The sequence below is a fragment of the Amphiura filiformis genome, chromosome 3 (assembly GCF_039555335.1).
Source record: "Amphiura filiformis chromosome 3, Afil_fr2py, whole genome shotgun sequence".
NCBI lineage: Eukaryota > Metazoa > Echinodermata > Ophiuroidea > Amphilepidida > Amphiuridae > Amphiura > Amphiura filiformis.
The window spans coordinates 22,091,726-22,353,625 of NC_092630.1; the positions used below are offsets into that span (position 1 = coordinate 22,091,726).

At 37.8% G+C, this 261,900-nt stretch overlaps 8 protein-coding genes and 1 non-coding gene across 11 annotated transcripts; 8 read left to right on the forward strand and 1 right to left on the reverse strand.

Annotated features, from left to right (window-relative positions):
• The first annotated feature begins 7,088 nt into the window (after positions 1-7,088).
• LOC140147114 (hyalin-like) lies at positions 7,089-38,423 on the forward strand. Its single transcript, XM_072168891.1, has 11 exons — positions 7,089-7,337; positions 15,299-15,631; positions 18,040-18,130; positions 19,688-19,983; positions 27,956-28,288; positions 31,220-31,462; positions 32,984-33,235; positions 34,717-34,968; positions 36,449-36,700; positions 37,302-37,553; positions 38,164-38,423. Exons 1-11 carry the CDS (start codon positions 7,256-7,258, stop codon positions 38,421-38,423), a joined length of 2,646 nt encoding a protein of 881 aa, XP_072024992.1. The 5' UTR covers positions 7,089-7,255.
• Positions 38,424-38,842: 419 nt separating this feature from the next.
• Positions 38,843-45,629, forward strand: LOC140147115 (hyalin-like). The gene is made up of 9 exons (XM_072168892.1): positions 38,843-39,135; positions 39,725-39,976; positions 40,565-40,816; positions 41,394-41,645; positions 42,111-42,362; positions 42,949-43,200; positions 43,788-44,057; positions 44,652-44,903; positions 45,370-45,629. Exons 1-9 carry the CDS (start codon positions 38,847-38,849, stop codon positions 45,627-45,629), a joined length of 2,331 nt encoding a protein of 776 aa, XP_072024993.1. The 5' UTR covers positions 38,843-38,846.
• A 1,274-nt stretch (positions 45,630-46,903) lies between these two features.
• LOC140148216 (uncharacterized) lies at positions 46,904-115,726 on the forward strand. Its single transcript, XM_072170082.1, has 25 exons — positions 46,904-47,129; positions 48,092-48,322; positions 48,465-48,716; positions 48,845-49,087; positions 49,575-49,853; positions 50,034-50,282; positions 50,416-50,685; positions 50,939-51,190; positions 51,404-51,649; positions 52,296-52,538; positions 52,711-52,977; positions 53,123-53,260; positions 53,695-53,946; positions 54,142-54,230; positions 55,016-55,247; positions 56,340-56,453; positions 56,903-57,024; positions 58,444-58,590; positions 59,152-59,533; positions 60,621-60,823; positions 60,977-61,144; positions 62,164-62,288; positions 113,322-113,605; positions 114,028-114,100; positions 114,742-115,726. Exons 1-25 carry the CDS (start codon positions 47,009-47,011, stop codon positions 115,589-115,591), a joined length of 5,832 nt encoding a protein of 1,943 aa, XP_072026183.1. The 5' UTR covers positions 46,904-47,008; the 3' UTR covers positions 115,592-115,726.
• On the forward strand, positions 88,673-113,136 carry LOC140147812 (uncharacterized). Its single transcript, XM_072169560.1, has 34 exons — positions 88,673-88,700; positions 89,316-89,433; positions 90,203-90,516; positions 90,868-91,206; positions 91,798-92,040; positions 92,607-92,858; positions 93,230-93,481; positions 93,909-94,160; positions 94,592-94,843; positions 95,275-95,526; positions 95,957-96,208; positions 96,957-97,208; positions 97,512-97,766; positions 97,998-98,228; positions 98,375-98,626; positions 99,263-99,505; positions 100,217-100,495; positions 100,651-100,899; positions 101,245-101,514; positions 101,729-101,980; positions 102,713-102,961; positions 103,052-103,288; positions 103,460-103,726; positions 104,678-104,815; positions 105,377-105,628; positions 106,961-107,049; positions 107,390-107,621; positions 108,232-108,345; positions 108,726-108,847; positions 109,404-109,550; positions 109,899-110,286; positions 111,440-111,642; positions 112,436-112,603; positions 112,978-113,136. The coding sequence occupies exons 1-34, from the start codon at positions 88,673-88,675 to the stop codon at positions 113,134-113,136; spliced, it is 7,602 nt and encodes a 2,533-aa protein (XP_072025661.1).
• Positions 99,798-99,870, forward strand: Trnav-cac (transfer RNA valine (anticodon CAC)). Its single transcript has one exon. It is a non-coding gene; the product is annotated as a tRNA-Val (tRNA).
• A 9,027-nt stretch (positions 115,727-124,753) lies between the features above and the next one.
• Positions 124,754-150,964, reverse strand: LOC140148217 (uncharacterized). Of its 3 annotated transcripts, none has more exons than XM_072170085.1 (12): positions 150,753-150,964; positions 143,522-143,840; positions 142,848-143,032; positions 141,465-141,542; positions 139,299-139,430; positions 137,735-138,217; positions 136,927-137,048; positions 136,076-136,270; positions 135,062-135,161; positions 133,904-134,080; positions 132,737-133,075; positions 124,754-128,018 (listed from the first exon to the last, which is right to left on the reverse strand). In XM_072170085.1, exons 2-12 carry the CDS (start codon positions 143,778-143,780, stop codon positions 127,920-127,922), a joined length of 2,169 nt encoding a protein of 722 aa, XP_072026186.1. In that variant the 5' UTR covers positions 143,781-143,840; positions 150,753-150,964; the 3' UTR covers positions 124,754-127,919. The 3 variants fall into 3 exon arrangements, with proteins under 3 accessions (XP_072026186.1, XP_072026184.1, XP_072026185.1); XM_072170083.1 differs by having other exon boundaries at positions 139,299-139,505; XM_072170084.1 differs by having other exon boundaries at positions 139,299-139,505; positions 150,749-150,964.
• Positions 150,965-156,278: 5,314 nt separating this feature from the next.
• Positions 156,279-161,816, forward strand: LOC140148218 (PI-PLC X domain-containing protein 3-like). The gene is given in 4 exon segments (XM_072170086.1): positions 156,279-156,374; positions 159,629-159,830; positions 160,012-160,211; positions 160,214-161,816. Coding segments are annotated over 3 exon segments (987 nt in total). The 5' UTR covers positions 156,279-156,374; positions 159,629-159,682; the 3' UTR covers positions 160,853-161,816.
• An 8,640-nt stretch (positions 161,817-170,456) lies between these two features.
• LOC140147116 (PI-PLC X domain-containing protein 3-like) lies at positions 170,457-171,610 on the forward strand. The gene is made up of 2 exons (XM_072168893.1): positions 170,457-170,592; positions 170,753-171,610. Exons 1-2 carry the CDS (start codon positions 170,457-170,459, stop codon positions 171,589-171,591), a joined length of 975 nt encoding a protein of 324 aa, XP_072024994.1. The 3' UTR covers positions 171,592-171,610.
• A 2,261-nt stretch (positions 171,611-173,871) lies between these two features.
• On the forward strand, positions 173,872-217,658 carry LOC140147117 (uncharacterized). The gene is made up of 11 exons (XM_072168894.1): positions 173,872-173,925; positions 174,237-174,422; positions 175,769-175,855; positions 177,179-177,214; positions 181,296-181,436; positions 182,135-182,269; positions 183,400-183,495; positions 184,756-184,832; positions 215,520-215,702; positions 216,117-216,303; positions 217,327-217,658. Exons 1-11 carry the CDS (start codon positions 173,872-173,874, stop codon positions 217,513-217,515), a joined length of 1,371 nt encoding a protein of 456 aa, XP_072024995.1. The 3' UTR covers positions 217,516-217,658.
• Positions 217,659-261,900: the final 44,242 nt, after the last annotated feature.

Consider the following 261,900-nt stretch of genomic DNA (forward strand, 5'->3'; position numbering starts at 1 on the left):
CAAGATTAAACATGTTCTTTAGCTATACAAACATACATTGTACCTTTTATTTCGTTGAACAAGCTTTATTTTGTTCCAAAATCCATGTTTTTATTGCAATTTTTGATGTAAAGGAGCTGAATGTAAAACCGGTGATGCAAACTCCCAACACTTTTGTGTACCACACGATGTACGCTCGTTTTGACGGTGATTTACGTAGGTATGCTAGGTGAATTCAAATTTGCCATCAAACTGCATCATTTTACATATCAAATTAAAGCCCTTGAATAAAGAAAGCCAAAACTGAAAACATTTTTGTCATAGCACTTTCCGTAACAAAGTTACATCTTGTCAAAGATTGACTTTCATCAAAAAGATTCTGCTAGCAAAATTCCCCAAAACGGCATTTAGGGGTGTTTCTAGATCTTAGTCTCATGGCGATAGCAGCTTTTTTTAATGGAACTGCTATCAAAATCCCTCTAAAATTCCATGTGCGACTGGCTCATCACCATAAAAAATCATATATTTGGGTCAGGTGAAGTATAGAAAACATATTTATGTAGGTTTCCTTCACCGACCTATCCTCGAAAAAAATTCAAATTTCTATGTAAATATGCATTGTGTTTGGGCCCCGGTTTCGGCGAATTTCGCTGACTAGCAAATGTGTTAACTAAGCCCCCCCGGCTTAGACTAAGGTTTGCCTGGGTGGATACCTATACTAAAATGCAGCAAACCTTTTACGAGCGCGACTACCGTGATGTTGCAAATTCGGCGCTAACAACGCGTACGGCGCACAGTTCATTCATAAATTTCCACTCAGCAACAACATATCGCCTTAAGCAGCCAATCAGAGACAAGTGCGTGCAACGCAGTATATACGAGATGTATCCTTACAATACGCGCTCGTCAAAGGTTTTCTGCATTTTAGTATACCTAATTTACGCTCGTGACTCGTGTATCAAGCATTTTCAAGCACGTCTGACAGTATTTTACTGCATGACACAATTAATTATTCAAGATGGCAAATTTCTCGAAAAACATGATGTATTTTTCTTTAAAAAAATCCCTCATTTCACAAATTCTCTGGCTTTGCCAGTTTTTGTACCGGTATATTAAAGCTTACGTCAAGATCATTGTAGTTGTACCGTCCATGTTAAATTTTATAAGCTTACCTTTCTCGCGATCTCGTGTTCTGAATCGTCTTTAAATTAATAGCTTTAATTTGCGATCCTCATCCGACTCTTTACATTGTCTACGCTATGTCATGAAACTCGGCAACACTAATATCATAATGTAGAATATTGTACATTCATGTATTAAAATCGTTTATAAAATATAGCACATTATTCACACAATGCACATGATGATCGCATAATTGGTCGCCATATTGTTTACCGTTGCCGTCATGAGCTTAGTTTATACTTAATCGCTAGTCGATAAGTGATTGATATTTGACCAAGGAGCTAGCGCGCTTTTCCCAACGCAACAAAAAGCGCTCTACTTCATTGGCGTAATAATCAATCGCTATCTCGCTCAGCGATGTAGTATAAGTTTAGCTATAGTCTCGTTCCACGATCAAAGCGCTACAATTTCGAATCAAACGGTCGGTTGATTGAAATATTTCAACATGATAGGACTGAATGAAAAAAATGACAACAATACAATCATAATAGGCCTACCATATAAAGGGTTCACAAAAAATAACTCCCCTTAAAATTACAAAACATATCTTTGCATAACTTGTCATATACCCGGTACTTCGTTGATTTGAAAAATGTAAAAACCTGTGAATAAATGAATCATTTCACCCTCCCAAAGTTCTTTTTTTTTTAAAACTTTTTGCTTTGGCAAAAAATAATCACATTTGTCAAAATTTAGGAGTTACAAAACATTTCTTTGCAAAATTTGACATTCATAAAGGCATATTTTTGCTACCCTAGCAAAGTTATCGTTGAAACTAATTTTTACATAAATGAGGATGCTGAAAAGTGCAACTTTTTCTGAAAGCATCATTTTTGGAAAGTGTGAATATTTTTGGCCAATGCAAAAAAGATTTTTAGAAGAAAGAACTTTGCTTTGGGAGGGTAGAAAAACGATTCCTTTATTCACATGTTTTTAAATTTTTCAAATCAATGAAATGTATATCAGTTTATGATATGTTTTTAAGGGGGAGTTATTTTTTGTGAACCCTTTATATGGTAGGCCTATTATGATTGTATCAGTGTTGTCATTTTTTCATTCAGTCCTATATAATAGGCCTGTAATTACATGTATATCATGTTCAAATATATCAATCACTATCGACCATTTTACGGGGAGTTATATTTTGTGAACCCTTTATATAGTCCCAGGTTGCTCAGACTGATATTCTCGAATATATTAGGCAAGACAAGCAAGTAAAAAACGGAGATACCAAACAACCAAGAAGACAGCCGTGGAAAAAAGCAGTTCTTTATATATGCTGTCTACAGAAGTTTGTTGAATGCTATCTACTAAAGACAGCACAAATAAACTGCTATCTACTGAGGACATCGCGTTGTTGAATGCTAAAGACAACACAGTTTAATAAAATGCTATCGACTGAAGATATCACGTAGTTGAATGCTAACTACTATAAACACAGCACAGTTTAGTAAATTGCTATAAATTTACTGACGACATCGCGTGAAGTCAATGCTAATGCTATCTACTCAAGACAACACAGTTTAATAAACCGCCATCTATACTGAAGACATCGCATTGTTGAAAGCTATCTACTAAATACAATACAGTTCAGTAAAATGTTAAATGATGTCTATTAAAGACAGCACAGTTTAATAAACTGCTATCTACTGAAGACATCGTGTTGTTGGATGCTATCTAGTATCTACTAATTTAAGACAGCACAGTTGAATAAACTGCCATCTACTGAAGACATCGCATTGTTCAATGCTATCTACTAAAGACAGCACAGTTTAATAAACTGCGATCTGCTAAAGACATCGCTATGAATGCGATCTACTAAATACAGTACAGTGTAATAAACTAATATCTACTGAAGACATCGCGTTGTTGAATGCTACAGGGTGAGTCAAAAAAAGTGCAATAGATCAAAGAATCGATATTTATGTAAGAACTAATTGAACTTTCACATTATTGAAAGATTCTAAAAATGGCACACTCAATGGCCACCTTCTGTGAAAAAATGAAGTGAATCACTTCTACCGATTAATTTTTATGAGTCCTTTTGCTGCGATACCCAATTTCATTATTTGTCCACGAGGTACCATGTATTTTGAATGGGAGCACACAATGCACGATAAATGCACCAGCTCTGAAACTGACTTTAACTTAAATAAGGTTGATTTTTTCTGTTCAAACAAACTTTCTAACATTACTTTAAATCCTTCATACCTCACTCGACTCCAACTCCAGTTTTGTTAATCCCAATATGTCCAACTTACTGGATGTTTTGGAATTCACTCCACTCCAATTTGCGCGCATTTCATTTCGACATTTGAAAAACCCGCCTACAAATTTATATGGTTTTGATAGAGAATAAACATCTTTAAAATAAAGGGAAATGAAAATAGCAACAAATAATGTTTTTTCTCCTTAAGACCAAGGGCAATAACACTTTGGGTGCTCCATATTATTTCAATGCCAATGAGGTTAAGATACTGGCAGTATCTACCTTATACACAGAGTGGGCTGACATTCAAATTTTAGGTGTCTCTTGGACAAACATTAAAATTGGGTATCGCTATAAAATGTGTCATAAAAACAAAACGGTAAATGCCAATTCTTTGAGTTTTTCACACATGATCACTAATGGATATATTATTTATAAAATGTTTTAAAACCTAAAAGGTCCAATTCGGTTCTTAAATAAAATTGATTCTTTTCTCTATTGCACTTTTATTGACTCACCCTGTATTTACTAAAGACAACACAGTTTAGTAAACAGACGTCGCGTTGTTGAATGCTATCTATACCAAAGACAGCACATTTTAATAAACTGCTATCTACTGAAGACATCGCGGTGTTGAATGCTATCTACTAAATACATCACAGTTCACTGCTATCTACTGAAGACATCGCGGTGTTGAATGCTATCTACTAAATACATCACAGTTCACTGCTATCTACTGAAGACATCGCGGTGTTGAATGCTATCTACTAAATACATCACAGTTCACTGCTGTCTACTGAAGACATCGCGGTGTTGAATGCTATCTACTAAATACATCACAGTTCACTGCTATCTACTGAAGACATCGCGGTGTTGAATGCTATCTACTAAATACATCACAGTTCACTGCTATCTACTGAAGACATCGCGGTGTTGAATGCTATCTACTAAATACATCACAGTTCACTGCTATCTACTGAAGACATCGCGGTGTTGAATGCTATCTACTAAATACAATTAATACATCACAGTTCACTGCTATCTACTGAAGACAATGCGGTGTTGAATGCTATCTACTAAATACATCACAGTTCACTGCTATCTACTGAAGACATCGCGGTGTTGAATGCTATCTACTAAATACATCACAGTTCACTGCTATCTAGGCTACTGAAGACATCGCGGTGTTGAATGCTATCTACTAAATACATCACAGTTCACTGCTATCTACTGAAGACATCGCGGTGTTGAATGCTATCTACTAAATACATCACAGTTCACTGCTATCTACTGAAGACATCGCGGTGTTGAATGCTATCTACTAAATACATCACAGTTCACTGCTATCTAGGCTACTGAAGACATCGCGGTGTTGAATGCTATCTACTAAATACATCACAGTTCACTGCTATCTACTGAAGACATCGCGGTGTTGAATGCTATCTACTAAATACATCACAGTTCACTGCTATCTACTGAAGACATCGCGGTGTTGAATGCTATCTACTAAATACAATTAATACATCACAGTTCACTGCTATCTACTGAAGACAATGCGGTGTTGAATGCTATCTACTAAATACATCACAGTTCACTGCTATCTACTGAAGACATCGCGGTGTTGAATGCTATCTACTAAATACATCACAGTTCACTGCTATCTAGGCTACTGAAGACATCGCGGTGTTGAATGCTATCTACTAAATACATCACAGTTCACTGCTATCTACTGAAGACATCGCGGTGTTGAATGCTATCTACTAAATACATCACAGTTCACTGCTATCTACTGAAGACATCGCGGTGTTGAATGCTATCTACTAAATACATCACAGTTCACTGCTATCTACTGAAGCCATCACGTTGTTGAATGCTATCTACTAAACACAGCACAGTTTACTGCTATCTACTGAAGACATCGCGTTGTTGAATGATATCCACTAAATACAGTACAGTTTACTGCTATCTACTGAAGACAGCGTTGTTGAATCAAACTCCAATACTGAAGACATTGTTATGGAACAAACTGTTATCTAATTAATCAAGACATCGTTGTTAAACTGCTGAAGACAAAAAAAAAACACACCTCAAAACACAATTACCTATATACGGTGTTGTACTAGGCCATATTTGAATTAACATTTTGTCTTGCTACATTAGTGGAACCATGAATGTTTTACATGTTTTATATGGCATCCTTACACTTCAAATAATAAAACGTGGATTTTTTGCCCATATGATAGGTGAGTTATCATTTTTACCATCAGCCTCTCCGTGTGATAGTTTTTACCATCATAGTGCTGTGCTGTAGTGCGCCTGCGTCAAGCCGTGCGCTGACTGTTAGACTCGCCGATTTAGTTATGGGGTGGACACCCGGGGGGGTACTCAAGTTTGGTTTTGGTAGGGACGTGCCGCTGAGATTTTGGAAGTAGACCAATAAATATACCAATTTTTCAAGAAATTTGAACCCATTGATATACCAAAGGTCACAATTTTCGGCCGAATTTACCCAAAATTGTCTTAGTTTTAACAAATTTTGGGAAAATTTTACAAATTTTGGCTAGATTAAGGAAAAATTGGGCTGTTTTCCGAAAAAATTGAGAAAATTTTGAAAAAGGACCCATTCATATACCAAAATAGGCTTTGAAAAAGGGGTCATTGATATACCAGAAGGCTGAAAATGCTACCCATGTTTGCGGCACGTCCCCGTATGGTCATTTGTACTGAGTTACCCCCCCCCCGGTGGACACCAAAATGTTAAGTACGGTCACGGCAAAACCGTTGTGTTATGTTGATGAAAAAATGTATTCCCTATCTTAAATAGTATTTTCGAGAAACAGAATTTATGTATGAGTGATATAAAACAAATATTAACTGTCGTAAATTCGTGTAATGGTCGAAATATAATCACTCGGTGAAAGATGTATTGTTCCATTCCACTCGCCGTTCCGGCTCGTGGGGAATGGAACAATCCATCTTTCACCTCGTGATTATATTTCGACCATCACACTCATAGACAGTTAATATTTGTATAATATATCATTTGGTCAAATTTTGACTTTTCTATTTCACGAGGCGTAGCCTTTTTCAAAAGGCAACAGTGCCACACACAGGGCAATCATCACTATAGACTGCCTTTATTTCATCATATATTTTCTGGGCATTGTAGGCCTAGGCCTAAACCTTCAAATGCAGGAACCTAGCTGCGTGCATCAACTTTCTCCATCTTGCAGGTTATGCGCTTACCGCCCATCTAGCGCCACCTGTAAAGAAAGTAGACATACTTATGAGACCATTTTTGGACCATAATTTACATAAGGACCAGTGATTACACTGACAAAATCAGCGATATAGCTCCTTCACTTCTGGGTGATTTCTAAAACTTTTTGATACCACCTCTTGGTATCCATTGCTATACATTTTGACTTTTCGGAGTTATTGCTGGATACGCCACTATTTGGATAACAGAAACCAATTTCGGATATAGGCCTAGTATGTTTTTATACCCCGGTATATATTCGAATAATTGAAAATTATGCTGTTGAGATACAAGCGTTAAAATTTATAAGCTAAAATAAGTTTAACTTTAATGAAAATGCGCATGCGTTATAGGAATGCAGTTCATTTCACATTATTTTTTGCTACAAGTTCCGTTTTTGGCAATTTTATTTCCCCGGGCAATTTCATGCATGGGTGATATAGTTTTGAGTGACAACTCAAAACTCACATTAGAACAGTTGAACTTGAGCAGAGATACCCGCAATTTACAGATTACCAAATTATTTGAAGAATGATTATCTTAAAAACATGGAAAATGTGGCGTAAGATATGCATTTGTAACAATGACGACAATAATGAATCGCGCTACCCAAGTCTGAAATCACAATGGTGAAAATATTGGATTTTATACCAGTGTTCCTGCTCCTGGTGTTAGCCGTACAATTTCAATGTGGAAATACGCAGGAAGGTAAGTTGACACAAAGAATTACCATTATGTTTACAAAGTATAACATGTTCAAAATGTCTGTCCTTTTTGACATGTCATGAATTAATTCGACCAATTTAATAACTGTTCATTTCTTTTCTTTCTTTCTTTCTTTCTTTCTTTCTTTCTTTCTTTCTTTTTTCTTTCTTTCTTTTTTTCTTTCTTTCTTTCTTTTCTTTCTTTCTTTCTTTCTTTCTTTCTTTCTTTCTTTCTTTCTTTCTTTCTTTCTTTCTTTCTTTCTTTCTTTCTTTCTTTCTTTCTTTCTTTTAATCACTTACTTAATGACACTACTAGAACGTTTTGCGTAAGCGACTTCTCAGTAAACTTACTAATAATACCAATAATTGAATACACTGAGCATGCTGAAGGTTAGAAAAGCGGTGCTCAGTATTAATTCTACCACAGGTTTAAATCAGCTGAGTTTAAAGGAACTCTGACATAGCAATCTGAGTACTATGCAATTTAAATATTGACTTACCAACAATTCTAACCAGCAATGCAAACCAGTGGCGTATGGTTACAAAAAACAATTTTACACTATTTCAGCCAAAGTTTTTACCGGACTGAAAAGAAAATGCACAGGGTAATTGGGCTATATCCATTTAAATTGGAGCTAAAGTTTTCCAAGTATTGTCTCAAGTTCATTGAGATTGTCAGATATACGAGTATATAAATGAGAATGTCGTCTACAAAGCGTAAGTGACTCATAATGTGCTCTTTTATGTTGATTCATTTTTGCTCCATTGTAGTGTTTTGAAAATTCCTTCTACGGTGGCTATGAATAGTTTGGGTGAAATTGTGTTTCCCTGGCGCACTCCCTTCTTTATCATGATTCTATCACTGACTTTGTGCATTTTTACCGTGTTGTACAATCTGAGTAGATCTTCCGGTATGCGCTGTTGATTCCTTGGCCTTTTAGTGCTTTCAGAACTGAGTTGATTTCGTCACAATCAAATGTCTTCTCGTAATCTACTCGTAAAAGCTACTCATAGTGGAATGTTGTACTCCTGGCTTTTCTCATTTAGTTGATTAATGGTGTGGATGTGGTCCATAGTTGAAAAGCCTTTTCTGAAGCCTGTTTGTTCCCTTGGCCTGTCTAGGATGTTTTCTAGTTTGTTAGTATCTTTGTGTACAGCTTGTACAAGTTTGAGAGGAGACCGATGGGTTTATAATTCTTTAAGTCACGTTCATCCCCCCTTCTTGTGCAGTATAATCATAATGCATCTTTTCACTTTTTGCACTCTCCCTTTTTGTATGCAAGGTGCATATACACAACCTTGCTATATAGCTAGCCTGCTCGTTGATCATGAAGTCCCCTCCTTCCTTAATTTTGTATCGATGAGCACATTGTAGGTCCAGGAGACTTTTTTTATCTGGTTTACAGCATGCTGTACCTCCCAATTAGTGACAATGGTTTGTCGTGTGATTCTCATGGTTCATCTGTTTGGCCTAAGTGTTCATAGAACTCTTCTTCTTTTCAGAATTTGATCTTGGTATGTGTCGGCTATTATCGTGGCGGCTTGCAGTGATCTTCTGTCGCCCTGTGTTAGTCTTGTAGGTTTTCTTCAGACTTTTGTTTTCCTTACTTTTTATCTTCACATGCCTTTTGCTGATTGTCTTGCAGGTTTCTGTGTATTCAACACGTTCATGACGTTGTGTGTTTGTTCCCTCTGCTTTCATGGATCTTCATTCCTCCATGTGTTTTCTGGTAGAATCTGATATTTTGGTCTCTCGAGTATTTGGTTTCTAATTTCCTGCATTTTCATGGGTAGTTATTTTTGTTTCTACTATCTGCATGATTCTATATAGACTTCTCCGTAGTCCACTTGCCAATTGTGCACTACTCTGGCTATTACATTTAAGCTTAAAACTCTGATTTAATTAATGAGTGCACAATTGATAGATTTTCACAACTGATCTTTTCAGTCACCGTACGCCCTCTGTTTGTTAGCTTCCCAAGTGGACTACTGACTTTGCCTTGAGAGTTAGGCCAATTTCTGGCCTAACTAAAATTGGGCATGATGTAATGCATCTTTAAAAATGAATCTGGCTTGTGATTGGTCGCCCAGATCTCGTTATTGTTTAAATCCTCCCGACGCGTACTGGTACCATTATAACTATACATGGTACACAACTATCTAGGGAATGCGGCGCTTTTGTGCTGGTGGATGAACGTATGCATCTAGCGCGTATTGTACCACCATGCTTAGTCTTGTGGTTAGATTTTATTGATAAACAAGTATGATTGACAGTGTGTGAGTCCTGGGTAAAGTTCTGCTTAAAAGTGAAAGTCCATAGTCGGTTTTTCGGATAATAAACTGGCAGATTCTAAAATTAGAATTGTTCAGTATTGAAGTGTCATTATAATTATGCCATTATGATATGTTGCATTCAATAATATAAGCCTACGTAGGGCCTATACTTTACTTTTACTGTCACAAATATAATTATATAGCCTAAACTTTTTCATAACCATTTTATACTAGTATTTTGATGTACTAAATATTTAAATATCAGTATAATTTGCGTTCATCATGATTAATAACATTTTTATTTATCAAAAAGATTCTATATAGAGTCTTTTTACCACAAACATTTTCAATTTGTATTGAGACATAAGCGATTAAGAATATTTCGTCACACCATGCATAGACTGATTTAAAATCGTTTCACAATATAAGGCCCATCCAGTTCATACTTTTATTCGACGTCGAATAATTATTCGGTGCAACAATTACTCGTTATTCAATTTATTTCCATTCTATTTTCAGTGGTTTCTTCTTTAACTTCTAACATTGTCTAACCAATGTGTTTTGATTGTCTAACCAATGTGTTTTGATGAAGGCTACAGCATTATGTGTGTCTGTTTGGTGCTTGTTGGTACCAGCCCAAGTCCATCGTGCTTTTAATAGGCCTACATGTATTGAACTTGGGTTTGCTCCCTCATTCTTCATTTGTTGGTTTTTTGCCCTTGTAGGTGATATTTAGTAAGTTTCTATTCATTTTGTGCTGGGCGCGGCCTGCTGCCAGTTCTCTTTCCATTTTCCATCTGTCCATGATTCTGCTCCATACTGGGAGAATGCATTAATTGTAGACCTTTTTTTGAAGATTACCTTTCATGATGGCACTGTACATCCTCCAAAGGCTTGCCACACGGCTTTAATAATTTTAATTCTCCTTCGAATTTCAAAGTCTTGGTTTTTGTCTCGGAGAGAGAAGCGTTAATTGTCCAAGCTTGATTTCAACGCATTTTACTTGCATTAACTTTGGGATTGTTGCTGTCGTTTTCTTCACAATTCATCTGTCATGTTTATAGTCCGGTTACCCTGCTTGTCTCGTCCAACTCTTGCAGCATTTTCTCAAGTTCATTAAAGTTGTCAGATGTATATAAATATGACAATGTCGTCTGCAAAGCGTAAGTGACTCACATGTGCTCTTCATGTATGTTGATTCATTTTTGCTCCATCGGTGTGTTTTGAAAATTCCTTCTACGGTGGCTATGAATACCGGTAGTTTGGGTGAAATTGTGTCTCTCTGGCGCACTCCCTTCTTGATCATGATTCTGTCACCAGACTATGCCATAGTCGATTTTTGATAAATAAACATATGTTATTAATCATGATGAACGCATTCAGTTGAACTTTTAGTTACGCCAGAAATTGGCCTAACTCTCCATAGAGTCCCGTGTTAAGCAAGTTAACCGCAATCCGAAGTAAGTAGTCCACTTGGGAAGTTAGTAAACAGAGGGAGTACGGTGACTGAAAAGATCAGATCTATCAATTCAATTGCACACAATTAATACAAATCAGAGTTTTATGCTTAAATGTAAATAGCCAAAGTATACAAAATGTGTTGTACAATCTGAGTAGATCTTCCGGTATGCGTTGTTAATTCCTTGGTCTTGCTTTCAGAACTGATCTGATTTCGTCTGAATCAAATGTCTTCTCGTAATCTACTCGTATAAAAGCTACTCATAGTGGAATGTTGTATTCATGGCTTTTCTCCTTTAGTTGGTTAATGGTGTGGATATGGTCCATAGTTGAAGCCTGCTTGTTCCCTTGGCTGGTTGCTGTATAGGATGTTTTCTAGTGTGTTATTATCTTTGTGTACAGCTTGTACAAGTTTGAGAGGAGACCGATGGGTTTATAATTCTTTAAGTCACGTTCATCCCCCTTCTTGTGCAGAATAATCATATTGACTTCTTTCCACTTTCTGCACTCTCCCTTTTTGCATGCAAGGTGTATTATAATATACACACCCTTGCTATAGCTCGCTCGTTGGTCATGAAGTCCCCTCCTTCCTTAATTGTATTGGGCGAGCACATTGCAGGTCCAGGAGACTTCACTCTCCATCTGGTTTACTGGTTGCTGTATGAGTGATGCTGTACCTCCTAGTGACAATGACAATGGTTTATCTTGTGGTTCTCGTGGTCTATCTGCTTGGTATATCATGATATAGGCTAAGTGTTCATAGAATTCTTATTCTGTTCGGAATTTGATCTTGGTCTGTGTCGGTTATTATCGTGGAGGCTAGCAGTGATTTTCTGTTTCGTCCTGTGTTAGGTTATAGGTTTTCTTTCTTCAGACTTTTGTTTTCCTCAATTGTGGATTTAATTATCCTGGTGTTGTCACTCCATATATCTTCACATACAGCCATTTTCTGATTGTCTTGCAGGTTTCTGTGTATTCAACACGCCGTGTGTTTGTTCCCTCTGCTTCATGGATCTTCTTTCCCCCATGAGGTTTCTGGTAGAATCTGATATTTTGGTGCCTTGAGTATTTGGTTTCTTTCCTGCATTTTCCATGGGTAGTTCTCGTGTAGTTTATACTATCTGATAATTCTATGATTCTAGAGTCATACTACAAACATTTTTAATTATGTATTGAGACATAAACGATTAAGAATATTTCGTCACACCATGCATAGACTGATTTACAATCGTTTCACAATCTAAGGCCCAGTTCATACTTTATATTCGACGTCGAATAATTATTTGGTGCACCAAGTTCGTTATTCAATTTATTTCCATAACGAATGTTTTTTGACAAAATCGAAAATATATTTCCAACCGATATTTGACGTCAAATATAATTTATATTCCGATACCGATTATCCGTAGGAGATACAAATTAATTGAAACAAAACCGAATATTTAACCATTCTCCTGGCATTTGTTTTGTAATAAAAATATGCTAAAGTAAATGGGGCACTTTTAAAGAAGAACGAAAAAAACCAAATTGTTGGTGTGAACTTACACAACTGTATTATCATTGTAACCTGACGATCTAATTTTCTTTTTTTCCCTTCAAAATTAAGTACAAGTATGATTATTATTCTATCTATTTCCTTTATTTTTGTTACAAATATACCAAATATACACCTATATCCTTTGGACTCCCATGGAGAAACTGCAACAAAATAATTACAATATTTGAAAATACAGTTATAATGAATATATTTTTTTTCCGCACGACATGTCCTGAACTGACAATCATGACAATGGTCTATTGTGTTCAGTTAACAAACTATAAACGAGGATGGTGTTCATTGACTTTTGACTTTTAAAACTACATGGCATGACGATATGTGTGAGCATAATTATATTTGAAAAAGGTTACCCCATGTTTATATCCGATTCAAATTGCAACACAATTATGACCGATGTGTTTGAAATTAAAATTATCTTCTCCTGATCGTCTACCAGATCATTATTTTAGGTGATTATGTTGAAATTCGGAAATTGGTCAGAAACACTATTATTCTATTGAATATTATATTTGAAAATTAATTTTTTGGAGTTCTTAGAGTTATCAGGGCAATGGACCCGGATATGCCACGTCGTCAAAAGTGTAAACAAAATAAAGGGGCTATGCAATAATTATGAGCCGGGGGGGGGGGGGCAAATTTCCAAATGACGGCCCAAATATTGCTTACCCCCTCACGGCCTGCCAAAAATTGCTTGCTCCCCTATCGACCTGCCAAAAATCTTTGTCCCCCACACAGTGTCATCGCCCCGATATCTTCATGGCAGAAATTGCCATGGTAGGTTGAATCCACCGCCACGCATGGCCATTTTGTTTCGACCTGTTTAATAGTTCTGAGACGCATAATGGGCCGAAGGGCATCTGACCAAGGCTACTGACAATTGTCCGGTGACTGACCTCGCTGTCTACGATTGGCCTATACACTGCGCTATATAATTCGGCACATATATAAAATCAGAATTATTGTCAGTTTCTGAGTTCAAGACGCAAGCTTCTTTCTCAAGACGCAAGCTAACGACTATCATATCTGTTTAACACATATATTCAAGTGCAAGGAACCACATCTGGTTTCTTTAGACGAAATCATTTACGGGAGATATTCGTCATTTTCTATTCCGGTATCCAAAGATTTTCGTCTGAATATCAAAATCGTGCATAGCACATTCACGTGTATCGATCCCGGGTATCTCTGGTGTACCAATAGCCAGACGATGTCGGTGTGCCCCAGCCATTTGTATACATAAGTTTTGGTTCCACATGATCGCATGATGCAAGCGTAGCGAGCAGGAAGTTTTGCATAACTTTTTTGTACTGTTCTTTAAAGGTACCCGTAAATGTGAGCCAAAACTCGCTTGCCCCCTCTTTTGACCTGTACATATATCATAATTCCGAAATCGGGTCCGAAATACATGTTGGATTCATCATTTCGGGAATCCCATGATTGTCGGAAAGTCGGAATTATGAAATGAAATCAATTTATTATCTATAATTTGTTATACGGAATAAAATAGATGTATAGTCCAAAGATTTCGTTGAACTTTACACAGGGGTCAAGTTAAACAAGTCAAGTCAAGTTAAAACAAAATTAAAATAACACCTTGTTCCTCTATTTTAAGATCAAGAAAAAGTAAATTTTGACCTATCTACGACTTACAATTATGGAGTTGTGGGCAAAGAGGTTAAATTATGACGTCATATAGGTCTCAATTTGGCACAAATCTGCTCTATAAGCGCTACATTTTGTACAAAATACGGCAAATTTTTTTACATGATTTGTAGTGTATGTGAACTGAAATCTCCGGAGTAGTTAAATACAGTAAGCAAAAGAATTAAGGTATCAGTTATGTTCACCCCCTGTACGGTATATCCTAAAGAAAGACAGACATGCAGGGCCGGATTTACCTTTTGGGGCCCTGGGCCAAGGCAAAATTGGGAGGCCCAAAACGCACCGTGAGCTCATGTAAAGTGGCCAAGTGTTTAGATCTTATTAGGACATTTGCGCGCGAAAAAATTACAATTGTAGATTATTTTAGCTCAAATTGAAGCTGGATTTTATTATAATGAGCCAGTGCAAAATTATTTTGCAATTCTTGTACCCTATTTTGACCCAAAACATGGCGTTTTTCGGCTAAAATGGAAGATGCACACTGCACAGGGCAATTTGGGGGCCCGGGGCCCGGGCCCATCTGGCCCTATGGTAAATCCGATAATAATAGGAACCAGCAGCCAATAGCTGCATCTTTTAGCTCGAATTTAAGACCGCATTCGTTGAAATCGTTTAAGAAATAAAGACACGACCATAAAAAACCAAAGGAAGTTGCAAATTCAAAAGCTGCAGTTAACTCCATTGCGTTCTCGAACAAGAGAACTAGCGCCGTGTTTCTATTGATTAGTACGTTAGAACTAGCGTCCTGTTTTCATGATTAGAACACAAAAGTGCAACTTTTCGTTTCTTCAGGCTTTCTTCCTTAGGCTTTATCACCGTTTCTTTAATTCTCAATTTCAACAAATAAGGTCTTAAATCAAAGCTAAAGAGTACAGGTATTGGTTGCTTGTTTTAATTTGGACATATTTATCTTTGTTTAGGATATTATGGATATATATACAGGGGTGAACATAACTGGTACATTAATTCTTTGGTTTACTGTATTTGAAGCATTTGTCTTTCTGTCCTAACAGGTACTACTGCTGTTTTGCTTTACAATGGAGAACCTTCAACGGCTTTCAACACAGTAATTGACACAGCTATTATCGTCGGCTGTCGTATAGAAAAATCTCTTTCTGAAGCTACCACAATCACATGGAATATTGAAGGCACGGATACACAAGATACAATATGGTCAGTGGCATCAAATCTTACGGTCATCGGCAACATAGACGGTTTAACATGGGATATTAGTGAAGAAGTAGAAATTATCACAAGTCGACATAACTGTCCTGGTATTACCATTCAATGTGTTGGTAATAATACATTCGGTGAATACTCAATAAGCAACGTTTTAGATGTATATGGTAAGTTTGAAAAAAAAAAATGAGACATTCTAATCACACAGCAATTAATGGATAGAAAAATGTATTCTTGTATCACACTATAAGTTATTTCATATTTTTGTAATTATTTTTCTGAATATAACTCCAGAAAGGGCATGTCATAGATAGTTAAAGGAAGTCTCCAGCAATCACAACATTATGCTTTAGCCCTCTATGTTAGAAAAATAATTCTGAAGCACGAATCACATGAGTTTATTTTAAACAAAATCATTCCGACCATAAAAACGAATACAAATAGCTGGCTCTCAACATGCGACTTTAAAAATTCACGCGCCGAAATTGTCTTGGGCAATGACGTCATGGTTATTTGTGCTCAATTGTCGTCAGCCGTCATTGTTTTACTGGCACGTCATTGCCCCAGGCAATTTAGGCGCCTAGGAATTTGGATATCGCGTGATGATTGAGAGACGCATACTGCAGTTATACTGTACTGCAAACATGATTCGACCTTTGCAGTACTTAAACCTGGTTAACATGAAATTACGCAAGCAAAATCAATCGTTAAAGTCTAGCCCCCCAGCCCGCGCCCATCCTCCACATTGAATGGTGGACTGTACTTATGTCCAAATATGGCACTTGCCAATCCATAATCACCCACTTATAATTCCCTGGCTCGCTCCACTGACCAAAGTTATGGACAGATATGGGAGTTTTTTGCTGTTATTTGTCACTTACATATCAGGGAGGTACGAACATTTGCAGATGCCCTTCCTTACTAAAACACTAAAGTGCGAATATGTCTAAACATCTAAATTAGCTAAAAATTTAGGACATGTTACAAAACTATATTTTCTAGAATTTCAGAGAGTACAAACAATATTGGCCGGTTATTTTGCACACAGTGACGTTAACTAGGCAATCTTCTCTGCTATAACATACACTGTTTGTAGAGGTCACGCGTCAATGATGAGAGCACTGTTTTCTGTATTGCGTATAGGAAAATGAACAGTAACTGCGGGATGTTTTTATTCGTTTTATGGTCTATGTTTGCTTTAAATACTAATAAACATAATATTTAATGATAATTAAATCGCAATCAGCGCGATCAGTAAGGCGTTAGACTTCGATGCATTAGTGTTTGACGATGCGGGTTCGCGCCCAGATGCAGTCTCTGTTTGTTCGCGTGAATAATTGAGCTACCTTGAAATCCCCTGGGCAAGGAACTAACTTCGTGTTTGTCTCGGTTAAGAGGAGCCGATCCTGGTTGCGATGGTTTAGGGACGCACCATTTGACTTCCAAGTGGGCATGATCTTCCCACACTATTCCGCCCAACGCCAATGGAAATCAAATGGTGCCTCCCTTATTGTGGTATGACCGTATGAGAGCTCCAGTAAAATTATTCTTCAAATCGGTGGTATTGAGAAGCAAAATCCACCAAAAACAACACATAAAAAAGGTTCTATGGAAAAATTACGTTTTCTATTAGTAACCGGACTATCAGGACTTCTCCACCTTTCATCATTGTATTTCAGTTTTTCTCTCGTCATTTATTATATGAGTTTAGCCTGATATGATATGATATGATATGATATGATATGATATGAAATGTAAGATATCTTATGATAATGTAATGTAATGCTTTGCAATACTATGCTTTGCTATGGCATGATATGATATGTACACACTGGAATTAGGTACATTCATGTACAGGCACTCTATAAATGAGCTGCCCTCTTCATTTGATAATTATTTTACCAAGCGTTCTGACATATATAACTACAAGACACGATATGTAAATGACCTAAATCTAACCAAAAATAAGAAAGTCTTTTCTGATCATGCTATACGTACAAGAGGTCCCATTCTTTGGAATTCTTTAGATAAAATCTGAAAGCTTCAAAATCTGTTAAACATTTCCGTAATCAATTCAAAACAAAACTGATCTCTAAATATAATTAATCTTTTTCGTGAGCACCCCCCCTCCCCTTCCCTTGTCTTTTGGTTATGTTATGTAATGTTGATTTATTTTGTTAATTTCATTTGATTTCAGGGAAAGGCTAACTTTCAGACCTTTTGGTCTTCCAGCCTTTTCCTCCATATGTACCGTGTTTTTATATATATTTTTGTAATGTCTTTGATTTTTATGGAAATAAAATATGAATGAATATGAATGAATGAATGAATATGATATGATATGATATTATGATATGGTATAATATGATATGATATGATATGATATGATATGATATGAAATGTAAGACATCTTATGATAATGTAATGTAATGCTTTGCTATACTATGCGATGCGATGATATGATATGATATGATATGATATGTTATGATATGATATTGATATGATATGATTATGATATGATATGGTGTGATATGATATGATAATAATGAATGTCCTATTTTCTCTTTTAATCTAGCTGCACCAGTTGGCAGTGTCCTTTATACTGGGGCACCGGAAAACCGGAAAAAGCGGTCATCTCAAATCCGTACTTCTAGACAAGTTTCTGTGTAAGTTTGAAGCAAGCTCAAGTTTGTATTAAAGCTACCGAAAGGGAGGACGCTGGACAGTCAGTCAGAAAGTCTGTCTCTATAACTATGATATTTAAACCACGGATTTGATCTGCTTTTGTCTGTGCAAGTAAACAGTGAAACTAGAAATAGGGGGTGACACTAAATTCACAGTTTTTGTATCAGCAACGCAAACCTATGACGAATTTTGTTGGCTTGCTCTCAACAAAGTGAGGCAAGGTATCGATCGTTTATGAATAATTCACATCAGCCCATGTGATTGAGGTCACCACATAAAGGTGTCGTAAGTTTAGTGAATCGAACCTGTTGAAAGAGAGTAAAAACGCCCTCAATCGCGGCCAGATCGTGCGAAAGTGGGTCAACTACTATGATCCCATCAGGCAGCAGTGATTTGTTTTTCCAAGAAAGTCTTCTAATTTGATAAGGGTATTTTATTTGTGCTAAATTAATGTCAAAATTAGGACTTACTGTCAACAATACGAAGGAAATGCATGACAGGTATAAGATATGAAATACATTTTTAAAATTTGAAATCACAAAACAGTGTAATATACATCACGTGACCTTGCATTATGGCGCCGTATTTGTCTGTTTGTTCGCATTCATGTCCTCCTCACTGTCCTGTTAAAAATATCAATCTTCACTAATCAGATTATATAATGGTATTTGGCTCCCGGCATGAGTTGTTGATTTAAAGTAGGGAAAGAAAATCACACAATAGTGACTACGGAGTTTAGAGTAAAGCACAAATGAACCAAAAACGTTTGACTGTAATATGAGGTTACAGTGGCGTGTCTGGACCAACCTGCAGTATTTCAAGATTGGCGACTGGTTTACATGTAGGTAATTGTCAAGTGCATACTGATTGTTTATCTTGGTTAGGGGATGTCATTGTCTTCGGCAGGGGGGGGGGGGCCATGAATATGTTGGTGACCGGAGTCAATTTTTTTATGACCCCCCTTCACAGGGTCAAGGCAAATTATGCATATTGCTGGAACAAAGGCGAGGAGCGCACTAAAACTTTAGAGCGATGAAAGATGAAAATTTGTGATCGTGTGTGAAAAGAAGGCTATATTTGGTTTACAATTCTATGACCCCAGTATATTCATGACCCCCTCCCCCTTCCGAAGAAAATGACAGCCCCCTTAGTTAACATTTCTTTTAAGTGCTGATAAATCGCGTTTACTGCACATCTATCTGTTAAAATTCAATTTAAAAAAATAGAATTCTATCATCCAGACGGGATTATGCAGCAGAATTTGACATTACTAGATTCAGTTAGATTTCATCCGAGATGGTGACTATGGAAAGCCAATCACTAACAGCTATTTAACCCAATAGAATTCGAGTCAAGCTCTGTAGATATCACTAGCGCCCTCTAGCAAGGTCACGACGTCATTTTAATAACAATACACTAATTACCATTACATAAGAATATGGACACATGTAATTAGTTATTGTCACATCCTGATTCCTTTATTCATGGTATATGTTCCTATTTTCACAGTCAGCATTATTTTATCTCCCCATTTCCAGGGAAGGAGTTATCGATGGTGAGGATTCATATTTCACATGTGAGGCATGGGAAGCAAACCCTGTTGTAGATATCAACTGGTTTATTGACGATGTACAGTCGAACGAAAATGTTACAGGTACCACGAACTCGATATGGAGCAATGGATATCCACCAAATCATTACACATACGATACCTACAGTTACTTCAGACTGACAACCTACTTTCCTGAACATCAGGGTGTCATCTTAAGTTGTACTGCTTCAAATGTAGCGGATCCTATGGGAATCTCTAAAGAAATATCTTTGGATGTTACAGGTAAATGTAATTTGAAATGATGAATAGTCATGATAGTATAGTATAGCCCACCAGATAGTTGGTGAAGCATATGCGTACATTTCGTATTACAAATTTAACCAATGCCAAACTCAATGATGACGACGTAAATTCATTATTATGCCTATGACCAGATGACGTATAGTCCGTTTAGTTTACAGAAGACAACTGGATATTGCTCCACTATAGACTTGTCTGGCCTTTCTCGTATTATCAGCTTCCCGGGGGCACTCAACTTTGGCAGTGACGGCATTTGCCTGGCATTAAGCCCCTCTTAGTCGGCTGTACCCGATGAACCCTTTTTTTAAAAAAAGTCATACCCAATGCCCCCCTTTTTTAAAGTTGTGGCTACCCAAAGACCCCCTTTTTTGGTTGCGGCTACCCAATGACCCCTTTTTTTCTAGATTTTCTAGAATAGCATCATCAAAATGCCACAAAATAATGCCGAAACTTTCAAATTTTGCTTCATTTTTTCAAAATTATGCCGAAAGTATGTTTTTTAATATAACTGGACAGGACACAGCGTCATCATCCGTATATCTTCGTGTTAGAAATTGCCATGATTGAATCCAATAGTTCTTCAAAAGTCACGCATCGGGCGATTTTGTTCGAGATAGGCTGATCGACTCAGGCTAAGCACACCACCTGTTACGATAAAAAGATAAATTTCTTCCCCATTATAAATGCGGCGTTGCCATTTATCAGCTGAAATGACTTATTTTTACAATCTGCGCGTGCTCATTATCAGATTACGTTCTTTAACGATTTTTTGTCAGTTTTTGTTTTCAGTACGCAGGGTAGGTTTTCAATACGCACAATGCAGCTTATCATATTCTTTCAACAAATATTCAACTACACAAGTTTTTGTTACAAATACCAATAATAACGGGATATCAATGCAAGGATTTTAGAATATAATGTAACGGATGAAAACAGCACACAGCATTCAGCATTCTGCGTAAACATTTGTTTGTGTTCTTTATTTTATACATGCGGCATAAAACCCCTGGCCAGATACTTTATATGGTAAACTTTTTCACTTCTTGAGTCCTCTGAGGTGAGATGGTGACTGCCCAGGGTTGAACGAACACAAAGCAGAAGTACATTGACATGCAAATTAGACTAAGGAACAAAGTTTTCCAAGCAAGGATGCCAAATGAGGGGGCTATTTAAGGCCTAATAAATGTTACAAAACCACATGTCACACACTCCCTCGCTTATTAATGTTGTCGTCCTTGGTGGGGGAATAGTGGGCTCTGGGGAAGTTGAACTAGACGTCTCAAGTGTCAGAGTGGAATCACTGGAATCGGATTGTGGAGGGGAATCATCACAGGAATTGGTAGTTGAAGGGGGTTCAGGGCCAGCATTGGTTTTCGTAGAGGGGTCCTCAGTGGAATTGGTTGTCGAAGTGGGTTCATCAGTGGAATTGGTTGTCGAAGTGGGTTCATCAGTGGAATTGGTGTTCGTAGGGTCTATGGCATTGGTTGTCGAAGTGGAGTTATTAGCATTGGCATTGGTTTTCGAATTGGGATCATCAGTGCAATTGGTTGTCGAAGAGTCTGTGGCATTGGTTGTCGAATTGAGGTCATCAGTGGAATTGGTTGTCGTAGAGTCTGTGGCATTGGTTGTCAAGTTAGGGTCATCAGCGGAATTGGTTGTCGAAGCAGCAGAGGTGGTTTTGGTGGAGGGTGAACTGGTTGTCTCCGTGGCAGTATGAGTAACGATGGAGGATGAGCTAGTTGTTGCTGTAGTGTTGGGGTTCGTGTGCTCCCCTGCTTTGTCCGGAGCACACACCTGCACTTCCCAAGTTTCGTCATCAGAGTCCTCCTCAGAGTCGGTTGGTCTTGGCATGGACATCTTGATTTCTGCAGGCGGATCCTTTTGGGGATGAGGGTTAGCATTTACAGGCAGTCCTCGTCCATCCAAAATATCCCGACGATGCAATGTCTTCTGTGGACCATCACCATCCAGTGGTTCCAATACATAAACATTGCCATGTGAGTTTGGCTTGGCAACAACCTTGTGAGGATTACCATCCCAAGCATCTTGAATCTTATTCCTGCCAAGGACTCTGTTCTTGAGAAAAACTCTGGTGCCAATGGGCAGATCTATATGTCCTCAGCCTTCTGATTCATACGCTCCCTTCGTCCCAGTGCCTCTTTTTCTGTTATATCTCTGGCTGTGTCGAAGGCGATCTTCAGGCGTCTATGGTGCTCTGATGTCCAGTCTTCTGTGATGTCATAGGATTCTTCAACACCTAGGAGATGATCAATCGGAAGAACAGGATCTCTTCCGAAGAACAGATATTATGGGGCATACCCAGTTGATGAGTGTGGTGTACAGTTATAGGTATACACCAACTCTGGTAGGTGTTCTGGCCATCTCCTCTTCTGCTCTGGGGGTAAGGTACGCAGACGATCATGCATCGTTCTGTTGAATCGCTCACACTGGGCATTACATTCGCTGTGTATCCGCTTGGGTACACCATAACGTACAAACCAATGGTTGACAAGAGCTTTGGCTACAGTAGTCGCCTTTTGGTCTTTTGTTGGGATGGCCTGTGTAAATTTGGTAAATACATCAGTCATCACCAACACATTCTCTACATTATTGGTTCCTGGCTCTAGGACGGTGAAGTCGAGCTAGAGGCCTTTTGGCTGTAAAAGGGCCCATGGTTGGGTGCAACTTCTTTCCAGCCTTTGCCAGCAGGCATCTCTGACAAGTGTTGCAATAGGTGGCGATATCTTGCACCATGTTTGGCCAGTAGCAACGCTGGAAAGTGAGAGCTGTGGTCCTCTCTGTGCTTTGGTGACCAACCTCATCATGCAGGGCTTTTAAAACTCTATCTTTCAAGACCTCGGGAAGTAGAAGCTGTTACAACGTGATGTTACGATATAGCACCTCATCTTCACATGAAAGCTTAGGCCACTGACGAAGAAGCTTTCTTACTTCCTTCGTTTCTTTTCTCATCTGCCTCGTAGTTGGTCTCCCCTGTTTCCAATGATACATCATCCTTCCAATTATGGGGTCTGACTAATGCAGGCTTGCACGGTCTGATATTTGGAGAGATGGAATGGTGGTTATGGCTTCGGTTTTAGTTTCACAGTCAGTACTTGAATTAGCGGGACAGTTCTGAATTTCTTCCAGCCTGAAGACTTCTTCTATCCTGGAGCGAAGTGTCTTTGGTACCACAGTAGTAATTCCACCAACCTTCACTTCCTGTTCTCCTGTGATGGTGGAGTGCTCTTCCAGCCGATGGACTTCTACTCCATGATCTATCTTCCTACTCAGAGCATCCGCATTACCATTATTCTTGCCAGGCTTGTATTTTATTGTAAAATTGAACTGAGCAAGTTCTGCCTGCCAGTTCATCTCTGTTGCTCCGAGTTTTGCAGTAGTTCGAAGATAACTAAGTGGGTTGTTATCGGTGAACACCACAAACTCTGACCCGATGAGATAGTCTCGAAATTTCTGTGTCACTGCCCAACGAAGTGCGCATAATTCTAGTTTCATGTTGCTATAATAATATTCTCCATGTTCTTCTCATTTGGTCGCAACCCTCTGCTACCATAGGCTATGACGATTTGTCTGCCATCTTCTTGCTTCTGAGAGAGAACTGCACCAAGCCCGTAGAAGCTAGTATCAGTTTCAAGAACAAATGGTCGCTTGAAGTCTGGGTACCCAAGAACTGGAGCAATGGTCACTATTCGTTTGAGTTCATGTACTGCCTTAGTGCAATCATAATTCTAGGCTTCTGATACTGGATGTTTTGGCTCAAGGTTGGAGTGCTTATTCTTCTTTTTCTTTGAAGGTCCACCAAGCAAGGAGTGTAATGGTGCAGCTATTTTTGCATATCCTGGGACAAATCTTCGGTAATATCCACACAGACCTAAAAATCCACGAAGTTCTGTCTCAGTAGTTGGAATCTATCCTTTCAACTGCATGAATCTTCTCAGGATCTAGTAAGATGCCACCTCCTAACAATAGATGTCCCAAGAACCGCAACTGTTTCTGAAAGAGGTTGCATTTCTCTGTCAACACCATATCTAACCTTTCCAAAGTTTCCTTGAAAGTTGAACCAAAAACGAGTATGTCATCCAGATAGATGAGGACTTTCTGGAAGTTCTGATCTCCAAATGCAAGGTCCATCACTCTCATGAAGGTCGCAGGAGCATTGCATAGGCCAAATGCCATTCTGATGAACTCGTACAATCCTCCAGTCCCTGCCCTGAATGCGATCTTCTCCCTGTCTTCAGATGCAACAGGTATCTGGTGGAAACCATGCGCTAAGTCCAGGCTGCAGAAGTATTGCGCACTATTAAGTGCATCCAATGCTTCTTCAATTCGGGGTAAAGGATAAGCGTCCTGGACACTTTTCTTGTTGATAGCTCTGTAATCAACACAGAGTCGTAGCTTTCCATCACGTTTGCGCACCAGCACAACTACAGAAGCATAAGGACTTGATGAAGGCTGGATGATGCCCTGTTGAATTGACTTCTGAAGGTAATCTCGCACTTCATCCCATTGATGTGGTGGAATTATTCGGTGGGGAACTCTCACAGGGTAGTCATCAGTAAGGGTGATCTTGTGCTGGATCTTACTGCCGTAACCAATATCAAAGTCATCCTGACTGAAGCGATCATAATGCTTTTCCATTAGATCTTCCAGGTCCTTCAGGTTCTCTGGACTCGAAGTCACTACTTCTGCTACTGTCATTCTTCCAATGAGGTTTGCTATTAGGCTCTTTGAAGATGACGTATTTGATGGAGGCTGGAAGTCCACTACTACTTCGTTTTGGCTGACTTGATGAAGGAAGACCTGTGGTTCTGCTTCTGCTGAATGCAGACTTCCTATAGCTGTTCTGGGTTGCACAAAGATGTCACCATTTAATACTGAAATAATTACCCAGCTGTGCAGACACTATCCCATCTGGTGTTACATTGGTAAAGACTGGGGTTAACATGAGTCCATTCTGAAGGGTGTGGGTTGGGTGCTCCTGTATGATGGCATCAAAAGCTTTCTGTGGTTTTATTGTTGTACCTCGGACAACAACCATGCTTCTAGCCGGTATTCGGACCGGTTTGTCTCCAGCTATTCTTACTTGAGCTTTCATCTGCTTAACCGATGCACCTTCTTCATCGTATAGTGCCAGGATATGAGCCCATTTGCGGCTCTCTGCAGACGAGTTGGTGAGCTTCGTGATGAAGTTATTCCCCATCTCCTCTCGCAGGACTCTCCTCATGTCTCTGAAGACATTAGAGCCAATCACTCCTGGTACTACTCTCTTTCTATCTGCCATCGGTGAACCTATTGGATCCTTGACGACCAAGAACCCTAGACTATTGAAAGTCTTACCAAAAACTCTCATGGATACCTCTACATATGCTGTATAGGGGACTGCCAATCCTTGTGCTCCGGAGATGCGGATATCCGGATATAGGACGACACATCCCAAGTATCCACATTAGCAAGACATTGTTTGTAGAATGACTCTGTAATAGTGGACACTTGGACTCCAGAGTCAAGTAAACATTGATGGATACAGAGTTGACCATCCACACCTCCAACCATCACTGATGCCTCTGGGCACTTCCCTATAGCACGATGAAGGATGAGTGAGCCTTCACTGGAGGACTCACCCACTGTCTGCCTCTAGACAGCGGGTTCTATTTGTTTAAAGATTTTTATTTTTGATGGTACTGATTTTTGTGGGCAGTTCCTAGCCAGATGTCCAGGTTGGTCACAGGAGTAGCAGCGTCGATCTCTCATGTCTCTAGGTTTTGAAGACTGAAGCAGCATGTTGATTTGTTTCTGTTGTTGCTCCATTTGGGCAGCCTGTTTCTGCAGTAGCTCCAGTATCAAAGTATTGGTATCCGGAGCGACAACCTCATTGACGCTTGCCTCCTTCCGCGTACTGCTTTTCCCGAGCCACTCTATTGCCCTGTCCCTGAGTTTGAAATAGCTGAGACTTGGAGATTCAATATTCAGTCTCCGGAGCTCCCTCTTTAATCCTTCATCTACCACAGCTTCGGCCAGTCTACTCTTCAGAGAACTCTCTCTGCAGACTTGGTATGTTGGATCAAGGGTGCAGATCCTGTCATACAGAGTGACGAGTCCCAGAGAGCAGGCGAGAAGATCTTCCCCGGACGCCTGTTTATAACTAAAGAAGCGTTGTTGGAGTTGTGGAAGAGTGTCGCCATCTCCAAACACCTTCTCCAAAACCTTCAGGATCTTGTCGGGGTTATCACCAATTTCACTCCCCGGTCCAAGGATCTCTTTCCTCGCGTTGCCGCTTAGATAATCCTGATAAGGCAGCTGACTCCTTTGGTGTTCGGGACCGCAGAGCCAACTGACCTCTGACATCTACAATCCAATCCTGGATAGTGATATCACCAGCCTTTGCTGGTTTATCCTTGAAAATATCCAGGCGCCGGCCACGGGACACGTACACTGGTGGTGCGGATGTCTTCTTCGCCTCCTCCATCACCTTCTTCAACTCCTTCCTCGCCTCATCTGTCTCTTCTTTCGCTTCTACCCTTTTCTTCTCTTCCTCACTGAGTCTGAGTTTCAACTCTTCAAATTGCTTTTGTAAATCTGCGACTTCGGACATGATTTCTTTATTAATAATAATTATTGATCTTGGTCAAAAATAGTATACTTTACTCTCACCTAGGATCCTCAAGAAGTATTCTTTCTAGCCAGGGGTTAATGTGCATTCACTGCATGTATCCTGCCGACTACGCCAAAATGTAACGGATGAAAACAGCACACAGCATTCTACGTTAACATCTGTTTGTGTTCTTTATTTTATACATGCGGCATAAAACCCCTGGTCAGATACGTTATATGGTAAACTTTTTCACTTCTTGAGGTGAGATGGTGACTGCCCAGGGTTGAACGAACACAAAGCAGAAGTACATTGACATGCAAATTAGACTGAGGAACAAAGTTTTCCAAGCAAGGATGCCAAATGAGGGGGCTATTTAAGGCCTAATAAATGTTACAAAATCACATGTCACAAAAATATACCCAGCAGATCACCACATGTAGTCTGTTTTCATTATTCGCCGGCGAAGTGATGCCATAATCGTATTAACTACCAAAGCAGTATAGGTGAAAACAAATTTAGTAGGGTTTTAGGTGATATTTCCCATTCTTCAGCAATTGGCATTCGTCAGAGCTGAAATGCACTTGCAATGTACCATTTTTGTTTAAATGTGAGGAGCTTAAAATATGGCTCATAAAAGTGGTACGTACTCACAACGTTTGAATGCCCCCCCCCCTTCTCCCGTGCGGTATGAAAACAACTGGATGGATTCCTGGTTGTCCAATGAACTTACGTTGTTTCTTTGTGTACAGTAAGTTTATAACACATTTGGCCCCAGGGGCCATTCAAACTTTGTGAGTACGTACTACATTTAAGAGCCATTTTTTTCAAAAGCTCCTCCCATAATCAGAGCTGGTACATTACAAGTGCATTTCAGTTCTGACCAACACTTATTAGTATTTAGGTTCAGTAAATCACCCCAACGTCAATACATTTGATAATATCAGAACAATGTTGCCCAAATTAAGAAATTGTACCCCCACAAAACCCAAAATCAGTCTCCTTTAATCCAAGCCAATTTAGGCTAATTTACTATATTATGAGCATCATAATGTAAACTCGCGGAAAGCACATTTACTATCAAAATTATTTGACATAATCTGCCGACACACCCCAATAAATATTAACCCGTGCGATTTATGCAGAGCCCCTTTCAGATTAGTCTGTGAATAACAGATTGGCACTTAAAAAGTTTCACAAACTGTATTTATTCAATGTCTTGTATAAAGTTACAATAACATATGTATTTTTTTTAAAAATTTAAACATAATTATTCTTGAATATCAGGAATCGAAGGAGACGGAACCTTTTTTTCACATTGTTTTATCTGATCTGTTTTGTTTACAGTTCTGCCATCAAATGTCCAAGTATTTGTAAATGACGTAGAGGTTACCGATGGATCTACTGTAGTTTTAGAAGAAGCACAACCAGCAGAATTCAGATGTTTTGTTGAAGGAGCTAAACCAGCAGCCACTTGTTATTTGGTAGTAAATGGTGTGCCTTCTCCATTGCAAGGGGCAGTGACCACTAATCCAACTTCCGAGTTGCTTTCTGACACAACAGCTGTATACGAGACAACCCCATCGCTTTCAAACGATGGTCATGTATGGGATTTTATAGGATATAACGGACAAGGAGGCCTGGATACTGGTATTACAATAATACTGAATGTTAGATCAGGTAAATGAAATCACTGTTAAAAGGGGTGGGACAATTTTTAAGCGATCTACAAAACGTTTTTTGATACGTTCACTGATTTCTAAAAAAGTAGAAATCGCAGTTTAACAAATGACGGTTAAAATGAAAGCCATTATTGGGGGGCTAATTATTGTATCAATTTGAAAGGCATGACACCAATATAAACATTTGTTTTGGTGACCCAAGTTCATAGTCATAAACGCTCACGCACTTTTTTACAGATGGCCTAGAATTGCATATTTCGGTTTCAGCGATTGCCCGAAAAAAGGTTGTATGTTTTTGAAAAGCGTTTCCGCTTGGAATGTAGATAGTTATTGTTGATATTACTGTTCGCGATTTTTATTTATGCACTCTTTAGCCGACAATTTTCAATGCATTTTACACGTTAGAAATGTCGCTTGCATAAATACCGATATTTTTAACAGTATCGGGTTTTTAACCAAAATACCTTCCATATAGCATTCTGAATACGAAGAATGTCTTTCTGATATCAAATAATTTTCATTTTATGAAATTCACGATATAATACAAATTTTATGACAAATTATTAAAATTTGATATTTTTCACATTTTGGAGATATAACAGTCCTCGAAGTAAATTTTATAAATTTAATGATATAGTCTTAAAGTGTATGTAGCTGGGAGGAAAAGCCGACGATCAATTGAAAATTTTGACCTTTCATTTTGAAGTTATGATTTTTTTTCCCAAAAGACCTAATTTTTTTGGCGTTTTGGGGAAAAAATCCATATCTTCAATACGAAAGGTCAAAATTTTCAATTGATCGTCGGCTTTTCATCCCACCTACATACACTTTAGGTAGAAATCATCAGATTTATAAAGTTTACTTCGAGTACTGTTAAATATCAAAAATATCAATTTTTAATGATTTGCCATAAAATGTGTATTACATTGCGAATTTCAAAAATCAAAATTATTTGATATCAGAAGGCCATTCTTCGTATTCAGAATGCAATTCGATATGTCTGATGTGTTCTAATGTCCCACAATAAATACTGTCTAAACGTTCATACCCCTTCCCTTAAAACATTGGCGATTTTGTTCAACTATTCCCCATTCCAGAAAAATACAGAACTAATTTTTTTTTGGATTAAAAGATTAAAAAATATTACCCTGTTTTACCAAATGAAACATAGCCAAATCCGAATCCTTTAGTTAGTTTTAAGTGGTAATAAAAGTCAAATTTTAATACTTTTAATTTGGGAAAATGGTCCAAAAACATGTAATTTGGCACGTTTTCATTCAATTGTAGTCACAAGATTGTAAGACTAGGTTCGTAATTTTAATATTATATGTTATTTTTGCTAATTGGTTATGAAAAAGATTGAAAATGTGTTTTCCAAAATTAGAATGCATAACTTGAAATTAGTCTTTGTTCAAGTCTTTAGGCTTGATTGTCACAGAATACGATAAAGATCGAAAAACGCCCTAAAAAATGCATGTTACTTTCATTGCCAATTAGGACTAACTAAAGGATTAGGATTTAGCTATGTTTCATTTGGTAAAACAGTATAATATTTTTTAATCCATAAAATAGTTTTGTACTCTATTTTGCATTTTTCTGGAATGGGAAGTACAGGTCTATTCCTTCTTAAACCGCAGCGTACATTTTTTGCGGTGGGCGGGGTGCTAGAGAGCCCATTGGGTCAAGTGGACGAATTTATGTCAATTTTCTCATATCATTTTTTCCTCCCTCTCTTCTCTTTCACTCTTTCCTTCCGCCTTTTCTCCTTTTCTTTCTCTTATTTTGCCCCTTTCCTCTTTCGTCTTTTCCCGTTTCCCATTTTCCTCATCTTTGGGTCTTTTTTCCCTTTTCCTCTTCCTTTGTTTCTGCATCTTTCCCTAATTGCTCCTCATTTGTTTCACTACGGGCTGGCAACCACTACACCCGGGAAACCACTGGCGATGCCACTTTTTGTGGCCTTGCTAAAAAGGAGGAATGCTATAATAACCATGAATATAAGACGTTTATAGCCCAAATCAATTTATGCAAGTACTATTGGTATTTACATGTATATTCCTAAAATTGACAAGAAACAGAAACACATTTGTATAATTGCTATGCTATGCTTTCTTTCTTTCTTTCTTTCTTTCTTTCTTTCTTTCTTTCTTTCTTTCTTTCTTTCTTTCTTTCTTTCTTTCTTTCTTTCTTTCTTTCTTTCTTTCTTTCTTTCTTTCTTTATTTATTTATTTATTTATTTATTTATTTATTTATTTATTCATTTATTTATTTATTTATTCATTTATTTATTTATCTCAACATTATAAAATGACATATGTCATAGATAAATATCAGGAAGCACGAAGCTCATCTAAGAAGTTCCCGCACTAATAGGAAATTATAAAAACAATTCATAACAAAACACATGATACACAATAACAATACAATCCATCTAGAATAGATATGAGTAAATTGAAACAAGGTTGTGCAAATACCAATAATCATATAAATGAAGGGCTCAATATAAAAACCACCTATCCCACGTTTGGGTTAATTTGAGAAAACTGGACCCCGGGAACTGGACTTTTGTGTGCGAATTTTCAATACAATACATAACAATTTCACATCTTAAAACGTTGATTTTACAACTTTACCAAGTTACATTCATGATGTTTCATGTTTGTAATAATGACCTTTGGTGACCTTTACATTTTTCAGCAGCGCCGCTATTTTTACCAAAATGTGGGATAGACCGTTTTTATATTGAGCCCCTCAAATGTTAAAATACATTTCAAATGTTAAAGAACATTTAAATATTTTGATAGTGTTTTATTTGAATTTTGAGAGAATGTAGGTAGATTCAGCTTTTCTAGAAATCATGATGTGACCAACTGCTATGATATCGGGCTAAATGCAGAAATCAAGGGTCTTTTATCATTTTATTCAATTACAGAGGTGGAGGCTCCTGTGATATTTAACACACCAGACGACATAACACAAAACACTGATCCCAACAAAGCATATGCAACTGTAACATGGATGTCACCTTCAGCAACTGATAACTCTGGTAGCGTTACACTTACATCAAGTTATAATCCTGGAGATACGTTTCCAATTGGCGTAACTAAAGTGACGTATACAGCAATAGATTCTTCTAACAACATGGCGGAGTCTTCATTCAATATAACAGTGACAGGTATGTAATGTTAACAATATAATTTTAGCCAGAATCGTTGTTCTCCTTCTTATACACTAGAAACATAATTTCTTGTTTAAGAATCTGGAGTGTGGCTGATCAAAAAAGAAAATGGTTGGACTCTATTGCTACTAAACTTTGATGATAAATTATTCCAAAGAATAGGGCCATTTATTTCTTATAAAGGTTGTCAGAAATGCTTTGTTTTTAGAGAGATTGACAAAGATGATTATCATGTGTATATTTCTTGTTTGGTTGTCATGGATATCAAATCGTTTGTGTATGAATCGTTGAATATAACACGAGAACTGCTCTATTAACTATTTGTGCAGATGAAAACAACCAATTTTCTTCGGAAGGGGGTCATGAATATGTTGGTGACCTATTCATTTTCAGTTTCTAGAACTAATCATGCATATTGAAACGGATTGTGTGGGAAATATCATAAAAGCAATGCATTAATGAAAGGATCAAACTATGTTGGGATCGTCGTACCGGACTTGTTCTTGAATCTGGGATCTTGAATATCTTACAGAGTGCTTATCATACTGCAGTTACTGTCCGTTTTCCTATACACAATACACAGTGCTCTCACCATTGACGCGCGACCTTTACAAATAGCGTATGTTAGAAGCATAGACATTTGCCTAGTTAACATCACTGTGTGAAAAATAACCGGCCAATATTTAAAGTATTCTCCAAACTTCTAGCAAATATATTTCTCTAACATGACCTAAAATTACAGCTAGGTTAGATGTTCAGAAATAGTCGCACTTTTGTAAAATATGAGTGAGGGCAAGGCATGAGCTAGCCAACTCCCCGTGTTAATTGAATGAAGATTTGACCGAAAATATTGGTAACGGACCGCTCACTTCTGAAGGATGCTACAACAAACGGTACAGGCTACATTTAAAGTATTCTCTGAAATTCTAGAAAATATAGTTTTGTAACATGTCCTAAATTTTTAGCTAATTTAGGTGTTTGGAAGTATTCGTACTTTTGTGTTTTAGGAAGGATATGTAAACGACAGATAACACCAAAAAATATGAAGAAATTATTTCAAAACCGTGTTAAGTCAACAATCATTATGTTGTTCATTTTCAAGAATGCTGGTTATCAATAAGCCTATTGTCTCATTTCGTGAACAAAGGTCCACATACCATTGTTACCTTGCGTTTCCTTTATAATCGGTTACCCAACTGAAACTATAATACCAGCTCATTGCGATACCGCACAGATAAAAACAGACACATGTGTACAACCAGAGAAGTTCTGATTTAATCAGTTGAGCTGTTTACAATGAGTGTTATCTTGGTTTAATAGCTTTTAATGGGGTTTAAGTCCTGCAAAGGTCGTGGTGAATTCTACTGTAGACATGAGTGCATCATGTTGCGTGCAATTGTACCAGAAAGAATTCATTTGTTTAAAAGGAAAACACACATGTATAGTGGGCATGCATGCAGGACAGTCGAATAAAATACGGAATGGGCCTTAAGCCTATTTTTCTGCTTCAATTTACAGATCAAGAACCACCAGATATTTCATGTCCAGATGATATTGAAGAAAGGGCGAGAGATGGAGAGAATGTAGCAAGCATTTCCTGGTCCATTCCATCTGTTTCGGATAATTCTGGTGGTGAATCAATAATACTTCAACTTACTGAAGGGCAGGATCCAGGAAGTGATTTTGTAATTGGGAATCATTCAGTGACGTATTTAGCTACGGATGAGGCTGGAAATGAAAACTCATGTACCTTTATCGTATTGGTTGTTGGTAAGTAAGCTTCACTAAAAATACACTAGGGCACGGTGGCTCAGTGGTTACGACCTTGGACTCATAATCTGAGAGCTTGCTTGATGTGCATGGGTTCGAGTCCCCGTCCCACCACCGTGTTGCGCCCTTGGGCAAGGCGCTTTGCCTCGCTTGCCTCACCCCACCCAGGTGAAATGGAAAGCTGTTAGGGATTGTCACAGTCGTTGTACTGATGAACCCTGCGCCAATTGTAGGCTGCAAACGTGGTTCCGACATATTCTAATGACGGCGGAATAAATGTAAAGCGCTTTGAGGCTGTTTACGGCATAAAGCGCTATATAAATATCTACATTTATTTATTTATTTATTTATTTGTAGGCTGCAAACGTGGTTCCGACATATTCTAATGACGGCGGAATAAATGTAAAGCGCTTTGAGGCTGTTTACGGCATAAAGCGCTATATAAATATCTACATTTATTTATTTATTTATTTATTTATTTATTTATTTATTTATTTATTTATTCATTCTGCAGTTACTGTCCGTTTTCCTATACACAATACACAGTGCTCTCACCATTGACGCGCGACCTTTACAAATAGCGTATGTTAGAAGCATAGACATTTGCCTAGTTAACATCACTGTGTGAAAAATAACCGGCCAATATTTAAAGTATTCTCCAAACTTCTAGCAAATATATTTCTCTAACATGACCTAAAATTACAGCTAGGTTAGATGTTCAGAAATAGTCGCACTTTTGTAAAATATGAGTGAGGGCAAGGCATGAGCTAGCCAACTCCCCGTGTTAATTGAATGAAGATTTGACCGAAAATATTGGTAACGGACCGCTCACTTCTGAAGGATGCTACAACAAACGGTACAGGCTACATTTAAAGTATTCTCTGAAATTCTAGAAAATATCGTTTTGTAACATGTCCTAAATTTTTAGCTAATTTAGGTGTTTGGAAGTATTCGTACTTTTGTGTTTTAGGAAGGATATGTAAACGACAGATAACACCAAAAAATATGAAGAAATTATTTCAAAACCGTGTTAAGTCAACAATCATTATGTTGTTCATTTTCAAGAATGCTGGTTATCAATAAGCCTATTGTCTCATTTCGTGAACAAAGGTCCACATACCATTGTTACCTTGCGTTTCCTTTATAATCGGTTACCCAACTGAAACTATAATACCAGCTCATTGCGATACCGCACAGATAAAAACAGACACATGTGTACAACCAGAGAAGTTCTGATTTAATCAGTTGAGCTGTTTACAATGAGTGTTATCTTGGTTTAATAGCTTTTAATGGGGTTTAAGTCCTGCAAAGGTCGTGGTGAATTCTACTGTAGACATGAGTGCATCATGTTGCGTGCAATTGTACCAGAAAGAATTCATTTGTTTAAAAGGAAAACACACATGTATAGTGGGCATGCATGCAGGACAGTCGAATAAAATACGGAATGGGCCTTAAGCCTATTTTTCTGCTTCAATTTACAGATCAAGAACCACCAGATATTTCATGTCCAGATGATATTGAAGAAAGGGCGAGAGATGGAGAGAATGTAGCAAGCATTTCCTGGTCCATTCCATCTGTTTCGGATAATTCTGGTGGTGAATCAATAATACTTCAACTTACTGAAGGGCAGGATCCAGGAAGTGATTTTGTAATTGGGAATCATTCAGTGACGTATTTAGCTACGGATGAGGCTGGAAATGAAAACTCATGTACCTTTATCGTATTGGTTGTTGGTAAGTAAGCTTCACTAAAAATACACTAGGGCACGGTGGCTCAGTGGTTACGACCTTGGACTCATAATCTGAGAGCTTGCTTGATGTGCATGGGTTCGAGTCCCCGTCCCACCCCCGTGTTGCGCCCTTGGGCAAGGCGCTTCGCTCGCTTGCCTCACCCCACCCAGGTGAAATGGAAAGCTGTTAGGGATTGTCACAGTCGTTGTACTGATGAACCCTGCGCCAATTGTAGGCTGCAAACGTGGTTCCGACATATTCTAATGACGGCGGAATAAATGTAAAGCGCTTTGAGGCTGTTTACGGCATAAAGCGCTATATAAATATCTACATTTATTTATTTATTTATTTATTTGTAGGCTGCAAACGTGGTTCCGACATATTCTAATGACGGCGGAATAAATGTAAAGCGCTTTGAGGCTGTTTACGGCATAAAGCGCTATATAAATATCTACATTTATTTATTTATTTATTTATTTATTTATTTATTTATTTATTTATTTATTCATTCTGCAGTTACTGTCCGTTTTCCTATACACAATACACAGTGCTCTCACCATTGACGCGCGACCTTTACAAATAGCGTATGTTAGAAGCATAGACATTTGCCTAGTTAACATCACTGTGTGAAAAATAACCGGCCAATATTTAAAGTATTCTCCAAACTTCTAGCAAATATATTTCTCTAACATGACCTAAAATTACAGCTAGGTTAGATGTTCAGAAATAGTCGCACTTTTGTAAAATATGAGTGAGGGCAAGGCATGAGCTAGCCAACTCCCCGTGTTAATTGAATGAAGATTTGACCGAAAATATTGGTAACGGACCGCTCACTTCTGAAGGATGCTACAACAAACGGTACAGGCTACATTTAAAGTATTCTCTGAAATTCTAGAAAATATCGTTTTGTAACATGTCCTAAATTTTTAGCTAATTTAGGTGTTTGGAAGTATTCGTACTTTTGTGTTTTAGGAAGGATATGTAAACGACAGATAACACCAAAAAATATGAAGAAATTATTTCAAAACCGTGTTAAGTCAACAATCATTATGTTGTTCATTTTCAAGAATGCTGGTTATCAATAAGCCTATTGTCTCATTTCGTGAACAAAGGTCCACATACCATTGTTACCTTGCGTTTCCTTTATAATCGGTTACCCAACTGAAACTATAATACCAGCTCATTGCGATACCGCACAGATAAAAACAGACACATGTGTACAACCAGAGAAGTTCTGATTTAATCAGTTGAGCTGTTTACAATGAGTGTTATCTTGGTTTAATAGCTTTTAATGGGGTTTAAGTCCTGCAAAGGTCGTGGTGAATTCTACTGTAGACATGAGTGCATCATGTTGCGTGCAATTGTACCAGAAAGAATTCATTTGTTTAAAAGGAAAACACACATGTATAGTGGGCATGCATGCAGGACAGTCGAATAAAATACGGAATGGGCCTTAAGCCTATTTTTCTGCTTCAATTTACAGATCAAGAACCACCAGATATTTCATGTCCAGATGATATTGAAGAAAGGGCGAGAGATGGAGAGAATGTAGCAAGCATTTCCTGGTCCATTCCATCTGTTTCGGATAATTCTGGTGGTGAATCAATAATACTTCAACTTACTGAAGGGCAGGATCCAGGAAGTGATTTTGTAATTGGGAATCATTCAGTGACGTATTTAGCTACGGATGAGGCTGGAAATGAAAACTCATGTACCTTTATCGTATTGGTTGTTGGTAAGTAAGCTTCACTAAAAATACACTAGGGCACGGTGGCTCAGTGGTTACGACCTTGGACTCATAATCTGAGAGCTTGCTTGATGTGCATGGGTTCGAGTCCCCGTCCCACCACCGTGTTGCGCCCTTGGGCAAGGCGCTTTGCCTCGCTTGCCTCACCCCACCCAGGTGAAATGGAAAGCTGTTAGGGATTGTCACAGTCGTTGTACTGATGAACCCTGCGCCAATTGTAGGCTGCAAACGTGGTTCCGACATATTCTAATGACGGCGGAATAAATGTAAAGCGCTTTGAGGCTGTTTACGGCATAAAGCGCTATATAAATATCTACATTTATTTATTTATTTATTTATTTATTTATTTATTTATTTATTTATTTACACTATCTGTTGATTTCGTTTTACAAGTGAGACACTGCAGTGTGAATAAAATGGGTGTTAAAGACTTAGAGTCAACTTCAAATAGTAATTAAGTACCTCACAACTAGCCCATATGAATGCCATATGCTTTCAAAATAAGTTACTGTTACGAGCATTCATGATGCATGAGCCTGAACGTAATGAATTGTTTAGCCTTAACCACATTTTTCTGCTTCAATAACAGATCTAGAACAACCAGCCATTTCATGTCCAGATAATATTGATGAAAGGGCGAGAGATGGAGAGAATGTAGCAAGCATTTCCTGGTCCATGCCATCTGTTTCGGATAATTCTGGTGGTGAATCAATAATACTTCAACTTACTGAAGGGCAGCAACCAGGAAGTGATTTTGTAATTGGGAATCATTCAGTGACGTATTTAGCTACGGATGAGGCTGGAAATGAAAACTCATGTACCTTTATCGTATTGGTTGTTGGTAAGTAAGCTTCACTAAAAATACACTAGGGCACGGTGGCTCAGTGGTTACGGCCTTGGACTCATAATCTGAGAGCTTGCTTGATGTGCATGGGTTCGAGTCCCCGTCCCACCACCGTGTTGCGCCCTTGGGCAAGGCGCTTTGCCTCGCTTGCCTCACCCCACCCAGGTGAAATGGAAAGCTGTTAGGGATTGTCACAGTCGTTTTACTGATGAACCCTGCGCCAATTGTAGGCTGCAAACGTGGTTCCGACATATTCTAATGACGGCGGAATAAATGTAAAGCTCTTTGAGGCTGTTTACGGCATAAAGCGCTATATAAATATCTACATTTATTTATTTATTTATTTATTTATTTATTTATTTATTTATTTATTTATTTATTTACACTATCTGTTGATTTCGGTTTACAAGTGAGACACTGCAGTGTGAATAAAATGGGTGTTAAAGACTTAGAGTCAACTTCAAATAGTAATTAAGTACCTCACAACTAGCCCATAATGAATGCCCTATGCTTTCAAAATAAGTTACTGCTACGAGCATTCATGATGCATGAGCCTGAACGTAATGAATTGTTTAGCCTTAACCACATTTTTCTGCTTCAATAACAGATCTAGAACAACCAGCCATTTCATGTCCAGATAATATTGATGAAAGGGCGAGAGATGGAGAGAATGTAGCAAGCATTTCCTGGTCCATGCCATCTGTTTCGGATAATTCTGGTGGTGAATCAATAATACTTCAACTTACTGAAGGGCAGCAACCAGGAAGTGATTTTGTAATTGGGAATCATTCAGTGACGTATTTAGCTACGGATGAGGCTGGGAATCAAAACTCATGTACCTTTATCGTATTGGTTGTTGGTAAGTAAGGTTCTCTAAAAATTCACTATCGGTTGATTTCGTTTTACAAGAGAGACACTGCAGTGTGAATAAAATGTGTATTGAGAAGTTCATGGAGTCAACTTGAAATGGTAATAATTAAGTACCTCACAACTGGCCCATATCGATGCTCTCAAAATAAGTTACTACAATAATGATGTATATTCATACGTAGCGGTAAACGTAAATAGAAAGCAAAATTATACTTCTACGCTACTCAAAATTGGTACACTCACCGGAGCGCTTTCACCGGGTCAACCGGCGTCTTCAGCGGATGTTATTGCTCTGAAGATTGTTGTTGCATAACTAGCACTAGTACTATGTCACTAGCAACAACAATCTTCAGAGCAATAACATCCGCTGAAGACGCGCCGGTTGACCCGGTGAAAGCATGATGCATGAGCCTGAACGTAATGAACCGTTTAGAATTAAGTCTGCTTCAATTAACAGATCTAGAACAACCAGCCATTTCATGTCCAGATAATATTGACGAAAGGGCGAGAGATGGAGAGAATGTAGCAAGCATTTCCTGGTCCATGCCATCTGTTTCGGATAATTCTGGTGGTGAATCAATAATACTTCAACTTACTGAAGGGCAGCAACCAGGAAGTGATTTTGTAATTGGGAATCATTCAGTGACGTATTTAGCTACGGATGAGGCTGGAAATGAAAACTCATGTACCTTTATCGTATTGGTTGTTGGTAAGTAAGCTTCACTAAAAATACACTAGGGCACGGTGGCTCAGTGGTTACGGCCTTGGACTCATAATCTGAGAGCTTGCTTGATGTGCATGGGTTCGAGTCCCCGTCCCACCACCGTGTTGCGCCCTTGGGCAAGGCGCTTTGCCTCGCTTGCCTCACCCCACCCAGGTGAAATGGAAAGCTGTTAGGGATTGTCACAGTCGTTGTACCGATGAACCCTGCGCCAATTGTAGGCTGCAAACGTGGTTCCGACATATTCTAATGACGGCGGAATAAATGTAAAGCGCTTTGAGGCTGTTTACGGCATAAAGCGCTATGTAAATATCTACATTTATTTATTTATTTATTTATTTATTTATTTATTTACACTATCTGTTGATTTCGGTTTACAAGTGAGACACTGCAGTGTGAATAAAATGGGTGTTAAAGACTTAGAGTCAACTTCAAATAGTAATTAAGTACCTCACAACTAGCCCATATGAATGCCATATGCTTTCAAAATAAGTTACTGTTACGAGCATTCATGATGCATGAGCCTGAACGTAATGAATTGTTTAGCCTTAACCACATTTTTCTGCTTCAATAACAGATCTAGAACAACCAGCCATTTCATGTCCAGATAATATTGACGAAAGGGCGAGAGATGGAGAGAATGTGGCAAGCATTTCCTGGTCCATGCCATCTGTTTCGGATAATTCTGGTGGTGAATCAATAATACTTCAACTTACTGAAGGGCAGCAACCAGGAAGTGATTTTGTAATTGGGAATCATTCAGTGACGTATTTAGCTACGGATGAGGCTGGAAATGAAAACTCATGTACCTTTATCGTATTGGTTGTTGGTAAGTAAGCTTCACTAAAAATACACTAGGGCACGGTGGCTCAGTGGTTACGGCCTTGGACTCATAATCTGAGAGCTTGCTTGATGTGCATGGGTTCGAGTACCCGTCCCACCACCGTGTTGCGCCCTTGGGCAAGGCGCTTTGCCTCGCTTGCCTCACCCCACCCAGGTGAAATGGAAAGCTGTTAGGGATTGTCACAGTCGTTGTACTGATGAACCCTGCGCCAATTGTAGGCTGCAAACGTGGTTCCGACATATTCTAATGACGGCGGAATAAATGTAAAGCGCTTTGAGGCTGTTTACGGCATAAAGCGCTATATAAATATCTACATTTATTTATTTATTTATTTATTTATTTATTTATTTATTTATTTACACTATCTGTTGATTTCGTTTTACAAGTGAGACACTGCAGTGTGAATAAAATGGGTGTTAAAGACTTAGAGTCAACTTCAAATAGTAATTAAGTACCTCACAACTAGCCCATATGAATGCCATATGCTTTCAAAATAAGTTACTGTTACGAGCATTCGAGCCTGAACGTAATGAATTGTTTAGCCTTAACCACATTTTTCTGCTTCAATAACAGATCTAGAACAACCAGCCATTTCATGTCCAGATAATATTGACGAAAGGGCGAGAGATGGAGAGAATGTAGCAAGCATTTCCTGGTCCATGCCATCTGTTTCGGATAATTCTGGTGGTGAATCAATAATACTTCAACTTACTGAAGGGCAGCAACCAGGAAGTGATTTTGTAATTGGGAATCATTCAGTGACGTATTTAGCTACGGATGAGGCTGGAAATGAAAACTCATGTACCTTTATCGTATTGGTTGTTGGTAAGTAAGCTTCACTAAAAATACACTAGGGCACGGTGGCTCAGTGGTTACGACCTTGGACTCATAATCTGAGAGCTTGCTTGATGTGCATGGGTTCGAGTCCCCGTCCCACCACCGTGTTGCGCCCTTGGGCAAGGCGCTTTGCCTCGCTTGCCTCACCCCACCCAGGTGAAATGGAAAGCTGTTAGGGATTGTCACAGTCGTTGTACTGATGAACCCTGCGCCAATTGTAGGCTGCAAACGTGGTTCCGACATATTCTAATGACGGCGGAATAAATGTAAAGCGCTTTGAGGCTGTTTACGGCATAAAGCGCCATATAAATATCTACATTTATTTATTTATTTATTTATTTACACTATCTGTTGATTTCGTTTTACAAGTGAGACACTGCAGTGTGAATAAAATGGGTGTTAAAGACTTAGAGTCAACTTCAAATAGTAATTAAGTACCTCACAACTAGCCCATATGAATGCCATATGCTTTCAAAATAAGTTACTGTTACGAGCATTCATGATGCATGAGCCTGAACGTAATGAATGGTTTAGCCTTAACCACATTTTTCTGCTTCAATAACAGATCTAGAACAACCAGCCATTTCATGTCCAGATAATATTGATGAAAGGGCGAGAGATGGAGAGAATGTAGCAAGGATTTCCTGGTCCATGCCATCTGTTTCGGATAATTCTGGTGGTGAATCAATAATACTTCAACTTACTGAAGGGCAGCAACCAGGAAGTGATTTTGTAATTGGGAATCATTCAGTGACGTATTTAGCTACGGATGAGGCTGGGAATCAAATCTCATGTACCTTTATCGTATTGGTTGTTGGTAAGTAAGGTTCTCTAAAAATTCACTATCGGTTGATTTCGTTTTACAAGAGAGACACTGCAGTGTGAATAAAATGTGTATTGAGAAGGACATGGAGTCAACTTGAAATGGTAATAATTAAGTACCTCACAACTGGCCCATATCGATGCTCTCAAAATAAGTTACTACAATAATGATGTATATTCATACGTAGCGGTAAACGTAAATAGAAAGCAAAATTATACTTCTACGCTACTCAAAATTGGTACACTCACCGGGCGCTTTCACCGGGTCAACCGGCGTCTTCAGCGGATGTTATTGCTCTGAAGATTGTTGTTGCATCACTAGCACTAGTACTATGTCACTAGCAACAACAATCTTCAGAGCAATAACATCCGCTGAAGACGCCGGTTGACCCGGTGAAAGCATGATGCATGAGCCTGAACGTAATGAACCGTTTAGAATTAAGTCTGCTTCAATTAACAGATCTAGAACAACCAGCCATTTCATGTCCAGATAATATTGACGAAAGGGCGAGAGATGGAGAGAATGTAGCAAGCATTTCCTGGTCCATGCCATCTGTTTCGGATAATTCTGGTGGTGAATCAATAATACTTCAACTTACTGAAGGGCAGCAACCAGGAAGTGATTTTGTAATTGGGAATCATTCAGTGACGTATTTAGCTACGGATGAGGCTGGAAATGAAAACTCATGTACCTTTATCGTATTGGTTGTTGGTAAGTAAGCTTCACTAAAAATACACTAGGGCACGGTGGCTCAGTGGTTACGGCCTTGGACTCATAATCTGAGAGCTTGCTTGATGTGCATGGGTTCGAGTCCCCGTCCCACCACCGTGTTGCGCCCTTGGGCAAGGCGCTTTGCCTCGCTTGCCTCACCCCACCCAGGTGAAATGGAAAGCTGTTAGGGATTGTCACAGTCGTTGTACTGATGAACCCTGCGCCAATTGTAGGCTGCAAACGTGGTTCCGACATATTCTTAAAACGCTTTGAGGCTGTTTACGGCATAAAGCGCCATATAAATATCTACATTTATTTATTTATTTATTTATTTATTTATTTATTTATTTATTTATTTATTTACACTATCTGTTGATTTCGTTTTACAAGTGAGACACTGCAGTGTGAATAAAATGGGTGTTAAAGACTTAGAGTCAACTTCAAATAGTAATTAAGTACCTCACAACTAGCCCATATGAATGCCATATGCTTTCAAAATAAGTTACTGTTACGAGCATTCATGATGCATGAGCCTGAATGTAATGAATTGTTTAGCCTTAACCACATTTTTCTGCTTCAATAACAGATCTAGAACAACCAGCCATTTCATGTCCAGATAATATTGACGAAAGGGCGAGAGATGGAGAGAATGTAGCAAGCATTTCCTGGTCCATGCCATCTGTTTCGGATAATTCTGGTGGTGAATCAATAATACTTCAACTTACTGAAGGGCAGCAACCAGGAAGTGATTTTGTAATTGGGAATCATTCAGTGACGTATTTAGCTACGGATGAGGCTGGAAATGAAAACTCATGTACCTTTATCGTATTGGTTGTTGGTAAGTAAGCTTCACTAAAAATGCACTAGGGCACGGTGGCTCAAGTGGTTACGGCCTTTGACTCATAATCTGAGAGCTTGCTTGATGTGCATGGGTTCGAGTCCCCGTCCCACCACCGTGTTGCGCCCTTGGGCAAGGCGCTTTGCCTCGCTTGCCTCACCCACCCAGGTGAAATGGAAAGCTGTTAGGGATTGTCACAGTCGTTGTACTGATGAACCCTGCGCCAATTGTAGGCTGCAAACGTGGTTCCGACATATTCTAATGACGGCGGAATAAATGTAAAGCGCTTTGAGGCTGTTTACGGCATAAAGCGCCATATAAATATCTACATTTATTTATTTATTTATTTATTTATTTATTTATTTATTTATTTATTTATTTACACTATCTGTTGATTTCGTTTTACAAGTGAGACACTGCAGTGTGAATAAAATGGGTGTTAAAGACTTAGAGTCAACTTCAAATAGTAATTAAGTACCTCACAACTAGCCCATATGAATGCCATATGCTTTCAAAATAAGTTACTGTTACGAGCATTCATGATGCATGAGCCTGAATGTAATGAATTGTTTAGCCTTAACCACATTTTTCTGCTTCAATAACAGATCTAGAACAACCAGCCATTTCATGTCCAGATAATATTGACGAAAGGGCGAGAGATGGAGAGAATGTAGCAAGCATTTCCTGGTCCATGCCATCTGTTTCGGATAATTCTGGTGGTGAATCAATAATACTTCAACTTACTGAAGGGCAGCAACCAGGAAGTGATTTTGTAATTGGGAATCATTCAGTGACGTATTTAGCTACGGATGAGGCTGGAAATGAAAACTCATGTACCTTTATCGTATTGGTTGTTGGTAAGTAAGCTTCACTAAAAATGCACTAGGGCACGGTGGCTCAAGTGGTTACGGCCTTTGACTCATAATCTGAGAGCTTGCTTGATGTGCATGGGTTCGAGTCCCCGTCCCACCACCGTGTTGCGCCCTTGGGCAAGGCGCTTTGCCTCGCTTGCCTCACCCCACCCAGGTGAAATGGAAAGCTGTTAGGGATTGTCACAGTCGTTGTACTGATGAACCCTGCGCCAATTGTAGGCTGCAAACGTGGTTCCGACATATTCTAATGACGGCGGAATAAATGTAAAGCGCTTTGAGGCTGTTTACGGCATAAAGCGCTATATAAATATCTACATTTATTTATTTATTTATTTATTTATTTATTTATTTATTTACACTATCTGTTGATTTCGTTTTACAAGTGAGACAATGCAGTGTGAATAAAATGGGTGTTTAAGACTTAGAGTCAACTTCAAATAGTAATTAAGTACCTCACAACTAGCCCATATGAATGCCATATGCTTTCAAAATAAGTTACTGTTACGAGCATTCATGATGCATGAGCCTGAACGTAATGAATTGTTTAGCCTTAACCACATTTTTCTGCTTCAATAACAGATCTAGAACAACCAGCCATTTCATGTCCTGATAATATTGACGAAAGGGCGAGAGATGGAGAGAATGTAGCAAGCATTTCCTGGTCCATGCCATCTGTTTCGGATAATTCTGGTGGTGAATCAATAATACTTCAACTTACTGAAGGGCAGCAACCAGGAAGTGATTTTGTAATTGGGAATCATTCAGTGACGTATTTAGCTACGGATGAGGCTGGGAATCAAAACTCATGTACCTTTATCGTATTGGTTGTTGGTAAGTAAGGTTCTCTAAAAATTCACTATCGGTTGATTTCGTTTTACAAGAGAGACACTGCAGTGTGAATAAAATGTGTATTGAGAAGGACATGGAGTCAACTTGAAATGGTAATAATTAAGTACCTCACAACTGGCCCATATCGATGCTCTCAAAATAAGTTACTACAATAATGATGTATATTCATACGTAGCGGTAAACGTAAATAGAAAGCAAAATTATACTTCTACGCTACTCAAAATTGGTACACTCACCGGAGCGCTTTCACCGGGTCAACCGGCGTCTTCAGCGGATGTTATTGCTCTGAAGATTGTTGTTGCATCACTAGCACTAGTACTATGTCACTAGCAACAACAATCTTCAGAGCAATAACATCCGCTGAAGACGCCGGTTGACCCGGTGAAAGCATGATGCATGAGCCTGAACGTAATGAACCGTTTAGAATTAAGTCTGCTTCAATTAACAGATCTAGAACAACCAGCCATTTCATGTCCAGATAATATTGAAGAAATGGCGAGATATGGACAGAATGTAGCAAGCATTTCCTGGTCCATGCCATCTGTTTCGGATAATTCTGGTGGTGAATCAATAATACTTCAACTTACTGAAGGGCAGGAACCAGGAAGTGATTTTGTAATTGGGAATCATTCAGTGACGTATTTAGCTACGGATGAGGCTGGGAATGAAAACTCATGTACCTTTATCGTATTGGTTGTTGGTAAGTAAGGTTCTCTAAAAATACACTATCGGTTGATTTCGTTTTACAAGTGAGACACTGCAGTGTGAATAAATGTTGTTGGTAAGTAAGGTTCACTAAAAATAAAGAGGCTTTGTACAGTCTGGCTAATTCCATCATGATTTCGAACGTCCTGCGTTTCAAAAGATGTTGCCAGTATGACATCAGGGATAATTACAATTGCCGGATCCTATGTACATTCACAATAAGGTGAAAGAGGGCGGCCGTGAGAATAAGCTGGGTTTTACTTTAGGCCAAGTTGGTGATTTTTTGTCTAATTTTTTTATTTGGACTTTGTTTCAATACCAACCGGGCTACTCTACTGACCAGCATCATTAAGACATCCCCTTTTTTTTATCAAGAAAAGAATCCCTGTTGCGTACAGTTACACAGTGGCGACTGATGAGTACCCCTGGAGTACACCTTAATAGTCAACGCCCTCTACCACCGGAAATAACGTGAAAACGGCTATTTAACGGCATCTTGTCAGAATGACGTATCCTATTTTATCCAATTGTTGCCTCTCGGTTTACCTACTTTGATAATTTTTCCAATTCCTGGACCCTCTCTCTTTTATAGTAAACTGATATAATAAATGTGACCATCCATCTCAAACCGCTCGTAAAGTCGGCAAATTCTATTTCGAGTTACAGTCCAAAATGTGCATAAAGCTTGTATTCATAATGTTCCTAATAATTGTCCTACAAGTTTCTCATTTCAGTCCAGTCAAATACCAATCTTTAATCCTATTGTTGAAGAGGATAATAAGCTTATACTTATAGTAAATAGCTTTAGTCTTTGCTTGCTTTGGCTAAATCCTGTTCAAGTGGTGGGTTAACCAACAATTAACAATGAGAGGACCTTCCTGAACCTCGTTGACTTGGGGATGATTTGAAGTGACCGCCAATTATGACCATTTGATATTTAATACCAGCAATGTAGAAAAAAATTGTACCTTTTTTACTGAAGGAGCAAAGTGTAACAAGCCATAACTCCGCTTCTGGATATTGTTTGAAGTCAAATGATATATCATTGTAAAGCTTATGATATATATTTTCTAAACACGGAAGAAAACAAAATTGACCTGGGGCCGACTTTACGAGTGTTTCGATGTGGATGGTCACAAATATACGATTCAATCCATTTTGAATATAAAATTTAAACGGTTTTATTCGCATATATTTGAATTACTTTTAAGTATTTAGAATTTTAATCCCGGCAAGTCAAACTATAACTAATTATCTGTGCCTCGTTATCATGTCCACTGGTACCGCTTGCTTACCAATTACCTCAAGGAACAACCGAAATTACAGTGACTTGGGATGATCCCTTAGTCAGTGACAATTCAGGAGAGCAAGTACAAGCTGAAATGCAGCCTGTGCAAATAGAAAAAGGCGGACAACTTCCTGCTGGAACGTACAATATACCGTACATCGCTAGTGATAGTGCTGGCAACACTGCAACATGTGAACTCGTTATTATTGTCACTGGTAGGTAAACGAGAGAAACATACGTGTGCACATTAAAGTAACAAAATAAATCAAAAGTAATCAGAGCACTTGAGCTTAACAATAATACCAGTTGGCTTAAGGGATCTGGAATGAGCGTTTTGAGCGTTTCGACAGTATTTATTGTGGGACATTAGAGCACATCAGACATATCGAATTGCATTCTGAATACGAAGAATGTCTTTCTGATATCAAATAATTTTAATTTTTGAAATTCACGATAAAATACACATTTTATGGCAAATTATTAAAATTTGAATTTTTTCACATTTTTGATATATAACAGTCCTCGAAGTAAGTTTTATAAATCTAATGATATATTCTTAAAGTGTATGTAGCTGGGAGGAAAAGCCGACGATCAATTGAAAATTTTGACCTTTCATATTGAATATATGGATTTTTTTCCCATAAAGACCTAATTTTTTATGGTGTTTTGGGAAAAAAATCCATATCTTCAATACGAAATGTCAAAATTTTAAATTGATCGTCGGCTTTTCATCCCACCTACATACACTTTACGTATAAATCATCAGATTTATAAAGTTTACTTCGAGGACTGTTAAATATCAAAAATATCAATTTTAATGATTTGCCATAAAATGTGTATTACATTGCGAATTTCAAAAATCAAAATTATTTGATATCAGAAGGACATTCTTCGTATTCAGAATGCAATTTGATATGTCTGATGTGCTCTAATGTCCCACAATAAATACTGTCCAAACGTTCATACCCCACCCCTTAAGGCATGTTTTATAATGTAAAGTTTAGTAATAATTAAGAGATTTTTTGGTTAAACGTTACCAGAAGTAAAGCACTCTATGCCATTCATCAACACACCTAAATTTTAAAATGAATTATCACAATAATTATAGAGCATATTATGGAGAATGCCAGCCTATAATAATCGAAACACCTATTTATACATGGATGATTTCATTTAGATTATCCAACTTTGATATGTCCACTTGACATTACGGCGGAGACTGCTCCTGGAGAACCAACCGCATCCGTTTTTTGGGAAGCTCCAGTAATAACAGATGGAGGCGACAATGGACGCATTCCTGATCCAGACATTCCACCTGGGGATTTTGCCATTGGAACCACCCAAGTAGTTTACGACTTTGAAGCTGATGGATTCAGTTTTTACTGCACATTCTCTGTCATAGTGGAAGGTTTGTTGGATACATTATATGCTGTCGGAATTGTATTTCTTCCATAAGGCTTCAAATTAAATCATCTACTGATTGCGTCATTCATCACGCTATCGTAATGAATCGTTAGGCATTTAAAATATATGTCTACTTTAATTAACAGATCGAGAACCACCAGGCATTTCATGCCCAGATGATATAGAAGAACGAACCAGAGATGGAGAAAATGTAGCAATGGTTTTCTGGTCCATTCCATTTGTTTCGGATAATTCTGGTGGTGAATCAATAATACCTCAACTTACTGAAGGGCCGGAGCCAGGAAGTGATTTTGTACTTGGGGAACACGTAGTGACGTATTTAGCTACGGATGAGACTGGGAATCAAAACTCATGTACCTTTATCGTATTGGTTGTTGGTAAGTAAAGATCACTAAAAATTCACCGTTTTTTTTGTTTTACAAGAGAGAAAGGCAATGAAAGGTGTATTTAATTGAAGACCTGGTAATGGTTATAAACTACCTCGCGAATTTCTTCTCGCTCCTAGATGAAGAACAACCCCAACTTCAGTGCCCACATGACATCACAGTAGAGACTTTGGAAACCGAATCTATGGCTGCAGCCAATTGGGAACGCATAGAAGCTGATGATAACTCTGGCGGTGGTGTCATAGTTACTGCTGAGCCACCATCAGGCACCAGGTTTCAAATAGGAATTAACAGTGTCAGTGTTATCGCTGTAGATAGCTCCAATAATGAGGCGTCATGTGCTTTCATAGTAACAGTAATAGGTGAGTGTTTCTCAAATGACTTTGTACATGATTACGCGGACAATCTGCTTTACAGCATTGAATTTACACGCTCATAATTCGTCAATTTCAAACAAAAAAATCAAGAAATACTGCAATTTCCAGTGTAGTGTCCAATTTTAAAAAGGCGTGCTTTAAAAAAATAGAATGCAACAAGTTCTAACAGTAAAGGTTACATTTCCTGGTATTGCGGATATTAAAGCCGAAATCACAAAATATGGTCAATTCTTTTTTGTTCGTTTTCTTTACTCTTTTTTTCACGCATTCTATATAAAGCGCTACTTCCGCGGATCTAAGTACTCAAGAGATCAAATTAAAATCATATTTGTACACCAATATTAAATTAGAGCCAAGACAGCGCTAATGATATCGATAATACGTTTTTTTGTAGCAGTCAGTCAACATGGTCAGTAACTTGTTTGCAGTGCATAATTATTATACCACTGACATTGAACTCATTTTCATTTAGATTCTTGGCCACCGACGATACATTGCCCTGGTGATCTCAGCCAAGAAACTGATATAGGATTAGACTCATCGCTAATAGAATGGACCATCACTGCTGACGATAATTCACAAGATATCCTCATTATATCTGGTCAGCTGGGCTCGGAAAACACTTTTCCTGAGAGGGAAAGCCCACTAGACTATCAGTATAGCTTTCCTATTGGTGAAACCCGTGTGACTTTCGAGGCTTCTGATACTTCTATGAATACGATGTCTTGTTCTTTTGACGTCGTTGTTCAAGGTATCTAATAATAAGTCAAATAATAAGTAAAGGTTACGATTAATGATACTTTTTACATGGAATGCTGAATCAGTTTTCATTCATAAATCTGCTTGGATTTGCAAATTATCAAACTACTTGCTCGCCAAAATTATCATTTTATATGCTATTCATAATCAATTCGCCAATTTTGTTCTGCAGATAACGAATTACCTAAAATAACCTGCCCAGAGGATATCTTGCAAGCCACAGATCCCGGTGTTAACACGGCCAGAGTAAGCTGGGTAACTCCAGAGGCATTTGACAACAGTTACGTTGTGATGGTAGTAACCGTACAATATTCGCCTGGTGAAGAATTTTATCTGACGGACTCACCTATAATAGTTATGTATCGAGCTGTCGATGGTTCTGGAAACACTGAAACGTGTTCATTTATGATAGTACTTGAAGGTAACTCCTTACTGAACTATATCGATTAGTAGGAGATCTGTAAATAAGCTGTTTTCGATTGCGGTAATTATATGATATTTTAAGTTAACATACAAATAATTCCATAATTAATGGCTGATCTTACACTTTGTAGATAGAGAAATACCGCGATTCATAAACTGTCCAGATGACATAACAGAAACAGCAGCAGAATTGGCAAGTGATGCAGTGGTATCCTGGAATCCACCTCGAACCAAAGATAACTCCAACCCATATACATCTGATGATCCTCCTGATGGTACAACGGTCATCGCCACCATGCAACCTGGTGATTCGTTTCAATTGGGAGTAACGGAAGTTAATTACACAGCGACTGATGAAGCAGGGAATGTTGCCGTTTGTTCATTTGATGTAACTGTTCAAGGTAGCGACTAATAGTTGTCGTTATGCTATGCTTTAAATATTACCATGTCAGTGTCGTTAATGTCATCTTGTAAAGTTGAATGCAAGTCTTTCTGATTTCAATTTATTTACGTGATTTACAAGCTACGTAAATATTAAAGTAATCACTTTGTGATTCGTATGCTTAATGTAATTAACATATATGACGTAACTTCGTTCCATTTCACAATAAACATAAAATATGTACAATTATTTACCCGTCTTCGGCATCACAGGTCCAGACTTACCGAATATAATATGTCCAGAAGATGTGATAAGTCCAACTGACAGTGGCACAAATAACGCGGTGATATTACTACTTAACCAGGTTTCTGTCTCTCATCCTGTGGAAAATATACAAAATATTATCATTGAATCTGATGCACCGAGTGGAAATGAGTATTACATTGGTGTATCCGAGGTTACTTTTACCGCAACTGACTCATCTGGTAACACGGACTCATGTACAGTATCAGTAACGGTACAAGGTGAGAAAGGCTTTTATACCAAACGTCAGGATTTAGTGTAGATATTTTTTAAGACCGTAGTCAGTAAGTACAAAATCAATAAGTACAAAACAGAGTCATTTAGGGTATGCATCAGCAAAAACAACTATTGGAATCATGTCGTTTGGAAGTGGTATATCCTTTCGGTAGATATATTGATCGTCACTGATTTATAGTGTCTTATTGAACTTACAGATGAAGAGCCTCCTGGGTTTACCCAATGTCCTGAGAGTGTGGAGCAGAATTTACCAAGTAGATCAACTGTAGTTGAAATCATGTGGGATGAACCTTCAGCCTTCGACAATTCGGGTATTCCACCCACAGTATCCTCAACGCGAATGTCTGGCGATTCATTTCCCGTTGGAGAATTCACGGTTGAGTACACAGCAACAGATGAGAGTGGAAATATGGGCTCTTGCTCGTTTCGCATCATCGTAGAAGGTAGGTTTCTATACTCCGAATTCAGAAAGTTGATGGCTCACTATGTTAGCTACCACTAACTGCCTTTACACATGTTCAATGCAAAATGGCTAATTGTTTTGTGTTTGTAAGTCATTTTTTATCATAGTTATTCAAAACTCTCACAGTTAAACGTCAACAACGCCAGATGATTTAGATGCCAAATGATCATTACACAACATAGGTTGACCTGAGACTTTTCTTGTATTAACGCACTGAACAATGCTGAACAGTAAATAGTTAAATAGCAGTGTCCCCTCGAAACTTAAAGTCATGATAATTAGAGGGAATATTTACTAAAAACCGATGCCATGAGGATGAATTTTGATAATATTTTAATATGAATGTCATATAATGAGGGAAAATATTCCATTTTGAAGTATCAAAATCAAAAATCTACTTTTTTTGCTATATAACTTGGTCAATTTCCGCTGAATTTAAAACAGAATTTTCAGATGGCACGCAAACAAATAGTTCCTCTTTGTATTTCATGCATCTCTCAGTCCTATTAGTGGTATGTAACTCGATGTATCCATCAGTAAAATAAGAAAGATGTCAAGGAATTACAAACAGACGATATAGTTTTGAATAAAATAGAAGTTGAATAAGTTCGATGTTTTCTTTACAGAATTTATCCCAACTACAACAGTAAAGGCCCCTACAACAACAATGCTGTCATCAACAATTGCTCCAACAACTACCATAAAACACACTACAACAATGAGTACAACAAAACTGCCAGTGGATCCGTGTGCTGAAAATGGTCTATGTCCCATCGATTCCATCTGTCAAGTAGCAGATGATACTGAAGTGATTTGCGTTTGTCAGAGCAGTGGTTTTTCTTGGAATATAGCAACCAACGAATGTACAGGTTAGACCTTAGACAAAAGTTATAATAATTCTTTAATTCCTCATAGAATCAGCTATCATGATTTCTGCGTTTGGTAACCAACAGTGGTTTGCAATTCCCATTTCCATAGCTTACAAGGTGATAATAGATTCGATTTGTTTTTGTACTTTGATTTCTTTGCTTGGTATTGCAGATGTTAACGAATGTTTGGAACCCAGTGTGTGCCCTGACAAATCTCAGTGTGACAATACAGACGGTTCTTACGAGTGCATATGTGACGTTGGGTTTGTCTTACAAGGATCTACTTCAGGAGACCAATCGTGTGTTGATATTAATGAATGTGAAGATGAAAGTCAGAATGATTGTGATATCAATGCCGTGTGTATGAACAACGCTGGGAGCTTTACATGCATTTGTAAAGAGGAAGATAACTTCAGAGGGAATGGCAAAACTTGTGTAGGTAAGTCTTGTTGGGGATTATTATTGTCATATATATTAAAATTAAGCTCTTCTTCAGAAGGGTTACAATAAAATGAATACTATTATAATGCTGTAACTAAGGCCATGTGAAGTAAGTTGATCCTGTTTGTTTTATTTCTTAATAGCTGTGAATCCCTGCAACAGATCACCATGTAACAACGATGGTACATGTGTACAAGAAGACAGTGACGATGGTTTCGCCTGCGAATGTCCGACAGATAAATGGATGGGGCGAACGTGTGATATCGAGATTAAACCAGTCGGTAAGACAATAACTCCCCAACACCGTCTTTACAATCCTTGTAATTACGAACGGGTTTTGATCTGATAGCAGGATTTACTAATGGTTTGGCTTTGATATCAAGCCATAAATTAAGGGTTTGATTTTGAGGTCGCGTCTACTGTGTATGAAAGGACCAAAAAAGGCAATCAAATCGATATACGATACAGAGTTTGCGAAACATAAATTTTAGTATAGAGAGTGGGGTTGTTACTGTTTATGGTTTTAGTAATGATAACGATTTATATAAAACAAAGATATTAAATGCTTTGAAATGGTCCTGCAAGTAACCAATTTTATTATGTTAACATGACATTATCAACATCCACTGAATAAATAACTTTTCAAAGTATTTGTTTTGTTTAGATGTACGTTAACGTAGTTTAAGCTTCGTCTTCTAACATGTTCTCGATTTAGGTGAGCCCAGAGTTTTACAAGATCCCCGATCACAAACTTCAGAAGCATTTGAAACGGTTCGAATGACTGCAAGATTTCAGAATATTGAACAAATCAGATGGTTACACAACAGTGCACCGCTCTCTGAGTTCAACGACCAATCGACATTACAGATATTCCGTGTAGCGGCTGGTGATGAAGGCTATTATCATGCTGTAGGGATTGGAACAAATGGACAAGTTGAAACGGAAAAAGCTCTGCTTCAGATTAATGGTAAAAAGAAACTGAAGCTGAAAATCAAAGTCAAATCTAAATATCTTTTATAATCGTCTAATTTTTTCTCTCCCACAGATGATCTTTAAAATTGTTTGTAAGAACATAATTATGGAGTTGATAATTATGCTTAATTATAAACTTCATGCGATCGATTTTGCAGTTAATATTATATATATATTTTTAATTTTTTAGGTTTAGGCATATTTCCTGCTGGCATGACATTTGATATATTTTACGATAAGGAAGCTCTGCTACAAATTGAACAAGAAATAGTGACATTTGTAAGTTGTTATTGTAAATAGTACTAAAAGAATATGTTTGTGAAGATTGTTATTCATCCTGGTATAATTAAATGTAAAATTAAACTCTTAAAACTATTCAACTGGACTCACGTTTTTTGAGAGGCTACAGTATCATTCCTTAATCCTTATCGTTCTTCAGGCCGTCTAATGACCTGGTGGCAATTGGTCAGTGGGCATGGCATTAACTTAATTACTAAAAGAAGACTTGCAGAAGTGCATTTTTGTCATTTTATACCCTAAAGATTTGTTATTTAAAATCAATTTCAATATTCGTTACCACTTAGGTTTACAGAATGAAAACACTGCTTGACTTTAGCACTTATGCAGCTCGGATCAGTAATGATACCAAATTTCCCCCTCCTAAAAAGCATTTTAAAATTATGAATTTGGTTTAAAAAGGTCTGCATTATATTTTCTGACAATACACCTGTAAATAACTCTATTTCTCCAAAATGTGACTTAGGGATGAAATCAAAACTCGACCGGCAGATTTCAGGTTTCGTCCGGTTGGAGCCGGTTTCTATTGTTCTATATGGAACGCGGTTCCCGGCGGTCAAACGGCGGTCGAATTTTGATATCATCTCTTACGCACTTTTGCAGCTCAGGTCTTCATTTATTATTTTTGAGCATTGACTGCATGTACAAGTATTTACTTTGTAATCATACATACGATATCATTTTACCCTGTTTAAATTTTCAATTAAAGGTGACTAATTATTTCCAAGAACATTATTTAGAATACAATTGAAATATTTCATATATAGATAGCAAATGGCATCGAGGACTCGCCTAAGTACTCAGGAGACCAAGCTCCAGTCCCCATTCTGAATGATACTTCTCCTGGTAGTGTGAAAGCTAGCATGAAGATATACCAATATAATATAACCCAAACCAAGTATCCTGATACTCGTAATGTCTTAGTTCAGGTTCTACTGGATATTGCATACAATTCTAATGGCTACCTGGACCCAGATTCTATCAGCGTGGATAGCACAGGTATTTTGAAAGCAATGCTTACATAGTTTTGATCACGTATAAATGTATTGTAGGATAGGCTTTTACCACCCCCACCACTGCTTTGCCACCACCACCATCACCGTCTCCCCACCACCACCAGTAGTAGCATCGACATCAATATCGTCACCACCACTATCACAATAACAAGCACCCACATCCCACCCATACACTCATATCCACGCACCCCACCACACATACCACACGCACCCCACCTCAGCAACACACCCCATCACACCCCAATCACACAAGATACACACCCCCACTCACCCCTATCAACACACCCCACACGCACAAACAAACCCCACCCGACACACGCCCTACACATAAAACCAAGCCAACTACATAACTACATAAAAAGACATAGAAAGGTTATATTGCACTTAGATGAAAACAATTTTTACCCAGACAAGTCATTGTCTCAAGACTGACTTGCACGAACAGAACACTTTTCTACAACCATCACTTCTATACCATGGGATGGTCAGTTTGTTGAAATTCCGCAAATGTCTTTGATGGACAATTGCCTCGCGGGATGGTGGAACCCAACTTTTGAATTGCTCAGAGTTTATGAGTGGCTTAAAGAAATTCAAACATAATATTTATCTCTTCTGACACATAATACCACACATTTCAAGAGCTTCGTTATAAGCTGTGTACTGCCTCCTTATGATGATCTTGCCCACTCTTCTGGATTCTTTCCAAATCGGCACTTGGAACAAACGTGAGACCAAGGTGCCATAAGCCAGAGAAGATAGTGACAAAATCATCAAAGCGTAAGTTTAAGTGCTTCGATAACCTGAGCACGCTCTGCATGATAAACTTTACACTGCGACCAGTAAAATACACGTCGCCTACCTCAATACCGAACTTGAGGTGAACAAAAGCATGCCACCACTATTAATAATGACAAGTGAGAATTCGATTTCCATTGTGGGTTGCTTAATAAATAATTAAAGTTTTACTATGAGTGTATTGTAGCTATAGATTACTTTGTCGTAAAGAAAATACCTTCAATCAATAAAAACCAGTTGTTTGTATTACAAGTATTTAAATAATTTTGTGCACCTACAGTTACGTGTTTTGAGAGTACATGGAAGTCCTCATATGGGCTAGTTACTTTTCCTACTTCACTCGTAGGGGAAACGGTCTTTTCACTGGAAAATTGCCCTTGGTATACACGAAATGGTAAGACTCGTCCTTATACATTTGTTCATTTTATTACCTTTAAAAAGACGTGGTCCAATCTTTTCATTTTCCGTTTAAAAAATCATACCAAAATCTCAGTTTTTGATGCAGAAAAATGCTGAATGAGGCTTTAAATACCCATTTAAGAATATAAAATCGAATTGATAATTTAAGCCATAATAAACGAGTTCAGTCATTTTTTTATTTGTTAGTCTTTAGTCTTTACCAAAAAGTATGAAGTAATATTACTGTAGAGGACGTTGCCAGTCCTTTCGTCGCTTCGTCGGCTTGTAAAGAATACTAAGATTGTATGTGCACTCTTCTCTGTTCATGGTGTTGTTAATTTCTCTCGTCCTAACACATAAAATCTTAGTAACCTTAGGAAAAAGATCGAACATTATGTCTGTTATCTTAAACTTACAGTGTCAACCCACATTCTTCTTTTGCAGATGGTGAACCAATAGCTTACGCTAATTGCCGCTCGGACTTGGTCTCGCCAGCAGAATTGGTACCAATCAATAACTGTGGTGGAAATCTTACCGTCGACGAACAACTCGCTAAATTAGATGCAGTACGTCAAATTATATAATTTAATTAAATGCCCTGTTTTATTTTTCGGAGAGAAAGAATAATTATTTCTCGTGAAAGATAAATATAATTATTTTGTTAAAACAAGCGAAATTAAAGAGAGTATGTAATTGGAATACCCAATTATCATTGATGGTTTAAAGTAGCGTTTTCAGACACAGCACTCGTGAGTATTTTTTATGTCAAACATATCAAGGCATTGTAATGCTATTAAGACAGCTGTTATCATTAAGATAAAGCTTACGGGTTGCCGCCTAGATAGCTGTTAACATCCTTTTTGAAGCTGGTTCATTTCACAATTCCTGGAGTGCATTCCATGTGCGGGTTTGTAAATGGTTCATGAGATCTAAGGGCGAAGACGAGGGTCAGTTTGGAGCTGTTCAGGAAGTAGCTGGCTGAATATTTCCGGAGGATTCCCATAGAACATTCGATGGAACATGTTATAGGTTAATCAATCAATCTTTATTTTTCATCAATCTCATATAAGCAGAATTATTGTACATGAACAAGTATTGATAAAATTGACAAGGAGAGAGGCAAGAGAACGATGCACCACCTTATAACTACAATACCGTAAACCCCGTCTACAAGCATATATAGTGTTTTAATGAAAGCTAAATTAATTCGAAACAAGCGTAAATATACCAATACAATAGATTGGTCTTAGAATAATACTTGTTTGTATATACTAGGATCCGTAATTTATTTGCTCAAACTCCATAATGGCGCCTGAATTAATGTAGCTTTCATCAGAAGCACTCTATATGCTTGTAGACGGGGTTTTACGGTAGTACATTAAATGATCAAAACAACGAAGAATCCATCTTAAGTTACAGTAAATTAATTTTAATCAAACAAATAATTAAGCAGTTTTTGTTTGATAAATCGGTAAAAACATAAAATTACGAGAGTCAGTAATTACATTTTAAATACCTTAACATTCTATTTAGATATTACTATTATTAAAGTATTCATTTATTCATTATCTTGACTTTGCTTTGACGTTCTCTGGTGATTGGTGAATAAAGTAGGTAATGGGAATACTTCTGCACTCTTGTTGTCGTTTATCTCGTGAATAATTCAAAATTAGACTTCAACATTCATTTTTTACTTTGAATACCGGGAGGACTTTCGAGGAACTTCCTTGTCATCATATCAGTCGATGTTGTTAGCTCTAATGTTTTGGAAACGGGTAGAGACCAACCTGAACAAATTCCTGTCCCTGGTCTTTCATACCTCCCACTACCCTGTTCCAACCGTTGGATTGTACAAAACATAGATGTATGTGAGTACTGCCTATGATCATCATTAAATTATGTGTCAACACAACCCAACCCCCTAAACTTTCCATAATTCTATGACCGCCTTCAATGCGACCTTGTTTGAATCCTTTTCATTTCAGTTAATGGTGACACCAGATAACCTTCAAGAAGTGACCAGAGAGGTAGAACAACTTACCAGTGAGTCCAACCAGGTACAGGCTGATGGAGTCGCAAGCGTGGCAAATATTTTAGTGGAAGTTGCCAACCTCAACTCTCCCGATCCAGAGGTATAGTGAAACCTAGGCTTTTCTTGATCTTACTTTGCAGTTGACGCAGCAAAGAATTGACATCTAATATAAAAATAATCAAATAAAGGATTTAAATAATGATCGTTTTCTAGTTGCTGATAATAATATTATTAGGAGTGTTTACTTTTACATTTTGACAGAGTTAGAGCTACAATTTACAGTTTTATTTCATAGAGTTAGAGTTGCCAGTAGCAATTTAAAGTTGCAGTAGTACAGTTATTTTAAACAATGTTGTGGGTCAACTCAAGATAATAACTATATCAACTACAGCAATCTCAGATAAAGATACTTTAAACTGGGCTTTCAACTGTCCATATATAGGTCTATATATAGCCCTATTGTTTGATGCAACTCTAAAAATGCAACTCTAACTACAACTTCTAACTCTAATTCGAACTCTAAAATGCAACTTTAACTCAATTCTAACTCTAAATCGAACTCTAATTTGTAACTCTAACTCCAACTCGAACTCATAAAATGCATTTACTCTAATATTAGGAGTAATTTGTTTACAAGAGTGTTGTTTATTTACTTCTACAGGTTGCCAGTGCTTTTATTGAAACACTGGATAATTTATTCAATGTTGATGACGAATATTTAGAAATGGCACAAGAACAGGAAGGATCTATCAATAAAGCTGTGCAAGCGTTGGAAACTCAACTACAAAATGTTCAACTATCTATCGACGGGTCATATCGTGGAAACAGCGAGAATATTGTTGTAGAAGTGCGAGAGGTAATGCCGGAAGATATCCAAAGAGGCATCGGATTCGGTTCATTTTCCACCGAGGGTTCAGAAGACAATGATGATGAAGTCATCATGATTTTGGAAAATTCTGATACTGTAGAAAGTGCCAAATCAACGGCAACTGCTCTCATTGTTTTATCCCAGAATATATTTGACCAAGCAATGATGGATTTAGGTAGGTGACAAAATCCTATTATAATAAATCATGAAAAGGGGCTAGATGTGAAAGAATCGTATGATTATCATGACTTTACGATCCGATAATAAATACTCAATTTGTATGTCTATTTGTGTGCATGGTGATTTTGTGAGGGATTTCTTGGGAGATGGCTCTGAAGAAGTTATATTCTTTGTAGCATTTTAACCGATCATAATCATAGAATTGTAAAGTAATTGATGATTATTTGTTTATTGAAATAAATTGTCATTTAATTATGTGTTCTTCTTATATTAACATTGCTGCAACTTGCTGAAATATATTAAAAAGATACGTTTGTAAAGGTTGGCATTCATCCAGATATAATTAAATATAAACTTGAACTCTTAATTGAAACCATTCAAATTGCCGGACTAGAGTTTTTGAGAGGCTACGGTATCGCTCTTTATCCTGGGTGCATCTTGATCTGGCGGCAAATGGCCATTGACCAGTAACAAGATGGTGTTGCCAGAAGTCGTTGACTTTCAGTCAAACTTCTTAGGAATGTATTTGATCACAGAATTGTAGCCTAGGCCTTTGACAAATTGTGGCGAAGCCAGCCTCCCCTCTTGAGTGAATTCTGTTCTTTCTTGGCATACGAATATCGTATATCGCTTCCTTGACTCCCCTTTCTTCGTACCACTCGCGCTCCCTCTCTAAAATCACAACGTCTTTTAAGAAGTTTGATGACTCCAAATCAACTACCTTTGGCAACACCATCAACAGCCAGCCTGAAGAAAAAAGTGAAGATACATCTAGAATACGGAAAGAGGCCGTAGCCTGTCAAAAACGTGAGTCTAGTTGAATGGTTTAAAAGTTTAATTTGATATTAGATTAAATATTATGATAAATTAATATTATGATTTTGATAGAATGTGCATTGGGACAATAATAGATTTCATGCATTTTAGTAAAACTCCTGCTGTCATCTTTAAAAGGCGATTGTTACAAGTTTTGGTATGCCCATGATAGAATGTTATTTTAGCGTAATTTGCAACTCCGTACAACATAAATATCCACTAGACAAAAAGAGTAAGCATTATCTATTTTCGTATGATATCAATAGGTGAATCAGACGCCATGATAAGAGTAACATTTGTTATTTACGAGGAGGATACATTGTTTAAGTCTCGAACCAACAAGGTTTTCAATGATGAACAAGATGAGGTAGACCGTGCAGTCAACACACGTATTGTTTCTTGTACAGTCGGCAATCAGGCTATTACAAATCTACAAGAACCGGTTGAGATTGCTTTTAAAATATTACGGGTAAGTGAGCAGTCGATTTTGAATTTATATTGTCTTAAATAATTTTGAAATAAATCACCTTCTCACGTATTATTACCGAGACTTATTACGCAATATTATAATGTAACATCACGAACAATAAATAATAAATAGCGTTGTGTTAATTCCCAACAGAATTCTAGTGATGCGTTGAATAGATCCTGTGTTTTCTGGGACTTTACAGCTGATGGTGGCCTAGGAGATTGGTCTTCAGAAGGCTGCTATTTATCTAATACTACCGGCGAGACAGGCGAAAATGTAGAATGCAAGTGCAATCATCTGACTAACTTCGCAGTGTTGATGGTAAGGTTTATTGAAGGGAATTGTATATTCTAAAGCTCATATGTGTCAAATATATTAATTTTGATTTTAAACAAAGGTACAACTCCGCGCAGCTACTTCATTGGTACTATAGAGTACCTGTTTAGGTACTTTAAAGTACACACATCGGAATCACATGAACAGTACTCTAGAGTAGCAGTCACAAAGTAGGTGGGCAGCAGTGTACCTCTTGGGTAGGCAGCAAGAGGAATCTAACAAGTACTGTAGTGGTTCTTTACATTAGGGCACTACTCTGAATTCTACAAAAGAGGATAGGGCATCGCGCCAAATTAAACATTCTAACGCATAGACGATCTACACTGCAAGATTTCTATTGGAGCCGCCTACACAAGTACACCGTCTCCAAGGTACCTGACTGGTACACACACAGTAACAATGCTGCTACTACATAGGACTCGCCAGCAGTAGTACTGCACTGGTACTGCACTGGTACTCTCCTGGTACTGCACAGTGCTAGTCAAGTACCTTAGCGAAGGTGAACCTGTGCAGGCGGCCCTAAAAAGTATCTCTCAGTGCAGCTTTACCACGGCAAGTGGTTAAAAGTATATTTACATACATAATCCCAAGAACCGTGCAAACAACACACTTGAACTTGAAGAATAAAGGTTGTTGAGAGGAAACCATATTATGGGCCTAAGGACAAGCATATTATGTGATGTAGTTCGGAGGTCATATTTCAAACAATCGACTATTATCGAATAATATTCAGTCGACGATAGCTTATTTTATCGGAGCAAATTAAAATGTAATGTTAGCAACGTTGTGTATTTGACCGAACTAAAATGTAATGTTAGCAACGTTGTGTATTTGACCGAACTAAAATGTAATGTTAGCAACGTTGTGTATTTGACCAAACGTTATATCATCGTCATAGGCAGCACGCGTTTCGACGGGGCAATGTTAAAGTTGTGGTCACCGGTCAATGCCTTTTCATAATCCAATTCTCGCTATAAATGCACGTATTTCTTATGTTTTCACAGGATATCCATGGGCAATCAACTTTAACAAAAACACAAGATTTAATTCTGGAGATACTCAGCTACATAGGTTGTGGGCTTTCAATAATTGGACTGGCTGCAACTATTTATTCATATGCAGCACAACCGTAAGATCATGCTCTTTATTGTTACCTGAAGATCAACGTTTGTATGAACAGTGATAAATCTGATATACTATTCCCGGGAATAATTTATTATACCGGTATATACCAGATCCGTTAAAATCTCTGGGATTGCTTATTTGCAAATGATGTTGTTAGGTTCCATCCAGGCTTGCTAGACAAGGCCCAAATGACGTGCTCGGGTGTGTGGAACATCCTAATTGTGAAATACAGAATATAATTGACAGGTTTCTTTGTTGATTCAAAATTTGCTTGATTTAAACTAAAGGCAAGTTAATACCTAGATTATAAAAGGTTCTGCACAATTATTATTTCAACTAATCAGAGAACAACAAACGTATCAAATACTGACTAGTGTGGAATCGTTTCAAATAGTGCACTTTGTCTGGGGTCTTTGAGAAATGAGGATATGGTTCCAGATCTCCAGATGTAAAATGTTCACTATCTCTCACATAAGTAGCTTTAACCGACGTAAAAGTTTGAATGTAATATTCTAATAACCTGTTTTTTGAACATATAGCGAATACATGTACAAAATGTGTACCTTTACTTTCATCTACAGGAAGTTACGCTCCAAGCAGCCCAACAAAATACTTTTGAATCTCTGTGCTGCCCTGCTAGGTCTTTATTCCACGTTTATTGTAATGATAGCTATTGATACCAAACGAAATCAAGCAGAAGTTGGTCTCATCCCGTGCAGTATTCTGGCAGGACTTATTCAATACTTCACATTGGCATCTTTATTCTGGATGGGAGTAGAAGGGGTTAACATGTACTTGTTATTTGTGAAAGTTGTTAATAGTTACATTTCTGAGTTCATGTTAAAAGCATGCCTAGCTGCTTGGGGTAAGTGTGAACAAGTAAACTTACAAATGAGTGAATGTTCTTAGTCATCCAGTAGTTTCAAACAGAGTTTTGGAATTAAATCTAATACTGGAACTTACTTTTTGCAACTATTGCGACGTTGCGTCTGGAACCACCAGACTTCATCAGGCAACTGACCCGTTGGACCGATGGACATTGGTCAACATAGGAGACCAAGTACCAACGAAGCGCAAAACTCCGCTGTTTACCTCCATTTAAAGGACACTGGACACTCAATTAAGGAAGTCGTTATTCTTGATAAGGAGGAACAATGGCATAGGAGAGGCATAAAATAAGCCATTTGGGAACGCATTGAGCAACCGTCACTGAACAAGAAAGGGGGACTCCGCTTCAATTTATCTCATGCATGGGACCGGGCCATCGGGTCGATACCTAGCCGTCTATCACGTGACCAGTCCAACGGGTCAGTTGCCTGATGAAGTCTTGTGGTTCCAGACGCAACGTCGCAATAGTTGGAAAAAGTAAGTTCCAGTATTAGATTTAATTCCAAAATTAAAGTAAACTTACATGTCGCTTGGTGACGAAATCTGTTCAGAGGGCTTGGGTAAGGGCACAACATTGACTTGAACACTGATCCTGGATACCCATCTTTTAGAAGTTCATAACTAAAATTTAAAAAAAAACCATTTACATTTCTTCCATCAACATGATCAATAAAAATGAAGAGCCAAAAGAGGGTTTGTTTCATGTATAAGGCCCAAAGACAGGTTGCCTATGATTCCGATATTATCTCCTGTCAGCATAGAGCCATTACTTTTGCTTCCCGCTTCTTTAGAAAGGAATTCAAAAATGATGATATGTCATTCAGATCTTGTGTTCTTGACTTGCAGGTGTTCCGTTGGTAGTCGTAGCTGTGACAAGTGCAGCAACACGGGAAGAGTATCTCATTGAAGGCTTGGATTTGTAAGTATCTTTACTGAAACATTTTATATTTTCCCTTTTATATTTTCATTAGGTTTGTGTCTTGAAGCTCCCTCCAGTGGCGAAGTCTTGTCCCCTCTTACCCCCTGCTCGGGATGCTGGGCGTTCTGATATTTAAGATTTTGAAGCCTTTTTTGTACTTTTTAGCCAATATTTGACACTTTATGTCAAATTTTGCCCCCTTGGAATTTGCCTGTCCCCCCTTGCACCCACCCTCTGAAAAAGTCCTGGCTACGCCACTGGCTCTCTCACAGTAAATTATTAGGCATAATGAGTAAGTACATTAATTTAATAAACACACAATTATTGATACTATCAAAATATGTTACGGATAATAACACAATTTATTTACATTTTTTTCTTCTATAATGATTTGATAGTTGCTTCTTGAGACGTTATCCGTTGATTGGCGGACTAATGGTACCGATTGCATTCATCGTCATATTCAACGCTGTGGTATACGTAATGGTTTTACGTCGCATAACCGCTTCAGTAGCCGGAAAAGTGCGAACACGAAGTAAAAAAGAACAGTTCAAGAAGAGACTAATAAACGCAACCTGCATTTTTGTCTTGATGGGTCTTAGCTGGTCCGTTGGTTATTTAAGTGTCATTCAGGAATCAAGCTTTATAATACAGATGTTATTTTGTGTTCTGAACTCAATGCAAGGATACATTATTTTTATGTTATACGTCATGCGACGAGGCGAAGTACGAAAGGTGTGGTCGTCTGTTTTCCGACGAACAGACACACGAAAACAGTCTGGATTTTCATCAAGCTCTCCACAGAATTCGCCAAGAGCCAAACCTCGTAATAAAAGCAACAGCGAACAGCCAAAAACTGACTCAAGACAATTCTCTAATAATGAGCCGAGTGAAGGTCGACGACGAAAATCATCATTTGTACCAAATGATTTAGGAACAGTTCCGAACAAACGAAAACACGGGTTTCTTAGCAGTCAAGGTGCACGATCACGTTTCTCCTTTGCACCTGCAAATGTTCCCGTATCAACGGTTGAAGCCAATCGGATGAATGGCAGGGGCAACAACACAACACCTAATTTAGATGATACCCTTGGTATTGAAAGTGACAATGAAGATTTTGATATCAATAGGATTAATGAAGGAATTGATATTCCAGTTGGGCCCAATACAGAACCTAATGTTATCGATCCTGATATTAGGAACAGTGGTAATCCTGGTCCCACATATTCATTTGAACATGGTTATTTTTAATCTAGCATCTGCATGATTTAATTTTGATTTATTAACCTTTGTGTTGTGTTTAGATACGCAATTTTGATAATTTGTGCATTTTCCCGTCAGATGTTTCACGTACAATGTGTACTCAAATTTATGCTTGGTGTTTACTGACTTGATATACAATGAAAACAAGTGCCAAAAGTATGATGGTGTATGGGTGTGAATGGGGTGTAAGGAAGATGAGTGGGGGGGCGGGTGTGTGGGGGGGGGTGTGTAGGGGGTGGGTGGGTAGGGATATGCTGAGTGGGGTAGGTAGGTGTGGGTAGGGCTGTATGCATGTTTGAAGGGTGTGTGTGTGTATGGGGAGGGAGGGTTGACTGTTGAAAACCAAAAATATCTACACATATTATAGACTTACTTCTTATTTTTACTCAGTACTGCAAAATGTATTTTAGTTGATACACACTGGCCATAAGTATAGCCATCCCGAGATAGAGTTCCGAGAATTTCAGTAAAATCGAATTAAACACTCATCAGATTTTGTCGATTACACGTTTAATACGGAAAGAGATTCACTTTGGTTTTAAAAAATAAATATAGGGTACCCAAAATTATATATGGGGGCTTTGAAAAGCCGTTGACTCACGTTGAGTCTGGGGATGAATTCGGTCCGGTATGTATTGGCGGTAAATGTTTTACTGTAACAATTCGATAGCTAGCATACCCAGCAAACACAAAAATGTTTTTAAAACTTTTTAATCATGGTATATTTTGGGGATTGGTTTACATAAAAACGTTTTAATAACATTAAATATCAGGTTATATAAAAATCATGGAAACGTTTTAAAACTTTTTCTATGAAAACCCACTACACTATTTTTTTTAATGTTTTAAAAATGTTATCGTGGAATAGTTTTTGCAAACGCTTTTTGGAAAATATTTTGTTAACACTTAAATAACATTATGTTAGAATATTTGCAGCAGATTATCAACAAATGTTTTTGAATGTTATAAAAACGTTTTATACCCTTTATATGTCCTTTATATAACCCAAGATATATAAATGTTTTCTGGCAACCTTTTCTAACCTTTTGCGAATGATGTCGAAAACGTTCTGTGTTTGCTGGGTATGCGCTTACTATCGAGCGCTTTTGAAAACATGAAATTGTACCAAAGTCCGGCGTTTTACCAACTGAGCTAATGGGGTTGAGACACACATTTGCAGATTTACTTGTTTTGTGTATCAATGATTTACTCAAAACACTTTACACTTTTGTGGACGGAGCTTTTCATGTTTGCATGTTTTAAAAGAACTCGACAGTAATCACATAGTCTAACTATCAAGTTTTTACGGTATACAGTTTGGGTGACGAAGCCACAAACTGGTGACAGAACAAAGATGAACAAAGATGTGGACAGAAGAAAACCACAGTTTTCCAAAACAATTTCTTTTCCCCCTGCATAATAAACTAAACTCTAACATTTCTTTCCTCAAAATAATGTTAATTGACCTTTTCGATATATCCCATAAAGCCTTTGCGAGTACACCTGAGATATCGTCATTTGACGTCACGCCGAGCTGCGACGATGTGCACATCGTTTATCGAACATCGTTACTGCGCATTGTAAGTCGGCGTGACGTCAAATGACGACATCTCCGGTGTATATTTTAATATCAAATTATAACTTGGATTGTTCCTGATAAACTGCCTGGTACTTATGAATGAGCGGTCATCACACACAACACACCAGCAAACTGCAAAATAGGCCCTGTAACCATTTTTATATTCTATGTCATATTTGAAAATGTTTTATCAAATGAACTCTGGTTTCCTGTAAATTATTGCTATCTCATAATTATGTAAGCACTGACTGATGATTGAAAACATATCCTAAAAAAATTAAATATGACAACATTCGTTGGAACCCGCTTTTTATGGGACACTCTCTATACGGAGGTGGTGGTGGGGGGGGGGGGTCTTCAAAAAGTTTTGTAGGGAGATGTGCCACACAGACTTTCGGATGCCGACTTTCTCAATACCTTTTTGTTGTTTTTGCTACCCATTAGTGCACCAATTTTCAACAAAAAGCACCACAAAAATCACCCAAATTTGCCCTGATTGTGCGCTTTTAAGAACACTTTGGCCAAAATGCGCCGAATTGGACGCATTGGTCTTCACTGAAAACCCACCCATCGATATACCAAAATCGCTAAAAAGGTACTCCAAAACCGCGGCACATCCTTGGGGTGTGTCGGGCGGTTGTGTAAAATAATTGTTTGATAAAAAATGTGCTTTCCGTGAGTTTACATTATGGACAGTGGTGAACATATTACAGACTTGACATTTAAAAATGTCAAGTCTGTAATATGTTAAATGTCAAGTCTATTATGTTCAGTATTTTGTATGTATACTTACGTATTTAATTTAAAATGGCAATCGTTAAGCAATAAACTATTTTTATACAAATAAATGCTTCCGCAGTGAATTCAATCCATTTTATTACACTTGCGTAGATTGAGGTTATTATGACGTAAAGAATCCAAAGTTCGAAGAAATTTTAAGTTCGCGTAACCTTGGGAGATCGCTGTAATATCAAATATATGTCAGAAACAGAAGTACATATTTGGCATTATGAGATTTGAGCTTTTTTAATTTTTAATTTGAAATAAAACGATAATGAAAAATGTTGTGATAATCAAATTTTAGAAATATAATAATGCGTTGTATTGTTATAATGGTGTTAAGTGGCTATTTTTGCATTTTTCTCAAAAATTATAGTGCATTGGGGACAAGTAAGACATGTATATAATAGGGGCAAGGAATACAACTACTGCACTGGAAATTTTATTTCAGCACAGACAACAGTTGTGGAGTAAGAGTCCAAAATGAGGGAAAACCAATATTTGATCAATAAATCAATAACTACTTGCTTTGAGTTGTTGAATTTTCAGTACAGTAGTTGTAGTTCTTGCCCCTGTAATATGTATACCTTACTTGTCACCAATGTGCTATAATTTTTTAGAAAAATGCAAAAATAGGCACAAAATTGGGCAGGGGTGTAGTACGCAAAACATATGGATCTAAAAAGAATTAAATATTAATCGATATCGACCGCGTTTGACTTTAAACTTCAGTACTTCTGACATTAAAACAAATGCTCCTAAATGAGAAATGAGAAGAGATATTACAATAATTTATGTTACCCGTAAAACCACACCATCCCCAATCACTCACACACACCCCCCTCACACTCATTTAACCAAAGACCGTCAAACTTCCCCCACACACATCCGACCCACCCTATAATATAATACCAAAAACGTGCACACGTACTCCACGGACTAGCCATTATTTTTTCTATATTTTATATGGTTTTTGTACCCAAGGACAAGCAATTAAAGAGAATCATTCAACTGTGACAATTTGCTCTGATTAAGCAAGAGTATCAACAACTTAAAGTTTTCAAAAATTTTAATAACAAATTCACAAAGGTCACCGTCACAAACGATTGGTGTGGTGGGAATCTAACTACTTAAAATTACTTCCCGGATTTATATTGAACTACATTTAATTTGTACCTCAATTTTTAACGAATTTGGTCCTACACTTCACGAACAAACACAATGACGATATCTCGTAGGATTTATGCCATGGTTTGGCCGAGTTGGAAATATTCCGATTTGTTTCAACTTTGCTGTTAAACTGGTGAGTGGCTTGAATAAGAACTTGACCTGTGCTAGATTGTTATGATCATAGGTTGTTAAATATCAATATTACGCCAAGGGCCATGCATCTAAATTGGTGGTGGTGCAATAATTATGTGTACCCCGTGGTGGTGAATTATACGGGGGCAAATAATTTTGGCATGGCAACCCCTTTGCCATGCCAAAATTATTTTTGCGGTTTTGGCAAACCATTTTGATAATTCACCTCCCCGGGGTACACAGAAATATTGCATAACCCGTTAGTAGTTACCCCTACTTCAAGAGTTCTTCGATTGTTGTGTTTTGCTTGCAATCAAAATGATAGTTTGATCAAATTAATTTTTTCACAAAAACTGAAGTCAATTGTGCACTTCTGATAGAAAGTCGTATATCCAGCAAACAATTGGTTAAAGGAGACAAGTAGAAAAAGTGATTCCGCCTGTGAATCGAGCACAGGACCTCAGGTTTACGAGACCTGTGCCTTAACCACTCGACCACGGGAGCTTCATGATTAGGCTGGTTGAAATTCGAACCCATAAGTGGTCACTTGAACTTATCTCCTCCCCGCAAATAACCCAATTTAAAGTAGCTAGGGCCGTAAATGCGAGAAATAAATTGCTATTATCCTCCTTGTGAGGAAATATTACATGGAAAACCAGTGGCATGATCGACGGGAATTATATATATTAACATAATTTTTCACCAGGTTCGCCGTCGTAAATAATAAAGGAGACAAGAAGAAAAAGTGATCTCGCCTGGGAATCGAGCACAGGACCTCAGGTTTACGAGATATGTGCCTTAACCACTCGGCCACGGGAGCTTCATGATTAGGCTGGTTGAAATTCGAACCCATAAGCGGTCACTTAAACTTATCTCCTCTCCGCAAATAGCCCATAGTAGCTAGGGCCGTGAATGCGATTGTTTTTCCATGTAATATTGCCTCACAGGGAGGATGGTAATTTATTTCTCAAATTTACGCCCATCTTTAGGGATAAACAATGCCCCACCGTCAAGCAACTCATTGACAATCACACAATTTAGTATTAAGTGTCCTTACAAAATCATTCAAAAATCTATATTTGACATATTTTCCATGAAAATTTACCTTTGTTTACCTGTTTGTTCTTAGAGATAAATTAATCTAACACAATGTTTAGCTTGTACCACATAAGCCTAAATGGACCATAATAATATTGCTATCCCGCATGCTATAGATTTCATAGGTGTCAAAAATGTGCTACTCTTCAAGTATCTTAGACAGCTATAATGGCTTGCCACAAGCCACATGGTTGGACCACAGGTTGTATGTTTCATATTGGAGATACTAAATGACCATTATCAAGTGTCTTACCATCTAAATTCCGACGACGCTCCATGACTCCATGTGTCATGTTCAAGATTTGAGGCCAGGCAATGTTAACAAAACAATTTCTAACCTCTAGGACTGTACATTAACGATAAACATATCCTGGCTAGATCAGACACGTTAAATTCAAATAATGAAAACAAAACGCTCAAGTTAATTGTTATCACTGCCTTAATTCAGTATTACAAAACCAATTGCTTACTCACTATTGTAGGAAATTGTATATATTTAGGCTACTGAAAATGAAGTTATGTCCCAAAGTCCCCACGCGCGTTCGGTTATCGTAGCGCGTCCATTTAGGCTGAATTGGCAACATTCACATTTTATTTTCATTTTTTTAGCTTTTGCTGTAAAATCATGAACTTTTTTGTTAAATATTTTGAAGAACATTAGTTTAGGTAGTGATATTTGTACTTCAATTATATAAATGTACCACAATTTTATGCAAGGACACTTAATACTAAATTGTGTGCCTTATTTTACTGTTTGACTCTGGTTGCAATTTGTTCGATACCAATAATGAGTACGCCCGACTCATTATTACTGTCTGTCCAATAAGCTTAGAGACCAAGTTTCAAAGAAAGTCATGAAAGAAAAGTGTTAACATGAGCTGAAACCCAACAGGATTTTTGTATTTTTGTGTGGTAAGAAAAACTATTCGGGACATTTCAAGACCCATCCAACCATGCATTGCAATGAATCAGGAGTATAGATTTCCTTCAATGCAATATTTATCAAAATTCCCAATTTAAAAATGTAATATTCCCCACCGAAGTATTTATTTGTTTGAGAGATTATTTCAAAATAACTATGGTAAGCAATGCGATAATAATGTATTAATATTAATGGTAATCAAACAGGATACCATTTGGCATTTGCAATGAACTTGCGCGTTTTTCATTATTGTTTCTACATTTCATTGTTACGGTTATTACATTTCTGATAGTTCTGTATGAATAGCATAATGAAAGCCAATCCACACGTTGAAAAGTAAATTCAACGCATAGGTAATAATTTTTTCCGCTTTGTCCGTGTGGTATAGTAATTCTTTTGTTGTCTATTCAATTTTAAAATTGCCTGTTGTTTGCTTCAGTTCTCTTGAATTTATTTCGTAGGTCAGTTTTCACTGAGTCACTGTTGGAGAAGTTATCCACTTGTTTTCAGAACAGGTCATTGCTTAGCGGTGTCACTGATAGTGATTGCTTGGTCAGTTTCAAGATATTTTGTCTGTACGTATAATTATGCAGACTTAACAAATGATTTATCAATCAGGCTTAGTATATTTACGAGTTGATGTTGAAAAAATTTCAATCTGAAGTGAAAAATGGTGAAATCAAGATGGCAATACTGACAAAACTATGATATATAGCCCCGATGATGTGTGTTAGATAGTTGGGACAAATCCTTCATTCGCGAACAATATTACTTTGAATCTTACACAAGAAGACTAACTTTCACGCCTAAGTTAAACACCAGGATTTGAAAAATAATACAGTATCAAGCATTATGGGTTTATTCTGACATTTACTGAAAAATGTACATTATTACTTTTAATTTGGCCCAGAAAATTTTAACCTTAGAAGGTGTAACTAAATTTTTTTGCTCATTTCCACACCGAATTCGATCGCTTCCAGTGCCTAATTAAATGACTGAGCGGGCCTTGTATAACAATAGCCAGTGAGTGACGTGCATTTTGAGTGTTATGAAGTTGCGCATGGTCGCAGGTGAACTGTTCTGACGTCACTTGGTGACTAATTTTAGTAGTCCATACAGGACCAACGGAATATTTAGCACCATAATCAACGCCGTCAGGCGTTGGTCCTTACACATTGGGTCGCTACCCCCAGCAGTGCACCCTCATTATAATAAACAGTGACCAAAACCAAACCAGTCGATGAGTTACGTCATGAATCCAAATATGGAAAATAGCCCCGCCCATCATTCGGGCCATCATTCAACCGCATCTATTACATAACTGGGACTCTCAAGTCATCTCTAGTACTTGGTATCTCAATCGATTGATTTTGATAATGCAATAAAAGCAATACAAACTTTTGAGGTCGCTTACTAGTGCATAGTAGATATCTACTATTTCCATGACCAGTGTAAATCGGGCTAGTATGAATTAAATGAAAGTTTTTTGTTGCTATATCAGTGCAGAGATAATGTAGGCATAATCAGTGTTAACAAAAAGTCATTTATATGATTCTAGGTTTGTTTTCTTTTTATTTAAAATTGTCACATTTGTCGATAGGCCTAACCGTGATACAATTAAAAAAGCTAAAAGAACATTAATTCTACACACCGTTTATTTGGAACTGAACTTTGATTTATTAAAGTCTAAGTCATAATGTACGATCTTATATAAATATGAATTTGGTTATTTTTTTTTCAAACCTGATTTTTTTGGCATATTTGTAATGTATTCACATGTCACAACTTCCACCTGAATGGAATCAGCCAAATTTGTTGTGTTTGTATGTAAACAGAGCAAAGTTTGACATAAAGTCATAATTCAAGAATTATGACTTTATGTCCTCGTATAGAACTGCGTGTTAAACGGCCAAAATAACAAGCAGTGTTTACCTCGTTATTTCCGCTCAAAATGGACAGAAACCATTCCCGATAATTAGGGCCTATTACTGGTATTATTTCAGCATTTTGAATATATAATGACAAATTTAAAATTTGAAGGAAATCGTACATTAAGCCTTTAACACCTAACTGGAAATAATAGAGTGAGTAAAATAAAACAAAAGGCGATACAACTCGCAAGTACTGTTGATATTTCAAATGCATGTGAAGAAAAAAAGGAACGGAAAAATTACAGTATATTTCTTTAATCCCGAAGGCATGAAAGGGCCTGTGATTACTATTTGAATTTAGGGTTTTGATTTAAACTATTTTAATATCAACTCTTTAAAAAACAACATGGCCCTCTCGTTTTAACCGAGGGCATGGGATTCACCACTTTTAATTGATCAATCGAAAAATGAATTGATGATTTAATAAAATAATATAAATTTAATGTAAATAAATAAATATTTTCTTTCTATAAATAAATGGATAAATAAATCAACAAATAATTCGAATAAAATAAATAACAACCATAAACCTGATAAATGGCAATATATAAATCAATAAATGAATAGAAAATAAATAAATGAATAATAAAACCAATACTGATGAATAGAAATAAATATATATATTAACGAATAATTAATGAATACACATTAGGTTAATTCCTTTTCTTGAAAATAATAAGTTCAGCAAGTTCTTTCTTTCTTTCCTTCCTTCCTTTTTTTTTCTTTCTTTCTTTCTTTCCTTCCTTCCTTCCTTCCTTCCTTCCTTCCTTCCTTCTTTCTTTCTTTCTTTCTTTCTTTCTTTCTTTCTTTCTTTCCTTCTTTCCTTCTTTCTTTCTTTCTTTCTTTTATGAGTGAAACCCAAAGTTTTTATGAAGCGTGTGTCCTCCAATTCTATATTTTTCAAAAACATGTTAAACGAATAGGCCAACTATCACAGTTATTAGAGGTTGTGCATATGACGTATCATATACCGTAAATATGGCGGACTACTCAAATCCATTCAGCAAAAGCATGAGTGCAATCTACCGAGACAGTTCGTCTCACATACATAACAAATGCACTACGATCAAATAGGTTGATTACAACATTTGATTAAATGGACTGCACTGGCCCATGATTACGGTGAAGGATCCTTTGTTTGTAGCCAATCACTAATTTCAAGCACAATCTCTATACAAAAATAGTAACGAATCGTGGTTAACCAGGACAATATTAAATGTAGTGATGACAAACAAAAGGAATTGATTGTGTGCAACCTACAGGTCAGTGAACTGAGGGTAAGAAGAAAACCGAGTATTATAATATCATTAACACATATCAACTGAAGAGGATCAATAATCAATTTCGTTACGCAATACTTGTGTCAATCCCAAGCTAGAAGCTAGTGTTCTGGTAGCAGGTAGGCAAGCCACACCTACTGACAGCTATTGATGATATTCAGTCAATCGGATTGGCTGAATATCACTAGTAGCTGTCAGTAGGCGTGGTTAATCAGTTTGACATTTCCCCGACTTTCCGGGAAGGATATGTCTAATGTAGAAGGACCCACGCCTGACGGCGTGGACTATCGTACTAAATGGAGCGTGGTCCTCCTTGAAGGACTAAATTTTAGCGAAGAGACCAAATTAAGATTTTAAGGTAAAGGTTAACTTTTTAGATATGCTTCAAATGGTGTTAACGTTCACACTCGTTCTATTTCTTTACCGAACTGTCACTATTTTGTGGCAAGTCCTAAGGAGACTCTTTTAGAACTGTACCGGTGAGACAATTTCTATCCGTGGTAATTAATTTTTTTGAGTTATTATATTGTCTCCCATGCTTTTATTGTTTCTCATTTCGTGTTAACATTTGTTATACTTGGTATGTTTTATTATGTTGTATTTCTAACCTGTTTTTGTAAAACGAATTAAGGGCTCGGTTACCCACCTTTGCACAGTATTTTGTGGGACATGAGAGTACATCAGACGCACCACATTGCATTACATGTATGAATACGAGGAATGTCCTTCTGATATCAAATATATTCATATATAAGACTTTTACATGTACAGTCGCTCTAAAAAACCGGTATATGAGTATTTCTCAACATAAAGGTCAAAATGATGCAATCGGGAATTTTTTTTCATATTTGCCTACGAAATATTTATTTTGCCCCCGACCAAAAAAGCTGCCTACGCCGCGCCTCTGACATTGCTCTCCTGATAAGATATTCGGGAAAATACACTTTTGTCTGAATTTTTGTCGCCAATTTGATAATATGCCATTGTATTAAGGTGTATAATGACATAATGTAGATAATGTAGATATTTTTAAGGAAGCTTAAAACTTACTTTTTAAAAGCAATTTTAAAAATATTTTGACCAACGCAAAAACTTTCATGCTTGTTAATAGCAGGGTATTGTTACTCCAAACATTGCTCACAGTCAAAATCTTGCGGAATTTCGGTAATGGCAAAATTCCAGTATTCTGACAGTGTTGCTGAACTGCAAAATTAACATTGATGGAACTCCAGTGGTCTATTTCACTAAACTTTTAACCCTTCGTTACTCTGGTTACCGTTCGTAAAGTTACGAATGCCCAATACTAGACGTATCCTTACGAGTTCCTGTAGTAAATCCCTATTACTTACAAAGGATACCATTCGTAAGTATGTTTACACGGGTGACAACGGAAATGTACTGAATTTAGAGAATTCGTGGCGTTCACCACCTGATATAAACGATGGGCTTTTATTAACTACACGTCTCGATAGCCCAAGTTATGGCATCTCGCAAATGATGAAAACTAAAGAAATGTCATTATTAGAGTATAAAGTGTTCTTCACATTGCCAATATAAAAAGCCAACATGACGAAATCATTGCAAAATGCTGTTGTTAATGCTTCAAGAACTGTTTCCCGTTTCCCCTATGAAAGGGCTGGAAAAAAGTCCTGTGTAGATATTCGCTTTTGTGTCCCGATAATATGCTTCATGGTCATGGACCAGCTCATTCAGCTTCAGGAGCATATTCAAGTGTAACATTGATATTGTTCGATCATGTTTCGGAGTTCACTATTCGCACCAAAGTCCATAGCGGTGCGTTTAATAAGGGAACTAATCTTGCATTTAGCACCGTGGTGGTGCGGATAATGACATTTTTATTATAATTCGCACTTAATAAAGTTACCTTTTTGTGATTTGATTAGATTATATTGCCAAAACAACCACACCGTACCGATAATGGAAGCTGTCCGCTGTTTCATCCTGACTCTCCTAATCGAAGCAACTTATGGTTATTCCAACGCACCCTTCATGGCCGGTGATGAAAGCGTCTGCAATGATTTAATACCGTTTGATAACGTGCACTTTAATGAACCACAAGGAGGACGTCCTCCATTTAATATAACCCTAGTACCCGACGTCACCACTTTCAACCCGGGACAAATATTTAAAGGTATGTAGACATTGTAGATCTTGTTTTAGTGGTCTTTTTTATGTTTAATGTTAACAATATTATACTCCAGGAATTTAAAAAAAATCAAGAATCGGAAACCAAAATTAAAGAGACCTGCTACCACGAATCCCGGATAAAGTAGGGATAATGATACACATCATATTATGATTACTGAATCTTTTTTTCAAATTTCAAATTCTTATTTTACCTAAAAACAGTGACGTTGGAAGGAGACGTTGGTTTTAAAGGTTTTCTATTGACAACCGCTGATCCGGTACTTAGTATAACTACCCAACATGGATTGGATACATATGGACTACCCTTCACAGATCCTGATCAAAGTACACAAGTAATGAACTGCACGCAGGTAATATAATTAATTATCAATTATTATTTATTTCCATTATTTGACATAGCAAATTATTGAGTTATCATATAAAATGCATTATAGACAAATAATGTAAAATGTAAAAATAAGCAACCTCAGATATGTTGAGGATACCACTCTGATTGCTAGAAAGCTCTAGAACAGGCTTCCTCAAATAGATTTGTTGAAGCGCCACATGAAATAAAAAAAACACTGCAAAGCGCCACTCAATGGCTGCGAAGTCGCCGGGTGAGTCAGAGAGGGGTTGCCCCCCTCTGAAGCTATCGATTTTTTTTTAATTTGAGGTGCAAATGACGCCATTTGGTGCAACATTTGTACTATTTTAGCCTGTCTTTACAAGGATAACATGGGAATCGCATTGTTTATTAATTTGTTTTAAAATCTAAACGGCGCCGCGCGCCACTCGGGAAGCCACGGCGCGCCACATGTGGACTCCATGTGGAGCCCTGCTCTAGAACATCAGCTGAACTTCAATACCTTGGCAGAGTCAGATAGGCCTACCTGTATCAGAAAAAAAGAAACAACAACACTATTTTGGCCATGTTTCACGGAGAAAAGGAAGAACTTGGAAGATAATTGTTCAAGGACATATTGAAGGCAGCAGTAGACGATGGAATTAAAAATCTGACACGCGTGTCTCGGAACGCTGCCTAATTTTGTGAATGGAACTTCAAGGTCTGTCACCAAGTTATTTGGTGAAAGAAATCATACCGCAATAGCTAAACACACGTGACAAGTTAGAGAAATAGGCAGATCACTAGATATTTCTTTACTATTATGTTTAATTCTGCATCTCATTTATGGACAAGGTGTCACAACATAAAATATGATTTCCAGTACACAATGCGATGTTTCCTCATCAAGAGCAAGGCGAAGATTACCAAGAGATCGCGTAGTGATACATAATAAATCGAAAAAATAGCGCCATAACACTGCAGATCCGCTCTAGATAGATAGAGATGGAACTCGGTCATCTAAAGGGCTACATTATTTTCATTTATCAGTCATACCATAATATTTTACTTCCACTTTGAATCCAATCTGTTATGAGAATTGATGGTTCTTTGTAGATCAAAACTTGAAATAAACACAATTTTGTCAACAGGATGGAAATGATGCATGGGGTCATAGTGATAACAGTGTGAAGTGGAGTGTTTGTGTCACTTGGGAAGCTCCAAGCCAATATGCTAGTCAAACAACCGACATCCAGCTAAGGTAAGGTGTTACTATTTTTTTCTTCCATGCACCACCACCACGTACCACCACCAACACGTAGTACCTTTACCATCAACACCAACACCGCTAATACTACTTCTTCCTCTTCGATATCAAAATAGTTTTTAATTTATATAAAACACAAAATATTTTAATCGCTATTCTCTACTTTACAGAGCATCGGTTTTTACAGATGCAATTACGTATTGGCTTGTAGACTCATTGCCGATGACTGGTATGTATTATGGAATACAAGGTGAAGAGTCAGTGGTGGATGTAGAAAATGTAAATAATGGACGCGAAATTGAAAGCCAACTTGAAGCCATTTGGTGGACCATTTTTGCACTATTATTGTATAAATTTTTTGCTTTAAGCACATAGTGTAAAGCAGAAGCGAAAAGGGGATTTGTTTATATAATATAAACAGGAGGTTTGGAAAATTTTGCAAAACTTTTTAAGGGTCTATAAAAGAATTGATTATTTATGTTCACCCTTTCTGGAGGTTGTACCCATGACAGCGGGGAATAGTAGTACTATTTCCTGCTGCCATGGCATAGACACGGAAAAAGTGGTTCGTTGTGTAAATATTTGGTAAAATATGAGGTGTATCTCATGATCTCCAAACCGTATTATTTCCCTCGCCTTCTCTTCGGGAAAATAGTGCTGTTTTGAGATCACTCGGAGCAATAGTTTTGACCATTCACCTCTTTTGGGCAGTCAATATTTGTATACTATTTCACTTTTTAAAATTTCTTCTTTTGATTAAAAAAGTAAATCCTGCAACTAGTCCCTCTGATGTGTCCTTGTGGTATAATGGAGTCCAACTTCAACCAAACCAAGAAGTAAATATTACAGAAGGCACCATCGCTAGTTTTGAATGCATTGCCCTAATGTCTGCTCCTGCAACACGATTATTTTGGGAACGCTTCGGTGACTTGTACCGAGAGGATCTGCCAACAGATGACGAGGTTACGATAGTTCCTAATGGAGCATTTGTGGATACACGCAGCACTGTGTCAGACACATTTGCAATCACTGAGACCGCATTAATTTGTATTGGTGAAACATGGCAATTCAACGAACCTGTGGGAATTCAGACTCAAGCAACAGCTAATTTGAATATCCATAGTAAGTAAACTTTTTTGTGATGAATTATTTGTAAACATTATAAACAGCTCCATTCTGCTGTTGTTATCGTAATGAACATCATATGCGATTTGAGATATGCGAGGGTCATTCAATAAGTACTACCTCTGCTCTTATAACTTTTGTTCTGTAAATGGTAGTTTCTTCAAACTTAGCATGATTATACATTGGAATGTTACCTATACGAATGGAGTCAACTGTATATTGATCCCTTTTTCAAATTTTTGTAGGTGATGTCAGAACCAAAATAATATTTAATACACCGGAAAAGGGCTACTGTTTGCAAAAGTTGAGATATGAGGGTGAAGGAAGAACTTTTTGAATGACCCTCGTATTTTATTGCACAAATGCACAAATGCGAGCACAAAAGAGCCTATTTTGTTTTCTTTTACACACTTTGTATGGACCGTTTTATATTTTCTCAGGACCCCCAGCAGAGGTATTTTTTGATTACTTTAACGAATATGAGGAGCATGTTATGGTGAATGGAACGACGCTTTATATACATTGTGGTGCGTTTAATGCCAAGCCTGCTGCAAATATTGCCATCCGGCTCGGAGGAATGGTTTTGGTAAGGCATTAATGATCATGTGTGTGGGTGCGGATGGGGGGGGGGGTTGAGGGGGAGCTTAGATGGGGAATAATGGGGGAGGGTGTGTGGCAGCGTTTGTGTGTTGTGGGGTGGGGTGTGTGTCTTTGACGGATGGGGTTGTGTATACAAATAGTAGTGTATCTAATCCTTCCTTTTCATCGGGTACGTCAGCCTTTAGGGTTCAATTCGTCCACGACGTTGAGTTGATGAGCTTGAAGTGGACGGTAGCTAGATGCTTGTAACTTCCCCAGTTGTCAACGATTGCTAGTAGATTGATAAAAATGTAGTCTTAATTCGTTGTTTGATTGCAGCCATCAGATACAAATATAATTTCAAACCAAGAGGATTTTGACACAGAGAGTACTTCGACAATCTCACCACTGCTTTACAGCGCATACCAAAATTTGCAATTGGAATGTATGATAACCCATTGGTCACTCGAAGAACCAATCATTTTGAACATCACTATAGATATAATTGGTAAGCTGATTTCATTTTGATATCCAAATGACATTATTATCAATGCCCGAAGTGTAATAGAGTTTATTTGTAATCATACTTTATCTAAAGGGAAAATAATCAAGGTATACTTTAAGCTTAGAATAATGAAAAAGAACGGTAGATTTTCAATATTCAGATTAAGTAACTATCATATTATTTTGTACCTCACCAGTTCCTCCCAAAGCATCTTTACTTTATGATGGAGTCAAGTTAACACCAGATATCCCATTCGACACAGTGATCAATACGTCAATTGTTGTCGGCTGCTCTGTAGAAAGATCATATCCGTCAAATGCTACACTCACTTGGAATATTGAAGGCACTAACAGTGGTTATACTACGGTGTCAGCAGTCAATGGGCCTCTGGTTGTGCCTAACCAAGACGGTGTGACATGGGATGTTAGTGAAGAAGTTGAAATTACTACAAGTCGATTCAACAGTCCCAGAATAAATATTGAATGTGTTGGTAGCAATGATTATGGTGAATATTCAATAAGCAGAGTGTTAGAGGTGTACGGTGAGTTCAAAATATCATAATGTAGACATTTGCAGTAAGCAAAAGACCTCCAACAGTAACGAAAATAAGGTTATTATGTTTATCAAAACAAGAAGTGCTACGTTCAAACTTACATCTACTAAAGATAACCTTCTTAAAATCCACTAATAACAATCTTCCCGATTTGTAATTAGCCGGTGCACTGAACGTCGATCTATATGATTCGAATTTACAAGTGGAATTTCCTGATGAACCCTTTCCTGAACCCGAACCCGAAGAACCCTTTTTACCAACAAGGAAGAAACGATCACCAAGACTACGTATATCCAGGGAAGTCATCAGGTGTGTATTTTCATCGTATCGTGATATATTGGTGTAGATTATTCATCTAGTAGCTTACATAATCTAGTACTGGAATTAAAATGTGTACAACCCACTTTGCTACCTTGTGTCCGACATCATGGCATGTGACTTCATTAAACATCTCAGTTGTTAAGGATTACTTGTCAGAGGATACTATAGTCCGTCAACTCAGAAGTACAAAGTAAACGGACCTCGGAAACTTGAGGTATGAGAATAAGTATTTCAGTGCAATGCGTGTGTAAATGCTTCTTTGGCGCGCCAACTGCTGCGCAATTTGTAATTGCCGAGCGCACTACGCTCTTTATGCGTCGCGTTTTTTTAATACGCTGTGCGTGTGACGCAAAGCATCGACCCCCGATGCCACAGATTTACTTTGTTTACTTCTGAGTTGGCGGAATATATACGTAGCGAACGACAAAACACTCACACTTAACCATTGCGGAAACTGTTGGACCTGTCATCATCTGCCTAATACAACATACTTCTCTCGTGAAAACTAATACTATTCTGCAATGGGCTTTCCGCAGGGCTTCTCCATCAATGTTGTCAACATTTTCATAGAGGAATAAGAAAAACATGTGTTGAGTAATACACATGAAAAACATCCTAAGTATGGCTTCGTTTTGCTAACACCACATTATAGACAAAAATGATCGTAATCTTTTGTCAAATTCATCAATGAAAATAACCCAAAAATAACCCTCACTCAGAATAAATGTGTGACCAATAAGTTTGACCCACTGGCACCTGTCATTTCAAAATATTATTCAACTTTAAACAAGAAAATATTAGTCATTCGCAACTTTACACTAAAGGGGAAAAATAGGCATGTACCCGACTAATATTACATCTTCATATTCCCAACTTGTTCTTTTTTCTATTAAATGCAGTGAAGATATTGTACAGGTTATAAATGGTACGCCATCATTTTTTACATGTGATGCCTGGGAAGCAAACCCCGCTGCAGATATCGACTGGTTTATTGACGATGTACAAAGAAACGAAAATGTTATAGATAACACTACCGTAGTTTGGAATTTCGGGTATCCACCGGATCATTACACGTTTGATACCTACAGTAATTATAAGCTGATACCGTCTTTTCCTGAACATCAGGACGCAATCATAAGCTGTACTGCCTCAAATATAGCAGACCCCGAGGGAATCTCTGATGAAGTTTTATTGGATGTTATGGGTAGGTTTTCTGCATAGATACACGGTGGTATTTGTATTGAAACTAAACTCCTCAAAACGTTTGGAAACTATCAAAAACGGCTGTATATCAGAAATTTTTGAAATCTATCTCCATATTGCTTCATATCAGTGAAAACATTGTTCTTTCCTTTCAACAATGACACTTCATTTGTGACGATAAACTGTGAAGGCTAAATAATTTTCTTTGCAAGACAGAGATCTCAAAGAAAATGTGCCAAACTGACCATTGTCTGTGCTCATCTCATTGCTTTGAATGAATGAATGAATGAATGAATGAATGAATGAATTGTTGAATGAGTGGTATAAGTGAATGAATGAAACGTTGTTTGCAGTACAGCCTGTCTCAAAAAAATTGTGCAAATGAAAGGCGCCCTCTGTGGCAACTGTCAAGGGCGTAGTCTTAGCTCTCAAATGCCGTTTAGTGTGTTCAATGTGCTTGTTTTAATCTCGAGATATGCCCAGCAAACACAAAACGTTTTCGACATCATTCGCAAAAGGTTATAAAAGGTTGTCAGAAAACGTTTAAATGTCGGGTTATATAAAGGGTATATTAAGAGTATAAAACGTTTTCATAACCTTGAAGAACATTTTTTGATAATCTACTGCTCAGCAAACAAAAATGTTTTACAGAACACGTTTAAATGTCGGGTTATATAAAGGGTATAAAAACGTTTTAATAACGTTACAAAAACATTCTTGAAAACTTGATACAAAACATTCTAAACAGAATGTTATTTTGGGGTTGAAAAAATATTTTGCGAAAAATGTTTGCCCAAAATATTTTCAATAACGTTTTAAAAACGTTTTCATGACCTTTATATAACCCGACATTTAAATGTTATTAAAAGGTTTTGAAAAAACATTTTAAGAACATTTCTGTGTTTGCTGGGTTCAAATATTTTAACCTAATGTTATTTAAGTATTGACACAATATTTGGCAAAAATGTTTGCAAAAATAGTTTACAATAACATTTTTGAAAACATTTAAAAATATTGTTGTAGTGTGTTTCCATATAAAACGTTTTAAAACGTTATCATGACCTTTATATAACCCGACATTTTAATGTTATTAAAACGTTTTTACCTAAACCAAAAGCCAAACTATAACTTACTTAAAACGTTTTTAAAACGTTTTTGTGTTTGCTGGGTGTTTACTTAACAACGAAAGGGTAAAATCACAATTGTGCCACTTTTACTAGGGAAGAGGGCTGTACATGTAAATTAATGATAGTATCAAGTTTATCAAGAGTTCCTTCGGTAAAATCAAAAAAATGCATCAATTACACAACAATGCAAAATTGTTTTTACTGTTTTTACTGTTTTATCATGATACAGGTATAATGATTCTCGTTTTCCATTTACGACAAATTAAAAGATAAATATATATTTCACATTCTGCTGTAACATTAAATACGTGTGCATGTACTGTTCTTTTTGTCATTCGAGACATCTTAAAAGACAAACAAATATTGCTCACTTATAGGTTAATGAACTTAGACAAGTTCATGAAATTTGACAAATTAATGAAATTAGACAAAATAATGCACACGCGATGATGACGATGCGTCTAATGCACGAGCACCGAAGGGGGAGTGCATTAGACGCATCAACATCAACTATCATTGATTTACATGTACAGCCCTATTCCCTAGTAAAAGTGGCACAATTGTGATTTTACCCTTCTCGAGATTAAAAAAAGCAAATTGAACAAAACAAGCGGCATTTGAGAGCTAAGACTGTGCCCTTGACGTTGATGTAAGCATCATGTCACAACGGTATGTTCTAATTGCCAAAGAGGGCGCTTTTCACTTGCACAACGTTTTTTGAGACAGGCTGTATATCATTTTGAATGAAAAGTGCTATGATGGGATTAACAGTTCTACAGGTGGATTGAAATGGATCAACGCAAGCCAATCTCTCTCGGTGGTCACTTCTTCATAGTGGTCATTTGCAAGAAAGTTCTAATCAACCATGGTTCGATTATCAGATCTGGATAAGGCTCGAGCTATTAGTCAGCTTGAGGCTGGCATACCTCAGAAACAAGTTGCTGCAACCTTTGGAGTTTCCCGCAGTATGATCTCCAAGCTAAAAGCTAAGTTTCGTCAGACCGGAGATGTTAAAGACAGACCCAGAAGTGGCCGCCCTAAAAAACAACGGCTGCAGAAGACTTGAGGCTGCCAGCACTTCGAAACAGTGTGATATTCCTTACTCAATCAATTACTCAGACAATGGCAGAGTTGACACATTTTGTTTGAGACCTCTCTGTCTTTCATCAAAGACAGTTACTCAACCGTGGAATAAGTTATGGTCACAAATTTTTGACAGGAAAGAACAATGTTTGTATTGATATGAAACAATATGGAAATAAATATCAATCATGTCAATACTTCTGATATATAGTCGTTTTGGAAAGTTTCCAAACCTTTTTTGAAGAGTTTACTTAAATAAAAACACTATTTTAATTTTTAACCAAAAAAAAAAACAAATAAAAAAACACCATTTTTAAACCATTTTCTACAATTGAATCCTTTATCAATTTTAGTTTCACAATGCTTAACAGTCATATTTTACTTTTATTTCATGAAGTTTCATTTTCTAGCCAAAATCTGCTTAGTTAAAGCCATAATGTACGATATTTTAAAATTAGTTCGGTCAATTTGTTTTCAAATCTGATTTTTTGGCATATTATGTAATGTTTACACATGACCCAACCTAATTAGATTCAGGCAAATTCATTGTGTTTTTAGGACAGCAGAACAAGTTTGAATAGTTTGAATTAATTCATCCCCCATATACCAGCACAGTTAAGCGGCTAAGATGAGTGATTTTCTTTCATTTTACCTCATTAGTTTGGCTTTAAAATTACCAGAAAACTTTCCTGACAGTAATGTTCTTACTAATAATATTTCATAATATTTGGCAAAGAATGACAAAATTAAAATTTGACAGAAATCGTATACAAACAAAATTCCAAATCAATTCAGGGACTTTCAGATGAATACCGTAATTAGATGTATTGACGTATTTTTTATTTCAGTTTTGCCACAAAATCTCAAAGTGCTTGTAAATGATGTAGAGGTTAGCAATGGTTCCACAGTGGTAATTAAGGACGCACAACCAGCAGTATTTACATGTGTGGTTGAAGGGGCAAAACCAGCCGCCGATTGTTTTTTGGAAGAATTTGGAATACTAACTTTGCTGCCAGGAAATGTTACATCTAATCCTACTTCAGAATTGCTTTTTGACACAACTGCTCGCCATGAGATAACTCCTACATTACTGACAGACGATGAATGGCCCCGTGTATGGCACTTTATTGCCTTGAATGGTTACGGCAATTTCACTAGCTTTGGAAGTTTCAGCCTAATATTAGATGTTGCCGGTAATGTTAGATTTTATCAGGGTGTTGTTTTATGTGATTGTTTGTTTGACTCTCAACAGTCACAATCACCTTGAATTGATGTACATCCCTAATTGGCATATTTTTTAAAAATATATTTCCAATGGATTAAAATGGGACCCAAACAGTGTATAATAACAATTTCACATAAAGGATCTCAATTTCAAATATTTCAAATTTCAATTCGCAATCATAATTCAAAATAATATTGCAGTTGTAAAATACAAGAATATGATAGTTCGTATTCATAATGCTTAAAAACGCCAGATGATCAACAAAGAAAGTTTAGTGAACTAAAACATTTGCTTTGTTTTGTACATAGTCTATGGCACATTTTATATTTTTTGTACATAGTCTATGACACATTTTATGTTTTTTGTACATAGTCTATGACACATTTTATATTTTTTCAGGACCCCCAGTTGACGTTTCTTTTGATTACTTTAATGAATATGAGGAACCCGTTCTAGTGGATGGAACTATGCTTTATATAGATTGTAGTTCGTTTAATGCCAAGCCTGCTGCAAATATTACCATCCAGCTCGGAGGAATGGTTTTGGTAAGATATTATTGATCATCTGTATTATATATATCCCAGATGAAGTCTTAAAACTAATGTCCTATGTGAGCAATTATGGGTTTTGGATACAACCTTATGGAGATTTGTTTCATTGTGGAGACACAAAACAATGCTACATAAGGAACATTTAACACAGGGCATTAGAAATTGCCGTAAAGTGATTGCAGCAATGAAGTCTCCAGGGGGCTGCCCTATGGATATGTTGCTCTTGTTAAGGTGTGTGGTCCCTTTGGGTATATGCTCTGTGGAGCCAATTAGGGGTTCAGGTATAACCTTATAGTAATACTTTTTATCTATAAGGAAAACACTTTTACAATTTTCAAAATGGCGTGATTTCCATAAAGTAGCGAGTTCGCGTGTGTGTGTTGAGGTGGGCGTATATTATGCGTGGGTGGGGTGTGTGTGGGCGGATGTTGGGGATATAGGGGCTCGGATATGGGTGAGGGTGTATGTGGGGAAGTGTCTGTACTGTATGTGTACCGATGGTAGGCTATCCAATGATCCAAACTTTTTTCAAGCTTTTTCAACGGGTACTTCAGTGTTTCGGCTTCCTTTCGTACACGGCGTTAACATAGATCGGATTATATGATTTGACCTAAAATAGGCATCATGTGGAATGTAGGTAGATGGTTGATACTCCCTGAGTTGCTAATGTTACAGAATACATTTTTACATATGTTTTACTGCAGCCATCGGTTACAAACATTGTTCCAAATCAAAAGGATTTTGACACGTACAGTTATTCGACTATCTCACCGCTGCTTTACAGCACACACCAAGGTTTGCCATTGGAATGTATAATCACACACGTTGCACTCGAAGGACCAATTGTTTTAAACATCACTTTGGATATAATTGGTAAGCTGATTTAATTTCAATTTTCAAATAACACATCAATACTTTATAAACAATCATATAAACAATCAAGGTCAAATTTAAGATAAAGCTAAAGGTAAGAATGGCAGATAAATCGATATTCAGATTAAGTAACTTATATTTTGTATCTCATCAGGTCCTCCCACTGCAGGTTTGTTTTATGATGGAGTCAAGTTAAGGCCAAATATCCCATTCGACGCAGTGATAAACACTCCAATTATTGTCAGCTGCTCTATAGAACGATCATATCCTGATCATGCCACACTCACTTGGAATGTTAAAGGCACGACAAAGGGCCATACCACGTTATCAATACTCAACGAGCCTTCTGCTATACCCAACCAAGACGGTGTGACATTTGATGTCAGTCAAGAAGTAGAAATTACTACAATAAGCCGATATAGCAGTCCCAGGATCAGGGTCGAATGTGTTGGTAATAATAGTTTTGGTGAATATACAGTAGGCAGAAATTTAAAGGTGTACGGTGAGTTCTAAAAAAAACCCACAAAAAATGAAAAGTTCCCGGGGGCTCACTTAAATATGAAAGGAATATACGTGTAGGGCTAACACTTTTACAGCAAGGGGCATTCGGTGAAAGCAAAATACAAAAAAATATGTGATCTTTTGGTGAGAGGTGGACCGTTTGGATCACAATTTACAAATGGAATCTTTTGGAGAGACACAAAACAGTCCCACATCCGCAGAAGCCTTGAACATTGAATTTTTGTTCTTTAATATTTCAAAATAAGTAATAAAATCAGTGATTAATGAAAGCTGCTGTTCAAATTCAAATAAGGACATTTGGACAAATAAGTCGTCTTTGGGTGACAGAGCATGTGTTCCAGAAAAATTATGGGGTCTTTGGTGACGGCGATGCTGAAAACGTGTCTTAACAGCTCAACATACGCGTCAACTCCAAAGTGGGAGTGGCCCGGGGAATTGTTACATTGCAGTGGGGACGTTTGCAATCAGTATATATCAATGTATCATGCAGTCATCAAAAGACGTAATAATGTTTTTCTTAAATGGACGTTTTTTACTGACTAGAGATTAACGGAATGCTGAAGTGGTCATTTTGTAGTTTGGACACCTTTTTGTGATTTCTTTATAAATAAATACTGTAAAGTTTCAGCTTTAGTTTGCTTTTTGTTTGAATCAAATCGGACATTGGATTCCGGAGTAATTTTCGATTGGAGCAGAAAAGTCGAAAAGAAAATTAGATAAATTACGTTCTCCCTATACTTTCACATGTGGGATATTTCTTTTGTATTGTATTGTTTTCAAGCGGCCATATTTAAGATATTTCTCAGTAAAATTACTTTTCATAGTAAAAAGGCTATTTTTCTGATTGAAAATATATTTTAAATTAATTTAACACTTATAGAAAATGTGAATTCAGGTTTTTAATACGTAATTCGCATATTTAACGCATAATTTGCATATTTAGTGTTTCTAGACTTTAAATGCATTTTCTGCTATTTTGCGTATTTGTGTATGTTATTATGGCGCGCGAGTCCGTTTTCAGTAACGGTAAATCCGATCACCATAAGATTGGGCAGGTATGTCCCTGACATAATGACTTGAATTACTGAGAGCGAAATTCGAAGAAAAAAATTGTAACCATGGTAATGATCAATTATCGTATTTTCCCAAAAATACCGAATTTACGGAATTTACGGAATTCACCGTATCTCGCGTATTTAAAGTTTTAACTAAAATTCATTTTATCTAACACTATTATCAACTTATTTACCAAAAACGGTTACAATCGAACGTGCACAGAACCCCTTCAAAAACAAGATAACAACCGTATGAAAAATTACGGGTTTTTTTTTTGTAAACATTTTAACGTTTTATTAAGATACATGAACCTACCAAATATGAATACTATAAGTGCAGTACTTGCAGTACTTCAGAAAATCACTTCTACCACTTCAGCATTCCCTTAGCGATAGAAAATAACCGATATATCGACGCGATTTTTTTACCTTTACTTACCTGGGGACAAGTCAGCTCAGCGAAGAAGGCATAACATTATACACATATATCATAGAGTTTATTATCACGTTGTTGCAGCTTTTTAGCTCCGTTTGTAACCTTCTATACAATTTACCATTTAACTTACCCCATTTTGCAATTTAATAGCTGGGGCATTGAACGTCACTCTTTATAATTCGAATGAACTAGTGGAATTCCCTCTACCAGGAGTGCCACAAAGGAGGAAACGATCCCCACAACTACGTATATCCAGGGAAGTCATCAGGTGCGTAACATTTTGGTGATAATTTATTCGAATTATATACAATTTATATTTAAAATATTTTGTAGGCCTTTTGGTCTTATTTGGTCTTAAGCTCGTTTGGATGTTTGCTTTCGTTAGTCTATTATAACCAATTAATCCGATCATTTAAACAATCAAACAACATTGTTTATGCTAGCCTAAATATTACTTGCTTTAGTCCTAGAACTACGCAGGGGAACCCTCCCCCCTAAGATTTTTTATCCGTCATAAAAAAAAACCGCACGCGTTTACGCCCAAACGACCTAAGCTAATCGTAGATCAATCCTTTGGGCTCATTTTGGTGATAAAATTTTTACCCAGCACCTTACCCGACAGAGAGGGGGTAGGGACACCATTGGTTTCTACAGTAAAATCAATGATTTTCATTTCCCTATTATTATTATTCCAAGAGCTACTGACTTTTTACTTGTTACCCCCCCCCCCCTCGCAGTTCGTGTTACAAAATATGTCTCAGTAGTTCTAGGGTTAATGCTTTATACATAAGCATTGCGTTTGAGCCCGAACTATTCAAGTTATTCTGTTGGCCACAAAATGCTACTGATTTCTTTTTTTTCTTCTAAAAAGTGAAATTGCAAATTGTATAATTGTTATTGTGACAGTCTGTAGTATACCATCACGCTTTTTGTTAATGCAATTGTATAATTGTTCTCTTACAGTCTATAGTAGTATAACACCAACGTTTTTTGTTTTGTTTTGTTTTGTTTTGTTTTGTTTTTGTTTTGCTTTGCAGTGAGGTGATCATACAAATCTTTGATGGCGAGCCGTCCTTGTTTACATGTGAGGCCTGGGAATCAAACCCCGCTGCAGATATCAACTGGTTTATTGATGATGTATCAAAGAACGAAAATGTTATATCTAACAATACTAACACTACCGTAGTTTGGAATGTTGGGTATCCACGGAATCATTACACATACGTTACCTACAGTGATTTTGTGCTGACACCGTCTATTCTTGAACACCAGGACGCAATCTTAAGTTGCACTGCTTCAAATTTAGCAGACCCCATGGGAATATCTGATGAAATTATATTGGATATTATAGGTAAGTTTATAAGCACAGAGGCAACAAGAGGCGATCGATCGATGTGGCACTCATACATGCTTTGTCTTTGCCAGGCCCTGGTTTCTGTGATGATCTGAGCTTTCATAGAAAACCAATATCAATAATAATATTAATTCCAGTAATTATGCCAACATAATATTATAGAATCCCATCAATTTTAAGCATTTATCCCCATTGATTAACCTTTATAAACTTGCACTAAATTTCGCCAATCAAACATCTTGCTCAGTCAAGTAAACTTCCAGATAATTTCAAGGTGTTTCAATGAGATTAATACCCTAATTATTTGCATCACTCTTACCTGGTTGTATCAACGTGTTTTTATTTCAGTTTTAGCACAAAATCTCAAAGTGTTTATAAATGATGTCGAGGTTACTAATGGTTCCATGGTGGTAATTCCAGACGCACAACCAGCAGTATTTACATGTGTGGTTGAAGGGGCAAAACCAGCTGCCGATTGTTTTTTGGAAGAATTTGGAGCACCAACTTTGCTGTCAGGAACAGTGAGACCTAATCCTACTTCAGAATTACTTTTCGATACAACTGCTCTCCATGAGATAACGCCCGTATTACTGGAAGACGATGGTCGTGTGTGGGACTTTTTTGCGTTTAATGGTTACGGCGATTTTACTCATTTTGAACGTTTCACCATAACATTAGAGGTTGAGGGTAATGTTGAATTTAATTTTGATTTTGTTTTATTTGTTTTATTTGTCTGCTTCCCCCCTCATTTGGTTTGCAATATAATTAACATTAAAGGGGCATTTCGTGATCCACAGCTTCACCCCTCCCCCACTTTTCTCAAAAAAGTTGAGATTTTTATACCACTGAAAACCTCTGGCTACAAAATGTTTATGTACAAAGAAAAATCTTTCAGATTAATTCTTTTAGGAAAAATATCGTCAAATTTGAATTACGTCGTGATGAACAGAACGAAATTACAGCAAATAATGCATAACTTTCAAACGCAAAATTGGAATCAACTGAAATTTTGGAAATAACCCTTTGTCGTAGATATCTAATGAAAAATGTCATAAAAAGAAGATGCTAGAATCACACTCCTTTAAGATTATATTGGTTTAAATCACCTTGAATTGTACATTCCTAATTAGCATCTATTTCATTTCTAACTGGAATCTTTTCTACTAAAATAATTACAATTTTACATAACGCATCTTAATTTTATGTACACAGTGACAAATCTTACGGTGACAACATTCCTTCATGTGATGTTTGCGCAATTTTTTTTTTCTAATATAGATGTTGATGCTCCTATCATTTCTGACACTCCAAACAATATATTTCAAAATACCGACCCTGATTCAGCAACAGCCGTCGTTGTGTGGATGTCACCTTCAGCAAGTGATAACTCTGGTAGCGTTTCACTTACATCAAGTCATAGTCCTGGAGATACGTTCCCAATTGGCTTGACTGAAGTGACGTATACAGCAATAGATTCTTCCAACAACATGGCGGAGACTTCATTCAATATAACAGTGACAGGTATGTGACGAACTGATATAATTGTCCCCTCATATTAATTAATTTTTTTCTTCTCATGCTCATTAGTCGACATTAAATACCTTGAATACATACAGCAATTAGGTTGCTAAATGTAGATTATAGTAACTTTCTAATCTATGATGATGAATCGCTATCAAGTAAGTTTTTCAAATACAGTATCTTCAAGCAAACCTACAATTTATGAAAAAGTATATAAATAAAAAATTCCTTTCTGCAAAGTTATTATTTACAGATAAGTGATCTTATTTTGGTATGTTTCTTTTCATATTCAATTTGAGAACTAATCATGCATTTTGAAACGGATTGTTAAGGGAAATATCTTAACAGCAATTTATTAATAAAAGGATCAAACTATGTTGCGATCGTCGTACTGGACTTTGTGAGATAGTTGAAAATGAATGATCTTGAATATCTTACAGAGTGCTTATTGTATGCAATTATACCAGAAAGATTTCATTTGTTTAAATAGAAAATACACTTAAAATAGTGGACATGTAAGAATAAAATACGAAATAGGCCTTACTGTTTTTTGCTTCAATTTACAGATCAAGAAGCACCAGTCATTTCATGTCCAGAAGATATAGAAGAAGTGGCGAGAGATGGAGAGAATGTAGCAAACATTTCCTGGTCCATTCCACCTGTTTCGGATAATTCTGGTGGTGAATCAATAATACCTCAACTTACTGCAGGGCAGCAACCAGGAAGTGATTTTGTACTTGGGGAACATTCAGTGACGTATTTAGCTACGGATGAGGCTGGGAATCAAAACTCATGTACCTTTACTGTATTGGTTGTTGGTAAGTATTAAGGTTCACTAGAAATATATTCGTTTTACAAGAGATACATTGCAGTATCAATAAATGGTTTTTGAATAAAATAATTTATACCACTAGAAATCTCTGGCTGCAAAATGGTTATGTACAAACGATTCTTGCAGATTAATTCGTTTAGGAAAAATATCATCATCGTCAAATTTGAATAACGTTGTGGTGAACAGAACGAAATTACACCACAGTGGCCTATGGAGCAGTGTAATACACATATGCATAACTCGCAAACGCAAAATCGGAATCAACTGGAATTTTGGGAACAGGCTTTTTTCATAGATATCTACTGCAAAAATAACTTTGTGAGATGGGCCTTACTGTTTTTCTGCTTCAATTTAAAGATCAAGAACCACCAGAAATGTCATGTCCAGACGATATTGAAGAACGCGCGAGAGATGGAGAGAATGTAGCAAGCATTTCCTGGTCCATTCCATCTGTTTCGGATAATTCTGGTGGTGAATCAATAATACTTCAACTTACTGAAGGGCAGGATCCAGGAAGTGATTTTGTAATTGGGAATCATTCAGTGACGTATCTAGCTACGGATGAGGCTGGGAATCAAAACTCATGTACCTTTACTGTATTGGTTGTTGGTAAGTAAGGTTCACTAAAATATTTTATACCACTAGAAATATCTGGCTGCAAAATGTTTATGTACAAAACGATTCTTGCAGATTAATTCGTTTAGGAAAAATATCGTCATCGTCAAATTTGAATAACGTTGTGGTGAACAGAACGAAATTACACCACAGTGGCCTATGGAGCAGTGTAATACACATATGCATAACTCGCAAACGCAAAATTGGAATCAACTGGAATTTTGGGAACAGGCATTTTTCATAGATATCTACTGCAAAAATAACTTTGTGAGATAGTTGAAAATGAATGATCTTGAATATCTTACAGATTTCGTATTGCATGCAATTGTATCCGAAAGATTTCATGTTTAAAAGAAAACACACATAAGATAGTGGGTATGTATACGAAATGGGCCTTACTGTTTTCTGCTTCAATTTAAAGATCAAGAACCACCAGAAATGTCATGTCCAGACGATATTGAAGAACGCGCGAGAGATGGAGAGAATGTAGCAAGCATTTCCTGGTCCATTCCATCTGTTTCGGATAATTCTGGTGGTGAATCAATAATACTTCAACTTACTGAAGGGCAGGATCCAGGAAGTGATTTTGTAATTGGGAATCATTCAGTGACGTATCTAGCTACGGATGAGGCTGGGAATCAAAACTCATGTACCTTTACTGTATTGGTTGTTGGTAAGTAAGGTTCACTAAAATTTTTTTTATACCACTAGAAATCTCTGGCTGCAAAATGTTTATGTACAAAACGATTCTTGTAGATTAATTCGTTTAGGAAAAATATCGTCATCGTCAAATTTGAATAACGTTGTGGTGAACAGAACGAAATTACACCACAGTGGCCTATGGAGCAGTGTAATACACATATGCATAACTCGCAAACGCAAAATTGGAATCAACTGGAATTTTGGGAACAGGCATTTTTCATAGATATCTACTGCAAAAATAACTTTGTGAGATAGTTGAAAATGAATGATCTTGAATATCTTACAGATTTCGTATTGCATGCAATTGTATCCGAAAGATTTCATGTTTAAAAAGAAAACACACATAAGATAGTGGGTATGTATACGAAATGGGCCTTACTGTTTTTCTGCTTCAATTTAAAGATCAAGAACCACCAGAAATGTCATGTCCAGACGATATTGAAGAACGCGCGAGAGATGGAGAGAATGTAGCAAGCATTTCCTGGTCCATTCCATCTGTTTCGGATAATTCTGGTGGTGAATCAATAATACTTCAACTTACTGAAGGGCAGGATCCAGGAAGTGATTTTGTAATTGGGAATCATTCAGTGACGTATCTAGCTACGGATGAGGCTGGGAATCAAAACTCATGTACCTTTACTGTATTGGTTGTTGGTAAGTAAGGTTCACTAAAAAAATTTTTATACCACTAGAAATCTCTGGCTGCAAAATGTTTATGTACAAAACGATTCTTGTAGATTAATTCGTTTAGGAAAAATATCGTCATCGTCAAATTTGAATAGCGTTGTGGTGAACAGAACGAAATTACACCACAGTGGCCTATGGAGCAGTGTAATACACATATGCATAACTCGCAAACGCAAAATCGGAATCAACTGGAATTTTGGGAACAGGCTTTTTTCATAGATATCTACTGCAAAAATAACTTGGTGAGATAGTTGAAAATGAATGATCTTGAATATCTTACAGATTTCGTATTGCATGCAATTGTATCCGAAAGATTTCATGTTTAAAAAGAAAACACACATAACATAGTGGGCATGTATACGAAATGGGCCTTACTGTTTTTCTACTTCAATTTACAGATCAAGAACCACCAGAAATGTCATGTCCAGACGATATTGAAGAACGCGCGAGAGATGGAGAGAATGTAGCAAGCATTTCCTGGTCCATTCCATCTGTTTCGGATAATTCTGGTGGTGAATCAATAATACTTCAACTTACTGAAGGGCAGGATCCAGGAAGTGATTTTGTAATTGGGAATCATTCAGTGACGTATCTAGCTACGGATGAGGCTGGGAATCAAAACTCATGTACCTTTACTGTATTGGTTGTTGGTAAGTAAGGTTCACTAAAAAAATTTTTATACCACTAGCAATCTCTGGCTGCAAAATGTTTATGTACAAAACGATTCTTGCAGATTAATTCGTTTAGGAAAAATATCGTCATCGTCAAATTTGAATAACGTTGTGGTGAACAGAACGAAATTACACCACAGTGGCCTATGGAGCAGTGTAATACACATATGCATAACTCGCAAACGCAAAATCGGAATCAACTGGAATTTTGGGAACAGGCTTTTTTCATAGATATCTACTGCAAAAATAACTTGGTGAGATAGTTGAAAATGAATGATCTTGAATATCTTACAGATTTTGTATTGCATGCAATTGTATCCGAAAGATTTCATGTTTAAAGAGAAAACACACGTAAGATAGTGGGCATGTATACGAAATGGGCCTTCTGTTTTTCTGCTTCAATTTACAGATCAAGAACCACCAGAAATGTCATGTCCAGACGATATTGAAGAACGCGCGAGAGATGGAGAGAATGTAGCAAACATTTCCTGGTCCATTCCATCTGTTTCGGATAATTCTGGTGGTGAATCAATAATACTTCAACTTACTGAAGGGCAGGATCCAGGAAGTGATTTTGTAATTGGGAATCATTCAGTGACGTATTTAGCTACGGATGAGGCTGGGAATCGAAACTCATGTACCTTTACTGTATTGGTTGTTGGTAAGTAAGGTTCACTAAAAATACATCTGTTGATCATGTTGATTTCGGTTTACAAGAGATACATTGCATTATAAATAAATGTGATGCGATCAAGCAAAATAAATCTGAAATAGGCCCAGGTCAATTTTGGGATTCTCACATTTTCATTTTAAGCGTATTCAAAGCTCCAGATTAATGAAAACCTCATGTCAATACGACCTTTGGTTACAAAGTTATTACAATTTGAACACCGGTACATTAAAAAAAAGAAACGGAGAAAACCAAGTTTAAAGTTAGAGTACTTTAATTGAGTAATTTTAGCACACATGTAAATACATAACGATACCTTTGGTTAAGATATGGCTACGAAATTTGGCATAAAAACGCTAGCGCTAAACTCAGGTTTCTTTTGGAATAATTTCACGATTTTTGACAATTATCGAAGTTGGATGGGAGTCAAAAAGTCACTTTTAACACTTTCCTTCGAAATTTTATTAAAAAACATTTTTATGTGAAAGAGGTTTTCCCTTCCAATTTTGCACAAAAAAATAATCAATTTTGATTTTCACACCCCTACACACATTATTTGGCCCATATCTCAAAAACTAGGATTACCAAGTTCCGACTAATTTGGCTTGATCGCATCACATATGTTTTTTGAATAAACATTTGTATACCATGTGGAAGCCGGTGGCTACAAAATGTTTATGTACAAAAAATTCTTTAGATGGAATGGGCCTTAACCCTGTTTTTCTGCTTCAATTTACAGATCAAGAACCACCAGAAATGTCATGTCCAGATGACATTGAAGAACGCGCGAGAGATGGAGAGAATGTAGCAAGCATTTCCTGGTCCATTCCACTTGTTTCGGATAATTCTGGTGGTGAATCAATAATACCTCAAATTACTGCAGGGCAGGAACCAGGAAGTGATTTTGAACTTGGGGAACATTCAGTGACATATTTAGCTACGGATGAGGCTGGGAATCAAAACTCATGTACCTTTATCGTATTGGTTGTTGGTAAGTAAAGAATTAAAGAGGCTAGTCAGAATCACGTATCTCAACTCGAATGTCGAAGACCTGCCAAATTTAGTGGCCTATTTTATCCAATTATAGCTTCTCGGTTAACCTATTTTAAAAATGTTCAATTCCTGGACCCGCTGTCTTTTATAGTAAACTTATAGTAAATATACGATTCAAACCATTTTGAATATATAATTTAAACCGTTTTGTTAGCATGTATTTGAATTACTTTGAAGAATTTAGAATTTTAATCCCGGCAAGTCAAACTATAACTTATTATCTGGGCTCGTTATCATTTAGATCGGGAAGCACCTGCTTTTGACTGTCCACTGGTACCGCTTGCTTACCAGTTACCTCAAGGAACAACCGAAATTATTGTGACTTGGGATGATCCCTTAGTCAGTGACAATTCAGGAGAGCAAGTACAAGCTGAAATGCAGCCTGTGCAAATAGAAAAAGGCGGACAACTTCCTGCTGGAACGTACAATATACCGTACATCGCTAGTGATAGTGCTGGCAACACTGCAACATGTGAACTCGTTATTATTGTCACTGGTAGGTAAACGAGAGAAAAACATATACATATATGTGCTCATTAAGTAACAAAATAAAACTAAACTAATCAGAGCACTTGAGCTTAACAATAATATCAGACGGCTTAAGGCATCTTTTATAATATAAAGTTTAGTAAAATGAGATTTATCACAATAGTTATAGAGCATATTATGGAGAATGCCAGCTTATAATAATCAAAATACCTGTTTATACATGGATGATTTCATTTAGATTATCCAACTTTAATATGCCCACTTGACATTACGGTGGAGACTGCTCCTGGAGAACCAACCGCATCCGTTTTTTGGGAAGCTCCAGTAATAACAGATGGAGGCGACAATAGACGCATTCCCGATCCAGACATTCCACCTGGAGATTTTGGCATTGGAACTACTCAAGTAGTTTACGACTTTGAAGCCGATGGATTCAGTTTTTACTGCACATTCTCTGTCATAGTGGAAGGTTTGTTGGATACTTTATATGCTATATGTTGTCGGAATTGTATTTCTTCCACAATGCTTCAAATTAAATCGTCTGCTGATTGTTTCATTCATCACGTTAACGTAATGGATCGTTAAACATTTAACACATTTTGTTCTACTTAACAGATCGAGAACCACCAGGTATTTCTTGTCCAGCTGATATAGAAGAACGAACCAGAGATGGAGAGAATGTGGCAATCATTTCCTGGTCCATTCCATCTGTTTCGGATAATTCTGGTGGTGAATCAATAATACCTCAACTTACTGAAGGGCAGGAACCAGGAAGTGATTTTGAACTTGGGGAACACGCCGTAACGTATTTAGCTACGGATGAGGCTGGGAATCAAAACTCATGTACCTTTATCGTATTGGTTGTTGGTAAGTAAAGATCACTAAAAATTCACCGTTTTTTTTCCTTCTTTTTACAAGAGAGCAAGGGTATGCATGAAATGTGTATTCTTAGTCAGTGGGAGTGGTCTATTAGTAGACACATAATCTGATTGGACAATCGCATGATTTTGGGTGTCGTCTATCAGGCTGTAGACGACCCCATGCCCGTCATCATAAGTGTTGATAACGCGTAACACGCTCATAGAGGTGCGCGTATGCATCGCGTTGTAAGCGTAGACGCAGTACGGAATACTCGTACGCGCTAGCAGTACGCGCAACAAAAGATGTGAAGTTGTAAACAAGTTTCGTTCATTTGAGAAAAAGGGGAGTTTTTATGACGGTAACTTAATGTTAAAATAATATTTAACTGACTAAGGATGAGAATAATCGATAGGAATTTTTATTTTGCCTATCCTCTACCTATGATAGACGACAGGCAGGTCCAACATTTTTATCGTAGTGGATACCGGCTCCACTACTCAAAATATTGGACCTGCCTGTCGTCTATCACACGGTAGAGGATAGGCAAAAAAAAAATTCCTATCGTTTATTCTCTAATTGAATTGAAGACCTGGTAATGGTTAATGGTAATTAACTACCTCACGAATTTCATCTCGCTCCTAGATGAGGAACAACCCCAACTTCAGTGCCCAGATGACATCACTGTAGAGACTTTGGAAACCGAATCTATGGCTGCAGCCAATTGGGAACGCATAGAAGCTGATGATAACTCTGGCGGTGGTGTCATAGTTACTGCTGAGCCACCATCAGGTACCAGATTTGAAATAGGAATTAACAGTGTCAGTGTTATCGCTGTAGATAGCTCCAATAATGAGGCGTCTTGTGTTTTCAGCGTAACAGTAATAGGTGAGTGTTTCTCAATGACTTTGTACATGTGCATTGAATTTCCTCGTTCACAATTCGTCAATAAATCACTTTGCAATGTAGTGCAATTTAAAAAAGTCATGCTTAAAAATATAGAATTCAATAAGTTCTGAAAGTAAAGGCTACATTTCTGGTACGTGATATTAAATATATTTTATCCTTTATTGTTGGTTTCCTTTACTCTTTTTTTTACGCATTCTATATAAATCGCTACTTCCGCGGATCTAAGTACTTAAGAGATCAAATTAGAAACCTATTTCTACACCAATATACCGGCGTGGTGGCCTAGTGGTTAGAGCGCCCGCCTCACGATCGGGAGGTCGCGGGTTCGAATCCCGGCCGGGCCATACCAAAGGCTTTAAAAGTGGTACCTACTGCCTTCTTGCCAGGCGTTCGGCATTGAAAGAATGGAGTAGGGAAAGTTAAACACATGGTTATCAGTGGACTAACCCCCTGCTGTAGCTTTTCTGCTTGCAGACATGTGGCCTAGGGTTATAAAACGGAGATAGGCGCCGCCCAATGGGCCAAAAGGCTTGGGAAGGATTTAACTTTTTAACTTTTTTAACACCAATATAAAATATAGCAATGACGGTGCTAATGCATATTGATACGTTGCTTGTAACACTTAGTAACTTGTTTTTAGTGTATAACTATTATACCACGGAAAATAACATTGAACTCATTTTCATATAGATCCTTGGCCACCGACGATACATTGCCCTGGTGATCTCACCCAAGAGACAGATATGGGATTAGACTCATCGCTAATAGAATGGACCATCACTGCTGACGATAATTCACAAGATATCCTCATTATATCTGGTCAACTTGGCTCGGAAAACACTTTTCCTGAGAGGGAAAGCCCAATAAACTATGAATATAGCTTTCCTATTGGTGAAACCCGTGTGACTTTTGAGGCTTCTGATACTTCTTTGAATACGGTGTCTTGCTCTTTTGACGTCATTGTTCAAGGTATCTAATAAAAAGTCAAAAAGGTTACGATTATTTATTCAACATCGTCAATTGTATGATACTTTTACATGGAATGCTGAATCAGTTTTCATTCATCTGCTTGGATTATCATCTAATATGCTATTCATAATCAATTCTCCAATTTTGTTCTGTAGATAACGAATTACCTGAAATAACCTGCCCAGAGGATATTTTGCAAGCCACAGATCCGGGTGTTAACACGGCCAGAGTAAGCTGGGTAACACCAGAGGCATTTGACAACAGTTACGTTGTGACGGTAGTAACCCTACAATATTCGCCTGGTGAAGAATTTTATCTGACAGACTCACCTATATTAGTTATGTATCAAGCTGTCGATGGTTCTGGAAACACTGAAACGTGTTCATTTATGATAGTACTTGAAGGTAACTTGCAATTCCTTACTAAACTATATCGATCAGTTGGAGATACTGTAAATAAGCGGTTTTTGATTGCGATAATTATATGACATTTAAAAAACCCTGAGCAATACCTGTCGATCTAACTACAATGCTACTGATTGGTCAATTACATGATATCTTCACTTTAATCACCAATCAGAATGGAGCTTTGCAAATAATTCACGCAATTTCTAACAATGTTGCTGATTGGTCCAATTGATAATGGAAACTTCTTTTTTGCCAATCGGTAGGTAGTTCTTATGGGGTTAAGTTTACATATAAATAATTCCATAATTAATGACTTGGATTACATTTGTATTTCATCTGTAGATAGAGAAATACCGCGATTCATAAACTGTCCAGATGACATAACAGAAACAGCAGCAGAATTGGCAAGTGATGCAGTGGTATCCTGGAATCCACCTCGAACCAAAGATAACTCCAACCCATATACATCTGACGATCCTCCGGATGGTACAACGGTCATTGCTACCATGCAACCTGGTGATTCGTTTCAATTGGGAGTAACGCAAGTTAATTACACAGCGACTGATGAAGCAGGAAATGTTGCCGTTTGTTCATTTTATGTAACTGTTAAAGGTAGAGTTCTTATCATTTGTTGAGAGTTGCTAACATGCAATTTTATCAATTAATTAGATTGTGAGAAACAAAATCGGAAATACCAATCTCTTGTAGGCAAGAAGCAATTACAAAATGCCCATCTATTTTGGATACATTTTGAAATGAATTCATATCAACAAAAAGTTCAATCTTGTCCGAGTAATAAGCGTAAATATTGTTTTGCACATCACAGGTCCAGACTTACCAAGTATCTCGTGTCCAGAAGATGTGATAAGTCCAACTGACAGTGGCACAAATAAAGCGGTGGTATTACTACTTAATCAGGTTTCTGTCACTCATCCTGTGGAAAATATACAAAATATTGTCATTGAATCTGATGCCCCGAGTGGGGATGAGTATTTCATTGGTATAACTGAGGTTACTTTTACCGCAACAGACTCATCTGGTAACACGGACTCATGTACAGTAACAGTTACAGTGTTAGGTAATTTCTTTATTTTGTTGGTTAAAATTAATACCCTGATAAAAACGTAATTATTTCCATATGGTAACAAATAAATTATCACGAATTGTCACATTGTTTTAAGGAAAGGTACAACAGAAGGCTCGTATCAATCATGACACTCCTTAAAGGGCCATTCAGTGATTTGCCCATCCGAAGAATCGTAAAAACCATCAAAATTCCGATATTGGCACCTTTGTTAGTGTCATAGATGTGCTAACATAGCCTGCTGGTCGAAAGCCGTGTATTAAAGATAGAGGGAGATATTTTACATGAATATTTACTTTCTAAGTAAAAAAATTAACTACATTGTTCCACGTGTTTTTTGTTTTGTTTGTTACCTATTCTTCACTCTGAGGCAATTAAGAAACAATTTTAATTTTGCATACCTTCGCTGGGATCACTGAATTGACCTTTAATATAAGAAAACTTCGAAATATGAATAGTAAATGAATAATGTGACAGATTTAGCATTAAGAACGCTTTGGTTATCTATTATTAAGGGGCAGTATACAGTTCCTTGTTTTGCGGAAAAGGTGACGGAGCGACAAAGTCCTATCATAACACAGCTAATTATTTGAGCGGAAAATCAAAGCGAGGAACGGACAACGTAAGCAAAATGTACATACACCGGCTGTAATACTTAAAATGCTAAGTTCATTACAAATATTATTAGTGTTCTATTAAATCAGCAGTGTATTGTTTATTGTACAGACGAGGAACCGCCTGAATTTATCCAGTGTCCCGAAACTATAGAGCAGAATTTACCAGACAGTGGAACATCTCGAGTTGAAATCACGTGGACCGAACCTTCAGTTACTGATAATTCAGGCATTGCACCCACAATATCGGCAACTCGAAATTCTGGCGATTCGTTTCCCGTTGGCGAATTCACTGTTGAGTATGTAGCTACAGATGGAACCGGAAATATGGGATATTGCGATTTTAGTATCATTGTGAAAGGTTAGATTTTTGTTTTCGCTTTCAAAAGTTCATTATTATCATTTTGGTATTCACATTATATCAGAACAATTGAATCTACTTTTATTACAGAATTTGTTCCCACAACTACAATAAAGTCAACGACTACCGTTTTAACAACTACCATGAAAGCCACTACAACAATGATTACAACAAAGCAGCCGACAACAATGGTAGCAGACCCCGTAGACCCATGTGCTGATAATGGTCCATGTCCAAACGATGCCATCTGTCAAGTGACCGAAGAGGTTACGTGTGTATGTCAGAATAGTGGTCACGTCTGGAATGAAGCGAACATGGAGTGTGCAGGTAATTGATTGCTGAGATACCAGTTAAATTCTGCTACGTATATTAAAGCAATATAATAATAATAATAATAATAATAATAATAATAATAATAATAATAATAATAACACTAATAATAATAATATATTAATATAATAATAATAATAATTCTTGTTGGTCACTTTGGTGGTGCAGATATTGACGAATGTATGGATCCACGCGCGTGTCCTGCCAAATCTCAGTGTGACAATACAGACGGTTCCTACGAGTGCATATGTGACGTTGGGTTTGTCTTACAAGGATCTGCTTCAGGACGCCGTTCGTGTGCTGATATTAATGAATGTGAAGATGAAAGTCACAATGATTGTGATATCAATGCAGTGTGTATAAACAACGCTGGGAGCTTTACATGCATTTGTAAGGGAGAATCCAACTTCAGAGGGGACGGTAAATCTTGCGAAGGTGAGAAACTTCGGGCTTATTCAGTACCTTGTTTTGCATTATTCAAAGTTTATTTCCCTGTTGGGGAGCAGCGTGGCACACTGGTTAAGGTATTTGCCTTTGGTGCAAGAGGTCCCTAGCTCAATTCCCCGCAGGACCAAAACAAATCTTATCCGCTCTCCCCGTAGCTCATCTGGTAAAGGCGGGGCAGATGACCCATGATAAAAGACCTCGTTACAGTCGGTTCCGATCAGGGTAACAAGCCCGATTGTTGGCTACACTTGACTGTCCTGTAAAAATTGCCCCGACCAGCTATCTACGGCGACCCCCTTCGTTCACCAGGTCACTTGTGCCTGGCCGAATATTCGTCAGTATTATCTCCTTGATTTCAGCTGTTAATGCCTATTATGCTCGACATAAAAAAATCAAAGACCTGTACGACAGAATCTATACCCTGTGAATGAACATAATTACTGTTGTCTTGAGAAGAGTACGTTGCAGCTTTGTTTGTTTGATGAGTCACTATCAGTGGAGGAATACTTTATTAGTAGATCCTCGGGCCTTTCTTTTCACTTTTCATTTGTTTTAGGATATAAAGCACTCCTGGTATATTCATCTAAGGTCTGTGAACTTCAGGCCAGCCTTTAGTAAAGGGACTTATTCTAAGATTAGTTTGCATGGTTGAGTCCTATAATGAAATACTGGTATAGGTAGACCATGCAGACTAGCATTACATCTTCATCTACCTGTTTCACCGTGCTCTTTCATCACATTTTGATTTTTCCTGAACCGTACAACCCTCTTTGAATCGGTCAGTCTGAACATTCCTATAGTGTTTTGGTCTTTCCGCTGATCTCGAGAGTGGTTGTTCAGATGGTATTTGGCATACATTTATCAGCTTGCTTTCAAATTTACAAAAACGTTATTGTCATTTTAAAACCTACTACCGTATATTACTGGTTTTCATTACAGCCGTAAATCCATGCGACGAAGCACCATGTAAGAACCATGGCACATGTAGTGAGGAAGATAATGATGACGGATTTGTCTGCGAATGTCTGAGAGACCAGTGGATGGGAAGGAGGTGTGATATTGAGATTCAACCAGTCGGTAAGAATCTACTTGCAATTATTTACCTTAGTATGTTAAGTTCTGCACAACTACTGAGATGGTAACCAAGATGTTTCTCCAAACATCGATTTAAACGGTAAAACAAACGGTAAACGGATACGGGCATCATGAAAAGTGTTGCTGTTGTTAATGTTTTAACCAGAGAAGATCTTCTCTGGTTTTAACCACACGACAACGACCAATTTCAGTACTTATATGAATGTCTCAAATTTCAAATATATACATGCTTTCAGGTGCGTAACCGAAATTTTTGCAGGGGTGAGGAAAATAAATAAATTAGCTTACATGCATAAAGTGGACTTAAAATGTACTTTTGCGGGCTAATTTAACCGGTTTAACATATCAGTGGTGCCTTTTTAAATTTTCGTTTATAATTTAGAGTTAGAACTTCTAGATTTAGACTTTTTTTTACATTTTTACATTCCACCCTACCCCTCTTCCGATGACTACACCCCTGTACATTAAATAATATGCTATACAGATTATAATACGGATCCTGATAGTATGTGGATCACGGTTTATATGTTTTCTATTCTGAAGGCGACCCCGAAGTTGTATCACATCCTCAGTCACAAACAACAGATGCGTTTGAGCGGGTTGAATTGACTGCGAGTTTTAACAATATTGAACAAATCAGATGGCTTCACAACAGTGCACCGCTCTCCGAGTTCAACGACCAATCGACATTACAAATATTCCGTGTAGCGGCTGGTGATGAAGGCTATTATCACGCTGTAGGGATTGGACCAAATGGACAAGTTGAAACGGAAAAAGCTCTGCTTCAGATTAATGGTAATTTTATTATTTTGTTATTGTATTTACTGATAGCTTAGCCTCACAATGGTTTATATCATTTCTCATTCCTGAGACACTGCCTTATTATACTAACAGCACAGATCCTAGAACGAAATTTTTTCGGTTGTCGGGGATCTGTGCTAGCAGAAAGGTGTGAACAAATTTATCCTTTTCCCGATTGACAATAAAACGAAAGATAGCACTCTGCATTTTTTGAAATAATACCAGGAAGGTGTTTTCTCTATTCGGTCTTTCGTTGGAGAAAATATCCCTTTTAGATTTTATCAATCCATGATAGAAAAGTTTATCCACTTCCAATGACAATAATACGAAAGAGAGTGTTCTGCAAATTTTTGAAATAACATCATAAAGGTGTTTTGTTTTGTTTTCGTTAGAGTTAAAGTTTGCTATTTTAGATTTTGATCAGACCATGATAGTACATTCAAAATGTATCGATATGAAAGTACAGTAAGCAAAAGAATTATGGTACCAGTTGTGTTCACCCCTGTATATCCGAAGTAAAGATGGGTAAAAATTACATGTCGATGCCTGTACTATTTAGCTCTGATTCAAGACCTTATTTGTTGAAATTGGTTAAGAATTAAAGAAACGGTGATCTAAAAACCTATTGAAGATACGAAATAAAAAGTTGCACTTTTGTGTTCTAATCAATGAAAGCACGCCGATAGTTTTTCGTGCTAATCAATGAAAGCACAGCGCTAGTTTTTTGTTCGCGAACGCTTTGTGTACAAATCAATAGGGCATGCAATGTGGCAAACTGCAACTTTTAAATTTGTATCTTCCTTGGGTTTTTGGATCGTCGTGTCTTTATTTCTCGAACAATTGTAATGAGGTCTTAAGGGGGTACTACACCCCTGGCCAATTTTGTGTCTAGTTTTGCATTTTTGAGAAAAATGCAAAAATAGGCACAAAATCGGGCAGGGGTGTAGTACCCTCTTAAATTCGAGCTAAAAGATACAGCTATGAGCTGTTGGTTCCAATTTTGACATATCTGTCTTTGTTTAGGATATACAGGGGTGAAAGTAACTGATACCTTAATTATTTGGCTTACTGTATAATTCTTTACTGTATTTAAATAAATTGATATTAAATCTAGTCATACTAGTAGGCATGTCTGTCTTACAGAATATGTATGTGAATGGCAGAATACAACTAGAAAATACTTCCTTTGGACATATTTCATAACATTACCAAGCAGAATTTCAAGGTTTAGTGAAATTGTTGCTATTCATCGTTTATGCATGTTTTGCTTAGGCTGATCGTCAATGCAATGATGAACAAGTATCACCTATCGTTCTTTTCTTTCAGATCTTGGTATATTTTTTGCTAGTATGACATTTAATACCCCTTACGAGGAAGAAACTATATCACAAACTGAAGAAGAATTGATTGATTTTGTAAGTTGCCTTTTAGTTAAAGTCAGTCCACCAGAAGAAAATTTTAACAAATAATATCTCATATCATTAATGAGCTTTATCATGACTTACACTTGTTGAACACTTACATAAACATGATAAATACGAAATCATATATCATCATCATGTAGCATTGTTTTAATGCCGTTTTTTTTATTAACCTACACATTTTTGTAAACGGTTTTACTGATCTAGACAATTAACCGCTATTAGCTGATTAATTCATGTTACGTTAAAGGTAGTAATGCCTTTCACTATCAAATCAATTACAAATTTATTTTCAATATATTAACATTATTTAGTTCGATATTTCACCATGTAGCTACGGAATGGTTTTGATGCCTCGCCTAGATACTCAGGAGACCAACGTCCAGAACCCCTTCTGGATGAAACTTCCCCTGGTAGTGTGAAAGCTCGCATGAGGATCTACCAATATAATATAACCAAAACCAAGTATCCTGATACTCGTAATGTCTTAGTTCAGGCTCTACTGGATATTGCATACAATTCTAATGGCTACCTGGACCCGGATTCCATCCGCGTGGATAGCACAGGTATTCTATTTTTATCATCATATTATATAATTTATGAGAGAAATTTAAGAGGATATGAAAACAAGGCGTTATCCAGAAAGGTAATTTGCCGAAGCGGGAGTATTTCAAATGGAATGGTGCTGGCAATTCTTGGGGAGGCCGAGGGGGTTTCCCTGGGAGACGGAAAACGTTGCAAATGGTCAAAGTTGCCCCTTTTCTGGGTAATCCAGATGCAAACCTCGTCCCCAAACTCATGATCAATCACTCAATCATGCTGGTATCCCCCACACTCTCCCACTCCATCTCATCGCTTCTTCTTTTCTACTTTTTTTCTTCTTCCTTCTATCTCCCTCCCCACTCTCTCCCTCTTCTCTCTTTTTTTGGTTGTTGTTGAATATTTCCAGGGGGTACCCTCGTTTTTCTCGCAACCACATCTGGTTATGAATGATACATTTTGGTCGGTACACTTTACTACCACTTTAATCACTAACACTGATAATGGATAACGATGAAGATGAAGATGATGATGATGATGCGGAGGAGGAGGAGGAGAAGGAAGAGGAGGAGGAGGAGGATGAAGATTATAGACTTTGGGTATGCCAACAATTCATTGTTTTGTTCATACTTTCAGTAACCTGTTTCGAGAGTGAATGGAAGTCATCATACGGGCCAGTTATTTTCCCAACCTCACTGGTGGGGGAAATTGTATTCTCTTTAGAGGACTGTCCTTGGTATACACGCAATGGTATGTTTTTAAATAATAATCATCGATTTAAGGAAGTTAATATTTTTTCATTCATTAATTTAACGAAGAACCAAACTAGTTTTGTATATAAGTTAATGATATTGTATTATTTTGATAGCTTTTAAGCGACAAAAATTAATGTTTTGGTTCTCGTCCAGAGACTTTTCAATTTCATGAATTGATGAGGGAGGGATTTTTTTACTTCAATGTCAAATTCGCATTGTTAGTGATAAAACCCCTAGCGTACCACAAAAAGACTTGAAAGAGATCCTTGTTCAGTAATAAACTTATTTATAAAGTTTTCCTAATGCATTATAAATAAAATCTGAAAAATAGATTTTTTTCAGCCTTATGAATATATTTTCTCTTTTTAATTTCAGATGGTGAGCCTATTGCATATGCTGAGTGTAGCTCTGACTTCGTTTCGCCTGCTGTTCTAGTACCAAGCAATAACTGTGGTGGAAATCTCACAATCGATGAACAACTTGCTAAACTAGAAGCGGTATGACAACATCCACAAATGGAATCATCACTCATTGCACATTTTCCCAGTGTTGGGAGATGTTGTAAAACACAATTTAAATTTATGTTTTCTAATTTATCAATTGACCTAAGGAGCTACTCAATTGGAATTGTTGACTGACACTGTTTAATACAGGTGGGGTACACGGTTGAGCAGTAGCGAATCCAGTATTTCAGTGTGAGGGGACAAATCTAAATTTTTATCCCCATTTGTCAATTTTTGTTCCAGTTTTTAATCATTTTAAGGACACTTTACTCTTTGCTGTCCCCATTTTCTCCCTGTAAATGTATGTGGTTGGGGTGGGGCAGCTCCCCCTGGCTACACCCCTGTGGCTGAATTATTTTGTATGCGTGAATTCTGTGCCCCTATGGATTACAAATACGATGACAATACCATAAATTGACAAGCACGGTTATAGGGGCGTGGGATTGGGGAATTTGTTCCACGCACCTTTACCCGTAATTCGAATACGATCTGCCTCCTACATGGAGTCTGCAATGTAACTATGGGTTACAAACTTTGTTCAAACCTACAGCTTACGGTGACACCAAGTAACCTTCAAGAAGTGACCAGAGAGGTAGAACAACTGACCAGTGAGTCCAACCAGGTACAGGCTGATGGAGTCGCAAGCGTGGCAAATATTTTAGAACAGGTGGTCACCCTTAACTCTCCTGATCCAGAGGTATGACTTTACATGCAATTATTGAATTGTAAAATATTTGAATGCAATACGTCTGTATCAAAATGATTGGTACCCTTTAGTTTCCAGTGATTATGGACATGACAGCCACATCAAAATGTAACATAGGAACCGCAAAATTTGTTGTTGAATGTCACAAACAGTCATATAACAATAAATCGTGGTCATTTCAAGAGTTGCATTTTAGCGGAAGAAGCAGGCTTTTCAGTAATCGTCAAACCTGATGAGTACCAATCATTTTGATACAGCTTGTAAGATCTGCAATATCGTTACGAATTTGTTACCAATTTTACAACTTCAAGATACATGTTACTTTTGTTACTGTAACAGATAACCACCACTGTGATTGAAACACTGGATAATTTATTCAATGTTGATGACGAATATTTAGAAATGGCACAAGAACAGGAAGGATCTGTCAATAAAGCTGTGCAAGCGATGGAAACTCAACTACAAAATGTTCAACTATCTATCGATGGGTCATATCGTGGAAACACCGAAAACATTGTCGTAGAAGTGCGAGAGGTAATGTCGGAAGATTTCCAAAGAGGCGTCGGATTTGGTTCATTTTATACTACAGATTCAGAATCTATTGTTAATGAGGATGAGGTCATCATGGTTTTGGAAAATTCAAGTGCTGTGGCTAGTGCCAGAGCAAACGCTACTGCACTTATTATCTTACCAGTGCAACTAATTGAAGATGCCAACATACGTTTAGGTAAGGTTAACATGGTACAGCTAAACGTAAGAATAAGGAGTAGTGCAATAAAAATGCGGGTGAAAGTAAAATGGGGCATGCAAAAGACTTAACAAGTCGAAATGAGAATTCATTTGTAGGCAAGTCGAAGGAAGGCCCAAGAATTATTGCATCTTTTAATATTACGCGATAAAATAAAAACTGATGATATGAAAACGTTCTAATCTGTAAAGGTACACGCTCACAATAGCTATCTATAGTCTGTATGCCTTCCTCGAGTAAGTAAAGTGAAATCACATTTTGAGATTTTCTCCAAAAATTTCTCATCATTACATTTAGGGATACCATAAAGAACAATATGTAAATTACTGACTTGAGAAAGGTATACAGACTATAGCCCATTAATTAGATCATCAAACTTTAATTATTTGGCATTTTCAAAGGGTGGTGGAGCTCAAAGGATTTTTCGACATCAAGAACTGGCTACTCTAAGGATTTTTGGCACAGTGAGATGATTGGCTGAAACAAAGACTTATACTAAGGAGAGTGATGTGCCCTTTTTTGGGCTGGGTTTTCACTAAGTAAAGACCCGCATGTACCCAATTGGGCGCATGGGTGCAAAATAACACAGTTTGATATAAAATTGGATCGATTGAGCCCATATTTATTGGTCGAGCTATGAGTTTTAAAATATTGGACGAGATGTAGTCGAGTCAATATTTTAAAACTCATAGCGAGACCAATAAATATTGGGCGTAAAGCATCAATTTTATCATTATTATGTTTTGGATCCAATATTTTCACACACTTGGACTCATCAAAACATAATAATGGGCAAATTTGGGTGCTTTTTGTCAAACATTTTTATACTGATGGCTTGCAAAAACAGCAAAAAGTAGATAATAGAAAGAGTCAGCATCCGAAAGTCTGTGTGACACATCCCCGTACAAAATTTTTCGAAGTGGTGCTATTGCGTCGTCATCATGTCAAAGTAGCTTAAAATTATATGAAGTTGTACGGACATATGGACATATCCATTCGTGAACTAGCAGTGGAATATCTAAATTGCGAATACGTAAAGAATTACATAAGAAAAGGGAATGTTGATATGCAGTATCCCACCCATTGTATCTACTCACTGTGAACATGTCCCGGGAATATGTTTGTACAATAGGTGAAACAGACGGCATGATAAGAGTAACGTTTGTTATTTACGAAGAGGATACTTTGTTTAAGTCTCGAACCAACAAGGTTTTCAATGATGAACAAGATGAGGTAGACCGTGCAGTCAACACTCGTATAGTTTCTTGTACAGTCGGCAATCAGGTTGTTACAAATCTACGAGAACCGGTTGAGATTGCTTTTAAAGTCTTGAGGGTAAGTAAGACAGTTGAACTCCTGACTAATAACCCTAAACAAAACAAAACATAATACGTACATCTGTAAAAAAAAAAGGTTAATCTATTCAAATTACAAGCTGAAGTAAACAGTATGGCTTTACAACAACCTCAAAACAAATTTCGGTAAGGGACCGTTCATTATTAATGCCGGTAAGAATCACAAGTGACAGGAGGGAAGGGATATCCTTGGGAATGTTATATTATATGTGCCGATGATGACTGACAAATATTATGAACCAGATCGGAAGTAAATTCTAGCAACATTGAAAGCGCTATTCCTGATGGATCATCCAGTGGTGTAGCATCTTAACGGCATCATCATATTGGAAAGGGGACACCGATCAAGAGGGGGGCACCAGGTCTGATGGTGCACAAGCCAAATTTTGGCAATTTTTCTATGAAACACCACGCCCCTATATGACGCTACGCCACTGGGATCGTCTTGTGCGAAGAATTTGGAGTTAATAAGCTTTAATATTATAATAGACAACCGTGTGTTCAAGGCGAAGTGAGCAAGAATCGCGAAGAATTAATGGAAGAGCAGCATTAACCCATCTCTCACGGTTAACCCACCAAAAATCTCGCCGAGTAAATGCGCAGATGGTTAAAAGTCTTTTCAAGATGACAAATCTTGACAATAGGAAAGCTTGTGCAGGGTAGCGTTGAGGCTTACCTCCAGATTGATGTAAAGCGTTAGGCTGCAGACCCCTTCCACATATCAGTGAAATATGCGTGTGATCATTTAACCATGTTGATATAATTCTCTACAGAATGCTAGTGATGCGTTGAATAGGTCTTGTGTTTTCTGGGACTTTGCAGCTGATGGAGGCCAAGGAGATTGGTCTTCTGAAGGCTGCTATGTATCCAACACAACCGGTAAAACAGGCGATAACGTAGAATGCAAGTGCAATCATCTGACTAACTTTGCAGTGTTGATGGTAAGCTATGTAGATCTCTGTTGTTTTTACGAATTTGTTCGGCTGATAGCAGTGACTGGTACATCAGGCTATAGACATAAAGGCAATTTATTGAAGTGAGGTTTTCAGTTGTTCTTAGAGAGATTGCGATTTCACGTACATATCGAACGCCCGTGCAATCTATTCAACATCCCGTCACAGGAGAGTGGTTTTGAATAGATTGCACGGGCGTTCGATACGTACGTTTGGAAATCACAATCTCTCTTGTGTCTGTTATGATTTGTGTGATGGAATTTTATAACGTGAGGTTTTCAGTTCTTGTCTATATCATTTTTGTGATTTCATTATATTAAAAGAAAACATTCATACTTTTTTAAACAATTCTATTTTCACAGGATATTTACGGACAATCAACTTTAACAGATACACAAGATTTAATTCTGGAGATACTCAGCTACATAGGTTGTGGGCTTTCAATACTTGGACTGGTTGTGACTATTTATTCTTATGCTGCACAAAAGTATGTTCATACTATCTTCCTGGTTTTACTTTAATTGGCACAATTTATTTTGCATTCACATTTAGTGTTCATTGCCATTGAACTATTTACATAGTGCCAGTGGGAAATGAGAGAAAGTTATTTTTTTGTAAAGACTATAAACATGACAAATTAATGTACATTGTTATAACTATCTACAATCACAATCACGTAACTATTTTATTTCTGTATCATCTACAGGAAGTTACGCTCCAAGCAGCCCAACAAAATACTTCTGAATCTCTGTACTGCCCTGCTGGGTCTTTATTCCACGTTTATTGTAATGATAGCTATTGATACCAAACGGAATGAAGCAGAAGTTGGTCTCATCCCGTGCAGTATCCTGGCAGGACTTATTCAATTCTTCACATTGGCTTCTTTATTCTGGATGGGAGTTGAAGGGGTTAACATGTACTTGTTATTTGTTCGTGTTGTCAATAGTTATATTTCCAAGTTCATGTTAAAAGCTGCTTTAGCTGCTTGGGGTAAGTATACAAAATTGATAATGAGATATCTTGGAATTCTATATGCCGCTTTTGGAGCTTTTTGGCTAACTATGGATAAATGATATTTGAGAGTTCTAAGTGATAAATGACACTCAAAACAGTTGTAATGGATAAGGGTGTGCGCATCGATTTATTTGGCAAACAAAATACTGATTTGGGATGAACATGGGTGCAAAAGAACGACGATTGACAGGAATTACTGATCTGGAACGAAAAGACTTGGGGCCTGTCGATATACTAAGTAACCTAGGGTCTGAAACAGCCTGAAATAACTGCAAGAAAGGCGTAAACATTAGATCTCGATGACCAGCCGTACATAAACACTCTCCCGGACATCTATTTCGTACTTTGCACTTCCCACTCTTGATGAATATCATTGTGTATAATATCTAATCTTGCAGGTGTTCCATTGGTAGTCGTAGCAGTGACAGGTGCAGCAACACGGGAAGAGTATCTCATTGAAGGCTTGGATTTGTAAGTTTACCAATAAAGTAGTGGCAGTTTTGAGTATTTTGTTGTTAAATTGGCTCCAACAATGTCATTTAGAGAATCCAAACTTATAATACGAATCAAAAGAATAAATACTATTTGTTCGAGATAGTGCAAACACTAGATGACACCGTCAGATTCCAGTAGTACGTCAGATTCCAGATGACACGCTCCAGATTCGCCATTCTTTTCAACATTGCCGCATTAGAAGGCTATTTGACTAGGTGGCGGTCTTATAGCGGTAAAGGTTTCGACTCATGATCGCGGAGTTAAAAGTCATGGGTTCCAATCTCTACGGCGCCAGCGTGTTGTGCAACGAGGGTGGGTAAGGTGCTTTACGTTGCTTTCCTCACCTCAACTAGGTAATGGGAAGCTGTTACAGCTGATGTTATGGGATACAATCTGCAAAATACAATGCTGAGAGGGGCTGGGGTTGCACCCTTGGTGAAGCGAAACGACTCTGATGTATCTCACAATAATCTCAGTTACAGTAGATAAATAATATTGATGCTGGTACTGCAGTGAAGTGCACGCTATGTCATAAACATTTATTTTATTTGTACATATTAATATGCGGGATTCACCTTTAATCACTGCTATTCACATTTGCCTTTTTTGATCAACAGTTGCTTCTTGAGACAGTATCCGTTAATTGGAGGACTATTAGTGCCTATCGGATTGGTCATTCTTTTCAACATTGTCGTATATGTCCTGGTTCTTCGTCGTATTACAGCTTCAGTGGAAGGAAAAGTTGAAACAAAAACTAATAAAGAAAAGATGAAGAAAAGACTAATAAACGCTACCTGTATTTTCGTGTTAATGGGTCTGACTTGGGGTGTGGGGTATCTCAGTGTCATTCAAGCAACAAGCTTTATCGTACAGATGCTATTTTGTGTGCTCAACTCTATGCAAGGATATGTGATTTTTATGTTATACGTCATGCGACGAGCTGATGTACGGCAAGTTTTGACATCTCAATTTCATTTATCAGATAAGAAGAAGTCATCTGGATTTTCGTCCAACTCTCCACAGAGTTCACCAAGAGCACGACCTCGAAATCGCAATAACCAGCCACAAACTGACTCAAGACAATTCTCTGGTTTAAGCAATGGTCACGGGAATGGTGATCACCCAGACACGTCATTTGCACCAACTTCTTTTGCACCAGGGCCGGCACCAGGGCCAGTTCCAGACAATGTATTTCCCGGCCCGTTTGGTTCTTTAAATGGTCGAGGTGCACGATCACGGTCCTCCTTTGCACCTGCAACTGTTCCCGTATCAACGGTTGAAGCTAATAGGATGAATGGCAGTGTAAATGGTAGTGCAGCACCTGACTTGGATGACTCCATTGATATTGACAGTGACAATGATGATTTTGATATCAACAGGATTAATGAGGGCATTGATAATCCAGCTGGGCCTAATACATATGGTGAGGATATTGATAATCCAGATGGGCCAAGTACTTATCTTTAAGCTGATAACAATTTTAAAATTAGTAAAAGGAAGCATTTTATAAATTTACCCACACCTTGAGGTGCAAGATTCATTGCCGTATGGAAGTGACAAAATGTCACAGAAGTGTAAAAATATAAATGTAAATCGGTCGACCATAAATGTCTCTGCATGTATTATGATCAGCGTTATACGCTAAAATACCATAAATTGATTTATATACTTAAAATGATTATAGTAAACATCACAAATACTATATATTACGGACTACTATCGTTTTTATACATGCCTAATCTATGAAGTACCGAAGTACCGTGCACAGCGTCTTCGTGTCAGAAATTGCTGTGATAGTATGGCGAATCCACTAGTTCTTGAACATCCACGCATGGCGATTTTGTTCGAGATAGGTCGAGCGATTCAGGCTAAGCACACCACCAGTACGATAAAAAATATACGTTTCTTTCCCACTATGAATGCGGCGTTGCCATTCATCTATTAATTTCCGTGGAATTCAATTAGTAACCGGGCTGTGGTGCTAGTTTTTGCATCCATTTCACATTTGCCTTAATCCTACCCAGAAAACTTCATGTGGTGTCATTGGAATTGAAACAGATAATAATACCATTCTATTTCTTATGGAAATGTTTAATATGGCTTTAAACCTCTTAAAACATCTTTGCTTTTAGATATAAATAATGAAATATATTATATTTTATATATTATTGGCATATCGATAAAGACAAATTATTTCGCGTTTTGTAAATACTCTGAGTAACTATGTAAACTATAATAATATGATTATTGATGTATGATCATACGTTCATACCAGTACTTTCAAAGTAGTATATATTTTTGAAATGTGTGCCAGAATAAACACACTGTATATATTTTTCCAGAATGATGGGAAGCTTATTGCAATATACTTTTGTATAATCCACAAAATACTGAAATAATTATGTATCTCATGTACATTTTTGCCAAACTATATATAATAAAACTTTATTGTTGTACTCTCTTGGTATGTGTATATTCTCTTAACCGGGATTATTTGATTCGTTTCGCTTCAAGTTAGCTTGCTAGAAAAGTTCCGAGCATAGCATAGAAACAAAACTACGAACTTCTGTTAAAGGTCCATTCAGTGATCCCAGCGTAAATGTAACAAAATAAAAATTGTTTATAATTTGACTAAAAGTGAAAGATAAGTCATTCAAATTGTCATTATGTATTTTTAAAGTGAAAAATTGGATTTAAAAAACGGAGAAAACAGCAGGATTGACAAAGTTGAAGCCACATTCAAATACATGTTGCTCATTTCTCCTTACAGGTTCGCGTTAAATGTCTTGTCTTTAATACACGGCTTTCACTAGTATCATGTCAGTACATCTTATGGCAGTAACAAAGGTGCCAAAACCTGAATTTTGATGGTTTTTACGATCCTCCCGATAAGCAAATCACTGAATGGGCTTTTAATATGTTAGAGTGCTCCCAGTGAGGTCAGGATAAACCTTGATGTGATGAGTATTATTGTCAATGGCAAGATCTTGGAGTGGTTTAGAATCGGAGTAGGGGCAAACAAGGATGCCTTCTATCACCAATCCTATTCAACCTGTTCATGGAGTTTGTGATGAAAGACCTGCAAACAGATGCAGGTGTCAGGATGGGCAATGTCCAAATAAACAGCATCCAGTATGCGGATGACACCACCCTTCTTGATGGTCTATTGACAAGCTTTTAGATCACCACAGATCATATAACACTCAACAACACCTCAATAGTTTAAGTCCAGCAATATATTATGTGTTATTGAGAAGCAATGCCTTCAGTGGTCTTTGCCTTCAGTGGTCGAATTTAAAATCAATCTGGTTCAACCAGTTTCACAAGATCACTCAAAATAAGGACCAACAATGCATTGTCTTGTCCTACTGATAGAAACATAATTATGAGGCCAAAGTCTTGGGCCTGCACAGGGTCTTGCAAACATTGCATATTGTATAATAGTATGTCACTATAAAAAAAAAAAGCAAAAGGACATGACAACTTCTACACACGCTGTGTCCAAACATTATCTTAAATGGTTTAGTCTTCACAATGCCCAATAACAGACAACCCACCAAGTATACAATCATGACTTTAATAAACCTGTAAGAATGGGCCATCCACCACTGCATTGGGACAAAATCAAGCAAGATGCCCAAGTTCCACGTTCCAAAGAAGTACAGCTTGCCAACAGGAGACATACAGCCCTTTCCCCACACAACCCCTCCCCCCACACACACCTCCATGAATAATACAGACAGCAAAAGAATTAAGGTACCAGTTATTTTCACCCCTGTATATCATAAACAAAGACAGATTAAACTAGATCTTTTAGCTCAGATATAAGACCTCATTCGTTAAAATTGGTCAGGGAGTAAAGACACAGCAATCCAAAATCACCAGGAAGATAACAAATTCAAAGTTGCAGATTTCTTCATTGGCTGCTCTATATTGGTTTGTATACACAAAGCGTTTTTGAATAAGCGAACTGGTGCCGCCACTGTGCTTTCTATTAATTAGAACATTAAAATACTACTTTTGATTTTGCTCCTTATTTGGGTTTTCAATGACTGTTTCTTTACTTCTCAACCAATTTCAACAAGTGAGATCTTAAATCGGAGCTATAGGTTACAGATATTGGCTAGCGCTTTGAATTTTGACCTATTCTTCTTTGTGTATGATATATAATACAGGGGTGAACATAATAGGTACCCTTACTGTATGTATTTGAAGACCTCCAAACTCTCAAAGGGGGTTATGTCACATTGAGTGCATTTCGAGATAAATGGCAAAGAAGGTTGTCATGTCCATGTGGTTTCAATGTAAGGAGGTGGATTTATCCATACAGTTTCAATGCTCTACAACATGTAACACTACGAAATTTGCACAAAGGGTGTAAATAGTAGGCATGAAAGTGTTTTTTAAAACACTTTCATGCCTACTATTTTAAAAAAGCTGGAAAAGTGTAAAATTGGCTGAAATATAATTCCGGAAATTTTGACATCACAGAAGTCTAGTTACAGTGTTTTGACTGGAAATTCGTCTTGTCCCCTTGTAGCAGAAACTGACACTAATATTTCATGATTTTGTGACTTAACACCCCCCCCCGGTTAGGTCTTCATTCCATCCATATCAAGAGTTTAAAGAAGCCAAACTTGTTGGGCAAATCCAGGAAACAGACACACAGAGGAACACATGTTACCATCCATTCTGGTGTGGTGTGAGGCTTTATGGAAATATCCAAGATCAATAGGAAAAGATGGAAATCTAGTCGACCTCATTCAAACGTTGTATCAACAGACAAAGTGTGCTTAGTATTATTGTCAATGGCAAGATCTTAGATTGGTTTATAGGGAGGAGTAGGGAGTAGGGAGGTGCCTAATAGTATATCACTATAATAAAAGCAAAAAGATGAGAAATGAAGTGATATGAAGCCAGCTTTCCATGACACCTTCTACAGACGCTGTGTCCAAACGTTGTCTTTTGTTCTTCAAAATGCACAATAGCAGACAACCCACCAAGTAAACAATCATGATTTCAATAAACCCGTAAGAAAGGGCCATCCACCACTGCCTTGGGACAAAATCAAGCAAGATGCCGAAGTTCCATGTTCCAAAGAAGTACAGCTTGCCAACAGCCCTTTCCCCACACAACCCCTCCCCCACACACACCTCCATGAATAATACAGACAGCAAAGGAAATTAGAATTAAGGGACCAGTTATTTTCACCCCTGTATATTATAAACAAAGACAAGTATGTCATAATTAGAACCAGCAGCCAATAGCTGCATCTTTTAGCTAGTTTATAAGACCTCATTCATTCGTTAAAATCGGCCAAGAAATAAAGACACAGTGATCCAAAATCACCAAGAAGATATCAGTTTTAAAGTTGCAGGTTGCTTCATTGGCTGTTCTATTGGTTTGTATACACAAAGCGTTCTTGAATAAGCTATGCTGGTGCCTCCACTGTGATTAGAATATTAAAATACTACTTTTGATTTTGTTCCTTCCTTGAGTTTTCAATCACTGTTTCTTTACTTCTCAACCAATTTCAACTAGTGAGATCTTAAATCGGAGCTATAGGTTACTGGTACCGGTATTGGCTAGCACTCTTAATTTTGACATATTTGTCTTTGTGTATGATATACAGGGGTGAACATAATAATCGATACTTTAACTCTTTACTGTCTGTATTTAAAGACCTCCAAACTCACAAAAGGGCGGTTAAGTTACATTAAGTGCATTTCGAGATAAATGGCAAAGAAGGTTATGTCCAAGCAGTTTCAATGCAAGGTGGTTTTATCCATGCAGTTTCAATGCTCTACAAAATTATTTCAGTCTAAAATTTGCACAGAGGGTGTAAATAGCAGGCATGAGAATTTTATGAATAGTCTGGAAATTGTTTTTAAAAAAAGCTGGAAAAGTAAATAAATACACAAAAAATGCCTAAAAAACAATTCTGGAAATTTTGACATCACAAAAGTCTAGTTCCAGTGTTTTGACTGGAAATTCTCATGCATAAAATAGTCCCCTCATAGCAGAAACTGACACTAATTTATCATGATTTTGTGATTTAACCCTCATTTAGTTCTGAGGTCTTCACTTCATATCAAGAGTTTAAAGAAGTCAACTTTAACACTATATATATATCATTACTATTACGTTTTATTTGCAGCTTGCTTTTGCAGCATTTTCTGAGTAAAATGCCCTTTAATGTATTTACACTATATTCTACCATGTTACACATGGAGAATTACTTATCATGTCATCTTTCAAATTATCATTTAAAATATATGACATTATTCAAGTACAGTTGACATACACTTTGTATTATTTGGACACCTTTGGAAAACAAAAATTTACTGTCTTGCCATATGGTTAGGGATGGCTACAAAACCGCCAGTCGACTTCCAGCATCGTAGCAGACCCGGCTGGCTATTGAGCCTGGTTTATAATTATTCAGAACAATAGAAAACCGCTACACCGGCCACTCTACCAGGGGAGAACAGGTTATTGGCGAGTTAAAAAATAGGCGAGTTAGAGAAAGGCGAGTTACCCCCTGCAGTGTTTTCCGGAAAGTCCATGCGGCGAGTTGTGAATTTCCGGAAAGTCCATGCGGCGAGTTGTGAATTTCCGGAAAGTCCAAGATTTTGAACCAAAAATGCAGTTTTGGTCAAAATTCAAAAACTGATTATTTAAAAAAAATGATACTTGTATTCTTTGACTCATGTCAGTTCCATAATTATACTTCAGAGGTTGTTTAAATGCAAATGTTTAAATGTTTAAATGTAACCCCAGAATACATTGCAGCCACTGATGGCATGTGGTTTGAGAAACACATGGTTATTTTCAGAAAATATCACACTGGGCTCCTGCTGTGCATGGTCAAGGTTGTTATACAACAAGATAAGCATTGTGTCTGCATGCATGCATGTGCAAGAAAACTTTGCTGATTTCATCTTCTTTTCCCAAGCATTTAAAATATCTAAAATTGTTTTAAAAACACACAACTTTTTAACTTTCTTGGTGGCAATGTATCCACAAACATTAGCCGTACCAAATTATCAATTCAAAACATAAAAGTCTCGATGAATATTCCATCAACTCACTGTTGGGACTTCATCATAGTGTTACTGTAACTCGCCACCAGGACTTCATAGTGTTACTGTAACTCGCCACCGGGACTTCATAGTGTTACTGTAACTCGCCACCGGGACTTCATAGTGTTACTGTAACTCGCCACCGGGACTTCATAGTGTTACTGTAACTCGCCACCGGGACTTCATAGTGTTACTGTAACTCGCCACCCGGACTTCATAGTGTTACTGTAACTCGCCACCGGGACTTCATAGTGTTACCCATGGAATATCTAAAAATAGATCTGGGCGGGGGTAACTCGCCTTTTTAACTCGCCTTTACCTAACTCGCCCATATTATAACTCGCCTAAAACATGCTCTCCTACCAGGGCAACATTAATTGAATGTTGTAAAATTTTGACAATCAGTGATTTAAACCTTCCATTAGAGAAATAAAATTTTATAAATTTACACTTTGTACACAATGAATATTACAGAAAAATATAAATAAATTTACTAAGAATTACTTTATGTACACACCGTTTAAATTACATAAAAAGTGCTTAGTCAAATTTAACTCTCAAACATCCAAAATATTATACTAGAAGTTCAAAATTAATATGGCTGCAATGTAAATGTTTCATGCACCTGCATGAAAGAAACAATATAATATGTTTTATGACACATTATTTTCGCATAACATTAAAAAAATGGTCCAGATCTTACCAATGCTAAACAAACACAAACATCTGTACTTTCATCAGAGCTGTTATCAAAATGATTGGCACCCATCAGTTTTTTGGTGTTTGACAAGAATGCATCTTATATATGCAACATTGGATTTTCTTGAAAGTGTAGGATTTATAGTTGTATGACCTTTATATCATTCATCTATAAATGTAGCTCTTATGTTGTATTTTGCAGCGGTAGTCTTGTCCATAAGGCCAGAAAAATGCTTTTTTTTTAAATATATGTCTACAAACTAATTATCAAGTTACAAGCAATTTCTGTGTAACTGCAAGTACATGAGCATGTATGGACCACTCAATATAATGAATATAAGTGAGCAAAGATTTTTTAAACTAAGAAAACAAATTGAAATGCTGTCATGCCATCTGGTTATAAGAAAGAATAGACACTTCTAGTTTAGAATATAAATGGACCTTTGAAATATTAATAAAATTGGGACAATCAATGATTTAAAGTTTCCATTTGAGAAATGTAATTTATAAATGTAAACTTTGTACACAATGAAATATGACAGAAAAATATACATAAATTAATTTCAAGAATAACAAACCATTCAATATAATATAAAAATCAGTTGAAATATTGATCCGCAAAGAATGAAATAATAATATATGTTTTAGAACACATTATTTCTGCATAACATTCAATTTCAACAAAGAGTGCAGCATATTATTATTATTCCTTGATGCTATTCTTGTCCTTGTTCACTGTTACAACTTTCACAAGTACTATAATTGACAGCACTGGATTACTACTGATCTAAAAATTTTAATCACCAAACGGACCGTTAGATACCGTAAAAACTCGATATTAAGCATATCGCTAATTCTACAAAATCCGGTGCCAATCCACTAAAAAAATTGAAAAAATAAAAGTTGTTCAAAAATACCTGCTTTTTTGTTTATTAAGAGTAAATGTATCACTACTTTCAGATGTAAAAAATTGCCAACACCACTTGCATATTTTTCTTTCAGGAAGTCATGATGTTTTTAACACTAAAACTCAATGTAATGTGAGCTACGCTACCGACTACAAAATGGGCTGGTTTTACTCAATCCAAGGTCATAAAAAGCAATCTAAAGATCACTTGAGTGAAATGTAAAACAGATTTCACCATTTCATAGAAGTTTTGAAGATGCGTAAATGAGTGTGTAACGAGCTCACAGTAACGTAGTTCACTGGTTTTAATGTTTTTAATGTGATTTGCGAACGTTAGAACGTTATGTCGGTTAATTATAATATAAATGGGGTTCGACCACTGGTAGCTTTCACATATTATTAGGAAGTACATCTAATACAAGTGCATACTATAGAATCCTGGTAACGTAGCTCACCAATCTTAACATGGTCGGTCGAAATTTCAATGTTTACAACATTTCTATGCCAAAATGCTACAGCATCACGATTTTTACTGTGATTTTTAAAAACCTATGAGTGTTTCCTTTCAAAAACCGCAAATTACATTGATACCTCTGTTTTACTTCTTTCCAATAACATGTGTTAAAAAGGGGTAACGTAGCTCACAGCGCTTTTGGTGGAAAGTGCAATTTATTTTAGAATTACACAAAGACGCTTTTAATCACTAAAAAATAATGTTGATAAACAATATGATGGTGCGTTATCTAATTAAAAACAACAAATATGTAAAGAAATCGCATTTATTCAAAGAAAATATTCAGGGTTAGATGTGACACTTGAGCAGTGGAAACGCATTTTGAGCGATTTTTGAGCCTTTGCAAGGGTTAATCAGGCTGAAGAAAGCATTTAAAGTATGGAAAACTATATATGTCCGTGTAGATCTCGTTGAGTTCTACCAGAAAAACAACATATTTGATGCCCTAAATGCTCGACAAAGTGTTTGTGGACCAAAGAACGGAAAAAAGGCTATTGGCACCGGATTTTGTAGAATGAGCGGTATGTGCTTACTATCGAGCGCTTTTGAAAACATGAAATTGTAACAAAGTCCGGCGCTTTACCAACTGAGCTATGGGGTTGAGACACACATTTGCATTTTTACTTGTTCGTATATAACTATATGTAGCGATGCTTTGCTCAAATCCCTTTACCCTTTTGTGGATGGGGCTCTTCATGTTTGCATGTTTTAAAAGCACTTGATAGCAAGCACATATGCTAACTATGGAGTTTTTACGGTACCAAAGTTACCAAATGTAACAAAATAATCTGCTACTGCATGGTGTTCAGGCAAATGTTCAGTGTTAGTAGCTAATTTGATACTCAATCATATAACCTAGATCTCAAGCCCTCTGCATACTTTTTATTGATGTCAAGTAGTTGATACAACAAATATTCATTATTCAATATATTTTTTCCAGTATGTTTAGCTCTAACGCATGTTTGTTTTACATAAAATCAATAATACATTTCCACCACCAGACAGACATTTAACATCAAATGTGACACAATCTGGTTCATGGGGGCCAAAGGAGGCATTTTTGAAAATTGAGTTACTGCAATTTTTACATTATACATACAATAGTCTATCATTTACTGAAAACAGCAAAGGTCTAGCATACTTTGTTCTAAAGTTATGCAGTTTTTTGATGTCTATTTTCTTATGTATTTTATTGTTTTTTACTCCATATTTTTACCTTTATCTCAGTTTCAAATTTGCCACCTTTGGCCCCCATGGACCAGATCGTGTCACAAATACAATTGCCTATCCATCCACAAACATTGTGTTAGAAGATGAAAATGAATTGCAATAGATTGAATAATGAATGCTTGTAGAACAAATATTCTATGTTGAAATCATTTGGAGTACATTAAATCATGGCCCTTTACCAATACTTTTTATCAAGCATTATGCATCAGTGTTTTCATCAAAGCTGTTTACAACATGTTGCATACTTTCTTTTCTGAAAATGTTTAATAAATGACGTTATACAACTCATTACATATATTATATATTGTAGCCCCAGTATCCCACACATGCAATATAATAATAATATATTCACATCAATTTTAAAGTTACAAGTTTTTCTGTGTAACTGTAAGTATGCCTACTTACGCATTTTAACAATGGGTACACACCACTAGATATCAATATAATGAACATTATAGAGTGGCCAAAAATGTTTCTATTGGATGTATATTGGATGTTTATATATGTATGTATTGGATGTTTATATGTATATCACAGTCATCTTTGTCCAGCATATCTGTGTAAAAGTATATTACCCAGCAACATATATACACGAGGTTGGGACAGGAAATGGAAAAATATGCACTTGAAGTAGTTGTTATCAGAGCGACATCATACTCATTTATATTGGTTGACATTTTTCTAATATATACCATGGGTACACCACTAAATTCTCTTGTGGATCATTTTCAGAGAAATAGACTTTTCACTAACACAATCAGTATTCATTAAAAAATGCTACTGGCATCACCTATCCCAAGATAATAAAATTATTGAATGGTAGATTTTATAGGATGTGGGAGATTTAAATTTATTCACATATATATTTTAATACCGTAAAAACTTGATAGTTAGCATATGTGCTTACTATTGAGCACTTTTGAAAACATGAAATTGTACCACAGTCCGGCGCTTTACCAACTGAGCTAATGGGTTGAGACACAAATTTGCAGGTTTACTTGTTCATATGTTACTATGTGCATCAATGATTTGCTCAAAACCCTTTACACTTTTGTGGATGGGGCTCTTCATGTTTGCATGTTTCAAAAGTACTCCATATCAAGCACATATGCTAACTATCTTTTTTAAAGTTTTTTACGGTATAGTCATGGTGCAAATACACATTCAAACCAGGCATTCAGTAAATATAAGGTCCAAAACTTAGTTCCCCCCTAAATACTTTTTTCTTACACAATTAACCATTGTGACTAAATGCAATGATGTGTAACGCTATAAATGGGTCCACAGGGGTCAAACAAATAGGGCTACAAATATATACATATCCTTTTACTTTTTTACATTTCCTAAAATATATTTCGACTTATTTTACAAATATTAGGGGGCACTTATAAGTTGTAAGTTGTGGACACTATACAGGCTATTTGAAAATGTTTGAAGAGTAAGGTAATTGATTTAATATTTTTGGTATTTCACACACTTTAAAATAAAAGCAATATTTCAAAGACACTAAACCTAAATTGAAACAAAGGTGGTTTCTAGAAAAGGGTAAATTTATTTTGTTGCAAAAGCCCTTACATCCACAAAAGGTGCAATATAAAATAAATAATAAAATAAATAACAAGGTTTGAAAAATGTACCAAACCTATTCTCTTAGATTCTATTCATCAACACTTGATCCAAACCCAAATTGAATCAAATTGAACAAGTAATACTTGCACAATTAAAAAAAGCTGTTTTTCTCAAAAAGTTAAAAAGTGGGCTTTTGCAACAAAGGTCTTCATATGCACTATTGCAAGTTCTATGTCAAAGCACAGTGATATTGCCTTAGTGCCCTTGGTGTTTTGAACAAACTCAATCACCTGTAACCAACTTGTAAAGGTCAATCCAAATTAGTTTGAGTCAGACTGGAGGACAACTTTCATGGCTTATTGAACGCCAGTGAAGTGTGCTTAAAATTTTGCTGATTGTTTCTTACCTCTGCATGAGATAGATTTGCATTCATTACGTTTTCACATTAAAGTCAGTTATAGGGCTGCATGTGGTATACATTAACATCATTATAAGTTTTATGTATACTTGGCAATTTTCAACACAAGCATAATCAAAGAGATCTCGAAGCGATGTAGTGATGCAATAGGATCACAATACTTGCAAAACCCTGACCTATACTGTAAACAGGGTTGCTGATTTTGCTTTAAAAAAAAATCAAAAATTTTATTTTTTCAAAAAAATCAAAAAGATTTAAATCAGGTTTTTAAAATTGAAATTTGATGTTTTTGATTTTCCCCCCAAACAAATGACATAATAGCTAAAAGTGGCTCTCAGCACAATGAATAACAGTTGGCAATTCCAATTATGAAACAAATAAGTCAAACAAATCAAAAAAATCAGGGCAATTTCCATGACAAAATTCCATACTGGTAAAAGACCTACGAAGGGTTCTTAAAGTTACTTAAAATACAAAACATCAAAAATAGGCTAAGGCTACGAAAAAAAGAAACCCTGTTCTACGGGCGGACGGACCTTTCAAGTAGGGTCGGTCGGTCTGCCTTTTTTTTTTAATGACCCAAAAAATCACCAAAATCTGTAAATAATTTGCAATTTGAGAAAATACCAAACAAAAATTTTGTTCCTGAAATTTCCTAATTTTGGGTCGGCATTCATTTGTACAGGAAATTTTTTTTCCCAATTTGTTCAAAATTTGGGTCGGTCGGGCCCGTAGAACAGGATTTTCTTTTTTCGTCGCCTAATGCAGGTAATTATTTAGCCAGAACAACATTGAATTGACCATAATTAATAACATTGAAAAACATTATTTAAATCAACGTGATCAAATCAAGCAACCCTGACTGCAAAGGTATCAGAAAAACAATGAACCTTTACATAGTACAGTAAAATAATTGACTGCCTCAAAACTGGGCAAAAAACCTTCACCTTGGCTGGCTGCACTGGTATATCATCACCATTCTTTATGATAATTGTTCCCATAAAATAAATGAGATTCAGGTTGCCAGTGGCAGGAGACACTTATGTTCACTATCAACATTGAACAGAGGACAGCCATATGATAAGCCACCAATTAATATTATGTCACAGCATTAGATACAATGATTGCACTTTCTGAATAGTGTTGATATTAACATTATATTACAGATTGTTCTCTACACTGTGTCAAATTGCAGACAAGCTCACCATAATATATCACATAAAAGGAGGCAGGGTATATGAAACAATATATGTCGTTGTCGCAAGATTTGATTCTATTAACCAAACCATACCAAAGCTTTTACCTTGCAAATATGGTGCTTATTCCCGCATTTTTCAACATGCAGCTTTCGTTGTTACACACATAATGGCTTGTATTTACTGTATACAATCTATCATGTGTATTTGTAATGTATCCATATCTGGAAACTGCTCCATACACTTGGGACAAGTCACATTGCGACCTGGCTGAAGACCCTACAGAAATGAAAACAAAAAGGAATATTTAAAGTCAAAGAATTGATATAAATAAAAGTAGTGATAGCTTATCTCTTTCATAGTACTGGTAATAGTATATCTCTGGTTATATCTGGACATACAAGCATACAAAGACACCCCACCCCCTCAACATGCCTGCCACACATGCCCCCTCTATTATTTGCCATTTGCAACACATACAATGCAAATGCATACCAACCATCCTCTTACCGGGGTGTGTTCATCCCTGCACACACCCCCCCCCCAGATACATACACACACAAATTGACAAACACTTTACAATAATTAAGCTTAATGCCAGCGGGCAACCTGGCATTATCAGTCCACTCGTACCTGTTACTGGCTCAACGGCTTACTCGGCAATCTAACACAAGATCATTTACTCAGCACCAATCATGCACCAACATTTATAAGTTCTCTTACGTGCCGAGAACAGTGAGAGACTGGAATGACCTCCCCCACAATATAACTGAAATCACTAGCCCAGAACCAGTTCAAAGCAGCACTACACAGCTATTTCAAAGCAAAGGAAACCATACGCAAATTCCTGCTTGCCTTATTCCACTTGGGATGTTAAGCAGTATCCGAGAAGAAGAAGAAGCTTGATCCCTCCAATCTTTGTATCATAGTTAAAATCATTCAAACTTTTTAATTATTTATTTCAACTTTCTTTATACAGGGTAGCTCCTTCAGTGTAAAGGCACTGCTATTCTTAGAGGCATTGAATTTACATTGATATTACATAAATATTACAAGAAAAATATACATGTACAATATACTAATGAAATTACAAGAATCAAGAAAATTAATACAAAAGTAAAAATCAATGAACAGTGGGGTTTGTGAGAGCTCTTGATTTAAATTCACTTAGGCTCAAGGAAATATAATTAGTGCGAAAGTGTCAACATCAACAGAACTATTCCACAGATTTGCTGCTCTCGTCTGAAACAATCTCTTACCAGAGTTATTGTTAAATTGAGGAACAACAAGTGAATTGGAGGAAGTACCTCTTGTGGCATGATCATGAGTGGATTTGGTAAATGAAAATTTGGAACAAAGATAATCAGGAGCTCTACCAGTAAGGCATTTATATAACATAATAAGAATATGGTTATCCCACCTATTATCTAGTTTGAGCCACTTGAGAGAAGACATCATCGAATCAATATTAGTTCTGATATCAGCAGAAAGAATAATTCTAGCAAGGTTGTTCAAGAGAATTTGTAACTTGCTTGAAAGAGTGAGTGAACAGTTGGACCAGACATGACTGCAATAATCAAAATGTGGCATGACAAGAGAATCAGCAAGCTTTTTGAGAATATAATTTGGAAGATAATATTTAACACGACGAATAACACCACAACGTTTAGAGACATTGGAAGCAATTAAATCTATATGATGTGACCATGTCATGTGACTATCAAAAATAATTCCAAGATATTTGAAGTTGTCAACCCTCTCAATAATCTCACCATTATAAATTAAAGAAATATTTTGGTACTTACTGAGATTTTGAGGAGTACCAAAAAGCATCAATTTAGTTTTGCTGATATTCAGAGTGAGGTGGTTCTTTTTAAACCAGCTGGCAATTTTACACATGTTAAGATTGAGGCTGTTTTGAAGACATAGAGGATCTGATGAGCTAACAAGCAATGAAGTATCATCAGCATACATTACTGTTTTACATATAACACTATCAGGCAGATCATTTACAAAAATAATAAATAATAAAGGACCTAATATAGATCCTTGTGGAATTCCAATGTTAATTGGTTTTAAATCTGATAATGAACTACCTACTTTAACAGACTGCATTCTATTTTTGAGATAAGATTTGAACCAGTTGAGTTCAATGTCCCTGATGCCAAATTTCTTGAGCTTATTAAGAAGAAGACTGTGATTGACAGTGTCAAAAGCTTTCTTAAGGTCAAGAAATATGGCACCAGTTACCTTTCCTCATCCATGTTCATAAGAATAAAATCTTCAACATCAATAACTGTTGTTGCAGTGGAATATTGAGAACGAAAACCAGATTGAGATGGGTTAAGAAAATTATTTACAGACAAATAAGAGTACATTTGATCGTGAACTGCACGCCAATTATTTTAGAAACAATACTTAGTACAGAAATTGGACGATAATTTTCAACATTAGATTTACAACCAGCTTTGTAAATAGGAACAACTTTTGCATTTTTCCAATCAGAAGGAAAAATACCAGTAGCTAAAGAAAGATTACATATATATACGCTAGTGATTTACAAATAATAGGAGCTGCAGTTTTTAATAATTTGACATCAATATCATCAAGTCCAGGAGACTTGTTATTTGAGAAATTCCATATTTGATCAAAAACATAATCAGCAGAGATACAATAGAAATTAAATTTATAACCATTATAATCATGATCGACACACAAATTATTGGCTTGAATATTATCTTCATCATGAGAATTGAATTTACTAGCTAGGTTAGAACCAATAGTAGTAAAGTAATCATTAAAAACATCTGCAGTATCATTATCATTAGTAGTTACTTTATCATTAACTTTAATGTTAGCTACTGAACTCTTATTTTTACTGGGAATAACCTTCCTTAGAATGGTTTTCCATAAATTCTTAGAATTGTGTAAGTTATTTTCAATTTCTGTGTTGTAGTAATTTTTCTTAAGAGTTTTGCGTAAGTTATTGACTTTATTGCGAAGAGTTTTGGCTTTATCCCAATCAAGTGGATCATTAGTTTTATGAGCTTTATCATAATAGAATTCTTTATCTTTAGTAAGTTTCAGGAAGTCAGTAGTTACCCATTCAGGGAGATATCCTCTAATCTTCTTTTCCCTAATTGGGGCATGATTATTACATACCTCGTTGAACATATCAACCCAGACTGTCCAGGCAGCATCAACATCTGAGTAACTAGTAACTATATCCCAGTCTTTATTTTTAAGTGAGTTAATAAAATCGACATCATTGAAATTTTTATATGAGCGAGATTTAATTAATTTAGGAGGGTTTTTAATTTTCTTACTTTTACGCATACAACAAAAATCAATGAGTGATCACTCAAGCCAAGATGATGTACTCCATGAGCAGTGATCATGTCAGGGTGTGTTACAAAAGCAAGATCTAAACAAGATCTTGTTTCAGGAGTAATTCTAGTAGCTTCAGTGATCAATTGAGTAAAGTTTGAATTCTTAGCCAAGTTTTTAACCTTTTTGGAAAAGTTACTTTTAAATAAATCAAGGTTAAAATCACCAACAACTATAACCTCATTATAATTAGCCACAGCATTCTGTAATACAAGATCAATTTTAGTTAAATACTCAGCATTTGAACTAGGCTGTCTATAAACAGTACCAAGCAGAATTGGTTTAGTACAAGGCAAATTAACTTCAATGAAAAGCACTTCAACATCATTATCAATACTTATATTAACTTCTTCATTGTAATCAATACCTTCTCTTATATACACAACAATACCACCATGTTCCATACCAACACGGTCTTTTCTATATAAATTGTATCCATCAATAACAATTTCATTATCATCAATATTAGGTGTTAACCATGTCTCAGTGACACATAAGATATCAATATTATTTGTGAAAAGAAAAATTTGAAGATGATCTGTTTTGTATCTGAGACTCTGAATATTAATGTGACAAATTTTTAAACCTCTATTCAAATGACACTTAAGATCAATAAATTGGCCCTCACTGAAAGGAAGTTCATCTAAACAAATTTTGGTGAAGCAAGAATTACAAAGCCAATTTGAGTGGTGAATAGAATTAACTTGGTCAATATCAGTACAATCATAGTGAAAGTCAAGAGAACATTGGGAACAAGACAATGAGTTGTATACAAATACCTTCTTAAAACATTCCCCACAGGTGGAGGTTTTAGTGAATTTTGACACTAATACAATCATTTTAGAAACATTACTAGAAGAATTGACACTTATATTGTGATCATGAGCAGATAAATTGGTGTCGGTACCAGAACAAATATTATCAGAACAAATAGATGTACCAACATTATTTTGAGATAATTTAGCAATGGTGACAGATTTCCCAATTAAGGTCTCTGAATTGCTTTTACGATTACATTTACAAATTGAAAATGATGAATGACATGTGTCACAAGAGTGGGAGGAAACATTATTAGTGTAATTATCTGTGTTCTTAAAATTAACATTAACATGTTTTGAAGAATGGTCATTATCAACCACAGTATCATCATACACATTAACATCATCACAGTAAAAAGAACTATCATTATCATTTTCCACATAATCATTAGGTGAAATACCAGACATTGAGTTGTTTAAGTCATTAGAGCAGTTACCCTTGTTGAAATTTGCAAGTAAAACATTTTCAATACTCAAAATTCTTTATGAAGTCTGCAAATTTTTAGAGTTTTATTACATTAGTTTACAAAGATATCATTGTGATCACAATTAAGAGATTGCCAAATGGAATCCAAGTATAAACCATCTGTACTGATTTATGAAGTCAACACAGCTCAGGTAGAAATTCCTAATCTTTTAAGGTGAAAAGCCATTTTTGCTGTGATTGCCACTCGCGCTCAGTGAATCACCTAAATTACTTCCACTGTTAGACAGGGATGGTTTCTATTAAAGTATTATTCAGCATTCTGCACAAATCTTAATAATATGACAACCTTGATTTTATCTACTCACCATATCTCTGTTTGCTCCCGCCTGATCATTGCTATAGAAATCATTAGGTATGCCCATGGCATTATTATCTCCATATGGTTGAAACGTCCCCCAAGGATCCATACCACCTGTATGTAATAACCCATAGTCATCCTGTCCTTGCTGACCAGCCCCTGCATCGCCTCCATGTCGACGTTGCATCTCTAATACCCTTGGTTGTGCCTGGTTAGCGGCTTCTTGCTGGGCATTCTCACATTCAGCTCGTAACGTCTCCAGTTCATTCAGTAACACTTCCTTGTCTGCGTGGGCTTTCTCTCTTGCTGCTCTCTCTGCATCAAAGTCAGCTTTGTAGACCTCAGCCTGTAGTTAGTAAATAGCCAATTATCATTATAAATTTCATGTAACAGGCACAGACTTTTACCCCAAATTTGTGCCCATCACCCAGTTGCATAGCGTGAGTCATCATATGTGGGGGGGCATCGATACTGCCATAACCTTATTGTAAAATAAGTAATAGAGAGATTTTTCTGAAAATGTTTAGTTAGTGTAACTGCTGCACAACTTCATCAATTAGAATTATTAGGTCAATGAACTCATCTTTACAAAAATTACCATAAAACAACTCAAGTATGTCTTTCTGTAAATGACCATAGAATCTATATCTCTGTTGTCCCTTCAAATTTAATATTCAGAATAGAATACATGATTTGGGAAAGGAAAATAGGCTTCTTTTGACACCAGCCTGTAGCATGGTAGTGCAGGTACATAGAAAATACCAGTCCCAAATAGAAAGTTTCACCGGCTTAATAAGACTGGTGTCTTATTGAACAGATTAATTGCTACCAGCAGCCAATCAGTATCTAATTACAGCAGACCAATGTACAGCAGTTATCAGCCCTATCCGTCAGGCTGCTGTTGAATCAGGGATGACTCCTTTTGTAAAGTTCTATCTGATGATCTTTTTCCCCATCAAAATGCTATAAAATAATGCAGAAACTATTCTTATTTCAGCAAAATTGGATTGTTAATTTGGCAAAAACAAGAATTATTTTACATTTTTTTTTCTCTAAAATTTTCTACCCAATGACCACCTTTTTTCATACCCTACAATGCCCCTTTTTTAAACATAATTTATCACAAATTTACTTCCCATACAGGAGTGCCAGGTTACATCCCATAGAGACTTACCTGAGCTCTGAGTACAGGTATTGTTTCCAAGTCATTCTTCATCTGTTTCATATCCTCTTGGAGTTGTTGATTCTGTTCATCCTTGGCTTTGATTGCTTCCTCAGCAGATAGAAGTCTTGCAACAAGGCTATCTTGGTTTTCCACAATTTCACGTTGCTTAGCAAGCATTGGCTGCACCTAAATCAATCAAAAGTTATATTTTGACATTATCAATGGAAACAAGCTGAAACATCCATATCCATTATCATGTAGCTTAAACAACCCTTGCCTATTTTTTATTTCTCTCTTGAAGATATTGTGACATTAAACATTAATGTTATCATTTATCATGTTTATTGCATCCATGCAATAAACAAAATATTTATAACAAATGCCCCCCCCCCCCCCTCTTTTATCAAGTTTCAAAACCTGTTGATTTTTAGTTTGTTTGTGAGGCAACCTTTTCACAAAAAGTTGGTTAATATTTTGTGCTGTTGCCTGTAGGTACTTGTAGGTACACCAAATTCAGCATGGAGTGTCCTGTTTCAAGGGCCCAGGGACAATTTATCAGTGTTGTATTAGGCTCAGATTGTTTAAAATGTGGGATGCACTAAAGCTGTAGAAAGCACTTCTTGATTGCACATTGTTGTTATTGTTGGAACAAACTCAGGATCTTGAACTTCTTCTCTGTCTATAATGATAAACCTTTAGGCAGTGTTGCCAAAACATTTCAGTATCGGGCAGGGCGATTGGCTTGCCAGACCATGGTGAATGACTCTCAAGTAGCCAAAAGACACCTTATACCAGATATTTGGATGGTTATACCCAAATTTAGAAGATAAATCACCGAATTGGGTAGAAGAGCACTTGATTTATTAAAACTTAAATACTTACTGACCAATCAATAAATTGTCACAAAGCCCATAATTATTGTAATTTGGATATTCTTCAGAGACTCAAATCCCTTATAATTTGGCTACATAAAAGGAAAATACATCAAAATTACTGCCGCAGCCTGGCACTTTAAGAAAGTTGTGGCACGCTTTTCTGCAGCAAGCAATATTCAAGTAGCCCAATTCGGTACCTAAGTCGCGGTGTTGGCATCACTGCCTTTATTAGGTGTTCTGTGCTTAATACAGCATCATTATAAATTAACTGTCATGATAATAATTAGAGTACCTTTTCAAATTTGGCCCGCAACTCCTCATAATTACGTGTCAGGTTATCATAATCTCCAAACAGCTGGTCGTATTCTTCCTGTAATCTGTCAAGTTCAAGTCTGTTGAGAAAAATAGTTAAACCGATGCGGTAAATCCCTTATCCTGTGAATAATTATCATCACAATTAAATGATTCTTTTGTTTGTGTAACTGTCCACTCAAATTGTTCTTTTGCCATCTTTATTTGCCAAGGGATAATATAATTAGCAGTAACAATCAAGAAGTTCTAAAAATGTCTCAAACAAAATTTAGTTTAAATTATTGATGTACCATAGATTTTTATATTTCTCCCGATTTTTTTTTTTGGCGGGGGGTTGTATTGTAATGTATGCCATGAATAATTTGTTTTATCCCAATCTCTTAAGATAAAAACACCAGAGTACAAACATTTGGCAATTTGCCTGAGCTACATTTACAATACAACAAGAATGCAATTTCAATGTAATATAAATGCATCAATATGACATGTTTTCTGCGAAAATCAGTCAGAAATGAATGGGTTTAACTGAAATTAATATTGGGTAAGTAAACTTTGTTACGCATTGCATAAGTTCTTTTTGTTTTTGTTTTGTAAATATAAGAAATGGTCATTTGGCAGGTTATCTTGACTTAGAAGTAAATCTGTCAATTATATTACTTGTAAAATAAATGTTGGTATTTATATACAACCTTTCACATGTGCACACATGTACCAAAGCACTTTTCATTTATTCCGCTGTCATTACGTCAGCTGCCATACAATGCTCAATGGACAATATTCATAACAGCTCCCCATGCACCCCTGGGTCGAGAGAGGCAAGTAAGGTAAAGCGCCTTGCCCAAGAGCACAACATGATGGCACCGCCAGGCTCGAACCAGCAATCCACCAAGCAGAGCCCGTACCGCTGCGCCAACGTGCCGCTGCAGTGCCCCTGTATTGGCCTTCATGACAAATTTTGCCTGACTTGAGCAATTCATGTGACATAGATACTTACTGTGAGTGCAATGCCTTCTGCTTTTCACCCCTATACATGGTATCTTTCTGCTGTAGTTCACCTGAATGAGTCTCCAGTGACCTCTTTAAGCGATATATTTCCGTTTCTAGTGTATTTACTAACTCAGTGTTCTGATCCCGCTCTTTCTCCATATCATCATGGTACATTGTTACCTTAGTTCTGAGTGCAGCAATTCTGGAAATTTGAATGGATACAATAACGAAGGTAAGGATGAGTGAAAATTAGTGAGCACCAACTTGGTACTCACCAGCTTAACCTAATGTTGCATTTTTGGACAAACCGTAACACTAACACTTAGAGAAGTATTAATTGGTGTAAATTAATAGATGTATGACAGATATGATATAAACTAAGCATTTATCAATCACAGGCAATGATGGTGAATGTTTAAAAGTTGAAATTTATCGAAGCAATGCACATATTAAGCTCTCGGTCTTCACCGAGCTGGTAAGGAATTCATGGAGTGTTCACTTCTGCTGAAAACACTTTGGGGTGTTTATTTTAATACTATTGTTTATTATCCCCCTGAGCACTACCTGCCGATCTAACATTGTCTCTGGTTGGTCAATTACATGATATTTTCACTTTAATCACCAATCAGAATGGAGCTTTGCAAATAATTTACCCCATTTTTTGGTGTGGTGAAATTATTCTAACAATGTTACTGATTGGTCCAATTGATAATGAAAATTTCTTTTAGACCAATAGGCAGGTAGTTCTCATGGGGTAAATAATACTCCTCTTCATGCAACAGTTTCCATGAGGGTGTGATAACAAATATATTATAACAGCATCATCACACACATAAATCCTTTCTATTCTATACTTACTCTGCATGTAGGTTGTCAATTGTATGATCTCTATCCTTTATGTCTGATTCCTTGGTGTTCAATTCTGCTACAAGACTTTTGACTTGATGTTTCAATTGGGCACCACTGTCATGACGTTCCTCCTGCAATAGAATGGTTAAGATGGTAATTGGTAAAATGATAAAAATATAATGGCAGGCTGGTATAGCTTCTGTTTGCATTCTTAAATCCTGGATGCAATTTATTTAAAAAAACACCCATTATAAGCTGGGGGTTGATCCATTGCACATAACTGGTAAATACCAACACTACAAATAGCCTTTATATAACAGGTTTGCCTCTGTTTCCTACACAAACATATATCATTTGGGAAATGGAATATATAAAGTTAAATATTTTGCAGATTGCAAACATTTTTTGTTTCATTTGTTATCAGTGTATCTGTATATTTTCTCTATCAGTCTTTGAAGCCTTCTATTGATCTATATTTGTGCTTGATAGGCTAGTGGACCCAACTTTTTTGGATTTAGTGGAATTCCTAATGCAAGACCTGTTGCAGTGTCACATTTCTTGCACATTTTGGATATATGCTTCATATGAGAGCTCAACCATGACTGATTTATGCAAATACCAACACATTTCTTCAATTTTCTGTCCATAACAATATTGGTACAAATGTACATGTATACTGTATAATATAGGCAGATCAAGTTAGCCTGTAGAAAACATTCACATTTATCCTCTTTTCAATATCTAGCTAAAAGTGCTTGAAAATGACAGATTAATATCCATTTCTGTATCAAAATTATAAAAACAACTTCATATGTACCTGTGTTGCCGTAGAAAGCTCGTCAATTTGCTGAAGCAGATCATCCACCACTGCCTTATGCTTCTGATGGATCTCAGAGACTTCCACTTCATAGATTTCACTTCTTTCCATCAACTGACGAGTAGCATCTTGAAGATCAGCTTCCACTTTCCTTGCATGAGTACGTTCTTCCTTAAGCTCTGCAGACACCTTATCTGACCTTTCTCGTTCATTCTGGAGTTGTTTTAAGATATCCTGGTTGAATCCTTGAAGTGGACGTCCATCAAATTCCTTGGAGTCATGCATCAATGAAAAACCTTGTTCCTCTTCTATGAACTCGCCTTCTGATTGACCACTTGGCAAACTTTTGCTATCCTGTCGTGGTCTTCCTTCATCCTCTTGCAAGCCTGCGACACTTTTTTGCTGTTTATTGTCTAATTTCTGTTGAAGCTCTTGGTTCATTTTCAGTAAATCTTGCTTTTCCTCATCTTTTCTTTTGATTGCCTGTTAGAAAGAAAATTGATGTACAAGTATGGAAAATAAAAATTTCATAATAATTCAATGATATTGTATTATGTTTACTTTTTTACGTCAGCTTTGTGCCTCTAGTTTTATCAACTCATAATCGTCGGGCCTTATAACATTGCAGATTAATATCAATATATTTTATTTTAAGAATTGTCTTGTGAAATCTTGCCAGAAGCATCATAAATTATTAATTCAAGTCCTATACTTTATCTAGTTTCTTTAACACGCACAATATATAGACCAGACATAATTTTGAGCTACATAACATCACTGGGTCTACTTACCATGTAGTGGTAAAAGCCTAATAACTCCCGCCGATTACTATAATATGTTTTTGCTAACACTCATAACTTATATAATAGACTCAAAGTTTGTAAGAACACATTGAACGTACAAAGGTCCAACCAATGGAAATGGATCCCTTCTATCCCATGTAGTGTTGGAATGCACCATATACTCATCATCACCATATGTTGATTGGTGTGGAAAGGTGAGAGGTACATGGAAGAGGAACACTGAGGTAACACTATTATAATTCTTAGTTTCTAGTGACTACATGTAAATAGTACACAAAATATGGTATCAAAATCATATTCCAGGCATTATGGTAAGAAGAACATTCAAATTAGGGGAAGTGTTTAAACTAATTTTTTCTGGGATTTGGCTATTCCATTTAAAATCCACACTAAGATCTTAGATATATCTGTCACAGGGGGACTGACAATTAACACATTAGGCAGATCCATTTGAATTTCATACACCCTCAGCTGAGAAAGAATCTTCCACAGAGGGAGGGAATTTATTATAAGCTAGTTAATGTGCTAATTCCATTTGAAATTCATACTCCCCTGTGGAAAATATTTCCAAAATCTTCCACAAGGGTAGTGTGGATTTTAGATGGAATAGCCCAATGTAGTCGTAAGAGAATTGAAAAAGGATCACGGTTCGGAATCAGTGAAGTGGGTAGAGCTGTAAAACAATATTCCAAAGCTATTCTTTTTTAATTGCACCAAGGTGCTAATAAAGACTTGAGCCAGAAAGTGTAAGTGCACCTCACCTGTTGAAGACGTTGAAGTTCAGATGCATTCACCTTTTGCAGGGCCTCTTCACTCTGCCTCCCAGCCTCCTCCATCTGTTGCAGTTCTCTCTTAATATCTCCTCTAGTCTCTTGCGCACTCTTGAGGTCCTCCTGCATTTGAGTCAAGAGAGATGAGGGTGCACTACTTGGTGCATCAGAGGTGACAGGGCGTGATAAAGCAGCAGCCTGGATGGGATGAAATATTGGCAAGGATGCAATGGATAATGCAAATATAGCATGCAAGGGATTACAGAAATAAAAGCAACCAAATATAATGAAAGTTCCAACAAACATGCAATAGATGGGTGGGGGTATATATTTTTATAGTGGTTTTGTCAAGTTTCAAATAGCCCTAGACTCAGATCTCAATTTATTACAACCAAACTAACCATGTTTGAATCCGGATCAGCTGGGGTTGATCGATTACATCAATACACATTATCATAGACACCAAACAAAGCAGGATTAGAATTTTGACAAGAATCCAATTACCATTACTTGATTTTTGTGATGCATGCATGAATTCAGAATGCCACTCAGTTTCACTCAAAAAACCTGAAACTGTAATAAAAACCTTAAAAAGCATGTGAATGCAGGCCAAAAAGCCCCAAAACAGGATGAAAATAAATAAAAACATGGAAATTTGGACTAAAAAACCTGAAAAGTGGCATCTCTGAATGAATTGATTCTTGTGCAGATCTATTCTCTTACATAGAATTGTGTGAATCAATGTTGATTCCTTTGCAAAAGTAAAGACATATGTGTACATCCATATCAAAACGATGCACTTGTCGGCTGCTACATGTGTCTCATTTCACATAAAAGCTAGGAATAAATACCAGACTCATCTCCAAAGTGGAGGTCACTTCAAATCATCCCAAGTCACATGGTTTAGGAATACAGAGAACATTCCTTAACTATGTGACTTGGGATGATTTGAAGTGACCTCCACTTTGGAGATGAGTCTGGTATTTATTCCTAGCTATTATGTGAAATGAGACACATTTATGAGAAATGAGATATGGTCAAAATAATTGGTAAATTCTGTTGTATTTTATATTAACATGAAAATGGTCATTTCTGAGGAACTGCGAGTTCAATTTTGATGGCACATTCAGCACAATTTCACTGTAAGTATGAAGATTATACATGAGCAAAGAATGGTAAATGAAAAAATAAGTATGTGGAAATGACTCCTTTTGCTTGATTGTTACACACATAAAAATACAGTGGCAGTGCAAAGTTGGGAGATGTAAGCAGAAGCAACATGTTGTAGCAAATCAATTGAATAGTTTGCTTAATCAGCCAACCATTTCTGATTTATGCAAGTCATACAATTGAGTCTCAAATTTCTGACTTTAAGAAATAATTACCAATTTAATACATTCATTTGTACAATATATATATATATTATCTATCAAAACATTTTCTATTATATTACAAATTGGAAAATCTTGTCACAGAAATTTCACAGTAAAATTTGGCAATTTTTTGGATGCAGTAGCGATATGATTGCTTGTTTTATACTGTACTCAAAACAGATGATATGACTTGATAAGGTCTTCATAAAAGTAGGATACATTTTGTATATCATGAATAGCAAAAGATAAGTGACATGATCAAGGGGAATGAGTCGGATGTCGCTTAAGTTTGTTCGGTTTATAAAAGGCGGAAAAATAAGACTCATAACACCATGTATTGATATAGAATGGCATGCACGCAGTTGGGTGCAATGCTTACGCTAGATAGCTGTGTGTTGCGTAATGCGTGACTGGCACATGCTTATGTGAATTTACACGAGTGTGAAATGGGACTTTATTGACGCACGCAGTAATAAAAGCCGAATAATTTCCGCCTTACATAAGCCGAACAAACTTTAATATTGTTTTTGAGATATTGGCAAAAATAGTGTTCAAATTCTTTTGTTTTATATTGTTTTCAGCCACTGATAAATTGCTCATAACTTGGTAACCAGATGTCCGATTTTGATGGGATTTGCATCAAAATGTAGCATTTGTAAACTGCCAGAAAATGATGTAAAAACTTTAAATTCCAGCAAAGACATGTGAACCAGGTGATATATTCAGACTTTTACTGTATCTACATGTAATATGCCTAGTATTTCACATCGTAACTAATACATACCTGGCTCTTCCTTAGTTCCATTTGCAGTTGACTGATTTCTTTCTGATATTTTTCCACTTTCAATGTGCTTTGGTTGTCCTGTCAAAAGAATCCACACAATCATGTTAACAAATTAATATGATTCATCTAGTTCTATCCATGACTTCTCTCTAGTCCGGAGGGTCGCTAGTCCAAAGGTTCTCTAGTCCGAAGGGTTGCTAGTCCGAAAACCAAATTAAGCTTGCTAATCCGAAGGTTCTCTTGTCCGAATATAGAATAAGGATGAGTGTTGTATCAAATTGTATCAAATTTTGCCAAAACTCTGGGCCTCTGGTATAAAAATAGATCCACATTCCAACAAAAATTTGTATAAATATGGGTCCACTTTCAGAGCCTCAGAGGAACATCCCTACCAGAGAAACTTGAATACCCCTCCCCCTGGTCAGGCACATGTTTCTCTCACTTTGTGACACATAAAAATGGTGGAATCCCAGTTCTCTGGTCTAAATCAATGGTTGTACCTCATCGATACCTGTATATGGACTAGTGCCGTCATCGACATGCCTTATGTCGACATACTGTCGACATCGTCACGTATCCCGACATGTCGACATCCAAAAAAAAATTCTTAAATTTTTTTTTTTTTTTTTTTTTTTAATTTTCAAAAATATAGTTATAAGCCCAAAATTACTTGTTAGGGCTCATATTGAAATTCCCTTACACAGGAAGGTGTGCGCCATCCTGCAGCTTTCCTGTGCTGGCCTTCTTTTGTTAAAATCCTGGGCAGGGTGTATCACTGATGCATATAATCCATCCGTTTTATGACCGAGCTTTCCTGAGGCGCGCGCTTAGCGTGGGGAATCCTGCCTTCTTTCTGTGTGAAAACGTGGTAGGGTATTTCAATATGAGCCCTTATTCAAAGTTGGAAACCAGAGAAATACTGCTACTAAAAATTTAAAAAATACCAATTTTGTTTTACAAAGTTGGATAAATTTGTATATTTTGATTACCATTGCTTCCATTGAACAGTCAGGGACACATTGAATTAGTATGCATTGCTAGCTGTTCAATAGAAGCAAAAGTAATTAAAATATACAACTGCATCCAACTTTGTAAAAAAAAATTGGCAATTTAAAAAAAAAATTTTGAGTAGCAGTATTTCTCTAGTTTCCAACCTTGAATAACAAGTCATTTTGGGCCTATAACTTGCTTTTCTGGCCAAAAATATATTTTTGTTTTAATTTTTAAACATTTTTAAACATTAAAAAACGGTGCCGACGACAGCACTAATATGGACAAGTATCTTCATGTATGGCATATAACATGCACATGTAGAACAGTGCTGTATTATTAAAAGTAAATGTATTTAATAGGCCATGTATGTCCAATCCTGAAATCAAATACCTTTTCAAGAATTTCCTTTAGTCGTTCACTTAGATTCTTGTTCTGTTCTTGGTAATGAGTGACAGCTTTCTTTGCTTTCTGATGCTTGTCTTTTAAGTCTGCATTCATACTATGTTGAGCTTCCCTCATGGTCTGTATCTCAACAATCCTTGACTGCATCGCCTTGTTCATCTCTGTCAGCTGACCTGTAAAGTAGAATATTATGACAGATAGTGGAATAAATGTATAGCTGTAAAATGTACATTGACACACCTAGTCTGAAAAGATTTTTGTTTGGTTTATTGTTTTTCTTTTTCTCTGGTTTTGAAGTTAGCATAGGTGTGTATGCGTCAGTGTTTGCCTGCAAACGAGGACACACATGGGACTTTCCATAAAAACAAACACCGTCCTTAGTTTGCGGAGGTCTGCAGTAGGTCATAATTGCATCCCGAATGCATTTTAGAGGTGTCCTTGTGCATTACAAATACCGACCACAAGCATATTATGTACTGTACCAAACACAACTATACACATAAAAAATCTGCCATGTTGGTCCATGGTATGTTGATTAAACATTGATCCAGATGTCTTCATTTTGATAGCAATACACAATTAGATCAGCCATTGTCGGTGCAGACATGTACATTTGTAGTGGTGTGTGTGGGGGTGGGTGGGTTTCCATGTGCACCTCTTACCTTTCAGCATAGCATTTTCCTGTTTCAAACCATTGAAAGCCGTCATCAAATGATCTGCATTCATCATCGTTGACACCTCACCCCCATTTGCAAATGGTGTAGCCAAAGCATTGACCTGGAAGTCATTAGGTGACCCTAAGTGGGCACCCTCGGAGGGTCTTGGGAGAATCACAAAATCAGATCCTTCTGATGACGAACCAGAGCTTGGTGGTGTGTGACTTCCAGCATCTTTATCTGCAGACAATACTGCTGCTGCCATGATGATGCTTCGATCTATTTGTTTCAGATGGATATGTTTTCTTCGTAATTATCTACATGCCTGGAAAAGGTGAAGAATACCAAAATATAAGTGGCGTGATATTGAATTGCAGAGAGACAGGTTTACTTACTAGTACATAAAGGAAAACCTTCACTCCGGGCCTTCACTCAACCTATTATCAAAGAATTTATATGACATGTAGAATATCACAAGTCGCCTGGTTTAGAAATTACTGAACAAAGGCTAGGCTTCAACAGGTTAAAGACACCAATATACCATTTAGGGCAATCTTTCAATTTATTTAATTTTCAATACTGGCTCTGCTTGGCTTTGTGCCATATACCGGTATATCTATCTATACTAATAAAATAATGAGCGGTCTCTCTCTATCTGTCTGTCTATCTGTCTATCTATCTGTCTGTCCGGCTATGCGTTTATTGCCGTGCTTGACGCATCGCGCTGAAATTTCGCATATAGGTAGGTATTGGGAAAAGCATGTCGGCCATGTGGTTTTGAAGGTCATCGGAGGTCAAGGTCAAAGGTCAAAATTTCAAACTTTGTCCGATCGGGCCCAAACTTGGTGGGTGGAATCCTTGATAGGAGGGGACTATAATGCGCGAAATAACATTGTGGTCATCCGAGGTCAAAGGTCATTACGGAGGGGGTCAAATTTCAAACTTTGTCCGACCGGGCTCAAACTTGGTGGGTCGAAACCTTCGTATGAGGGGAGCATGAAAAACATTATATGGAGGTCATCCGAGGTCAAAGGTCAAAGGTCATGGATTTCAAACCTGTCCTATAGGGTTCAAACTTGGTGGGTGCAATCCTTGATGCGAGGGGAATATATGCGCAAAACAAAATTGAGGTCAACCGAGGTCAAAGGTCATGTAGGGGCTAAATTTAAACTTTGCCCTATTGGGCTTAAACTTGATAGGTGGAATCCTTTGTATCACTGAGGGGAGCATGAAAAATTGCACCAAGGTCATCCGAGTTCAAAGGTCATCTGGGGTCAAACAGTATCGCTATCATGCCAGTGCTCTCACAGCATCTGGGCTCTCACAGCCGCAGGTGCACTAGTACTAATAAAATAATAAGCGGTCTCTATCTGTCTGTCTGTCTATCTATCTGTCTATCTGTCTGTCCGGCTATGCGTTTCGCCGTGCTTGACGCATCGCTACCAAATTTCGCATATAGGTAGGTATCGGGAAAAGCATGTTGGCCATGTGGTTTTGAAGGTCATCGGAGGTCAAGGTCAAAGGTCAAATTTTCAAACTTTGTCCGATCGGGCCCAAACTTGGTGGGTGGAATCCTTGATAGGAGGGGAATATAATGCATAAACTAAAATCGAGGTCAACCGAGGTCAAAGGTCATTACGGAGGGGTCAAATTTCAAACTTTGTCCGACCGGGCTCAAACTTGGTGGGTCGAAACCTTCGTATGAGGGGAGCATGAAAAACAGTATATGGAGGTCATCCGAGGTCACAGGTCAAAGGTCATGGATTTCAAACTTTGTCCTATCGGGCTCAAACTTGGTGGGTGGAATCCTTGATGCGAGGGGAATATATGCGCAAAACAAAATTGAGGTCAACCAAGGTCAAAGGTCACGTAGGGGCTAAATTTAAACTTTGCCCTATTGGGCTTAAACTTGATAGGTGCAATCCTTTGTATGAGGGGGGCATAAAAACAATTACACCGAGGTCATAGGTCATCTGGGTCAAACAGTATCGCTATCATGCCAGTGCTCTCACAGCATCAGGGCTCTCACAGCTACAGGTGCACTAGTGTTATAAATATGTCCACAGCAAAGAAGCTACAAGCAGGGTCTTAGCTAAAAACTGAGTTTTGTCCAACTGTTGCTTCTACAGCCTATTGGTGGTTCAAAGAGAATAAATATGTGTTGCTATGGCCTTATTATGAAAATCTGGTCTAATAAAAAGGTCAATAGCCTTTCACAACACATACAATATTAATATAATGTAGTACATTTTTGTATCTGTCAAAGGCACTAATTTTGCCCATCCAAGGAGCAAACTCCCTGTCTAAAATGACAGGCGGCTATAGCCAAAATAACAAATTCTCGATCATGAGAGGATGTACCTTCTGCGTCAGCGTACTTTTCATAGAATAACACGATTGCGCGACCTGCATGACCGAACCTTGACCTTGCCTAGCAACGACCGTGTGATTGGTCAATTCTCAAAAGCTGTGTTGCACCGTAAGCGCCGGTATTTGCGTAGTACGCTCGATGCAAATAATTGTGCGTACCCAAGTTGGCTCTCATGATCGAGAATTAATTATTTTGGCTATAGCTAAGACACTGGCTACAAGATATCACATGAGCATCACCTTTAATAATTAAAATGAGAATTAATTCCAAACAAATTGCCTAGATGTACAAGATGAAATTCATATCAAGTACCGGTACCTCATCACAGTGTTAATAATTTTCTGTGATGACAGCCAATAGATAGCTTGTATGATGTTGTACCCATAATTTCAAGGATGCAGCCAAGTAGCTCCACTCCTATCCCAACCCTCCAACCCTTCAACCCCCCCCATCAATGCATCAAACATTAGCCATAAAAAAGAAGTTTTATCATCCGTTTATATTTAAAACTTTTCTAACTTCCTCGCGAATTCAAATGTTGCCATACAATCAAACTATTGATTTCAATTTCCTTTCACATTTATGAATCATACAGGTATTATGGGAATGATTGTACATATCCATGTGTGTATACAATGACTAAGCTACATACCTTCATGTAAATTTTATACTTCCTACCTATAGAAAAATATGTAAACTCAGAAATGAAGCTTGTTTTTATCAAAATTTCCCATAATTGAATGAGCAACACTATTATCGTATTATATTATCTTTCACACATGTAAAGTCTGAAACTTTACTGGACAAAATCTGATTCAAGTTTAAGCTTGATGTAAATGAACAATTTAGGCAAGGAAAAAAAAACCCTGTTCTACAGGCCAGACTAACCCAGGTTTTCTGTTTTTGAGATTTTTTTGTATTATCTGCCAGTAGAACAGGTTTGTTGTTGCCTAATGTTAAAATATCTGTTTACATTTGTTTACTTGAAATGTGTTTCAAATTCTACATACATGCGTATCTGCATACATGGAGTTGATTTTGCAATTTACTTGATATTGCACACTAGGAAAAGGTATGAAAAATTGAAGGTCAGATTTGCAGTAAAAATGTATTACCAGAAATGGATGTTTTAACTTTGAATGAGCAAGACCGATACCAGCATACACTTTTTGTTTAAAATGTAACAATTTTTCTTTGATCATTTCACGTAATATGTTGCCCACTTAACTGTGGAATAAACATGTAGCTAGGCCAAATGCAAAACAAAAACATCTTGATGTTAAATCTACTCTAGCTTTTAGGCTTATAAGCTAATAATATAGAATTGGATTGACTGTCAACACACAGGAAACATCTATTATAGGCAATTCATTATCATGTACTGTACATAGTACACATTATGCATGACATACAGTTATTTTGATTCTTGAATATCAATGTACTTTGTAATCAAGATTACCAAGACTTTACTTTCAAAAACATTTATTTATTGTAACAAACCTTTTTCAACACATTCATAAACTACACTGGAGGCTACAAAAAGCTCACATGCTCATGGCTTGCTATTCCTGGTCTTGTCCTCCTCTTGCTAATTGCAATTAAGACCAGCATTCTTGTTGTTTATATTATTAAAGTTTACCATAATATTATTGGTGCACAAAAAAAATACCAAATTAACAACCACCACCTTTTATTTACTTAAATTCCAAAGTTCATGATGTTGTTGGACATGTTTTATCAATATTATGATAACAGCCCGGGATAATATGCACCAGGCCTTGTCCTTTGAAAATTGAAGAATGTGTGCAACAAATCGCACACCTCAAAACATTTAGGCGAGCTGTGGGTGTGCTACAAATTGCACGCCTGAAGAAATTGAGGTGTGCTGTTTTGTGGTCATGAGCTCTTTTGGATTACACATTGAAAGAATGCTTATTTCGGGTGGTTAGGATTGAGTCTTTTATATTAAAGGTGGGCAACCTGATTAACAGCCTTATCCCCCCCTCCCACTTTACCCCATCAAAATGCAGATTTTGGTATCAGGTGAAAGCTCATATTTTTCTCGTTAACATACTGAAATTAGGTGTTCCAAATCGGTATATTTCCGGAGAAATTATCAAAAACTGTTGAATTCTAAGTCTCAACTGTGGTAAATACCACATCTGAGACTTTAAAATTCAACAGTGTTTTGATGATATCTTCAGAAATTGAACTGGCCATAACAGTTCATTCACAGGTAATTTTATGATCTACTAGTCTAGTGGAATATGGCTGTCAAATTCTGCTTACTTTACCCTTTCAATCTATCTCATGGAAAAGTTCAATGAAATGTTTTTCTTTATGGCACTGAAAAAAAAACATGGGGGGGTGACGGGCTTTTACGTAATACTGCTGGCTGCTGCTATAAATATCAGTAGGCTATAGGTAGGTCTACGGGGTCTAGTAACTTTGATCTGAATGCTGTTTTGCTTTGCTGAGATTTCCATCGTAATAGGGCCTAGGCCTATTTTGCATTAAAATTGTTTTCTAATTTAATAATTCAACGCTAAATTCAAAGCGAAATTGATTCCTTCAAAAATCTGTGGTAAAACACAATGAAATTGAAACCTAGTTTGGACTAGTTTAGTTCCCGAGACCCCCATTTTGGCGGCTGATCAGTTCCCAAGACCCCTCCTAATGGCCGGCCAATCAGTTCCCAAGACCAGCACACCCCTACCAAAAAAAAAAAAGTGAGTGCCCCCCCACCCCACCCCGGGTATACATTACATGTATTCATCTCTTGTGCCTTCTTCGGAAAAAGGAAATCGCATAAAATGGCATACAAGGCATCAAGGAAAGGAAGTTTCCTATTGAAAGACAGAGATAAAAAGACTTTACCGTGTCTGATCATGATGTCACTGTCAATCAAATTCCCTACGATCCTTGATTGGTTTATAATAGCACGTAAAAGGAGGAATAGCAGAAAATGGGGAAAAATTATGTACTTTTAGTAGGCAAAAAGCCACTTTTCTAGGCATTGTTGACATGGTGCCTTGGGAAAGAAAGTTTCCTACTATAAGACCTAACTTTTGAGATGGTTTGTATGTTTGAAGGTGCAAAATTAACAATATACGTCCAGTTATACCGCCGCGTTCAGCAAGTCATCATCACAACACTTGTACACAGGTGCAGGTGCACTTTGTCTTTCATTATAGACCTAACTTTTGAGGGGAGGAGCTAAATTACAGGGAGTGGGGATGGGTATTTTGTGGGATGACTTTTTGCAGGGAGGGAGGTGGGTTTTTGTGCAGCATACATGTAGATGTGTTACTTTTAGCAGGGTACAGGGCGAGCTTTACTTGCAGGGTACGTTACTAGTTACTTACGGGGTAAGTTACCTGCAGACGGGAATTGTCGTGCTAAAAATGACCTCTAATAAACGCCCCCGTTTAGAAAATGCAACGCCCCGGGTATCTTATTGTCAACAATGCGCTATAATTTTTGAGAAAAATGCAAAAATAGGCACAAAATTGGCCAGGGGTATAGTAATCCCTTAAAAGAAATTCTTGAACACATTGCAAACACTTTCTTTAAGCTAGGGTAGGGCTTTGGGGAAATAAGAAAAATATTAGGGGGCGCTGGCCGATTTTATAATGTGTTCAAGTTGACAAACACTTTGCAAAATTTAGCAAGTTTACACAGAAATGAATGGTAAAAAAATAATAATGACCTCCCTCACCGATTTTTGAAAAAGTCCGGACGACATACATGTTATTTTCTTTACTTGGCCTTATTATATTCTTTAATTTTTTTCTCGTTTAAAATTTGACACCACTCCGGGGGTCATACATGTACATGTATGTAGGTTTTAAGAACGCGTATTACTTGTTGGGAGAGAAATTAGACAAAATAATGCACGCACGCTGATGATGATGCATCCAATGCATGAGCCCCGGTCCGAAGGAAGGAGTGCATTAGACGCATCGATATCAGCGCAAGTGCATTATTTTATCTAATTTCTCTCCAACAAGTAATATCATGCGTTCATTTAAAACCTATTTCATACACAAGAAGGAAAAAAGCACATGATTTTAGCTGTTTTTATAACAAAATTGTCACTTAAATGTTGGAAAATACTCGAGCAAATAATATGCATCTACCCGCAAGTGCCCATGAGACACAACCAATGCATGGTTATTGGTTTGCCTTTTTCCTAACGTTTGCTCTGCATTGGTTCTCGCTATTAGTGTATAATAATGTTAAAGCTTATGAAGTACCTTTGTGGCATTTTGAGATATGTAATTTCTACCAAAAGTAAGTAAGACTAGTAAGATAGGCCTACACTATTCAATGCTAAAATAGAATACCATTTCATGGTTGAGCAAAAATGCATAAAAATACAACAGCCAGGCAAGTTGAAATCTGCTATATAGAAAAATTATTAATTTAAATTTGTGTACATCGTGTAACATTCAACTACGCTTGTTACTCCGCGACTAATCATGCTGATACACGAGCGTACAGCGCTACTCTACGCCCCGGCTCTACGCGTCCATATATGCATATTGCGAGGCTATCTGCCTACAACAGCTTTATACTACGCACAGCCACGCAAAGAGTATGTTCCACGATGTACACGAATTAAGTAATTTTTTAGTATAGTAATAATATTAATAATAATACCAACAGCTACGAAGCCTGACAAACATTGAACATCAAAACAATCAATGATTAATTATACACATGTATCACCATGATCACCTGACCATTCATTTCAAAAGTCTTTGACGGAAGTTGGCATTTTTCAGTGTTTTTTGGCCTGTTTTTGCCTAGCTGGCTGAATACTTTCATTCACAGTGATTGCATTTTAATTTTAAGCTTACTTACACTCTGAAATCTGACCAAGTATCCTGGTAATGGAAATCTGGTAATGGTATGATGTGGTTCAATAGTACCAGTCGTAGGTGGAAACGGATTTAGAAATATTCTATTGTCATTATAATGATTGCAAATACTGGAATTTCCATAATTGATATTTTCAGATGGGGGAATCCCCAAACCATTTTTCCTTTCGTCATACGTTTTCTGTTGGTTCTCTTAATTTTTCTCCGTCAGTGCGAACTTACGATGATCCTTGACTAAGCAGGGAACCAAACTTGCACCAGAATATAGCCTAAGTATCAGCGAAAAACACGAAGCGTATGCTATTTTATATTGCATAGGTTTACCCTATTAGTGTTGCTTTATTTAATATCTTATATCGGTAGAAGTAGATTTAGGGAATTTTGATTGCGCTGGAGTCTCAGCAGGGTCTCAGTTTATCGCCAGCCCATTCAGGGGCTGGTATATATTTCTGGGATGGGGTCAGTTTGCTCAAGAGATTAACTTTTATTGGTATTGGAATGACTTTTTTTTTAATTTCTTGTGGTGGAATTTTTTTTAATTATCGTAATTCGATTTGTAAGGAAAAGTAAGTATGTTTTGCCGTTTCAACGAATGAAAACGAGTGAGTATTACCAAAGTTATGTTTGAATTAATTATGACTTCTAGGTATAGGTATACAGCATCATATGGTCAGCAGAAGAAAATTACATCACCAATTCATGAATTATGTCATTTGATAGTCCCGTTGATAGTGTCCTTGATCCGGGGTCCTTGACCACTGAACAGTGTGATATCATGTTGATAACAAATCAAAGAATCAAAATCTTCATCATATGGACGATATTGATGTCAAAGTAATTATCTATCCTATCCTGTGTCGTTTTATGGATAAAAATGACTCAAAATGTTATTGATGAAATAGTTATTATCATAAACATCAGTTTTGTCTTTTCAACGGGAAAAATCCGATGCAAAATAAAGATTTTAGGGCCTAGCTATAATATGGGCATAATTTATGCGTAGGCCTATATATAGTATTGAACAATGTATCCATTTGACATGCACTTATAGATAAATAAATTGTCTTACTTTTTTAATTTAGGGGCTGTGCAATAATTATGAGCCCCGGGCGAGGGTAAAATTGGGGGGGCAAGAAATTTTGGCGAGCCGAAAGGGGGGGGCAAGCAATTTTTGGCAACCGAGAGGGGGGGGCAAGCGATTTTTGGCACGCATTCACAGGGCGCCTTTTTAATAAAACGCTCTAAAAAGGCTTAGGAAAACGGTACGGAAACGCTTAAATATGCAAATTTTCCTGCTCGCTGCGCCCGCAACATACATCTAGACCATTTAAAGTTTGGAATTTGGGATCCCAAAAATTTGGCATGTTCAAGGGGGGGGGGGCAAAGAAATTTTGGCGGGCCGAGGGGGGGCAAGCGATTTTTGGCAGGCCGAGAGGGGGGGCACATTTTTCAAGGTAATTCCTACTCTCAACATTGTCAATAATATTTTTAAAGGCAGCTTATCTATTATTAATATTAAAGGCCCATTCAGTGATTTGCTCATCCGGACGATCATAAAAATCATCAAAATTTTGGTACCTTTGTTATTACATAGATAACATAGCCTGCGAATGGTTCAGCCGAAAGCCGTGTAGGCCTATTTAAGACAAAATAAGATGATTTTACACGAATCTGTATTTTTAGATACTGACAGTGTCTAAATTAGCTACATGTATTTGAATGGTGGGGCTTCAACTTCACCAGTACTGCTGTTTTCTTCGTTGTTTGCCAAAGTTGGCATTTCAAAAATACCAAATGACAATTTGAATGACTTATCCTTCTCTTTTAAGCAATTTATAAACACTTTTAATTTTTTACTCTTGCTCTGGAATCACTGAATGGGTCTTTAAGAAATGTGGCGTATCATGCCAAAAACAGACATCTTTTGGGCAGCTTATAAATTTTGAGGCTTTTACATAAAGAGCTATTTTGCTCCACAACTCAGTTTTCCCCAATAAAAATCGGGCATTCCTAAGCGAAGATATTGAGTTCGTAAGTTATGGTATTAAAAATTGGAAATTGAGATATCGTGGGTAAAAAGCTGAAAAGACAAAAAACAAAAACAAAACAGAACAGAACAATTTGGAGAACAATAATGAATCAACAATAATGAACAATAATGAATTAAAGAGTTGACAGGAGATAGGAGTTAATGTTTTCTGCTGTTTCAGTGTACATGTTCTCATCATTGATGGTTTGGTGGACTGTCATGTAGCATGGATGTAAGCCGTGATCCTAAAAATGCCTTTCATATTGACCAAAACTAATTACAAGACCTCTTCTGCATTGAGGCTGGCTTTCCCTTTTAAAGGGAATTTTATGAGTTTTAAAGTGCAGATAAGAACAGGTATAAGCTGAAGAACATTATTTTATATGAAACTAGATTTCGCGGTTCTTGTGTGGCGGTTCTCGTGATAGGCCTATTTCTAATTACCCAACACCCGTTACCCATTTACCTGCCCTGACCTTTTAGGCCTCGTATCCATAGGCTGTTCCCTTGTGGCGTGTGCCCTTGTTCCGTGTTTACTTTTTCCCATGTGACCTGCCACACAGGCAACGAACCTTTGTTTTGCTTAGTGGCCTCTGTTTTGTAGCTGTGGCGCTTTACTTCGGTACCCATAATCTGAAAACACATCGTTCGCCTCTTGCAAGTCCTGTCCTGCTACCACATTGGATGGAGGACCCAAAAACACCCAGAGATTCTAGTAGTATCTGGATGTAGGCCGTCAATTCAGTCGGGAGAAATGTGAACGCAAACGGGTTATATAGGCCTTACCATAACTGATGATTTTATGTTAATCATGTCTTGAAAAAGGCCCCGGGGGGCACTTCTATAGCGGATATGCAGCATGTGCCTCGGGATAGACCCCCTTTTTCAAACCGGCTTGTACCCAATGACCCCCTTTTTTGTGTTACTGGCCTACATATTACCCAATGACCCCCTTTAAAATATTTCAGGTACTCAATGACCCCCTTTTTATTATTTCATGCTACCCAATGACCCCCCTTTTTTATTACAAAATGTCAAATACCCAATGATCCACCTTTTTCAGGGTGGTATTTGTAAGTTGCTCAAGAAATAATGGGATCTCAAATCCCCGCTAAAATCAGTCATCCAGTGTGGCCAATTTTACAGTTTGGCACTTAGGCCTACGTATTTACATGTTTGTACTAAATGACCCCTTTTGGCAATCTTGTACCCAATGACCCCCATTTTACAGTTTGTTACAGTATCCCCAATGACCCCCTTTTTTTAAAGTTTCATACCGAATGACCCCATTTTTATTCAGGTTGTGTACTGAATGACCCCATATTTTTGTAAATTTAGTTTTTACCTGAATGCCCCCTACTTTCAACATGGCCGAGGCACATCCCTGCCACTTCAGATAAGGAGTGCCTCCCCCGGGGAAAAAGGCCTAGATTGGTCTGATGAGATGCACCTGTCACACTGTTATGCTTTCCGATGCGCGATGCGGTACTCTGCGCACACCCCCGTTGATACTCCGCAACAGCACACCGCGAGCACGCGATTTCGCACCGCGCGTACGCGATAACGCACCGCACGAACGCGATAGCGCGTACGCGATAACGCACCGCGCGAACGCGATAGCGCGCGGACAGACGGACAAACTCTCTATAATTAGTATTAAGATGACAAAAATCAAATAAATCAATATTGAATGCGACTGAGTGTGACAGCTTCTTTTGGTTCTGGTTAGTTTCTCTGCAAACGCCTCTGTATAGCGAGCGGGAACGCGGGTGAACAAGTCAGGGGTGAGTGAAGCCTCCAGCATACTTTCCTGCCGCTTGCCGCTGCGGCAAGCGGCAGGGCGTTTCAACCAATGACAAGCCGTTTGTCTGCAATACGCGTGCGCCACGCCGCTCAGCGGCAAGCGGCAGGGTAGTATGAAACCAGCATAACGCGGTCAGGGTGCACCGTGGGTGGGGGAGCGAGTGAGTTTGCACCCTTTTTGACCAAAAAGACATAAAAAACTCGCAAATGGGACTTTTTGGTAAAAATTGGGACTTTTTAGGCCTTTAGCAATTTTTTTTTGGGGGGGGGGGGTTAAAGTGACGGGGGGGCCTGTCGCATGATGCAAAAAGAAAAATTACATTTTTTTCAGGGCCCCCCTTTTGGCTATGAAAAATGAATGTCAACCCTATAGAAAATAGTGTAAACTCATGTTCAACAAGAAAAATTAAGGTGATAAAGGTCCATCCCCTTCAGCGGATAACAATTTTCAGGCCCCCGCCTTTTTTTTGCATCAGGCCCCACCGTTACAAGTGTTTGTGAATGGTCCCTTAGAGTGCACATTGAATGCATGAATGAGAACTTCTGGCTTGGAGGCAACCAAACTCACATGCATTCGTAAGTTCGTAACATGTGGAATTGAACCCAGACCGCAGTGGGAGAAGCGGATGAGAAGATCAGACCACTTCAATAAACAGCTTCACTATATTTGCTTAAAAAGCTTATAGGCCTATTTCCACTCTGGAAAAAGTTCAAAGGAGAGCTATGATCAGCTATCTATGACATAAGGGGAAGACTTCAAAAGATGAAGCTCTTGGAGCTAAGAAGCGGAATTTTACGTACATATGGGTTTTTTCCTCAAAAGTGTGTGTGTGGGGACAAACGGGGGGGCAAGGAAAAATGGGGGGGGACAATTTTGATGGCAAAATGTACACGCCAGTTTTTGAAAATGCGCAATTTGCACACTTTTATCCAAAATGTGTAATTTTTCTCCCCCCCCCAAAAAAAAATTTACTTTTTTTTCTTCTATATTTTGGGTTAAAAATTTTTGCAACGATAGTAGGCCTATCCATTTTAACATAAATTGTGTTGAGGGTCATTATGGATTCTTTGTTGTGAAAACTTCAGGTTTTTGGAAAATGACTAGTATTTGAAAAATGGTTATGGCTTTTGGGGGAAATCTTTTTGTGGTCATCAGACCTATGCGGTAATCATACCCAAAATGTGCAAATTTCACCACGTTTTTTTGTGCATTGCGTACTCTCCTTGTCCTTACATTAATAATGCTGTAGGCCCTATTATTGTTTTAATGGAAATCTGTATTTGGGAACGTAAGGGATTTGTCAGATTTTATGCAAAACTGAGCATTCGATTTGTACCCTATAGGGTATCCGTGTTCTATAAGCTGCATATCCTATCAACGACTCCCAGGCAACGACTGCTATAGGGGGGGGGGGCTACCTTGTTCAGGAGTTTTTAGGACTTTCAAAAGAAGTACCTGCATGTGCAACCAATTGACTCATGACTGTTTCAAACTAACCCGCCAAAATCATGCAGGTAACTCCGAGGTCGTGCACTGAATTGGTTTAAATGGGGAATACTACGGGAACCAGCGCCTTTTGTTAGAAGTCACACATGAGTGAAGTGGATAACCTCTATAAAATATAATAATTTCCTCTAGCCTAGGGATTTTATACGTCACTTTCAGGTCACTCTGAAGAGAATCATGACGATACTTCTGGCAACACTGTAAACAAAAATCATGACTTGACAACTGGTGCAGCGATGGATCACTGAGCTCAGCCCTGGAATTTTGTAAGTTTGTTTGTTTGTTTGAATGTTTGCTAACACTAATGACTTGCAATCTCATCTGTGAAAAAAAAAAATCATACATTGTACATACCAAAATGCACAACTTCAAGACAATTATATAAAGTACTTTAACTTAAGCTTACCGGTACCTCATGCAGTAGTAGTACTGTAGGTATACTAGGTGAATTCAAATTTGACATCAAATTGCATCGTTTTATATATCAAATTAAAGCCCTTGAGTAAACTAAGCCAAAACTGAAAACCTTTTTTTCATAGCACTTTCCGTAGCAAAGTTACATCTTGTCAAAGATTGACTTTCATCAAAAAGATTCAGCTAGCAAAATTCCCTAAAACGGCATTTCGGGGGTGTTTCTAGATCTTAGTCTAATGGCGATAGCAGCTTTTTAATGGAACTGCTATCAAAATACCTCTAAAATTCCATGTGCGACTTGATTATCACCATAAAAAACCATATATGTGGGTCAACCGTCAAGTGAAGTAGAAAACATATTTATGTAGGTTTCCTTCACCCACCTATTCTCGAAAAAATTCAAATTTCTATGTAAATATGCATTGTGTTGGGGCCCCGTCTCGGCGAATTCGCTGACTAGTAAATGTGTTAACTAAGGTTTGCCTAGGTTACCTAAGTACTGTACTAGTCACCCCCAGTATTGGGTAGTACAAGTAGGAATCCCAGGCAAACCTTAGTTAACACATTTGCTAGTCAGTCAAATTCGCCGACAATGTCAATGCATATTTACATAGAAATTTAAAACAACTGGCCGAAGAAAGAAACCTACATAAATATGCTTTCTATACTTCACTTGACCCAAATATATGATTTTTTATGGTGATAAGACAGACGCACATGGAATTTTAGAGGGATTTTGATAGCAGTTCCATTAAAAAAAGCTGCTATCGCCATGAGACTAAGATCTAGAAACACCCCAAATGCCGCTTTTGGGGAATTTTGCTAGCTGAATCTTTTTGATGAAAGTCAATCTTTGACAAGATGTAACTTTGCTACGGAAAGTGCTATGAAAAAAAGGTTTTCAGTTTTGGCTTTGTTTACTCAAGAGCTTTAATTTGATATATAAAATGATGCAGTTTGATGGCAAATTTGAATTCACCTAGCATACCTAGTACAAGGAACTTATACGATGTCCTCATTCACAAACTGATACTATCTGTCCATCGTATAAGACTGTTACCGTACGGCAATGTGGTGAAGGAATATTACACAGTCAAGAATAGGCTCCATCATTTTTTTATTATGATCCTCCCAGTCTCCCGAAACATCAAAACATCAAAAGCGTTGCACTATACTTACTTAAGGGGGTACTACACCCCTGTCCAATTTTGTGCCTATTTTTGCTTTTTTCTCAAAAATTATAGCGCATTGGTTACAGGTAAGATATGTATATTATAGGGGCAAGGACTACAACTACTGCAATGGAAATTTTATTTCAGCACAGACAACAGTTGTGGAGTTACAGTCAAAATGAGGAAAACCAGTATTTGATCAATAAATCAATAACTACTTGCCTTGAGTTGCTGAATTTTCAGTGCAGTGGTTGTAGTCCTTGCCCCTATAATATACATATCTTACTTCTCATCAATGCGCTATAATTTTTGAGAAAAATGCAAAAATAGGCACAAAATTGGCCAGGGGTGTAGTACCCCCTTAAGACTGTCCTTTTTCACATAACGCAGACAAAGTAGGGCCAACTTGCCTAGAAATGGTCAAATTTTGGCAAGAAATATCTCTGTGTAATCCTATGTAAGTCCCATATCACATCGTTATCGGCGATCGAGGTTTTTTTTCTTTCTGAAGTTTGGTTGGTACCCACCAGCGTCATGCATGTGACGTGACACAGCTAAAATAATCGACCGGGAATCGGGGATCGTTAAAACATCAACAAATTTCAAAACACAGAAAGCAGTTAACTTAATGGCGAGCGGTCTGAATTTTGAGCCATACAAGTTTACGTGGTGAACTACAGTAAGGGGGTAAAATTTCTGAACGGCCTGCCAAAAATCGCTTGCCCCCCCCATCAGCCTGCCAAATAGCGCCCCCTCCCCCTCGGCCCACCAAAAAATGTTTGCCCCCTCCCCCTTGAACATGCCAAATTTTGGGGATCCCAGTTTGTAAACCTTTAAATTAATGATGTTGCGAGCGCAGCGAGCAGGAAAATTTGCATATTTATTGTTAATGCATTTCCGTACTGTGTGTTTTCCCAAGCCTTTATTTAAGAGTGTTTAATTAAAAAGGTGCCTCATGAATGTGTGCCAAACATGCAAAATCGCTTGTCCCCCCACGCTGCTTGCCAAAAGATGCTTGCCCCCCTTTCGCTCGCCAAAAAGTCAAACAAAAACTTACCCAGTCATATCACTTTTAGTTGCCAAATATTAATATAACTCCAAATTGATTGGACATGACATTCATTGCATTGAATTCTATTTCCTCAATTTCAAACTTAAATCCGGGCTTAAATCAAGGAAAAAGGGGCTTTATGTATTGCAATATATAACATGAAAATCACAACAACAAATTTACAGGTCATACCTGGTCATGGCATTAGGCCACTTAGTTGAGGTAATTGATTGTCCTGGCTCATTGATTTTCTGTTATTGTGTTGTAAAGTTGATTGCATAACATTAAGTTTATCAATTGATATTCTTTGTATTTGAGTTGTCAAGTGTTGTTATTACTTCCGTCAAATAAAAGTAAACAGATTGGTAGAGTTTAAACCTATACACACAACTAAAATTGTTCACTTACGTGAGCTTTCGACACGACGACTCTGTGTCTTTTTCAAACTGATGGTGAAAGTAAACAGTATAAAAATGTCAACAAAACATGCTGCTGCAGAACTCTATGCTTGTATGTGTGTGTCTGAGAGCCGATGACACACATTTGACATTTTATTGCAACGGATGGTTATTTATATATTTTCTGTTAATTTTCAAATTTGGATGAAAGTTTTGAGTCAACTGTATCTTTTGTTGCCTATTTTGAACAGTCTAAAATTTTGTTGAAGTGCAATTTTAGCAACATTTTTGATACTGTGTTTACATCTGAACTTCTAAAGGTCTCTAACCTCTAATGTAAAGCTATTGGTGAGCAAATTTGTGGCTAGACTTCTCGAGCAAAAATGGACTAGTTTATACAACATGTACTATTAAAACAATCAGTCATTTTAGTCCACTGTACAATGATACAAGAAACATTACTGTATTGTTATTGTGTGTTGCAGGTGTTCTTTAATACCAAGATATTCAAGGAAATAAGCCAAATAAGCTAGATAACCATGGCAGATGGCGGAGATCGACATGATGCTGATGATGTGGGACTGAAGGAAGAATCAATTCAAGCAAAAACCGGTGATTTCTCCAACTGGATGAGCAAGTTGCCTCCAAGACTGTGCTGTGAACCGCTAAAGAATATTGCCATTCCAGGTTGGTTTTAGAAGTTGAATTCAATTCAGTTCAATTCTATTCATTTCAATTCAGGGTATCAATTTCATCCTGCAAATTCAAAGCACAAAAAAAAGTCACCTGGAGCAATTCCGTTGCAAGCTAAGATTGTTTAGTATTGATGTCTGAAATTGGTTTTATGTTCTTCTTTGTTTTTTAATAGGATCACATGACTCCTTCAGTTTCTACCTGGATGATACCTCAGAGGTTGCTGCTGGTTCCCCAGACACAGTACGGAATTTGGTGTCAGTCTTTGGAGCAACTGCCAAGAAAATAGTGCACAACTGGTCTGTAACACAGAGTTTAACTTTCAAAGAGCAGTTGGATCATGGAATCCGATACCTGGATCTGCGCATGTCTCCACCAGAGCACACACCTCGGATTTGTTCTTCGTTCATGGTTTGTTTGGAAACACAGTAGAATCTGGGTTGAGAGAAATCAATGAGTGGTTAGATGCTCACCCAAAAGAAGTAGTCCTGATTGATTTTAATCACTTTTATGACATGAGTGCTGAAGACCATCAGATACTTGTCCTGCAGATTCAACAGATATTTGGTGACAAAGTATGCCCTCTTATGGACATTGATAAATCAGCTCTAAATGTTCTATGGGACAACAAGTGGCAAGTGATAGTATTTTATTGCCATGACGATACCACCATTGATAAGACACAACTTTGGCCAAGTAATTGCATACAATCGATATGGCCAAACACAACAGAAGCCCCTAAAATGGTGAACAGATTAGAAGCATACCTAACACGAGGAAGACCAAATGACAAGTTCTATGTTAGTCAGGGAGTTCTGACCCCAACTGGGACCACCATATTACAGCGTATTAGTAGTAACTTGAAAGATGTCTGTGCACCAGTAGCAATGAAGAACTTACTTTTTTTTCTCAAGAATAAATCTATAGGACCCAAAGGTATCAATATTGTTATAGCTGATTTCGTAGAGTTAGATGATTTTGTATCCAAGGTGCTGGCACTTAATCCTTCTGAATGAGATATCATTATATTTATCACTGTGTTAGCAAATCTGGCCTCCTATAAAGTAAACTGTGGTATATCTACATATTTTGATTTATAATATGGTGGAATGATGCAATGAAATGTGTTCTTTCCAATGAACCAAAATCCAAAAAGTTTCATAAAACCTTCGACAAAGGCAAAAAATATTGAAGTTTTTCTTTTGATATAAAAAATTGGTGCAACTGCTGCAGTAGAGAGGGGTGGTGTCTGAGAAGGATGTACCCCAGGCCCCATGAGGAGGTGGATTTCTTTTCTTCAAAATGAACCCCCAATTGAAGCCATTTGGTGCCCCATTTTTATAAAGTGCAAGTTTAATGGTTGACTATTATATTAATTGTTTTGATGTTCAAGAAAGCATAATAATTTAGTGAGATTAAGTGTAAAGCTGAATATTTTGATTGCTTGCGGTGAGAGAAGCAAAATGTGTGAGGGTTGACCACCAGGATACACTGTGTTTTTACTTAGAAAGGCAGAAATACACAAGTGTTTTCCCCATCATAGTTTCTCTTCTTTACATTTTTACATGTATATAACATAGATCAAATTAATGATTAAAAATTTTAATACTTGCCTTATAAACTTTCTGTATAATAAGAGCATTATGCAACTCATGTTTGTATTATTAAATTATTTATTTATTATTGTGATTTAAAAAATTATTTATGCAAGAAATATATAAATTTGTGTTTTGTGACCAAATAGAGCTATATATGTAAATGTAGTACAACTATCAAAGGTAGATTAGCAATTTATGCATTATAAGACTACAGTGAAGACTTCAGATGCAAAACGCGATATACGCCATTTTCAAACTTTATACTTTAAAGCCACTAACATCTACCCTATAATAATGCTAGCTTTAAATTGACACCCATGGATGTTTAAAAAAATCCAATGTATGTTTTTTAACAATGATCAAACACAGAAAATATATACACAACACAGAAAATATATACACAGCACATATTGTCTGTTATTAATTATATTGCCTATGTCTCACATTGAGAAAAATGAATGTATCGTTATTTGCAACTCTTTCAAGTATTCTTACAGAAACAGTATGTACCAAAACTGATAACAGCACCATTGCAGCAATTCATTTCGATGAATCCCATAAGCCTTTGTTAGTCGACCTGATATGTCGTCATTTGATGCCACGCTAATCCGTACATCGTTACTGCGCACTTCACGGCTTTGAAATGCGCAGTAGCGATGTTCACTAAACAATGTGTGCATTGGCGTGATGTCAAATGACGACATCTCAGGTCTACTCACAAAGACTCATGGGATTTACCGAAAAGGTCAACTGATCCTTTGCAAGGATCAACCATGTTGGTACGAAAACAAGGTTCTCCTCAATAGTCACAAGACTTACTATTTGGAGAGTAGTTTGCATCCTGCATCTACAGGTCTGCTTTAGCCACTGAAGAGATTTATCCACTTGACTTGGTTTTCCCCTTCATGTTCAGAAGGAGTCATCTGCCACAACTGTTTTACATTGATTTGGCATTTTCACAATGACTAGGAATAAAAATGTGTGTGCAGTGGTATATACAAACATGTGTGCATGCAGTGACGTACCAGGAAAAATTTCCAAGGGAGGTTGGCAAAATTGGAAAATTATCTGACTCACCAATTTTTTAAATATTTAATGCTGAAATGAGCCAAAATGAGGCCAAAAAAAATCCACATCAATAATGTTTGTCAATTTTGTTATGGTATTTTGAGGTTACGCCACTGTGTGTGTGTGGCATAAATAATAGGTATTCATAATTTCCTCTCTAAATGGTATTGCCAAATGATACCACTGAAATCCATGTTAAATAAAGCCATTATGTACGATCTTCTAAAATGAAGTTGTTTATTTTTGGCATAATGTTTACACATGTCCTAACTTACGCTTCACTTTGAATCAGCAAAATTGGTTGTGTTTTAAATTCTAAGGTATTTCTTTTGTTAGTATAAAAGAGAGGGATGGCCTATCTGCCGTGTCCTAGCATGACATCAGTCAATGTGAGACATTATAAATGTGAGGATCACAAAGTATGTTTTATAAAAATATAATAAATGAAGAAATGAAGTTTAAACATTTTACTCAGTATGTTCATAATAAGCAATCATTGGGTTTATGGTAGATTTCTTGCACAAAATAAGTGCAAGAATTTGGAATTAAAAAAGATAAGGATAGTACACCCCAAGAAGTTTATGTCCTCAACAATCAACATATTATTTGTTATTACTCTTAATTTTGCTGGATGGTAAAATCAATAAATATTGAAAGGCAGCTGTCTTTTGTCATTTGTGTTTTTTTTTTTATAACAGTTTACACAGCTTACCAATACCAATGAAGTAAACATCTCAAAAAAAGTAACTAACCCCCCTTAAAATGAAAAAAAAAAAAAAAGGGGCTATTGTATTACAAATCTGTAAAATGCGTTGGAAGCAGAATTTATTTCTGCGCATTTTGACACCTCATTTGATACGATAGCCCAGAAAACAATAAAACAGCGCCAATTTAATGCAGTGAGGTCCATATTTGAAAGTTGCACTTACATACAATACAAAAACACTCAGATATCATTACACAGATTTCCTTCCATTATATACTGAATACAAAATCAATACAATTTACTGCAACTTTCAAATCTTGGGTTACATTGATTTAAATGTTTGCTGTGACGTCAATATTTAGTCAATTGCTACAAACGAGGTGTCAAAATGTGCGGAAATAAATTCTGCTTCCAACGCATTTTACAGCTTTGGAATACTATCTCCCGTTTTTGAATAATGGTCATTATGGGGTAGTTACTTTTTTTGAGATTTTTGGCACTCGTACACCTGGATCAAATATGATCGGAATTAATAACCATTGGAAGTAATGAAAGACAAAGATATCTAACATTAATTTGGTGCCTAAATATAATTGGGATTTGGATTGATGCATCAGTCAAATCCTGTGTGATTTTGTTCAAAGAGTTGGTATCATAATTTTTTTTAAGTAGGAAAGACTATTTGGAAAAAATGTACTCTGCTCAGATCACATTTCAAAATAGCTATATACTTTTTTAAACGTCACACCAAAATATTCGTCATGTTATACAGATTTAAAAAAAGTATAGTGTTGACCTACCTGCAATTTGCCCTTTTCGAGTTACAAGCAAGAAAGCCAATGGTCACATTTCTGAGCTTTTCTGGTATACAGGAGTCCTATCCTATCCTATCCTAGAGAATTGACAAAGGTGCCCGATTTTATTTAGTTTTTGGCCAAAAGGCGGTTACAACGATTTTCTATACATACGACTTTCTTGCACTAACAATAACATGTAGAGCCCTGGTGGATTTGAAAAAAAAAAGTTGTATATACCACACACGACTTTCGTTGACTTAAAGCCATATTATAACATTTGCTGAGGAGAACGCCCTCAAAAAATTTTTAAATTCTGGTTTTTACACGATTGTAATGTACTTTAGTCAATAAAGATACTCTGCAAAAATCAAGACTTTAGGTGTTGTAGTTTTGTCAAAATCTGAGATTTTGAATAAAACGATGGAACCGGCGTTTTATTATTACGATGGAAATATTAGTCGAACACGTATGCACAGTACGTACACGGCGTGCATAATACACATACACACACACCCGATGATCGTACCGTATAACAACCGCGGGAGTAACATGCTTGGACGCTAGTAGTAAATTCCAATTTTCTATGCTTTACCTCACTTGTTCGGCTCAAAATTAAAAGGGACATATCTGACAGTAAAAGCTAACATTTTATGGAAAATAAATACTAATCTATTTTTACAGAAATGTTATAATATGGCTTTAACCAGGAAAATCCGATTGCACATATGACATTTTATTAATTAAATTAATAATTAATTGGTATCTTTTTTAAAACTCGCATTTACTTATATTTTAATAATCCACCAAAAACTCAATTTCCGCCAAATTAACGCATACAATATTTCACTATTATCCGACGAACCACCCGCTTATCTCTGGCAGTTCTGAAAAAAAACCCAGAAGAAGCAACTGAAGTTCAACATCTCAAGGCTGTTGAACAAAGACAAACGTGCAAGCTTCAATGCTACCATCGGCGGCAAATTCAACATCCATGCAGAATTGGACGAGGCCAGTTTCACTGATACTGTGGGGATGACAGCAGCAAGAGAACATCTCGGATACTGGAGGGAAACAGCAAGATTGGAACTGAAATTATAGATAAAGAGAGAGAGAGAGCCAATCACTTGGCAGTGACTACCGGGTCGGGACTACCGTGAACTCAACAGGCAAACAAGAGCAAGCCATTAAAGGAATGACAAGAAAGCCTGGTACAGTAGATTGCTGATGACCTTGATTCTGCTGCCAGAAGCAATAACATGAGAGAGGTACACAAATCCTGCTGGAAACATTACAGATAAGAGATAGTAGGACCATCATAAATGAAGCTGCACGTCTCCAGAGATGGGCTGCATACTTTGAAGGTCTGCTCAATGCTGAAGAACCTGAAGAAACCATAGATTTATCCATCTTCACCAATACAGAAGAATTAACCAACAACAAGGAGCCATGTCAGTATAGGGAGGAGTTCTATTAATAAAGCCATCGGTCGTCTAAAACGTTAAACAAATCTCTAGGTGTAGACAAAATCAGTCCCGAAATCCTAAAGGATGGTGGAGATGTACGTCATCTGAGAATGGTTGCTCCTTTTAATGCCAGTATGTATGGAAGAATGCGGTTACACCAGCATAGTGGGGAAAAGGCATAATACTACCCTTGCTAAAGAAGGGAGACCTCTCCTACTGTAACAACCGAGGCATCACCCTCATTGACATCGCTGGGAAAGTCTACTTCACCATTCAGTAGTGGACCAGTAGTGGACCTGAAAATGAGAAACAACAAGACAGGCTGCAGAAAAGGCTGTTCTTGTCAACACCAACCAGATCATTGAGAAGTGCTTGGACCAACAGCTACCATGCCTCATTAACTTCTTCATTGACTTCAAGGCCGCCTTTGACTCTGTGCACAGGCCCTCTGGGAAATCCTCCGCATCTACGTAATCTCTTCCAAGATAATCAACATCATAAGGAATTCATATCGGGACACAAACTGTGCAGTGAAAGCAGAGGGCTCCCTTTCTAGATAATTCAAGATAATCACTGGAGTCCGACAGGGTGATATCTGGTCTCCATTACTCTTTGACTTGGCCATTGACTTCATCATGAAGAAGACTGTTGATGAAAACAACAGAGGATTAATCTTACTGGCAACATGCCAAGGAGGAGCTTAAGATATACCCAGAAGAAAAAATACCAAATGTAGCTGATTTGGATTATGCTAATGATATAGCTCTGTTTGAAGCGACTGACGCCAAGATGGCAGAGACAACCGACGCCTCCCGTGTTACTGCTGGTAAACTAGGACTGAAGATGAGATATCCACGGCCGATCCAGTGTTACAAGACCAGCTGTCCCTAGGCAATGAAGGTCTCGTTCAAGCAATAGACCATTTCAAATATTTTGGTGCTTACGGGTCATTAATGTAAAAGAGCTGAATTGGCAGAGCCACACGAGCCTTTAGAGAGCTGGACAAGGTGTGAAAGGATCGTAACATCAACCTGAAGACCAAGATGAAGTTCTGCGATGCTTTTGACATGCGCTGTCCGTGCAAAATTCTTTGGGTGGTATGGTCACAACATATATCAAATATGTATATGAACTAAAGATCACACCCTAAGAGGCTCTACCTTTGGAAGCCAACTCATGGGAGACGCAAACCTGGCTGGTCATCCAAAGATTTCATGGAGAGATGTCATCCATAGAGTAATCTCAAGGTTCGACTTCGGGTGGACTGTAGGAGACCTGGCGTTGAAGCTTAGCTTCAACGTCTTCAAGAAATAATCTCCTCTTGGTTTCCTTGGTAACAATGCTTCTTTTATTGTAGGATACTTTTTACATCCTCCGGGTCTCCTTGTATTCCCGTTTTGTGCATTATGGTTTTATGTACAGGCCCCTGGTAACTTTACGAGGGTCATTTAAAACCTCATGACTCGGAGTCCAGAGTTTTACAGTGCGGTAGATTAATGTCGATATATTATCTACCTTTAAAAAAAATTATACTTGTAGCCTATGACTTCATAAACTGGTTCTATTTTGGAAAATCGCGTTCCATTTGGCAAGTTTGCGCAAAAGCAGGCAACCAGCTTATTTTTGTACTGAAGACCCTTACAATGACCACACGATCGTTCAAGGGGAAACATAATTTTATTCCAACAACACTTTCAAGCATGTCAACTTATTTGTCATTTAGTTTCATAACTTGGTAAGTACCTATTAGGCTATTAAGCGCAAAAATGCGATCCTTTGCGATTTTTTGCGATCCTTAAGACCTCTTAAACAGTTAGTTAAGACCATACAATACAAAATGAAAAAATATGTAGGACCTATTGTATAATAAAATACCTTGACCTTTTTGACAAGCTTTATATTAGAAGTAATGAACTTATTCACTGTATGAACGGTTGTCAAGCAACGATTATCAATTTTGTTTCAAGTGTTTACTAAAACTGACAACAAAAGGCATCGTTTCGTCACAGAAGGAAAAGGTTGGTTAGCAATATAATTACTATCGGTTTGGTTCAGTGAGTTTGGCTGATACGCTATGTATTTATACAGACTATTTATTGTATATCGTGTGACACAATCTTTGTAAGTACTAGTCTATAGATTTTTTAAATCCTTAATTTACCTCATTCTTCAGGTTCTATCCTCTATCTATAGTTTAAACTTGATCGCTATTGTTTCTTTGTAGCCTGCGACCCGGGCCTGCGACCCCGGGCCTGCGACCCAGGCTGCGTGGCAACCTTGAACAATTTTGTTTTTGATCGCTATTCCCTCATTCTTCAGGCCCTGACTTCTATTGGGGGCTAATTCATAGTGTAAGCTTGATCACTATTGTTTCTTTGTAACCCTGTGGGGCAACCGTGAGCAATATTGTTTTTTGAGCGCTATTGTTTTTTCACTAACGCGTAGAAAGAAGAAGGAAGGGCCCGGGGAATCGGATTAAGGTTACTAATATTTTCGTAAGCGCTGCAGCTTAGTTCTTTCATGTCATGATTATCGAACTTATACCGGGCTACGCGGATCAAATTTGCGGCCTGCGGGAGTGTGTGAGTTTAATTTTGTTTATACCATTACTCTATTGTGTCTTGCAGGTAAGCAAATGGTAAGCTTAATATTAAGGATATTCTAAGAAAATAAGATAACCATGGCAGATGGTGGAGATCGACATGATGCTGATGATGTGGGACTGAATGAAGATTCAATTCAAGTAGAAACCGTTGATTTCTCAAACTGGATGAGCAAGTTGCCTCCAAGGCTGTGCTGTGAATCTCTTAAGAATATAGCCATTCCAGGTTGGTTTTAGATGTTGAATTTAAATGGCATTCATGAGGCAATGAACTAATAGCAGCTGACCTAAAGTGCGTTTCATTTACTGATTTTTATCAATGCACGGACACGAATTCGCCCTTTAATTTTTTCACCAGAACTTCAAGTCAGTTCAACCCCACTCTTGTATCACCAAGCTTATTTTAGATGTATGCCCACCAACAAAACTTTTTAGTACAGTTTTTGAACAGAAAGTTCATCTACTTATTAATGGACCTTGAAGTTGAAATTGCGAAATTACCGAAAATGGAGAGAGGCTTGCCGATATTCGTCAACTTAAATGCTTTTCAAAAAAAGCCATAAGTGACTGTGACTCAATACTGTGTTAAAAATAAGCATCTTTTGTGAATAATTACAATGACACGATCCAGTGATGCCCTACACCAGGGGTGGCTGTCTTGATTTGGACTTGAGGGCCACATTGCGAAGTTAGCCATCTTTTGTACCTATCACTCTCTTTTCCGACAATCTTCGCGTCCTCCCAATTAATCACATGATTATTATCCACAACATGGTCAGTTATTGCGGACTTATGGATGGTTTTCCTTCCTGGAACAGTCCTGATGAATATATTCAAGGGAGTTTTAATTGCCTACTTACCTACCTATCCTCTTCTTCGGGCCATGTGGCCCATAAGGCTGCAAGTCTCCTGCTCTAGCCGTCCTTGTCTCTCTATTGGCTTCGTTCCATAACCTCCACCTCAGATTCTTCCTTTCTCTTTCCACTGTGCGCCCAAATTTCCTTCTGCTTTCTGAAGCCCAGGAAAGTGCTGTCACGCAGTACTAATCCTGCCATTCATCCTTGGCACATGGCCAATCTCATTTTCACCTCCTTTTTACTTCTTCACTTGTCCTGTTCATCTTGGTTTTGTTCTGTAGGTCGTTGTTTGATATGATCTTCCATATTTTAAAATTGGAAACTTCCGTATAGCAATACGGACATTACCAGAGATTGAAACAGTTTCAGTTTGGTTCCTAAAGCTTGGTTGCATTCCAAATTTGTTTAAAACTTCATGAATGATCCCACTGCTTTGCAAATTCTGTTCATGTCTTCCCTCCCTCTTCCTTAGTTGCTAACATTGGCACCTAGGTATGTATACTTCTCTACCTCGTTCAGCTTAGACTATCCTGTTCCCGGTTCCTAATTTTAGACCGGTTCTTGCTGCAAATTCACTTAGCTTTGTTGTCTTATCCTATATACATGTGTTGAATGTTAGATGACACTAGGGCTCTATCATCTGCAAAGTCCAATACCTGTAATTTTGTCATAAATTTCCACAGGATTCCTGTGTTATTCCCTTCTGTTGCATGTTTCATTATCTAGTCCGCCACAATTAAGAAAATAGAGGCATACATCCTTGCTTCACACCAGTTTTCACCTTAAACTATTGTGACTCCTCTCGATCTCCATCTATAACACTGCATCCTCGCTACATTTGTACAAGATCTGGACCATTCTTATTATCTTGGATGGAATTCTGTAGCTAGACATAATAAGCCACAGGCTTTCTCTATGTACGGAGTCAAACGCTTTCTCAAAGTCCACAAATGTAATATATAAGATTGACTGCCATTCGATAACTTGCTCAATTATATTCCGCAAAACAAAATTTTGGCTCTACTGTACTTCTTCCACTTCGAAATCCAGCCATTTAGTCTCTCAACTTGTTGTCTCCTCCATCTCTAATTCTGTGAGTTCACCTTTCTATGTATTTCTTTCTTTTTCAGATTGTGCTAAAGAGGCCAGCTATCCAGTCTAGAGTTGTGTCTTTGTCTATTTTCGAAATTCTGCCGTAATTGCATCGTTGCCACCACATTTTCCATTCTTCATCTTTCTAATTGCTGCTCTAATCTCTGTGTGGCTATCACTGATGTCCTCAATTACCGGTACTTAGTCATTATTGTCACTTAATTCCTCTAATAATTGGGTTGCTTGGTAGTGGTCTATTTAGAACTTCTTCAAAATGTTCTCTTGCCATCTTGTTCTTCTTGCGGATTCTTCTGTTAATATTTCCCAGATTTGTCCTTCACAGCATTGTTTGTTCTGCCTTTATCACTGCTTAAAAGTCTTTGTAATGTCATATAACCTCCTCATTCTCCTATTTCCCTCTGCTTGTTCTGCCTGAGATGCGAGATCATCAGCCCATTTCTGCTCCTGGTTTTTGCTTGTCCCTTCAAGTAAAAACCGTTGATTTCTCCAACTGGATGAGCAAGTTGCCTCCAAGGCTGTGCTATGAACCGCTAAAGAATATTGCCATTGCAGGTTGGTTTTAGTATGTTGAATTCAAATCAGTTCAATTCTATTCAATTCAATTCAGAGTATCAATTTCACCCTGCAAGATCAACAAAAAGTCACATGGAGGAATTCTGTTGCAAGCTAAGATGAAATTGATTTTTTTATGTTCTTCTTTGTTTGTTAACAGGATCACATGACTCCTTCAGTTTCTACCTGGATCATACATCAGAGGTTGCTTCTGGTCCCCCAGGTACAGTACGGAATTTGGTCTCAGTCTTTGGAGCAACTGCCAAGAAAATAATGTACAACTGGTCTGTAACACAGAGTTTGACTTTCAAAGAGCAGTTGGATCATGGAATCCGATACCTGGATCTACGTGTCTCCGCTAGAGCACACACCTCGGATTTGTTCTTCGTTCATGGTTTGTTTGGAAACACAGTAGAATCTGGCTTGAGAGACATTAATGAGTGGCTAGATGCTCACCCAAAAGAGGTAGTCCTGGTCGATTTTAATCACTTTTACGACATGAATGCTGAAGACCATCAGATACTTGTCCTGCAGATTCAACAGATATTTGATGACAAAGTATGCCCTCTTATGGACATTGATAAATCAGCTCTAAATGTTCTATGGGACAACAAGTGGCAAGTGATTGTATTTTATTGCCATGAAGATACCACCATTGATAAGGCACAACTTTGGCCTAGTAATTGTATAAAATCGATATGGCCAAACACTACAGAAGCATCTAAAATGGTGGACATATTAGAAACATACCTTACTCGAGGAAGACCAAATGACAAGTTTTATGTTAGTCAAGGAGTTCTGACTTCCAATGGGACCTTCATATTACAGCATATTGATAGTAGCTTGAAAAATGACTGTGCACCAGAAGCAATGAAGAACCTACTTTTATTTCTCAAGAATAAATCTATTGGACCCAAAGGTATCAATATTGTTATAGCTGATTTCATAGAGTTAGATGATTTTGTATCTAAGGTGCTGGCACTTAATCCTTCTGAATGAGATATCAATATTTATCACTGTGTTAGCAAATCTGTCAAAATAGTAATAATTATGTGCTTTATCTATATATTTTGACTTATATGGTGGTATAGAATAAAATACGTTCTCGCCGATGGAAATTTGAGCTCCAAAATAAAATAGAAATTGTTATTTTTTTCTCAGTTCGTTTAAATTAATATGTGGATTCATATGTACTAGGGTGGGCAACTTTTGATTTAAAAAAAACCCAGAGGTTTTTTTTCTTCTAATATAAAATAAAATGCATTTTGGTGCAGCTGCTGTTGTGCAGTGCATTGCCCACCTAGTCCACCTGTTCTCAAGATTGGTGGGAAGGAGCTTGAGGTGGTTATTGAGACCAAACTTCTGGGTCTTAGCGTCCAATCAAATCTGAGTTGGGATATTCAAATAAATATTATGATTAGTAAAGGTAACCGTATGCTATACGTGCTCAATCGTTTCAAATGATTTGGACTGCCAGTTGAGGACCTAGTTTCTGTGGTTGAATATGCCCCGGGAATATGCCACCCAGTCTGGCATGGTAATCTGACTGCCGAGCAATCTGACAGGCTGGAGAATATCCAGAAACGTGCTTGTCGAATTATTCATACACGGTAGCTTTGGAACTTACTGGACTCCAACGACGTGTCATTTAGCCTGAAAATGAGGTTTATGTAGAATAACTCAATTGACAATAATACGATAAGTCGTAGATAGTACAAACTATACATTTTTTAATCCTTGTCATCAGACGAGTAATTTGATATCTTTCAACAAGATCGAAGCATTTTGAGTTTTTTACCCCTGTGTCGTGACCTTTCGTGACCTCTAGCGAAAAACGTACCCTACAATTTGAGTCCACTACCCATATCAGTCCTGGAGAAAATGAGCGATTGGTGAAAGCATCACCATTTTGGAAATTGTCACCTGTGCGAGGATTTTATACGCAAAGGATATGATATATAAATTCAAGTTTACAGTGGACTTTGGTGACTTGATCTTCGTAGGATGAATTTGAATCAGGATTATATTATACATCAGTCGTCCGAAACATTGAGTGCAACAGAACTTTGTAATCAACACAAAAAAGACTGCTAGATAAGTAGCAATTATTAGTGTGATTATAAAGTGTACATGCATTTATGTTTATGTGCAAAATCCTTACCAATCATATTATACCTTTCATTAAGGGATCTGGAATGAGCGTTTTGAGCCTTTCGACAGTATTTTTTGTGGGACATGAGAGCACATCAGACATATCGAATTGCATTCTGAATACGAAGAATGTCTTTTTGATATCAAGTAATTTTCATTTTTAGAAATTCACGATATAATACAAATTTTATGACAAATTATTAAAATTCGACATTTTTCACATTTTTTTTATATAACAGTCCTCGAAGTAAATTTTGTAAATCTAATGATATATTCTTAAAGTCTATGTAGCTGGGAGGAAAAGCCGACGATCAATTGAAAATTTTGACCTTTCATATTGAAGATATGGATTTTTTCCCAAGACCTAATTTTTTTGGTGTTTTGGGAAAAGAAATCCATATCTTCAATACGAAAGGTCGACATTTTCAATTGATCGTCGGCTTTTCATCCCACCTACATACAATTTAAGTATAAATCATCAGATTTATAAAGTTTACTTCGAGTACTGTTAAATATCAAAAATATCAATTTTTAATCATTTGCCATAAAATGTGTATTACATTGCGAATTTCAAAAAATCAAAATTATCTGATATCAGAAGGACATTCTTCGTATTCAGAATGTAATTCGATATGTCTGATGTGCTCTAATGTCCCACAATAAATACTGTCCAAACGTTCATACCCCATCCCTTAAAGATTCAGATTTTGTAAACGTATACATAGTGTGTTTTGTTGTGCATTCTGAAAAATCCGAGTAAAAGGTGTCATTTATGACTCGTAACAATATGTCTTCATTTGAAAAGCGCGCTAAGCTTTAAACAATAAATGATATACCGTAATAGGCCAACATGTATGGATCACAGAAACAGGCTGCCTCAGTATATCAGTTCATGTCACATCGACCTTTAATAATAACTGTTGGTCAATAGTCAATGTCTAATGTTTACCATTTAAGATTATTTGAAGCATATTATCTTTAATAATTCGTGTTGATTGACAAGTAGTACCTTGGAAACGGTCAAATATATGGGTAATATAATATTCATAGTAAGATACTCTGTTATTGGACTTTGATATAATTGAAAATGGTAAATGCAAGTTTAATTAATACACCTAAATGAACAACATGGAACGGACAGTAATATGTTTACTCACATATATGTGTTTTATTACCATTGAGGTAAGCATGTAATGATTATTGATATCGTGTTGTGTTTTATTGTATTTTCTTATCTCAAATACGACATTATTAGGTCTACTACAAATGTGTTAGCCATGTATTTAAGGCATCGATCAAAGTAATAAAAATTATCATAATAGTTTTCAGAAAAATTATATTTTTGACTGACTTTGCAAATAATTGAAAAGTTTTGTTGTTTTTAGCAAAATCATCCTGTTGTTCTTGTGTGTTGTTAGCGTCTTTGTCGCCTATGTTGTATCTTGTTCATCACTGTTATTGTTTGGAGAATGCCATATTGTTGTTTCTTGTAGTCTCGCTATGCCCATGTTGAACTCGATGACGATGCCTTAATTGGCAATCTGGACCTTTCAGACCCTGCTGGACAAAAGCGTCATCATGAAGTCGAACTCCAGTACAATGAAGAGAACTATTTTTACGATATCATGTATGATTTGGCTACGTGTGGTGGACTAAGTGAAGAGCATGGATGTACAAATGTGAGTACTAGTACCTTTTTGGATCATGTCATCAAGTGAATTTATGCGTACAAAATTATATATTTATTTGAAATCTAAGAAATGGAGCTCAGACAAACTGGCATTATAATAAAGGAGAGAAAAAATCAGAACCGTTCGGATTCGAACCAGCGTGCACTAACGATTACATGTCGTTCAGCTCACCACCACACGCCATAACAGCTCATGGCGGATCAGCCGGCGAATTGAACATGTAATGATTTTATTCTCTCGTAAATGTCCCACGGCCAATGTAAATTAATTATAATTAGAGAGGGCGGCCTATCTGCTGTGTCATAGCATGACATCAGTCAATATGAGACATTAAATATTAAATGCGAGGATCCAGAGGATACATGCCTGAGAAAATATATAATAATTAAAGAAATGGAGCTCAGACAAACTGGCATTATAATAAAGGAGAGAAAAAATCAGAACCGTTCGGATTCGAACCAGCGTGCACTAACGATTACATGTCGTTCAGCTCACCACCACACTCCATAACAGCTCATGACGGATCAGCCGGCGAATTGAACATGTAATGATTTTATTCTCTCGTAAATGTCCCACGGTCAATGTAAATTAATTATAATTAGAAATCTAAACAGGTTTTCTACAGTATATTCCTTTCTTTTCGTCTTCTTCTTCTAAGGATCGGGTGGGGAAGGCGATACTTAATATTATGTGTTTCAACAACCTGGTCTCCTAACTAAACTGCCGTATATAGTCAGTTTACATTATTAATCCTTAAGTTACTTTGCTTTCATGCCCTGCGGGGCCATTATATTGGGATCCCAGTTGAAGTATTTAATCTTCATATGGGAGTCTCCAGCCATGTATGTCCGGTTTGAGTAAGATCAGCCCATACTAAGAAGACTGGTCCATGTCTGACATGAACTGACATCATATATATACATAACTGATCCGTTGCAGTGCAGCAAACAGTAGAGAACGTCATTGTCAGACCACAGATGAGCGAAACCCCTTATTCGGCCATGACCTGCAAAGAGTAGGCTGAAATCTAGGAAAAGCTTCATCAACGAATTTGAACCAAGTGATAAAGCTGAAGGTACAAGCGTATGCCCAAAAGTGCCAAAGAAGAACTTCTCCATGGTGCCGACTCAGTGGGCTGAATGAAAAAAACCGAAGATAAACACCGATGATATAAACTGCATATGTGGCACTGCTGAACCATAGATTTAGGGCCTCTATTTGAGATGTCCGCTATTGGAGCAGAATGCAAAGTTGAGGATATAGCTAAGAATTGTGTCAAGCTCTGACTGAAACACATTTCATAAGTGTATTTCTTTATCATTTATGATCCACAGTGCACAAACGAAGGTCATTGCTATAGAGGTTATCTTCCTGTCGACCCATGGTTGAACTTTGCTCTTAAAACTCAAAGGGACATGCAGGTATAATTATATTGCTTTGGTATCATTGTATTGTAGCTTATTGTAGCTTCTAACGATAAATGTTACCCTTTATTTTTGCAAGTCGTCTTTGAATCTGAAGTCTAAACCCAGGTGTAATAAATATTGAATCTTTGGTACGTGGCCATTCAATTTGCAGGTTGCTAGGGCCATTTCATGCTACATGGTGTCCAGGGGCGTAGCAAGAGCATCATGGGTCCACGGACACGGAGCAGTACGGGCCCTTTTAACCAGGGCGGGATTTGTCTTATGGGGGCCCTGTGCCAGGCCAAAATTTGGAGACCCCGAACTCATGTACCGAGGAAGGGATGTGCCCTCAATTCAAATCAGTGGCCAAGTTTTGGTTTACGTATAATATAGAGGGGGACTAACATATTTTGTTCCGATGTTACTAGGACATTTGCGCTCAAAGCACATGAAATAATTAATTTTCAGACTATTTTATCCCCAGATCAAGGTGAATTTTGCGTACAATTTTACAATTTTGGCCTATTTTGGCCAAAAACATGCTGTTATCGGGGTTAAAAGAAAGATGCATAGGGCAATTTTAGGGCCCCAAAAATTTGGACCATCCTGGTCTAATGGTAAATCCGGCCCTGCACTCCATTATCAGTCCTTATGATCGCTTTTGTGCTCGCGGCCCCTGAACCGTTGGGGCCCATGGACTTCGTCCACCCTGTCCCCCCGTTTGCTACGCCCCTGATGGTGTCCCTGAATGAACTGTCTTGTCGGAAACTTAATTGTTGTGTATTTTAACGCCACAACTAAACATAACTAAATTACTGGTGTGCTTGAGGAATAAATCAGCTATCACATACTTTTTGACTTTCGACAAGTAACCACACCGTTCTTAAAATAAGAATTTTCCGAAACTCCCTCATTTTCAAACCTTTCCACGGATTCAAATATCAATCGATGATCTGTATTCAGAGTGTTAATACTGCGCGTCATCATACATGAGGTGTCCATTCTTATTGATAGATTTGTGACCATCTATACCTCATTTACAATCCGTTCCACATCTTTAAATTAAACCCAAAATGTTGATATGTGCATGGGGGAGGCAAAGATTTCCTTGCAGGTTGAGGGGGGATGGACAATCAATTTTTGGTAGGCTAAGAAGGGGGAGGCAATTTTTGGCACGCCATTTTGAAATTTACCCCCCCCCCTTATAATTATTGCACACCCCTTCACTTATCATAATAACATTGTATTTCAAGTAAATAGTCACTGCATATTTCAACACTTAACTCACAATTTATTTGAAAACTGAAACATTTGATTACACTATTTTATATATTACAGATTGATAAGACATTTGATCACATTATGATGTTCGATGTAAGTACTCAAATATACAAGGTGTGACATAAAAAAGGTTACATGTAGAAAATAAACAGCATTTTGTGATAATGGCATTTGTTGATATTATTTTATTCATCTTCTTGTAATTATTGTTTGCTGTGTTTTAGCCCTTAAGATTGTAACAATTATAATTTGTAGCATAAGAAAGTTTTAACTTACGTTATTATTCGCTTTCCGCTCCAGACGAATAAAATTCCACTTTACAAATGCCTTTACGTTATGTGTTTTACACTAGGCACACAATTCGTACAACAATAGAGCTGATGGGTATGGAGGTAGGATTGTTCTATAATCTAAAGTTGCACATCCCTGGATCTACATTCCCCTGTCTTATAATGCATTTTGTATGCATAGATCGATCTTGAATCTGCCTTTTACATGTAGGCCTATCGATTATGAAATAATACACTTCTAGTGCCCGTTTCTATTCATCGTAATGTATTCTTCTCCCGTGCATTATTTTCGCGAACTACCCTTCATAGCCCAAATTATATAAACCTGCACGCTAAACAATGCATTATCTAAAACCCGCACGCTAAACAATAGATTCTAGATAATACGTGCACGCTCAAATACTAGAAATACTACTTTCACATAACTATATAGTAGAGTCAGGTGGCGCTTTCGACACAGAGGTCACATAACTATATAATTGTCTGTTCGATATAATTATATACCATCAAAAAAGTACGAATATACATTCTGTGGTGTTAAAATGGTATAGTTACAAACGGTGTTCTATTTTGCAAATATCATTGTCATAAATTATGATTAATGACCTTAAATAAATCAAACATCAAATGAGAATAATCGAGCTTCTATCAATTAAAAAGGGCCAAAAACAGGTGGATCATAATTATACAAGATGACACCATTGCAAAATATTCAGCATTAAACAAATGAAATACATGTAGGCCTATATCTAAAATAACATGGCCGGGCCCGGGAAACACACACTAGCGCATAATATCATGATCATGCTTTATAATACTGAACAAATTGTAAAATCCCAATGTCGTGTGTTTTAATATAAGTAGATTTTAAAGTTCAAATTATAGAGCTATAAAGTCCAGTTGATATTGATATGTTTTTTCTCTCATCTCAATTCACCGTAGTACTAGTCGGACATCTAAATCGATCGTTTCCAGGTGAACTGGTTCAGTGCTCTCTGTGTTCGATATTAAATGGTCACAACATAAAGTCAATTGGTTACAAACCATGCGTGAATAAGTTACTAAAGTATGACGTATGGCGCAATCGATACCATTGATAACTTACACAGGGATTGAATTTCTTTATCAGTTAAATGCTACCTAGCTGGTTAATGACCTGACGGTGTTTTTAAAATGTAAGCTATTTTCCCTAACATTAAAACTAATATAATGAATGCAGCAATTAATATTGCCTATTGTTTTAATACACTCAAAGTGTATGACGGATAATGTACTCGTGCAAATGCATTCGTCAAGATAATTGCACTTGCCATGGAGTTATTGCATTTAGCTTTGGAGCCTATCGGCTCTCGAGCTAAATGCAATAACTCCACGGCGCGTGCGATTATCTTGACGAATGCATTGCACTCAGTTCATTATCATTATCAAAACATACATCATCACTGATTACTATTCAATTTTATTGTATGGGGACAGGGCATGGCCGTTTAAACAATGTTAAAGCATGAGCTTTTTAAATTAGAATTTATTATTAAATGAATTATGTAATTCACCCAAGTATTCTGTTATTTTATAACGTATGATCTTTTACAACAAAAACTTTGAAATTCGATTCGGGTCCCATTGTTTATTCTCTAATCTAATTGTTTTATAAGCCAATGTCATAGCTTTAATACTGAAAACTAACAAGAATGCATCGTTGGCCATCATGGCCATGCTCGTTTATTATTATCTTCAGATAATGACACTTGTAACTGGCCGCCACCCTATGAACCAACATGTGTCAATGTCGCCAACCATGAATTTACCATGACCGACCTACTGCACATGGGAGTAAGAGGATTCGAGCTAGATAATGTGTGGTGTTATGGAGCAGTGAGTATTCGATTGAAAACTTGAGATCAATGGAATAAAGGGATGTTGTTCATTCCCGGGTTCATTCCTAGCTGGTGTTAACACATTCATTTGTCTTTGACGTGACGGTCTGTTTACTTGATCCAGGAGTAGTCGTCGTTGGGCAGGAAAAACCTCCTATGTGTCATTGGCCCCTGAACAGGTTTAAAGCAAATCCTTCTATGTAACCTGTTGGAAGTTTTGTTTTAATCATGCTCAGGGGCCACAAGCACATAGGAGGTGCTGCCCAACGACGCAGTGTTATTATTTCAGCATTCTACCACTGAATTAGACAATACCTCTCAAATAATCTTGATCTGACTGGAAACAATTTGCCTCCCAAATTCTAAGCATTTGTTACTAGCCTTCGTCAACTGAATGACACAATATCGCACTCTTGAAGTGTGGCGTAATGTTCAGGTCATAGACCTTTGGTAATATTTAGCGTCCTCCATCTTTATTCAGAGATTGTGGTTGGCCATGATTAAGATGGCTTCCTTAATTCCTTACTCAAATATGGGTGCTCCCTATCCATGATCTGGACCTTCCAAGTAAAAGTGATGGCCTTGTAGCTCTATCTTGTCGAGAGACCTCAGTTCGAAGCGGAATATCTGTGTTCAAGAAATCTGATCTTGAGAGAACGTCCAGTCTCTCCAATTCCTCTTGTCATGCTTGACATGCTTTAGGTCTGCCCCTGGTATGGAATCATATACACCGGACCAGTGATATCCTTTTTCTCAGTTTTGACCTTTGGCGCCACTAAACAAAATTTACGCAATGTCCGAGTAAGTTTAAAGCACGTTCATACACCAAACCTGCTAACATTTCTGCGGAGAGCCTCCAAAAGTCCTTCGTTATTAGGTAGCAAGCTGTAGCATAATGTAATTTTTGGGTGTAACAGTACTGTTTCTGTTAGAGTTTGGTTTCTCACTCTTGGGCTTGATTTTAATAAAAGCTATTGAGGGTAGCCGCACTTAGAGCTTGTGTGATAGGCTGCTTTTCTTCAACAACAGCTTGGGGATTGGTGACCACAGACGGTGGGATAAGGTCTGTTGATCTAATCTACGGTGTTATACTGGGTGGTTGGAGGTGATATAAATAAATCATTGCTCTGTATGTGTTAGCTTATATATTAGTTATATAATTGATGTCTAAGCTGCCGTCAGCTTGGATCAGTGGATCACAGTCAATGTGACAAGAAACGCCACGCCAGAGACCTATCCTCGTCTTGTGCGTATTCCTTCTTGAGTTTTGTGTGCGTGTCGTCGACGTAACGAAACCATCATAACGGGAAATGGAGTGATAGACGCAATCAGCGAAATTGGCGAGCCCATAAATTGCGCGTCCAAAATTTTGTTGGAAATGTGTCATTGTATACGTATATAGATGAAATATGTGCGACGGAGACACAGCTCAAAGAGTTGTACAACATCGCAGCAGACAGCTGAGTTCTTTCTCTCTATGTGGTATCACTTTTAAATCGACTGTATAACAGGAAGCTCTTTGTCCACTGGCACAGATGTTAAAAGTGCGTTTGATTCGTATGGCCGAAGTAAAGCTTCAAAGTATATTCAAGCATATTGATAGTAGTACCCTCTTACTTTCTACAATTCTTGAAGCGCAGCCAGTCACTAGTTCATTCTTATAGGTTATACTCAAACGTGGAATCTGTTGTGCCAAGTTTATTATAATATGTATTATATGTGACAGTGTCACAGGGTTTTACATAATCTTGTATGTCCAAAACAACAATTCCCCCTTTATCAGCTGGTGTAGTCCGCATTATTTTTATCTTTCTTTAATTGGTCAAGGGCTTTGAGCCCGGGATTTAAGTTGGATCATTACGCTACTGACGAAAGCCGTAGTATAAACAACAGCGAATAATTGCGGAGGTAAATATTTTTTATTCTATTGACTTCAAGAGTTACATTTTTCTATATGGATTACCAATATAAATGTACTCTCATGATAATGCCTTTGATATGCTTCAGATGCGTTTTGCTCATTTACCCACGGATAATGCAATAGGATGCATGGAGTATCATCGTCTTTATGAAGATGGCATCAGAGAAATTGGTGAATGGTTGGACATTCCAGAAAACAAGGGAGAATTAATAAGATTAATCATTAGCGTGAGTTCAAAACTTCTAGTTCTTTCTCGGTTCTCATATACATCGAACTAATTCTTTACTTTTTATTACTATCCAATAAATGTTAGAAAAAATTATTCTGGACAATTTTGAATTTGATCTCAATTCTGATAATTTACGTAACTGGTAACCCCAAAACTTAGTATCATACTATTTCGTATATAACCGAAGGGGAGGGACCTCCGCGCAGAGGAAGGTGCCAAGGTAAAAACACACCCGCACACACCCCGAGACACATGATTTGATCTGGATAAGATACGGCTTCACCTTTATAAGAGCGTTTGCAAAGCTCAGTTTAATGCTGTCTGCAAGCGGAGCGGCACACCGCTGAGCGACAGCAGTTATGATGACTCTGAAAGCCACTGTTGCCGCTCAGCACCGCTCCAAAATCGTATTTTGTTCTCATACGTCAGAGCGGCACCGCTCCGAGTTGACTTGAATTCAACTCCCAGCGGTGGAGTGATCGATATATCGGCTTGCCGCTGGTCACCGTTAGCGTTTCTAGTGCAACTGCGCAGTGAAGCAAAATCATCTTCAGAGCCTCAAAGCGGCAATCAGCAGGAAAGTATTAAACCAGCATAACACTTGTCAGAGGTGCTCCTTTGAATCATTATCTGTGTAATACGGTATATACCCAGCGATTTGTGTTTAATTGTTTCATAAAATCATTATCATTAAAGGTACAACAAGGCCAGGGATACGACAGTGAAATTAATGACCCAATCGCTTTATTCTTTGGAGACAAGGTGATCACACCCAAGGAGTATAATGAAACCTATAATTACCAATGGCCAACTATGAGACAAATGAGAAAGGTAAGGTAATCATTATAATTAAGGGTGAAGATGAAAAAGTTTGAACCAGCCAGGGGCCACTTTGGCAAAAAGTAGCCCTGGTTCAACAAGATTTGGAGTGAACCAGTGGCCACTTAATGAAAATGGCTCTTGGTTCAACCAATTTAACATGGAACCAGGGGCCATTTCCAATCACCAAGGGGCCAATAAAATAAAGATGTGGTGGATGAGATGAGTTAAGTAAGCACTAGTTGCTTTGCATTTGATATATTTGGTTCACTATCCAGGGGCCAGTTTTGTGAGAAAAGTGTTCCCTGGTCAACTAAAATTGAGATGTAACCAGGGGCCATTTCAGAGTTTCTGGTGGCCAAACGGCTCCTGTCTCCCACTTATTTACACCCTTGATCATAATATGCACGCCCATACCCACTCCCTTGCATTATGCATACAATTTCCGAGGACCTAAAAATTGACAATATTTGAAATCCAAAAGTCCACTGCTAGTCAAAAGGCAAAATAGTAACAACGAACTTAAAAAATACATACAACGAGCTTAAAGAGTCATTTTTTTTATTTGATTTGTTCGGGTTTTGACAACCCTGGATAACCCTCTATTGAAGCTTATTTCCATTGGGGTCCATATGAACACCGGGACGGGTTGAGAACAGTCAGGGGTTAACACCCTACTCTTTTCGAAACTGGCTGCGAGATACATGTACAGGTATGGCTCTCTGTACACGGGACCGACGGCTTAACGTCCCCTCCGAAGGACGGAGTACTTTCATGATTCATTTACCCAATTCTAAATGAACCATGGGAGAGCGGAAGTCTGAATTTAATCTACAGAAGTTGCCAATTAATTTCAGACTTTTTTTTCCAAGTCAATATCCCAGCAAATCGCCACCGCCGGGAATCGAACCTGGGACCTCATGCACTAAAGGCAAGTACCCTAACCATTGAGCCACGCTCTCCACGCTCATGGAGACAGGCAGAGACGGGAGTAGACAGACAGCGGCAATAAGATATAGAGAACACAGACATCAGGACACCCAGACATAAGAAAGATTGCTCATTCTCATAGCAAGCACTTCGGGTATTCGAGTATAGTGAGGCAATTACTTTACTTTTGTAGCTCATCTTTGTTCCTTCAGGATGGTAAAAACTTGATGATCGTATCGGCAGGACTCAATACACACGGAGACCACTTCATTCACAAAATGTTTTGGGAAAACAGCAAAGTAAAGGAGGTATGGTTATTTTGAATAACAATAATAATATAATTATTTATGTTGCTTGCAAGAAGGTATCAAGCCACTAGCTATTGCACGTCCTTCATTCTTTAATGAAATCTCTAACTTCAAGTAATGTAATTGCAGTAGAATAATTGGCACAAAGTCATGCTGGGTGTCAGAGAGGGGATCATCATCGGTTAAATAAGACATAAAGTTGGTTATGATCAGCTCAACAGTTTTAGAAACAATTGGCAGAACAAAAATTGGCCTGTAGTTTCCAACATACTAAATCAAAAGGTTCTTATCTGTGATACAATAAATTACATTTACTGTGTACGTTTCGATAACATGCTGTCAACACTGGATGAAGACTGCTACTGCGAACTGGTCATCCAATTGATTTCCCGTGATTTGCCAGACTGCCAGTTGATTTTTCCTATTGGATTGTTTTGTTTGATGGATGTTTGGACACAGGATGCAGCAGGTCATCAAAATGTTGCATATCAATGGACAGCTAATTTATTCCCCTTTACAATGCCACCACGTTTGAAACAATCACCTTTTCCACGGCAGAGTACACGTCTTGTGCATGTAGTGGGGGTCTCAAAAAGCCGTGCAAAATTGACCATTATTCTGTGCAACAAGCTGCAATCTCATATCTTCACAATCTGGGACCTATTAAATGCTTGACAATGCTCGCCCCACAGACCCGGCTCACAGATCCAGGGTAATCAAGGACTACCTATAGAATATGGAAGTAGAGAAAATCGAATGGTCTGCCATTCAGTCCAGACCTCAACCCGATGAACACTTGTGGAACCAGCTTGGTCGTCCTGTGCGTGCCAGAGTAGCCAATGTGACCACATTGAATGACGTTGAAGAATGGAATGTCATCCCACACCAATGTGTGACCAGTCTGGTGAGCAGCATGAGGCGGAAGTGCCTGGCTGTTTTGGCTGCGTATGATTTTTCACGGCGCAATTGAGGTTAGTGACTAGTGTTATTTGAGGGCAGAATAATGGTCAATTTGGCACATTCTGGTTGAGACCCCACTACATTCACAAGACGTGTACTCAGCCATAAAAGAGGTGATTGTTTCAAACGTGGTGTTATTGTAAAGGGAAATAAATTAGCTGTCCATTGGTAGACTATTGGTATGCAACACAATTTGAATATGTCACAAATAATCTGAGATATAGATGCTTGAAAAATGTATATGCCTAGCCTAGTCTTATCGGCTGTAACCCTAATCATTTACAAATGTACTCACTATAGTTTACAGACTATCCGGATTGTGGAGGGAAGACCATCGAAAACTTACTGCGCTTCTACAGTGATAGCAATAAATACGGGTAGGTCTAATAACTATTCTACAATATAAAATACCCTGCCACAAAACTTTTGGATAGTTCCGAAAAGATCGAGGCATCGTTGATAATGGAATCCGAATCCTTGAAACAATGGTAGAACTTCGGACTTGAATTGGCCCGTGAACTTATTGGGATACAGAAATCGATCCCCCGTGTTTGCAGACAGATAGTGCAAGAATTCTTTAGCTTTGCTCCAAAGCCAACCTATTTTCCATCCAATTGAAAGAAAAAATGAAAACCATGCCATATGCCCTCTGACACTAATAGTAAAGACCAGCTGTAGGTCCTGGCGGCTCGGTGAGTGGGCTTTCGCGGTTGGTGGGTTTTGTAGACCAATATCTTAGGGAGACAATGATCATAGTCTTTACTGCATAGTGGCCATATACTTGTTGGTGACTTATGTAGCTTGCCAATAGTGAAGCTTGCCTTCGGCAAGCTCTGTACCATGTACATGTACTGCTGGGAGTGGTATTAATTTTTTACAGAATGGTCTAAACCTGGCGGCTCGGTGAGTGGGCTTTCGCGGTTGGTGGGTTTTGTAGACCAATATCTTAGGGAGACAGTGATCATAGTCTTTACTGCATAGTGGCCATATACTTGTTGGTGACTTATGGTGGGTTCATACTACGTCTTTTTCCGTCTGCAGACGTCTACCGACATCGGCCGACGTCGTTCTACTATCTTTGAGTGACGTCACAGCGATAAGATTTGGCATCGCTGTCCATCGGCAGACGTCGCGGCGACGTCTTTGCCGAGTTGAAAAAAGTTCAACTTTTCACGGCGACGACGCGGCGATAACCAATCAAATTCGCGAATTATTTAACCTTTGACCTGTTGTGTGTTGTATTTTGTAAACAAAAGCACGTGTAGCTGGCGCGTTGTGTTTGTAAACAAAAGCACACCTGAATTACATTGCATGGGTCTAAATAGGCCTATTTATTATTAATGAGGTCTATTTCTTTCAACTCAGAACGATTGAAAAACTAGGGTACTGACTCCCGTAGAGTTAGCACTCACAAGTGGCGCAGCCAAGGAAGGGAGAAAGGGGCGAAACGTCCCTCATGTGAGAAGTCTTCCCCGGTGGGGTGCTGGTACCCTGATATTAAGATCATAAGATGCTTATGCTCTTTTTTATTGTAGGCCTACTTTTTAGCCCATTTTTGACAATTTTCGACCTTTGCCCACCATACGCTACTGGCACTCACACATAAAGATGTGAAATCACTTTGTATAGAGACCAGATAGCAAGAAATCTTGTTTTATATAAATGGGTGAAATATGTAGGCCTATTATGAAATTGACCCGGAAATTGAATTGTCAGTTGTTTTATTTTATTATCCCGTTTTTCAGGGGGGGTTGTTTGTCCAAGGTATCACTACTTTACTCGATCCTTTGGACCATCATCATAATCCATTAGTTAATGAAAATCAGTCAAATCATTTTTTTTTACTTTTTAAAAGTTAATTGCCTTTGAATCATTTCACACATAATAACCTACCCAGCAAACACAAAAACGTTTTAAAAACATTGTAAGTTATATTTTGGCTTTTGGTTTAGGTAAAAACGTTTTAATAACATTAAAATGTCGGGTTATATAAAGGTCATGATAACGTTTTAAAACGTTTTGTATGAAAAAACACTACAACAATATTTTTAAATGTTTTCAAAAAATGTTATTGTATAAACTATTTTTGCCAAATATTGTGTCAATACTTTTAAAAATAACATTATGTTAAAATATTTGAACCCAGCAAACACAGAAATGTTCTTAAAATGTTTTTTTTTTCAAAACCTTTTAATAACATTTAAATGTCGGGTTATATGAAGGTCATGAAAACGTTTTTAAAACGTTATTGAAAATATTTTGGGCAAACATTTTTTACAAAATATTTTTTCATCCCCAAAATAACATTCTGTTTAGAATGTTTTGTATCAAGTTTTCAAGAATGTTTTTGGAATGTTATTAAAACGTTTTTATACCCTTTATTTAACCCGACATTTAAACGTTTTCTGTAAAACATTTTTGTTTGCTGAGCAGTAGATTATCAAAAAATTATTTTCAAGGTTATGAAAACGTTTTATACTCTTAATATACCCTTTATATAACCCGACATTTAAACGTTTTCTGACAAACCTTTTAAAACCTTTTGCGAATGATGTCGAAAATGTTTTTGTGTTTGCTGGGACTGATCCAACAAAAAACTTATCCCCAATATGTTTCCACGCCCTCTTTATGATGTAATATCGAAACAGTGCTTAAAATATCTGTGGCAAAAATTGCCTGCCCCTCCCCAATTTTGGCTTGCCAACAAATCTGTGCCCCTCCTTTGGCTTTCCAAAACATCTTCCCTCCTCCCTTTTGCCCCCTCCTCTACAATTCACCACCGGGTACACACTTATTCATTGCACCACCCCTAAAGGCAACTGACAATCAAACACACAAACAAACATTGCATTTTATGTATATTATGTTTATTTTTACCAGTTATTAAAACAAACCAAATGTTAGAATTCCAGATTCATACATGTACGTAGTGGTAATAAAACGAGAATAATTTAACACCACTTGTTTAGGGACCGTTCACAAACACTTGACAGGGGGGCCTGATGCAAACAAAATCATCACGAAAAGTTTGCCCCCCTCCCCTTTTTCAGATTTTTTTTACATGAAAATTATGGGTCAACCCAATAGAAAAGCATATCTACTGAATTTTCCTGGAAAATTTTCAGAGCCCTCCCTTAGGAGGGTCAAAACTTTAATGGCCCCCTTTTCATCAGGCCCCTCTAACAAGTGTTTGTGAACGGTCCCTTATTTCGCTTACGGGTATGGGAGCCCTTTCGATGCGATGTTGTCGTTGTTTCATAAAAACGTTTTTAAAATGTTATATGAAAATACAACAACAATTTTAAAATGTTGTCAAAATGTCATTTTAAAATATATTTTTTCAAAAAGTTTACAAAATGTTTTGTCAACGGGTTATATGCAGGTCATGTAAACGGTTTTAAAATGTTATATGAAAACACAATAACAATTTTAAAATGTTGTCAAAACGTCATTGTAAAATATTTTTTGCAAACAATTTACCAAACTTTTCGTCAACACTTAAATAACATTATGTTAGAATACGTTGCAGTAAGTGTTTTGCAAGTAATAAAAAAACGTTTCATACCCTTTATGAATATTTATATAACCTGACATTTAAACGTTTTCTGACAACCTTCAATACGTTTGCCAATATTGTCGAAAACGTTTGTGCTTGATGAACATTGATTTTATAGGAAATGAATTAGGTAAGCCTCTGGTCCGATATTTCCATATGTATTTCCCCTTCCAGAAAAAAACCCCATGCACATGTGGGAAAATAAAACTCATTACAATGAGGATAGATATTTAACCCATACTTTACATGTACGTGAGTGCAGGCTTTATTTTTCTCAATATTCGAGCACAAACACCGCTAGCGCAGACACCGCTCCGACTCTCCTTAACAGACTGTGTTATCTATGCCCGTGGAACGGTGGCATAGATATTGTATTTGTTGTGTTTAGTCTTCTCCGTCTCCTTCTATGCCCGTGGAACGGTGGCATATATATTGTATTTGTTGTGTTTAGTTATCTATGCCCGTGTTGTTATCTATGCCCGTGTTAACGGGGCATAGATATTGTATTTGTTGTGTTTAGTCTTCGGCTTCTCCTTATCTATGCCCGTGTAACGGGCATAGATATTGTATTTGTTGTGTTTAGTCTTCGGCTTCTCCTTCTCCTTATCTATGCCCGTGCAACGGGGCATAGATATTGTATTTGTTGTGTTTAGTCTTCGACTTCTCCTTCTCCTTCTCCTTCTCCTTCTTCTCAAGATCAGTCCTTTGCACCCCTCTAGCTCAGGAACTAAAGTAGCCCCTGGGCCCATACTTGGTACAATGATGGCCCATGACCCCTAGATACATCCTAGGGTACCCCCGACCCCAAAGGTCAAAGGTCATGGGCTACAGGGGGGCAATATGTGTAAAATTTCAAACAGCTCTAGCTCAACTACTATAGCGCCCTCAGGGTTCATACTTGGTACAATGATGGCCTATGACCCTAGAAGTATGCTATGCTAGCCGCAACCCCAGAGGTCAAAGTTCATATGCTTTAAAAAGCAAAATAGGTACGACCGGTTAACACAGTGTATCGCAATAGGTAGCATTTTGGTAGCTACCTGTATTTGCAATGATGAAGGCTTCAAATATACGTCATGCCATGACGTACAATGGGGTTAAGAGGTTAACCGCTTAAAGGGACACAATGTTTTGGGATTAAAGGGGTATTCTCCAGTCTGGTGGTGTTTCAGAGAGAGTGAGGGTCTGATGGAGTATAAGAGAGAGTGATGGCTTGGTGGGGTATTAGAGAGAGTTTGGGCCAGCCTGGTGGTGTTTTAGAGCGAGTGAGTGTCTGGTGGATTATAAGAGAGAGTGAGGGTCTGGTGAGGTATTAGAGAGAGTGTGCGCCAATCTGGGGGTGTTTTAGAGCTAGTGAGTGTCTGGTGGAGTATATGAGCGAGTGATGGCTGGGCGGGGTATTAGAGAGAGTTGGGGTCAGCCTGGTGGTGTTTTAGAGCGACTGAGTGTCTGGTGGAGTATAAGAGAGAGTGAAGGCTTGCTGGGGTATTAGAGAGAGTATGGGTCAGCCTGTTGGTGTTTTAGAGCGAGTGAGTGTCTGGTGGAGTATAAGAGAGAGTGAAGGCTTGGTGGGGTATTAGAGAGAGTATGGGTCAGCCTGTTGGTGTTTTAGAGCGAGTGAGTGTCTGGTGGAGTATAAGAGAGAGTGATGGCTGGGTGGGGTATTAGAGAGAGTTTGGGTCAGCCTGGTGGTGTTTTAGAGCGAGTGAGTGTCTGGTGGCGTATAAGAGAGAGTGAGGGTCTGGTGGGGTATTAGAAAGAGTGTGTGCCAGTCTGGTGGTGTTTTAGAGCTAGAGAGTGTCTGGTGGAGTATAAGAGAGAGGGTCTGGTGGGGTATTAGAGAGAATGTGGTCCAGTCTGGTGGTGTTTTAGAGAGATTGATGGTCTGATGAGGTATAAGAGAGAGTGAAGGCTTAGTGGGGTATTAGAGAGTATGGGTCAGCCTGTTGGTGTTTTAGAGCGTGTAAGTGTCTGGTGGAGTATAATAAGACAGAGTGGGGGTTTGGTGGGGCATTAGAGAGTATGGGTCAGCCTGATGGTGTTTTAGAGCGAGTGAGTGTCTGGTGGAGTATAAGAGAGAGTGAGGGTCTGGTGGGGTATTAGAGAGAGTGTGGTCCAGTCTGGTGGTGTTTTAGAGCGAGTGAGTGTCTGGTGGAGTATAAGAGAGTGATGGTCTGGTGGGGTGTTAGAGAGAGTGTGGGCCACGGGCATAGATATTCGTGTTTGGTCAAACACAACTGTGGTTTCTAGTTCTCCTTCTCCTTCTTCTCAAGATCAGTCCTTTGCACCCCTCTAGCTCAGGAACTAAAGTAGCCCCTGGGCCCATACTTGGTACAATGATGGCCCATGACCCTAGATACATCCTAGGGTACCCCTGACCCCAAAGGTCAAAGGTCATGGGCTACAGGGGGCAATATGTGTAAAATTTCAAACAGCTCTAGCTCAACTACTATAGCGCCCTCAGGGTTCATACTTGGAACAATGATGGCCAATGACCCTAGAAGTATGCTATGCTAGCCGCAACCCCAGAGGTCAAAGTTCATATGCTTTAAAAAGCAAAATAGGTACGACCGGTTAACACAGTGTATCGCAATAGGTAGCATTTTGGTAGCTACCTGTATTTGCAATGATGAAGGCTTCAAATATACGTCAAGACGTACAATGGGGTAAAGAGGTTAACCACTTAAAGGGACACAATGTTTTGGGATTAAAGGGGTATTCTCCAGTCTGGTGGTGTTTCAGAGAGAGTGAGGGTCTGATGGAGTATAAGAGAGAGTGGTGGCTTGGTGGGGTATTAGAGAGAGTTTGGGCCAGCCTGGGGGTGTTTTAGAGCGAGTGGGAGTCTGGTGGATTATAAGAGTGAGGTTCTGGTGAGGTATTAGAGAGAGTGTGCGCCAGTCTGGTGGTGTTTTAGAGCTAGTGAGTGTCTGGTGGAGTATAAGAGAGAGTGAGGGTCTGGTGGGGTATTAGAGAGAGTGTGGTCCAGTCTGGTGGTGTTTTAGAGCTAGTGAGTGTCTGGTGGAGTATAACAGAGAGTGATGGCTGGGTGGGGTATTAGAGAGAGTATGGGTCAGCCTGTTGGTGTTTTAGAGCGAGTGAGTGTCTGGTGGAGTATAAGAGAGAGTGAAGGCTTGGTGGGGTATTAGAGAGAGTATGGGTCAGCCTGTTGGTGTTTTAGAGCGAGTGAGTGTCTGTGGAGTATAAGAGAGAGTGAAGGCTTGGTGGAGTATTAGAGAGAGTATGGGTCAGCCTGTTGGTGTTTTAGAGCGAGTGAGTGTCTGGTGGAGTATAAGAGAGAGTGAAGGCTTGGTGGGGTGTTAGAGAGAGTATGGGTCAGCCTGTTGGTGTTTTAGAGCGAGTGAGTGTCTGGTGGAGTATAAGAGAGAGTGAGGGTCTGGTGGGGTATTAGAGAGAGTTTGGATCAGCCTGGTGGTGTTTTAGAGCTAGTGAGTGTCTGGTGGAGTATAAGAGAGAGTGAGGGTCTGGTGGGGTATTAGAGAGAGTGAGGTCCAGTCTGGTGGCGTTTTAGAGAGAGTGATGGTCTGGTGGAGTTTAAGAGAGAGTAAGGGTCTGATGGGGTATTAGAGAGAGTGTGGGCCAGTCTGGTGGTGTTTTAGAGCGAGTGAGTGTCTGGTGGAGTATAAGAGAGCGTGAGGGTCTGGTGGGGTATTAGAGAGAGTGTGGTCCAGTCTGGTGGTGTTTTAGATAGATTGATGGTCTGATGGGATATAAGAGAGAGTGAAGGCTTGGTAGGGTATAAGAGAGAGTATGTGCCAGTCTGGTGGTGTTTTAGAGAGAGTGAGTGTATAGTGGAGTATAAGAGAGAGTGAAGGCTTGGTGGGGTATTAGAGAGAGTATGGGTCAGCCTGGTGGTGTTTTAGAGCGAGTGAGTTTCTGGTGGAGTATAAGAGAGAGTGAGGGTCTGGTGGGGTATCAGAGAGAGTGTGGTCCAGTCTGGTGGTGTTTTAGAGAGAGTGAGGGTCTGGTGGGGTATAAATGAGAGTGAAGGCTTGGTAGGGTATTAGAGAGAGTATGGGCCAGTCTAGTGTTATGAGCATTACATGTATATCAAAATGAAAGTTTAAAACAAGGGGTTTCACATGGTGCTCACCAAGTTTTTGTTTGTGAATAGGGCAAGGGGGTTAGGTGTGGTCATCACGGGCATAGATATTCGTGTTTGGTCAAACACAACTGTGGTTATCTATGCCCGTGCTATGCCCGTGCAACGGGGCATAGATATTGTATTTGTTCTGTTTAGTCTTCGGATTCTCCTTCTCCTTCTTCTCCTTCTCCTTCTCAAGATTAGTCCTTTGCCCTCCTCTAGCTCAAGAACTAAAGTAGTCTCGGGGCCCATACTTGGTACAATGATGGCCCATGACCCCTAGATACATCCTAGGGTACCACCGACCCCAAAGGTCAAAGGTCATGGGCTACAGGGGGCAATATGTGTAAAATTTCAAACAGCTCTAGCACAACTACTATAGCGCCCTCAGGGTTCATACTTAGTACAATGATGGCCTATGACCCTAGAAGTATGCTATGCTAGCCGCAACCCCAGAGGTCAAAGTTCATATGCTTTAAAAAGCAAAATAGGTACGACCGGTTAACACAGTGTATCGCAATAGGTAGCATTTTGGTAGCTACCTGTATTTGCAATGATGAAGGCTTCAAATATACGTCAAGACGTACAATGTGGTTAACCGCTTAAAGGGATAACACAATGTTTTGGGATTAAAGGGGTATTCTCCAGTCTGGTGGTGTTTCAGAGAGAGTGAGGGTCTGATGGAGTATAAGAGAGTGATGGCTTGGTGGGGTATTAGAGAGAGTTTGGGCCAGCCTGGTGGTGTTTTAGAGCGAGTGAGTGTCTGGTGGATTATAAGAGAGTGAGGGTCTGGTGAGGTATTAGAGAGAGTGTGCGCCAATCTGGGGGTGTTTTAGAGCGAGTGAGTGTCTGGTGGAGTATAAGAGAGAGTGAAGGCTTGGTGGGGTATTAGAGAGAGTATGGGTCAGCCTGTTGGTGTTTTAGAGCGACTGAGTGTCTGGTGGAGTATAAGAGAGAGTGATGGCTGGGTGGGGTATAGAGAGTTTGGGTCAGCCTGGTGGTGTTTTAGAGCGAGTGAGTGTCTGGTGGATTATAAGAGAGAGTGAGGGTCTGGTGAGGTATTAGAGAGAGTGTGCGCCAGCCTGGGGGTGTTTTAGAGCGAGTGAGTGTCTGGTGGAGTATAAGAGAGAGTGATGGCCTGGTGGGGTATTAGAGAGAGTTTGGGTCAGCCTGGTGGTGTTTTAGAGCGAGTGAGTATCTGGTGGAGTATAAGAGAGAGTGAGGGCCTGGTGGGGTATTAGAGAGAATGTGGTCCAGTCTGGTGGTGTTTTAGAGAGATTGATGGTCTGATGAGGTATAAGAGAGAGTGAAGGCTTGGTAGGGTATTAGAGAGAGTATGGGTCAGCCTGGTGGTGTTTTAGAGAGAGTGAGTGTATAGTGGAGTATAAGAGAGAGTGAAGGCTTGGTGGGGTATTAGAGAGAGTATGGGTATGAAATCAAAACTCGACCGGCGGTGGTGTTTTAGAGCTAGTGAGTGTCTGGTGGAGTAAGTATGTGTCAGCCTGATGGTGTTTTAGAGCGAGTGAGTGTCTGGTGGAGTATAAGAGAGAGTGAGGGTCTGGTGGGGTATTAGAGAGAGTGTGGTCCAGTCTGGTGGTGTTTTAAAGCGAGTGAGTGTCTGGTGGAGTATAAAAGAGTGATGGTCTGGTGGGGTGTTAGAGAGAGTGTGGGCCACGGGCATAGATATTCGTGTTTGGTCAAACACAACTGTGGTTTCTAGTTATCTATGCCCGTGTAACGGGGCATAGATATTGTTTTTGTTGTGTTTAGTCTTCGGCTTCTCCTTATCTATGCCCGTGCAACGGGGCATAGATATTGTATTTGTTGTGTTTAGTCTTCGGCTTCTCCTTCTCCTCCTCCTTCTCCTTCTCAAGATCAGTCCTTTGCACTCCTCTAGCTTAAGAACTAAAGCAGCCTCGGGGCCCATACTTGGTACAATGATAGCCCATGACCCCTAGAAACATCCTAGGGTACCCTCGACCCCAGAGGTCAAAGGTCACGGGCTACAGGGGGCAATATGTGTAAAATTTCAAACAGCTCTAGCTCAAGAACTATAGCGCCCTCAGGGTTCATACTTAGCATAATGATGGCCCATGATTCCTAGAAGTAACTTATGGTAGCCTCGACCCCAGAGGTCAAATGTCACAGGCTACAGGGGGCAATATGTGTAAATATTTAAAACAGCTTTAGTTCAAGAACTATAGCGCCCTCAGGGTTCATGCTTCGTACAATGATGACCCATGACCCTTAGATATTTCTTGCAGTAACATCGACCCCAGAGGTCAAAGGTCATGGGCTACAGTAAGCAATATGTGCAAAATTTCAAACAGCTCTAGTTCAAGAACTACAGCGCCCTCAGGGTTCATATTTGGCACATTGATGACCCACGACCCTTGATGTATTCTATATTAGCCGCATCCCCGAGGTCAAAGTCTAAATACTTTAAAAAGCAAAATACGTACGACCTATTAACACAGTGCAGCGTAATAGGTAGTATTTTATTAGCTACCTGTGTTTGCAATGATAACGGTCTGAACCGTACACCAAGAAAACATATCACTTGACAAAAATTCCCTTAAAAGGGAATGTGTAGGCATTTTGATATTGGTGCCTTGGACCACCTCAAAAGGCTGTCATTGTGGGACATGGCGTGTGGTTGGTTAATGGGTGTTAGGAGGGTTAAGGGTTTTCACGGTTTGTAAGGGGTGACCAAGGGGGTCAGTTTTTTAGATTTAGCGCCCAATTGGGCGCTTTTTTTTATTTTAAGTGCTATGAGGATGATACTTATATCAATTAAAGTTTATAACAAGAGCTTCCACATGGTGGTCACCAATTTTTGGATTTGGCGCCCAATTTGGCGCTTTTTTATTTTAGGTGCTATGAGGATGATACTTATATCAATTAAAGTTTATAACAAGGGCTTCCACATAATGGTCACCAACTTTTGGATTTGGCGCCCAATTGGGCGCTATTTTATTTTAGGTGCTATGAGGATGATACTTATATCAATTAAAGTTTATAACAAGGGCTTTCACATGATGGTCACTAACTTTTGTATTTGGCGCCCAATTGGGCGGTTTTTTATTTTAGGTGCTATGATAATGATACTTATATCATTTAAAGCTTATACCAAGGGGTATAAGTTTTCGTTTTGTGAATAGGGTTAGGGGGGTTAGGTATGCTCACGGGCATAGATATTCGTGTTTGGTCAAACACAACTGTGGTTTCTAGTTCTTCTCCTTCTCCTTCTCCTTCTCAAGATCAGTCCTTTGCACCCGTCTAGCTCAGGAACTAAAGTAGCCCCTGGGCTCATACTTGGTACAATGATGGCCCATGACCCCTAGATACATCCTAGGGTACCCCCGACCCCAAAGGTCAAAGGTCATGGGCTACAGGGGGCAATATGTGTAAAATTTCAAACAGCTCTAGCTCAACTACTATAGCGCCCTCAGGGTTCATTCTTGGTACAATGATGGCCTATGACCCTAAAAGTATGCTATGCTAGCCGCAACCCCAGAGGTCAAAGTTCATATGCTTAAAAAAGCAAAATAGGTACGACCGGTTAACACAGTGTATCGCAATAGGTAGCATTTTGGTAGCTACCTGTATTTGCAATGATGAAGGCTTCAAATATACGTCAAGACGTACAATGGGGGTTAAGAGGTTAACCGCTTAAAGGGACACAATGTTTTGGGATTAAAGGGGTATTCTCCAGTCTGGTGGTGTTTCAGAGAGTGAGGGTCTGATGGAGTATAAGAGAGAGTGATGGCTTGGTGGGGTATTAGAGAGAGTTTGGGCCAGCCTGGTGGTGTTTTAGAGCGAGTGAGTGTCTGGTGGATTATAAGAGAGAGTGAGGGTCTGGTGAGGTATTAGAGAGAGAGTGCGCCAATCTGGGGGTGTTTAGAGCTAGTGAGTGTCTGGTGGAGTATAAGAGAGAGTGATGGCTGGGTGGGGTATTAGAGAGAGTTGGGGTCAGCCTGGTGGTGTTTTAGAGCGAGTGAGTGTCTGGTGGAGTATAAGAGAGAGTGAAGGCTTGGTGGGGTATTAGAGAGAGTATGGGTCAGCCTGTTGGTGTTTTAGAGCGAGTGGGTGTCTGGTGGAGTATAAGAGAGAGTGAAGGCTTAGTGGGGTATTAGAGAGAGTATGGGTCAGCCTGTTGGTGTTTTAGAGCGAGTGAGTGTCTGGTGGAGTATAAGAGAGAGTGATGGCTGGGTGGGGTATTAGAGAGAGTTTGGGTCAGCCTGGTGGTGTTTTAGAGCGAGTGAGTGTCTGGTGGCGTATAAGAGAGAGTGAGGGTCTGGTGGGGTATAAGAGAGAGTTTGGGTCAGCCTGGTGGTGTTTTAGAGAGAGTGAGTGTATAGTGGAGTATAAGAGAGAGTGAAGGCTTAGTGGGGTATTAGAGAGAGTATGGGTCAGCCTGTTGGTGTTTTAGAGCGTGTGAGTGTCTGGTGGAGTATAAGAGAGAGTGGGGGTCTGGTGGGGCATTAGAAAGAGTACGGGTCAGCCTGATGGTGTTTTAGAGCGAGTGAGTGTCTGGTGGAGTATAAGAGAGAGTGCGGGTATGGTGGGGTATTAGAGAGAGTGTGGTCCAGTCTGGTGGTGTTTTAGAGCGAGTGAGTGTCTGGTGGAGTATAAGAGAGTGATGGTCTGGTGGGGTGTTAGAGAGAGTGTGGGCCACGGGCATAGATATTCGTGTTTGGTCAAACACAACTGTGGTTTCTAGTTCTTCTTCTTCTTCTTCTCCTTCTCAAGACGCTTCCTTTGCACTCCTCTAGCTCAAGAACTAAAGTAGCTTCGGGGCCCATACTTGGTATAATGATGGCCCATGACCCTAGATACATCCTAGGGTACCCCTGACCCCAAAGGTCAAAGGTCATGGGCTACAGGGGGGCAATATGTGTAAAATTTGAAACATCTCTAGCTCAAGAACTATAGCGCCCTCAGGGTTCATACTTAGTATAATTATGACCCATGACCCCTAAAAGTATTATATGTTAGCAGTGACCCCAGAAGTCAAAGGTCATAGGCTACAGGGAGCAATATGTGTATATTTAGGAATGTCACCATCTCTACGTAAGAGGTATATAGGATGTCAACCTTGAAGGTATATAGGATGTTAGCCTTGTGCTCATCGCGCTATTGCCAAGGATACTTAAATCAGGATGTGACAATAGCTTATTAGCATGTGTCCAATTGATTCTTATGTATATAGGTATTGTTATAAAGCTATTCCAGATGGAGTATGTAAATTCAATGGAACAGCCATTAAAGGGACACTCCGTTTTAGGATTAAAGGGGTATTCAGATTTTTTGATTTTTTTTTTTTTGATTTTTTTTTTGCATCGAACATGTTTATTGATTTATTTAAGGAGGAGCGCCCTCAAGCGTTTACACAGCAAATGCAATTAAAGGTGCATTCCTTGATTTTCAAGTTAATATTTTAATATTTTAGTCAGTATGCTGATAGCCCTTTTAGAATAAAAAATATTACAGAGTGTCAGGGTGGATTAAAGGTGTCATGGTAAGTTAAGGGCCGAGGGGGTGATTGAACAACCTTTAATTTTGGAATTAAAGGGGTATTTAGATTTTTTTTTTTTTTTTTTTTTTGTTTTTTTGTTTGGAACATGTTTGTTGCATTATTTAAGGAGGAGCGCCCTCAAGCGTTTACACAGCAAATGCAATTAAAGGGGTATTATTTGATTTTTAATTAATTAATTTTAATTTTTTTCGTTGGTATACTGATAGCCCTTTTAAAAATATTACAGAGTGTCAGGGGGGATTAAAGGTGTCATGGTAAGTTAAGGGCCGAGGGGGTGATGGAACAACCTTTAATTTTGGAATTAAAGGGTATTCAGATTTTTGATTTTTTTTTTTTTTTTTTTTTTTTTTTTTTTGCATGGAACATGTTTATTGATTTATTTAAGGAGGAGCGCCCTCAAGCGTTTACACAGCAAATGCAATTAAAGGTACATTCCTTGATTTTCAAGTTAATATTTTAATATTTTAGTCAGTATACTGATAGCCCTTTTAGAATCAAAAATATTACAGAGTGTCAGGGTGGATTAAAGGTGTCATGGTAAGTTAAGGGCCGAGGGGGTGATGGAACAACCTTTAATTTTGGAATTAAAGGAGTATTTAGATTTTTTTTGATTTTTGATTTTTTTATTTTTTGTTTGGAACATGTTTGTTGCATTATTTAAGGAGGAGCGCCCTCAAGCGTTTACACAGCAAATGCAATTAAAGGGGTATTATTTGATTTTTCATTAATTAATTTTAATTTTTTTCGTTGGTATACTGATAGCCCTTTTAGAATACGGGGTGTCATGATGGATTAAGAGTGTCATGGTGGGTTAGGGTGGGAAACACGGGCATAGATATTCGTGTTTGGTCAAACACAACTGTGCCATCTAGTGTATTTGTTGTGTTTAGTCTTCTCCGTCTCCTTCTCCTCCTTCTTCTTCTCAAGACCACTTTTTTGCACTCCTCTATCTCAAGAACCATAGTAGCCTCGGGGCCCATACTTGGTATACTGATGGCCCATGACCCCTAGCATCATCCTAGGGTACCCCGACCCCAGAGGTCAAAGGTCATGGGCTACAGGGGGCAATATGTGTAAAATTTCAAACAGCTCTAGCTCAAGAACTACAGCGCCCTCAGGGTTCATACTTAGTATAATGATGGCCCATGACCCCAAGAAGTAACTTATGGTAGCCTCGACCCCAGGGGTCAAAGGTCACAGGCTACAGGGAGCAATATGTGTAAATTTTTAAAAACGCTTTAGCTCACGAACTATAGCGCCCTCAGGGTTCATGCTTGGTACAATGATGACCCATGACCCTTAGATATTTTCTGCGGTAACATCGACCCCAGAGGTCAAAAGTCATGGGCTACAGGGAGCAATATGTGTAAAATTTCACACATCTCAAGCTCAAGAACTACAGTGCCCTCAGGGTTCATACTTGGTACAATGATGGCCCATAACCCTAGATGTATTCTTTAATAGCCGCAACCCCAGAGGTCAAATTTCAAAGGCTTTAAACTGCAAATTAGGTACGAACTATTAACACAGTGTAGCGCAATAGGCCGCATTTTGTTAGCTACCTGTATTTGCAATGATAACGGCCTGAATCGTACGTCAAGGAAACTGATCACTTGACAAAAACTCCCTTAAAAGGGAATGTGTAGGCATTTTGATTTTGGTTCCTTGGACCACCTCAATAGGTTTCATGATGGGACAAGGGGTGTGGTTGGTTAAGGGGTGGGGTATAAGAGAGAGTGTGGTCAAGGCTGGTGGTAGTTAAGGGAGTGAGGGTCTGATGGGGTATAAGAGAGAGTGAAGGCTTAGTAGTGTATTAGAGAGAGTGTGTGCCAGTCTGGTGGTGTTTTAGAGCGTGAGTGTCTGGTGGAGTATAAGAGAGAGTGAGAGTCTGGTGGGGTATTAGAGAGAGTGTGGTCCAGCTGGTGGTGTTTTAGAGAGATTGATGGTCTAATGGGGTATAAGAGAGAGTGAAGGCTTGGTAGGGTATAAGAGAGAGTGTGGGCCAGTCTGGTGGTGTTTTAGAGAGAGTGCGTGTATAGTGGATTATTGATTGATTGATTGATTGATTTTATTTGGTACTATAAGAATAACATACAAATTACACTACATATACAGTATTATTATAACAAAATAAAATATATTGCACATCAAAATTGTATAACGAAATTACAAATCAACACAAGTACCAAGGATAGCCCAAAAAGCCTTGGGAAAAGCTTATTTCCATTGGGGTCCTTTACAAGCAAAAGAAATATAGGAACAAACTGCCATACAAAAACAAGAACAGAGACAACGTGCAAAAAGGACGGAAAAAGCAGAAATGTGAGACCAGCTCAAACTCTAAAAATCAAATGGACCCTTGATCAGCTAAAAACTGTTTGACAGATTGTTTGTACAATTTAAAATCATTGATGTTCTTGATTTCATTTGGCAGTGAGTTCCAATGATGAATTGCACTATTAAAGAAAGTGAGGCTATTTTGGCCCTTGGAGTGAGGAACCTTAAAGTTGAATGGACTACCCCTGGTACTGTAATTATGAAGAGATGATACTCTAGTAAAATGCATTTTCATATATTCAGGACAACAGTTATGGAAAATTTTAAAAACATGACTAAGTTTTAATTGAACTACTCTGTCTTGACTGGATAGCATACCCACCAAATCCAATTCTTTCTGCCCAATATGAGTACGTGGCCCCACATCCAAAATAAAACGAACGATCTTGTTTTGCATAATTTGTAATTTGTTTTTGTAGTTTTAGATAACCCTGTATACCATGAAGAACATGCATAATCGAAATGACAAAGAATTAAAGCTGAACACAGTGTCTTGCGTGTTTTCATGCATAAAAAGTCTGCATGTCTGTACAAGAATTTGAGTCTCCCGTTTGCTTTTTTGATAATATTAGAAGCAATTGATTCACCGGAAAGAGTGTGGATTATAAGAGAGAGTTAAGGTTTGGTGGGGTATTAGAGAGAGTATGGGTCAGCCTGGTGATGTTTTAGAGCGAGTGAGTGTCTGGTGGAGTATAAGAGAGAGTGAGGGTCTGGTGGGGTATTAGAGAGAGTGTGGTCCAGTCTGGTGGTGTTTTAGAGAGAGTGATGGTCTGGTGGAGTATAAGAGAGTGTGAGGGTCTGGTGGGGTATTAGAGAGAGTGTGGGTCAGTCTGGTGGTGTTTTAGAGCGAGTGAGTGTCTGGTGGAGTATAAGAGAGTGTGAGGGTCTGGTGGGGTATTAGAGAGAGTGGTGGTTCAGTCTGGTGGTGTTTTAGAGAGATTGATGGTCTGATGGGATATAAGAGAGAGTGAAGGCTTGGTAGGTTATATGAGAGAGTGTGGGCCAGTCTGGTGGTGTTTTAGAGAGAGTGAGTGTATAGTGGAGTATAAGAGAGAGTGAAGGCTTGGTGGGGTATTAGAGAGAGTATGGGTCAGCCTGGTGGTGTTTTAGAGCGAGTGAGTTTCTGGTGGGGTATAAGAGAGAGTGAGGGTCTGGTGGGGTATCAGAGAGAGTGTGGTCCAGTCTGGTGGTGTTTTAGAGAGAGTGAGGGTCTGGTGGGGTATAAATGAGAGTGAAGGCTTGGTAGGGTATTAGAGAGAGTGTGGGCCAGTCTAGTGTTATGAGCATTACATGTATATCAAATGAAAGTTTAAAACAAGGGGTTTCACATGGTGCTCACCAAGTTTTCGTTTGTGAATAGGGGAAGGGGGTTAGGTGTGGTCATCACGGGCATAGATATTCGTGTTTGGTCAAACACAACTGTGGTTTCTAGTTTCTAGTTCTCCTTCTTATCTATGCCCGTGCAACGGGGCATAGATATTGTATTTGTTTTGTTTAGTCTTCGGATTCTCCTTCTTCTTCTCCTTCTCAAGATCAGTCCTTTGCCCTCCTCTAGCTCAAGAACTAAAAGTAGCCTCAGGGCCCATACTTGGTACAATGATGGCCCATGACCCCTAGAAACATCCTAGGGTACCCCCCGACCCCAGAGGTCAAAGGTCATGGGCTACAGGGGGCAATATGTGTAAAATTTCAAACAGCTCTAGCTCAAGAACTATAGCGCCCTCAGGGTTCATACTTAGTATAATGATGGCCCATGATCCCTAGAAGTAACTTATGGTAGCCTCGACCCCAGGGGTCAAAGGTCACAGGCTACAGGGGGTAATATGTGTAAATTTTTAAACGCGCTTTAGCTCAAGAACTATAGCGCCCTCAGCGTTCATAATTAGTACAATGATGACCCATGACCCTTAGATATTTTCTGCAGTAACATCGACCCCAGAGGTCAAAAAAAAAGTCATGGGCTACAGGGAGCAATATGTAAAATTTCAAACATCTCCAGCTCAAGAACTACAGCGCCCTCAGGGTTCATACTTGGTACAATGATGGCCCATAACCCTAGATGTATTCTGTGGTAGCCGCAACCCCAGAGGTCAAAGTTCAAAGGCTTTAAACTGCAAATTAGGTACGAACTATTAACACAGTGTAGCGCAATAGGCCGCATTTTGTTAGCTGCCTGTATTTGCAATGATAACAGCCTGAATTGTACGTCAAGGAAACTGATCACTTGACAGAAAGTCCCTTAAAAGGGAATGTGTAGGCATTTTAATTTTGGTTCCTTGGACCACCTCAATAGGTTTCATGATGGGACAAGGGGTGTGGTTGGTTAAGGGGTGGGGTATAAGAGAGAGTGTGGTCAAGTCTGGTGTTGTTTAAGAGAGAGTGAGGGTCTGATGGGATATAAGAGAGAGTGAAGGCTTAGTAGTGTATTAGAGAGAGAGAGTGGGCCAGTCTGGTGTGTTTTTTAGAGCGAGTGCCGAGTGTCTGGTGGAGTATAAGAGAGAGAGTGAGGGTCTGGTGGGGTATTAGAGAGAGTGTGATCCAGGCTGGTGGTGTTTTAGAGAGATTGATGGTCTAATGGGGTATACGAGAGAGTGAAGGCTTGGTGGGGTATAAGAGAGAGTGTGGTCCAGTCTGGTGGTGTTTTAGAGAGAGTGCGTGTATAGTGGAGTATAAGAGAGAGTTAAGGCTTGGTGGGGTATTAGAGAGAGTATGGGCCAGCCTGGTGGTGTTTGAGAGGGAGTGAGTGTCTGGTGGAGTATAAGAGAGAGTGAGGTCTGGTGGGGTATTAGAGAGAGTGTGGTACAGTCTGGTGGTGTTTTAGAGAGAGTGATGGTCTGGTGGAGTATAAGAGAGAGTGAGGGTCTGGTGGAGTATTAGAGAGAGTGTGGGCCAGTCTGGTGGTGTTTTAGAGCGAGTGAGTGTCTGGTGGAGTATAAGAGAGTGTGAGGGTCTGGTGGGGTATTAGAGAGAGTGTGGTCCAGTCTGGTGGTGTTTTAGAGAGATTGATGGTCTGATGGGGTATAAGAGAGAGTGAAGGCTTGGTAGGGTATAAGAGAGAGTGTGGGCCAGTCTGGTGGTGTTTTAGAGAGAGTGCGTGAGTGTATGGTGGAGTATAAGAGAGAGTGAAGGCTTGGTGGGGTATGAGAGAGAGTATGGGTCAGCCTGGTGGTGTTTTAGAGCGAGTGAGTTTCTGGTGGAGTATAAGAGAGAGTGAGGGTCTGGTGGGGTATCAGAGAGAGTGTGGTCCAGTCTGGTGGTGTTTTAGAGAGAGTGATGGTCTGGTGGGGTATAAATGAGAGTGAAGGCTTGGTAGGGTATTAGAGAGTGTGGGCCAGTCTAGTGTTATGAGCATTACAGGTATATCAAATGAAAGTTTAAAACAAGGGGTTTCACATGGTGCTCACCAAGTTTTCGTTTGTGAATAGGGGAAGGGGGTTAGGTGTGGTCACGGGCATAGATATTCGTGTTTGGTCAAACACAACTGTGGTTTCTAGTTATATTTAGATTTGAAGGAATCCGGAAAATTTTGCGGTTCTTGAGGGCCTAGGGGGAAATCTTGACTTGGTTTTTATTTATTTGTACCGATGTCAAATTTATAAATGGAAAACCTTGGGCATCACATGTGGGGAAATAAAAAAAAGATGCCAGGGTTAACATTTTTTGGCAAAAGGTTAACATTTTCTGCACCTCCACCCCACCCCCGCACACACACAGCTAAACTTCGTTTAGCATCAGACCAGCAACATATAAAATTGAATTTTGCTAAAATGCATGGGGAAAACTAAACAAATCAAAGCTTAAAAAATATACATTGAAACCTAAGAATTTTAAAACAGCCTCCATTTGTTTTCATTAGTCCAAGTGATGCAGATACATCCAGGAACTGAGGCTTGCATGATAATGGTTCCATTATAGGCCCTCAACAAATCAACTACAAACTTCCAAACTTTATGGTTTGGATTTTGGAATAGCCATGGCATCATTGATCAATGAAAATACCGTAAAATATGAAACAAGACCAATGCCATTGCCTTGAGGAACACCACCATAAAGTATGGCCAATCTGAATGAATCTTTTAGTTTTACTCGACTCTTTTCATTGGCACTGGTATTATCCCTGGAATGACTGCCAAATTGTTTGTCTGAAGTACATTAATATTTCTAAAAAATGAAAATAATCTGACGAGCTGGCCTGGCCAAGTGGCCACTTACAAAAAAAAAAGTTTAATGGTGGGTTCCTTTTTAGGAAGGGGACACACCACTCGACTCAGTGTGGATTCTTCATGACTTGATCTTCAATGGCAACTATGTCGTAAGTCAGGTCCATTGACCATTACAATGCACTATGGTATGATATCGAACCGCCAGTAGGAGATTTCAAGTAGTGTGAGCTGAAATGGTGAAGTGGGGGGGTGCAGAGTATATCCAGGCCATATCATCCATCTCTAGTGTTAACTTGTTGCTGTAGGCCAGTTCAGGTACAGGTGCCATTTTGTATCTGTTAATAAATGAAAGAATTTAAGAAATATTGTGATACTTGCAATATTACAACAGTAAACTAATATAAATGTCAGACACCCCTTATTTATATTTGCCTTCACAGCTCTTGCAACACAGGGCTATTTTATGGGTTGTTAGGATGTTAAAACTAAATCTGGATGTAAAAATTAAACAATGCTCTAGAACATTTTTTTTCTCAACAGTGTTTGAGGAAAAGTATTCCAAAGTCTAAAATATTTTGAAAAAGCTAAAAAAAAATCTGACAAATCCCAGAAATTGAGGAGGGGACAAGAACCAAAACATTAATTTTATACGGCCTTAAAGACAAGATATTCGGAGATTGTGAGTTTTAATGTTTGTACAACTACAAATAATTAATGTAGGGTAAATACGCCTATTCTCGGTCACTTAAGAAACAACCCGCTCTATTTCTTGCGTAAATGATTATAAAAGTTAGCTATATGGGAACGTGCATTCCACACAACACCCCGTTTAACATACCCTGCATTACATCTTCCATTGAACTTGTATTGGAAGTATAAGGTCAAAAGGTCAAAGGTGGCGACAACTCCTATTCTCGGTCACTAAACTCCTATTCTCGGTCACCGCATAGTTTTTCTATACCTATTCTCGGTCATTCTCTTTTGGAAGTCTGGTTGATCGGTATGATGCGGTTTTGATAACTTAAACCCATAATAAAATACGTGTGCAGTATTCTCAGATATATTGACAAGGAGCGATCCTTTCAAAACGGTTTATTGGCAAAATTTTTCGAACCATCCGATCGGGGTCCGAGGTGGTCCTATTTTGTGGGAGCGCACAGCGGAATGCGGTGGCACGCCCGACTAGTCCAGGAGCAAGATCACACAAGGCCGATCGTTCACCCCACTACATACAAGGTTTGACACCATAGGTAATTAGTATGGACCCTCTGGATCACTGCTAAGTAGGTAGTGGTCTCAAATTGTGGTAACACTTTTTTTACAGGTCATTTGTGACCGTTCACGGCGAATGAGCCGTAAATTCCTCCTCCGGTCAATTTTGTTTTATTTCATGTTTAACAAATATACATCATAAGCTTTAAAATGGTATATCATTTGACTTCAAACGATACCCAAAAGCGGGGTTATAGTTTGTTAAACTTTGCTCCTTCAACGACATTGAATACGTCATTCGTACACATTTTACGCTGTAACTCAGAATACAATTTAGGGAATTTACGGCTCATTCGTGCTGTACGGTCACATTTTATATATGGACGTATAACCACATAAAATCACAAAAAATAGGGCAAAATTAAGGGGTAGGGGAGATATAAATTCCCATAACTCAACTTTTACTTACAATAATGAATTTAATTTGGTATGACTATGTAGCTAATTGATTGTTCTAACTTTATGGTATTATTTGAAAGCAAACCTAGGTTTCATTAGATCATGATTGGAAGTGGCCAGTCCATACACTAGTGGAAAATCAGATTTTTCACAACAATGTGTAGGGTGGGTGTTTTTTATGGCACTGGCTTCAAATTTTACTATTGTGCCAATTTCTATTTTCAAAATTAATTAAGCTCCATTTTTTAATTTTGTTTTTAATATCAAGCATATCTAGGCAAACATTGATGTTTTGGTTCAAATATTTATATAAGTGCATGTTGGTTTGTGTTGTGTAGGTTTGGGGTAGGTGGGGGGTGTGTATGTGGGTGTGGGGGGGGGGGTGTATAGGGTTCGGGTTTGGGGTGTTTTACGTGTCTTAATATGTCACTCAGCTGAACTATATAAGTTCCATTAACAAAATTTGTTTGGTAAGTTACCATTCATGTAATATTTTGAATATTAATATGTGCGGGGTGAGATCAACCGCTGGAAAATAGACTGAAAATGTAAAAAATGGTTACTTTTCCACATGTAGCAGCGCGTGTAACAATATTAAGGGGTAGGGGAAATATAAACCATCATAACTCAACTTCAACTCATGATAATGAATTCATTTTGGAATTAATATGTAGCTAATTGATTGTTCAAATGTTTCGCCTCCTTACCAGTTCCGGCCTTGATATTATTCCGACAGCCTGTCACTAATTCACAATCGATTTGAAACATTTTTTGAATAGATTTTTAATGTTGAGGTCCTACTCTGTTGTTCCCATAAAAACAAGCACGATTCACTTGAATTTAGTACCCACGAGAGGCTGATACATTTTGCTCAGGCACTAGTTTTAACCGGAACTATACAAGGTTACACTAAATGCGGAAGGATTTAGTGTTGTGCCCCCTTGACGAATAGCACAATTATAGCGCTAATAGCACGCTATAGGGTCTAGGTCATTTTAAGAATAGCACAATAGCGCTAATAGCACCCCTCCAAGTGTACAAGAATTCCAAAATAACATTATTGCGATAATAACGCGCTATATGCCCCTAAGGCCAAAACAATTTCCAGAGTACAATAGCACTAATAGCACGCTATAAGGCCTAACCATTTTAAGAATAGCACCATAGCGCTAATAGCACGCTATAAGGTCTAACCATAAGAATAGCACAACAGCGCTAATAACACCCTCCAAGTAATAGGAGAACTCAAAAATAGCATAACCATGATAACTGCGCTAATAATATATTAAAAAGCTATTTTTAATGTCCCTAATGGGTTTTTTTAAGTCCTCAAAAAATAACACTGTCAATTGCACAAATAGCACACCCATGAAAATAGCGGTGCTATTTGAGCTAACATGTATATAAAGTAATGACAAAATTGCGCTAATAGCACGTGTAGGCCCGAGGAGATAGTATATGTTATCTGCGCAAGTCAGTTATAGCGCCTTTCTCGGACCAGGGCAGGAACCATTTTTGCCGACAGAAATGTGACATTGTTGACCCAATTTTCCGACCGAAAAGCTCGAAAATACGACAGGATAGGGGATGGGTAAGGGGTAGAGGAGGGGAGGGGCGGGCGGTCACAAATAATTTCTCCTCGCTCATTTGTATTCGACAAATGGCTATAGGCCTGCAGAGCAAAATGCAACACTTCTCATGTGCTCATGCATGATCATTTGTAGGACACATGGCAACAACAATGTCAACATAGCTCATACTAGGGAACACTGACCGAGAATAGGAATGCCAACGGAATTCGTATGCCTATTCTCGGACACCCATGTTTCTATGGGAATTTACATAAACACAACACCAATCATTTGCTATGGTGTTATTTACGATGCAGATGGATCAACTTGTTAAAATTACAGCTTTAAAATGCATGTACAATTTCGCATCACTGATTATATTACAATATCACCTCTTAAATGACATCATTATTTTTTTTAAATGCCGATATTTCAGGTCACCATACCATCTCAAAATCTATCATTTGAGGTGAACTGTGCTGTCCTGATATTAAAAAGTCACCAAAACCTGCAGCACCGGTACGGCTAAATGATTCGTTCGGAAGACACGGCTGAAATTAAAGCAACGATCGTCAGCGCTTGTTCAATACGCTAACTGACCGAGAATAGGCGTGTGACCGAGAATAGGCGTATTGACCCTAGGCCCTATTTTACATTTGACTTAGGCCTAAAAAATTGTTTGATTGGCATAACTCCACCTTCCCTAACAGTAAAAACAAATTAAAGAAAAAAACAACACATTAATAAATAAATTAAAATAATTTAAATATGTTACCCCAATCAAACAGTTGTTAGGCCTTACAGTGACTCTACAACATAGGACATATAGGCCTATTCAGTATCGAAGTTACGTAATGTTACTATGTCAACGGGATCACGCGCTAGAGTAATGAACCACGATCGAAATGATCAACACATAAAGTATATGGCACTCGAAGGCATACCAAAGTAGCGTGATCCGGTAACCAAGAGAATTACGTAACCACTTCGATGCTGAATAGTACGAAAAATCGTTTTGGCATGTCATGTGGATTTAATATAATAATGTTTTTACTTTTTAGTGGAATCTGTTATTTCATGTTATATTATGGTTGTACCACATGACATCATAAAATCAAAATATGAATAATTTATATGCCTTTAAATTATCAAATAAAGTTGTACATTTATTTACTACAAACCGTACCTTTCTCCTGTTGGTACAAACAAGAAATGTCTTTAAAAAAGACAATGCCTCCAAGATACCAGTGGGCAGCTTTTGTTATTAGTTAAGGAGACACTTATAATGCTAGCTTTAAGGTAACGCTATTGGATATAGATTTTTGTCTGATTGAAATATGTGAGCCCATTCTCTCCTGATTACAAAACCTTAATTTTTTTTATTTTAATCGGATATTCGGTTACCAAAATATGGCCTGTCAAAATGGCACGTAACCAAGAAGTTGGCAACAACTTTCTTTTATTTTTGTTATGCAATGTTGTCAGGTAGGCCTTATTTTCTAATTATATATGCAAGAATTATACAAAGTAAAATGTTCAGATCGGCTACAAAATAAAATGGATGCCTTTGGCAAATTTCCATTTGCATAATTAATTAGGGCCCTAATCAACTTTTCTAATAAGTGGCCCTAATTAATTATGCAAATTGAAATTTGCCAAAACACAACCGTAATTTTGTAGTATAGTGTGTGTTCTACCCATGTACCATGCCTCAGTACCATAGCTCTTTTAATTGTATCTGATTATCTGAAATCTTTACTTTGCATAATTCATGCATGAATTAGAAAATCATCTGGCAACTGGACTTGTCAAAAATATAGAAAATAAAAAGAAAGTTGTTGCCAATTTTTTGTTTTGGTTTCGCGCCATTTTGACGGGCCATATCTCAAGAACCGAATGTAATCTACAGGGCATAAGTTTTAACATACTATAGTATTATTTAAATAGAAAGAAAATCTAAATTTGTGCATTAGCCAATAGGGCCACGGTCACCTAAAGCCATCTTGCAATCTTGCAGATAATTCTGATGTATGAAATAAGACCTTCAAACTTTCAGATATGAAGAGTTCCAGATGCAGGCAGCCGTTTCTGGGTTTTTTTTAAAATATAGGCCTAAGTTGTATCAAGAGTCATTTCTTGTGGATTTTTTGACTGAAAATTACGATTGTAACGTTTCAGAGTAACACATTTTTGTATCAGATTCTTTTATGCTTGTTTATTATATTTTGTATTCAGGACTAAAATAATATTAATATTATTATATTTAGGAGGAGTCTTTTCATAGGCCATTACTTTTTTTTGTATATGTGTAATTGAATAAAAAATCAAAAACATTATTGTTTTGTTTTCTTTCCTTCATTTGTGCTTTGTTTTGCATCGAAAGGGCCAATATCAACACCTTGTTTGTAAGAAGTATTGTGTGGGGAAAGATGATTCTTGCATTTTATTTTATAAACAAAAAGCAATAGTCTTGAAACGGTCATGGGTATATGCATGCAAAAATATTGCAACAGTACTCAGTAGAATGTAAAAAAACTGACATAGGCCTACATACCACCAACATGACCAACCACGCATGGGAATTGGGGGAAGCAAATACTTTAAACCGAATTATTCCGAATTATATCAACGCAATAAAATTGCAATACTTTAGTACAGCAATGAAGCCGGCCATAGGCGCGGCTAGGCGTATCATACCATACATTGCAAACATCATCATGATCATGGCATGCCGTGTGTACGTTGAACACGGCACTACAGCACATGCATCTCGTATGCAGGGAAATCAAATAGCTAGCCGGTCTTTTCAATCCCATGATGTAGACACGCATGCACGATGATTGCGGCCTAGTCGAGCCTAGCATGCATGCCAGTCGGCCTGCTGACTCACCGCGTATTAAATGGCACAAAAATACCTCAAATTTTGCACAAAACAATCCATGATGTCAAATTATCACATCCAAAGTGTCGCCATGAACGTCAGCTTCAACTTCTCCAGCCAAAGTTTTTCCATTGATAATCAGATTTCATGTAATCATGAAATTAAACCTTGTTTGATGTGTATTCCCATTGTCACATCATAACTGTTTTCCATCTTGCCTTCAACGATAAAGCTGTTGATGAGCGCTGAGGCTACAACCTATAATTAAAGACCGAATTAAAAAAGACTAGTTTGCGTCTGACGTCATGACAAAGGCGCGCCGTGATTGGTTGCTGGTTGACGGGACGGTATACGCAAGCTAGTCTTTTAATTCGGTCTTCAATTATACAACATATGAGTTTGAAAAATTCTAATGCATAATTCATGAACTTGATAGACCCGCACCATTGGCGCCACGTGCTAGGTGTTTCTAGAATCCCTATAGAATAAGATTAATTTTAATGCTAATATATTGCACATGCCGAGAAGCATGATTACCTTTTTGAACATTCGGAAATGGCGATAGGCGAATTTATGTATGGCGCAGAGAGGTGGGGGATATATATTGGGCTCTCGATATTGGGCGGAAATTAGAGTACTTGTCAGAATATAAATTTGTACAATCGGCCTACATGCCGCGCAATGTGCGGCATTTTAGGTGTCAATTTCAAATCAAACTACCTCCTGGCGGCAGAAAAATGGTACTCTATTTGTTCTCTCAGTAGGCCCTAGATGTGATCCCATTCACTCCACATCTGAAGAACATGGTTAGGTTTCTACCAGTTCACTTCAAGTCACGTCAATAACCTAGTTGGTGAAAAGAAAAGAAACACGATTTGAATAATTATTTTTTCAACCAAGCCGCGCCGATAACATCTTTTCAAAATTACTGGTTACAAAATACCCGGTCGTCTTTAAAAATCTAAGATGGCCTAAGCCTACTCAGAATACTCTACCTTATATTCTGTTTTCCCTTCATTTTATAGCATGTCATTTGGCATAAAATAGCAGGCCTAAGCCTCCCTCTATTTTAATATAAACTACTTGAAGTAGGGTATAAAAGACAGAGCTCAACCTGTGCTAGCCTGGTCACCCCTTGGCCTAGGCTTCTGCATAGCATTAATATTTAAATTTGGGCACGATAAAAGGGTCCAGATGAAGCCATTAGCCTATCCAGTGTAGCCTGACCGCATAGACCTAGCCTAGGCTGCCACTGTCTCTGGTCCAGACTCCAAGTCCAGACTTGCATTTATTGTCACTGCCACTGTCATGACTGTGCCAGGCCTATTCACCGTGAAGCCAAAAATATGTCATTGACGTAGCAGTTGTCATGGATGTAGCCTGTCATGCGGTCCTAGGTCCTATTGAAGATTTTCACGGTTGCATATCGTATAAATATTACCGGTAATTATTAAATCATGCCCGACACTAGACCCTATTCCATGATATGATTCGACATGATAAAATCCCGGGGATGACGGGCTTGTATTGTAGTAACGTTCTCCGAACTGCGGTGCCCTTTGGCTTTAGGGCATGCATACATTGAATGCATGGATCGCACCAACCCTGCGAAGCGGTTAATTCATATTTTATGTTTTAAATCAGCATACAATCCTCATTGCACCAGTGTCCTACATATCTTTCTTTGACAGGCCTCGGCATAATCATGCATGGCATGCTAGGCCATGTAGGCTAGCTAGGGCCCTATACTAAAATGCAGAAAACCTTTTACGAGCGCGACTACCGTGATGTTGCAAATTCGGCGCTAACAACGCGTACGGCGCACAGTTCATTCATAAATTTCCACTCGGCAACAACAGATCGCCTCAGCAGCCAATCAGAGACAAGTGCGTGCAACGCAGTAAATACGCGATGTATCCTTACAATACGCGCTCGTCAAAGGTTTTCTGCATTTTAGTATAGTCATGCAAGTGTTAAAACTGTACTTACCGAACATTTGTGACATCAGAAGTTCAGGTTTTATACTGGAATGCATTCCTGAGGCAGAAAGGCAGGATTCCTTACCGAAGACAGTGCTACGGAGTATGTAATCCACGTGAATATGAACATGAACATTTTCGTGTACACTTGCACTAGTTGCACTTGCAGTCATGACATTGACAGCCCAATACGAAAATTGTGTGCGTTGTTTACGGTGATTTGGCATCCTTTCCTTTCAAAGATCTCGTACCATTAAGAGCCACTGAGGACACAATATGGTCCATGTCCGCAAATCTTTATATGTACGAAGTTTTAAGTCATAAACATTGAGAATTGTTGACTTTTTTTGGATTTATTAGCTGAGATTTCAAGTAAGCGACTGACAAACAAAATCAGAGAAAATAAAGGTAGAGAAGCGACACTCCGTACAATTAACGTGCAGACGGCCTATACCGATGTGAGGACAGAAAATGTGACTCTCCTGCTAGTCTCGGGCGCGGGCCAGACTGTATGCGGTATGAACAAAAACATAATTAACTGGTTGTGTAGGAGACTAGCAGGAGAGTCACATTTTTCTGTCCTCTGCTGTCCTCCGGAGTGTCGCGGTCCTGACAAAATGGCGTCTTTTCACACCGCTCATCGCCGCTCTCATCGCCGTGCGAACTCAGTACGCGCATCGTCGACCGATCATCGCTGGGCGATGGAGCAGCACAACGGTATCGCTGGGTGTTTGTGTTCATCGCCAGCGACGTCGGCAGACGTCTGCCGATGCACACCGATTTACTATGAACCCACCATTATGTAGCTTGCCAATAGTGAAGCTTGCATTCGGCAAGCTCTGTACCATGAACATGTACTGCTGGGAGTGGTATTAATTTTTTACAGAATGGTCTAAACCAGGCAATTTTCTTTAAAAATACCAGTCACTTGCTTGGGTTTATTTTACTTGGGGATCACTGGATCTTCTAAGGTACTGCGAGGGCTCTGATCAAGAGCTAGAATTCTTAGGCTCACAATGATACACTGTAAATGTTTTGTTCTGTCATTTTACCTGGGGATGAATATTCGTCCTAGATTTTACGAAATTTAGGCAGCCAAATTGTCGGAACTGTTTCGAAAATTTATATGTTCTGTTGATATAGAAAAAAAAATCCTATTCTTTGCAGGCTTACGTATAGTTTAGTTAATACACATAATTTTTTATACGGTAAAGCTCCTGGAATTATGCACACTCACACTACGTAAGTTAGCAGCAGGATTCGAATTCGGCTGTATCGCAAGTAACTGCTACCCAATTTTGCATTTGTATAGCACTTTTTATAGTGCTTTAGTATGGAAGTATCCTGATTACGATGAATTAGCCAAAAACTGCTACGCAAAAACGAATTCGAACCCTGGTTAGCAGTATGCAACACATATTTCCAGCACAAAGTGTATAGAAGAGCAACATGGATATCACCAGGAGGTCCGTATAGAAACCAAACTGAGTTCATCATTACCCAACAATACAACCTAAAAGCCTTACAGAATTGTTGATTATATTTCTAATCGGACATGATGTAGGGTGCAAAATGGCATAGGTAGCAGCTGCATGGTCTTTGATCGGGAAGGTACTATCCGCATGGTGAAACGAAGAGTATTCCACCATAAGTCTTACCCTGGTACTATAATGACTGTACCTATGCAACTGTCTCGTCCATACCTCCATGTGGAGCACCTTGGGCAAATGTTCACCAAGAGCAGGCTGATTGGGAGAGACGACTGGGTTCCATGTCGATCCGCAGAATAATAAAGGCTGAAACACTTACCATCTTTTGAAGAGAAGAAAACCCCGAGACAATCCACAAAGAGGCCTTAGAGGAGGTTAAGGGGCTAGTGGCTTACCCCCTTTGCACGCAAGTAATGATACATCTCACCCGACTGGCGAGTCACTGACAACGTGCCCAGTAAATAGAAATACGTCACTACTCTCATAAGTTCCTAACTATGAAAGTTAGCCCCCCCACACACACACATACATACACTTTACGGCCCCAAGTCCGGTGGCTGCTCACTGGCAACAGGGTGGAAGTGGTGCTAAGAAACTGCCGGAGGATTTGTTGTCACTTCTACATGTACAGATAGATGACAACACTGCGATAGAGAAACCTAAAAAATAGAGGAACAACCACAAAGAATTCAACCAAGATCAGTGTAAGTAACCGAAAGTCGATAACGCATATACAACAAAGAGTAAAAGACGCTTTCAAACATTATAAAAGACACTGTCGAGCAGGACTTTAAAGCAAGGTGCTGAAGTAGATTATACGTAGGGACATGGAATATGAGAAAACTCGAACAGCAGGGCATTTGGGATATACTCCTGGAAGAAGCTAGACCATTTCTTTTTTCTGAGACACTCAATAAACACCATAATTCACTAGAGACACAATATTTCTGCACACTACTCTGTTAGCAGTATGCAATACATTTTTACAACAGAAGAGCAACATGGACCAGGTGATCAATATAGAAACCAAATTGATTTCATCATTACCCAACTAAACAGCCCAAAGACTTCCAGAACTGCAAATCATATTGCTCAGCGGACGTTTGAACTGTGTAAACCTATATACCTCGAATATATTCCTCCAGATCCTAGGTAGGGAAATAATCCAGATGGGTGACTGTGGCTATGCTGTCGGTTTGGTCTATGGCTGATGACACAATCCTCAATGACCTTGTATTCGAAAAGCTCTAAATTTCCACGATTAATTAGCGAAAGCTTGCAGTAAATGGGGGATAAATATTAACTCTAGAAGTTTCTAGAAATGCAGGATCATGTCAAAAGACATCATCATTTTGACAAAGTGGGAAACTTTTTCTTGTGAATGGATTTCAAAGGGCGTGCTAAATTAACAGCCTGGGTATTTGGGAAAATAAACCACTATCTGGTCGAATCAAGACATCTCAAGATCAATCTACAGAGCCCTTATCTCCCTATTTACACCTTTGACATGTACGAAGCCGTGAACTTTGCGCAATGATCAGACTTGAAGTATTTGAGATGAAATGTCTTCGGTCTATCCTTGGTGTTAGACTAATAGACAAAATCGCAGACGCGCCTTTTTCTCTGCCCTCCTCAATTTGGAGCTTCGTCACTGACAAAATGATGGCCTCCACGTATTTATTACACATAATCTGGGCACATTATGAATACATTAACATGTCCACCTTAGAGAAGGATACAGAACATTTAATCTTGTACGTATTTCCTTTCAACAGGCGAGCCTACGATGGTACCAAACAGACCGGTACAATTTTAGATTTCACGGAGTATGTCAAATGCAACATTCAGTATCCAGCAAGGGATCAAATCAATCCAGAGATGATGAAAACTGGCGTGTTTACCTGGGCAGAAGGCCAGCCTTCGGATGAACTTACAGCAGAGAGTTGCGTCATATTGGAGTACGTTTATGCCTTTATCATGTTTATATTTTAATTAAGTTCGTCCATAGTATCATTCTTAATTTCGTATGACTGTACTCTACTCTGAGAATTCGTTACGGCCCATTATGAATATGAATATGATGTCCAGAATATTAATATTAAAGTCCAGAATATCTTCCTTCCTTTCAACTTAGCCTCATTTGGATTCCTACTAGAAACATGATGCTTCATCTGTGCGTGAGTGAAGTGATTATTGATATTTCACCTTCTTGATGTTCCAAACGTTACGACTTTCTGATCTGTATCTTAATCTCTCATTCGATATCTCTCTCTAAATATGGTCCCGGGGTATCACCCTTCCTCCGTGTTTTTGTTGTTGTAATGTTTGCAGTGCAAATGAAGTCAACATAACGTTTCACTTTTGTCATCCAGTGGAACTGAAAAGCGATGGTATGTTGCCAGCAGCTGTACCGAGGAGCAGTTCTTTGCCTGTCAGTACACAGATAATCCTCATGATTGGATGTTGAGTACATCAGAAGGGCCATTCAATGTTAAAGAGGCATATTGCCCTGACGGCTACAACTTTAGCATTCCACATGATGGGTTTGAACAACAAAAGGTAAAGGCCCACCGTATATTATCAAAAAGTAAATTGTTTACCCTTCTGTCTCTCATTCTTCCAGTATAGATTAAAATGTGTTTGCCTCTTTATTACGTATTATTATAATATCATGGTCGCGCAACTTAAGGGTAGACGAGGTATTGTTGGTCGAAGCAACCTAAAAATCGATTTTCATTATCTAGATCAATATATTATTGTAAAATAACACCTCGATGTTTTGCAAAAGTTCATTCTACAAATCGTATACTTTGCAAAATTGCTTAATTTATTGTTGTTAATGAGTTATGTACGTTTTACAAAAGTGTTGTTGTTTCAGCCCTCTTTACACGTAACTCAAGAACCGCAGCACCTATAATGTATATCTGTGATATTTTAATTCTTCTTCACATTCGCTATGAATTGAGCGATACAGTTTTTGCCAAAGCTCACTACCATTCGTAAGATGCTGTGAACTACCAAATCACAACAGTTTAAAATAATTAATAACCTTAAGGGTAGACGAGGTATTGTTGGTCGAAGCAACCGAAAATCGATTTTCATTATCTAGATCAATATATTATTGAAAAATAACACATTGATGTTTTGCAAAAGTTCATTCTACAAATCGTATACTTTACAAACTTGCTTAATTTATTGTTGTTAATGAGTTATGTACGTTTTACAAAAGTGTTTCAGCCCTCTTTACAACGTACCTCAAGAACCGCATCACCTATAAAAGTATATCTGTGATATTTTAATTCTTCTACACGCTCACTATGAATTGAGCAATGCAGTTTTTGCCAACGGTCACTACCAAATCACAACAGTTTAAAATAGTTAATAACCTTAAGCATATCTTGCATATTGGTTCAGATGCATTTATTTAATAATCGCTACATAGCACTCTCCGATTAAAGAATATCAGGAACGTTGCCGTTATTAATGTCTGCCATTAGGTTTAGTTTAATATGCAGTCGCAATGAGTCACTTTATCTTTCAAACATGTTTTTCCTTTCCCTATCTTTTTGTACATTGTTATAGTTAGTGGAAGCTGCAAATGGCGTTACCGTGTGGCTGGATTATACTCCCTGGTTACCTGGATACTCGCCACCATCATCAACAAGCTCACCCATAGAACCTACTACAGAGACGGCTTCGTCCACTGCTCCTAGCTCTGCTATGATCATCGCAACAATTATACTAATATTTGGAACATTCAATATAACTTGACATAATTATAGGACTACAAAAATGTCAGTCATCCCACAGTTTGGGCGTGGCTTCTTATAATATGCCCATATGACATCACCATGCACCACATCAGACCCTGTTCCTGAACTCTGCCCCCAAACCCTAATGAAAAGTGACATAATTATAATCATGATAATAATACACAAGCCATAGTCCCTAGTTAAAAGGACTTTATAAAAGGAGTATTTCGTGATTCCATCATCCTCTTTTTATGACATTTTTGTGTAGATATCCACAAAGAAAATGTATTCCCAGAATTTCAGTTGATTCCGATTTTGCGTTTGCGAGTTATGCATGATTGTGTGTATTACCCCATTATATAATGGCAATTATTCACAAACGGGCTATTGTATTACAAATCTGTAAAATGCGTTGGAAGCAGAATTTATTTCTGCGCATTTTGACACCTCATTTGATACGATAAACATGAGAACACTCGAAGAGCAGGGCAGAAAACAATAAAACACCGGTCAATTTAATATAGTGAGGTCCAGATTTGAAAGTTGTACTTACAACAATACAAAAACACTCGGATATCATTACACAGATTTGTACTGAATACAAATCAATAGATTTTACTGCAACTTTCAAATCTTGGGTTACATTGATTTAAATGTACGCTGCGACGTCAATATTCAGACAATTGCTACAAAATGAGGTGTCAAAATGCGCAGAAATAAATTCGGCTTCTAACGCATTTTACAGATTTGTAATAATAGCCCGTTGTAAATTACTTTTTTTTAATGTTTACAATAGAGAGATTGCGATTTCCAAATGTAGGTATCGGACGCACGTCGATCTATTCAAAACCACTCTCCTGTATCGAAGCGAGATCGCGTACCGTATTTAGCCAGTTTTGAAGATTTTGCACGTGCAAAATTAACGTACATACATTGTTGAAAATGCACAGAATTTGTTCATTTTCAAATATGTTGAAGACAGTCAAGGATAATGAACATAAAAAGGAAAGACTAACTATATGATCCTTTTTGTTTGTAAGAATCATAAAGCTACAGCGATGTGTGAAAATTTCACTTAATTCAAACGCGAGGTATGTATAGATTTTCCATTAAAATGTGTGTGATGTTTTCTGTATAAAAAAATGACATTGCGATTTCACATTTTGTACTCCAACGTCGCGTTTTGCCACGTTGAAATGCTGATTTTTACCGCATGTCGATGTTCATGCAACGCGCCTAATTTTCACCACGAAAACGCATCATTTTGAAAATAAAGTCATGAAATATGCATAAAGTGGTCCTTAATCTACAGAAATATTACGTTTTTTTTGTAATAATAATATTCAGGAAGCACTGAAAAACAATCAATTTTAAGCTATTACGTAGGTCACTGTTAAAACAAAACCATGTAGACGCCCTCCAGAGTATACCAGATTTTTATTTCAAACATTAAGCCGCAAGAGGGCAGAATGCTGTATCCAAAATCGTTGCTTGACTATATACAGCCAATAAATGTTTAAACGTTTATCTTCAGTAGATAGCACAAATTAACATCAGATTACATCAAAAATCAGCCGGTTGGTCTCACACACCACAAGTATTGGCTATATATGAACGACCATACCATCGAAATACAGGTGCAATCTAATTTTAATTTACGCTCATCCAACGGCTTAGCTACCCGCATGTACGTGTAGGCCTAGTGGTACATTACTTGCACGCGTCTACTGTAGATGTGTATTGATCATTGATGAAGTAGTGCATTGCTCACATTAATTGTAGGTCTATGTGTGAAATAATATGTTATTTGATATTTAAAATAAACTTGTTAATTAACCATTTGCTACTACTAATAAAAACGGGAATAAAATGCAGTAGACAAAATATTATATAGAATGTCCCACCGTAACATTTGTATCTGTTCCCCTGTAAGTTGTGTGTTTCTTATCAGGCAGAGCTCATACATATACCTCTGCTAACTCAGTGCACACCCGAAATGTCTTTAAAGCAGACAGGTGTTGTCAATATGCTTTATACTGTTCAACTTCTGCAAAGATAATCTATTCTAGTGTTCTACTTTAATTATATTAATCCATCTGAAGTGTACTGGAAGATGAGCAATTAACAAAGCCTCAATTGATGTGAATATTTTAATGTCAACAATTTACCCTTTATGACAAGAGTAGATCCCACAGGGCCAAAAATGTGCAACTTGTCAGGGGGGATGGCTACTTACCAAAAGTGGGTTAACCAATAGTTTTCAAGTTTCTTATGATGTTAAACGACTTTATTTGGTTGAAATCGTTCAAGAATTGGCTGCAAAAACAGTGAAAATATGGGTAAAAACGGGGTTTTTGTTATGAAAATCAGTTACCAGCCTGCGCGTCACTGCAGCTGGCAGGCAGCGCGTCGGCGCGCGAGCGTAATGCGCACTACGCCAAGCGCGCGTAAAGAGCCACGCGACTTGCGAGCCAGAGACCAGTGGACATGATAATACAGAAAGAAGGAAAAATAAATAAAAATTAAAGGACAAAAAGGTACATGGACGGGTCACGGGATTATGATAAAGATGAACACGTCCGCATACACGTTCTGAGAGGACGTATACGGGAAAAATATGTGTGTTGTATAAACAAAATGAAGCGGTAGACCTATACTATAAATAAAAATGAAATTAAAATGACAAAAGAGGTACGAGTAATTAGGCCAACGGGTTAAATTAACTAAATGAAATGGGAACGAAACAAAGAAGGAAAGAAACTAATCAGGAAATGTAAGAAAAAAAAGAAGCTATAATAATGATAACAGAATTAAATAAAAAACATGGAAACGCGAAATCACAAGCAGCAAATAACAAATGAAGCTAAAAGGGAAATGTAACAAATAACAGATTTAGAAAAAATGGGAACGGGTTTAAATAAATAAATAACATGGAAACGGAAAATCACAAGCTAAGGGAACAAAATAGCCCCATGTAGAAGAAAGTGAAAAGAAAGGAAAAAAGGAAATGTAAGAAGAGACAGATTTATATAATAAATAAAATGTATCTTTTCGATGATTCTACCTGTTCAGTAATTCTTCCTGTTATAGACGGAGAAATAAAGTTTAATCTATGTGGTAAATTTAATATGAGAAAGGTTTTTAACACAAGTTAACACATACATAAATGACAGCCAGTGAAAAAATTTCACTGACTATCCAGGATTTGAACCTGGGACCTTCCTGTTATAGTGAACGCCCCCATTTACTCATCTAGCAGGGACCCGCGCGAAGCGCGGGTATCCCGCTAGTCAAATTTAATATACCAAAAAGTAGGGAAATATCTACCATCTAAACAACTCATAAAACCAATATATTATACCGTAATTGTTGACAAATGAGCCGTATATCATACAAGTCGCAGTTATGCGATAGTATTGCCTGTTTACAAAAAAGTAGTTAAATTGAAAAATGTACAATCAAATAATTAGAAAAAAAACCTATATGACAAGATCATTGAATCAACCTGAAAAAATAGGGTTAAATCAGGTGATTGACGAGGACCCTGCTAAACGCGGAGCGTGGGGTGCAGGGCCCTCTTAAATAGTTACGAAACAGACAGACATACAGACAGACAGACAAACACAAAACAGATGATCCGATTTAAAACGAGGATGATAGTTAAGATGTGCACCCTAGTACCACTAGGGTGCACACCAGTAAATAGCTAGCCGCTATTGACTTTCTGTACAAATAGGGTCCGAGAAAAGTCATTTTCTTGACTTCAGAGCGACTCAGCTCTTCAAAACTTTCACTTTCTGCAAGTTAAAGGTCAGCTGATGACATCCAGTCCAGAGAAATCTTACGGCGGAGTCCAGCGTTTTTTTTCCAGAAAATTGCCGACTAGATCACCTTATATAATATACAGCTTACGCCGGCTCACAAATAGCTTGGTGTTTCTGAAATGTAACACATTTTGAAAGCTTAGCCAAATCTTCATAAAAAGTCGGATCCTGCTCATTTTTTACAGACAATCTTATTTCCCAGGCCTAAATGAGGATTAAATATGAATCAGGGCCTAATTATTTGTTTTTAAGCCTTTCCTAATGTATTATATTCAGTCGTATTGCATGTTTTCTCGTTTGAAACACTGTGACTTTTCAAACAAGGATTATAGGAGATTCCTATTTACTGGTGTGCACTCACTAGCAATTCAACTCGCTGATAGATGTATAAGCTTATACGGCACCTCGGTTTCGTACCATTTGTCTCGAGCTATCTTCAGTAGATAGCTCGAGCTATTTTCAGTAGATGTCTCGAGCTATCTTCAGTAGATAGCACAAATTAACATCAGATTACATCAAAAATCAGCCTGTTGGTCTCACACACCACAAGTATTGGCTATATATGAACGACCATACCATCGAAATACAGGTGCAATCTAATTTTAATTTACGCTCATCCAACGGCTTAGCTACGCACATGTACGTGTAGGCCTAGTGGTACATTACTTGCACGCGTCTACTGTAGATGTGTATTGATCATTGATGAAGTAGTGCATTGCTCACATTAATTGTAGGTCTATGTGTGAAATAATATGTTATTTGATATTTAAAATAAACTTGTTAATTAACCATTTGCTACTACTAATAAAAACGGGAATAAAATGCAGTAGACAAAATATTATATAGAATGTCCCACCGTAACATTTGTATCTGTTCCCCCTGGTAAGTTGTGTGTTTCTTGTCAGGGAGAGCCACAGAATTAGATGTATAGGCTTATACGGCACCTCGGTTTCGTACCATTTGTCTCGAGCTATCTTCAGTAGATAGCTCGAGCTATCTTCAGTAGATGTCTCGAGCTATCTTCAGTAGATAGCACAAATTAACATCAGATTACATCCAAAATCAGCCGGTTGGTCTCACACACCACAAGTATTGGCTATATATGAACGACCATACCATTGAAATACAGGTGCAATCTAATTTTAATTTACGCTCATCCAACGGCTTAGCTACGCGCATGTACGTGTAGGCCTAGTGGTACATTACTTGCACGCGTCTACTGTAGATGTGTATTGATCATTGATGAAGTAGTGCATTGCTCACATTAATTGTAGGTCTATGTGTGAAATAATATGTTATTTGATATTTAAAATAAACTTGTTAATTAACCATTTACTACTAATAATAAAAACGGGAATAAAATGCAGTAGACAAAATATTATATAGAATGTCCCACCGTAACATTTGTAGCTGTTCCCCCTGGTAAGTTGTGTGTTTCTTGTCAGGGAGAGCTCATACATATACCTCTGCTAACTCAGTGCACACCCGAAATGTCTTTAATGCAGACAGGTGTTGTCAATTATGCTTTATACTGTTCAACTTCTGCAAAGATAATCTATTCTAGTGTTCTACTTTAATTATATTAATCCATCTGAAGTGTACTGGAAGATGAGCAATTAACAAAGCCTCAATTGATGTGAATATTTTAATGTCAACAATGTACCCTTTATGACAAGAGTGGAGCCCACAGGGCCAAAAATGTGCAACTTGTCAGGGGGTGGCTACTTACCAAAAGTGGGTTAACCAATAGTTTCAAGTTTCTCTTGTGTGGAAGGCAAATAATTAAGTAACAATTAATTTCTGATACATAAATGAATGAATGAATGAATGAATGATATATAATCAAATAAATCGATCTATAAATAAAATAAAATAAAATAAAATAAAATAAAATAAAATAAAATAAAATAAAATAAAATAAATGTTGATAATGATCATTTTGACAAAAGCATTCGTATAAGATAGACATGCCGAAGAAGAAAATAATCGTATCCAACAGCGCGTTCTGATCAGGTCCTAGGCCTACTGGACAATTGGAATGTAACATCAAATTTAATATACCAAAAGACGAAAAAGTAGGGAAATATCTACCATCTAAACAACTCATAAAACCAACACCCCCTTGACATAGGGCATACACTCAAACAAACAAATAAACAAACAAACAAAATCGTCATTTTACATTTTGCAAAAGCACGGATAACACAAATGTCAATAATTATGCGAATACGGTTTTTTGTTTGCACCTGAATAGCAATCATAGGGATAGCAATGCTGTAGTGAGCCAACATCAAGCGCGTCGACGTCAGGGCGCGGTATGCGCGTGAAAAATGGTTTAAGTTTACGCGTACGCATTACACACGTGATACGCGTTTCATTGACAATATTGTCGCCTATAACAACAATCAAAACAATCGCAGATAGCAGTTTGATGATACGTTTTTTACGGCACTTGTTCTGTTCAGCTTCTAGCAAGAGTTGTAAAGACACTGAGATTTTACCGTGTCACCTATTTACAACTTTATTTTACCAAAAGAAAAGGTGTCTTATTACTCTATTTTGTGATAAAGGAGGAATTTCTACTTGAAAATGCCTGATGTCTTGAGCACCCGCTCTCATTGTCAGTCTCTCTACCGCGCCGTAGGTCAACTCCATAAAAATAGTAAGTTTCAGTAGGATAATAGGCCCCATGTCACATGGGGGAAAATGGGAGATCACACAAAACAGCCAGATTTCCTAAAATAACGACAAAACCTGTTAAAACAGGCTGCTGAATTCTGCAAAATTGTGATAAATGAGGAGAAATAATGCTAAATATGTGTGATTTTCCATTTTCCCCCATGTGACATGGGGCCTGATAATTTGTTGATTTGTTTTTATTGATAAAATTGCAAATTACCACAGAAATTCAGTTGTGAATATGCTAGGTATGTTGAATTGAGCAATTCACATCGATATTTTTATTTTGAAAAAAAATAGGAACAGTACCTGGTGTATTTTTGCTCCGTGAAATCATTTATTTAATATACAAAAGTTGTTGTTTGCCCATCCATCCAGCAGCTGACAATGCACGATCGACTCAACATGCTCAATGTTGGTTAGTGGCGTAGCCAGCACTTTTTCAGAGGGTGGGCGAAAGGGGGAGGCCAGTTTCAAAGTGGGAAAACTTGAACGAAAATGGGCTAAAATGTACAAAAAGCCTAAAAATCGTAAATATCAGGGCAGCCATCATCCCACGCGGGGTGGGGTGGGGTGGGGAGCAAGAAGAGGGGCAAGACTTCTCACAGAAGCCACTGATGTTGGTGCTATGTGGTGACCCCCTGGTAGCAATCAATTTCGAGTTGTTAAACCGGTGTGCTCCAGAAACTTAAATATTGAGAACAAAATCATATCATTGAACAAAGCTGCTTTGTATAGATAGAAAAATTACATCACAGGAGATAGAGGAAACAAACTTCAACACGAGTAAAAATAAAAATGAAGGATTAGAATGCAAAAGTCTACAGCACCCGGTATTCCAAGGCGGTCTCCCATCCAAGTTGGCCTACTAACCGGGCCCGACGACGTTGCATGCTTAACTTCGGTGATCGGACGAGAACCGGTGTAATCAACGTGTGACTTGGCCGTAGACATCTGAAGCTGCGATTTTAGCTTAGTTGCTCACCCTTTTCCCCCAATCGTTTCTATATTGTGCAATAATTTATTGCTCCTCATGAAACTTACAACTTAGTAAACTCTAATCAAATTGTTCTGTAACATCCCAGTCTTGTCATTTTTAGGAACTATAATAAATCACCGGTTGCACGGCCGGTTAGCGCAAGTTTACAAATTCAGTGCCACTTTTACAAGGTAAACTGGTCGTCTTTGGCAAGATGCAAACGATTTACTACAGGTAACCGATTCATATAATACTAGTACCACTAGGGTGCACACCAGTAAATAGCTAGCCGCCATTGACTTTCTGTACAAATAGGGTCCGAGAAAACGTCATTTTCTTGACTTCAGAGCGACTCAGCTCTTCAAAACTTTCACTTTCTGCAAGTTGAAGGTCAGCTGATGACATCCAGTCCAGAGAAATCTTACGGCGGAGTCCAGCGTTTTTCCTAGAAAATTGCCGACTAGATCACCCTATATAATATACAGCTTACGCCGGCTCACAAATAGCTTGGTGTTTCTGAAATGTAACACATTTTGAAAGCTTAGCCAAATCTTCATAAAAAGTCGGATCCTGCTCATTTTTTACAGACAATCTTATTTCCCAGGCCTAAATGTGGATTAAATATGAATCAGGGCCTAATTATTTGTTTTTAATCCTTTCCTAATGTATTATATTCAGTCGTATTGCACGTTTTCTCGTTTGAAACACTGTGACTTTTCAAACAAGGATTATAGGAGATTCCTATTTACTGGTGTGCACTCACTAGCAATTCAACTCGCTGATAGATGTATAGGCTTATACGGCACCTCGGTTTCGTACCATTTGTCTCGAGCTATCTTCAGTAGATAGCTCGAGCTATCTTCAGTAGATGTCTCGAGCTATCTTCAGTAGATAGCACAAATTAACATCAGATTACATCCAAAATCAGCCGGTTGGTCTCACACACCACAAGTATTGGCTATATATGAACGACCATACCATCGAAATACAGGTGCAATCTAATTTTAATTTACGCTCATCCAACGGCTTAGCTACGCGCATGTACGTGTAGGCCTAGTGGTACATTACTTGCACGCGTCTACTGTAGATGTGTATTGATCATTGATGAAGTAGTGCATTGCTCACATTAATTGTAGGTCTATGTGTGAAATAATATGTTATTTGATATTTAAAATAAACTTGTTAATTAACCATTTACTACTACTAATAAAAACGGGAATAAAATGCAGTAGACAAAATATTATATAGAATGTCCCACCGTAACATTTGTAGCTGTTCCCCTGGTAAGTTGTGTGTTTCTTGTCAGGGAGAGCTCATACATATACCTCTGCTAACTCAGTGCACACCCGAAATGTCTTTAATGCAGACAGGTGTTGTCAATATGCTTTATACTGTTCAACTTCTGCAACGATAATCTATTCTAGTGTTCTACTTTAATTATATTAATCCATCTGAAGTGTACTGGAAGATGAGCAATTAACAAAGCCTCAATTGATGTGAATATTTTAATGTCAACAATGTACCCTTTATGACAAGAGTGGAGCCCACAGGGCCAAAAATGTGCAACTTGTCAGGGGGATGGCTACTTACCAAAAGTGGGTTAACCAATAGTTTCAAGTTTCTCTTGTGTGGAAGGAAAATAATTAAGTAACAATTAATTTCTGATACATAAATGAATGAATGAATGAATGAATGAATGAATGAATGAATGAATGATATATAATCAAATAAATCGATCTATAAATAAAATAAAATAAAATAAAATAAAATAAAATAAAATAAAATAAAATAAAATAAATGTTGATAATGATCATTTTGACAAAAGCATTCGTACATGTATATGATGGACATGCCGAAGAAGAAAATAATCGTATCCAACAGCGCGTTCTGATCAGGTCCTAGGCCTACTGGACAATTGGAATGTAACATCAAATTTAATATACCAAAAGACGAAAAAGTAGGGAAATATCTACCATCTAAACAACTCATAAAACCAACACCCCCTTGACATAGGGCATACACTCAAACAAACAAATAAACAAACAAACAAAATCGTCATGTTACATTTTGCAGAAGCACGGATAACACAAATGTCAATAATTATGCGAATACGGTTTTTTGTTTGCACCTGAATAGCAATCATAGGGATAGCAATGCTGTAGTGAGCCAACATCAAGCGCGTCAACGTCAGGGCGTGGTATGCGCGTGAAAAAATGGTTTAAGTTTACGCGTACGCATTACACACGTGATACGCGTTTCATTGACAATATTGTCGCCTATAACAACAATCAAAACAATCGCAGATAGCAGTTTGATGATACGTTTTTTACGGCACTTGTTCTGTTCAGCTTCTAGCAAGAGTTGTAAAGACACTGAGATTTTACCGTGTCACCTATTTACAACTTTATTTTACCAAAAGAAAAGGTGTCTTATTACTCTATTTTGTGATAAAGGAGGAATTTCTACTTGAAAATGCCTGATATCTTGAGCACCCGCTCTCATTGTCAGTCTCTCTACCGCGCCGTAGGTCAACTCCATAAGAATAGTAAGTTTCAGTAGGATAATAGGCCCCATGTCACATGGGGGAAAATGGGAGATCACACAAAAACAGCCAGATTTCCTAAAATAACGACAAAATCTGTTAAAACAAGCTGCTGAATTGCAAATTACCACAGAAATTCAGTTGTGAGATATGCTATGTATGTTGAATTGAGCAATTCACATTGATATTTTTATTTTGAAAAACAATAGGAACAGTACCTGGCGTTTTTTTGCTCCGTGAAATCATTTATTTAATATACAAAAAGTTGTTGGTTGCCCATCCATCCAGCAGCTGACCATGCACGATCGACTCAACATGCTCAATGTTGGTCAGTGGCGTAGCCAGCACTTTTTCAGAGGGTGGGCGAAAGGGGGAGGCCAGTTTCAAAGTGGGAAAACTTGAACGAAAATGGGCTAAAATGTACAAAAAGCCTAAAAATCGTAAATATCAGGGCAGCCATCATCCCACGCGGGGTGGGGTGGGGTGGGGTGGGGGGGGCAAGAAGAGGGGCAAGACTTCTCACAGAAGCCACTGATGTTGGTGCTATGTGGTGATCCCCTGGTAGCAATCAATTTCGAGTTGTTAAACCGGTGTGCTCCAGAAACTTAAATAGTGAGAACAAAATCATATCATTGAACAAAGCTGCTGTGTATAGATAGAAAAATTACATCACAGGAGATAGAGGAAACAAACTTCAACACGAGTAAAAATAAAAATGAAGGATTAGAATGCAAAGTCTACAGCACCCGGTTTTCCAAGGCGGTCTCCCATCCAAGTTGGCCTACTAACCGGGCCCGACGACGTTGCATGCTTAACTTCGGTGATCGGACGAGAACCGGTGTATTCAACGTGTGACTTGACCGTAGACATCTGAAGCTGCGATTTTAGCTTAGTTGCTCACCCTTTTCCCCAATCGTTTCTATATTGTGCAATAATTTATTGCTCCTCGTGAAACTTACAACTTGGTAAACTCTAATCAAATTGTTCTGTAACATCCCAGTCTTGTCATATTTAGGAACTATAATAAATCACGGGTTGCACGTCCGGTTAGCGCAAGTTTACAAATTCAGTGCCACTTTTACAAGGTAAACTGGTCGTCTTTGGCAAGATGCAACCGATTTACTACAGGCAACCGATTCATATAATACTAGTACCACTAGGGTGCACACCAGTAAATAGCTAGCCGCCATTGACTTTCTGTATAAATAGGGTCCGAGAAAACGTCATTTTCTTGACTTCAGAGCGACTCAGCTCTTCAAAACTTTCACTTTCTGCAAGTTGAAGGTCAGCTGATGACATCCAGTCCAGAGAAATCTTACGGCGGAGTCCAGCGGTTTTTTTCCAGAAAATTGCCGACTAGATCACCCTATATAATATACAGCTTACGCCGGCTCACAAATAGCTTGGTGTTTCTGAAATGTAACACATTTTGAAAGCTTAGCCAAATCTTCATAAAAAGTCGGATCCTGCTCATTTTTTTACAGACAATCTTATTTCCCAGGCCTAAATGAGGATTAAATATGAATCAGGGCCTAATTATTTGTTTTAAGCCTTTCCTAATGTATTATATTCAGTCGTATTGCACGTTTTCTCGTTTGAAACACTGTGACTTTTCAAACAAGGATTATAGGAGATTCCTATTTACTGGTGTGTGCACTCACTAGCAATTCAACTCGCTGATAGATGTATAAACATTATACGGCACCTCGGTTTCGTACCATTTGTCTCGAGCTATCTTCAGTAGATAGCTCGAGCTATCTTCAGTAGATGTCTCGAGCTATCTTCAGTAGATAGCACAAATTATCATCAGATTACATCAAAAATCAGCCGGTTGGTTTCACACACCACAAGTATTGGCTATATATGAACGACCATACCATCGAAATACAGGTGCAATCTAATTTTAATTTACGCTCATCCAACGGCTTAGCTACGCGCATGTACGTGTAGGCCTAGTGGTACATTACTTGCACGCGTCTACTGTAGATGTGTATTGATCATTGATGAAGTAGTGCATTGCTCACATTAATTGTAGGTCTATGTGTGAAATAATATGTTATTTGATATTTAAAATAAACTTGTTAATCAACCATTTACTAATAATAATAAAAACGGGAATAAAATGCAGTAGACAAAATATTATATAGAATGTCCCACCGTAACATTTGTAGCTGTTCCCCCTGGTAAGTTGTGTGTTTCTTGTCAGGGAGAGCTCATACATATACCTCTGCTAACTCAGTGCACACCCGAAATGTCTTTAATGCAGACAGGTGTTGTCAATATGCTTTATACTGTTCAACTTCTGCAAAGATAATCTATTCTAGTGTTCTACTTTAATTATATTAATCCATCTGAAGTGTACTGGAAGATGAGCAATTAACAAAGCCTCAATTGATGTGAATATTTTAATGTCAACAATGTACCCTTTATGACAAGAGTGGAGCCCACAGGGCCAAAAATGTGCAACTTGTCAGGGGGATGGCTACTTACCAAAAGTGGGTTAACCAATAGTTTCAAGTTTCTCTTGTGTGGAAGGCAAATAATTAAGTAACAATTAATTTCTGATACATAAATGAATGAATGAATGAATGAATGAATGATATATAATCAAATAAATCGATCTATAAATAAAATAAAATAAAATAAAATAAAATAAAATAAAAATAAATAAAAATAAAATAAAATAAAATAAAATAAAATAAAATAAAATAAAATAAAATAAATGTTGATAATGATCATTTTGACAAAAGCATTCGTATATGATGGACATGCCGAAGAAGAAAATAATCGTATCCAACAGCGTGTTCTGATCAGATCCTTGGCCTACTGGACAATTGGAATGTAACATCAAATTTAATATACCAAAAGACGAAAAAAGTAGGAAATATCTACCATCTAAACAACTCATAAAACCAACACCCCTTGACATAGGGCATACACTCAAACAAACAAATAAACAAACAAACAAAATCGTCATTTTACATTTTGCAAAAGCACGGATAACACAAATGTCAATAATTATGCGAATACGGTTTTTTGTTTGCACCTGAATAGCAATCATAGGGATAGCAATGCTGTAGTGAGCCAACATCAAGCGCGTCGACGTCAGGGCGCGGTATGCGCGTGAAAAAATGGTTTAAGTTTACGCGTACGCATTACACACGTGATACGCGTTTCATTGACAATATTGTCGCCTATAACAACAATCAAAACAATCGCAGATAGCAGTTTGATGATACGTTTTTTACGGCACTTGTTCTGTTCAGCTTCTAGCAAGAGTTGTAAAGACACTGAGATTTTACCGTGTCACCTATTTACAACTTTATTTTACCAAAAGAAAAGGTGTCTTATTACTTGAAAATGCCTGATGTCTTGAGCACCCGCTCTCATTGTCAGTCTCTCTACCGCGCCGTAGGTCAACTCCATAAAAATAGTAAGTTTCAGTAGGATAATAGGCCCCATGTCACATGGGGGAAAATGGGAGATCACACAAAAACAGCCAGATTTCCTAAAATAACGACAAAACCTGTTAAAACAGGCTGCTGAATTCTGCAAAATTGTGATAAATGAGGAGAAATAATGCTAAATATGTGTGATTTTCCATTTTCCCCATGTGACATGGGGCCTGATAATTTGTTGATTTGTTTTTATTGATAAAATTGCAAATTACCACAGAAATTCAGTTGTGAATATGCTAGGTATGTTGAATTGAGCAATTCACATCGATATTTTTATTTTGAAAAACAATAGGAACAGTACCTGGTGTATTTTTGCTCCGTGAAATCATTTATTTAATATACAAAAAGTTGTTGTTTGCCCATCCATCCAGCAGCTGACAATGCACGATCGACTCAACATGCTCAATGTTGGTTAGTGGCGTAGCCAGCACTTTTTCAGAGGGTGGGCGAAAGGGGGAGGCCAGTTTCAAAGTGGGAAAACTTGAACGAAAATGGGCTAAAATGTACAAAAAGCCTAAAAATCGTAAATATCAGGGCAGCCATCATCCCACGCGGGGTGGGGTGGGGTGGGGGTGGGGAGCAAGAAGAGGGGGCAAGACTTCTCACAGAAGCCACTGATGTTGGTGCTATGTGGTGACCCCCTGGTAGCAATCAATTTCGAGTTGTTAAACCGGTGTGCTCCAGAAACTTAAATATTGAGAACAAAATCATATCATTGAACAAAGCTGCTTTGTATAGATAGAAAATTACATCACAGGAGATAGAGGAAACAAACTTCAACACGAGTAAAAATAAAATGAAGGATTAGAATGCAAAAGTCTACAGCACCCGGTATTCCAAGGCGGTCTCCCATCCAAGTTGGCCTACTAACCGGGCCCGACGACGTTGCATGCTTAACTTCGGTGATCGGACGAGAACCGGTGTAATCAACGTGTGACTTGGCCGTAGACATCTGAAGCTGCGATTTTAGCTTAGTTGCTCACCCTTTTCCCCCAATCGTTTCTATATTGTGCAATAATTTATTGCTCCTCATGAAACTTACAACTTAGTAAACTCTAATCAAATTGTTCTGTAACATCCCAGTCTTGTCATTTTTAGGAACTATAATAAATCACCGGTTGCACGGCCGGTTAGCGCAAGTTTACAAATTCAGTGCCACTTTTACAAGGTAAACTGGTCGTCTTTGGCAAGATGCAACCGATTTACTACAGGTAACCGATTCATATAATACTAGTACCACTAGGGTGCACACCAGTAAATAGCTAGCCGCCATTGACTTTCTGTACAAATAGGGTCCGAGAAAACGTCATTTTCTTGACTTCAGAGCGACTCAGCTCTTCAAAACTTTCACTTTCTGCAAGTTGAAGGTCAGCTGATGACATCCAGTCCAGAGATATCTTACGGCGGAGTCCAGCGTTTTTTTCTAGAAAATTGCCGACTAGATCACCCTATATAATATACAGCTTACGCCGGCTCACAAATAGCTTGGTGTTTCTGAAATGTAACACATTTTGAAAGCTTAGCCAAATCTTCATAAAAAGTCGGATCCTGCTCATTTTTTTACAGACAATCTTATTTCCCAGGCCTAAATGTGGATTAAATATGAATCAGGGCCTAATTATTTGTTTTTAAGCCTTTCCTAATGTATTATATTCAGTCGTATTGCACGTTTTCTCGTTTGAAACACTGTGACTTTTCAAACAAGGATTATAGGAGATTCCTATTTACTGGTGTGCACTCACTAGCAATTCAACTCGCTGATAGATGTATAAGCTTATACGGCACCTCGGTTTCGTACCATTTGTCTCGAGCTATCTTCAGTAGATAGCTCGAGCTATCTTCAGTAGATGTCTCGAGCTATCTTCAGTAGATAGCACAAATTAACATCAGATTACATCCAAAATCAGCCGGTTGGTCTCACACACCACAAGTATTGGCTATATATGAACGACCATACCATCGAAATACAGGTGCAATCTAATTTTAATTTACGCTCATCCAACGGCTTAGCTACGCGCATGTACGTGTAGGCCTAGTGGTACATTACTTGCACGCGTCTACTGTAGATGTGTATTGATCATTGATGAAGTAGTGCATTGCTCACATTAATTGTAGGTCTATGTGTGAAATAATATGTTATTTGATATTTAAAATAAACTTGTTAATTAACCATTTACTACTACTAATAAAAACGGGAATAAAATGCAGTAGACAAAATATTATATAGTATGTCCCACCGTAACATTTGTAGCTGTTCCCCTGGTAAGTTGTGTGTTTCTTGTCAGGGAGAGCTCATACATATACCTCTGCTAACTCAGTGCACACCCGAAATGTCTTTAATGCAGACAGGTGTTGTCAATATGCTTTATACTGTTCAACTTCTGCAACGATAATCTATTCTAGTGTTCTACTTTAATTATATTAATCCATCTGAAGTGTACTGGAAGATGAGCAATTAACAAAGCCTCAATTGATGTGAATATTTTAATGTCAACAATGTACCCTTTATGACAAGAGTGGAGCCCACAGGGCCAAAAATGTGCAACTTGTCAGGGGGATGGCTACTTACCAAAAGTGGGTTAACCAATAGTTTCAAGTTTCTCTTGTGTGGAAGGCAAATAATTAAGTAACAATTAATTTCTGATACATAAATGAATGAATGAATGAATGAATGAATGAATGAATGAATGAATGAATGAATGATATATAATCAAATAAATCGATCTATAAATAAAATAAAATAAAATAAAATAAAATAAAATAAAATAAAATAAAATAAAATAAAATAAATGTTGATAATGATCATTTTGACAAAAGCATTCGTACATGTATATGATGGACATGCCGAAGAAGAAAATAATCGTATCCAACAGCGCGTTCTGATCAGGTCCTAGGCCTACTGGACAATTGGAATGTAACATCAAATTTAATATACCAAAAGACGAAAAAGTAGGGAAATATCTACCATCTAAACAACTCATAAAACCAACACCCCCCTTGACATAGGGCATACACTCAAACAAACAAATAAACAAACACACAAAACCGTCATTTTACATTTTGCAGAAGCACGGATAACACAAATGTCAATAATTATGCGAATACGGTTTTTTGTTTTCACCTGAATAGCAATCATAGGGATAGCAATGCTGTAGTGAGCCAACATCAAGCGCGTCAACGTCAGGGCGCGGTATGCGCGTGAAAAAATGGTTTAAGTTTACGCGTACGCATTACACACGTGATACGCGTTTCATTGACAATATTGTCGCCTATAACAACAATCAAAACAATCGCAGATAGCAGTTTGATGATACGTTTTTTACGGCACTTGTTCTGTTCAGCTTCTAGCAAGAGTTGTAAAGACACTGAGATTTTACCGTGTCACCTATTTACAACTTTATTTTACCAAAAGAAAAGGTGTCTTATTACTCTATTTTGTGATAAAGGAGGAATTTCTACTTGAAAATGCCTGATATCTTGAGCACCCGCTCTCATTGTCAGTCTCTCTACCGCGCCGTAGGTCAACTCCATAAGAATAGTAAGTTTCAGTAGGATAATAGGCCCCATGTCACATGGGGGAAAATGGGAGATCACACAAAAACAGCCAGATTTCCTAAAATAACGACAAAATCTGTTAAAACAAGCTGCTGAATTGCAAATTACCACAGAAATTCAGTTGTGAATATGCTATGTATGTTGAATTGAGCAATTCACATTGATATTTTTATTTTGAAAAACAATAGGAACAGTCCCTGGCGTTTTTTTGCTCCGTGAAATCATTTATTTAATATACAAAAAGTTGTTGGTTGCCCATCCATCCAGCAGCTGACCATGCACGATCGACTCAACATGCTCAATGTTGGTCAGTGGCGTAGCCAGCACTTTTTCAGAGGGTGGGCGAAAGGGGGAGGCCAGTTTCAAAGTGGGAAAACTTGAACGAAAATGGGCTAAAATGTACAAAAAGCCTAAAAATCGTAAATATCAGGGCAGCCATCATCCCACGCGGGGTGGGGTGGGGTGGGGTGGGGGGGGGCAAGAAGAGGGGGCAAGACTTCTCACAGAAGCCACTGATGTTGGTGCTATGTGGTGATCCCCTGGTAGCAATCAATTTCGAGTTGTTAAACCGGTGTGCTCCAGAAACTTAAATAGTGAGAACAAAATCATATCATTGAACAAAGCTGCTTTGTATAGATAAAAAAATTACATCACAGGAGATAGAGGAACAAACTTCAACACGAGTAAAAATAAAATGAAGGATTAGAATGCAAAAGTCTACAGCACCCGGTTTTCCAAGGCGGTCTCCCATCCAAGTTGGCCTACTAACCGGGCCCGACGACGTTGCATGCTTAACTTCGGTGATCGGACGAGAACCGGTGTATTCAACGTGTGACTTGACCGTAGACATCTGAAGCTGCGATTTTAGCTTAGTTGCTCACCCTTTTCCCCAATCGTTTCTATATTGTGCAATAATTTATTGCTCCTCGTGAAACTTACAACTTGGTAAACTCTAATCAAATTGTTCTGTAACATCCCAGTCTTGTCATATTTAGGAACTATAATAAATCACGGGTTGCACGTCCGGTTAGCGCAAGTTTACAAATTCAGTGCCACTTTTACAAGGTAAACTGGTCGTCTTTGGCAAGATGCAACCGATTTACTACAGGCAACCGATTCATATAATACTAGTACCACTAGGGTGCACACCAGTAAATAGCTAGCCGCCATTGACTTTCTGTATAAATAGGGTCCGAGAAAACGTCATTTTCTTGACTTCAGAGCGACTCAGCTCTTCAAAACTTTCACTTTCTGCAAGTTGAAGGTCAGCTGATGACATCCAGTCCAGAGAAATCTTACGGCGGAGTCCAGCGGTTTTTTTCCAGAAAATTGCCGACTAGATCACCCTATATAATATACAGCTTACGCCGGCCATAGGGCCTGCACTTTGGCTCGTTTTTTGCAGGTTTACATGGTCCAATAATCACAAGATGACTGACATGTGGTAACAAAGGAAGCAGTCACTGCAATTTGATTATGTCCCATATGATTGGCCATTCAAGACACCCCTGTGAATATACTATAGCGGCCTTTTCAAAATATAATACCTGTTTGCTTGACTGCATTGACAATACCCGGGAATACACACAGTATAAGCATGATAAGTGATAATGTGACCTCCAGATTTATACATCGTTCGTCTCGCACACTGACAACATTTGATTGAATGGACTGTAGGCTACTGCGCCGTGATTACGGTGAAGGACACCGGTTCAAATCCTTTGTTTGGAGCCAATCGATAAAAGCATGCAGGGCCTCTATACCCATGTACAGTTTATCCCTACATAACCTATGTCTTGAATACGCTGGCAAAGTTATGTAATAATCGGATTAATACTATATAGCAGTAGGTAAAACAAGTTTTGAATAATCCGCGCTATAAAGTCCCATTCAGTGATCCCAGCGAAAGTGAAAAAAAAAATCAAATTGTTACGTTTATAAATTTTTTAATGAAAAACAAATGGCAAAAAAAACAAAACAGGAAAACGACAGTATTGACGAAGTTGAAGCCCCATTCAAATACATGTAGCTAATTTATATACTGTCAGTACCGGTATATAAATTACAGACTCACGTAAATGCATTATTTTTTGTCTCAGACACACGGTTTTCGGCTGAACCACTGCACTAGCAAGCTATGTTAGCACATCTATGACAATGACGAAAGGTACAAAATCAGCCATAGGCCTTTAGATAGCAGAAGACACCAAAGTGGTGTTTTATGACCTTTGACATTCTTTTGTGGCGAGTGACATGGTCTTTCAATTCACGCCGAGTGTCCTTGACAGGTTTGACTATGCTTCAGTGGTCATGAAAGAATTCAAAAGATAACCTCTGCCCCAATAATCCCAAGCAATTGTCTGAAACTGCTCCTCGGATCATAAGAACTCAGTCCTCAAATGATAGTCATAATAATGTCCAAAATATACAAATTACTGACTATCATTGAAGACTGAGTTCCGCAGTCTAGTATCCAAAATCTGAATTTTGATGATTTTTACGATCACCGGGATGAAAAAAAAATCAAAAAATCACTGAATGGGCCTTTAGTTCCCTCCTCTCCTTACCCTGGCAATATAAATCAAAGAAAAATAAAGAAAAAAATAAATAAAACAAGAAAAGAAAAAAAAAGACAAAGAAAATTAACCAAATTAAGGGATCTGGAATGAGCGTTTTGAGCGTTTCGATAGTATTTTGTGTGGGACATGAGAGCACACCAGACATATCGAATTGCATTCTGAATACGAAGAATGTCTTTCTGATATCAAATAAATTTCATTGTTTGAAATTCACGATATAATACAAATTTTATGACAAATTATTAAAATTTGATATTTTTCAAATTTTTGATATATAACAGTCCTCGAAGTAAATATCATAAATCTAATGTTATATTCTTAAACAGTCATTGGCATACCATACATGTATAGGCCTATGTATAGTAAATTTGTCTGATTTATCTGTTTTGTGCTGTTTAAGCAAATAGTTAAACATAATTTCCATAAAATGTAAGCTTTTACTGTCAGATATGTCCCTTTTAATTTTGAGCAGAACAAGTGAGGTAAAGCAAAGAAAATTGGAATTTACTACTACTAGCGCCAATGAATGTTATACGATTGTAAAACGGTACGATCCTCTGGGGGTGTGGGGGGGGGGGGGGGGTGCGTATGTGTGTCCTGCACGCGTATTTTTTTCTGCAACTATAACGGGACGCAATACGATACCGGTATGTTATAAGAATCAAACTTACAAGAAAGATGGCTCTTGTCAAATCCTACAATTCTGTCAGAGAAATATGCATATTTGCATTAAATTTTTAATTAATTGACATAATTGATTAATTAATAAATATTTTATTTAATGATTTACCATAATTCCAAATATGTCAAACAATATGTCAAATTAAAGCTAATGAAATGCTTTATAAATTGGTCAGAGCGCATTTTGCATAATGCATTTAGTACTTTAGTTACATGATTTTTGCTATACACGCATAGGAGCTGTACTTTTAAAATCCGCGCCTAATCAATAATAATAGTCTTTTACTCCATTGTCAAAGTACTGTGCTCCCTGTAGCATTATGGAGTGACCAGGTCCTAGAGTGTGATGGTTTTGTAGCAGATGACAGTGCTCATTCAAGCCTGTCAAGGTCAGTTAGTAGCCACTTTCTGAATGGATGGCCATTATCAACTATCAAAGAGATGCCTTGTGCAGCTGCCAATCACAGTAGAGGATTGATAACATTTTGTTAAAAACCCAAATGTGATATAACGACAATGCTGTGCATGTTGGTACTTAATCGTTTGGATTCTTACGTTGAAATTCCCTTGTATTAGTATTTTTATGTGTAGTGTATAGTGGTCATAAATTATATAGCTTTTAAATTTTGGGCATTTTTGCTCTGTTGCACTGTACCATTATGGAATTTGAGTAAATCAATTACCGACACAAGCAGGTATACAGTGTAGGGGAGAGCGGGGAGTGTTCGCCCTATTTTTTTCTGACCAGCCTAGCGATGTCAATTTTAAGGTTAGGGATGACCTGATTAGCCCATGTGAACGCCCTATGTCTTAGCTATATACGGCCACAATACCAGAACTATAGGCCTTACAACAGCAACAGGATAGAGCAAACAAAAAAGTTTTGCAAAGTGGCGAACTTGCCCCATATTGGGGGGCAGGTTCGCCCATATCAATGGGGTAAGTTCACCCTAATCACAAAAAAAGATTTAAACATTGCATAACAATAACATATTCAATGCAAACATTTAGCAAGAGTAAACAGGGCATTCATTCCCTTCTGGGGAGTCACTAAATTTGTTGCAGGGGTCGGGTCATGGTAAAATGTAGTGAGCTTAAACGTATCATGTTAACAACTTCGGGGAGATTATGGATTAGGACATAAACGGTGGTATGAGTAATACTGATACCACATAACTTTAAAAAAAACCATGCTTTTCAGTAGTTTTACCTTGTTTAATGGTATAATTATTAATATTTTGCATAATACGCTGATGGGGCAGGTCCGCCCTCCAGTTTGGGGTAAGTCCGCCCGGGGAAGATATAGGGCGAACATGCCCCATCCTCAAAAGGGCGAACGTGCCCCTTGTGCATATTTTTGTATTTTCTTCAGGGTATGCAAAATACAAATCGAATAAGGAGTTTATAACTGCATTAAATCTTTGAGAAATCCCATATGTTCCCAACACAGATTTCCATTAAAACCATCTGTATTTATGTATCAATGATAATACAACATTACTAATGCAACAAAAAATTACGTTTTGGTGTAATTTTTTTGTTTTGGCTGCAGTTCGATGAACACGTCCCTATATGTCGCGTAGCTAATATGCGAAGTTTATAATGACCTATGTCACCTAATTTTGCCATCACCAAATCCCCCGATAGCCGTAGTGCTGAGAAACAAGGGGTGGGCGAACCTGCCCCTAGGGCGAACACTCCCCGCTCTCCCCTATTATTTTATTTTTATTTCGTATCTCAGGAGCACAGCTCACTTGGTAAGGCATCAGAATTTGGTACACTAGCGCTTCGAACTTTAAATCGAAAGGTGGTGAGTTCGAGCCTCATCACGGTCACATTAATTTTATAAACCAAATATTGTTCGAACTTTTCATATTTGTTTTTCTTTTATTGTTTCTTTTCTTTGTCTTTTTTCTTTGATTCATTTTTCTTTGATTCATATTGCCAGTGTAAGGAGAGGAGGGAACTAACGGCCCATTCAGTGATTTTTTTTCATCCGGACGATCGTAAAAATCATCAAAATTCAGATTTTGTACAAGACTGCGGAACTCAGTCTTCAATGATATAGTCAGTAATAATATTTTGGTCATTATATGACTATCATCATTTGACGACTGAGTTCTTATGATACATCATCCGAAGAGCAGTTTCAGACACTTGCTTGGGATTGTTGGGGCAGAGGTTATCTTTTGAATTCTTTCATGACCACTGAAGCAGAGTTAAACCTGTCAAGGACACTCGGCGTGAATTGAACTGACCATGTCACTCGCCACAAAAGAATGTCAAAGGTCATAAAACATCAACTTGGTGTCTTCTGCTAGTGGTTCAGCCCTAAGCCGTGTAGGCCTATTTAAGACAATTCAGTATCGAAGTTACGTAATGTTACTATGTCAACGGGATCACGCGCTAGAGTAATGAACCACGATCGAAATGATCACCACATAAAGTATATGGCACTCGAAGGCATACCAAAGTAGCGTGATCCGGTAACCAAGAGAATTACGTAACCACTTCGATGCTGAATGATAATGCATTTACGTGAATCTGTAATTTATATACTGACAGTATATATAAATTAGCTACATGTATTTGAATGGGGCTTCAACTTCGTCAATACTGCCGTTTTCTTGGGTTTTTTGCCAATTGTTTTCATTAAATTTTTTTATAAAAGTAACAATTTGATTTTTTTTTCACTTTCGCTGGGATCACTGAATGGGGCTTTGCAACGCGATATATTCAAAACTTGTATTCACCTACTGTTATAGCATTAATCCGATTATTACACAACCTCGCCAGCGTATTCAAGACATCCAATGCAAATAATCACCTAGATTATGACGTATCATACCGTAAATATGGCGGAGTACTCAAATTCATTCAACAAAAGCATGATTACAAGCTATTGCAATCTACCGCGACAGCTCGTCTCACACACATAACAAATGCACTATACGATCAAATAGGTTGACGACAACGTTTGATTGAATGCACTGCATTGCGCCATGATTACGGTGAAGGACACCGGTTCAATTCCTTTGTATGGAGCTAATCAATAATTTCACGCACATCCTATTATTGCCCAATTATTTCCCGGGATGATTGCACACTGTAAAAGAGCTATTGTTATAATGTTTGATGAAATCGTGTTTAACTACCGTATTTGCTTAAGAACGGCACAATACAGATAAAGCAGGCAGATTTACTACATGTGGTACATGTATATACATATAGGGAATGTGTGTGAGTCGAGTATTACCTAATTATAATAGGGGCGTATCCAAAAATGAATTCACGCCCCTTTCAAATGTCGAGCCAAAGTGCAGGCCCTATGCTCACAAATAGCTTGGTGTTTCTGAAATGTAACACATTTTGAAAGCTTAGCCAAATCTTCATAAAAAGTCGGATCCTGCTCATTTTTTTTACAGACAATCTTATTTCCCAGGCCTAAATGAGGATTAAATATGAATCAGGGCCTAATTATTTGTTTTTAAGCCTTTCCTAATGTATTATATTCAGTCGTATTGCACGTTTTCTCGTTTGAAACACTGTGACTTTTCAAACAAGGATTATAGGAGATTCCTATTTACTGGTGTGCACTCACTAGCAATTCAACTCGCTGATAGATGTATAGGCTTATACGGCACCTCGGTTTCGTACCATTTGTCTCGAGCTATCTTCAGTAGATAGCTCGAGCTATCTTCAGTAGATGTCTCGAGCTATCTTCAGTAGATAGCACAAATTATCATCAGATTACATCAAAAATCAGCCGGTTGGTTTCACACACCACAAGTATTGGCTATATATGAACGACCATACCATCGAAATACAGGTGCAATCTAATTTTAATTTACGCTCATCCAACGGCTTAGCTACGCGCATGTACGTGTAGGCCTAGTGGTACATTACTTGCACGCGTCTACTGTAGATGTGTATTGATCATTGATGAAGTAGTGCATTGCTCACATTAATTGTAGGTCTATGTGTGAAATAATATGTTATTTGATATTTAAAATAAACTTGTTAATCAACCATTTACTAATAATAATAAAAACGGGAATAAAATGCAGTAGACAAAATATTATATAGAATGTCCCACCGTAACATTTGTAGCTGTTCCCCCTGGTAAGTTGTGTGTTTCTTGTCAGGGAGAGCTCATACATATACCTCTGCTAACTCAGTGCACACCCGAAATGTCTTTAATGCAGACAGGTGTTGTCAATATGCTTTATACTGTTCAACTTCTGCAAAGATAATCTATTCTAGTGTTCTACTTTAATTATATTAATCCATCTGAAGTGTACTGGAAGATGAGCAATTAACAAAGCCTCAATTGATGTGAATATTTTAATGTCAACAATGTACCCTTTATGACAAGAGTGGAGCCCACAGGGCCAAAAATGTGCAACTTGTCAGGGGATGGCTACTTACCAAAAGTGGGTTAACCAATAGTTTCAAGTTTCTCTTGTGTGGAAGGCAAATAATTAAGTAACAATTAATTTCTGATACATAAATGAATGAATGAATGAATGAATGAATGATATATAATCAAATAAATCGATCTATAAATAAAATTAAATAAAATAAAATAAAAAAAAAAAAAAAAATAAAAATAAAATAAAATAAAATAAAATAAAATAAAATAAAATAAAATAAAATAAATGTTGATAATGATCATTTTGACAAAAGCATTCGTATATGATGGACATGCCGAAGAAGAAAATAATCGTATCCAACAGCGTGTTCTGATCAGATCCTTGGCCTACTGGACAATTGGAATGTAACATCAAATTTAATATACCAAAAGACGAAAAAGTAGGGAAATATCTACCATCTAAACAACTCATAAAACCAACACCCCCCTTGACATAGGGCATACACTCAAACAAACAAATAAATAAACAAACAAAATCGTCATTTTACATTTTGCAGAAGCACGGATAACACAAATGTCAATAATTATGCGAATACGGTTTTTTGTTTGCACCTGAATAGCAATCATAGGGATAGCAATGCTGTAGTGAGCCAACATCAAGCGCGTCGACGTCAGGGCGCGGTATGCGCGTGAAAAAATGGTTTAAGTTTACGCGTACGCATTACACACGTGATACGCGTTTCATTGACAATACTGTCGCCTATAACAACAATCAAAACAATCGCAGATAGCAGTTTGATGATACGTTTTTTACGGCACTTGTTCTGTTCAGCTTCTAGCAAGAGTTGTAAAGACACTGAGATTTTACCGTGTCACCTATTTACAACTTTATTTTACCAAAAGAAAAGGTGTCTTATTACTCTATTTTGTGATAAAGGAGGAATTTCTACTTGAAAATGCCTGATATCTTGAGCACCCGCTCTCATTGTCAGTCTCTCTACCGCGCCGTAGGTCAACTCCATAAAAAATAGTAAGTTTCAGTAGGATAATAGGCCCCATGTCACATGGGGGGAAAATGGGAGATCACACAAAAACAGCCAGATTTCCTAAAATAACGACAAAATCTGTTAAAACAGGCTGCTGAATTCTGCAAAATTGTGATAAATGAGGAGAAATAATGCTAAATATGTGTGATTTTCCATTTTCCCCCATGTGACATGGAGCCTGATAATTTGTTGATTTGTTTTTATTGATAAAATTGCAAATTACCACAGAAATTCAGTTGTGAATATGCTAGGTATGTTGAATTGAGCAATTCACATCGATATTTTTTATTTTGAAAAACAATAGGAACAGTCCCTGGCGTATTTTTGCTCCGTGAAATCATTTATTTAATATACAAAAAGTTGTTGGTTGCCCATCCATCCAGCAGCTGACCATGCACGATCGACTCAACATGCTCAATGTTGGTCAGTGGCGTAGCCAGCACTTTTTCAGAGGGTGGGCGAAAGGGGGAGGCCAGTTTCAAAGTGGGAAAACTTGAACGAAAATGGGCTAAAATGTACAAAAAGCCTAAAAATCGTAAATATCAGGGCAGCCATCATCCCACGCGGGGTGGGGTGGGGTGGGGTGGGGGGGCAAGAAGAGGGGGCAAGACTTCTCACAGAAGCCACTGATGTTGGTGCTATGTGGTGATCCCCTGGTAGCAATCAATTTCGAGTTGTTAAACCGGTGTGCTCCAGAAACTTAAATAGTGAGAACAAAATCATATCATTGAACAAAGCTGCTTTGTATAGATAGAAAAATTACATCACAGGAGATAGAGGAAACAAACTTCAACACGAGTAAAAATAAAAATGAAGGATTAGAATGCAAAAGTCTACAGCACCCGGTTTTCCAAGGCGGTCTCCCATCAAAGTTGGCCTACTTACCGGGCCCGACGACGTTGCATGCTTAACTTCGGTGATCGGACGAGAACCGGTGTATTCAACGTGTGACTTGACCGTAGACATCTGAAGCTGCGATTTTAGCTTAGTTGCTCACCCTTTTCCCCCAATCGTTTCTATATTGTGCAATAATTTATTGCTCCTCGTGAAACTTACAACTTGGTAAACTCTAATCAAATTGTTCTGTAACATCCCAGTCTTGTCATATTTAGGAACTATAATAAATCACGGGTTGCACGTCCGGTTAGCGCAAGTTTACAAATTCAGTGCCACTTTTACAAGGTAAACTGGTCGTCTTTGGCAAGATGCAACCGATTTACTACAGGCAACCGATTCATATAATACTAGTACCACTAGGGTGCACACCAGTAAATAGCTAGCCGCCATTGACTTTCTGTACAAATAGGGTCCGAGAAAACGTCATTTTCTTGACTTCAGAGCGACTCAGCTCTTCAAAACTTTCACTTTCTGCAAGTTGAAGGTCAGCTGATGACATCCAGTCCAGAGAAATCTTACGGCGGAGTCCAGCGTTTTTTTCCAGAAAATTGCCGACTAGATCACCCTATATAATATACAGCTTACGCCGGCTCACAAATAGCTTGGTGTTTCTGAAATGTAACACATTTTGAAAGCTTAGCCAAATCTTCATAAAAAGTCGGATCCTGCTCATTTTTTACAGACAATCTTATTTCCCAGGCCTAAATGAGGATTAAATATGAATCAGGGCCTAATTATTTGTTTTTAAGCCTTTCCTAATGTATTATATTCAGTCGTATTGCACGTTTTCTCGTTTGAAACACTGTGACTTTTCAAACAAGGATTATAGGAGATTCCTATTTACTGGTGTGCACTCACTAGCAATTCAACTCGCTGATAGATGTATAGGCTTATACGGCACCTCGGTTTCGTACCATTTGTCTCGAGCTATCTTCAGTAGATAGCTCGAGCTATCTTCAGTAGATGTCTCGAGCTATCTTCAGTAGATAGCACAAATTATCATCAGATTACATCAAAAATCAGCCGGTTGGTTTCACACACCACAAGTATTGGCTATATATGAACGACCATACCATCGAAATACAGGTGCAATCTAATTTTAATTTACGCTCATCCAACAGCTTAGCTACGCGCATGTACGTGTAGGCCTGGTGGTGCATTACTTGCACGCGTCTACTGTAGATGTGTATTGATCATTGATGAAGTAGTGCATTGCTCACATTAATTGTAGGTCTATGTGTGAAATAATATGTTATTTGATATTTAAAATAAACTTGTTAATCAACCATTTACTACTAATAATAAAAACGGGAATAAAATGCAGTAGACAAAATATTATATAGAATGTCCCACCGTAACATTTGTAGCTGTTCCCCCTGGTAAGTTGTGTGTTTCTTGTCAGGGAGAGCTCATACATATACCTCTGCTAACTCAGTGCACACCCGAAATGTCTTTAATGCAGACAGGTGTTGTCAATATGCTTTATACTGTTCAACTTCTGCAAAGATAATCTATTCTAGTGTTCTACTTTAATTATATTAATCCATCTGAAGTGTACTGGAAGATGAGCAATTAACAAAGCCTCAATTGATGTGAATATTTTAATGTCAACAATGTACCCTTTATGACAAGAGTGGAGCCCACAGGGCCAAAATGTGCAACTTGTTAGGGGGATGGCTACTTACCAAAAGTGGGTTAACCAATAGTTTCAAGTTTCTCTTGTGTGGAAGGCAAATAATTAAGTAACAATTAATTTCTGATACATAAATGAATGAATGAATGAATGAATGAATGATATATAATCAAATATATCGATCTATAAATAAAATTAAATAAAAAAAAAAAAAATAATAAATAAATAAATAAAAATAAAATAAAATAAAATAAAATAAAATAAAATAAAATAAAATAAAATAAAATAAATGTTGATAATGATCATTTTGACAAAAGCATTCGTATATGATGGACATGCCGAAGAAGAAAATAATCGTATCCAACAGCGTGTTCTGATCAGATCCTTGGCCTACTGGACAATTGGAATGTAACATCAAATTTAATATACCAAAAGACGAAAAAGTAGGGAAATATCTACCATCTAAACAACTCATAAAACCAACACCCCTTGACATAGGGCATACACTCAAACAAACAAATAAATAAACAAACAAAATCGTCATTTTACATTTTGCAGAAGCACGGATAACACAAATGTCAATAATTATGCGAATACGGCTTTTTGTTTGCACCTGAATAGCAATCATAGGGATAGCAATGCTGTAGTGAGCCAACATCAAGCGCGTCGACGTCAGGGCGCGGTATGCGCGTGAAAATATGGTTTAAGTTTACGCGTACGCATTACACACGTGATACTCGTTTCATTGACAATACTGTCGCCTATAACAACAATCAAAACAATCGCAGATAGCAGTTTGATGATACGTTTTTTACGGCACTTGTTCTGTTCAGCTTCTAGCAAGAGTTGTAAAGACACTGAGATTTTACCGTGTCACCTATTTACAACTTTATTTTACCAAAAGAAAAGGTGTCTTATTACTCTATTTTGTGATAAAGGAGGAATTTCTACTTGAAAATGCCTGATATCTTGAGCACCCGCTCTCATTGTCAGTCTCTCTACCGCGCCGTAGGTCAACTCCATAAAAATAGTAAGTTTCAGTAGGATAATAGGCCCCATGTCACATGGGGGGAAAATGGGAATAACACAAAAAACAGCCAGATTTCCTAAAATAACGACAAAATCTGTTAAAACAGGCTGCTGAATTCTGCAAAATTGTGATAAATGAGGAGAAATAATGCTAAATATGTGTGATTTTCCATTTTCCCCCATGTGACATGGGGCCTGATAATTTGTTGATTTGTTTTTATTGATAAAATTGCAAATTACCACAGAAATTCAGTTGTGAATATGCTAGGTATGTTGAATTGAGCCATTCACATCGATATTTTTATTTTGAAAACAATAGGAACAGTCCCTGGCGTATTTTTGCTCCGTGAAATCATTTATTTAATATACAAAAAGTTGTTGGTTGCCCATCCATCCAGCAGCTGACCATGCACGATCGACTCAACATGCTCAATGTTGGTCAGTGGCGTAGCCAGCACTTTTTCAGAGGGTGGGCGAAAGGGGGAGGCCAGTTTCAAAGTGGGAAAACTTGAACGAAAATGGGCTAAAATGTACAAAAAGCCTAAAAATCGTAAATATCAGGGCAGCCATCATCCCACGCGGGGTGGGGTGGGGTGGGGGGGGGGGGGGGGCAAGAAGCGGGGGCAAGACTTCTCACAGAAGCCACTGATGTTGGTGCTATGTGGTGATCCCCTGGTAGCAATCAATTTCGAGTTGTTAAACCGGTGTGCTCCAGAAACTTAAATAGTGAGAACAAAATCATATCATTGAACAAAGCTGCTTTGTATAGATAGAAAAATTACATCACAGGAGATAGAGGAAACAAACTTCAACACGAGTAAAAATAAAAATGAAGGATTAGAATGCAAAAGTCTACAGCACCCGGTTTTCCAAGGCGGTCTCCCATCCAAGTTGGCCTACTAACCGGGCCCGACGACGTTGCATGCTTAACTTCGGTGATCGGACGAGATTCAGCGTGTGACTTGGCCGTAGACATCTGAAGCTGCGATTTTAGCTTAGTTGCTCACCCTTTTCCCCCAATCGTTTCTATATTGTGCAATAATTTATTGCTCCTCATGAAACTTACAACTTAGTAAACTTTAATCAAATTGTTATGTAACATCCCAGTCTTGTCCTTTTTAGGAACTATAATAAATCACGGGTTGCACGTCCGGTTAGCGCAAGTTTACAAATTCAGTGCCACTTTTACAAGGTAAACTGGTCGTCTTTGGCAAGATGCAACCGATTTACTGCAGGTAACCGATTCATATAATACTAGTGCCACTAGGGTGCACACCAGTAAATAGCCGCCATTGACTTTCTGTACAAATAGGGTCCGAGAAAACGTCATTTTCTTGACTTCAGAGCGACTCAGCTCTTCAAAACTTTCACTTTCTGCAAGTTGAAGGTCAGCTGATGACATCCAGTCCAGAGAAATCTTACGGCGGAGTCCAGCGTTTTTTTCCAGAAAATTGCCGACTAGATCACCCTATACAGCTTACGCCGGCTCACAAATAGCTTGGTCTGAAATGTAACACATTTTGAAAGCTTAGCCAAATCTTCATAAAAAGTCGGATCCTGCTCATTTTTCACAGACAATCTTATTTCCCAGGCCTAAATGAGGATTAAATATGAATCAGGGCCTAATTATTTGTTTTTAAGTCTTTCCTAATGTATTATATTCAGTCGTATTGCACGTTTTCTCGTTTGAAACACTGTGACTTTCAATAGATATTCCTATTTACTGGTGTGCACTCACTAGCAATTCAACTCGCTGATAGATATATAGGCTTATACGGCACCTCGGTTTCGTACCATTTGTCTCGAGCTATCTTCAGTAGATAGCTCGAGCTATCTTCAGTAGATGTCTCGAGCTATCTTCAGTAGATAGCACAAATTAACATCAGATTACATCAAAAATCAGCCGGTTGGTCTCACACACCACAAGTATTGGCTATATATGAACGACCATACCATCGAAATACAGGTGCAATCTAATTTTAATTTACGCTCATCCAACGGCTTAACTACGCGCATGTACGTGTAGGCCTAGTGGTACATTACTTGCACGCGTCTACTGTAGATGTGTATTGATCATTGATGAAGAGTAGTGCATTGCTCACATTAATTGTAGGTCTATGTGTGAAATAATATGTTATTTGATATTTAAAATAAACTTGTTAATTAACCATTTACTACTTCTAATAAAAACGGGAATAAAATGCAGTAGACAAAATATTATATAGAATGTCCCACCGTAACATTTGTAGCTGTTCCCCCTGGTAAGTTGTGTGTTTCTTGTCAGGGAGAGCTCATACATATACCTCTGCTAACTCAGTGCACACACGAAATGTCTTTAATGCAGACAGGTGTTGTCAATATGCTTTATACTGTTCAACTTCTGCAAAGATAATCTATTCTAGTGTTCTACTTTAATTATATTAATCCATCTGAAGTGTACTGGAAGATGAGCAATTAACAAAGCCTCAATTGATGTGAATATTTTAATGTCAACAATGTACCCTTTATGACAAGAGTGGAGCCCACAGGGCCAAAAATGTGCAACCTGTCAGGGGGGATGGCTACTTACCAAAAGTGGGTTAACCAATAGTTTCAAGTTTCTCTTGTGTGGAAGGCAAATAATTAAGTAACAATTAATTTCTGATACATAAATGAATGAATGAATGAATGAATGATATATAATCAAATAAATCGATCTATAAATAAAATAAAATAAAATAAAATAAAATAAAATAAAATAAAATAAAATAAAACAAAGTAAAATAAAATAAAATAAATGTTGATAATGATCATTTTGACAAAAGCATTCGTATATGATGGACATGCCAAAGAAGAAAATAATCGTATCCAACAGCGCGTTCTGATCAGGTCCTAGGCCTACTAGACAATTGGAATGTAACATCAAATTTAATATACCAAAAGACGAAAAAGTAGGGAAATATCTACCATCTAAACAACTCATAAAACCAACACCCCTTTGACATAGTGCATACACTCAAACAAACAAATAAACAAACAAACAAACAAACAAACAAACAAAATCGTCATTTTACATTTGGCAGAAGCACGGATAACACAAATGTCAATAATTATGCGAATACGGTTTTTTGTTTGCACCTGAATAGCAATCATACGGATAGCAATGCTGTACAGTCGGAGGGCCATCATGCGCGTTTTTCGTTAAAGGTCAAATTATTAACGTACGCGACCTTTGCAAAAATGACCGTCGCACTCTTGGGTATGCTTTTTTACCTTTCCCGCGGAAAACTTCGATTTGAAATGTATCGTATTATGTGTATCCAATCATCTTGGGCAATTTACAAATATTATTGGATTGAAAATATCTTTGCAATTCTCTGCTTGATTTCCATTTTGTCTACTCTTGTAGTTAAAATTCATGATTTTTGCGTTTGCGTTGGCTTCAAATTTATTTTCGTTGCTAAGGACTTCTAACCCGGACATTTTCTGTCTTAACGCTTTAATCATTCTAATTTTTAGCCAGACAAGTAATTTCAACCTTTATCTATCGATTAGTCTTTGTCCCAAATTTTGAACTTAAAAATTCAAACTTATATAATGGTTATAAAATGGTTACTCAGATTCGGCCCATCGACGAAAATTAAGTAAACAACTTCATAACAATACCGCGTGACTTGACACCATGAACGAGTACACGCGCGCAACTTTGTTGCGCCCCAGCGCGCTATTCATCTGCGTTCAGTGAAATACGCGCGCGCAGTTTAACACTGCTCGCATGAACCTTCTCAATGTTGTTGTCGCATGGCCTACTGCATACTGGTATTTTTCCGTCTTGTAAAATACCCTTTTCATCCCGGCAGGTTTTTGTCTTAACCAACCAAAAATCTAGATTTTTTAATATGAGGATAATAAGCTATGTTTCTAATCATATGCAAATTCCTGATTTATGAACTCGCACCATTTTTAAAATATAGTAGTTTTTGTTACTCTTTTATCTCAATTCATGACAAAAATTTGTGTTTATGTTCCCATATCACATTCCTTGCAAAGTTACGGTATTTTTTGTGAACATATATGGAATGTTGAAAGCCTTTCTCGTAGTTATATATAAAATATATAGCTATAAGGAGTTGTAGAGAGAATTTTCGAAGCTTTTAAAACTGCAACCCAAACCAAGCAAATTTGAATTTTCGTTGTGTGCGTATTCATAGCGTACAGTTTAATAATAGCGCGTCAAAGTTGAATGGCCCTCCAACTGTGTAGTGAGCCAACATCAAGCGCGTCGACGTCAGGGCGCGGTATGCGCGTAAAAATGGTTTAAGTTTACACGTACGCATTACACACGTGATACGCGTTTCATTGACAATATTGTCGCCTATAACAACAATCAAAACAATCGCAGATAGTAGTTTGATGATACGTTTTTTACGGCACTTGTTCTGTTCAGCTTCTAGCAAGAGTTGTAAAGACACTGAGATTTTACCGTGTCACCTATTTACAACTTTATTTTACCAAAAGAAAAGGTGTCTTATTACTCTATTTTGTGATAAAGGAGGAATTTCTACTTGAAAATGCCTGATATCTTGAGCACCCGCTCTCATTGTCAGTCTCTCTACCGCGCCGTAGGTCAACTCCATAAAAATAGTAAGTTTCAGTAGGATAATAGGCCCCATGTCACATGGGGGAAAATGGGAGATCACACAAAAACAGCCAGATTTCCTAAAATAACGACAAAATCTGTTAAAACAGGCTTGCTGAATTCTGCAAAATTGTGATAAATGAGGAGAAATAATGCTAAATATGTGTGATTTTCCATTTTCCCCCATGTGACATGGGGCCTGATAATTTGTTGATTTGTTTTATTGATAAAATTGCAAATTACCACAGAAATTCAGTTGTGAATATGCTAGGTATGTTGAATTGAGCAATTCACATCGATATTTTTATTTTGAAAAACAATAGGAACAGTCCCTGGCGTATTTTTGCTCCGTGAAATCATTTATTTAATATACAAAAAGTTGTTGGTTGCCCATCCATCCAGCAGCTGACCATGCACGATCGACTCAACATGCTCAATGTTGGTCAGTGGCGTAGCCAGCACTTTTTCAGAGGGTGGGCGAAAGGGGGAGGCCAGTTTCAAAGTGGGAAAACTTGAACGAAAATGGGCTAAAATGTACAAAAAGCCTAAAAATCGTAAATATCAGGGCAGCCATCATCCCACGCGGGGTGGGGTGGGTGGGGGGGGGGGGGCAAGAAGAGGGGGCAAGACTTCTCACAGAAGCCACTAATGTTGGTGCTATGTGGTGACCCCCTGGTAGCAATCAATTTCGAGTTGTTGCTCCAGAAACTTAAATAGTGAGAACAAAATCATATCATTGAACAAAGCTGCTTTGTATAGATAGAAAAATTACATCACAGGAGATAGAGGAAACAAACTTCAACACGAGAAAAAATAAAAATGAAGGATTGGAATGCAAAAGTCTACAGCACCAGGTATTCCAAGGCGGTCTCCCATCCAAGTTGGCCTACTAACCGGGCCCGACGACATTGCATGCTTAACTTCGGTGATCGGACGAGAACCGGTGTATTCAACGTGTGACTTGGCCGTAGACATCTGAAGCTGCGATTTTAGCTTAGTTGCTCACCCTTTTCCCCCAATCGTTTCTATATTGTGCAATAATTTATTGCTCCTCATGAAACCTACAACTTAGTAAACTCTAATCAAATTGTGCTGTAACATCCCAGTCTTGTCATTTTTAGGAACTATAATAAATCACGGGTTGCACGTCCGGTTAGCGCAAGTTTACAAATTCAGTGCGTAAACTGGTCGTCTTTGGCAAGATGCAACCGATTTACTACAGGTAACCGATTCATATAATACCAGTACCACTAGGGTGCACACCAGTAAATAGCCGCCATTGACTTTCTGTACAAATAGGGTCCGAGAAAACGTCATTTTCTTGACTTCAGAGCCACTCAGCTCTTCAAAACTTTCACTTTCTGCAAGTTGAAGGTCAGCTGATGACATCCAGTCCAGAGAAATCTTACGGCGGTGTCCAGCGGTTTTTTTCCAGAAAATTGCCGACTAGATCACCCTATATAATATACAGCTTACGCCGGCTCACCAATAGCTTGGTGTTTCTGAAATGTAACACATTTTGAAAGCTTAGCCAAATCTTCATAAAAAGTCGGATCCTGCTCATTTTTTACAGACAATCTTATTTCCCAGGCCTAAATGAGGATTAAAATATGAATCAGGGCCTAATTATTTGTTTTTAAGCCTTTCCTAATGTATTATATTCAGTCGTATTGCACGTTTTCTCGTTTGAAACACTGTGACTTTTCAAACAAGGATTATAGGAGATTCCTATTTACTGGTGTGCACTCACTAGCAATTCAACTCGCTGATAGATGTATAGGCTTATACGGCACCTCGGTTTCGTACCATTTGTCTCGAGCTATCTTCAGTAGATAGCTCGAGCTATCTTCAGTAGATGTCTCGAGCTATCTTCAGTAGATAGCACAAATTATCATCAGATTACATCAAAAATCAGCCGGTTGGTTTCACACACCACAAGTATTGGCTATATATGAACGACCATACCATCGAAATACAGGTGCAATCTAATTTTAATTTACGCTCATCCAACAGCTTAGCTACGCGCATGTACGTGTAGGCCTGGTGGTGCATTACTTGCACGCGTCTACTGTAGATGTGTATTGATCATTGATGAAGTAGTGCATTGCTCACATTAATTGTAGGTCTATGTGTGAAATAATATGTTATTTGATATTTAAAATAAACTTGTTAATCAACCATTTACTACTAATAATAAAAACGGGAATAAAATGCAGTAGACAAAATATTATATAGAATGTCCCACCGTAACATTTGTAGCTGTTCCCCCTGGTAAGTTGTGTGTTTCTTGTCAGGGAGAGCTCATACATATACCTCTGCTAACTCAGTGCACACCCGAAATGTCTTTAATGCAGACAGGTGTTGTCAATATGCTTTATACTGTTCAACTTCTGCAAAGATAATCTATTCTAGTGTTCTACTTTAATTATATTAATCCATCTGAAGTGTACTGGAAGATGAGCAATTAACAAAGCCTCAATTGATGTGAATATTTTAATGTCAACAATGTACCCTTTATGACAAGAGTGGAGCCCACAGGGCCAAAAATGTGCAACTTGTCAGGGGGATGGCTACTTACCAAAAGTGGGTTAACCAATAGTTTCAAGTTTCTCTTGTGTGGAAGGCAAATAATTAAGTAACAATTAATTTCTGATACATAAATGAATGAATGAATGAATGAATGAATGATATATAATCAAATATATCGATCTATAAATAAAATTAAATAAAATAAAATTAAAAAAAATAAAAATAAATAAAAATAAAATAAAATAAAATAAAATAAAATAAAATAAAATAAAATAAAATAAAATAAAATAAAATAAATGTTGATAATGATCATTTTGACAAAAGCATTCGTATATGATGGACATGCCGAAGAAGAAAATAATCGTATCCAACAGCGTGTTCTGATCAGATCCTTGGCCTACTGGACAATTGGAATGTAACATCAAATTTAATATACCAAAAGACGAAAAAGTAGGGAAATATCTACCATCTAAACAACTCATAAAACCAACACCCCCTTGACATAGGGCATACACTCAAACAAACAAATAAATAAACAAACAAAATCGTCATTTTACATTTTGCAGAAGCACGGATAACACAAATGTCAATAATTATGCGAATACGGTTTTTTGTTTGCACCTGAATAGCAATCATAGGGATAGCAATGCTGTAGTGAGCCAACATCAAGCGCGTCGACGTCAGGGCGCGGTATGCGCGTGAAAAAATGGTTTAAGTTTACGCGTACGCATTACACACGTGATACGCGTTTCATTGACAATATTGTCGCCTATAACAACAATCAAAACAATCGCAGATAGTAGTTTGATGATACGTTTTTTACGGCACTTGTTCTGTTCAGCTTCTAGCAAGAGTTGTAAAGACACTGAGATTTTACCGTGTCACCTATTTACAACTTTATTTTACCAAAAGAAAAGGTGTCTTATTACTCTATTTTGTGATAAAGGAGGAATTTCTACTTGAAAATGCCTGATATCTTGAGCACCCGCTCTCATTGTCAGTCTCTCTACCGCGCCGTAGGTCAACTCCATAAAAATAGTAAGTTTCAGTAGGATAATAGGCCCCATGTCACATGGGGGAAAATGGGAGATCACACAAAAACAGCCAGATTTCCTAAAATAACGACAAAATCTGTTAAAACAGGCTTGCTGAATTCTGCAAAATTGTGATAAATGAGGAGAAATAATGCTAAATATGTGTGATTTTCCATTTTCCCCCATGTGACATGGGGCCTGATAATTTGTTGATTTGTTTTTATTGATAAAATTGCAAATTACCACAGAAATTCAGTTGTGAATATGCTAGGTATGTTGAATTGAGCAATTCACATCGATATTTTTATTTTGAAAAACAATAGGAACAGTCCTGGCGTATTTTTGCTCCGTGAAATCATTTATTTAATATACAAAAAGTTGTTGGTTGCCCATCCATCCAGCAGCTGACCATGCACGATCGACTCAACATGCTCAATGTTGGTCAGTGGCGTAGCCAGGACTTTTTCAGAGGGTGGGCGAAAGGGGGAGGCCAGTTTCAAAGTGGGAAAACTTGAACGAAAATGGGCTAAAATGTACAAAAAGCCTAAAAATCGAAAATATCAGGGCAGCCATCATCCCACGCGGGTGGGGTGGGTGGGGGGGAAGAAGAGGGGCAAGACTTCTCACAGAAGCCACTAATGTTGGTGCTATGTGGTGACCCCTGGTAGCAATCAATTTCGAGTTGTTGCTCCAGAAACTTAAATAGTGAGAACAAAATCATATCATTGAACAAAGCTGCTTTGTATAGATAGAAAAATTACATCACAGGAGATAGAGGAAACAAACTTCAACACGAGTAAAAATAAAAATGAAGGATTAGAATGCAAAAGTCTACAGCACCAGGTATTCCAAGGCGGTCTCCCATCCAAGTTGGCCTACTAACCGGGCCCGACGACATTGCATGCTTAACTTCGGTGATCGGACGAGAACCGGTGTATTCAACGTGTGACTTGGCCGTAGACATCTGAAGCTGCGATTTTAGCTTAGTTGCTCACCCTTTTCCCCAATCGTTTCTATATTGTGCAATAATTTATTGCTCCTCATGAAACCTACAACTTAGTAAACTCTAATCAAATTGTGCTGTAACATCCCAGTCTTGTCATTTTAGGAACTATAATAAATCACGGGTTGCACGTCCGGTTAGCGCAAGTTTACAAATTCAGTGCGTAAACTGGTCGTCTTTGGCAAGATGCAACCGATTTACTACAGGTAACCGATTCATATAATACCAGTACCACTAGGGTGCACACCAGTAAATAGCCGCCATTGACTTTCTGTACAAATAGGGTCCGAGAAAACGTCATTTTCTTGACTTCAGAGCCACTCAGCTCTTCAAAACTTTCACTTTCTGCAAGTTGAAGGTCAGCTGATGACATCCAGTCCAGAGAAATCTTACGGCGGTGTCCAGCGTTTTTTTTCCAGAAAATTGCCGACTAGATCACCCTATATAATATACAGCTTACGCCGGCTCACCAATAGCTTGGTGTTTCTGAAATGTAACACATTTTGAAAGCTTAGCCAAATCTTCATAAAAAGTCGGATCCTGCTCATTTTTTACAGACAATCTTATTTCCCAGGCCTAAATGAGGATTAAATATGAATCAGGGCCTAATTATTTGTTTTTAAGCCTTTCCTAATGTATTATATTCAGTCGTATTGCACGTTTTCTCGTTTGAAACACTGTGACTTTTCAAACAAGGATTATAGGAGATTCCTATTTACTGGTGTGCACTCACTAGCAATTCAACTCGCTGATAGATGTATAGGCTTATACGGCACCTCGGTTTCGTACCATTTGTCTCGAGCTATCTTCAGTAGATAGCTCGAGCTATCTTCAGTAGATGTCTCGAGCTATCTTCAGTAGATAGCACAAATTAACATCAGATTACATCAAAAATCAGCCGGTTGGTCTCACACACCACAAGTATTGGCTATATATGAACGACCATACCATCGAAATACAGGTGCAATCTAATTTTAATTTACCCTCATCCAACGGCTTAGCTACGCGCATTTACGTGTAGGCCTAGTGGTACATTATTGCACGCGTCTACTGTAGATGTGTATTGATCATTGATGAAGTAGTGCATTGCTCACATTAATTGTAGGTCTATGTGTGAAATAATATGTTATTTGATATTTAAAATAAACTTGTTAATTAACCATTTACTACTACTAATAAAAACGGGAATAAAATGCAGTAGACAAAATATTATATAGTATGTCCCACCGTAACATTTGTAGCTGTTCCCCTGGTAAGTTGTGTGTTTCTTGTCAGGAGAGCTCATACATATACCTCTCTGCTAACTCAGTGCACACACGAAATGTCTTTAATGCAGACAGGTGTTGTCAATATGCTTTATACTGTTCAACTTCTGCAAAGATAATCTATTCTAGTGTTCTACTTTAATTATATTAATCCATCTGAAGTGTACTGGAAGATGAGCAATTAACAAAGCCTCAATTGATGTGAATATTTTAATGTCAACAATGTACCCTTTATGACAAGAGTGGAGCCCACAGGGCCAAAAATGTGCAACTTGTCAGGGGGGATGGCTACTTACCAAAAGTGGGTTAACCAATAGTTTCAAGTTTCTCTTGTGTGGAAGGCAAATAATTAAGTAACAATTAATTTCTGATACATAAATGAATGAATGAATGAATGAATGATATATAATCAAATAAATCGATCTATAAATAAAATAAAATAAAATAAAATAAAATAAAATAAAATAAAATAAAATAAAATAAAATAAAATAAAATAAATGTTGATATTGATCATTTTAACAAAAGCATTCGTATATGATGGACATGCCGAAGAAGAAAATAATCGTATCCAACAGCGCGTTCTGATCAGGTCCTAGGCCTACTGGACAATTGGAATGTAACATCAAATTTAATATACCAAAAGACGAAAAAGTAGGGAAATATCTACCATCTAAACAACTCATAAAACCAACACCCCTTGACATAGGGCATACACTCAAACAAACAAATAAACAAACAAACAAAATCGTCATTTTACATTTTGCAGAAGCACGGATAACACAAATGTCAATAATTATGCGAATACGGTTTTTTGTTTGCACCTGAATAGCAATCATAGGGATAGAAATGCTGTAGTGAGCCAACATCAAGCGCGTCGACGTCAGGGCGCGGTATGCGCGTGAAAAATGGTTTAAGTTTACGCGTACGCATTACACACGTGATACGCGTTTCATTGACAATATTGTCGCCTGTAACAACAATCAAAACAATCGCAGATAGCAGTTTGATGATACGTTTTTTACGGCACTTGTTCTGTTCAGCTTCTAGCAAGAGTTGTAAAGACACTGAGATTTTACCGTGTCACCTATTTACAACTTTATTTTACCAAAAGAAAAGGTGTCTTATTACTCTATTTTGTGATAAAGGAGGAATTTCTACTTGAAAATGCCTGATATCTTGAGCACCCGCTCTCATTGTCAGTCTCTCTACCGCGCCGTAGGTCAACTCCATAAAAATAGTAAGTTTCAGTAGGATAATAGGCCCCATGTCACATGGGGGAAAATGGGAGATCACACAAAAACAGCCAGATTTCCTAAAATAACGACAAAATCTGTTAAAACAGGCTGCTGAATTCTGCAAAATTGTGATAAATGAGGAGAAATAATGCTTAATATGTGTGATTTTCCATTTTCCCCCATGTGACATGGGGCCTGATAATTTGTTGATTTGTTTTTATTGATAAAATTGCAAATTACCACAGAAATTCAGTTGTGAATATGCTAGGTATGTTGAATTGAGCAATTCACATCGATATTTTTATTTAGAAAAACAATAGGAACAGTCCCTGGCGTATTTTTGCTCCGTAAAATCATTTATTTAATATACAAAAAGTTGTTGGTTGCCCATCCATCCAGCAGCTGACCATGCACGACCGGGCCCGACGACGTTGCATGCTTAACTTCGGTGATCGGACGAGATTCAACGTGTGACTTGGCCGCAGACATCTGAAGCTGCGATTTTAGCTTAGTTGCTCACCCTTTTCCCCCAATCGTTTCTATATTGTGCAATAATTTATTGCTCCTCATGAAACTTACAACTTTTAGGAACTACGGGTTGCACGTCCGGTTAGCGTAAGTTTACAAATTCAGTGCCACTTTTACAAGGTCGTCTTTGGCAAGATGCAACCGATTTACTACAGGTAACCGATTCATATAATACTAGTGCCACTACGGTGCACACCAGTAAATAGCCGCCATTGACTATTTGTGGCGGCTATTTAGGGTCCGAGCGAACGTCATTTTCTTGACTTCAGAGCGACTCAGCTCTTCAAAACTTTCACTTTCTGCAAGTTGAAGGTCAGCTGATGACATCCAGTCCAGAGAAATCTTACGGCGGAGTCCAGCGTTTTTTTCCAGAAAATTGCCGACTACCCAGCAAACACAAAAACGTTTTAAAAACGTTTTAAATAAGTTATATTTTGGCTTTTGGTTTAGGTAAAAACGTTTTAATAACATTAAAATGTCGGGTTATATAAAGGTCATGATAACGTTTTAAAACGTTTTGTATGAAAACACACTACAACAATATTTTTAAATGTTTTCAAAAATTTTATTGTAAACTATTTTTGCAAACATTTTTGCCAATTATTGTGTCAATACTTAAATAACATTATGTTAAAATATTTGAACCCAGCAAACACAGAAATGTTCTTAAAATGTTTTTTCAAAACCTTTTAATAACATTTAAATGTCGGGTTATATAAAGGTCATGAAAACGTTTTTAAAACGTTATTGAAAATATTTTGGGCAAACATTTTTCGCAAAATATTTTTTCAACCCCAAAATTAACATTCTGTTCAGAATGTTTTGTATCAAGTTTTCAAGAATATTTTTGGAATGTTATTAAAACGTTTTTATACCCTTTATATAACCCGACATTTAAACGTTTTCTGTAAAACATTTTTGTTTGCTGAGCAGTAGATTATAAAAAATGTTTTTAAGGTTATGAAAACGTTTTATACTCTTAATATACCCTTCATATAACCCGACATTTAAACGTTTTCTGACAACCTTTTATAACCTTTTGCGAATGATGTCGAAAACGTTTTGTGTTTGCTGGGTAGATCACCCTATATAATATACAGCTTACGCCGGCTCACAAATACCTTGGTGTTTCTGAAATGTAACACATTTTGAAAGCTTAGCCAAATCTTCATAAAAATTCGGATCCTGCTCATTTTTTACAGACAATCTTATTTCCCAGGCCTAAATGAGGATTAAATATGAATCAGGGCCTAATTATTTGTTTTTAAGCCTTTCCTAATGTATTTTATTCAGTCGTATTGCACGTTTTCTCGTTTGAAACACTGTGACTTTTCAAACAAGGATTATAGGAGATTCTTATTTACTGGTGTACACTCACTAGCAATTCAACTCGCTGATAGATATATAGGCTTATACGGCACCTCGGTTTCGTACCATTTGTCTCGAGCTATCTTCAGTAGATAGCTCGAGCTATCTTCAGTAGATGTCTCGAGCTATCTTCAGTAGATAGCACAAATTAACATCAGATTACATCAAAAATCAGCCGGTTGGTCTCACACACCACAAGTATTGGCTATATATGAACGACCATACCATCGAAATACAGGTGCAATCTAATTTTAATTTACGCTCATCCAACGGCTTAGCTACGCACATGTACGTGTAGGCCTAGTGGTACATTACTTGCACGCGTCTACTGTAGATGTGTATTGATCATTGATGAAGTAGTGCATTGCTCACATTAATTATAGGTCTATGTGTGAAATAATATGTTTTTTGATATTTAAAATAAACTTGTTAATTAACCATTTACTACTACTAATAAAAACGGGAATAAAATGCAGTAGACAAAATATTTTATAGAATGTCCCACCGTAACATTTGTAGCTGTTCCCCCTGGTAAGTTGTGTGTTTCTTGTCAGGGAGAGCTCATACATATACCTCTGCTAACTCAGTGCACACACGAAATGTCTTTAATGCAGACAGGTGTTGTCAATATGCTTTATACTATTCAACTTCTGCAAAGATAATCTCTAGTGTTCTACTTTAATTATATTAATCCATCTGAAGTGTACTGGAAGATGAGCAATTAACAAAGCCTCAATTGATGTGAATATTTTAATGTCAACAATGTACCCTTTATGACAAGAGTGGAGCCCACAGGACCAAAAATGTGCAACTTGTCAGGGGGGATGGCTACTTACCAAAAGTGGGTTAACCAATAGTTTCAAGTTTCTCTTGTGTAGAAGGCAAATAATTAAGTAACAATTAATTTCTGATACATAAATGAATGAATGAATGAATGAATGAATGAATGAATGAATGAATGAATGAATGAATGAATGAATGAATGAATGATATATAATCAAATAAATCGATCTATAAATAAAATAAAATAAAATAAAAATAAAATAAAATAAAATAAAATAAAATAAAATAAAATAAATGTTGATAATGATCATTTTGACAAAAGCATTTTGACAAAAGCATTGTTAATTGTTGGTTAATCCACCACTTGAACAGGACTTAACCAAAGCAAACAAAGACTTAAGCTTTTTTACGAATGCTATACATAAGTATAAGCTTATTATCCTCTTCAACAATAGGATTAAAGATTGGTGCTTGACTGGAATTACGTGCTAGTGTCATTGGTTATTGTTAAAAGGCAATAAGGTGTGTAATTGCAATATTTCCTCTGAATAGGAAAGACTCTCTACATCGAACCATGGATGCTGGTGGTTCGAATTAAGCCCGATCCTGACTCCACTTTGCAGCGGTATGCGATGCTGCGATGCTTTTCAAACATCTCAGCATCCCGCGATGAAATTAAAATGTACAGGTGGAGTCAGTATCGGGCTTTAGGAATAAAAACCCAATTCGAAATGATGCGCTTGAGAATTCAACAATATAAATAATG

Excerpts from the sequence above, each read along its gene's own strand:
- LOC140147114 (XM_072168891.1), top strand. The coding sequence starts at position 7,256 with ATGGTGAAAATATTGGATTTTATACCAGTGTTCCTGCTCCTGGTGTTA. Across the intron at positions 18,131-19,687 it reads ACTTCTAGACAAGTTTCTGT|GGAAGGAGTTATCGATGGTG; the intron begins GTAAGTTTGAAG and ends CCCCATTTCCAG. Across the intron at positions 19,984-27,955 it reads AATATCTTTGGATGTTACAG|TTCTGCCATCAAATGTCCAA; the intron begins GTAAATGTAATT and ends TTTTGTTTACAG.
- LOC140147115 (XM_072168892.1), top strand. The coding sequence starts at position 38,847 with ATGAACCGTTTAGAATTAAGTCTGCTTCAATTAACAGATCTAGAACAA. Across the intron at positions 39,136-39,724 it reads CTTTATCGTATTGGTTGTTG|ATCTAGAACAACCAGCCATT; the intron begins GTAAGTAAGCTT and ends CTTCAATAACAG. Across the intron at positions 43,201-43,787 it reads CTTTATCGTATTGGTTGTTG|TTTCTGCTTCAATAACAGAT; the intron begins GTAAGTAAGCTT and ends CTTAACCACATT.
- LOC140148216 (XM_072170082.1), top strand. The coding sequence starts at position 47,009 with ATGCAGCCTGTGCAAATAGAAAAAGGCGGACAACTTCCTGCTGGAACG. Across the intron at positions 51,191-51,403 it reads AGTATCAGTAACGGTACAAG|ATGAAGAGCCTCCTGGGTTT; the intron begins GTGAGAAAGGCT and ends TTGAACTTACAG. Across the intron at positions 113,606-114,027 it reads AGCTGCTTTAGCTGCTTGGG|GTGTTCCATTGGTAGTCGTA; the intron begins GTAAGTATACAA and ends CTAATCTTGCAG.
- LOC140147812 (XM_072169560.1), top strand. The coding sequence starts at position 88,673 with ATGGCGCGCGAGTCCGTTTTCAGTAACG. Across the intron at positions 88,701-89,315 it reads CGAGTCCGTTTTCAGTAACG|CTGGGGCATTGAACGTCACT; the intron begins GTAAATCCGATC and ends GCAATTTAATAG. Across the intron at positions 97,209-97,511 it reads CTTTATCGTATTGGTTGTTG|ATCGGGAAGCACCTGCTTTT; the intron begins GTAAGTAAAGAA and ends GTTATCATTTAG.
- LOC140148217 (XM_072170083.1), bottom strand. The coding sequence starts at position 143,780 with ATGGCAGCAGCAGTATTGTCTGCAGATAAAGATGCTGGAAGTCACACA. Across the intron at positions 143,033-143,521 it reads GGAAAATGCTATGCTGAAAG|GTCAGCTGACAGAGATGAAC; the intron begins GTAAGAGGTGCA and ends TCTACTTTACAG. Across the intron at positions 138,218-139,298 it reads AACTTCAACGTCTTCAACAG|GCAATCAAAAGAAAAGATGA; the intron begins GTGAGGTGCACT and ends TCTTTCTAACAG.
- LOC140147116 (XM_072168893.1), top strand. The coding sequence starts at position 170,457 with ATGCGAGATCATCAGCCCATTTCTGCTCCTGGTTTTTGCTTGTCCCTT. Across the intron at positions 170,593-170,752 it reads AAAGAATATTGCCATTGCAG|GATCACATGACTCCTTCAGT; the intron begins GTTGGTTTTAGT and ends GTTTGTTAACAG.
- LOC140147117 (XM_072168894.1), top strand. The coding sequence starts at position 173,872 with ATGGAACGGACAGTAATATGTTTACTCACATATATGTGTTTTATTACC. Across the intron at positions 174,423-175,768 it reads AAGAGCATGGATGTACAAAT|TGCACAAACGAAGGTCATTG; the intron begins GTGAGTACTAGT and ends TATGATCCACAG. Across the intron at positions 182,270-183,399 it reads CTATGAGACAAATGAGAAAG|GATGGTAAAAACTTGATGAT; the intron begins GTAAGGTAATCA and ends TTGTTCCTTCAG.